Consider the following 288,358-nt stretch of genomic DNA (forward strand, 5'->3'; position numbering starts at 1 on the left):
ACCAACCATTAAGAGTTCAGCCTCCTCCAGACCAATTACACGCTCCAAATCAACTTGGTGCCTGCATTAAAGACAGCTGTCTTACATGGTCACCTGTATAAAAGACTCCTGTCCACAGACTCAATTAATCAGTCTGACTCTAACCGCTACAACATGGGCAAGACCAAAGAGCTTTCTAAGGATGTCAGGGACAAGATCATAGACCTGCACAAGGCTGGAATGGGCTACAAAACCATAAGTAAGACGCTGGGTGAGATGGAGACAACTGTTGGTGATTGCACGAGGTAAGATTTTGCATGAAGCCCCAGATCGATGTCGATTGACAGTCAATTTGTAAGTCTTCCATTTTCTTACTATTGAGTAAGAAAATGGAAGACATACAAATTGACTGTCAATCGACATCGATCTGTGGCTCCATGCAAAATCTTACCTCGTGGGGTATCCTTGATCCTGAGGAAGGTGAGAGCTCAGCCGAAAACTACACGGGGGGAACTTGTTAATGATCTCAAGGCAGCTGGGACCACAGTCACCAAGAAAACCATTGGTAACACATTACGCCGTAATAGATTAAAATCCTGCAGTGCCCGCAAGGTCCCCCTTCTCAAGAAGGCACATGTACAGGCCCGTCTGAAGTTTGCAAATGAACATCTGGATAATTTGGAGAGTGATTGGGAGAAGGTGCTGTGGTCAGATGAGACTAAAATTGAGCTCTTTGGCATTAACTCAACTCACCATTTTTGGAGGAAGAGAAATGCTGCCTATGACCCAAAGAACACCGTCCCCACTGTCAAGCATGGAGGTGGAAACATTATGTTTTGGGGGTGTTTCTCTGCTAAGGGCACAGGACTACTTCACCGCATCAATGGTAGAATGGATGGAGCCATGTACCGTCAAATCCTGAGTGACAACCTCCTTCCCTCCACCAGGACATTAAAAATGGCTCGTGGCTGGGTCTTCCAGCACGACAATGACCCAAAACTTACAGCCAAGGCAACAAAGGAGTGGCTCAAAAAGAAGCACATTAAGGTCATGGAGTGGCCTAGCCAGTCTCCAGACCTTAATCCCATCGCAAACTTATGGAGGAAGCTGAAGATCCGAGTTGCCAAGCGACAGCCTCGAAATCTTAATGATTTACAGATGATCTGCAAAGAGGAGTGGGCCAAAATTCCATCTAACATGTGTGCAAACCTCATCATCAACTACTAAAAATTTCTGACTGCTGTGCTTGACAACAAGGGTTTTGCCACCAAGTATTAAGTCTTGTTTGCCAAAGGGATCAAATACTTATTTCTCTGTGCACAATGCAAATAAATATATATAATTTTGACTATGTGATTTTTTTTTTTGTTTTTTTTATATAATCTATCTCTCACTGGTAAAATTAACCTAACCTAAAAATTCTAGACTGTTCATGTCTTTGACAGTGGGCAAACTTACAAAATCAGCAAGGGATCAAATACTTATTTCCTTCACTGTATGTACTGAGCTTGTTTCTGGTACTGTACATATGTATTGAGCTTGGTTCTGGAGCCGTATATTTCAGAGTTCTGGTGCTGTAATTATATAGGATATATTTATATGAACAAAATAGCAGGGCAGATGGAATTGTTGCAGTTCATTGTATAATTAATGGGAACCTGTCAGGTAGTTTTAACCCCTTGAACTGTCACCATGCAGTAATACATGACCTGATAATATTTCCAAACATTCCCCTGTATGTTTTTTTCAGATGCAGCAAAATCTATAAAATCTATTTTAAAACGGCGCACACTATATGCTAATTACTCATTAAAGGGTCATGGGGTGGTGCCGCTATCCTAAAGAGTCACATAGTTCTGCCTCCAAACCTACCTTTCCATGCTTCATTGACATCTTTCTGGTTGTTATACAGCACTACCAGTATCCTCCAACTTTCTCAGATGCGCCATTTCCTTGTACTCCATGGGCACGCACTGTGTAACGAGGTGTACTCTGCCCGGTTTCACCGCTGCACTGAGCATGCCAGGGGAGTACAAGGTAGCGACACATCCGAAAGAGTTGGAGGAGGCTGGTAGCGGTCAGTGGCATAGCCTTAGGGGGCGCAATTGCGACCGAGCCCCGAAGCCAGGGGGCCCGCTGCTCCCCGCACCACATCAATAAAAAGTTTCTATAGTAACTGGGGCCGCAGGCCCCTGTTACTACAGTAACTACAGTACTTACCTTCCGGCTTCCGGAGTGCAGCGGAGGTCCTGATGTTACAGCGCTGTGTGCAGCGCATGAGGTCACAACGCTATGCGCTGCGCAGAGCATCCTGATCCCGGATAGTGTCAGAACATCCGCTGCGGCTGAAGAGGAGAGTAAGATTAATATCCCTGTCTGCTGAAGTTGATTGGCGGGGTCCGTCTCCCGGGACCCGCCAATTAGCTGTTTTGAAGGGGCCGCAGCTCTCGTACGACAGCTGCTTCCCCTTCATTGGCGGGTCCCGGGAGACGGACCCCGACCCATCAGCTTTTGATGGCCTATCCTGAGACGAACCCCGACCCATGAGCTATTGATGGCTTCTCCAGAGGCTAACACCAACCCCCATTATTACCCCTGACCCATCGCCACCAGGGGTGCTGGGAAGTGCCGTGTACGATCCAGTACCTGACCATCTGTAGCGATGGTCGGCCACTGGGGCGGCCGCATGCTGGTATTATCAGGCCGGGACAGCCCAGAAACAGCGGCCCTTTCCACCCTGGTAATGCTAGGCTGCTGCTGCTTTATTGTATCTGGCTGGTTATGAAAAATGGGGGGGACCAAAAATATTTTATTGAAATAAAAAAACACACACAACCCTCATTAACCATTTTATTGAGAATAAAAAAATGCTGTCATTGAAGTAGTCCTCGAATCCGACGTAGTCCAACAATCGAACCTGTAAGAAAACACACAAGAAAAACGATTAGTAACACATGTGTTAGACTTAGATACAGGGCCCATGTGTTATACGGTCTGTGGGACCCTGTATCTAAGCCTACCACAACGTAGGCTTAGATACAGGGTCCAGCAGACAGTAATCTTATACAGTATAAGATTACTGTGTGCTGGGGCCCTGTATCTAAACCTACAGTGTGGTAGGCTTATATACAGGGCCCATCAGACAGGATCACACATGGGCCATGTATCTAAGCCTACCATGTGATTGGCTTAGATACAGGGCCCAGCAGACAGGATCACGCATGGGCCATGTATCTAAGCCTACCATGTGATTGGCTTAGATACAGGGCCCAGCAGACAGGATCACAAAAATAATTAGTAACACATATAAAAGCAAAACAATTATTTATCTTATCTTTCCTGTATCTAATCCTATCATGTGTGATACTATCTGCAGAGCTGTGTATCTAATTCAATCATGTAGCAAAACAGAAAGTCCAGAAGCACCGGAATAAGTGTGGGTGCAAGCCCTATGTAGCAGACAAAGCTCCCAGCTATACAGAAATCCAAAAAACAGGCAGCACACCGTAGTTTGAAGTGTAAAAAAGAGGGTACTTTATTGCCCCATGTGCGACGTTTCAGCTCTATCCACTAGAGCCTTTCTCAAGCAAAATACATGTGAACACACAGCAGTATAAAACAAGGTGCCAATCAGCAAATACAAAATCAATAATGAAGTACATACAGTGTCAAAGTACAAAGACAATATAGAAAAATGAATGCAATAGATCAATGTAAAAAACAGCACAGATACAGTAGTGACATGGGGCAATAAAGTACCCTCTTTTTTCACTTCCTGTTTTTTTGATTTCTCTAATCCAATCATGTGTGATACTGTCTGCTGAGCCACTGTATCTAATCCTATCCATAGTTTATAGGGTTGTAGTGCTATAGATATGCTGTCTCCTATACACACACACACACACACACACACACACATTTTTTTGGGGGTATATTCCCCTGACATTTTAAGTCCTTAGTGACGCCCCTGGCTGCTAGAGCTGCATTGTTGGGTCACATAAGAGACCCAGCGAAGGAGCTGAAAGCTGCGGGCCGTCGGCCATGAGAAGTTTGCAGGGGGGCCCAATAAGAACTTTTCCATCGGGGCCCATGAGCCTTTAGCTACGCCCCTGGTAGCAGTGTACGTAGAACAACCACGGGGATGTCAATCAAAATCTGGGGGGCGCCATTCCAATTTTCGCCTCAGGCAGCAGAAAAGCTAGAATCGGCCCCGTACAAAACGTAGATGTGAGCATCTCCTTTACTTGCACTTGTAGCACAGTCCTGTGACATTTATATCCTTTTCTTTATGATTACAATCAATAGAAATACATATACAGTCATATGAATGACATATAATTCTTTGTTTTATTGACACAGCCTGTGCTTTTCAAGAGTGTGTGCGTGTGCGTGTGTGTGTGTGTGTGTGTGTGTGTGTGTGTGTGTGTGTTTTGACTGTATCCTACATGAGGCCACTCCCACAGTGGGATGTTTCTTTCTGACTAATATATGCTTCTCTTTATATCTCAGATTTTATTCAGCTGCTGAGACAATCTGCAGCCAGGATTTCTTTGCTATGAACATGACTTATCCTGCCTCAATACTTTTAAGGATCTTTCTTAGTAGACTTCATGGTCCTATGTGCCCTATGAGTTATGCATCAACACAGGTGTTATCCAAGTGCTACACGAGGAGTTTTACTACTTCTGCCAAGTGCTATGATGCCAAGTCCAACACTAGGTAAGAAAAAAAAAAAATATTATGTAATGATTGGAAAAACTGTTGCCGAAGCATTTGTAAAACTACCTAGGTTTTATAATGCTCATTATGTATAATTATGGCTTTTGTATTCATATACTAAATCTGCGGAACAAGTTAGCGCTATGTAAAGATTATTATTATCTTCAGTGCAATTAAACACTTGAATTACCTTCCAACAAGCACAAAACAGGACACTATTCACATGATTTAATAGTGGAAGTAAAACTAGGGTACCTAGAAAACAAAACACACAAACACAGAAGAATAAAAACAAATATTGTAGATCGTGCCCTGTTGAAATCAAACTCAAGACATGTATTTAGCAGACAGGAGTGCTAACTTTTATCTATACCTTGTGTTCTGTCATAAAGGAAATGAGAAATGGTACTTCCCCCTGTAAATATTGCAGTCCATGTTTCAAGCACTGAAGTGCTATATCTTTCTATGAGGGATAGATGTAGAAATTCCAGAAATAATTAGTTAGTGCAGCATTTAGTTATATTTTTTCTCTTAAAGCTTGGTAAGAACATATCGGTGCTGCTGTACATTGTAGAGTACATTGGCCCACATTTATTCAGTCTACAACTAAAGTTGCATCTAAAATTGTGACAACTTTTCTTTTTCCTCCAAAAAAAAACAATGGTGGGGAAAGTGGGTGTGATCAGGCTGTAAATGTTCCTTGACTCATTAATCAAAGGCAAACTGTTGAACCGTCAATGGGGCGTGTAAAAAGCATGGGGGCGTGTTACTTATTGCTGTGACACTGCCCAATCTGCTACGGACAGTGTCACAGCAGCCTCCTTCACTGTCCGACAAGAGCTGGAGAGAGGAGAGCGTGCGCGCACTCCACCGCTGCCGCAGAACAGAAGATCACACATTCTTGTCGTGCTTGTCTGCCTAGAGCTGAAGAGAGAGCGTGCGCATGTGCCCGCACACGCGCACAACTCCGACGCCACTGCCAACGACACTCCTGCCGCCACGGAACAGAAGAATTCACCTTCTATAAGTAACACACCCCATGCCATCTACATGCCACATTCACCGTTCAGGGGGTTATTGACATATCAGGCGCCAAATATAACAGCACCAATATCTAAATAACGGAGGGGATCGATTTTTTTTTTAAAGTGACACAAGGTTTGTGCAGCACTGCCTATTACATGGTACACTCAGCTGTGCATGTATAGGCTGGTGAAAGGTTCTCTTTAAGACTCCATACCAGCTGGATCTCTGCAAGAAAAATCAGTACCTTCCAAAATGTAACCCCTTAAAGACATGCCAAGGCAGCCGTTACTAGGAAATACGGAGTGAGCTCACGGGCTGAGCTCGCTCCATAATTAGCGGTTGACAGCTGTGTAATATAGCCGACACCTCACTGCATCAGGGGGAATCAAAGATCGTTAAACCCCTTAGATGCCGCGGTCAATCTGACCACCGCATAGAGTGAGGGGGACATGCCCTCAGGTCTGCCATCATTGCACTTCTATGAAGCCCTGCCTGAAGTATGGCTTCATAGGAGACTGTAAGAGACACTATATACTGTAATACATTACTATTGCATTATATCATGTAAGCGAATCAACCATTGCTGGTTCAAGTCCCCTATTTAAAATAAAAACAGTTAAATAATAAGTAAAAAAATATTAAAAGTTTGAAATAACCCTCTTTACACATTTTTCGCTAAAGTAATGTTAAAAAAATGTAAGTTAACACAACTGGTATCGCCATGTCCGTAAAAGTCGGTACTATTCCAATATAATGTTGATGAACTCGGTGAAGAAAAAATAATATGTAGAACACCCAAATTGCTGTTTTTCGGTCACTTCCACAAAAAAATTGAATAAAAAGTGATCCAAAAACATACAATATCAATTTGGTAAAGCCGTAATCATATCAAGCCCTAGAATAAAGGGTACATGTAGTTTTTACTGCCTGATGGACACTGTAAAAACGAAACCCCCAAAAATGGCGTAATCGCAGTTTTTTCCCATTTCACCCCACAAATATTTTTTTTTCAGTTTCCCAGTACATTATGTGGTACATTAAATGATGCCATGAAAAACTACAACTTGCTCTGCAAAAAAGTCCTCATATGGCTATGTCGACAAAAAAAATTCAAAGCTATGGCTTTTGGATTGTGGGGAGGAAAAAACGAAAATGATAAAAACTAAAATTGGCTGTGTCATTAGGGGTTAATCATTTCTGCGTAATCCTCAACAATCATCCACTCTAATTGTTGAAAAATACACCATTATTTCAGTTATTATGTGGCAAATAAGTTTGTAGGTGAGTTCTTCTCTAACTTCTATGATAAAGGGAAATCCTTACAAGGACGTGGTGTCCGAGGCACAGTTGCGAGGACCCCACGTGGTTTTCAAGGCACAGTTGAGAGGACACCACGTGGTGTCCGGACATCACGTCCTTGCTCAATATATATATAAGAAAGACCTGCGGAGGCACTCACCGATGTTTCCCTCTATGGAGAGCTTCTTGCTGGGGTTATGAAAGCTCAGGCTGGGGCTGTAGAAAGTCCTCTTTGGCGGAGTGGCCATGACTGGTGGCTGTATGTACAAGCAGCAGGACCGGGACTAAGACCCGTGACCAATCAGAGCGAACCTAATTAAAAAACGCGGCAGTTTTGTACATAAGACCCATGGCCAATGAGAGAAAACCTAATTAAAAAACGCGGGAGTTTTGAAACTATTCACAATGACCGGAATTCCGTAGACGCAATGCAGTAAAATATATGTAGATATATATCTATATATCTCTCTATCAGAGCACTGCAGTATCTTATATATAATCGGGAAGGACATGGTGTCCGAAGCACAGTTGAGAGGACACCACGTGGTTTCTGAGGCAGTTGCATAGTTAGCTCCGCCCACAGCCCGACCTGCAAGAAGCCTGTGACGAAGGAGATGTGATCCGAGTGACGTCTGTGCATTGTGCCGCTCTATACTCCTCCTCACAGTGCGAAATGCATGTGAGGAGGAGGGTATTTTGTTGCTCCATATAGAAGCTGAATCCCTAATTCCCAGCCACAGCTTCGCTCCAAGCTGTGGCTGGGGACTCCGCTCCAGGAGAAGTCCCTGACTTCACTGTCCATAAATTGACAGTGACATCAGGGTCTTCTGAAGTGGAATCTTCGGCGTTGTGGCCGGTGATTCTGCTCCAGGAGAAGTCCCTGACTTCACTGTCCATATATGGACAGTGACATCAGGGACTTCTGAAGGGGATTGTCATCTATGGGGGTAGCTAGGGGGGGGTAGCTAGGCGTCTGTGTGGCACTACCTACATGGGGGCTGTGTGGAATTACCTAGAGGGGGCTGTGTGAAATTACCTAGAGGGGGGCTGTGTGGCATTACCTACAAGGGGGCTGTGTGGCATTACCTACAGGGGGTGGTGTGGCATTACCTACAGGGGGCGGTGTGGCATTACCTGCAGGGGGCTGTGTGTGGCATTACCTACACGGGGGCTATGTGGTATTACCTACAAGGGGGTCTGTGTGGCACTACCTACAAGAGGCTCTGTGTGGCACTATCTACGAGGGGGTCTGTGTGGCATTACCTACAGGGGGTTGTGGCAGTATCTACAGAGGGCAGTGTGTGGCATTATCTACAGAGGGCAGTGTGTGGCATGATCTACAGAGGGCAGTGCATGGCATTATCTACAGAGTGCAGTGTGTGGCATTATCTACAGAGGGAAGTGTGTCGCAGAAAATGTACAAATGAAATTTATCCAATTTTAAATTGGACAGGGAAAAAAATGGGTCAAAATCAGCCGTTTTTATCGCCCGACACTCGGCCCTGTACATAGGACTGCAGGTAACCTCTACATTATCTGTACTCAGAGAGTTATCACTGTTATCTGTGGTGTTACATAGGACTGTAGGTAACATCTACTACATTATACTTTTACCCTGGGTGAATAATCTATTATTCAGCAAACGCTTCCGCATTTTTCTTAGGATGCAAATCGGACATGCTCATGTTAATAACGCCTCATGCACACCACCGTTGTGCCACTTGGGCCATTTTTGACGGCATCCGAGTGGCACCCGATAGTCTTCATGGACCCATTCACTTTAGCGGGTGAATCGGGTCTGTGAAAAATTATCCGAATCTCCGATCCAAGGAAAGGTAGGATATGTTCTATCTTCCCTCAGATAACTGACTCGGTCGGTGCACACGATCGTCTGTATGAGGCGTAAGGCCTAAGGGTATGTTCACACGGTCTATTTTCTGCCGTTTTGCCGGCCATAAACGGCCGAAAAACGGCCAAACAAGCAGAATGCCTCCAAACATCTGGCCATTGATTTCATTCTGTTCCGACGGAGCGTTTTTCGCTGTGTTTTTTACGTGTAAAAAAATGGCCGCGAAAAAGAAGTGCAGGTCACTTCTTGGGACATTTTCTAGCGAAAAAATCTCAAAAAAACGGCCATTAAAAACACCATGAAAAACGCAGCTAAAATCGAGAGTGGCTTAAAAAACGGCTGAAAATCAGGAGCTGTTTTCCATTGAAAACATACCTTAGGGTATGTGCACACGACCTCTTTTCAGACATAATTCAGGCGTTTTACGCCTCGAATAACGCCTGAAAAGACGGCTCCAATATGTCGGCAAACATCCGCCCATTGCTTGCAATGGGTCTTACGATGTTCTGTGCAGACGAGCTGTCATTTTACGCGCCGCTGTCAAACGACAGCGCGTAAAATTACGGATGCTTCAAAGAAGTGCAGGACACTTCTTGGGACGTAATTGGAGCCGTTTTTCATTGACTCCAATGAAGAACAGCTCCAATTACGTCCGTAAAAGAGGCCGCGAAAAATGCGTGCACTTGTAAAAACGTCTGAAATTCAGGAGCTGTTTTCTCCTGAAAACAGCTCAGTAATTTCAGACATATTTGGCGTTGTCGTGTGCACATACCCTAACAATGCACTGCTAATCCTAACATTTGGCGGTTCATAGAGGGTCCATGCATGGGCAGAAGCTTTACCTTTCGCCCTCTGTGTTTGGTTTAAAATTGCTAGGTAAAAGACCGGAATTAGTCCAGTGCACCTGTTAAAGTAGAACTATGAATACTGCATGCATTGTCTAGTTTACTGTATTTATCTAACGCAAAAATGAATGTTCATTCTTATATTAATGTAATGTATGTTTATCTTGTTTTCAACCAATAGAATTCAGGGTTGCAATAATATTCCAAGGTCTTGTCAGACTGCAGTAAAACTTCTCAGATGTCAGGAATTTCAAGGTCCTCCAGAGATGATAACAGCGATCATTAACCTTCAACAATTCAAAGTTTAAAAGATGAATGTAGAATATAGATAAATGCAAATATTGCCTTAGTTTTTTTTCATTATGGGTGTAAGCTATTCTACATTCTGATCCAGCTGCATAATTTATTTTAGGATCACATAGTTAGCTTTGATGCAGTTTTTGACTTGTTTTTTAACCACTTCCTGACCAGGAGCTTTCCCCCCATTTTCTGACCAGGCCCATTTTCAAGTTTTAGCCATGCACCAATTTAAAAGCAAAATAAAGAAATAATGTGATTAAGGGAACTTAGGGGATGTTTTTTTTTTTACGTCTGCTGCATTCCACTGGGAAAACACACTTGAACACATATGTGGCAACCAGTGCCGCACCTAACATGAGGCGACGTGAGCCGACAGCCTCAGGTGGCGCAGCCTAGCCGAAAGTGGGGAGCGGCATTTTGAGCCAGGGATGGACTGGACCGGGGGAGGGGGCTTATTTTACTTAGCAGAAGTGCCGCATGATGGGCACGTCTTTAAGAACACTCCTCCTCCTCCTCTCTGACGCTGTACGCAGCACGCGCCGCCAGAGAGGAGCAGGCCTGCAGGAGTAGCGGTCCTCTCCTCAAGCAAGATGACAAGTGACGAGACGCATGAGGTGAGCGGTGGACTGCTGTGAATACAAACTATGTCCTCTCTCTCCCTTTCGTCTGAAGCAGTCAGGACAGAGAAGAGGGGGAGGGGAGAGTTCACAGCCTCGGCGTCTGCAGAGAGGAAGCTCCGTTTCTAGTCCTCCCCTGTGTCTCCTGTATCCCCCTCCTCTCCTGTGTGCCCTTGCTTCCCTCTCCTGTGCCCCCCTCCTCTCGTGTGCTGGGTCCCCCTATTCTTCTAACAGACCAGCTACTTCTGCAGCTGGTTATATCTGCTGTCCTGGGATGGGGCATGTTGTAAAGCCCTTGCTGCTTCAAGAGACTTCATGAGAGATCCTACATAGAAGGTAAGTGTGTGTATGAGTGTGTCAATATTTGTTTGTGTGTGTGTGTGTGTGTGTGTGTGTATCTGTGCGGATATATATGATTCTCGTCTATATATGAGACTGCCTGCATTAGAGATCCTACATAGAAGGTAAGTGTATGTATGAGTGTGTATATATGTGTATGAGTGTGTAAATGTGTGTGTTTATATATATATATATATATATATATATATGTATATATACACTACCGTTCAAATGTTTAGGGTCACTTAGAAATGTCCTTATTTTTGCAAGAAAAGCACTGTTTTTTTCAATGAAGATAACATTAAATTAATCAGAAATACACTCTATACATTGTTAATGTGCTAAATGACTATTCTAGCTGCAAACGTCTGGTTTTTAATGCAATATCTATATAGGTGTATAGAGGCCCATTTCCAGCAACCATCACTCCAGTGTTCTAATGGTACATAGTGTTTGCTAACTGTGTTAGAAGGCTAATGGATGATTAGAAAACACTTGAAAACCCTTGTGCAATTATGTTAGCACCGCTGTAAACAGTTTTGCTGTTTAGAGGAGCTATAAAACTGACCTTCCTTTGAGCTAGTTGAGAATCTGGAGCATTATTTTGTGGGTTCGATTAAACTCTCAAAATGGCTAGAAAAAGAGAGCTTTCATGTGCAACTCTACAGTCTATTCTTGTTCTTAGAAATTAAGGCTATTCCATGTGAGAAATTGCCAAGAAACTGAAGATTTCCTACAATGGTGTGTACTACTCCCTTCAGAGGACAACACAAACAGGCCCTAACCAGAGTAGAAAGAGAAATGGGAGGCCCCGCTGCACAACTGAGCAACAAGACAAGTACATTAGAGTCTCTAGTTTGAGAAATAGACGCCTCACAGGTCCTCAACTGGCAGCTTCATTAAATAGTACACGCAAAACACCAGTGTCAAAGTCTACAGTGAAGAGGCGACTCCGGGATGCTGACCTTCAGGGCAGAGTGGCAAAGAAAAAGCCATATCTGAGACTGGCTATTAAAAGGAAAAGATTAATATGGGCAAAAGCATACAGACATTGGACAGGGGAAGATTGTAAAAAAGTGTTATGGACAGACGAATCGAAGTTTGAGGTGTTTGGATCACACAGAAGAACATTTGTGAGACGCAGAACAACTGAAAAGATGCTGGAAGAGTGCCTGACGCCATCTGTCAAGCATGGTGGAGGTAATGTGATGGTCTGGGGTTGCTTTGGTGCTGGTAAAGTGGGAGATTTGTACAAGGTAAAAGTGATTTTGAATAAGGAAGGCTATCACTCCATTTTGCAATGCCAAGCCATACCCTGTGGACAGCACTTGATTGGAGCCAATTTCATCCTACAACAGCACAATGACCCAAAGCACACTTCCAAGTTATACAAGAACTATTTAGGGAAGAAGCAGGCAGCAGGTATTCTATCTGTAATGGAGTGGCCAGCGCAGTCACCAGATCTCAACCCCATAGAGCTGTTGTGGGAGCAGCTTGACCGTATGGTACGCAAGAAGTGCCCATCAAGCCAATCCAACTTGTGGGAGGGCCTTCTGGAAGCATGGAGTGAAATTTCTCCCGATTACCTCAGCAAATTAACAGCTAGAATGCCAAAGGTCTGCAATGCTGTAATTGCTGCAAATGGAGCATTCTTTGACGAAAGCAAAGTTTGAAGGAGAAAATTATTATTTCAAATAAAAATCATTTCAAATAAAAATCATTATTTCTAACCTTGTCAATGTCTTGACTATATTTCTAGTCATTTTGCAACTCATTTGATAAATAGAAGTGTGAGCTTTCATGGAAAACACAAAATTGTCTGGGTGACCCCAAACTTTTGAACGGTAGTGTATATATATATATATATATCTGTGTGTGTGTGTGTGTGTGTGTGTGTGTGTGTGGATATATATGATTCTCGTGTACATATGATACTATAAGGACATTCACACATTGTAGTTTTGCAGCAATAATTTAGAAACTGTTTTTGCTGTGCTTTTGTGTAAATAGTGGGAAAACTGATGTGTAGAGTATATAGTGTATATACTGGTATTGTGTGTGTAGACTGTGTAGCAGTATTGTGCGTAGTGTATGTTGCAATATTATAGGCAGTGGCGTAGCTATAGGTGTCGCAGCGGTCGCAATTGCGACCGGGCCCCGAAGCCAGGGGGCCCGTAGCCCCCCGCACCACATCAATAAAAAGTTACTATAGTAACTCGGGCCGCGGGCCCCTGTGACTATAGTAACTGACAGTACTTACCTTCCTGGTTCCGGAATCGCAGCAGAGGTCCGGAAGTCACAGCGCTGTGCGCAGCGCATGACGTCACAACGCTATGCGCCGTGCACAACATCGTGATCCTGGATAGAGTCAGGACAGAGCTTCCGCCGCGGCTGAAGAGGAGGGTAAGATAAATATCCCTGTCTGCTGAAGCTGATTGGCGGGGTCCGACTCCCGGGAGCCGGACAATCAGCTGTTTTGAAGGGGCCGCAACACTCGTATGACAGCTGCTTCCCCTTCATTCCGGTAACTTCATTCCGGTCACACTGTGAATCCATGTCGGCAATTCACAGTGTGAGCAAGTAAGGGAACTGAAGGGGAAGCAGCTCTCTTACGAGTGCTGCGGCCCCTTCAAAACAGCTGATTGGCGGGTCGCGGGAGATGGACCCCGACACATCAGTTATGATGGCCTATCCTGAGGATAGGCCATCAATGTTTAGGGACTGGACAAGTCCTTTAAGCCTACAATGTAGCAGGCATAGAGGGCCCATGAGACAGGATCACAGAGTGTGTGATTCTGTCTGCTGTGCCCTATATCTAAGCCAATCCCATGGTAGGCTTAGATACATAGCCCATGTGTGATCCTGTATTACTGTATAAGATTACGGTCTGCTGGACCCTGTATCTAAGCCTACCTTGTGGTAGGCTTAGATACAGGGTCCCATAGACAGTATCACACATGGGCCCTGTATCTAAGCCTAACACATGTGTTACTAATAGTTTTTTGTGTGTTTTCTTACATGTTCGGTCGTTGGACTACGTCAGATTCCAGGACTACTTCGATGACGGCTATTTTTATTACCAATAAAATGGTTAATGAGGGTCGAGTGTTTTTTTTTTTATTTCAATAAAATATTTATTCTATGTCTTTGTGTTTTTATTTAAACTTTATTACTACCGCCTTAGTAATGGCTGCCGGCTGATTGACAGCGTCCAATGCTAAGGCGGGGCTTAGTGTTAGCCGGTGCAGAGGCTAACACTAACCCCCTTTATTACCCCGCTACCCACCGCCACCAGGGGAGCTGGGAAGAGCCGGGTATGATCCAGTACTTGACCATCTGTAGTGATGGTCGCGCAATGGGGCAGCCGCAGGCTGGTATTATCAGGCTGGGAAATGCCAGATACAGTGGTCCTTCCCACCCTGGTAATGCTAGGCTTCTGCTGCTTTATTGTATCTGGCTGGTTATGAAAAATGGGGGCGACCCCACGTCATTTAAAAAAAATAAAAATAAAAATAATTGGAAAGAACGATGTGGGGTACTCCCCCAAATTTCATAACCAGCAAGATACAACACAGCAGCATCAGCAGGTAGCATTACCAGGGTGGTAGGGGCCACTGTTTTTTGGCCTTTCCCAGCCTAATACTACCAGCCTGCGGCCGCCCACGTGCCTGACCGTCACTACAGATGGTCGGGTACTGGTTCGTACACGGCTCTTCCCAGTACCCCTGATGGCGGTGGGTACCGGGGTAATAATCGGGGTTAGTGTTAGCCTCTGCACCTGCTAACATTAAGCCCACCTTAGTAATGGAGGTTGTCAATCAGCCAGCGGCCATTACTAAGGCGGTAATAATAAAGTTTAAAAAAATACAAGAACACAGAAAAAATATTTGATTGAAATAAAAAAACACAACCCCCATTAACCATTTTATTGAGAATAAAAAAACGCTGCCATTGAAGTCCTCGACTCCGAAGTAGTCCAACAACCGAACTTGTAAAATAACACAAACACACAAAAATAATTAGTAACACATAAAGAAGCAAACCAATTATTGTTCTTACCTTTCCTGGGTCAAGTGCTGGAACTGCAATGTCATCGAGCTGGGCCCTATATCTAATCCTATCATGTGTGATACTGTCTGCTGAGCCACTGTATCTAATCCTATCATGTGTGATACTGTCTGCTGAGCCACTGTATCTAATCCTATCATGTTTGAAACTGGCTTCTGAGCTACTGTATCTAATCCCATCATGTCTACTGGGCTCTATCTCTAATCCTATCATGTGTAATACTGACTGCTGAGCCACTCTATCTAATCCTATAATGTGTAATACTGTCTACTGAGCTGTGTATCTAATCCCATCATGTGTGAAACGGTCTGCTGGGCCTTATATCTAATCCTATCATGTGTGATACTGTCTGCTGAGCCACTGTATCTAATCCTATCATCTGGGATACTGTCTGCTGGGCCACTGTATCTAATCATATAATGTGTGATACGGTCTGCTGAGCCGCTGTATCTAATCCTATCATGTGTGATACTGTCTTCTAAGCTGCTGTATCTAAGCCAATCATGTGTGATACTGTCTGCTGAGCCACTGTATCTAATCCTATCATGTGTGATACTGTCTGCTGAGCCACTGTATCTAATCCTATCATGTTTGATACTGTCTGCTGGGCCCTATCTCTAATCCTATCATGTGTAATACTGACTGCTGAGCCACTGTATCTAATCCTATAATGTGTAATACTGTCTACTGAGCTGTGTATCTAATCGCATCATGTGTGAAACGGTCTGCTGGGCCTTTTATCTAATCCTATCATGTGTGATACTGTCTGCTGAGCCACTGTATCTAATCCTATCATCTGGGATACTGTCTGCTGGGCCACTGTATCTAATCATATCATGTGTGATACTGTCTGCTGAGCCACTGTATCTAATCCTATCATGTGTGATACGGTCTGCTGAGCCGATGTATCTAATCCTATCATGTGTGATACGGTCTTCTAAGATGCTGTATCTAATCCTATCATGTGTGATACTGTCTGCTGAGCTGCTGTATCTAATCCAATCATGTGTGATACTGTCTGCTGAGCCACTGTATCTAATCCTATCATGTTTGATACTGTCTGCTGGGCTACTGTATCTAATCCCATCATGTGTGATACTGTCTGCTGGGCCCTATCTCTATACTGTGTGATACTGTCTGCTGGGCTACTGTATCTATACTGTGTGATACTGTCTGCTGGGCTACTGTATCTAATCCCATCATGTGTAATACTGACTGCTGAGCCACTGTATCTAATCCTATAATGTGTAATACTGTCTACTGAGCTGTGTATCTAATCGCATCATGTGTGAAACGGTCTGCTGGGCCTTTTATCTAATCCTATCATGTGTGATACTGTCTGCTGAGCCACTGTATCTAATCCTATCATCTGGGATACTGTCTGCTGGGCCACTGTATCTAATCATATCATGTGTGATACTGTCTGCTGAGCCACTGTATCTAATCCTATCATGTGTGATACGGTCTGCTGAGCCGATGTATCTAATCCTATCATGTGTGATACGGTCTTCTAAGATGCTGTATCTAATCCTATCATGTGTGATACTGTCTGCTGAGCTGCTGTATCTAATCCAATCATGTGTGATACTGTCTGCTGAGCCACTGTATCTAATCCTATCATGTTTGATACTGTCTGCTGGGCTACTGTATCTAATCCCATCATGTGTGATACTGTCTGCTGGGCCCTATCTCTAATCCTATCATGTGTAATACTGACTGCTGAGCCACTCTATCTAATCCTATAATGTGTAATACTGTCTACTGAGCTGCGTATCTAATCGCATCATGTGTGAAACGGTCTGCTGGGCCTTTTATCTAATCCTATCATGTGTGATACTGTCTGCTGAGCCACTGTATCTAATCCTATCATCTGGGATACTGTCTGCTGGGCCACTGTATCTAATCATATCATGTGTGATACTGTCTGCTGAGCCAATGTATCTAATCCTATCAATAATTTATAGGGTCGTAGTGCTATATATATATGCTATGCTGTCTCCTATATACACACACACACACTTTTTTTTGGGGGGGACACATGTATTGGGGTTATTTCCCCATACATTTTAAGTCCTTAGTGACGCCCCTGGCTGCTAGTGCTGCATTGTTGGGTCACTTAGGAGACCAAGCTGCGGACCGTTGGCCATGAGAAGTTTGCGGGTGGGGGTGGGGGGGCCCAATAAGAACTTTTGCATCGGGGCCCATGAGCCTTTAACTTTGCCCCTGATTGTAGGTGTATGCTGTATATCCGTAAAAAGCTTGAGTGGCTGGGCAAGTCATTCTGCCAATCAGCGTCTTTCAACAATGTCATCCCACCGCTTGCATCGTCGAAAAGCGCTGATTGGCGGGGTGCTGGCCTTTTCATTCAGCGCCGCTTTACGTCATTCGAAGGCGCTGAATGGTGGGACACAGAACGTGCCCCGCCATTCATTGCTTATGCATGTTTTCATATCTTTGCCCAATAGACAGGTACAATTATAGTGCAGGAGGGGGTGGCGGCGGCTGGTTTTAGTGGCGCTGTCGCCCCCTCAGAGAGGCTGAGGCCTGAGGCCTTGGACCTGGGAAGCTTCCCATGTGAGTGGCAAACACAAGATTTTTAATAGGGGGTTTCCAAGTGAGTTTGCATCCATGACAGATAGAGGAAAATTCTCCTCAACCCCCGTTTATACATACACCGCGTTCCAAATTATTATGCAAATGTTATTTTTTGCTGATTTTCCTAAATAGTCGATGCAAATGACAGTCAATATAATCTTCAAGACATCAACCGTTGGAGTATAATGCAAATTTTATTGAACAAATCTCCTAATGATAACAGATTTTTTTTTAGAAGTAAAAAACTCAAAATGCACTGTTTCAAATTATTATGCACAACAGAGATCAAAACATTTTAAAGGTGGTAAAGAGTAATTTGTTGAATTTGCAGCATCAGGAGGTCATATTTACAGAAATCAAAAGCTCTTTCAATCAAAAAATAACTTAACAGGCTAAGTTACATGTTAACATAGGACCCCTTCTTTCATATCAGCTTCACAATTCTTGCATCCATTGCATTTGTGAGTATTTGGACAGTTTCTGCTTGAATATCTTTGCAGGATGTCAGAATAGCCTCCCAGAGCTTCTGTTTTGATGTGAACTGCCTCCCACCCTCATAGATATTTTGCTTGAGGATGCTCCAAAGGTTCTCAATAGGGTTGAGGTCAGGGGAACATGGGGGCCACACCATGAGTTTCTCTCCTTTTATGCCCATAGCAGCCAATGACACAGAGGTATTCTTTGCAGCATGAGATGGTGCATTGTCATGCATGAAGATAATTTTGCTACGGAAGGCACGGTTCTTCTTTTTGTACCACGGAAGAAAGTGGTCAGTCATAAACTCTACATACTTTGCAGAGGTCATTTTCGCACTGTCAGGGACCCTAAAGGGGCCTACCAGCTCTCTCCCCATGATTCCAGCCCAAAACATGACTCCGCCACCTCCATGCTGACGCTGCAGCCTTGTTGGGACATGGTGGACATTTACCAACCATCCACTACTTCATCCATCTGGACCATCCAGGGTTGCACGGCACTCATCAGTAAACAACACGGTTTGAAAATTAGTCTTCAAGTATTTCTGAGCCCACTGCAACCGTTTCTGCTTGTGAGCATTGTTTAGGGGTAGCCGAATAATAGCTTTATGCACACTTGCAAACCTGATCCTACACCTTGAGGTTCGCGGGACTCCAGAGGCACCAGCGGCTTCAAATACCTGTTTGCTGCTTTGCAATGGCATCTGCTCTCCTAATCCTATTAATTTGTCTGTCAGAAACGTTCCTCATTATGCCTTTATCTGAACGAACCCGTCTGTGCTCTGAATCAGCCACAAATCTTTTCACAGTACGATGATCACGCTTACGTATTCTTGAAATATCCAATGTTTTCATTCCTTGTCCAAGGTATTGCACTATTTCACGCTTTTCGGCAGCAGAGAGATCCTTTTTCTTTCCCATATTGCTTGAAACCTGTGGCCTGCTTAATAATGTGGAACGTCCTTCTTAAAGAGGCTCTGTCACCAGATTTTGCAACCCCTATCTGCTATTGCAGCAGATAGGCGCTGCAATGTAGATTACAGTAACGTTTTTATTTTTTAAAAACGAGCATTTTTGGCCAAGTTATGACCATTTTTGTATTTATGCAAATGAGGCTTGCAAAAGTCCAAGTGGGCGTGTTTAAAGTAAAGGTCCAACTGGGCGTGTATTATGTGTGTTACATCGGGGCTTTTTTACTACTTTTACTAGCTGGGCGTTCTGACAAGAAGTATCATCCACTTCTCTTCAGAACGCCCAGCTTCTGGCAGTGCAGACACACAGCGTGTTCTCGAGAGATCACGCTGTGACGTCACTCACAGGTCCTGCATCGTGTCGGACGAGCGAGGACACATCGGCACCAGAGGCTACAGTTGGTTCTGCAGCAGCATCAGCGTTTGCAGGTAAGTCGATGTAGCTACTTACCTGCAAACGCTGATGCTGCTGCAGAATCAACTGTAGCCTCTGGTGCCGATGTGGCCGACACGATGCAGGACCTGGGGCAGGAAGTGAGTGACGTCACAGATCTGCACTGCCAGAAGCTGGGCGTTCTGAAGAGAAGTGGATGATACTTCTCGTCAGAACGCCCAGCTAGTAAAAGTAGTAAAAACGCCCCGATGTACGCACATAATACACGCCCAGTTGGACTTTTACTTTAAACACGCCCACTTGGACTTTTGCAAGCCTCATTTGCATAAATACAAAAATGGTCATAACTTGGCCAAAAATGCTTGTTTTTAAAAAATAAAAACGTTACTGTAATCTACATTGCAGCGCCTATCTGCTGCAATAGCAGATAGGGGTTGCAAAATCTGGTGACAGAGCCTCTTTAAGTAGTTTTCCTTTGATTTAGCACACCTGGAAAACTAATTATCACAGGTGTCTGAGATTGATTGCAATGATGCAAAGAGCCCTAAGACACAATACCATCCATGAGTTTAATTGAAAAACTAATAATTAAATGTTTATGACACTTAAATCCAATGTGCATAATAATTTGGAACACGATGTATATGTGAGTATAGTATATAGCAGTATAATAGGTGTGCAGTGAATATAATGGTACTATATGTCTACAGTTATAGCAGTATTTTTTATACAAACAATATGTAGTGGTATTATATGTGTGTACATTATATAGCAGTGTTTTGTGTGTAGAGTATAAAGTGATTCGATTAATTATACTTGCAACATATGTTGGACTCTATATGTACAATATATGGCAGCATTATATAATATATATATATATGCTCCAAAATACGAGACAGCACTCCGGTGTTTGTGAAAAATAGGATCACTTTAATGCGACGTTTCAGCCCTACTCCATGGGGCCTTTCTCAAGCAGTACATTTCAGTGAACAGTGCACATTTAAATACATGATTTGTCAAAGAACATGATTAAACAATAAAAAATACAATAAACACAGTATTGTACAATTCTCTGTTTCCAGCACAGATTTATAATAAAAATAGTAGCAGTGCATTTCCATGTGATTTTAACAATCGTTGTGTAGCATAGTTATTATGAGGGCATAACACCCATAATGTGTAAAAAGATCTAAATACGATCTAATTGAATAAGTGGCTATTCATAAAGTGCAGGTGCATAACATACATGATTTTTACAAAACGTTTTAATCATTATTATTGGGCTCACCCTCTAACGGATCCATGCTGTTTTGTTGTCTCGGTAACTTCCGGGAACAAGTGCGCCTGCATAGGACCTGATATTCGCCACGTGACTATTCCTAACATTCCATCCTGAGTCATGACACGCACTTGTACGTGGAACGCATCTCGCGCATGCTCAGATCAACGAATTACGTTCGTAATGAAATAACCCCTTATGTCCCATTCTGGAACAACACATTGTGAGTCAAATATATTTATTGTTTAGAAAAACAGAAATTTATATAATGCTTCTACCCTCTGGGTTAGTTTCGAGGCTCAACAAGCGATGACAGTCCCCTATTGAAACTGAGACATTTCACCCTTGATGGCACATAACACAAAGCACGATCCGTTGTACACAGATCGTGCCTGTACAGTTCCAAAAAGAGCCTCGATAACTCCTCAGGAATGGGGATTGGAAGCAGGACTCCTGTCCCATATAAGACTCAAACTCTGTGTTAATTTTTAAGGTTCAATTATATTTCAAAGATGTTTTATAAAGAATAATCATCACGTTATTATTTGGAATAAGCAGTAGACTAACGGTCAATTTACACGATTCTTCAAGCCATATGCATGGTATTCTAATGAGGGGATCCGTGCTAGGTGAGTCTTCACAGTTGATCTGCAATAGACAGAGAACACAAAAAAGAGATCATTAAGTTAAACAGAATAATGAATACATTCTGTCTAATATATATTTCAGCTTGATGTAGAGAGTACAAAGCAGGGCAGATAGGCAAAATGCCTCATCCTATACCACTCAATTTAAAATCAGCATTCAATCCGTAAGGACGTAGTGTGTTTAGCCTATATATCCACTCTAACTCACGTTTTTTCAGAAAAGATACTCTATCCCCCCCTCGTCTAGGCCTGGGAATATGATCTATAATTCTGAAACGCAAATCCTTTTCAGTATATTTCGCTTACACAAAATGTTTGGATACCGGCAAATCCATCCTTTTACTACGCATGGTAAACCTATGGTTATTCATACGTGTTTTGCAATCAAGAGTGGTCTCTCCTATATACAAAAGATTACACGGACATTGTATCATGTAAATGACCCAATCAGATGTGCAGGTAAGAAAGTGTTTGATTCTGAATTCCATTTTAGTTACGGGGCGGATAAAAATTTCTCCTTTGACTAAATATTTACAATTTACGCAATTGAGGCAGGGAAAACACCCCAATTTCTGCCTTCCAAAAAACGTCTGCGTTAATTTTTTGTTTGTACCGACATCGGCCTTCACTAACCTATCCTTCAAATTCCTCGATCGTTTAAATGACAAAAGTGGAGGTGCAGAGAACTCAGGGACATATCTTAAATTACTGTTAAGTATCGGCCAATGTTTATTGATTATTTTTGCTACATCCTTACTTGCTTCGTTATATGTGGATATAAAGGGTATTCTCCTGTTACTATCCTTTTTGTTTTTTTCATTGGATCTTTGTGTGGAAAGGAGCTCATCTCTATTAGACTTTGTGACTCTGTCCCTATGATGTTGTACCAGTTTCCTAGGGTAACCCCGTTTGATGAACTTTTCACCCATTTCATCCAGTCTCTTATTACTTGTTTCATCTCCATCAACTATTCGCTTCACCCTTAGTAGTTGGCTATAAGGTAATGCCCTTACTAAGCTCCTTGGGTGGCTGCTCTCGTATCTCAAAAGATTGTTCCTATCCGTTATTTTTGTATGGATATCTGACGCTAATCTCGTATCAATTTTACTGATTGTGGTGTCTAGAAATTGTATTGAAGTATTAGATTGTACCAAAGTGAATTGTACATCCTTGTCTATTTTATTCATGTATTTATGAAACAAGTCTAGTTCCTCAACTGTCCCCAGCCATATGAAGAAGATGTCGTCTATGTATCTCCACCACCTCAGAACCTGTCTGAAGTGGTGGGACACATAGACCGACTCTCTCTCCAAAGTCGCCATAAAGATATTGGCATACGTTGGGGCCACATTGGCTCCCATCGCCGTACCCCTCAACTGAACGAAGAACTGATCCTGGAACAAAAAATAGTTATGTCTCAGAACAATATTCAACAGAGAGAGTAGAAACTCTATGCAAGCAGGTGTATATTCACTGTTTATCAGGGTTTTACGTATTGATGAAATCCCTCTGTCATGATCGATCGATGTGTAGAGACTCACTACATCGAACGAACACAACAGAGCTGTAGCAGGTATATTTATATCTCTTAATTTCAGTAAAAAGTCAGAGGTATCGCGGATATAAGAGGGGACCTCAATGGCATACTTGCGTAATGCCTTATCTAGAAAAATTGAGATTTTTCCCAGGATAGATCCAATGCTAGAAACTATGGGTCTACCTGGGGGTTTCACAAGGGATTTATGTATCTTTGGAAGTACATATATTATGGGCGTAACTGGATGTAACACGGTCAAAAATTGTTTAAGATCTTTATCAATAATATTGTTTTGTATAGCTTCCTCTAGCGTTCTCTCTATGACTCTTCCTATGATAAACTTAGGATCAGATATCAACTCTCTATAAACCTGTCTATCTTGCAGCTGTCTCCTAATCTCTTCAATGTATCCCTCAGTATCCATGATCATTACTGCTCCCCCTTTATCTGCTTGTTTGATTGTTATCTTATTATTATCCTTTAGTTCTGCTAGCGCCTCTATTTCCTCTTTAGTCATATTGGGGTGTTTAAATCTCTGGGTATTAGATTTTATCTTCAAACGATCAATATCCAATTTCACAGCTGTAATAAATGTTTCAATCGCTGGTAAATTACAAAAGGGCACAAAATCACTCTTAAGTGAAAGATCGAAATCACATAACTTCAATTCCCCCACCCTATCATTGTCACGAGCATATTCTCGCTCTGCAAACCATGCCTTCAATTTAATTGAGCGATAAAATCTATATAGGTCTAGATCTAGTTCAAACCAGTCGGTTTTTGACGTAGGGCAAAATTACAATCCCTTATTGAGTACGGTATATTGTGCTTTAGTTAATGTGACAGAAGAAATATTTACCACTAGTGTTTCTTTGGATAGTCCATCTTGCGAAGAGATGTGTCCGGGTCATCACTGATTTGGGCAGCCTGGGTTGTTTGGGGTTTATGTTTTCTGAAGTGCTTCCTTCCCCCCCGTCGAATTCTTCGTTGGTGCCTTTCATCCGTCCTCTGTCCATCGCTTGTCCTAAAAAATCTTGTTCCTCTCTCTCCACAGTAGGATTGACGCTTCGTTTATCGTCACTTCGTATGCGTCTATTTTGTAAATAATCATTCCCCACATATCGGCGGGAATTCTTCTGTTCTATTTGCCAATTATAGATATTCACATTAGCATAATCCTCTACATCTCTCTGCCACTTCTGTCGTTTTGTTTCTTCTAGACCAGATCGAAACCTCTCTAGATAGATGTTAAGTTTAGTCATATATTCATCATATTCTTGTGTCGACAGTAAAGATTTTAATGACATGTCTGCTGCACACACTTTTTCCTCAGCAGTCGATAGATCTTTCTGTAGGTATTCAATATTGAGCAATAATATATCCAATGCTTATTTATTGGAGATTTGGGTATAGTGGATACAAAAATCATTATTGTGGAGAAAAAGGTTTGGTTTCATCTGGGATCTCATACCTCTGGGGATCCTATGCGCTCTATAATATTCTGTCAGAGTAGATAAATGTAATCCCATGGTGATGGTTTTTTTCTTTTCATTCTCGTATTTCCTTTTTAATTCCTTTATTGAGGGTATGGATAAAAAAGCAACATCTCCCACTGCACCCTGCAGTATCCTCTCCACATCAGCCTGAGTATATGAGAAGACATCTGGTTGTTCAGTTCCTCGATGGTGATCCTTGTTAGTAGACATTTAAATTGAACGTGCAAAGCTTTGTAAGTCAGCAAATGGGAAAAAAGAGAAAAAGCAGCACCGTTCCTTCCGTGGGGGGTGCAAAAATTCCCGTTCGGACACTCGACCAGTGTCCCAATAACCAATATGCTCCAAAATACGAGACAGCACTCCGGTGTTTGTGAAAAATAGGATCACTTTAATGCGACGTTTCAGCCCTACTCCATGGGGCCTTTCTCAAGCAGTACATTTCAGTGAACAGTGCACATTTAAATACATGATTTGTCAAAGAACATGATTAAACAATAAAAAATACAATAAACACAGTATTGTACAATTCTCTGTTTCCAGCACAGATTTATAATAAAAATAGTAGAAGTGCATTTCCATGTGATTTTAACAATCGTTGTGTATCATAGTTATTATGAGGGCATAACACCCATAATGTGTAAAAAGATCTAAATACGATCTAAAGATCTTAAACTATTTTTGACCGTGTTACATCCAGTTACGCCCATAATATATGTACTTCCAAAGATACATAAATCCCTTGTGAAACCCCCAGGTAGACCCCCAGGTTTCTAGCATTGGATCTATCCTGTGAAAAATCGAAATTTTTCTAGATAAGGCATTACGCAAGTATGCCATTGAGATCCCCTCTTATATCCGCGATACCTCTGACTTTTTACTGAAATTAAGATATATAAATATACCTGCTACAGCTCTGCTGTGTTCGTTCGATGTAGTGAGTCTCTACACATCGATCGATCATGACAGAGGGATTTCATCAATACGTAAAACCCTGATAAACAGTGAATATACACCTGCTTGCATAGAGTTTCTACTCTCTCTGTTGAATATTGTTCTGAGACATAACTATTTTTTGTTCCAGGATCAGTTCTTCGTTCAGTTGAGGGGTACGGCGATGGGAGCCAATGTGGCCCCAACGTATGCCAATATCTTTATGGCGACTTTGGAGAGAGAGTCGGTCTATGTGTCCCACCACTTCAGACAGGTTCTGAGGTGGTGGAGATACATAGACGACATCTTCTTCATATGGCTGGGGACAATTGAGGAACTAGACTTGTTTCATAAATACATGAATAAAATAGACAAGGATGTACAATTCACTTTGGTACAATCTAATACTTCAATACAATTTCTAGACACCACAATCCGTAAAATTGATACGAGATTAGCGTCAGGTATCCATACAAAAATAACGGATAGGAACAATCTTTTGAGATACGAGAGCAGCCACCCAAGGAGCTTAGTAAGGGCATTCCCTTATAGCCAACTACTAAGGGTGAGGCGAATAGTTGATGGAGATGAAACAAGTAATAAGAGACTGGATGAAATGGGTGAAAAGTTCATCAAACGGGGTTACCCTAGGAAACTGGTACAACATCATAGGGACAGAGTCACAAAGTCTAATAGAGATGAGCTCCTTTCCACACAAAGATCCAATGAAAAAAACAAAAAGGATAGTAACAGGAGAATACCCTTTATATCCACATATAACGAAGCAAGTAAGGATGTAGCAAAAATAATCAATAAACATTGGCCGATACTTAACAGTAATTTAAGATATGTCCCTGAGTTCTCTGCACCTCCACTTTTGTCATTTAAACGATCGAGGAATTTGAAGGATAGGTTAGTGAAGGCCGATGTCGGTACAAACAAAAAATTAACACAGACGTTTTTTGGAAGGCAGAAATTGGGGTGTTTTCCCTGCCTCAATTGCGTAAATTGTAAATATTTGGTCAAAGGAGAAATTTTTATCCACCCCGTAACTAAAATGGAATTCAGAATCAAACACTTTCTTACCTGCACATCTGATTGGGTCATTTACATGATACAATGTCCGTGTAATCTTTTATATATAGGAGAGACCACTCTTGATTGCAAAACACGTATGAATAACCATAGGTTTACCATACGTAATAAAAGGATGGATTTGCCGGTATCCAAACATTTTGTGGAAGCGAAACATACTGAAAAGGATTTGCGTTTCAGAATTATAGATCATATTCCCAGGCCTAGACGAGGGGGGGATAGAGTATCTTTTCTGAAAAAACGTGAGTTAGAGTGGATATATAGGCTAAACACACTACGTCCTTACGGATTGAATGCTGATTTTAAATTGAGTGGTATAGGATGAGAGGCATTTTGCCTATCTGCCCTGCTTTGTACTCTCTACATCAAGCTGAAATATATATTAGACAGAATGTATTCATTATTCTGTTTAACTTAATGATCTCTCTTTTGTGTTCTCTGTCTATTGCAGATCAACTGTGAAGACTCACCTAGCACGGATCCCCTCATTAGAATACCATGCATATGGCTTGAAGAATCGTGTAAATTGACCGTTAGTCAACTGCTTATTCCAAATAATAACGTGATGATTATTCTTTATAAAACATCTTTGAAATATAATTGAACCTTAAAAATTAACACAGAGTTTGAGTCTTATATGGGACAGGAGTCCTGCTTCCAATCCCCATTCCTGAGGAGTTATCGAGGCTCTTTTTGGAACTGTACAGGCACGATCTGTGTACAACGGATCGTGCTTTGTGTTATGTGCCATCAAGGGTGAAATGTCTCAGTTTCAATAGGGGACTGTCATCGCTTGTTGAGCCTCGAAACTAACCCAGAGGGTAGAAGCATTATATAAATTTCTGTTTTTCTAAACAATAAATATATTTGACTCACAATGTGTTGTTCCAGAATGGGACATAATGGGTTATTTCATTACGAACGTAATTCGTTGATCTGAGCATGCGCGAGATGCGTTCCACGTACGAGTGCGTGTCATGAAAAATTTATCCTGTGCTGCTGATCTATACATATCTATGACTCAGGATGGAATGTTAGGAATAGTCACGTGGGGAATATCAGGTCCTATGCAGGCGCACTTGTTCCCGGAAGTTACCGAGACAACAAAACAGCATGGATGAAGTGAGGGGATCCGTTAGAGGGTGAGCCCAATAATAATGATTAAAACGTTTTGTAAAAATCATGTATGTTATGCACCTGCATTTTATGAATAGCCACTTATTCAATTAGATCGTATTTAGATCTTTTTACACATTATGGGTGTTATGCCCTCATAATAAGTATGATACACAACGATTGTTAAAATCACATGGAAATGCACTTCTACTATTTTTATTATAAATCTGTGCTGGAAACAGAGAATTGTACAATACTGTGTTTATTGTATTTTTTATTGTTTAATCATGTTCTTTGACAAATCATGTATTTAAATGTGCACTGTTCACTGAAATGTACTGCTTGAGAAAGGCCCCATGGAGTAGGGCTGAAACGTCGCATTAAAGTGATCCTATTTTTCACAAACACCGGAGTGCTGTCTCGTATTTTGGAGCATATTGGTTATTGGGACACTGGTCGAGTGTCCGAACGGGAATTTTTGCACCCCCCACGGAAGGAACGGTGCTGCTTTTTCTCTTTTTTCCTATATATATATATATATATATATATATATATATACAGTATACAGTATATATACAGTACATGGGGGTATTATTTATATGTACAGTATTAATTTGTACTGTATATGGCGGTATTATATATGTATACATTTTAGAGAGGTATTATTTATGTATAAAGTAAATGGCAGCATTATTTATTCATGCAGGATATACCGGTGTTATTTATGTGAACAGTATATGGTGGCATTATTTATTTGGAAAGTATGTAATATGAAAGGGGGCGCCAAAAAAATTCTGCTGCACAGGCCCTCTAGCCTAGGTCCAGGCGGTCTGTGTGTCTGACTTACTGCAGAGAGGGCTCTATAGGGGGGATTCTGCCCCGCCTTTAGAGCAGTCAGTCAGGTGCTCAGACCCCTCTAACCTTGCAGTATAGTAACTAGTGAGGGCTCTATGGGGGGGGGATAGTTTCCCCCTATAGAGCTCTCTACTGTCAGTAAAACGCCCCTTACTCTGTAGGGGAACAAAAGTAGCACTTACTATGTGGGCCCTTTAGGGGGAACAAAAGGGGGTATGCACTATTACTGTGTGGGGCACCTAGAGGAGGCATTATTACTCTCTGGGGTATTATTCAGTAACAGTATGATGGTATTATTCAGTCACTATGTGGTTATGGTGTAGCAGTATTATTCAGTAACAGTATGGGGTTTTATTCAGTCACTGTGGTTATGGTGTGGTGGTGTTATTCAGTAAAAGTATGGACGTATTATTCAGTCACTTCATTCACTATGTGGTTGTGGTGTGGCAGTATTATTCAATAACAGTATGCTGGTATTATTCAGTCATTATGTGGTTATGGTGTGGTGGTATTATTCAGTAACAGTATGGGGGTATTATTTAGTCACTGTGGGTACGGTATGGCTGTATTATTCAGTAACAGTACGGGGTATTATTGGTAATGTTGGTGTTACAATCTATGTAAATTACTGTGGTGGGGGCTGTGGGGAAGTGTGAGTGTGGCAGCAGACGATCAGACTCAGAGACAGTCTGCAGAGTGGCATGTGATGTACTTTGACATGTAGGTGAGACTTATTTGTCGGGTGTGGGCCCATAACTTGTGTACAGCCCAGGGCCTAAGATCATATTAATCCACCACTTGCATCAAGCCAGCACAGGCAGACCACTACAATACAGCAGGTAGAGCAAAGAAACCAGCCCAGTACGTGCCGCTTCAAAACAGCGCTAAGTGTAATCCGTTCTGGACTGAAAAATATGGGGCAGTGCAGTGCAGACTGTACTATTTGCACTTCACTGATTGGCAGTAAGAATAATTCTTTAAATATTTTCCATACTTCAAACAGCACTTTAAGGCTATGTTCACACTGATTTTTTTTGCAGGAGGAAAATTCTGCCTCAAAATTCCGTTTGGGAATGGAAGGTCAGAGGCGTAAACGCGCGAAGATAGGGCATGTCCCTTCTTTCTAGGGAGGCATTTTCGGACGGTTTTTGACGAGTTTTGCGGCGGGGTTTCCGTGCCAAAAAACTCGTCAAAATACTCTGTGTGAATAGGGCCTAACAAATAAACATCAAATATTTTCCTGATTAAAAAATTTATATATTGCGTGTTTGATGTGTAAAGCTAGTAATGAGAAAACATCCGATAGATTTTGGGGGTGGGGGGGCACCTTTCTATAGTTCGCCTCAGGCAGCAGAGGGGCTAGGTTCACCCCTGCTGGCAACTTCTGCCAACTTCAGCCATACCAAATATTTGTGCATTTCTTACACACTGGACACAAGGCGGAGCTTACAATGTGGGGTGCGCAAACAGGCTTTTGGAGAGCAAATTTTCCAAAGCTGGTTTGCTGACAACATACGACCACTACAGAAGTTGTGAAGTGCCAAAACACAGTGAACACCCCCAAAATGATTATTTTTAGGAAATTAGACCTCTCAAGGTAATCATTTAACGACGGCTAAAAGATTTGAAAATCTGCTGTATAAAATGTCTGCAGCATGTGGATGTGATTTGTAAAATCTCATCTACTTGCCTTGTACTGTAATACGCTGCAGACTTTACCTATGCAAACACGTAGGTACAATCTGCATCAAACACGCCACACGTAAAATCAACCTAAGGGCTAGTCCACAAGTGGCGTAAATACTGCAGATTTTCCGCAACGTATTTCGTTGAGGAAAATCGGTAGCATAATACAGTAGCAGAGGAGTTAATGAGATTAATAAAATCTTATCCCCACGCTGTGTACGTAATATCTGTAGATTCAGCACACAAATTGACCTGCGGTGCGGTTTATTTAAGCCGCAGCATGTCAATTGTGGTTGCGGAATCATCAGTAGTTTGTTGCGGGTTTTAGACCCATATTGAATTCAATGGGGAAAACCTGCAACAGTATGCTGGCGATTCCATAATCACAATTGAAACAATCAAGTGTTGCGACTTTTGCGGCGGAATCGCAGCGATTACTCCGCAAAAATTGCAACTTTAGCTGACCTCTGCAGGCCGGCCTCCTGGGATCACGTTTTATCCCATGTGACCGAAGCCAATCACAGGCTGTAGCGACGTTCACATGGGATGAAACATCCCAGGAGGCCGGCCTGGGTGAAGTTTATCCCATGTGATCACCGCTGCAGCCAATCAATAATGCTGCAGTTTTCCGCAGCGGACACTCCGGGCGATAAACTGCACCACAATTTGGTGCAGTTTTTCGCTCGGAATTCCCTGAGGCCACCGGGCGGATACGCTGTGTACATTTACACTGCGTATCCGTCACACTGTGCATATATACGCACAGTGTGAACTTACCCTAAGGCTGGTGCACAATGGTCACTTTGGTGGTGACATAAGTTGCACAGCCAAAGATCGCGATGTCCCGTAGCCTACAGTTTGAACTTCTTGCAACTTTAATGTTGATGCAAATTGTGCGTCCCAACATGACCACAATGACATCAAACTCTTTTCCAAATTCGGCGTTTATCCCCATCTATCTACAGTGAAGGAAATAAGTATTTGATCCCTTGCTGATTTTGTAAGTTTGCCCACTGTCAAAGACATGAACAGTCTAGAATTTTTAGGCTAGGTTAGATGAGATGAGACTAAAATTGAGCTCTTTGGCATTAACTCAACTCGCCGTGTTTGGAGGAAGAGAAATGCTGCCTATGACCCAAAGAACACCGTCCCCACTGTCAAGCATGGAGGTGGAAACATTATGTTTTGGGCTTGTTTCTCTGCTAAGGGCACAGGACTACTTCACCGCATCAATGGGAGAATGGATGGAGCCATGTACCGTCAAATCCTGAGTGACAACCTCCTTCCCTCCACCAGGACACTAAAAATGGCTCGTGGCTGGGTCTTCCAGCACGACAATGACCCGAAACATACAGCCAAGGCAACAAAGGAGTGGCTCAAAAAGAAGCACATTAAAGGAACAGTGTCATCACAATTTTTTTTTTAATATGTTAAAGATGTTAGTGCTTTATTAAAAACGTTTATATTTATTTGTGTGTTTGTGTTTTACTTTTTCTTATTTTTACACTTTTTCTTCCCTATGGGGGCTGCCATTTTTTGTTCCATTTCTGTATGTGTCGATTAACGACACATACAGACATGGAATATGGCAGCCACAGTCCCATAGGGACTGCGAATGGGGCCCGTTCCATCCACTAACATGTACGCCGTCTGTGTGGGAACTGCGCATGCGCCGCTCCCACACAGTCCAATTTGAAATTGGCGCCGTCCGGCGCCATTTTCCTGTGGACCGGAAGTCGCGGCCGGACAGTAATATTACTACTTCCGGTCGCGGCTTCCGGACTTGTGCACTTGGACCAGCGGCAGCAGACGGAGCGGACGGGCCGGAGGGAGCCACGGCGGCAGGAGCAGGTAAGAGATTTCAATGTATGTTCATGTTTGTGTACGTTTACTACTGTATGTAAACCTACTACACTGTGTGTTAGCTCAAAAAATGGCGACACACAGTGTAGGAGGTTAGACCGTTCAAACCCCTCGTTTATCCCGGCACTAGCCAGGATAAAGGAGGGGGGGGGATGCTGAGAGCTCACTAGAGCGAGGGCTTTTTACCCAATTTTGCAATGCTGCAATTTTGGGAATAGCTCCATCTAGTGACCAGCAATGGGAAATATTATAAATTAGAATTAATTTATAATATTTCCTGACTCGCGAAAAAAATAAAAAAAAATTAGAACAATGTTTAATCACCTACACACTAAATGTTTAATTAAAAAAAAACAAACATGTTTTTCTGGCAACACATTCCCTTTAAGGTCATGGAGTGGCCTAGCCAGTCTCCAGACCTTAATCCCATCGAAAACTTATGGAGGGAGCTGAAGATCCGAGTTGCCAAGCGACAGCCTCGAAATCTTAATGATTTACAGATGATCTGCAAAGATGAGTGGGCCAAAAATCCATCTAATATGTGTGCAAACCTCATCATCAACTACAAAAAACGTCTGACTGCTGTGTTTGCCAACAAGGGTTTTGCCACCAAGTATTAAGTCTTGTTTGCCAAAGGGATCAAATACTTATTTCTCTGTGCACAATGCAAATAAATATATATAATTTTGACAGTGTGATTTTCTTTTTTTTTTTTTAATATAATCTATGTCTCACTGGTAAAATTAACCTAGCCTAAAATTCTAGACTGTTCATGTCTTTGACAGTGGGCAAACTTACAAAATCAGCAAGGGATCAAATACTTATTTCCTTCACTCTATCTATCTATCTATCTATCTATCTATCTATCTATCTATCTATCTATCTATCTATCTATCTATCTATCTATCTATCTATCTATCTATCTATCTATCTATCTATATATCTATCTATCTATCTATCATCTATCTTAGGTGTATCTATCTCATATATCAATATATAGAATAGTTTTAGGCTGGGGCTACATGGTGATTTCGGCCAGGACACAGGTCGCATTACCAAAAATCGCTTTTTTCCATTAGCCTACGAGATATAGCGATCTGCGGCCAAGTTGCCATGTAGCCTCAGCCTAAAGCTATTTTATATATCAATATATATGAGATAGATAGACATAAAATGAGATAGGTAGATAGAGATATTAATCTTTATTTGTATGACCAAAAAATCTGCATTTAGATAATTATAATATCTTTATTATAGATAATAGATAAAAATATACTGATTGAAAAATAGCTCCGAATACGGCTCAAGACGTGACATGCTCCTTCCTTTACGGGCGTCTTTTTACACGCCGTTTTCTAAAACAGCGGCGTAAAAAAAAGTCCTGTCTGAACTAAACGCCGTTTTTCCCATGGAATTCAATGGACAGATGAACATACACTTAGGGTACGTTACCTAGAACGTTACTTAGAACATACCGTTAGGGTACACATGGCGGATACACTCCATTATAGCAAACATTGTATCTGCCCTGGTTGCCGCAGGGACCAAAAAAATGTACCAAATAGTGGTGCAGTTTTTCTGCCGGAATGTCTGCTGCAGAAAATTGCACATAAAAAAAAAGTGAATCGCAGCTTTCCGCTTCAAAAATCGCAATATCTGCTATTTGTTGTGGGTTTTACCTCCCCATTGAATTCAATGGGGAAAACCCACAACAAAAAAGCAGCGATTACGGTAAATTTCTGAGCGTTTTTTCCGCTTATCAATTACGCAGCATGTAGATGAGTTTTGTTCAAATCTCTTCCACTCTTCTGCGACTGTATCATGCTGCGGATTTTCCGCAACTAAATTAATTTAGGAAAATCTGCAATATTTACGCTAAGCGTGAACCGGGCCTATTACTTTTCCTTCCTGTTAGACCCACTCCTGGCTTCGGCTCAAAAAACTGTATCGCGTCGAGACTTAATGGACATCTCTCACTGAGCTCCGTTACATCCAGTAACCCACATATAGCTTACAATAGCCTCATCGACCTGAAAATGGTTACGATTGGAGGCAGTAAACAGAAGCACAGGATACTGTTACCCCGACTCCCTCTCAGAAGGACAGGGAGAAATTCTTCAAAAAGAAGCAGACGTCTCTCCCAGCATGGAGTTCCAAGATGGCGCCATCTTCTGGGCGCTGACTGGAGGAAGAAGCATCGGAGCCATCTGAGGCAGAGAGCGACACTGTGGGAGCAACTGCATCTGATGATCTACCACTGACCAGAGCTTTCTTTATGCAGGTACTGAGGAAAATCCTAGAACCGGCTATTAAGAACCTGGCGGACATTAAGCAAGATAGGTCACACAGTGGAGGCTTTAGAGAACGCCCAGTCGGCCATTGGGAACCTCAATGTAGCAACTACACAGAGCTTCTCCACATGTCAGTCTAACTTTAATGCTATATATAGAGCTCTAGAAGATCAAGAGAACAGAAGCCGCAGGAACAACCTGCGTTTCCGTGGTATCCCTGAATCGGTGCCGTCTGAGAAAATCTCAGATTCCATCATGTCAATTTCTCGTTCTACCTTGGGATTAGACTTTGTAGGTGATATTATTATTGAACGAGCCCACAGATCGCTACGTCCACGGCCCAAAGCCGATGAGGGCTAGGGACGTAATCTGTCGCTACCTGAATTTCAAAGTAAAAGACATGGTCTTGATTAAATACATGGATGTTGCACCTATTTTGTTTGAGGATTCAGATGTTTCAATTTTCCAGGACTTGGCTCCAGTCACCCTTCAGAAACGCAGAAAGCTCAAGCCTCTAACGGACTTTTTAAGGAATCAGGGAATACTTTACAGATGGACTTCGGTTTTCCCATTAGGTCTTTAGTTTTGAATCGAGGGTCATCGTTTCTCCATCTACTCGTTAAATGATCTTGAGGAGGTCTATACTTATCTGCACATTGCTCCACTACCTATTGAGGACTTGGTTACATAGTTACATAGTTAGCACGGCTGAAAAAAGACACATGTCCATCAAGTTCAACCAAGGGACGGGAAAAGGGAAGGAAAAATTTCTACACATAGGAGCTAATATTTTTTTGTTCTAGGAAATTATCTAACCCTTTTTTAAAGCCATCTACTGTCCCTGCTGTGACCAGCTCCTGCGGTAGGCTATTCCATAGATTCACAGTTGTCACGGTAAAGAAGCCTTGTCGCCTCTGCAGGTTGAACCTTTTTTTCTCCAGACGGAGGGAGTGCCCCTTTGTTTTTTGAGGGGGTTTTACAAGGAACAGGATTTCACCATATTTTTTCTATGTGCCATTAATATATTTATATAAGTTAATCATGTCCCCCCTTAGTCATCTTTTTTCAAGGCTAAATAGGTTTAATTCTTTCAATCTTTCCTCATAATTTAAATTCTCCAAGCACCTAATTAGTTTAGTTGCTCTTCTTTGTATTTTTTCCAACTCCAGGGCATCCTTTCTATGAACTGGAGCCCAGAACTGAACTGCATATTCTAGATGAAGCCACACTAATGCTTTGTAAAGTGGCAATATTACATCCCTGTCCCGTGAGTCCATGCCTCTTTTAATACACGACAATATCCTGCTGGCCTTTGAAGCAGCTGATTGACACTGCATGCTGTTATTGAGTTTATGATTTACAAGAACACACAGATCCTTCTCAACAAGTGAATCCGCCAGTGTAGCTCCCCCTAGGACATATGATGCATGCAGGTTGTTGGTACCCAGATGCATAACTTTACATTTATCTACATTAAACTTCATCTGCCAAGTGGACGCCCAAACACTTAGTTTGTTTAAATCTGCCTGCAATTCATGAACATCTTCCATAGACTGAACTATATTACATAGCTTGGTGTCATCTGCAAAAATAGAAATAGTGCTATTAATCCCATCTTCTATATCATTAATAAATAAGTTGAATAATAGTGGTCCCAGCACTGAACCCTGGGGTACACCACTTATTACCGGGGACCATTCAGAGTAGGAATCATTGACCACAACTCTCTGGATATGGTCCTTGAGCCAATTCTCAATCCAATTACAAACTATATTTTCTAAACCTATAGTCCTTAATTTACCCATTAGGCGTCTATGGGGGACAGTGTCAAATGCCTTTGCAAAGTCCAAAAACACTAAATCCACAGCGGCCCCTCTGTCTAGGCTTCTGCTCACCTCTTCATAAAAACAGATTAGGTTAGTTTGACAACTTCTGTCCTTAGTAAAACCGTGCTGGCTGTCACTTATAATGCTATTTATTGTCACATAATCCTGTATATAGTCCCTCAATAGCCCCTCAAACATTTTCCCCACGATGGATGTTAAGCTTACTGGTCTATAATTACCCGGGGAAGACCTAGAGCCCTTTTTGAAAATAGGCACCACATTTGCCCTGCGCCAGTCCCTTGGCACTATTCCAGTCACTAGAGAATCTCTGAATATTATGAAAAGGGGGACAGAAATAACTGAACTAAGCTCTTTAAGAATTCTAGGGTGTATCCCATCTGGTCCCGGGGCCTTGTGCACATTTATTTTATTTAATTTAGCTTGGACCATATCTACATTCATCCAATTCAGTATATCAACTGATATATTAACAGCACTGGCAGCGACTACATCAGCTGCTCTTTCTTCTGTTGTATATACAGAGCTAAAGAACCCATTTAGTAACTCTGCCTTCTCTTGATCCCCTGTGATCAACTCCCCATTACCACTATCTAGGGGTCCTACATGTTCAAACCTTGGCTTTTTAGCATTTATATATTTGAAGAATTTTTTGGGATTTGTTTTACTATCCTTGGCCACCCGCCTTTCATTTTGTATTTTTGCTAATTTTATTAAATTTTTACAGATTTTATTAAGCTCTTTATATTTTACAAAGGCTACAGCTGTACCCTCAGATTTGTATTTTTTAAATGCCCTTTTTTTGTCGTGTATTGCCCCTTTCACAGAAGGTGTAAGCCATGTGGGGTTTACTTTGAGTCGTTTATACTTGTTACCTATAGGAATACATTTTGCACTATGATAACTCAAAGTAGATTTGAAAATCTCCCATTTATCATTTGTTCCATTATTTGACATTAGTTCTTCCCAGTCCATATCCTGAATTGCAGCCCTCATCCTGGGGAAATTGGCTTTCTTAAAATTAAATGTTTTTGCCCTCCCAGCCTGCGTTTGTTTTTTACAGTATAGGTAAAATGTAACTATATTATGATCACTGTTACCGAGGTTTTCACGAACATTGACATTCCCAACAAGATCTGCATTATTAGAAATGACCAGATCCAACAGAGCTTCACCTCTAGTCGGGTCTGGCACAAACTGGCCCATAAAATTTTCCTGCAACAGGTTGAGGAAATGTCTCCCCTTTGCAGTTGAAGCTGAACCATGACACCAATTAATATCCCGGAAATTAAAATCTCCCATTATCCCTACAGTACCAGCCTGTGCAGCCCGCTCCATCTGTTTATATAGCTGAACTTCCATCTCCTCAGTTATATTGGGGTGTCTATAGATTACACCAAAAGTAATTTTTTCAGTGTTTACCTCCCTTTCTAGTTCCACCCACAAGGTTTCAACCTCCTCACAGTATTCACCCACTATTGTCTCTTTCAGACTCACCTTCATATCATTTCTCACATACAGACATACACCACCACCTTTCCTATTTGTCCTGTCTTTCCGAAAAAGTGTAAAACCCTGTAGATTTATAGCCCAGTCATGTGAAGAGTCCAGCCATGTTTCAGCAACACCAACTATATCTATATTTTCTTCCAGTATCAAGGCCTCCAGCTCCCCCATTTTGCTTGCTAGACTTCTGGCATTTGTGAACATACACTTTAACTTGCCTGTCAGTTTTTCACTTTTATTATCAGAAATGTGATTTGACATTAATTGGGCCTTTTTATTTACACTGATGTTTTGTAACGAAAGGATCTCCTTATCTTGTTGTCTAGTCCTCTCCCCACATTCTGTTTCTCCCCCCACCAATATAGTCTGACCCCTCTCTAACCTGGCTACCCCTTTTTTTTCTACATTGACCTCCCTCCTCAGCCCTAGTTTAAATACTCCACCACCCCAGCTAGAATTCTCTCCCCCAGCACAGCGGACCCCCTTCCATTTAGGTGCAAATCATCTGCAGAATACAGTTTGTACCCCAATGAAAAGTCAGCCCAGTGCTCTAGGAACCCAAATCCTTCTCCTTTACACCAAGACTTCAGCCATGCATTTAACTCCCTGAGCTCCCGCTGTCTTTCCTGTGATGCGCATGGCACAGGCAGTATTCCTGAGAATACTACTTTGGAGGTCCTTCCCTTCAGCTTGTAGCCTAGTTCTTTAAAATTATTCTTAAGGCTCCTCCACCTACCATTTATTCTGTCGTTGGTACCGACATGGACCACGACAGCTGGATCATCACCAGCCCCTCCCAGCAATTTGTCCACCCGTTCCACCACATGCCGAACCCTGGCACCAGGGAGACAGCAAACCATTCGGTTGAGGTGGTCTTGGCGACAAATTATTCTATCCGTCTTCCTGATTATAGAATCCCCTACGACTATCAATTGTCTTGGCTTACCTGCATTACCATCCCGCCGACTACTAGCTGGGCTGTTCTCCCGGCTGTTAGGGAGATCAGTATCCACTAGGGCTGCCATTTCTGAGACTGACACCCTCGCATCATCACCCAACTTGGCAATTTTGCCTGGAATGTCAGAAACCGGAACGGCCTTCCTTTTCTTTGACCCCTTTCTACTGCCCCTAACTACATTAACCCAGCTACTTACCTGATCCTGCTCACCCATGTCTTCACCCTCCAGTTCTAACCCACTAACTGCAGGCTCCATGAGCAGCAAGCTCAGCTCAAGATTGTCTATTGCCCTCAGTGTTGCATTCTGCTCCTCCAGATCTCTAATACGAGCTTCCAGGTGACCAACATGCTCACATCTGCCACAGAGATATTCACCCTGGAACTCCGGCTCCAGTCGTGCATACATATGGCAAACTGTGCACTGAAGAAAACCTCGAATCTTGCTATCCATTATCCAAGTTACAAAAAAAACAGCGAACAGTTGTTAATCAAAAAGATAAAGAAATAGAAGAGCACTTACTGGGGCTTTAACTCCTCTTTTCAACTCCGGTTTTTGGAACTCCACTTGATCTACAACCCACTTGTTTTTTGAAGCCACAGAGCAGGCTCTACAGAGTACTGAGGCCTGATTTATAGCACCTGGGACCAGCTAACCCCTCTCCCTTAGTCAGCTATTCAGCAGGAAGGAAGCTGCAAAGGAAAAATGGTTTCAAATTATGTCACTTTTGCAAACTTTGTAGCAAGCAAGCAATCAATACATATATCACATACAATGGCCCCCCACTTTGTCACACACAACACAGTAAATCAATCCGGTTTTTGGAACTCCACTTGATCTACAACCCACTTGTTTTTTCAAGCCACAGAGCAGGCTCTACAGAGTACTGAGGCCTGATTTATAGCACCTGGGACCAGCTAACCCCTCTCCCTTAGTCAGCTATTCAGCAGGAAGGAAGCTGCAAAGGAAAAATGGTTTCAAATTATGTCACTTTTGCAAACTTTGTAGCAAGCAAGCAATCAATACATATATCACATACAATGGCCCCCCACTTTGTCACACACAACACAGTAAATCAATCCGGTTTTTGGAACTCCACTTGATCTACAACCCACTTGTTTTTTCAAGCCACAGAGCAGGCTCTACAGAGTACTGAGGCCTGATTTATAGCACCTGGGACCAGCTAACCCCTCTCCCTTAGTCAGCTATTCAGCAGGAAGGAAGCTGCAAAGGAAAAATGGTTTCAAATTATGTCACTTTTGCAAACTTTGTAGCAAGCAAGCAATCAATACATATATCACATACAATGGCCCCCCACTTTGTCACACACAACACAGTAAATCAATCCGGTTTTTGGAACTCCCCTTGATCTACAACCCACTTGTTTTTTCAAGCCACAGAGCAGGCTCTACAGAGTACTGAGGCCTGATTTATAGCACCTGGGACCAGCTAACCCCTCTCCCTTAGTCAGCTATTCAGCAGGAAGGAAGCTGCAAAGGAAAAATGGTTTCAAATTATGTCACTTTTGCAAACTTTGTAGCAAGCAAGCAATCAATACATATATCACATACAATGGCCCCCCACTTTGTCACACACAACACAGTAAATCAATCCGGTTTTTGGAACTCCACTTGATCTACAACCCACTTGTTTTTTCAAGCCACAGAGCAGGTTTTACAGAGTACTGAGGCCTGATTTATAGCACCTGGGACCAGCTAACCCCTCCCCCTTAGTCAGCTATTCAGCAGGAAGGAAGCTGCAAAGGAAAAATGGTTTCAAATTATGTCACTTTTGCAAACTTTGTAGCAAGCAAGCAATCAATACATATATCACATACAATGGCCCCCCACTTTGTCACACACAACACAGTAAATCAATCCGGTTTTTGGAACTCCACTTGATCTACAACCCACTTGTTTTTTCAAGCCACAGAGCAGGCTCTACAGAGTACTGAGGCCTGATTTATAGCACCTGGGACCAGCTAACCCCTCCCCCTTAGTCAGCTATTCAGCAGGAAGGAAGCTGCAAAGGAAAAATGGTTTCAAATTATGTCACTTTTGCTAACTTTGTAGCAAGCAAGCAATCAATACATATATCACATACAATGGCCCCCCACTTTGTCACACACAACACAGTAAATCAATCATGTTTTTGGAACTCCACTTGATCTACAACCCACTTGTTTTTTCAAGCCACAGAGCAGGCTCTACAGAGTACTGAGGCCTGATTTATAGCACCTGGGACCAGCTAACCCCTCCCCCTTAGTCAGCTATTCAGCAGGAAGGAAGCTGCAAAGGAAAAATGGTTTCAAATTATGTCACTTTTGCAAACTTTGTAGCAAGCAAGCAATAAATACATATATCACATACAATGGCCCCCCACTTTGTCACACACAACACAGTAAATCAATCCGGTTTTTGGAACGCCACTTGATCTACAACCCACTTGTTTTTTCAAGCCACAGAGCAGGCTCTACAGAGTACTGAGGCCTGATTTATAGCACCTGGGACCAGCTAACCCCTCCCCCTTAGTCAGCTATTCAGCAGGAAGGAAGCTGCAAAGGAAAAATGGTTTCAAATTATGTCACTTTTGCAAACTTTGTAGCAAGCAAGCAATCAATACATATATCACATACAATGGCCCCCCACTTTGTCACACACAACACAGTAAATCAATCCGGTTTTTGGAACTCCACTTGATCTACAACCCACTTGTTTTTTCAAGCCACAGAGCAGGCTCTACAGAGTACTGAGGACTGATTTATAGCACCTGGGACCAGCTAACCCCTCCCCCTTAGTCAGCTATTCAGCAGGAAGGAAGCTGCAAAGGAAAAATGGTTTCAAATTATGTCACTTTTGCAAACTTTGCAGCAAGCAAGCAAGCAATAAATACATATATCACATACAATGGCCCCCCACTTTGTCACACACAACACAGTAAATCAATCCGGTTTTTGGAACTCCACTTGATCTACAACCCACTTGTTTTTTCAAGCCACAGAGCAGGCTCTACAGAGTACTGAGGCCTCATTTATAGAACCTGGGACTAGCTAACCCCTCCCCCTTAGTCAGCTATTCAGCAGGAAGGAAGCTGCAAAGGAAAAATGGTTTCAAATTATGTCACTTTTGCAAACTTTGTAGCAAGCAAGCAATCAATACATATATCACATACAATGGCCCCCCACTTTGTCACACACAACACAGTAAATCAATCCGGTTTTATTGAACGCCACTTTATCTACAACCCACTTGTTTTTTCAAGCCACAGAGAAGGCTCTACAGAGTACTGAGGCCTGATTTATAGCACCTGGGACCAGCTAACCCCTCCCCCTTAGTCAGCTATTCAGCAGGAAGGAAGCTGCAAAGGAAAAATGGTTTCAAATTATGTCACTTTTGCAAACTTTGTAGCAAGCAAGCAATCAATACATATATCACATACAATGGCCCCCCACTTTGTCACACACAACACAGTAAATCAATCCGGTTTTTGGAACTCCACTTGATCTACAACCCACTTGTTTTTTCAAGCCACAGAGCAGGCTCTACAGAGTACTGAGGCCTCATTTATAGCACCTGGGACCAGCTAACCCCTCCCCCTTAGTCAGCTATTCAGCAGGAAGGAAGCTGCAAAGGAAAAATGGTTTCAAATTATGTCACTTTTGCAAACTTTGTAGCAAGCAAGCAATCAATACATATATCACATACAATGGCCCCCCACTTTGTCACACACAACACAGTAAATCAATCCGGTTTTTGGAACTCCACTTGATCTACAACCCACTTGTTTTTTCAAGCCACAGAGCAGGCTCTACAGAGTACTGAGGCCTGATTTATAGCACCTGGGACCAGCTAACCCCTCCCCCTTAGTCAGCTATTCAGCAGGAAGGAAGCTGCAAAGGAAAAATGGTTTCAAATTATGTCACTTTTGCAAACTTTGTAGCAAGCAAGCAATCAATACATATATCACATACAATGGCCCCCCACTTTGTCACACACAACACAGTAAATCAATCCGGTTTTTGGAACTCCACTTGATCTACAACCCACTTGTTTTTTCAAGCCACAGAGCAGGCTCTACAGCAGGGGTCGGGAACCTATGGCTCGCGAGCCAGATATGGCTCTTTTGATGGCCGTATCTGGCTCGCAGACAGGGCTCCTACCTGTCTATGGGAGGGATGCACGTTGCAGCCGCACAGCTCAGTATAGTACACATGACTATGAGAGCGGGGCTGCGGCTGTGTAATTCAGCCACAGCCCCGCTCCTGAGTCCTGACATATGCGCGCGGGGTCAGCATCATGTGATGCGGCCGGCGCTGCACTAATGATCTGCGGCATTGAAGACAGAACATGGCGGGCGCGCTACAAAGCACCCCCATGTTGTCTTCAGTGCCTGAACTGCCGCTCATTAGTGCAGCGCCGGCCGCATCTCCTCATGCTGACCGCGCGCGCACTTACTGTCAGGAGCGGGGCAATGGCTGTATTACACAGCCGCAGCCCCGCTCTATAACGCCGGAGATCAGAGAACCTCTCATCTCCGCCGTTATTCCCGTGAATGCTGCGATCACAGCTGACTGCAGCATTCAGGGGAAAGTGAGAAGGGGGGATGCCCCTGGATCGCATCACAGGGAATTCCTGTGACGCGATCGAGGGCCATACCATATATGGGCAGACAGCCCAGGGTCTATTGACGGACCCCAGGGCTGTCTGACCATATCTCTTGTTGTTAGGATATACCCAAGTATGTCCTAACAACAGCCTGTGTGCTATCTGTCCACAGGCTAATGTACTGGCACATATCTGATATATGTCAGTACATTAAAGTTTAAAAATAAAGTAAAAACAAAGTATGGTTACATTTTTAAAAAAATATACACCTTCACCTTTTTTACAATAAACATTAAAATAAGTCTCAATACATAAAATACACACATTCAGTAATGGCGCGGACAACAATTTTTCTGCATCATTTATGATGTGTGCGCTGTAAAAAAATGAAATAAACACGGCTTTCATTCACTTATTAATGTGAGGCGCGAGGTGCGATGAATTTACCCTCCATGTTCCTCACATTAATAGTAATTAACCCCATCATGTACCTCGCCTATCTGCGCATGCGCGAGTTCAAAGAGACAGAGAGTCCTGGGTCCTGCCGCCGATGGCCATAGTGAAGCGCTCCTGCACGAAATGGTGAGTATATCTTAAATTCTATATTTTAAGGGTAAAAGTTGGGGGTCGTCTTATACGCCCAGTCGTCTTATACGCCGACATATACGGTAGTTCTTTGATGGCCTGATAAGCATTGGCGGCAGTGGTGAGCGGCAGGGAGCATGGACTACATTTCCCATAACTCCCTGCATAGCCGCGCCGTCTGCAAGCACGCACCTGCGTCCCCTAGTGAAGCGGCATCTGCCTCCTCCCTTGTGTCTCCCTTGGACGTTCCAGAAACCCCTGGCTGTGCTGCTGCTTTGAAGGTGAACATTATAACATGGAAATTGTTACACAGCCTCATGGTCAGCAGCAGTGAGCTGCATCAATAAAGGGGCTGTGTAATACAGTGTGTCCCACCAACCCCCCCTTCCCACTTCACCCCTGAAAATAATCCCACATAATCCATAATATAGCCCCCCCCCCAAAAAAAAATAAAAATATGGCCTTAAAAAACATCTGCCACCCATATTACACTCTTGGGGGCTTTAAATTAATCTCTTGTGGGCATAAGAAACTGATTTAAAGGACCACTATCAGGGCAAAAATCTGTTCTGAGCGCTTTATTACAGCTCTGGAGGTCTCCCAGATGGGTCTGAGCCTCTCTTTTTTGTTCATTTTCTGTAAAACCAACACTTTTAAAAGGGCCACTGACAGATACAATTGCTCCAGCGGTCACTTAGTACACAAAGGAGTGTTCCTCTCTGCTGCACTAAGCCACCGCTGGACCTAAACAATAATTCGCTGTAAAATAATAAAATAGATAATTGACATAACTGACAATGCGTTGTGTGACATGTCCAACATTCCAGCTTCTTTCTTCTGCGAATGCCTCAAAGCTGGCATTCTCTCAACATCAGGTGGGAAGAATGCCAGCTTCCAGTCATGCGCAGGAAAAAGAAGAAGCCAGACTGCTGGACTGATGTCATGCATCGCAAGCTCACAATGTAAGTTATTTATTTAATTTTTTTACTGCTAATTACCATTGTTTCAGTCCAGTTGTGGCTTTATACAGCAGGGAGGAGCATTCCTTGCTGTACTAAGTGAACATTGGAGCGATTGATCTGTCAATGGCCCTTTAAACATATTGTACGGCTCTCGCGGAATTATATTTCAAAATATGTGGCGTTTACGGCTCTCTTAGCCAAAAAGGTTCCTGACCCCTGCTCTACAGAGTACTGAGGCCTGATTTATAGCACCTGGGACCAGCTAACCCCTCCCCCTTAGTCAGCTATTCAGCAGGAAGGAAGCTGCAAAGGAAAAATGGTTTCAAATTATGTCACTTTTGCAAACTTTGTAGCAAGCAAGCAATCAATACATATATCACATACAATGGCCCCCCACTTTGTCACACACAACACAGTAAATCAATCCGGTTTTTGGAACTCCACTTGATCTACAACCCACTTGTTTTTTCAAGCCACAGAGCAGGCTCTACAGAGTACTGAGGCCTCATTTATAGCACCTGGGACCAGCTAAACCCTCCCCCTTAGTCAGCTATTCAGCAGGAAGGAAGCTGCAAAGGAAAAATGGTTTCAAATTATGTCACTTTTGCAAACTTTGTAGCAAGCAAGCAATCAATACATATATCACATACAATGGCCCCCCACTTTGTCACACACAACACAGTAAATCAATCCGGTTTTTGGAACTCCACTTGATCTACAACCCACTTGTTTTTTCAAGCCACAGAGCAAGCTCTACAGAGTACTGAGGCCTCATTTATAGCACCTGGGACCAGCTAACCCCTCCCCCTTAGTCAGCTATTCAGCAGGAAGGAAGCTGCAAAGGAAAAATGGTTTCATATTATGTCACTTTTGCAAACTTTGTAGCAAGCAAGCAATCAATACATATATCACATACAATGGCCCCCCACTTTGTCACACACAACACAGTAAATCAATCCGGTTTTTGGAACTCCACTTGATCTACAACCCACTTGTTTTTTCAAGCCACAGAGCAGGCTCTACAGAGTACTGAGGCCTCATTTATAGCACCTGGGACCAGCTAACCCCTCCCCCTTAGTCAGCTATTCAGCAGGAAGGAAGCTGCAAAGGCAAAATGGTTTCAAATTATGTCACTTTTGCAAACTTTGTAGCAAGCAAGCAATCAATACATATATCACATACAATGGCCCCCCACTTTGTCACACACAACACAGTAAATCAATCCGGTTTTTGGAACTCCACTTGATCTACAACCCACTTGTTTTTTCAAGCCACAGAGCAGGCTCTACAGAGTACGGAGGCCTCATTTATAGCACCTGGGACCAGCTAACCCCTCCCCCTTAGTCAGCTATTCAGCAGGAAGGAAGCTGCAAAGGAAAAATGGTTTCAAATTATGTCACTTTTGCAAACTTTGTAGCAAGCAAGCAATCAATACATATATCACATACAATGGCCCCCCACTTTGTCACACACAACACAGTAAATCAATCCGGTTTTTGGAACGCCACTTGATCTACAACCCACTTGTTTTTTCAAGCCACAGAGCAGGCTCTACAGAGTACTGAGGCCTGATTTATAGCACCTGGGACCAGCTAACCCCTCCCCCTTAGTCAGCTATTCAGCAGGAAGGAAGCTGCAAAGGAAAAATGGTTTCAAATTATGTCACTTTTGCAAACTTTGTAGCAAGCAAGCAATCAATACATATATCACATACAATGGCCCCCCACTTTGTCACACACAACACAGTAAATCAATCCGGTTTTTGGAACTCCACTTGATCTACAACCCACTTGTTTTTTCAAGCCACAGAGCAGGCTCTACAGAGTACTGAGGCCTGATTTATAGCACCTGGGACCAGCTAACCCCTCCCCCTTAGTCAGCTATTCAGCAGGAAGGAAGCTGCAAAGGAAAAATGGTTTCAAATTATGTCACTTTTGCAAACTTTGTAGCAAGCAAGCAATCAATACATATATCACATACAATGGCCCCCCACTTTGTCACACACAACACAGTAAATCAATCCGGTTTTTGGAACTCCACTTGATCTACAACCCACTTGTTTTTTCAAGCCACAGAGCAGGCTCTACAGAGTACTGAGGCCTGATTTATAGCACCTGGGGCCAGCTAACCCCTCCCCCTTAGTCAGCTATTCAGCAGGAAGGAAGCTGCAAAGGAAAAATGGTTTCAAATTATGTCACTTTTGCAAACTTTGTAGCAAGCAAGCAATCAATACATATATCACATACAATGGCCCCCCACTTTGTCACACACAACACAGTAAATCAATCCGGTTTTTGGAACTCCACTTGATCTACAACCCACTTGTTTTTTCAAGCCACAGAGCAGGCTCTACAGAGTACTGAGGCCTGATTTATAGCACCTGGGACCAGCTAACCCCTCCCCCTTAGTCAGCTATTCAGCAGGAAGGAAGCTGCAAAGGAAAAATGGTTTCAAATTATGTCACTTTTGCAAACTTTGTAGCAAGCAAGCAATCAATACATATATCACATACAATGGCCCCCCACTTTGTCACACACAACACAGTAAATCAATCCGGTTTTTGGAACTCCACTTGATCTACAACCCACTTGTTTTTTCAAGCCACAGAGCAAGCTCTACAGAGTACTGAGGCCTCATTTATAGCACCTGGGACCAGCTAACCCCTCCCCCTTAGTCAGCTATTCAGCAGGAAGGAAGCTGCAAAGGAAAAATGGTTTCATATTATGTCACTTTTGCAAACTTTGTAGCAAGCAAGCAATCAATACATATATCACATACAATGGCCCCCCACTTTGTCACACACAACACAGTAAATCAATCCGGTTTTTGGAACTCCACTTGATCTACAACCCACTTGTTTTTTCAAGCCACAGAGCAGGCTCTACAGAGTACTGAGGCCTGATTTATAGCACCTGGGACCAGCTAACCCCTCCCCCTTAGTCAGCTATTCAGCAGGAAGGAAGCTGCAAAGGAAAAATGGTTTCAAATTATGTCACTTTTGCAAACTTTGTAGCAAGCAAGCAATCAATACATATATCACATACAATGGCCCCCCACTTTGTCACACACAACACAGTAAATCAATCCGGTTTTTGGAACTCCACTTGATCTACAACCCACTTGTTTTTTCAAGCCACAGAGCAGGCTCTACAGAGTACTGAGGCCTGATTTATAGCACCTGGGACCAGCTAACCCCTCCCCCTTAGTCAGCTATTCAGCAGGAAGGAAGCTGCAAAGGAAAAATGGTTTCAAATTATGTCACTTTTGCAAACTTTGTAGCAAGCAAGCAATCAATACATATATCACATACAATGGCCCCCCACTTTGTCACACACAACACAGTAAATCAATCCGGTTTTTGGAACTCCACTTGATCTACAACCCACTTGTTTTTTCAAGCCACAGAGCAGGCTCTACAGAGTACTGAGGCCTGATTTATAGCACCTGGGGCCAGCTAACCCCTCCCCCTTAGTTAGCTATTCAGCAGGAAGGAAGCTGCAAAGGAAAAATGGTTTCAAATTATGTCACTTTTGCAAACTTTGTAGCAAGCAAGCAATCAATACATATATCACATACAATGGCCCCCCACTTTGTCACACACAACACAGTAAATCAATCCGGTTTTTGGAACTCCACTTGATCTACAACCCACTTGTTTTTTCAAGCCACAGAGCAGGCTCTACAGAGTACGGAGGCCTCATTTATAGCACCTGGGACCAGCTAACCCCTCCCCCTTAGTCAGCTATTCAGCAGGAAGGAAGCTGCAAAGGAAAAATGGTTTCAAATTATGTCACTTTTGCAAACTTTGTAGCAAGCAAGCAATTAATACATATATCACATACAATGGCCCCCCACTTTGTCACACACAACACAGTAAATCAATCCGGTTTTTGGAACGCCACTTGATCTACAACCCACTTGTTTTTTCAAGCCACAGAGCAGGCTCTACAGAGTACTGAGGCCTGATTTATAGCACCTGGGACCAGCTAACCCCTCCCCCTTAGTCAGCTATTCAGCAGGAAGGAAGCTGCAAAGGAAAAATGGTTTCAAATTATGTCACTTTTGCAAACTTTGTAGCAAGCAAGCAATCAATACATATATCACATACAATGGCCCCCCACTTTGTCACACACAACACAGTAAATCAATCCGGTTTTTGGAACTCCACTTGATCTACAACCCACTTGTTTTTTCAAGCCACAGAGCAGGCTCTACAGAGTACTGAGGCCTGATTTATAGCACCTGGGACCAGCTAACCCCTCCCCCTTAGTCAGCTATTCAGCAGGAAGGAAGCTGCAAAGGAAAAATGGTTTCAAATTATGTCACTTTTGCAAACTTTGTAGCAAGCAAGCAATCAATACATATATCACATACAATGGCCCCCCACTTTGTCACACACAACACAGTAAATCAATCCGGTTTTTGGAACTCCACTTGATCTACAACCCACTTGTTTTTTCAAGCCACAGAGCAGGCTCTACAGAGTACTGAGGCCTGATTTATAGCACCTGGGGCCAGCTAACCCCTCCCCCTTAGTCAGCTATTCAGCAGGAAGGAAGCTGCAAAGGAAAAATGGTTTCAAATTATGTCACTTTTGCAAACTTTGTAGCAAGCAAGCAATCAATACATATATCACATACAATGGCCCCCCACTTTGTCACACACAACACAGTAAATCAATCCGGTTTTTGGAACTCCACTTGATCTACAACCCACTTGTTTTTTCAAGCCACAGAGCAGGCTCTACAGAGTACTGAGGCCTCATTTATAGCACCTGGGACCAGCTAACCCCTCCCCCTTAGTCAGCTATTCAGCAGGAAGGAAGCTGCAAAGGAAAAATGGTTTCAAATTATGTCACTTTTGCAAACTTTGTAGCAAGCAAGCAATCAATACATATATCACATACAATGGCCCCCCACTTTGTCACACACAACACAGTAAATCAATCCGGTTTTTGGAACTCCACTTGATCTACAACCCACTTGTTTTTTCAAGCCACAGAGCAAGCTCTACAGAGTACTGAGGCCTCATTTATAGCACCTGGGACCAGCTAACCCCTCCCCCTTAGTCAGCTATTCAGCAGGAAGGAAGCTGCAAAGGAAAAATGGTTTCAAATGATGTCACTTTTGCAAACTTTGTAGCAAGCAAGCAATCAATACATATATCACATACAATGGCCCCCCACTTTGTCACACACAACACAGTAAATCAATCCGGTTTTTGGAACGCCACTTGATCTACAACCCACTTGTTTTTTCAAGCCACAGAGCAGGCTCTACAGAGTACTGAGGCCTGATTTATAGCACCTGGGACCAGCTAACCCCTCCCCCTTAGTCAGCTATTCAGCAGGAAGGAAGCTGCAAAGGAAAAATGGTTTCAAATTATGTCACTTTTGCAAACTTTGTAGCAAGCAAGCAATCAATACATATATCACATACAATGGCCCCCCACTTTGTCACACACAACACAGTAAATCAATCCGGTTTTTGGAGCTCCACTTGATCTACAACCCACTTGTTTTTTCAAGCCACAGAGCAGGCTCTACAGAGTACTGAGGCCTGATTTATAGCACCTGGGACCAGCTAACCCCTCCCCCTTAGTCAGCTATTCAGCAGGAAGGAAGCTGCAAAGGAAAAATGGTTTCAAATGATGTCACTTTTGCAAACTTTGTAGCAAGCAAGCAATCAATACATATATCACATACAATGGCCCCCCACTTTGTCACACACAACACAGTAAATCAATCCGGTTTTTGGAACGCCACTTTATCTACAACCCACTTGTTTTTTCAAGCCACAGAGCAGGCTCTACAGAGTACTGAGGCCTGATTTATAGCACCTGGGACCAGCTAACCCCTACCCCTTAGTCAGCTATTCAGCAGGAAGGAAGCTGCAAAGGAAAAATGGTTTCATATTATGTCACTTTTGCAAACTTTGTAGCAAGCAAGCAATCAATACATATATCACATACAATGGCCCCCCACTTTGTCACACACAACACAGTAAATCAATCCGGTTTTTGGAACTCCACTTGATCTACAACCCACTTGTTTTTTCAAGCCACAGAGCAGGCTCTACAGAGTACTGAGGCCTCATTTATAGCACCTGGGACCAGCTAACCCCTCCCCCTTAGTCAGCTATTCAGCAGGAAGGAAGCTGCAAAGGAAAAATGGTTTCAAATTATGTCACTTTTGCAAACTTTGTAGCAAGCAAGCAATCAATACATATATCACATACAATGGCCCCCCACTTTGTCACACACAACACAGTAAATCAATCCGGTTTTTGGAACTCCACTTGATCTACAACCCACTTGTTTTTTCAAGCCACAGAGCAGGCTCTACAGAGTACTGAGGCCTGATTTATAGCACCTGGGACCAGCTAACCCCTCCCCCTTAGTCAGCTATTCAGCAGGAAGGAAGCTGCAAAGGAAAAATGGTTTCAAATTATGTCACTTTTGCAAACTTTGTAGCAAGCAAGCAATCAATACATATATCACATACAATGGCCCCCCACTTTGTCACACACAACACAGTAAATCAATCCGGTTTTTGGAACTCCACTTGATCTACAACCCACTTGTTTTTTCAAGCCACAGAGCAGGCTCTACAGAGTACTGAGGCCTGATTTATAGCACCTGGGACCAGCTAACCCCTCCCCCTTAGTCAGCTATTCAGCAGGAAGGAAGCTGCAAAGGAAAAATGGTTTCAAATTATGTCACTTTTGCAAACTTTGTAGCAAGCAAGCAATCAATACATATATCACATACAATGGCCCCCCACTTTGTCACACACAACACAGTAAATCAATCCGGTTTTTGGAACTCCACTTGATCTACAACCCACTTGTTTTTTCAAGCCACAGAGCAGGCTCTACAGAGTACTGAGGCCTGATTTATAGCACCTGGGGCCAGCTAACCCCTCCCCCTTAGTCAGCTATTCAGCAGGAAGGAAGCTGCAAAGGAAAAATGGTTTCAAATTATGTCACTTTTGCAAACTTTGTAGCAAGCAAGCAATCAATACATATATCACATACAATGGCCCCCCACTTTGTCACACACAACACAGTAAATCAATCCGGTTTTTGGAACTCCACTTGATCTACAACCCACTTGTTTTTTCAAGCCACAGAGCAGGCTCTACAGAGTACGGAGGCCTCATTTATAGCACCTGGGACCAGCTAACCCCTCCCCCTTAGTCAGCTATTCAGCAGGAAGGAAGCTGCAAAGGAAAAATGGTTTCAAATTATGTCACTTTTGCAAACTTTGTAGCAAGCAAGCAATCAATACATATATCACATACAATGGCCCCCCACTTTGTCACACACAACACAGTAAATCAATCCGGTTTTTTGGAACGCCACTTGATCTACAACCCACTTGTTTTTTCAAGCCACAGAGCAGGCTCTACAGAGTACTGAGGCCTGATTTATAGCACCTGGGACCAGCTAACCCCTCCCCCTTAGTCAGCTATTCAGCAGGAAGGAAGCTGCAAAGGAAAAATGGTTTCAAATTATGTCACTTTTGCAAACTTTGTAGCAAGCAAGCAATCAATACATATATCACATACAATGGCCCCCCACTTTGTCACACACAACACAGTAAATCAATCCGGTTTTTGGAACTCCACTTGATCTACAACCCACTTGTTTTTTCAAGCCACAGAGCAGGCTCTACAGAGTACTGAGGCCTGATTTATAGCACCTGGGACCAGCTAACCCCTCCCCCTTAGTCAGCTATTCAGCAGGAAGGAAGCTGCAAAGGAAAAATGGTTTCAAATTATGTCACTTTTGCAAACTTTGTAGCAAGCAAGCAATCAATACATATATCACATACAATGGCCCCCCACTTTGTCACACACAACACAGTAAATCAATCCGGTTTTTGGAACTCCACTTGATCTACAACCCACTTGTTTTTTCAAGCCACAGAGCAGGCTCTACAGAGTACTGAGGCCTGATTTATAGCACCTGGGGCCAGCTAACCCCTCCCCCTTAGTCAGCTATTCAGCAGGAAGGAAGCTGCAAAGGAAAAATGGTTTCAAATTATGTCACTTTTGCAAACTTTGTAGCAAGCAAGCAATCAATACATATATCACATACAATGGCCCCCCACTTTGTCACACACAACACAGTAAATCAATCCGGTTTTTGGAACTCCACTTGATCTACAACCCACTTGTTTTTTCAAGCCACAGAGCAGGCTCTACAGAGTACTGAGGCCTGATTTATAGCACCTGGGACCAGCTAACCCCTCCCCCTTAGTCAGCTATTCAGCAGGAAGGAAGCTGCAAAGGAAAAATGGTTTCAAATTATGTCACTTTTGCAAACTTTGTAGCAAGCAAGCAATCAATACATATATCACATACAATGGCCCCCCACTTTGTCACACACAACACAGTAAATCAATCCGGTTTTTGGAACTCCACTTGATCTACAACCCACTTGTTTTTTCAAGCCACAGAGCAGGCTCTACAGAGTACTGAGGCCTGATTTATAGCACCTGGGACCAGCTAACCCCTCCCCCTTAGTCAGCTATTCAGCAGGAAGGAAGCTGCAAAGGAAAAATGGTTTCAAATTATGTCACTTTTGCAAACTTTGTAGCAAGCAAGCAATCAATACATATATCACATACAATGGCCCCCCACTTTGTCACACACAACACAGTAAATCAATCCGGTTTTTGGAACTCCACTTGATCTACAACCCACTTGTTTTTTCAAGCCACAGAGCAGGCTCTACAGAGTACTGAGGCCTCATTTATAGCACCTGGGACCAGCTAACCCCTCCCCCTTAGTCAGCTATTCAGCAGGAAGGAAGCTGCAAAGGAAAAATGGTTTCAAATTATGTCACTTTTGCAAACTTTGTAGCAAGCAAGCAATCAATACATATATCACATACAATGGCCCCCCACTTTGTCACACACAACACAGTAAATCAATCCGGTTTTTGGAACTCCACTTGATCTACAACCCACTTGTTTTTTCAAGCCACAGAGCAAGCTCTACAGAGTACTGAGGCCTCATTTATAGCACCTGGGACCAGCTAACCCCTCCCCCTTAGTCAGCTATTCAGCAGGAAGGAAGCTGCAAAGGAAAAATGGTTTCAAATGATGTCACTTTTGCAAACTTTGTAGCAAGCAAGCAATCAATACATATATCACATACAATGGCCCCCCACTTTGTCACACACAACACAGTAAATCAATCCGGTTTTTGGAACGCCACTTGATCTACAACCCACTTGTTTTTTCAAGCCACAGAGCAGGCTCTACAGAGTACTGAGGCCTGATTTATAGCACCTGGGACCAGCTAACCCCTCCCCCTTAGTCAGCTATTCAGCAGGAAGGAAGCTGCAAAGGAAAAATGGTTTCAAATTATGTCACTTTTGCAAACTTTGTAGCAAGCAAGCAATCAATACATATATCACATACAATGGCCCCCCACTTTGTCACACACAACACAGTAAATCAATCCGGTTTTTGGAGCTCCACTTGATCTACAACCCACTTGTTTTTTCAAGCCACAGAGCAGGCTCTACAGAGTACTGAGGCCTGATTTATAGCACCTGGGACCAGCTAACCCCTCCCCCTTAGTCAGCTATTCAGCAGGAAGGAAGCTGCAAAGGAAAAATGGTTTCAAATTATGTCACTTTTGCAAACTTTGTAGCAAGCAAGCAATCAATACATATATCACATACAATGGCCCCCCACTTTGTCACACACAACACAGTAAATCAATCCGGTTTTTGGAACTCCACTTGATCTACAACCCACTTGTTTTTTCAAGCCACAGAGCAAGCTCTACAGAGTACTGAGGCCTCATTTATAGCACCTGGGACCAGCTAACCCCTCCCCCTTAGTCAGCTATTCAGCAGGAAGGAAGCTGCAAAGGAAAAATGGTTTCATATTATGTCACTTTTGCAAACTTTGTAGCAAGCAAGCAATCAATACATATATCACATACAATGGCCCCCCACTTTGTCACACACAACACAGTAAATCAATCCGGTTTTTGGAACTCCACTTGATCTACAACCCACTTGTTTTTTCAAGCCACAGAGCAGGCTCTACAGAGTACTGAGGCCTGATTTATAGCACCTGGGACCAGCTAACCCCTCCCCCTTAGTCAGCTATTCAGCAGGAAGGAAGCTGCAAAGGAAAAATGGTTTCAAATTATGTCACTTTTGCAAACTTTGTAGCAAGCAAGCAATCAATACATATATCACATACAATGGCCCCCCACTTTGTCACACACAACACAGTAAATCAATCCGGTTTTTGGAACTCCACTTGATCTACAACCCACTTGTTTTTTCAAGCCACAGAGCAGGCTCTACAGAGTACTGAGGCCTGATTTATAGCACCTGGGACCAGCTAACCCCTCCCCCTTAGTCAGCTATTCAGCAGGAAGGAAGCTGCAAAGGAAAAATGGTTTCAAATTATGTCACTTTTGCAAACTTTGTAGCAAGCAAGCAATCAATACATATATCACATACAATGGCCCCCCACTTTGTCACACACAACACAGTAAATCAATCCGGTTTTTGGAACTCCACTTGATCTACAACCCACTTGTTTTTTCAAGCCACAGAGCAGGCTCTACAGAGTACTGAGGCCTGATTTATAGCACCTGGGGCCAGCTAACCCCTCCCCCTTAGTCAGCTATTCAGCAGGAAGGAAGCTGCAAAGGAAAAATGGTTTCAAATTATGTCACTTTTGCAAACTTTGTAGCAAGCAAGCAATCAATACATATATCACATACAATGGCCCCCCACTTTGTCACACACAACACAGTAAATCAATCCGGTTTTTGGAACGCCACTTGATCTACAACCCACTTGTTTTTTCAAGCCACAGAGCAGGCTCTACAGAGTACTGAGGCCTGATTTATAGCACCTGGGACCAGCTAACCCCTCCCCCTTAGTCAGCTATTCAGCAGGAAGGAAGCTGCAAAGGAAAAATGGTTTCAAATTATGTCACTTTTGCAAACTTTGTAGCAAGCAAGCAATCAATACATATATCACATACAATGGCCCCCCACTTTGTCACACACAACACAGTAAATCAATCCGGTTTTTGGAACTCCACTTGATCTACAACCCACTTGTTTTTTCAAGCCACAGAGCAGGCTCTACAGAGTACTGAGGCCTGATTTATAGCACCTGGGACCAGCTAACCCCTCCCCCTTAGTCAGCTATTCAGCAGGAAGGAAGCTGCAAAGGAAAAATGGTTTCAAATTATGTCACTTTTGCAAACTTTGTAGCAAGCAAGCAATCAATACATATATCACATACAATGGCCCCCCACTTTGTCACACACAACACAGTAAATCAATCCGGTTTTTGGAACTCCACTTGATCTACAACCCACTTGTTTTTTCAAGCCACAGAGCAGGCTCTACAGAGTACTGAGGCCTGATTTATAGCACCTGGGGCCAGCTAACCCCTCCCCCTTAGTCAGCTATTCAGCAGGAAGGAAGCTGCAAAGGAAAAATGGTTTCAAATTATGTCACTTTTGCAAACTTTGTAGCAAGCAAGCAATCAATACATATATCACATACAATGGCCCCCCACTTTGTCACACACAACACAGTAAATCAATCCGGTTTTTGGAACTCCACTTGATCTACAACCCACTTGTTTTTTCAAGCCACAGAGCAGGCTCTACAGAGTACTGAGGCCTGATTTATAGCACCTGGGACCAGCTAACCCCTCCCCCTTAGTCAGCTATTCAGCAGGAAGGAAGCTGCAAAGGAAAAATGGTTTCAAATTATGTCACTTTTGCAAACTTTGTAGCAAGCAAGCAATCAATACATATATCACATACAATGGCCCCCCACTTTGTCACACACAACACAGTAAATCAATCCGGTTTTTGGAACTCCACTTGATCTACAACCCACTTGTTTTTTCAAGCCACAGAGCAGGCTCTACAGAGTACTGAGGCCTGATTTATAGCACCTGGGACCAGCTAACCCCTCCCCCTTAGTCAGCTATTCAGCAGGAAGGAAGCTGCAAAGGAAAAATGGTTTCAAATTATGTCACTTTTGCAAACTTTGTAGCAAGCAAGCAATCAATACATATATCACATACAATGGCCCCCCACTTTGTCACACACAACACAGTAAATCAATCCGGTTTTTGGAACTCCACTTGATCTACAACCCACTTGTTTTTTCAAGCCACAGAGCAGGCTCTACAGAGTACTGAGGCCTCATTTATAGCACCTGGGACCAGCTAACCCCTCCCCCTTAGTCAGCTATTCAGCAGGAAGGAAGCTGCAAAGGAAAAATGGTTTCAAATTATGTCACTTTTGCAAACTTTGTAGCAAGCAAGCAATCAATACATATATCACATACAATGGCCCCCCACTTTGTCACACACAACACAGTAAATCAATCCGGTTTTTGGAACTCCACTTGATCTACAACCCACTTGTTTTTTCAAGCCACAGAGCAAGCTCTACAGAGTACTGAGGCCTCATTTATAGCACCTGGGACCAGCTAACCCCTCCCCCTTAGTCAGCTATTCAGCAGGAAGGAAGCTGCAAAGGAAAAATGGTTTCAAATGATGTCACTTTTGCAAACTTTGTAGCAAGCAAGCAATCAATACATATATCACATACAATGGCCCCCCACTTTGTCACACACAACACAGTAAATCAATCCGGTTTTTGGAACGCCACTTGATCTACAACCCACTTGTTTTTTCAAGCCACAGAGCAGGCTCTACAGAGTACTGAGGCCTGATTTATAGCACCTGGGACCAGCTAACCCCTCCCCCTTAGTCAGCTATTCAGCAGGAAGGAAGCTGCAAAGGAAAAATGGTTTCAAATTATGTCACTTTTGCAAACTTTGTAGCAAGCAAGCAATCAATACATATATCACATACAATGGCCCCCCACTTTGTCACACACAACACAGTAAATCAATCCGGTTTTTGGAGCTCCACTTGATCTACAACCCACTTGTTTTTTCAAGCCACAGAGCAGGCTCTACAGAGTACTGAGGCCTGATTTATAGCACCTGGGACCAGCTAACCCCTCCCCCTTAGTCAGCTATTCAGCAGGAAGGAAGCTGCAAAGGAAAAATGGTTTCAAATTATGTCACTTTTGCAAACTTTGTAGCAAGCAAGCAATCAATACATATATCACATACAATGGCCCCCCACTTTGTCACACACAACACAGTAAATCAATCCGGTTTTTGGAACGCCACTTTATCTACAACCCACTTGTTTTTTCAAGCCACAGAGCAGGCTCTACAGAGTACTGAGGCCTGATTTATAGCACCTGGGACCAGCTAACCCCTACCCCTTAGTCAGCTATTCAGCAGGAAGGAAGCTGCAAAGGAAAAATGGTTTCATATTATGTCACTTTTGCAAACTTTGTAGCAAGCAAGCAATCAATACATATATCACATACAATGGCCCCCCACTTTGTCACACACAACACAGTAAATCAATCCGGTTTTTGGAACTCCACTTGATCTACAACCCACTTGTTTTTTCAAGCCACAGAGCAGGCTCTACAGAGTACTGAGGCCTGATTTATAGCACCTGGGACCAGCTAACCCCTCCCCCTTAGTCAGCTATTCAGCAGGAAGGAAGCTGCAAAGGAAAAATGGTTTCAAATTATGTCACTTTTGCAAACTTTGTAGCAAGCAAGCAATCAATACATATATCACATACAATGGCCCCCCACTTTGTCACACACAACACAGTAAATCAATCCGGTTTTTGGAACTCCACTTGATCTACAACCCACTTGTTTTTTCAAGCCACAGAGCAGGCTCTACAGAGTACTGAGGCCTGATTTATAGCACCTGGGACCAGCTAACCCCTCCCCCTTAGTCAGCTATTCAGCAGGAAGGAAGCTGCAAAGGAAAAATGGTTTCAAATTATGTCACTTTTGCAAACTTTGTAGCAAGCAAGCAATCAATACATATATCACATACAATGGCCCCCCACTTTGTCACACACAACACAGTAAATCAATCCGGTTTTTGGAACTCCACTTGATCTACAACCCACTTGTTTTTTCAAGCCACAGAGCAGGCTCTACAGAGTACTGAGGCCTGATTTATAGCACCTGGGACCAGCTAACCCCTCCCCCTTAGTCAGCTATTCAGCAGGAAGGAAGCTGCAAAGGAAAAATGGTTTCAAATTATGTCACTTTTGCAAACTTTGTAGCAAGCAAGCAATCAATACATATATCACATACAATGGCCCCCCACTTTGTCACACACAACACAGTAAATCAATCCGGTTTTTGGAACTCCACTTGATCTACAACCCACTTGTTTTTTCAAGCCACAGAGCAGGCTCTACAGAGTACTGAGGCCTCATTTATAGCACCTGGGACCAGCTAACCCCTCCCCCTTAGTCAGCTATTCAGCAGGAAGGAAGCTGCCAAAGGAAAAATGGTTTCAAATTATGTCACTTTTGCAAACTTTGTAGCAAGCAAGCAATCAATACATATATCACATACAATGGCCCCCCACTTTGTCACACACAACACAGTAAATCAATCCGGTTTTTGGAACTCCACTTGATCTACAACCCACTTGTTTTTTCAAGCCACAGAGCAAGCTCTACAGAGTACTGAGGCCTCATTTATAGCACCTGGGACCAGCTAACCCCTCCCCCTTAGTCAGCTATTCAGCAGGAAGGAAGCTGCAAAGGAAAAATGGTTTCAAATGATGTCACTTTTGCAAACTTTGTAGCAAGCAAGCAATCAATACATATATCACATACAATGGCCCCCCACTTTGTCACACACAACACAGTAAATCAATCCGGTTTTTGGAACGCCACTTGATCTACAACCCACTTGTTTTTTCAAGCCACAGAGCAGGCTCTACAGAGTACTGAGGCCTGATTTATAGCACCTGGGACCAGCTAACCCCTCCCCCTTAGTCAGCTATTCAGCAGGAAGGAAGCTGCAAAGGAAAAATGGTTTCAAATTATGTCACTTTTGCAAACTTTGTAGCAAGCAAGCAATCAATACATATATCACATACAATGGCCCCCCACTTTGTCACACACAACACAGTAAATCAATCCGGTTTTTGGAGCTCCACTTGATCTACAACCCACTTGTTTTTTCAAGCCACAGAGCAGGCTCTACAGAGTACTGAGGCCTGATTTATAGCACCTGGGACCAGCTAACCCCTCCCCCTTAGTCAGCTATTCAGCAGGAAGGAAGCTGCAAAGGAAAAATGGTTTCAAATTATGTCACTTTTGCAAACTTTGTAGCAAGCAAGCAATCAATACATATATCACATACAATGGCCCCCCACTTTGTCACACACAACACAGTAAATCAATCCGGTTTTTGGAACGCCACTTTATCTACAACCCACTTGTTTTTTCAAGCCACAGAGCAGGCTCTACAGAGTACTGAGGCCTGATTTATAGCACCTGGGACCAGCTAACCCCTACCCCTTAGTCAGCTATTCAGCAGGAAGGAAGCTGCAAAGGAAAAATGGTTTCATATTATGTCACTTTTGCAAACTTTGTAGCAAGCAAGCAATCAATACATATATCACATACAATGGCCCCCCACTTTGTCACACACAACACAGTAAATCAATCCGGTTTTTGGAACTCCACTTGATCTACAACCCACTTGTTTTTTCAAGCCACAGAGCAGGCTCTACAGAGTACTGAGGCCTCATTTATAGCACCTGGGACCAGCTAACCCCTCCCCCTTAGTCAGCTATTCAGCAGGAAGGAAGCTGCAAAGGAAAAATGGTTTCAAATTATGTCACTTTTGCAAACTTTGTAGCAAGCAAGCAATCAATACATATATCACATACAATGGCCCCCCACTTTGTCACACACAACACAGTAAATCAATCCGGTTTTTGGAACTCCACTTGATCTACAACCCACTTGTTTTTTCAAGCCACAGAGCAAGCTCTACAGAGTACTGAGGCCTCATTTATAGCACCTGGGACCAGCTAACCCCTCCCCCTTAGTCAGCTATTCAGCAGGAAGGAAGCTGCAAAGAAAAAATGGTTTCATATTATGTCACTTTTGCAAACTTTGTAGCAAGCAAGCAATCAATACATATATCACATACAATGGCCCCCCACTTTGTCACACACAACACAGTAAATCAATCCGGTTTTTGGAACTCCACTTGATCTACAACCCACTTGTTTTTTCAAGCCACAGAGCAGGCTCTACAGAGTACTGAGGCCTGATTTATAGCACCTGGGACCAGCTAACCCCTCCCCCTTAGTCAGCTATTCAGCAGGAAGGAAGCTGCAAAGGAAAAATGGTTTCAAATTATGTCACTTTTGCAAACTTTGTAGCAAGCAAGCAATCAATACATATATCACATACAATGGCCCCCCACTTTGTCACACACAACACAGTAAATCAATCCGGTTTTTGGAACTCCACTTGATCTACAACCCACTTGTTTTTTCAAGCCACAGAGCAGGCTCTACAGAGTACTGAGGCCTGATTTATAGCACCTGGGACCAGCTAACCCCTCCCCCTTAGTCAGCTATTCAGCAGGAAGGAAGCTGCAAAGGAAAAATGGTTTCAAATTATGTCACTTTTGCAAACTTTGTAGCAAGCAAGCAATCAATACATATATCACATACAATGGCCCCCCACTTTGTCACACACAACACAGTAAATCAATCCGGTTTTTGGAACTCCACTTGATCTACAACCCACTTGTTTTTTCAAGCCACAGAGCAGGCTCTACAGAGTACTGAGGCCTGATTTATAGCACCTGGGGCCAGCTAACCCCTCCCCCTTAGTCAGCTATTCAGCAGGAAGGAAGCTGCAAAGGAAAAATGGTTTCAAATTATGTCACTTTTGCAAACTTTGTAGCAAGCAAGCAATCAATACATATATCACATACAATGGCCCCCCACTTTGTCACACACAACACAGTAAATCAATCCGGTTTTTGGAACTCCACTTGATCTACAACCCACTTGTTTTTTCAAGCCACAGAGCAGGCTCTACAGAGTACGGAGGCCTCATTTATAGCACCTGGGACCAGCTAACCCCTCCCCCTTAGTCAGCTATTCAGCAGGAAGGAAGCTGCAAAGGAAAAATGGTTTCAAATTATGTCACTTTTGCAAACTTTGTAGCAAGCAAGCAATCAATACATATATCACATACAATGGCCCCCCACTTTGTCACACACAACACAGTAAATCAATCCGGTTTTTGGAACGCCACTTGATCTACAACCCACTTGTTTTTTCAAGCCACAGAGCAGGCTCTACAGAGTACTGAGGCCTGATTTATAGCACCTGGGACCAGCTAACCCCTCCCCCTTAGTCAGCTATTCAGCAGGAAGGAAGCTGCAAAGGAAAAATGGTTTCAAATTATGTCACTTTTGCAAACTTTGTAGCAAGCAAGCAATCAATACATATATCACATACAATGGCCCCCCACTTTGTCACACACAACACAGTAAATCAATCCGGTTTTTGGAACTCCACTTGATCTACAACCCACTTGTTTTTTCAAGCCACAGAGCAGGCTCTACAGAGTACTGAGGCCTGATTTATAGCACCTGGGACCAGCTAACCCCTCCCCCTTAGTCAGCTATTCAGCAGGAAGGAAGCTGCAAAGGAAAAATGGTTTCAAATTATGTCACTTTTGCAAACTTTGTAGCAAGCAAGCAATCAATACATATATCACATACAATGGCCCCCCACTTTGTCACACACAACACAGTAAATAAATCCGGTTTTTGGAACTCCACTTGATCTACAACCCACTTGTTTTTTCAAGCCACAGAGCAGGCTCTACAGAGTACTGAGGCCTGATTTATAGCACCTGGGGCCAGCTAACCCCTCCCCCTTAGTCAGCTATTCAGCAGGAAGGAAGCTGCAAAGGAAAAATGGTTTCAAATTATGTCACTTTTGCAAACTTTGTAGCAAGCAAGCAATCAATACATATATCACATACAATGGCCCCCCACTTTGTCACACACAACACAGTAAATCAATCCGGTTTTTGGAACTCCACTTGATCTACAACCCACTTGTTTTTTCAAGCCACAGAGCAGGCTCTACAGAGTACTGAGGCCTGATTTATAGCACCTGGGACCAGCTAACCCCTCCCCCTTAGTCAGCTATTCAGCAGGAAGGAAGCTGCAAAGGAAAAATGGTTTCAAATTATGTCACTTTTGCAAACTTTGTAGCAAGCAAGCAATCAATACATATATCACATACAATGGCCCCCCACTTTGTCACACACAACACAGTAAATCAATCCGGTTTTTGGAACTCCACTTGATCTACAACCCACTTGTTTTTTCAAGCCACAGAGCAGGCTCTACAGAGTACTGAGGCCTGATTTATAGCACCTGGGACCAGCTAACCCCTCCCCCTTAGTCAGCTATTCAGCAGGAAGGAAGCTGCAAAGGAAAAATGGTTTCAAATTATGTCACTTTTGCAAACTTTGTAGCAAGCAAGCAATCAATACATATATCACATACAATGGCCCCCCACTTTGTCACACACAACACAGTAAATCAATCCGGTTTTTGGAACTCCACTTGATCTACAACCCACTTGTTTTTTCAAGCCACAGAGCAGGCTCTACAGAGTACTGAGGCCTCATTTATAGCACCTGGGACCAGCTAACCCCTCCCCCTTAGTCAGCTATTCAGCAGGAAGGAAGCTGCAAAGGAAAAATGGTTTCAAATTATGTCACTTTTTCAAACTTTGTAGCAAGCAAGCAATCAATACATATATCACATACAATGGCCCCCCACTTTGTCACACACAACACAGTAAATCAATCCGGTTTTTGGAACTCCACTTGATCTACAACCCACTTGTTTTTTCAAGCCACAGAGCAAGCTCTACAGAGTACTGAGGCCTCATTTATAGCACCTGGGACCAGCTAACCCCTCCCCCTTAGTCAGCTATTCAGCAGGAAGGAAGCTGCAAAGGAAAAATGGTTTCAAATGATGTCACTTTTGCAAACTTTGTAGCAAGCAAGCAATCAATACATATATCACATACAATGGCCCCCCACTTTGTCACACACAACACAGTAAATCAATCCGGTTTTTGGAACGCCACTTGATCTACAACCCACTTGTTTTTTCAAGCCACAGAGCAGGCTCTACAGAGTACTGAGGCCTGATTTATAGCACCTGGGACCAGCTAACCCCTCCCCCTTAGTCAGCTATTCAGCAGGAAGGAAGCTGCAAAGGAAAAATGGTTTCAAATTATGTCACTTTTGCAAACTTTGTAGCAAGCAAGCAATCAATACATATATCACATACAATGGCCCCCCACTTTGTCACACACAACACAGTAAATCAATCCGGTTTTTGGAGCTCCACTTGATCTACAACCCACTTGTTTTTTCAAGCCACAGAGCAGGCTCTACAGAGTACTGAGGCCTGATTTATAGCACCTGGGACCAGCTAACCCCTCCCCCTTAGTCAGCTATTCAGCAGGAAGGAAGCTGCAAAGGAAAAATGGTTTCAAATTATGTCACTTTTGCAAACTTTGTAGCAAGCAAGCAATCAATACATATATCACATACAATGGCCCCCCACTTTGTCACACACAACACAGTAAATCAATCCGGTTTTTGGAACGCCACTTTATCTACAACCCACTTGTTTTTTCAAGCCACAGAGCAGGCTCTACAGAGTACTGAGGCCTGATTTATAGCACCTGGGACCAGCTAACCCCTACCCCTTAGTCAGCTATTCAGCAGGAAGGAAGCTGCAAAGGAAAAATGGTTTCAAATGATGTCACTTTTGCAAACTTTGTAGCAAGCAAGCAATCAATACATATATCACATACAATGGCCCCCCAGTTTGTCACACACAACACAGTAAATCAATCCGGTTTTTGGAACTCCACTTGATCTACAACCCACTTGTTTTTTCAAGCCACAGAGCAGGCTCTACAGAGTACTGAGGCCTGATTTATAGCACCTGGGACCAGCTAACCCCTCCCCCTTAGTCAGCTATTCAGCAGGAAGGAAGCTGCAAAGGAAAAATGGTTTCAAATTATGTCACTTTTGCAAACTTTGTAGCAAGCAAGCAATCAATACATATATCACATACAATGGCCCCCCACTTTGTCACACACAACACAGTAAATCAATCCGGTTTTTGGAACTCCACTTGATCTACAACCCACTTGTTTTTTCAAGCCACAGATCAGGCTCTACAGAGTACTGAGGCCTGATTTATAGCACCTGGGACCAGCTAACCCCTCCCCCTTAGTCAGCTATTCAGCAGGAAGGAAGCTGCAAAGGAAAAATGGTTTCAAATTATGTGACTTTTGCAAACTTTGTAGCAAGCAAGCAATCAATACATATATCACATACAATGGCCCCCCACTTTGTCACACACAACACAGTAAATCAATCCGGTTTTTGGAACTCCACTTGATCTACAACCCACTTGTTTTTTCAAGCCACAGATCAGGCTCTACAGAGTACTGAGGCCTGATTTATAGCACCTGGGACCAGCTAACCCCTCCCCCTTAGTCAGCTATTTAGCAGGAAGGAAGCTGCAAAGGAAAAATGGTTTCAAATTAAGTCACTTTTGCAAACTTTGTAGCAAGCAAGCAATCAATACATATATCACATACAATGGCCCCCCACTTTGTCACACACAACACAGTAAATCAATCCGGTTTTTGGAACTCCACTTGATCTACAACCCACTTGTTTTTTCAAGCCACAGAGCAGGCTCTACAGAGTACTGAGGCCTGATTTATAGCACCTGGGACCAGCTAACCCCTCCCCCTTAGTCAGCTATTCAGCAGGAAGGAAGCTGCAAAGGAAAAATGGTTTCAAATTATGTCACTTTTGCAAACTTTGTAGCAAGCAAGCAATCAATACATATATCACATACAATGGCCCCCCACTTTGTCACACACAACACAGTAAATCAATCCGGTTTTTGGAACTCCACTTGATCTACAACCCACTTGTTTTTTCAAGCCACAGAGCAGGCTCTACAGAGTACTGAGGCCTCATTTATAGCACCTGGGACCAGCTAACCCCTCCCCCTTAGTCAGCTATTCAGCAGGAAGGAAGCTGCAAAGGAAAAATGGTTTCATATTATGTCACTTTTGCAAACTTTGTAGCAAGCAAGCAATCAATACATATATCACATACAATGGCCCCCCACTTTGTCACACACAACACAGTAAATCAATCCGGTTTTTGGAACTCCACTTGATCTACAACCCACTTGTTTTTTCAAGCCACAGAGCAGGCTCTACAGAGTACTGAGGCCTCATTTATAGCACCTGGGACCAGCTAACCCCTCCCCCTTAGTCAGCTATTCAGCAGGAAGGAAGCTGCAAAGGAAAAATGGTTTCAAATTATGTCACTTTTGCAAACTTTGTAGCAAGCAAGCAATCAATACATATATCACATACAATGGCCCCCCACTTTGTCACACACAACACAGTAAATCAATCCGGTTTTTGGAACTCCACTTGATCTACAACCCACTTGTTTTTTCAAGCCACAGAGCAGGCTCTACAGAGTACTGAGGCCTGATTTATAGCACCTGGGACCAGCTAACCCCTCCCCCTTAGTCAGCTATTCAGCAGGAAGGAAGCTGCAAAGGAAAAATGGTTTCAAATTATGTCACTTTTGCAAACTTTGTAGCAAGCAAGCAATCAATACATATATCACATACAATGGCCCCCCACTTTGTCACACACAACACAGTAAATCAATCCGGTTTTTGGAACTCCACTTGATCTACAACCCACTTGTTTTTTCAAGCCACAGAGCAGGCTCTACAGAGTACTGAGGCCTGATTTATAGCACCTGGGACCAGCTAACCCCTCCCCCTTAGTCAGCTATTCAGCAGGAAGGAAGCTGCAAAGGAAAAATGGTTTCAAATTATGTCACTTTTGCAAACTTTGTAGCAAGCAAGCAATCAATACATATATCACATACAATGGCCCCCCACTTTGTCACACACAACACAGTAAATCAATCCGGTTTTTGGAACTCCACTTGATCTACAACCCACTTGTTTTTTCAAGCCACAGAGCAAGCTCTACAGAGTACTGAGGCCTCATTTATAGCACCTGGGACCAGCTAACCCCTCCCCCTTAGTCAGCTACTCAGCAGGAAGGAAGCTGCAAAGGAAAAATGGTTTCATATTATGTCACTTTTGCAAACTTTGTAGCAAGCAAGCAATCAATACATATATCACATACAATGGCCCCCCACTTTGTCACACACAACACAGTAAATCAATCCGGTTTTTGGAACTCCACTTGATCTACAACCCACTTGTTTTTTCAAGCCACAGAGCAGGCTCTACAGAGTACTGAGGCCTCATTTATAGCACCTGGGACCAGCTAACCCCTCCACCTTAGTCAGCTATTCAGCAGGAAGGAAGCTGCAAAGGAAAAATGGTTTCAAATTATGTCACTTTTGCAAACTTTGTAGCAAGCAAGCAATCAATACATATATCACATACAATGGCCCCCCACTTTGTCACACACAACACAGTAAATCAATCCGGTTTTTGGAACTCCACTTGATCTACAACCCACTTGTTTTTTCAAGCCACAGAGCAGGCTCTACAGAGTACGGAGGCCTCATTTATAGCACCTGGGACCAGCTAACCCCTCCCCCTTAGTCAGCTATTCAGCAGGAAGGAAGCTGCAAAGGAAAAATGGTTTCAAATTATGTCACTTTTGCAAACTTTGTAGCAAGCAAGCAATCAATACATATATCACATACAATGGCCCCCCACTTTGTCACACACAACACAGTAAATCAATCCGGTTTTTGGAACGCCACTTGATCTACAACCCACTTGTTTTTTCAAGCCACAGAGCAGGCTCTACAGAGTACTGAGGCCTGATTTATAGCACCTGGGACCAGCTAACCCCTCCCCCTTAGTCAGCTATTCAGCAGGAAGGAAGCTGCAAAGGAAAAATGGTTTCAAATTATGTCACTTTTGCAAACTTTGTAGCAAGCAAGCAATCAATACATATATCACATACAATGGCCCCCCACTTTGTCACACACAACACAGTAAATCAATCCGGTTTTTGGAACTCCACTTGATCTACAACCCACTTGTTTTTTCAAGCCACAGAGCAGGCTCTACAGAGTACGGAGGCCTCATTTATAGCACCTGGGACCAGCTAACCCCTCCCCCTTAGTCAGCTATTCAGCAGGAAGGAAGCTGCAAAGGAAAAATGGTTTCAAATTATGTCACTTTTGCAAACTTTGTAGCAAGCAAGCAATCAATACATATATCACATACAATGGCCCCCCACTTTGTCACACACAACACAGTAAATCAATCCGGTTTTTGGAACGCCACTTGATCTACAACCCACTTGTTTTTTCAAGCCACAGAGCAGGCTCTACAGAGTACTGAGGCCTGATTTATAGCACCTGGGACCAGCTAACCCCTCCCCCTTAGTCAGCTATTCAGCAGGAAGGAAGCTGCAAAGGAAAAATGGTTTCAAATTATGTCACTTTTGCAAACTTTGTAGCAAGCAAGCAATCAATACGTATATCACATACAATGGCCCCCCACTTTGTCACACACAACACAGTAAATCAATCCGGTTTTTGGAACTCCACTTGATCTACAACCCACTTGTTTTTTCAAGCCACAGAGCAGGCTCTACAGAGTACTGAGGCCTGATTTATAGCACCTGGGACCAGCTAACCCCTCCCCCTTAGTCAGCTATTCAGCAGGAAGGAAGCTGCAAAGGAAAAATGGTTTCAAATTATGTCACTTTTGCAAACTTTGCAGCAAGCAAGCAATAAATACATATATCACATACAATGGCCCCCCACTTTGTCACACACAACACAGTAAATCAATCCGGTTTTTGGAACTCCACTTGATCTACAACCCACTTGTTTTTTCAAGCCACAGAGCAGGCTCTACAGAGTACTGAGGCCTCATTTATAGAACCTGGGACTAGCTAACCCCTCCCCCTTAGTCAGCTATTCAGCAGGAAGGAAGCTGCAAAGGAAAAATGGTTTCAAATTATGTCACTTTTGCAAACTTTGTAGCAAGCAAGCAATCAATACATATATCACATACAATGGCCCCCCACTTTGTCACACACAACACAGTAAATCAATCCGGTTTTTGGAACGCCACTTTATCTACAACCCACTTGTTTTTTCAAGCCACAGAGCAGGCTCTACAGAGTACTGAGGCCTGATTTATAGCACCTGGGACCAGCTAACCCCTACCCCTTAGTCAGCTATTCAGCAGGAAGGAAGCTGCAAAGGAAAAATGGTTTCAAATTATGTCACTTTTGCAAACTTTGTAGCAAGCAAGCAATCAATACATATATCACATACAATGGCCCCCCAGTTTGTCACACACAACACAGTAAATCAATCCGGTTTTTGGAACTCCACTTGATCTACAACCCACTTGTTTTTTCAAGCCACAGAGCAGGCTCTACAGAGTACTGAGGCCTGATTTATAGCACCTGGGACCAGCTAACCCCTCCCCCTTAGTCAGCTATTCAGCAGGAAGGAAGCTGCAAAGGAAAAATGGTTTCAAATTATGTCACTTTTGCAAACTTTGTAGCAAGCAAGCAATCAATACATATATCACATACAATGGCCCCCCACTTTGTCACACACAACACAGTAAATCAATCCGGTTTTTGGAACTCCACTTGATCTACAACCCACTTGTTTTTTCAAGCCACAGATCAGGCTCTACAGAGTACTGAGGCCTGATTTATAGCACCTGGGACCAGCTAACCCCTCCCCCTTAGTCAGCTATTCAGCAGGAAGGAAGCTGCAAAGGAAAAATGGTTTCAAATTATGTCACTTCTGCAAACTTTGTAGCAAGCAAGCAATCAATACATATATCACATACAATGGCCCCCCACTTTGTCACACACAACACAGTAAATCAATCCGGTTTTTGGAACTCCACTTGATCTACAACCCACTTGTTTTTTCAAGCCACAGAGCAGGCTCTACAGAGTACTGAGGCCTGATTTATAGCACCTGGGACCAGCTAACCCCTCCCCCTTAGTCAGCTATTCAGCAGGAAGGAAGCTGCAAAGGAAAAATGGTTTCAAATTATGTCACTTTTGCAAACTTTGTAGCAAGCAAGCAATCAATACATATATCACATACAATGGCCCCCCACTTTGTCACACACAACACAGTAAATCAATCCGGTTTTTGGAACTCCACTTGATCTACAACCCACTTGTTTTTTCAAGCCACAGAGCAGGCTCTACAGAGTACTGAGGCCTCATTTCTAGCACCTGGGACCAGCTAACCCCTCCCCCTTAGTCAGCTATTCAGCAGGAAGGAAGCTGCAAAGGAAAAATGGTTTCAAATTATGTCACTTTTGCAAACTTTGTAGCAAGCAAGCAATCAATACATATATCACATACAATGGCCCCCCACTTTGTCACACACAACACAGTAAATCAATCCGGTTTTTGGAACTCCACTTGATCTACAACCCACTTGTTTTTTCAAGCCACAGAGCAAGCTCTACAGAGTACTGAGGCCTCATTTATAGCACCTGGGACCAGCTAACCCCTCCCCCTTAGTCAGCTATTCAGCAGGAAGGAAGCTGCAAAGGAAAAATGGTTTCATATTATGTCACTTTTGCAAACTTTGTAGCAAGCAAGCAATCAATACATATATCACATACAATGGCCCCCCACTTTGTCACACACAACACAGTAAATCAATCCGGTTTTTGGAACTCCACTTGATCTACAACCCACTTGTTTTTTCAAGCCACAGAGCAGGCTCTACAGAGTACTGAGGCCTCATTTATAGCACCTGGGACCAGCTAACCCCTCCCCCTTAGTCAGCTATTCAGCAGGAAGGAAGCTGCAAAGGAAAAATGGTTTCAAATTATGTCACTTTTGCAAACTTTGTAGCAAGCAAGCAATCAATACATATATCACATACAATGGCCCCCCACTTTGTCACACACAACACAGTAAATCAATCCGGTTTTTGGAACTCCACTTGATCTACAACCCACTTGTTTTTTCAAGCCACAGAGCAGGCTCTACAGAGTACTGAGGCCTGATTTATAGCACCTGGGACCAGCTAACCCCTCCCCCTTAGTCAGCTATTCAGCAGGAAGGAAGCTGCAAAGGAAAAATGGTTTCAAATTATGTCACTTTTGCAAACTTTGTAGCAAGCAAGCAATCAATACATATATCACATACAATGGCCCCCCACTTTGTCACACACAACACAGTAAATCAATCCGGTTTTTGGAACTCCACTTGATCTACAACCCACTTGTTTTTTCAAGCCACAGAGCAGGCTCTACAGAGTACTGAGGCCTCATTTATAGCACCTGGGACCAGCTAACCCCTCCCCCTTAGTCAGCTATTCAGCAGGAAGGAAGCTGCAAAGGAAAAATGGTTTCAAATTATGTCACTTTTGCAAACTTTGTAGCAAGCAAGCAATCAATACATATATCACATACAATGGCCCCCCACTTTGTCACACACAACACAGTAAATCAATCCGGTTTTTGGAACTCCACTTGATCTACAACCCACTTGTTTTTTCAAGCCACAAAGCAAGCTCTACAGAGTACTGAGGCCTCATTTATAGCACCTGGGACAAGCTAACCCCTCCCCCTTAGTCAGCTATTCAGCAGGAAGGAAGCTGCAAAGGAAAAATGGTTTCATATTATGTCACTTTTGCAAACTTTGTAGCAAGCAAGCAATCAATACATATATCACATACAATGGCCCCCCACTTTGTCACACACAACACAGTAAATCAATCCGGTTTTTGGAACTCCACTTGATCTACAACCCACTTGTTTTTTCAAGCCACGGAGCAGGCTCTACAGAGTACTGAGGCCTCATTTATAGCACCTGGGACAAGCTAACCCCTCCCCCTTAGTCAGCTATTCAGCAGGAAGGAAGCTGCAAAGGAAAAATGGTTTCAAATTATGTCACTTTTGCAAACTTTGTAGCAAGCAAGCAATCAATACATATATCACATAAAATGGCCCCCCACTTTGTCACACACAACACAGTAAATCAATCCGGTTTTTGGAACGCCACTTGATCTACAACCCACTTGTTTTTTCAAGCCACAGAGCAGGCTCTACAGAGTACTGAGGCCTGATTTATAGCACCTGGGACCAGCTAACCCCTCCCCCTTAGTCAGCTATTCAGCAGGAAGGAAGCTGCAAAGGAAAAATGGTTTCAAATTATGTCACTTTTGCAAACTTTGTAGCAAGCAAGCAATCAATACATATATCACATACAATGGCCCCCCACTTTGTCACACACAACACAGTAAATCAATCCGGTTTTTGGAACTCCACTTGATCTACAACCCACTTGTTTTTTCAAGCCACAGAGCAGGCTCTACAGAGTACGGAGGCCTCATTTATAGCACCTGGGACCAGCTAACCCCTCCCCCTTAGTCAGCTATTCAGCAGGAAGGAAGCTGCAAAGGAAAAATGGTTTCAAATTATGTCACTTTTGCAAACTTTGTAGCAAGCAAGCAATCAATACATATATCACATACAATGGCCCCCCACTTTGTCACACACAACACAGTAAATCAATCCGGTTTTTGGAACTCCACTTGATCTACAACCCACTTGTTTTTTCAAGCCACAGAGCAGGCTCTACAGAGTACTGAGGCCTGATTTATAGCACCTGGGGCCAGCTAACCCCTCCCCCTTAGTCAGCTATTCAGCAGGAAGGAAGCTGCAAAGGAAAAATGGTTTCAAATTATGTCACTTTTGCAAACTTTGTAGCAAGCAAGCAATCAATACATATATCACATACAATGGCCCCCCACTTTGTCACACACAACACAGTAAATCAATCCGGTTTTTGGAACTCCACTTGATCTACAACCCACTTGTTTTTTCAAGCCACAGAGCAGGCTCTACAGAGTACTGAGGCCTGATTTATAGCACCTGGGACCAGCTAACCCCTCCCCCTTAGTCAGCTATTCAGCAGGAAGGAAGCTGCAAAGGAAAAATGGTTTCAAATTATGTCACTTTTGCAAACTTTGTAGCAAGCAAGCAATCAATACATATATCACATACAATGGCCCCCCACTTTGTCACACACAACACAGTAAATCAATCCGGTTTTTGGAACTCCACTTGATCTACAACCCACTTGTTTTTTCAAGCCACAGAGCAGGCTCTACAGAGTACTGAGGCCTGATTTATAGCACCTGGGACCAGCTAACCCCTCCCCCTTAGTCAGCTATTCAGCAGGAAGGAAGCTGCAAAGGAAAAATGGTTTCAAATTATGTCACTTTTGCAAACTTTGTAGCAAGCAAGCAATCAATACATATATCACATACAATGGCCCCCCACTTTGTCACACACAACACAGTAAATCAATCCGGTTTTTGGAACTCCACTTGATCTACAACCCACTTGTTTTTTCAAGCCACAGAGCAGGCTCTACAGAGTACGGAGGCCTCATTTATAGCACCTGGGACCAGCTAACCCCTCCCCCTTAGTCAGCTATTCAGCAGGAAGGAAGCTGCAAAGGAAAAATGGTTTAAAATTATGTCACTTTTGCAAACTTTGTAGCAAGCAAGCAATCAATACATATATCACATACAATGGCCCCCCACTTTGTCACACACAATACAGTAAATCAATCCGGTTTTTGGAACGCCACTTGATCTACAACCCACTTGTTTTTTCAAGCCACAGAGCAGGCTCTACAGAGTACTGAGGCCTGATTTATAGCACCTGGGACCAGCTAACCCCTCCCCCTTAGTCAGCTATTCAGCAGGAAGGAAGCTGCAAAGGAAAAATGGTTTCAAATTATGTCACTTTTGCAAACTTTGTAGCAAGCAAGCAATCAATACATATATCACATACAATGGCCCCCCACTTTGTCACACACAACACAGTAAATCAATCCGGTTTTTGGAACTCCACTTGATCTACAACCCACTTGTTTTTTCAAGCCACAGAGCAGGCTCTACAGAGTACTGAGGCCTGATTTATAGCACCTGGGGCCAGCTAACCCCTCCCCCTTAGTCAGCTATTCAGCAGGAAGGAAGCTGCAAAGGAAAAATGGTTTCAAATTATGTCACTTTTGCAAACTTTGTAGCAAGCAAGCAATCAATACATATATCACATACAATGGCCCCCCACTTTGTCACACACAACACAGTAAATCAATCCGGTTTTTGGAACTCCACTTGATCTACAACCCACTTGTTTTTTCAAGCCACGGAGCAGGCTCTACAGAGTACTGAGGCCTGATTTATAGCACCTGGGGCCAGCTAACCCCTCCCCCTTAGTCAGCTATTCAGCAGGAAGGAAGCTGCAAAGGAAAAATGGTTTCAAATTATGTCACTTTTGCAAACTTTGTAGCAAGCAAGCAATCAATACATATATCACATACAATGGCCCCCCACTTTGTCACACACAATACAGTAAATCAATCCGGTTTTTGGAACGCCACTTGATCTACAACCCACTTGTTTTTTCAAGCCACAGAGCAGGCTCTACAGAGTACTGAGGCCTGATTTATAGCACCTGGGACCAGCTAACCCCTCCCCCTTAGTCAGCTATTCAGCAGGAAGGAAGCTGCAAAGGAAAAATGGTTTCAAATTATGTCACTTTTGCAAACTTTGTAGCAAGCAAGCAATCAATACATATATCACATACAATGGCCCCCCACTTTGTCACACACAACACAGTAAATCAATCCGGTTTTTGGAACTCCACTTGATCTACAACCCACTTGTTTTTTCAAGCCACAGAGCAGGCTCTACAGAGTACGGAGGCCTCATTTATAGCACCTGGGACCAGCTAACCCCTCCCCCTTAGTCAGCTATTCAGCAGGAAGGAAGCTGCAAAGGAAAAATGGTTTCAAATTATGTCACTTTTGCAAACTTTGTAGCAAGCAAGCAATCAATACATATATCACATACAATGGCCCCCCACTTTGTCACACACAACACAGTAAATCAATCCGGTTTTTGGAACTCCACTTGATCTACAACCCACTTGTTTTTTCAAGCCACAGAGCAGGCTCTACAGAGTACTGAGGCCTGATTTATAGCACCTGGGGCCAGCTAACCCCTCCCCCTTAGTCAGCTATTCAGCAGGAAGGAAGCTGCAAAGGAAAAATGGTTTCAAATTATGTCACTTTTGCAAACTTTGTAGCAAGCAAGCAATCAATACATATATCACATACAATGGCCCCCCACTTTGTCACACACAACACAGTAAATCAATCCGGTTTTTGGAACTCCACTTGATCTACAACCCACTTGTTTTTTCAAGCCACAGAGCAGGCTCTACAGAGTACTGAGGCCTGATTTATAGCACCTGGGACCAGCTAACCCCTCCCCCTTAGTCAGCTATTCAGCAGGAAGGAAGCTGCAAAGGAAAAATGGTTTCAAATTATGTCACTTTTGCAAACTTTGTAGCAAGCAAGCAATCAATACATATATCACATACAATGGCCCCCCACTTTGTCACACACAACACAGTAAATCAATCCGGTTTTTGGAACTCCACTTGATCTACAACCCACTTGTTTTTTCAAGCCACAGAGCAGGCTCTACAGAGTACTGAGGCCTGATTTATAGCACCTGGGACCAGCTAACCCCTCCCCCTTAGTCAGCTATTCAGCAGGAAGGAAGCTGCAAAGGAAAAATGGTTTCAAATTATGTCACTTTTGCAAACTTTGTAGCAAGCAAGCAATCAATACATATATCACATACAATGGCCCCCCACTTTGTCACACACAACACAGTAAATCAATCCGGTTTTTGGAACTCCACTTGATCTACAACCCACTTGTTTTTTCAAGCCACAGAGCAGGCTCTACAGAGTACGGAGGCCTCATTTATAGCACCTGGGACCAGCTAACCCCTCCCCCTTAGTCAGCTATTCAGCAGGAAGGAAGCTGCAAAGGAAAAATGGTTTAAAATTATGTCACTTTTGCAAACTTTGTAGCAAGCAAGCAATCAATACATATATCACATACAATGGCCCCCCACTTTGTCACACACAATACAGTAAATCAATCCGGTTTTTGGAACGCCACTTGATCTACAACCCACTTGTTTTTTCAAGCCACAGAGCAGGCTCTACAGAGTACTGAGGCCTGATTTATAGCACCTGGGACCAGCTAACCCCTCCCCCTTAGTCAGCTATTCAGCAGGAAGGAAGCTGCAAAGGAAAAATGGTTTCAAATTATGTCACTTTTGCAAACTTTGTAGCAAGCAAGCAATCAATACATATATCACATACAATGGCCCCCCACTTTGTCACACACAACACAGTAAATCAATCCGGTTTTTGGAACTCCACTTGATCTACAACCCACTTGTTTTTTCAAGCCACAGAGCAGGCTCTACAGAGTACTGAGGCCTGATTTATAGCACCTGGGGCCAGCTAACCCCTCCCCCTTAGTCAGCTATTCAGCAGGAAGGAAGCTGCAAAGGAAAAATGGTTTCAAATTATGTCACTTTTGCAAACTTTGTAGCAAGCAAGCAATCAATACATATATCACATACAATGGCCCCCCACTTTGTCACACACAACACAGTAAATCAATCCGGTTTTTGGAACTCCACTTGATCTACAACCCACTTGTTTTTTCAAGCCACAGAGCAGGCTCTACAGAGTACTGAGGCCTGATTTATAGCACCTGGGACCAGCTAACCCCTCCCCCTTAGTCAGCTATTCAGCAGGAAGGAAGCTGCAAAGGAAAAATGGTTTCAAATTATGTCACTTTTGCAAACTTTGTAGCAAGCAAGCAATCAATACATATATCACATACAATGGCCCCCCACTTTGTCACACACAACACAGTAAATCAATCCGGTTTTTGGAACTCCACTTGATCTACAACCCACTTGTTTTTTCAAGCCACAGAGCAGGCTCTACAGAGTACGGAGGCCTCATTTATAGCACCTGGGACCAGCTAACCCCTCCCCCTTAGTCAGCTATTCAGCAGGAAGGAAGCTGCAAAGGAAAAATGGTTTAAAATTATGTCACTTTTGCAAACTTTGTAGCAAGCAAGCAATCAATACATATATCACATACAATGGCCCCCCACTTTGTCACACACAACACAGTAAATCAATCCGGTTTTTGGAACGCCACTTGATCTACAACCCACTTGTTTTTTCAAGCCACAGAGCAGGCTCTACAGAGTACTGAGGCCTGATTTATAGCACCTGGGACCAGCTAACCCCTCCCCCTTAGTCAGCTATTCAGCAGGAAGGAAGCTGCAAAGGAAAAATGGTTTCAAATTATGTCACTTTTGCAAACTTTGTAGCAAGCAAGCAATCAATACATATATCACATACAATGGCCCCCCACTTTGTCACACACAACACAGTAAATCAATCCGGTTTTTGGAACTCCACTTGATCTACAACCCACTTGTTTTTTCAAGCCACAGAGCAGGCTCTACAGAGTACTGAGGCCTGATTTATAGCACCTGGGGCCAGCTAACCCCTCCCCCTTAGTCAGCTATTCAGCAGGTAGGAAGCTGCAAAGGAAAAATGGTTTCAAATTATGTCACTTTTGCAAATTTTGTAGCAAGCAAGCAATCAATACATATATCACATACAATGGTCCCCCACTTTGTCACACACAACACAGTAAATCAATCCGGTTTTTGGAACTCCACTTGATCTACAACCCACTTGTTTTTTCAAGCCACAGAGCAGGCTCTACAGAGTACTGAGGCCTGATTTATAGCACCTGGGACCAGCTAACCCCTCCCCCTTAGTCAGCTATTCAGCAGGAAGGAAGCTGCAAAGGAAAAATGGTTTCAAATTATGTCACTTTTGCAAACTTTGTAGCAAGCAAGCAATCAATACATATATCACATACAATGGCCCCCCACTTTGTCACACACAACACAGTAAATCAATCCGGTTTTTGGAACTCCACTTGATCTACAACCCACTTGTTTTTTCAAGCCACAGAGCAGGCTCTACAGAGTACTGAGGCCTCATTTATAGCACCTGGGACCAGCTAACCCCTCCCCCTTAGTCAGCTATTCAGCAGGAAGGAAGCTGCAAAGGAAAAATGGTTTCAAATTATGTCACTTTTGCAAACTTTGTAGCAAGCAAGCAATCAATACATATATCACATACAATGGCCCCCCACTTTGTCACACACAACACAGTAAATCAATCCGGTTTTTGGAACTCCACTTGATCTACAACCCACTTGTTTTTTCAAGCCACAGAGCAGGCTCTACAGAGTACTGAGGCCTGATTTATAGCACCTGGGGCCAGCTAACCCCTCCCCCTTAGTCAGCTATTCAGCAGGTAGGAAGCTGCAAAGGAAAAATGGTTTCAAATTATGTCACTTTTGCAAATTTTGTAGCAAGCAAGCAAGCAATCAATACATATATCACATACAATGGTCCCCCACTTTGTCACACACAACACAGTAAATCAATCCGGTTTTTGGAACTCCACTTGATCTACAACCCACTTGTTTTTTCAAGCCACAGAGCAGGCTCTACAGAGTACTGAGGCCTGATTTATAGCACCTGGGACCAGCTAACCCCTCCCCCTTAGTCAGCTATTCAGCAGGAAGGAAGCTGCAAAGGAAAAATGGTTTCAAATTATGTCACTTTTGCAAACTTTGTAGCAAGCAAGCAATCAATACATATATCACATACAATGGCCCCCCACTTTGTCACACACAACACAGTAAATCAATCCGGTTTTTGGAACTCCACTTGATCTACAACCCACTTGTTTTTTCAAGCCACAGAGCAGGCTCTACAGAGTACTGAGGCCTCATTTATAGCACCTGGGACCAGCTAACCCCTCCCCCTTAGTCAGCTATTCAGCAGGAAGGAAGCTGCAAAGGAAAAATGGTTTCAAATTATGTCACTTTTGCAAACTTTGTAGCAAGCAAGCAATCAATACATATATCACATACAATGGCCCCCCACTTTGTCACACACAACACAGTAAATCAATCCGGTTTTTGGAACTCCACTTGATCTACAACCCACTCGTTTTTTCAAACCACAGAGCAGGCTCTACAGAGTACTGAGGCCTGATTTATAGCACCTGGGACCAGCTAACCCCTCTCCCTTAGTCAGCTATTCAGCAGGAAGGAAGCTGCAAAGGAAAAATGGTTTCAAATTATGTCACTTTTGCAAACTTTGTAGCAAGCAAGCAATCAATACATAGATCACATACAATGGCCCCCCACTTTGTCACACAAAACACAGTAAATCAATCCGGTTTTCGGAACTCCACTTGATCTACAACCCACTTGTTTTTTCAAGCCACAGAGCAGGCTCTACAGAGTACTGAGGCCTGATTTATAGCACCTGGGACAAGCTAACCCCTCCCCCTTAGCTATTCAGCAGGAAGGAAGCTGCAAAGAAAAATGGTTTCAAATTATGTCACTTTTGCAAACTTTGTAGCAAGCAAGCAATCAATACATATATCACATACAATGGCCCCCCACTTTGTCACACACAACACAGTAAATCAATCCGGTTTTTGGAACTCCACTTGATCTACAACCCACTTGTTTTTTCAAGCCACAGAGCAGGCTCTACAGAGTACTGAGGCCTGATTTATAGCACCTGGGACCAGCTAACCCCTCCCCCTTAGTCAGCTATTCAGCAGGAAGGAAGCTGCAAAGGAAAAATGGTTTCAAATTATGTCACTTTTGCAAACTTTGTAGCAAGCAAGCAATCAATACATATATCACATACAATGGCCCCCCACTTTGTCACACACAACACAGTAAATCAATCCGGTTTTTGGAACTCCACTTGATCTACAACCCACTTGTTTTTTCAAGCCACAGAGCAGGCTCTACAGAGTACTGAGGCCTGATTTATAGCACCTGGGACCAGCTAACCCCTCCCCCTTAGTCAGCTATTCAGCAGGAAGGAAGCTGTAAAGGAAAAATGGTTTCAAATTATGTCACATTTGCAAACTTTGTAGCAAGCAAGCAATCAATACATATATCACATACAATGGCCCCCCACTTTGTCACACACAACACAGTAAATCAATCCGGTTTTTGGAACTCCACTTGATCTACAACCCACTTGTTTTTTCAAGCTACAGAGCAGGCTCTACAGAGTACTGAGGCCTGATTTATAGCACCTGGGACCAGCTAACCCCTCCCCCTTAGTCAGCTATTCAGCAGGAAGGAAGCTGCAAAGGAAAAATGGTTTCAAATTATGTCACTTTTGCAAACTTTGTAGCAAGCAAGCAATCAATACATATATCACATACCATGGCCCCCCACTTTGTCACACACAACACAGTAAATCAATCCGGTTTTTGGAACTCCACTTGATCTACAACCCACTTGTTTATTCAAGCCACAGAGCAGGCTCTACAGAGTACTGAGGCATGATTTATAGCACCTGGGACCAGCTAACCCCTCCCCCTTAGTCAGCTATTCAGCAGGAAGGAAGCTGCAAAGGAAAAATGGTTTCAAATTATGTCACTTTTGCAAACTTTGTAGCAAGCAAGCAATCAATACATATATCACATACAATGGCCCCCCACTTTGTCACACACAACACAGTAAATCAATCCGGTTTTTGGAACTCCACTTGATCTACAACCCACTTGTTTTTTCAAGCCACAGAGCAGGCTCTACAGAGTACTGAGGCCTGATTTATAGCACCTGGGACCAGCTAACCACTCCCCCTTAGTCAGCTATTCAGCAGGAAGGAAGCTGCAAAGGAAAAATGGTTTCAAATTATGTCACTTTTGCAAACTTTGTAGCAAGCAAGCAATCAATACATATATCCCATACAATGGCCCCCCACTTTGCCACACACAACACAGTAAATCAATCCGGTTTTTGGAACTCCACTTGATCTACAACCCACTTGTTTTTTCAAGCCACAGAGCAGGCTCTACAGAGTACTGATGTATTGTGAAGGAGCTATCCTCTCTCCCCCTGGTTACACTTGCTACTCCTTGGAAAAGGATCCTTGCTCCAAAGTCTCGGATGAATCGGAAGAGATCTGGTTGTTTGACTCCTAGGAGATTGCTGGAGGATACAACATGAAGGACTTTTTTGTAAGATGTTCTTTGCTCCTCCTCCTACCTGAGATATGAATACCTTATGATTGATGCCTTTTTTTTTACTCTTGTCTAGAGTTTATTTGCTCTTATTGCATTCTTATTTTTATTCCTTTCTTTTTGAGTGATATATATTTATACACTTCACTTACTAAGCTGCCTCCATGCTGTCCATGGACAGTCTCTAGCATTAGGGTTTGGAACAAAATTATATGGAATTATATTCCCCCCTTACTATTGATATTGTTCTTGATGTTGTTATTGATACTCGGTTCAATAGTCTATATGATGTAATATGGTCTACTTTTCTGATAACTGGATCACAACAGGTTTTGTGCTCTAGGTATGTTTCTATTTATCTATTATTTATTTTTGAAATTTTTTACACTGTATACTTGTTTTCCCTATATGTTTCCTTTTCATTTCATATACCTTTGCTATATAATTGGTAAAAAGACGCTCAGTGTCTTTAATTTACTGTATTTAAAAAGACCGTTTTACCTATGCTCGACCCCATACACGGAGATGTCCCTCCCTCAGAGTTCATTTAATTTACAGTTATGAATTCTTTAAAGATCGCATCATATAATGTCAAAGGATTGAATTCCCCTACCAAGAGATGTCATATCCTCTCGTTCCTCAGAAATGCTTCCTGTGATGGCCTGTTACTACAGTTAACACATTATAGATTGAATCATTTTCCCAACTTGACATTTTCCAACTTCCCTGTTTGGCACCATTGTGGTTCTGGGAACTCTGCTTCTAGGGGAGTGAGCATAGGTGTTTATCGGAATGTCCCATTATATATTCCTCCCATCTCTCAGACTCGGAAGGCAGATACTTATTCTTAAGAGGTAAAGTGGGCTCTCAATCTTTCGCTTTTGCCAATCTGTATGCACCTAATAGTGGACAAATATATTGGTTGATAAACACCTTAACATTGCTGGATTCCTTTTAAGAGGGCTTAGTGTAGCGTCCTTGGCCGCGGACTGTCGGCATTACACACCACCCAGCGGCCGCAGCCATGGATCTGTAAGCGCTGGTCCGAATCTCCTCCCCAGGAGACGCCAGCGCTCACTTCCGCTCCGGTTTGCTGTGTCCCGTAGGGTGCATGTGCACGCTCATGCCTGACCTTAAAGGGCTAGTGCGCGCACATGGGAATTATCAGTAATTAGCCCATGATCACCCTGGACTATAAGAAGGGCCCTGCTCCTTTGCTCATTGCCTGAGTGTTGTTGTGTTTTCCTATATTAGTCTTTAAAATGGTCCCTTAATGTTATCCGGTTCCCATTGTTTTACGTGCCCTGCTACCTGTACCCTGTATCCCGTGCTATTTTTTCCTGTGCCTTAAACCTGTTGGAGTCGTGTTGTGCCACCGGATCCGGATGCTGTGATACACCACGTCTGGTGTGTGCTGTCAAGGTCCAATCTGTGCCTAGCCGTTGCTACTGTCTGAACCACTACAGGTACCCTTGTGCTTGGACTATTTATATATTGACTTGGTACTCTGTTGGCCAGCTGCTATCTCGCTACGGCGGTACGACCAGTGGGTCCACATACCCACAGATCTTGACACTCAGTACTTATTGTTGGGGATATCAACCTAGTCATAGACCCGCTTGTTGACTCTTCTTCAAAGAAGTCTGCTTTGTCCTATAGAGCATTGGGTAGATTTAAATCCTTACTTTCGAGTTATGGCTTGTTTGACGTTTGGAGGTGCCTAAATCTGACTCAATTAGATCATACTTTCTTTTCCCCAATCCAATACTCCTATCATAGGCTAGATTATTTTTTCCTGCCCAGACCTTATCTAGAATTTTGCTCATCGGTGACAATTTGACAGCAAATTCATTCTGATCATGCTCCCATTTTTCTTACCCTTCACCTCCCTGACATGAATAAGCTGTATGTCAAATGGTGTTTAAACGATTCTATACTGAGGTTACGGAAAATTTCCAATCTATATTGGAAGACTACTTCCAATTAAATGAAACCCCTGAGGTTTCACCTTATATCGTTTGGGACGCTCATAAGGCGTTTATTAGAGGTCACTTCATTAGCTATTGTTCTCACCTGCAGAAAGAGAGAAATAAATGTGTTGAGGACATTTTGACTAAATTACAAGCTTTGGCGAAGATACACAAAGCCTCATTGGCATTACGGCACACCCAAGAGTTAAAGAGGCTCTGTCACCACATTATAAATGCCCTATCTTGTACATAATGTGATCGGCGCTGTAATGTAGATTACAGCAGTGTTTTTTATTTAGAAAACCATTTTTGATGGAGTTATGACCTATTTTAGATTTATGCTAATTACTTTTTTAATGGACAACTGGGCGTGTTTTACTTTTTGACCAAGTGGGCATTGTGGAGAGAAGTGTATGACGCTGACCAATCAGCGCCATACACTTCTCTCCATTCATTTACACAGCACATAGTGATCTAGCTAGATCACTATGTGCAGTCACTTACTCACATATTAACGTTACTGAAGTGTCCTGACTAAATAGACATCACTACCAGCCAGGACGTGATGTCTATTCAGAATCCTGACACTTCGGTAACGTTTGTGTTAGATTTACAGCACATCAAGCGTAATCTCGTTTTAAATGACAGTTTACAGCGTAATCTCGCGAGATTATGCTTGCCTTGCTGTAAATATCACACAAATGTTACCGAAATGTCAGGATTCTGAATAGACATCACGTCCTCACTGGTAGTGATGTCTATTCACTGTCAGGACACTTGAGTAACGTTAATGTGTGTGTATGTGGCTGCACATAGTGATCTAGCTAGATCACTATGTGCTGTGTAAATGAATGGGGAGAAGTGTATGATGCTGATTGGTCAGCGTCATACACTTCTCTCCACAACGCCCACTTGGTCAAAAAGTAAAACACGCCCAGTTGTCCATTAAGAAAGTCATTAGCATAAAGCTAAAATAGATCGTAACTCCGTGAAAAATGATTGTTTTTCTAAATAAAAAAACACTGCTGTAATCTACATTACAGCACCGATCATATTATGTAGAAGATAGGGCACATATAATGTGGTGACAGAGCCTCTTTAGTTACCTTGAGAACTCAATTGAAAAAAATTCTTAATGAGTCCTCAGCGAAATTCTATATGCACTGTCAACATAAATTTTATGCTCATGGCAATAATGCTTCAAAATTCATAGCCAAAAGGCCAAAGCACAGACAATCTCTCAATTACGTCCATATGTTGAAAGACTCTAAAGGAAAATTAATTTACTACTCCGATCTCATTGCGGAGCAATTTCGATCCTTCTATCACGCCTTGTATAATCTAGGGGACTCAGTTACCTCTCCCTCTGCGGATGATCAATCTGATCCTATTTCCAAATTCTTGAATTCCCTATCCCTTCCCACAACTTTTATGTCTCAAAGTGAAGACCTAGCTCGACAATTTACCTTGTCTGAACTGGAAATGGCCTTGAATCAATCTCCTTCAATACGGTCTGGGTGGTGGTTGACCGGTTCTCGAAGATGGCTAATTTTTTTCCACTGACCGGCCTACCTTCTGCCTCTCCACTGGCTAACCTCTTCATCCAACACATCTTTTGCTTGCATGGCTTGCCTCTTCATATCATGTCTGATGTTCTGGAGAACCCTCTGAATTCCTAGACGTGAAGTTGGACTTTTCTTCAGCCTACCATCCCCAGTCCAATGGCCAAGTTGAGAGGATTAACCAAATCATGGAGAATGATCTTCGCCATTTCATCTCCACGCGGCATGATGACTGGGTACATCTTCTTCGATGTCCCGAGTTTTCATGCAACAACCACACAAGTGAGTCCACTGGTTCTACACCATTCTACATTATAAACAGCCAACATCCACGAATCCCTCTTCCTGTTCCGGCTACAACCCAGGTACCCACAGCTGACTCTGCTTTTGGAGACTTTCTAAAGGTCTGGCAGCAAATCCGGTCCTTTATTCAGCATGCACTCGATAGTACGAAGGGAAAGGCGGATACCAGGAGAAGATAGCCGCCTCAGTATCTGCCGGGTACCAAAGTCTGGCTGTCCTCTAGGAATATCTGTCTTAAGGTGCCTTCCTACAAGGTTCTCGGACCCTTTGAGATACTACAACAAATAAACCCTGTGTAAAGGATCTGCCAGACACAGCTTCTGTGTCATCGCCCATAGGTAATCAGTCTGCACCTGCTTCTATGTCTGTGAGACTGACTCCATCTTCCACCACTCAGGATGGCAGGCTTAGGAGTGGGAGAGCCTATCACAGCCTGGCCAGACGGAGCTAGCTCCCGCCCTCTGTCTATTTATACCTGCCTTTCCTGTTCCTCTTTTGCTTGTGATTCTTCTCTGCTGGTTTCCTGGCCCTGCTGCAGCTTCTTGAACTACTGACCCTCTGCTTGTTATTTACCTTGGCTTTACTGACCACTCTTCTGCTCTGTGTTTTTGTACCTCGCTCATCTCCTGGTTTGACTCGGCTCGTTCACCTCGCTTGTTGCTCACGGTGTTCCCGGAAGGGGTTTGGTCCAGCAGAGAGGACCTGGGAACCAGAAGAGAACCTCAATGTTCCTACCCTCATTAAGAAGTTCCTCTCTCGCTCTGGTCCCAAGAAGAGGGGGTGTAAGAGGGGGATACTGTAACGTCCACAGCCGCGGGCTGTCGTGCTTACCTGACCCCCAATGGCCGCTGCCATGGACAAGTGTGTGCCAGGCGGCATCTCCCTCCTGAGAAACGCCGGCACTCACTTCCGTATCGCTTCAATCGTACCTGTAGGGTGCGCGCACTCATGCCTGGCCTTAAAGGGCCAGTAGTCTACACACATGAGGAAAATCTGTAATTACGCCATGATCATCCTGGACTATAAAAACAGCTCTGCCGTTTCATTCATTGCCTGAGCATTGTTGTGTTTACCGGTGTTAGTCTTGCAAATTGCCCTTAGTGTTTTCCTGTTCCCAGTGTTTCCTGTACCCTGCTACCTGTATCCTTTATCCCGTGCTACCTTTGTTCCTGTGCCTGACAAAGTTGGAGTCATGTTGTGCCACCGGTCACACACGCCTGGTGTTTGCTGCCAAGTTCCCATCTGAACCTAGCCGTTGTACTGTCTGAACTACTACAGGTACCCTTGTGCTTGGACTATATATACATTGACTTGGTGCTCTGTTTGACCAGCTGCTATACCGCTACGGCGGTACGGCCCAGTGGGTCCACATACCCAGAAATCGTGACAGCCTATATCCCTCTTAAATACTGTTCTAAAACTGATAGCAAAGTTGTTGGCCAATAGACACAAAAATATACTTCCTGATATCATATCTTCAGACCAGGTTGGCTTTGTTAAAAACAGAGATTGTAAGGACAATTCAGTTAGAATCCTTCATATTTTGCATCGTTCCCACAAACATAAACTTCCATTGTTCCTTCTCAGCATAGAAGCTGAGAAGACTTTTGATAGAATAAATTGGAGTTACATGCAACGAGTATTTCTAGTCTTTCATTTCCCTGTCCCCTTTATTGACACAATATTTTCCATGTATATCTCCCCTCCTGCCTCTGTAACGGTAAATGGCATTTTGTCTAGTCCCTTTGCAATATGTAATGGTACATGCCAAGGCTGCCCTCTATCTCCATTGCTGTTCCTGACAGCAACGGAAACTCTTATGCAGTCGATAAGATTGGAACCCAATATTAAAGGTTTACAGTTAGGGACTAAGGAACATAAAGTTGTTGTCTATGTGGATGACTTACTGAGGATAGTAACGAATCCTTAGATTGCTTTTCCCAAAATTCAGCAGCTTTTTAGACTCCTTTAGTTTATTTTCCAATTTTAAAATAAATGCTGGGAAATCCCAAGTTTTAGGATTTTCTTTATCCCACGCTCGTAAGAGTCTATTGGCTACGAATTCTGCCTATAACTGATCCACTCCACACATAATCTTTCTGGGTTTTAAAATTAGCAGTAACTTGAACCAATTCTTCTAATAAACTTCACCCCTTCCCTGCCTCTCTTCCAGATCTACTGAAGCGTTATGACCTGCCATATCGTTCTTGGTTTGGGAGGAAAAATATAGTGATGTCATTTCTTTTGCCCAAACTAACTTACATTATGTAAGCCTTGCCTATAAAGCTGTCTAGAGCCTTTTTCACGACCGTAAATAGACTATTTTCTAAATTTATTTGGAAAGGTAAAAAAGCTCGTATATCCAAACATATCTAACCCGTCATAAGTTCAGTGGTGGAATTGGATTACCTGATCCAGAAAAATATATTATCACGCAATTCACTTAGCTAGGATTATTGACTGGGTTCATGCTCCCCCTCATAAACAATGGTTAACTATAGAGAATGCTCTTCCTTTAAGCCCCCTTAGAACTCTGGTGCTATATAACAAAGAAGTAAATGTGCATTTCAGGTCTCATAACTAGAGATGAGCGAACCGGGACAACCGAACCCGGTTTCGGTCCGAACTTCAGGAAAAGTTCGGTTCGCAGCGAATCCGAACTTTACCGGGTTCGGCCGAACCCGTTTTGACCGAACCCGGCTACATTTTGGCGCCTGCCACATGTTACATCTAAAATGGAGGATTACAGAAGATCACCTGACATCAGGCTACCCCATAATGCCTTGCAAACGGCTCTCCCAGCCAATCGGGAGGCAGCATAGGGGCGGGCTCAAGCCTGCAATAAAAGTCTATGCACGGAGCTCAGCGGCCATTTTACAGACAGGAGCTGTAGGGATAGCATCTCTGTGCAGTAAGGGAAAGCTTTAGGAATCTAAAAGGCAGGAATTCAGAAATCGAAGGGGCTCATCCACTACTCACTACTCAGCCAGTGTGTGAATACGCTTTTATAAGGGGCTCATCCCCATTGCATCCAACTTGCAATACAGGCAGCCTTTGTAGTAGTGGTAGTAGTAGTACTACAAGGCCCAGCATTCCCTGAGTGCACTGCAGCGAGGCTGATTGAAATTCTCATTCATTGCCATTTGCCAAGCCAGTGTCCGTGTGTGAATACGCTTTTAAAAGGGGCTCATCCCTGGAATAACAATCCAACTTGCCATACAGGCAGCCTAGAAGTACTACAACGCCCAGCATTCCCTGAGTGCACTGCAGCGAGGCTGATTGAAATTCTCATTCATTGCCATTTGCCAAGCCAGTGTCCGTGTGTGAATACGCTTTTAAAAGGGGCTCATCCCTGGCTGTTATTAACAGGAATAACAATCCAACTTGCCATACAGGCAGCCTAGTAGTACTACAAGGCCCAGCATTCCCTGAGTGCACTGCAGCGAGGCTGATTGAAATTCTCATTCATTGCCATTTGCCAAGCCAGTGTCCGTGTGTGAATACGCTTTTAAAAGGGGCTCATCCCTGGCCGTTATTAACAGGAATAACAATCCAACTTGCCATACAGGCAGCCTAGAAGTACTACAAGGCCCAGCATTCCCTGAGTGCACTGCAGCGAGGCTGATTGAAATTCTCATTCATTGCCATTTGCCAAGCCAGTGTCCGTGTGTGAATACGCTTTTAAAAGGGGCTCATCCCTGGCCGTTATTAACAGGAATAACAATCCAACTTGCCATACAGGCAGCCTAGAAGTACTACAAGGCCCAGCATTCCCTGAGTGCACTGCAGCGAGGCTGATTGAAATTCTCATTCATTGCCATTTGCCAAGCCAGTGTCCGTGTGTGAATACGCTTTTAAAAGGGGCTCATCCCTGGCCGTTATTAACAGGAATAACAATCCAACTTGCCATACAGGCAGCCTAGTAGTACTACAAGGCCCAGCATTCCCTGAGTGCACTGCAGCGAGGCTGATTGAAATTCTCATTCATTGCCATTTGCCAAGCCAGTGTCCGTGTGTGAATACGCTTTTAAAAGGGGCTCATCCCTGGCCGTTATTAACAGGAATAACAATCCAACTTGCCATACAGGCAGCCTAGTAGTACTAGAAGGCCCAGCATTCCCTGAGTGCACTGCAGCGAGGCTGATTGAAATTCTCATTCATTGCCATTTGCCAAGCCAGTGTCCGTGTGTGAATACGCTTTTAAAATGGGCTCATCCCTGGCCGTTATTAACAGGAATAACAATCCAACTTGCCATACAGGCAGCCTAGAAGTACTACAAGGCCCAGCATTCCCTGAGTGCACTGCAGCGAGGCTGATTGAAATTCTCATTCATTGCCATTTGCCAAGCCAGTGTCCGTGTGTGAATACGCTTTTAAAAGGGGCTCATCCCTGGCCGTTATTAACAGGAATAACAATCCAACTTGCCATACAGGCAGCCTAGTAGTACTACAAGGCCCAGCATTCCCTGAGTGCACTGCAGCGAGGCTGATTGAAATTCTCATTCATTGCCATTTGCCAAGCCAGTGTCCGTGTGTGAATACGCTTTTAAAAGGGGCTCATCCCTGGCCGTTATTAACAGGAATAACAATCCAACTTGCCATACAGGCAGCCTAGTAGTACTACAAGGCCCAGCATTCCCTGAGTGCACTGCAGCGAGGCTGATTGAAATTCTCATTCATTGCCATTTGCCAAGCCAGTGTCCGTGTGTGAATACGCTTTTAAAAGGGGCACATCCCTGGCCGTTATTAACAGGATTAACAATCCAACTTGCCATACAGGCAGCCTAGTAGTACTACAAGGCCCAGCATTCCCTGAGTGCACTGCAGCGAGGCTGATTGAAATTCTCATTCATTGCCATTTGCCAAGCCAGTGTCCGTGTGTGAATACGCTTTTAAAAGGGGCTCATCCCTGGCCGTTATTAACAGGAATAACAATCCAACTTGCCATACAGGCAGCCTAGTAGTACTACAAGGCCCAGCATTCCCTGAGTGCACTGCAGCGAGGCTGATTGAAATTCTCATTCATTGCCATTTGCCAAGCCAGTGTCCGTGTGTGAATACGCTTTTAAAAGGGGCTCATCCCTGGCCGTTATTAACAGGAATAACAATCCAACTTGCCATACAGGCAGCCTAGTAGTACTACAAGGCCCAGCATTCCCTGAGTGCACTGCAGCGAGGCTGATTGAAATTCTCATTCATTGCCATTTGCCAAGCCAGTGTCCGTGTGTGAATACGCTTTTAAAAGGGGCTCATCCCTGGCCGTTATTAACAGGAATAACAATCCAACTTGCCATACAGGCAGCCAAGTAGTACTACAAGGCCCAGCATTCCCTGAGTGCACTGCAGCGAGGCTGATTGAAATTCTCATTCATTGCCATTTGCCAAGCCAGTGTCCGTGTGTGAATACGCTTTTAAAAGGGGCTCATCCCTGGAATAACAATCCAACTTGCCATACAGGCAGCCTAGAAGTACTACAACGCCCAGCATTCCCTGAGTGCACTGCAGCGAGGCTGATTGAAATTCTCATTCATTGCCATTTGCCAAGCCAGTGTCAGTGTGTGAATACGCTTTTAGAAGGGGCTCTGAAATGTCTGGGAAAAAAAAGGTTGTGAAAGGACGGGGTAGAGGAAGAAACACCCATGCCGTCTCCTCTTCCAGTCCAAATGTTGGATCTGTTGGTGCCAGACCCAGTAGCAGCATTTGTGGCACAAGACATGTGCCCAGTTCCACTAGTATCAGCTGCCATGTGCCTGCTCGTAGTAGTATCAGCAAGCCAGACTTGTCCATCTCCTCCGGTGGGCGGGTTACTTTAGACAATACGGCCATTGTGGACTGGTTGGCTGGCTCGCGGTCATCTCAGCAGGAAGACTTTGACGATCTGGCTTCAAGCCAGGTTTCGTTGGATTCCAGATCCTCTACAGTTCCTTGGCACGGTAACAGTAGTAATATAGGTATTTCTAGCGTTTCCATTCCATCATCTATGTCTTCGCTCCCCCTTCCTAGCGGGAAGCCATCTTTCCTGAGAGTCCTAAGAGACATCTCCTCGGGTGCGAAGGAAGATACTGAACAACATAGTGATGATGATGATTTGTTTTCCGCGAGTCAGCCAACGGAGTGTGTTGCGGCGGTGGTGGAGGTGGAAGCGGTGACCGAGACGCATAGCTGCGGTAGTGGGGGTGTTGGTGGTGGTAGCCGTGGTGGCAGACGCAGTAATGAGGGGGGGCATGGAGCCCGCCATGATGTCACATCACATTCACAACACAGTGACAGAAGTGGCGGGGATGATGAGGAAGGCTATGATGATGATGTTGTTTTAGACACGACGTGGGAACCAGGTGACGAGGTGATGACGGCGTCAGAGGAGGAGGGTAGTAGTGGCGGCACTGGATGTGATAAACAGCCAAGCCGAGGTACGGGCAGAAGTCAATCTGCAAAACGTTGCAGCGGTAGGGTCAGCTCAGGAGCCGGTGACGGCGACACAGATGCTGGTGTAGGCTCCCGAAAAAAGCCTGCCAGACAAGGGGCAAGCTTGGGTGGTTGTGGTGGTGGTGGTGGTGGACGTGGTACTACCTCTTTACGGTACTCTGCCGTGTGGCAATTTTTCTGTACCTTCCCGGAGGAGGAAAACATGGCACAGTGCCGTATCTGCAAGCAGAAAGTAAGGCGTGGGCAGGGCAGCAATGTAGGAACTACTGCTCTACGTAAACACATGGAACGGCATCACAAGGCCATGTGGGACAATCAACATGCCCCACCATCATGTACATCTAATGAAGACCCCTCTTCCGCTGCTGCTGCTGCTGCTCCGAGTCCCTGTCATCTAAGTAGTAGCCAGGCCTTATCCACCATGTCGTTGTCATCATCATCATCACTGTCATCTAGTGCTCCTCCTATGTCCCGTCAGTTATCCATTACGGAATCGTTGTCCAATAAGCAACAATATATACCCAGTCATCCACTTGTCGTGCGGCTTAATTCACACCTGGCTAAGTTGTTGGTGGTGCAGTCGCTGCCGTACCACCTGGTCGACTCCGCCGGCTTCAAGCAATTGATGGCGTGCGCTCAGCCTAGGTGGCGAATACCTAGCCGACATTACTTCTCCAAAACAGCTGTCCCTGCCTTGCACAAGCATGTGGAGGAAAAGGTGTCCAAGTCCTTGCAATTATCCGTGTGCAGCAGGGTACATGCCACCGTCGACACGTGGAGCAGCAACTATGGGCAGGGACAGTACATGTCTTTCACGGCCCACTGGGTCAATATTTTGCAGTCCGATGCACCACCGCAGCAATGCCAGGCATTACCACCTCCACGCTTGTATGTTTCTAGTTCAACTCCGGACACCAGGCGCCTACCATCCTTCTCCTCCTACTCCTCCTCCTCCTCCTTGCCTTCCTCCTTGGAGGTCTTCCCGTCCCCGACAGGACACAGCGTATCTTCCACTCCTCCTCCCTCCTCTTTTCATAGGTGCAAGGTGAAGCGCCACAACGCTGTCTTACACCTGCTGAGCCTGGGCGAGAAAAGCCACACAGGGCAGGAGCTGCTGCTGTGCATCAAGGAGGAAATCGCACGCTGGCTGTCTCCTCTGAAACTCACACTGGGCAATGTTGTCTCTGATAACGGCAAGAACGTTGTGGCTACACTGCGTCTAGGTCACCTGACACACGCTCCTTGCATGGCACATGTGATCAATCTGGTCATAACACGCTTCTTAAAGTCATATGTTGGTTTGAAGGGTGTGCTGGCCATGTCCAGGAGGGTTTGCGTTCGCTTTAGACGTTCGTATGCATTTAAGCACGCCCTCCTGGACTTGCAGCGTCAAAACAATCTCCCAGAACACAGCCTGATTTGCGACGTTCCAACACGATGGAATTCCACCCTGCACATGTTGGACCATCTGTACGAACAGCGGAAAGCCGTGAATGATTTCCTGATGCAGCAGACGGGCAGCGTTTGGAGCCAGTGTAATTTCGAGCTCAGGCACTGGCAGCTGGTTAGAGACGCATGTCGCGTTTTGAGGCCCTTTGAAGAGGCCACACGATTTGTGAGCCGTGACGCTAGCGGAATGAACGATGTTATGCCGCTGATATTCATTATGGAGCAAACGCTCACAGCGATGATTCAGCAAAGGATGGAGGAAGGATCACATCTGGCTATGGATGTTGAGGAGGAGGAGGAGGAGGAGGATGAGGAAACAGGACCTGAAGAGGAGCTGGATTTGGAGATGGAATCACAGGAAGGGATAGGGGACGAGGCAGCCGCACAACATGACAGTGATGGTGGTGATGACGAGTCTGACGACGACCTTGATGATGGACAACCATGGCAGTATGGGGCGGAGGTGGAACCAACCGGGCCCTCTGAAACGCTGGCCAGGATGGCGAGCTGTATGCTTCGTTACTTGCGCGCTGACTGTCGTATTGTTAGCATGAAGCAAAGAGATGACTACTGGATAGCCACACTTTTAGACCCTCGGTATAAAGCCAGAATGGGGGAGTTTTTTGCGCCTTCCGAGAGGGAGGCAAAATTGGCTTATTATAGAGAGAAGCTATGCAGCCAGCTTGTCACGGCTTTCAAACGGCAAACACCCGCTGCAAGCATGTCTGACAGGGGGCCACTCTCCGCTCCCCACTGTCTCATCGTTCCACCGCCTCTGGCAGAGCTACCTCTGCAATAGGCGGCAGCCGTGGCAGCAGCAGCAGCAGCAGCAGCCAATTCAGTTTGGAAAATATGATGACAACATTTTTACATCCAATACCCCGAACTGACACACATCGTAGTACTAGTCACCAAAGGGATGTTCACCATCTCCAGGTGCAGCACCTAAACAACCAGGTTCACTTGTACCTGGACTGTGCCCTTTCTCTGTCAGAAATGCTGATCCCAGACCCCATGGACTTCTGGGTCAGCAGATTGGATCATTGGCAAGAACTGGCCCAGTTTGCCATGGGTGTACTGTCTTGTCCACCCTCCAGTGTAGCGTCAGAGAGGGTATTCAGCGCAGCAGGGGGCTTCGTCACCCCTAAGCGAACAAGATTGTCCGCCAACAGCTTGGAAAATCTCACGTTTCTGAAAATGAATCAAGCGTGGATCGGTGAGGATTTTAAAACCCCTGTGCCTGATGCCACTGATTAGATCTGACATTGCTGCTGCTGCTGCCGCTGGCGCCTGCTACTGACGCCTGCTACTACGGGATTCTGTCCTGTCCACTCTTTTTTTAATGTGCCGCTGTTGGTGCTGCAGCTGCTACTACTTCTACCACCAATCCACCCCAGTGTCGTCTGCTACAAGCAGGCCTGCCCCACCAGAGGGCTTTGTCCTGTGACTCTCCAGTCTCTTTTTTTAATGTGCTGCTACTACTGCTACTACTGCTTGCACCCTTGCTGTCTGTGTTGGCTAGTATCTCTACTACCACCAATACACCTACACTGCCATCTGCTACAAGCAGGCCTGAGGCCTGCCCCACTTCAGGGCTTTGTCCTCCTGTGACTGTCCAGTCTCTTTTTTTTAATGTGCTGCTACTACTGCTTGTACCCTTGCTGTCTGTGTTGGCTACCTCGACTACTACCACCAATACACCTCCACTGCCGCCCGTCTGCTACAAGCAGGCCTGCCCCACCACAGGGCTTTGTCCTGTGACTGTCGTCCAGTATCTTTTAATGTGCTGCTACTACTGCTACTACTGCTTGCACCCTTGCTGTCTGTGTTGGCTACCTCTACTACCACCAATACACCTACACTGCCGTCTGCTACAAGCAGGCCTGAGGCCTGCCCCACCACAGGGCTTTGTCCTCCTGTGACTGTCCAGTCTCTTTTTTTAATGTGCTGCTACTACTGCTACTACTGCTTGCACCCTTGCTGTCTGTGTTGGCTACCTCGACTACTACCACCAATACACCTCCACTGCCACCCGTCTGCTACAAGCAGGCCTGAGGCCTGCCCCACCACAGGGCTTTGTCCTCCTCTGACTGTCCAGTCTCTTTTTTTAATGTGCTGCTACTACTGCTACTACTGCTTGCACCCTTGCTGTCTGTGTTGGCTACCTCGACTACTACCACCAATACACCTCCACTGCCGCCCGTCTGCTACAAGCAGGCCTGAGGCCTGCCCCACCACAGGGCTTTGTCCTCCTCTGACTGTCCAGTCTCTTTTTTTAATGTGCTGCTACTACTGCTACTACTGCTTGCACCCTTGCTGTCTGTGTTGGCTACCTCGACTACTACCACCAATACACCTCCACTGCCGCCCGTCTGCTACAAGCAAGCCTGAGGCCTGCCCCACCACAGGGCTTTGTCCTCCTGTGACTGTTCAGTCTCTTTTTTTTAATGTGCTACTACTACTACTACTACTACCACCCTTGCTGTCTGTGTTGGCTACCTCTACTACCACCAATACACCTCCACTGCCGCCCGTCTGCTACAAGCAGGCCTACCCCACCACAGGGCTTTGTCCTGTGACTGTCGTCCAGTCTCTTTTTTTAATGTGCTGCTGCTACTACCAGTCTACCACCCTTGCTGTCTGTGTTGGCTAGTCTACCTCTACTACCACCAATATACGTCCACTGCCGTCTGCTACAAGCAGGCCTGAGGCCTGCCCCACCACAGGGCTATGTCCTCCTGTGACTGTCCAGTCTCTTTTTTTAATGTGCTGCTACTACTGCTACTACTGCTTGCACCCTTGCTGTCTGTGTTGGCTACCTCGACTACTACCACCAATACACCTCCACTGCCGCCCGTCTGCTACAAGCAGGCCTGCCCCACCACAGGGCTTTGTCCTGTGACTGTCGTCCAGTGTCTTTTAATGTGCTGCTACTACTCACCCTTGCCAATAAAAAGGGTCAATTTTTGGAGGGCTTGTGAAAAGCCATTGCTTGTTGCTTTTACATCCATGTATGGAAGAACCCCGGCAGGCATCTGCCAATAAAAAGGGTCAATTTTTGGAGGGCTTGTGAAAAGCCATTGCTTGTTGCTTTTACATCCATGTATGGAAGAACCCCGGCAGGCATCTGCCAATAAAAAGGGTACATTTTTGGAGGGCTTGTGAAAAGCCATTGCTTGTTGCTTTAATGCTTTTACATCCATGTATGGAAGAACCCCGGCAGGCATCTGCCAATAAAAAGGGTCAGTTTTTTGAGGGCTTTTGAAAAGCCATGCTTGTTGCTTTCACATCCATGTATGGAAGAACCCCGGCAGGCATCTGCCAATAAAAAGGGTCAATTTTTGGAGGGCTTGTCAAAAGCCATTGCTTCTTCTTTTACCACCTTATATGTATGAACCCTGGCAGGCATCAGCCGCCTAAAATGGTTAATTTTTGTACCTTTTTTAACAATGCATTAAGCATACAACATGCACAAGTGCAGTGGTTTCTGTTAGTTATCTCCGTGTCCCATCCGTTTTCCTATAGCCATACATGTTGGCGTAACTTTGACACCAACTTTGCATTAAAGACAGCTCAAAAGTACTTGGATACACTCATGGGTGACCTAAGAGTGTTATACAGGGCTTCTAGGGCTTTAAAACAGTGTTATACACGATTTTTAGGGGTTTTCTTGTATTACAGGTTCGGTCAGAACTAGTTCGGTCCGAATCAAACTTTTGCACGAAATTCGGCGAACTTGCCGAACCGAACTTTTCATAAGTTCGCTCATCTCTACTCATAACCTCAGCAACACTAAAAGTCTGGTATAAATTTTCTTCAAAGGCTAATTTTAGTCTTTTACCGTCCTCTCTGCTACAAGTTAAAGATTTGTTAGGTCTTGCACCTTCAGCCTTAAGAGACGGCATCCCTATGTCTGTACTCTCGTCGTGTTACACTCTCCCTCAATTACTAGATGAATCCGGACATGTTTTGCTTTCTTAGCCTCTAAACTAGAGTTCCCTATTACTCATACCCCTTTGGTTTAATTTATTAAATCTAAATTACTGTCCATTGAGGGAACCAGGGATAGTCATAGTCCTTTTGGTTGGTTCGACAGTTTGTTGTCACAATCGCTTCCGATTATCAAACCCATTTCAATATTATATAAAAAATTGATTTGTCACAGTCCCTCTTCCCCTCCCTATTTTATTAGGTTGTGGGAAAAAGATTTGGGAAGATCCCTGTCAGAACCAGATATCTCTTGTATTTTAGCTGCTCCCCACAAGATTTCTAGATGTATTCGGATCCAAGAAAACATCTACAAAATTGTATCCTGCTGGTATAAGACCCCAGAGGTAACTGCCATTTATTCACAATCCCATTCCGACATTTGTTGGAAATGTTCGAAAGATAAGGGCTCCTTCTATCACACCTGGTGGTCCTGTAACTCCATCTGCCAAACTACTATCTCCCCCTCTCCTGAACAAGCTCTCTTATCGATCCCCCTTCCTGGTGACCTAGCTCTCTTACCTATCCCTCTTCCTGGTGACACCACTACCCCCTCTAAATTATATAAACAGCTACCGTGTTTCCCCGATAGTAAGACACCCCCGATTGTAAGACGTATCGGGGGTTTCAGGGGGGTCGGCTAATATAAGCCGTACCCCGAAAGTAAGACATATGTCTTACTTTCGGGGAAACACGGGGGTATTGCCGCCTCCTGCCCACTTCCGCGCCGCCCCCCTCTCCATACGTCACCGCGCCGTCCCCTGCACTTGTCAATGCCGCCACCTGCTTAAAATACGGTAATGCACACAGTATTAACTGGTTCCCGACCGCTGGCTGTATATTTACGGCCTGCGGTCAGGGTCCTTAAAACCCATATGTATGGGTGGTAGTTGTTGATTCCCCCTGGGGCACACCCTGTGGTGCTGTCTCCTGGTGGATGGGATATGGGGTGCCCTTGTTGTTAGTGGGTGCAGTGCAGATTAACACGCAGGAGACGGTGATGTAACTTGGTATAATAATAACTCACAGTTTCTTTACTGGAAGATTGCAGGCTGCAGCTTGGTTCCACATAGAAGTTATTATCCAGCTAGGGCAGGCCGGATGAGTCAGGCTGAGACAGTTTCCTATCTGCAAGCAGCAAAATGAACTTTCTTCTCTCTTGCTTTCCTTCTCTTTAAGCAGGTTTGTTTCCCTGTATTAATTTCTAGTTCAGGCCAGAAGCTTTCTGAACTAAATATGCTGTGAGGCCCAGTATTATTTCAGCTCTCCTCACAGGCTGTCTTCCCTCGTTCCTCTCCTGGAACCGACTCCTCTACCACTTTCTGCTGCAAAGCCTCATCGGAACTGCCTCAGACCCTCCTCTCCAGCCACACCCTTTACAGGCTGGAAAAATAGATTGTAATGACAATTCTGCATCACTAGGTGGCAGCATAACACAACATATAACATTATGTTCAATGCATTACAATGTAAACAATACTCCTCTATGGTAGTCAGGACACTACATACACCCCTGCTTTAACAAAAGCCGTCCTCGGCGTCTGCAACGATGGAGGAACTGCAACCCTAGGAATGGAAAAGTCAGGCACATATCAAGCATATATTAAAACAGTGCAATATATTACTTTCACGAAGAGTCCTATCAGTCCTTTAAGGCACTAGAATAAGGAATATGGGCGACGACTCTTGTTCAATGTAAAGTTCCTGTATCAACTGTTGGGGAACAGGGATGTGGATTCCTCATATAAACTTGTGGGGTACAAGAGTTCTTAACCCAACCGGGACAGTGTCCAAAATTTCGGCACGGAATAGCTTGGGTAAATATAGCAAAGTCATTCAATGTTCAAGTAAAAAGTATGAGGTAGAAAAAATGTTCAATTCTATGATGAAACAGTTAGTCGAGATACCTGGCGGGTAATTTACCCCTGGTGCTCCTCTCTGGTCTTCTAATAGGTTCTTCCTCGAAGAAAGCTGGTTCTGGGTTCATCTGTTGCTCTGGGCTGGCTGAAGACCCTGGCTGTGATGTTATCGGAGTCTCAACTTGATCCGGAACACTTTTGTCAGGGACAATGAAGGAAATTAAAGGCCCAAAGAACCAATCCAAAGGAGAAAAATCAGGCATCTGTGTCTCTGGTGACGGTAAAAGTTTCTCAACAACAGGAGGTTTCTTAACGATTTCAGCCTCTGCAGGAACAAACTCTTTTTGACACAATTTAAGTCTGTTACGATGGACTACTTGAGGTGCTCGGCCTTCTTTCACTATTTCGTACACGGCTGTGTCAGGATATGGGATGGCTTTGATGGTGTACGGTTCTGTTTCCCACTTGGTGTCCAGTTTGCTCGTTCTGTGATTATTCTTGAGCCAAACATGATCGCCAATCTTAAAAGGCTCGGCTCTAGCATGCAAGTCAAAGTCCATTTGTTGCTTCTTGCGGGCTTCCTCCATTCGACTTTCAACAATTTTGTTGGCATCAGCCAGACGTCTCTGGTGGTCACTCACCCAATCGGTTCGTGGCAATGGGTTGATGGCATCAGGCACTGACACATCCAGGTCTAAGTCAGCTGGTAATTTGCCCTGACGACCAAACATGAGGTAGTAGGGAGTGTACCCAGTGGAACAGTGTACAGTGTTGTTGTACATGTAAACTAACTCTGGTAGCAGGGTTGGCCAATTAGTCCTCCTGTGAGATGGCACAGTCCTCAGCATCTCTATAAGTGTCTGGTTCATCTTTTCACAGAGGCCATTGCCTTGTGGGTGGTAAGCTGTTGTACGGAGCTTCTGACAACTGTAGAGAGAACACAGTTCTTGGAATAGCTGAGATTCAAATGCTGACCCTCTGTCAGTCAGGATCTTCTCAGGACATCCATAGGGTAGCATGAAGTTTTTACAGAAAACAGCGGCAGTGGTTTTGGCTGTCAAGTCTCGGACAGGTACTGCAACCGCAAACTTGGTGTAGTGGTCGATGATGGTCATTGCATATGTGTATCCAGATCTGCTAGGCTCAAATTTGACATGATCTATGGCCACGATCTCCAAAGGTCGGTGACTTACGATGGGATGTAATGATGCCTTCTGATCATGTTTTTGACTTCTGCTTAGAGCACAAGCTTGACACTCTCTGCACCAATTCTCAATATCTTCACGCATTCCTATCCAATAGAAGCATCTGCGGATTGTGGCTTCTGTTTTTTGTACACCGAAGTGTCCCGATCTGTCATGGTAGGCTTCTAGTACTGTTCTTGCATCTCGACGGGGTACTACTACTTGATGTAGACGGTCACCAGTGATGGGATCCAGAGCGCTGCGTAGCATCAGACCTTTTTTTATGAAGAGTCGTCTCCTCTGTCTCCAGAGATGGATTAATTCAGGGTCTACATTGCCACGACGAAGTCTCTCAGGTACTCTTCTACTAACGAGAAAATCTTGCAGCTCTCCCATCACCCGACTCTCTGCTTGAAGTTTAATCCATTGCTCCTTCTCTTGGAGTGATTCTGAACTCTGTTGCTGCGAGCAAAGTCCTTTCTCCATGATGGGGATTGTGTTCTGCTGGGTGAAGCGGGTGTAGAAGGATGGCATTTCTACTTCTTCCCAGTCTTCTTCATTCTGAGCAGGTACTTCATCGGTTGGCAGGCGGGATAATGCGTCCGCATTCTCATTGGACTTGCCGGTTCTGTACCTGACCACGAAGTCGTAGTTTGCAAGACGAGATGCCCACCTTTGCTCTAGGGCTCCCTGCCTGGCTGTGTTCAGATGTGCAAGGGGGTTGTTGTCTGTGTAGACTACGAATGGTGTTGCCGCGAGGTAGTCTTTGTACTTCTCGGTTACAGCCCACACTAACGCGAGGAACTCCAATTTGAACGAGCTGTAATTTTGGTCATTTCGTTCAGTCCCTTTAAGCCCTCGGCTGCCAAATGCTATTACCCGTTCTCTTCCCTCTTTCATTTGGGTCAGGATGGCTCCAAGACCTTTCTTGCTGGCATCCGTGTAGAGGCAGAAAGGTTGACTGTAGTCTGGATAACCAAGGATGGGTGGCTCAATCAGCTTCTGTTTCAGCAGCTGGAAGGCAATCTCTTGATCCTCAGTCCATTCAATAGGAATTGGTCTTTTCAGATGTTCCTTTGAGTGTCCTCTAAGAAGCTCTTGTAGAGGCTCTGCAATCTGGGCGAAATAGGGTATAAAGCGCCTGTAATAACCTGCGAATCCCAGGAAACTTCTCACCTCTTTTACTGTGGTGGGAGTAGGCCAATCCTTCACAACAGCAATCTTTTCTGGGTCAGGCATCACACCCTCAGAGCTAACAACGTGTCCCAAGTAGTTGACTTGTGGCTTCAGCAGATGGCACTTGGAGGGTTTCACCTTGAGACCATGCTTAATGAGAACCTTGAAGACCTCAGCCAGATGTTGTAGGTGGTCTTCATAGGACTTAGAGTAGATGATCACGTCATCCAAATACAGCAGAACAGTCTCAAAGTTCTTGTGGCCCAGACAGCGCTCCATCAACCTCTGAAAAGTTCCAGGTGCGTTACAGAGTCCAAAGGGCATGCAATTGAATTCAAATAGGCCCATGGGAGTGGTAAATGCTGTCTTCTCTATGTCTTCTGGGGCCATAGGTACCTGCCAGTACCCACTTGTCAAATCCAGGGTGGAGAAATAAGCAGCTTTTCCCAAAGCAGTCAAGGACTCTTCTATGCGTGGTAGAGGATAGGCATCTTTGTGGGTTATATTGTTAATTTTCCGGTAGTCTACGCAGAATCGCATCTTGCCATCTTTCTTTTTGACTAAGACAATAGGTGCAGCCCAAGGGCTGTGACTGTCCCGAATCACCTTGGCATCCTTCATTTCTTTTATCATCTTCTTGACAGGTTGGTACATAGTGGGTGGTATGGGCCGGTATCTCTCTTTAATTGGAGGATGAGAGCCAGTTGGGATATTGTGCTTCATTATGCTGGTCTTCCCGAAGTCCAGGGGATGTTTACTGAAGGCCTGATGGTATTCTCTTGAGACTTCCAATACTCCTTCAATTTGTTCAGCAGGCGTGGCAATATCCCCAACACAAATTTCTGACCACCATGGTGTAGAGGAATTCTCTTCTTGTGTACTCTGTATTTGAGTGGACTGTTGGGCAGCAACTGTTGAAACTTCCACAATGTCTTGGAATGTGACCTGTAATAACTGGGCAACAGAGTAGTATTTCTTTAATTCCACAGGGATGTCACTCAGATTCAAGAGGCGGATGGGTACCTTTCCGTGGGAAACGGTCACTAGACTTCTTGCAGCAAGCACCATAGGATGTTCTTCAAGATGGAGGGGTTCTACTAAGGCTTGGTAGTCTTGGCCTCGTATCCCTGGGCGAGCATGGCACCACAGCAGGGTTTCGGTACCGGGTTTCAGGATCACTGGACGGACATCTCTAATGCGGGCACGGCAGATCTCTCCTCTGACGTTGGCAAACTTCTGCTGAGCGCACAGCACACGAATAGTCTGTTGGATTACTTTCTGCGCAGAGTGTGAAGCTGTTGGCAGGGATCGGTGTAGGGCATCTAGCATTTCCCCATAACAATTCCTTAGGATGTTCATTCCGAGCACCACTGGAGGCATGTCTTCATCATGGACCTTTACTACGATCACACCTTGCTGTGTTAGGTTAGTCTCTCCCACTTGAACGGTGGGTTCCCAGTAACCTTGCAGGGGTACTGTCTGACCATTGCTTGCAATAACATTCAGCCAAACTTCTGGTGGCTGCATCAATAGGTCGCTGCTCCAGTATTTCTCAAACATGACTTTCTGTATGGTGGTGACTTGCGAACCAGTGTCCAGCAGAGCTGTAAAGGGTACCCCATTAATGTGGATGGTGACTAATGGATGGGGCCCGACATACCTGGTCAGCCAATTTGGATCTTCTGGACCTAGTGTTCTTCCACCCGAGGGATATTCTTTTGACCGCCAGCACTCTCTCTCCACATGACCACTTTTGTGGCAGTGTCTGCAGATGGGCCTTCCATGCGTATCAAACCTGTCTGTAGGCAATCTTCCAGATCTCCTGTAGTATCCCTTGCTCGCACTGTCAGTAGGACGACTCCTATGCTGTGGGGACTCACACTCTGGCTGAGGACGCATCTCTAACTGTTCAAGCTTATGACACACCTTCTCCAAGCTCTTAGTCAGGATTGCGACTTGGTCCTTTAAATCAGCCACTGCATCTGGAATCTGTACGTGTGCACCCTGGGCAGCAAGGAGAGTATTTCCTGGAGACACAGGACACATGAGCTTAGCATCTCCATAACTGTCAGCAGGACACACAGCAAATTTGGTTGATTATTGGTTGAGTTCTACCCCCAGGATTCTGATGGACAATTCTTTAAAATCCAGGAACGTACTTTCAGGATGTTGAGCAGACAGCATCTTTAGTTGACATTTCAGAGACTTTGTTTCAGCTCCTTCAATAAACTGCTCCCGCAGTGTGTTATCTGCATTCTGTGCTTCACGTGGGTCCACTTCTATAACGGCCCTCAGTGCCTCCTGTAGGGATAAAGCATAGTCTCTAAGGGACTCACCGGGCTGTTGTTTCTTGCTAAAGAAGCACATTTTTAATTCTGATACCGTCCTGGTTTCAAAGGTGACCAGTAGTCTTTCAAGAATCTGTTCTACTGTCTTTCGTTCTGCATGAGGCCATGACTTTACTTCTCTCAATGCAGAGCCCCCTAGCTGGCCAATGAGAATTTCCACCTTCTGTTCTGTTGACACTGGATATAACCGGAACATAGCAAGCATTTTCCCTTTAAATTCTCTCAGGGTATGTGATTCACCTTTGTAGCGGGGGAGCCAGGGTGCTCCAAAATAATACGGCATGGTCAGCGGCATCATATGCCTGGTTGTGGGTGATCCACCTCGGCTGGGGGAGCCGTTATCGCTGTCGTCAGACATTTCTAATATAAATTCCTATCGTTGCCCCTAGCAACGAGATGCTCAGTAGCAGAATGTGTAGTAAGTCTCTTATTTGTGCTCACTGATGCGATAAGTTCATCTTTACTTGGGCTGAATTGTAAAAACTTTCAGCGGTACTCACTGTTTTGGAGCTGGAACCTCTTTCTCTGTCTTTTTGGAATATAAGCGGCCGCTGTGACTCAGATTCTGTACTTTTCAAGATGGCGGCGCCCATCTACTTCCGGTGGTTCCGGCTGGTTTCTCCTTCCCCACTGCAACAGTAGGTAGGAACTTTGGTTCCACTGTAGTGGTCTGTAACATGAGGTTCCTTGCTGTTGTTGGGCAGATTCTCTGCTTTCCCGCCTTCAAGTGAGCGGGGGTGGAGCTAAGAGCAGTTGTGATGCAGCAAACAATTCAATGCAAACAGTCTCTAATGTCACTTTTGTTCTGCTAAAACAATGATCAATTCAATGTAAAAGTCTCTAATCACATTCACTGTCAGTACAGCAATTTCTATCACAAGTTCCATAAGTAACACACAGTCTTTCCAAGATGGCTGCTTAACCCCACATGTGCTGGTGATAATTTCTTGCAACAATAAAGTCTCTTTAGCAGGCACAGAGGTGTATTAATCCTGTTCGTGACGCCAATTTATGTGCAACAGCCCGATGGGGATGAGGGAAAGTGCAGAGACCAATGTTGGGAGTTGTAGTACTCACGGTGGCTGTAGTCCTCTCACACTCCTGCGGAGCTGGCACAGTGAAGGATGGGGATCTGCATATGTATGGGTGGTAGTTGTTGATTCCCCCTGGGGCACACCCTGTGGTGCTGTCTCCTGGTGGATGGGATATGGGGTGCCCTTGTTGTTAGTGGGTGCAGTGCAGATTAACACGCAGGAGACGGTGATGTAACTTATTATAATAATAACTCACAGTTTCTTTACTGGAAGATTGCAGGCTGCAGCTTGGTTCCACATAGAAGTTATTATCCAGCTAGGGCAGGCCGGATGAGTCAGGCTGAGACAGTTTCCTATCTGCAAGCAGCAAAATGAACTTTCTTCTCTCTTGCTTTCCTTCTCTCTAAGCAGGTTTGTTTCCCTGTACTAATTTCTAGTTCAGGCCAGAAGCTTTCTGAACTAAATATGCTGTGAGGCCCAGTATTATTTCAGCTCTCCTCACAGGCTGTCTTCCCTCGTTCCTCTCCTGGAACCGACTCCTCTACCACTTTCTGCTGCAAAGCCTCATCGGAACTGCCTCAGACCCTCCTCTCCAGCCACACCCTTTACAGGCTGGAAAAATAGATTGTAATGACAATTCTGCATCACTAGGTGGCAGCATAACACAACATATAACATTATGTTCAATGCATTACAATGTAAACAATACTCCTCTATGGTAGTCAGGACACTACACCATGCAGTTCCCCGTAGGTAGTCCCACATACCCACCTTGTCTCAGGAGAGAGTATTATACATGATGGCCCCAGCAGACCGTATCACACATGATAGACCTAGATACAGGGCCCCAGCAGTAAGTATCCTTGTATTAACATATGTTCACCCCCCCCCCCCAAAAAAAAATGTGTGTGTGTATGTATATATATGTATATATATATATATGTGTATATATATATATATATATATGTATATATATATATATATATATATATATATATAATATGAGACAGCATATCTATAGCACTATTACCATATAGCTATGGATAGGGTTGAGAAAGGTCCGGACTAGGACGGAAACGTAGCAATCTTACAAGAAAAAAACAGAGAGGATCCAGCGATAGTGATGTCAAAAATAGGAAAAACTGAGTTTCCACTTTATTAAATGCAAGCTGTCAGAGTTTGAAATAGAACATCAGGAGGAAAAAGCAAAGTGGTGATGCGGCAATTGAATAGCCTACGCGTTTCAAGCACTAGGCTGTGCTCTTAGTCATGGCTGTGTCGAGCAATCTTACATATGGGTGAATAAAAAAGTTTTCACTTTTTTGAATACTACGATGTGGAGTGCTGCTAATTTTTTTTAATTCCTAAATTTTGGACTATTGGTCGTGGTCTGGAGGCTTGCACACACGAAACCTTTGGTAGAGGCGATTCTCAAATATCTGTTGTAGTGGCAGGAAGGAGGTGAAGGGAACAAGTGAGCCCTAATCTACCCACCGCCCAGTCCCTGCCTACTTGCAACGACCCGCCCTAGGCAACGGGGTACAACTTGGCGGCGGTCCCTACGCTGACTAAGTGCAAGGGAGTACAAACAGGGAACACGCAAGGGAATACAGTAGCCCACGGAACGCCGCGAGGAAACGGAGCGGTGAATGAGCCAGTCAGGATCAGGAAGTAGTGGAGTATACAAACGGGAGCACGGAGCAGAAGCAAGCCAGGGGCAGAGCAACGCAGGATAAACGGAACTGAAGCAAGGCAGAAGCACGGCAGAAGCAGGCTGGAGCAAGGCAGCAGTGGGGCCAGGAATCCAAGAAGAATAACAAGCAAGGAGGAAGAGAAAACGGCAGGTATAAATGGACAGGGGGCGGAGCTAACTCTGACTGACCAGGCCGCGATAGGCTCTCCCACTCCTGAGCCTGCCACCCTGATTGGTGGGAGCAGGTGTCAGTCTCAGAGGTCTGGCCTCAGGTGTCGACTGATTAATCCTGGGAGTATACCCAGACGTAGTGCCTGGCAGATCCTTTACAGTACTCCCCCTTTTATGAGGGGCCACCGGACCCTTACTAAGAGGACCCGGTTTAGTGGGGAAGAGAAGGTGCAACAATACCCCAGCGTGAACATCTCGAGCAGGTACCCAAGTCCTCTCCTCCGGCCCGTATCCTCTCCAATGGACCAGGTACTGGAGGGAGCCCTGGATCATCCTACTGTCCACAATCTTGGCCACCTCGAATTCCACCCCCTCAGGGGTGAGAACGGGAACAGGAGGTTTCCTCGAGGGGGACCAGGACGGGGAGCAGCGTTTCAGGAGGGAGGCATGGAAGACGTTGTGTATGCGAAAGGATGGGGGCAGCTCCAGACGGAAGGATACAGGGTTGAGGACTTCAATGACCTTATAAGGTCCAATAAATCGGGGAGCAAACTTCCTGGACGGGACCTTAAGGCGCAAGTTCCTCGACGACAACCACACCAGATCCCCGACGACAAACCGGGGGTTAGCAGAACGTCTACAATCAGCCTGAATCTTTTGTACGCTCTGGGACGCCTCTAGGTTCTTCTGAACCTGGGCCCAGACTGTGCACAGTTCCCGATGAACGTCCTCTACCTCGGGATTATTGGAACAACCAGGGGAAATGGAGGAGAACCTAGGATTAAACCCGAAATTACAGAAAAATGGGGAGACCGCTGACGAGTTACTGACCCGGTTATTCAGGGAAAATTCGGCGAGGGGAAGGAATGAGACCCAATCAAATTGACAGTCAGAAATGAAACACCTTAAATATTGTTCCAGGGATTGGTTAGTCCTTTCCGTTTGGCCATTAGTTTCGGGATGGAAGGCGGAGGAGAAGGATAGATCAATCTCCAACTTTTTACAAAAAGCTCTCCAAAATAAGGAAACAAATTGTACCCCTCTGTCCGAAACGATATTGACTGGGGCCCCATGGAGACGCAGGATGTGTTTCACAAACAAAGAAGCTAACGTCTTGGCGTTAGGCAGTTTCTTAAGGGGCACAAAGTGGCACATCTTGCTGATGCGGTCTACTACCACCCACACCACCGACTTGCCCTGAGATGGAGGCAAATCGGTGATAAAATCCATGGAGATATGGGTCCAAGGTCTCTGGGGAATGGGCAAGGAACGTAGTAAGCCCGCAGGTCGGGACCTAGGGGTCTTGGACCTAGCACAGACCTCACAAGCGGCGACGTAAGCCCTAACGTCTTTAGGCAACCCAGGCCACCAATAGTTTCTGGTAATGAGGAGTTTGGTACCCAAGATGCCAGGATGACCAGATAGAGCGGAGTCGTGGTTTTCCCTGAGTACCCTTAGCCGGTATTGCAGGGGGACAAACAGTTTGTCCCCAGGGAGGTTCCCGGGAGCTGAACCTTGATCAGCCGCGATGTCAGAGGCTAAGTCAGAATCAGTGGCAGAAACAATTATACCAGGGGGTAAAATACAAGCAGGATCCTTCTCAGAAGGAGGATTAGCCATGAAACTACGTGACAGTGCATCAGCCTTAATATTTTTGGACCCAGCCCTATAGGTAACCAAGAAATTAAATCTGGTAAAGAATAGTGCCCAACGAGCTTGTCTAGGATTAAGCCTCCGGGCAGATTCTAGGAAAACCAGATTCTTGTGGTCAGTAAGGACCGTTACCTGGTGTCTGGCCCCCTCCAGGAAGTGACGCCACTCTTCAAAAGCCCATTTAATGGCTAAAAGTTCGCGGTTGCCAATATCATAGTTACACTCCGTGGGCGAAAACTTCCTAGAGAAGTAAGCACAGGGGCGGAGATGGGTGAGGGAGCTGGTACCCTGGGACAAGACGGCCCCCACTCCCACCTCGGACGCGTCAACCTCCACAATAAATGGCTCCCTTTGGTTGGGCTGAACCAGCACGTGGGCCGAGATAAAGCACTTCTTGAGGGTCTCAAGAGCCTGGACGGCCTCAGGAGGCCAATGGAGGACATCAGCACCCTTGCGAGTGAGGTCCGTAAGAGGCTTAGCGACGACCGAGAAGTGGGCAATAAATCTCCTGTAATAGTTAGCGAACCCCAAAAAACACTGTAGCGCCTTCAGGGAGGCAGGTTGGACCCATTCCGCCACAGCCTGAACCTTGGCAGGGTCCATGCGGAATTCATGAGGAGTGAGGATTTTACCTAAAAATGGTATCTCCTGTACCCCAAACACACATTTTTCGGTCTTCGCAAACAGATTATTTTCCCGAAGGACCTGGAGGACCTTCCTGACATGCTCCACGTGCGAGGACCAGTCCTTGGAAAACACCAGTATGTCATCAAGGTACACAACAAGAAATATCCCCAGGTAATCTCTCAGGATTTCATTAATAAAATTCTGGAAGACAGCAGGGGCATTACACAACCCAAAGGGCATGACTAGGTATTCGAAATGACCTTCGGGCGTGTTGAACGCAGTTTTCCACTCATCCCCCTCTTTGATGCGGATAAGGTTATATGCCCCCCGTAGATCGAACTTAGAGAACCATTGGGCCCCCTGAACCTGATTAAAAAGATCCGGAATCAAAGGAAGGGGATACTGGTTCCTTACTGTGACCTTATTCAAGTTCCGATAATCAATGCACGGCCTAAGACCACCATCCTTCTTCCCCACGAAGAAGAAGCCAGCACCTACAGGAGAAGTCGAGGGGCGAATGAAACCCTTGGCCAGGCATTCTTGGATATACTCCCTCATAGCTTTACGTTCAGGACATGAAAGATTAAATATCCTCCCCTTAGGAAGCTTGGCACCAGGCACCAAATCGATGGCGCAATCGTAATCTCTATGAGGGGGCAACACCTCGGAGGCCTCCTTAGAAAACACATCAGCGAAGTCCTGAACATACTCCGGAAGCGTGTTTACCTCCTCCCGGGGAGAAATAGAGTTAACCGAAAGACATGACATCAGGCATTCACTACCCCATTTGGTGAGATCCCCAGTATTCCAATCAAACGTGGGATTATGCAGCTGCAACCAGGGAAGACCTAATACCAGATCGGACGATAATCCCTGCATCACCAGTACAGAGCACTGCTCCAAATGCATGGAGCCAACACGGAGTTCAAAAACAGGAGTATGCTGAGCAAAATAACCATTAGCAAGAGGAGTGGAGTCGATACCCACTACCGGGATAGGATAAGGTAAATCAATAAAAGGCATCTTTAGAGACATAGCAAATTCCACAGACATGATATTAGCAGATGAGCCGGAATCCACGAAGGCACTGCCAGTGGCAGACCGGCCAGCAAACGAGACCTGAAAGGGAAGCAAAATCTTATTGTGTTTAGTATTAACGGGAAATACCTGTGCGCCCAAGTGACCTCCCCGATGATCACTTAGGCGCGGATGTTTTCCGGCTGCTTATTCTTGCGCCTGGGACAGGTGTTCAGTAGATGCTTGTCGTCCCCACAATAGAAGCAGAGACCATTCTTCCTGCGAAACTCTCTACGTTGTCGAGGGGACATGGAGGCCCCGAGTGGCATAGGTACCTCCGAGTCCTCCGTGGAAGAGCGAGGAGACGGGACCTCGGGGGGAATCGCAGGGCAGTCAGAGGGGAAAACATTGAAACGTTCAAGCTGACGTTCCCTGAGACATCGGTCAAGTCGTACTGCTAGGGCCATAACCTGGTCTAGGGAGTCAGAAGAGGGGTAGCTAACCAGCAGATCCTTCAGGGCGTCAGATAATCCTAACCTAAACTGGCACTTTAGGGCCGGGTCATTCCACCGAGAAGCTACGCACCACTTTCTAAAATCAGCACAGTATTCCTCAACAGGTCTCCTACCCTGACGTAAGGTCACCAGCTGACTCTCGGCTTAGGCAGTCCTGTCAGTCTCGTCGTAAATGAGACCGAGGGCAGAGAAAAACCGATCAACGGAGGAAAGTTCAGGGGCGTCAGGAGCCAAGGAGAAGGCCCACTCTTGGGGCCCTTCCTGGAGACGGGATATATCTCGGAACCTGAGGAGTGAGGTCTTAGGCGGAAATAAAGTCTGCAACTCTCCCGGAAGGAGAGAAAAGTCTTACGGTCCCCTGAGAACCGGTCAGGTAACTTGAGGTTGGGTTCTAAAGGTGAGGTGAGGTGTACTACAAAGGCAGCGTCAGACTGATTGACCCTCTGAGCCAGGGCCTGGACCTGTAGGGAGAGGCCCTGCATCTGCTGGGTCAGGGTCTCAAGGGGGTCCATGATAGCGTCAGCGTAGAAGAAATGGTAGACTAGGTAAGGGCTTGTTATTATGTAGTGGCAGGAAGGAGGTGAAGGGAGCAAGTGAGCCCTAATCTACCCACCGCCCAGTCCCTGCCTACTTGCAACGACCCGCCCTAGGCGACGGGGTACAACTTGGCGGCGGTCCCTACGCTGACTAAGTGCAAGGGAGTACAAACAGGGAACACGCAAGGGAATACAGTAGCCCACGGAACGCCGCGAGGAAACGGAGCGGTGAATGAGCCAGTCAGGATCAGGAAGTAGTGGAGTATACAAACGGGAGCACGGAGCAGAAGCAAGCCAGGGGCAGAGCAACGCAGGATAAACGGAACTGAAGCAAGGCAGAAGCACGGCAGAAGCAGGCTGGAGCAAGGCAGCAGTGGGGCCAGGAATCCAAGAAGAATAACAAGCAAGGAGGAAGAGAAAACGGCAGGTATAAATGGACAGGGGGCGGAGCTAACTCCGACTGACCAGGCCGCGATAGGCTCTCCCACTCCTGAGCCTGCCACCCTGATTGGTGGGAGCCGGTGTCAGTCTAAGAGGTCTGGCCTCAGGTGTCGACTGATTAATCCTGGGAGTATACCCAGACGTAGTGCCTGGCAGATCCTTTACATCTGTGGTGCGGTTCTTCTTTGTATTTTATGGATAGGATTAGATACATTGGCTCAGCAGACAGTATCACACATGATAGGATTAGATATAGGGCCCAGCTCGCTGACATTGCGGCACCAGCGCTGCACCCAGGAAAGGTAAGTATAAGAATTGTTTTCTTTTGTATGTGTTACTATTTTTTTGGGTGTATTTATTTTTATTTTTTTTACAGGTTCGGTTGTTGGACTACGTTAGATTCGAGGACTACTTAGATTACGGCTTTTTTATTCTCAATAAAATAATTAATGGGGAATGTGTGGGTTTTTTATTTCAATAAAATATTTTTTCTTTGTCCTTGTATTTATTAAAACTTTATTACTACCACCTTAGCAATGGCCACTGGATGAATGACAACGTCCATTACTAAGGCGAGGCTTAGTGTTAGCCGGTGAAAAGGCTAACACTAACCCCCATTATTACCCTGGTGCCCAACACCAGGTACTGGGAAGAGCCGGGTCCGATCCAGTACCCGATCATTTGTAGTGCAGGACTGGCACTGGGGCAGCCGTAGGCTGGTATTAACAGCCTGAGAAAGGCCAAAAACACTGGCTTTTTTCATCCTGGTAATGCTAGCCTGCTGGTGCTATGTTGTATCTGGCTAGTTATGAAAAATGGAGAGGGACCGCACATTTATTCCATTTAAAAAAAATAATAAATGACGTGGGTTCCTCCCCGATATTTGATAACCAGCCAGATACAACATAGCAGCAGCTGTCTAGCATTACAAGAGTGGAAAGGGCCACTGTTTTTGGGCTTTCCCAGCCTAATAATACCATCCTATGGCCGCCCCAGTACCTGGCCATAACTACAGATGGTGAGGTGCTGTATCGTACTCAACTCTTCCCGGTACCCCTGGTGGTGATTGGTACCGGGGCAATAATGGGAGTTAGTGTTAGCCTCTGCACTGGCTAACACTAAGCCCCACCATAGTAATGGATGCTGTCAATCAGCCAGCGGCCATTACTAAGGCGGTAGTAATGAAGTTTAAAAGAAAATACAAAGACATAGAAAAAATATATTTTATTGAAATAAAAAATCCCCACACAACCCTCATTAACCATTTTATTGAAAATAAAAAAAGCCGTCATCGAAGTAGTCCTCGAATCTGACGTAGTCCAACAACCGAACCTGTAAAAACACACAGGTAACTGGTGCACTGATACTGGCAAAACTATTAAAATCAGCCTTTGGATAACTACTACCGGTGTGCGTAGTACATTTTTTCATATTGTACGGGTTGGGCCCCTACGTATGCAACCATACGAAAACCTAGTGCAGTCTGAACACTCTCAAATCTATAAAAAAAAAAAACACAAACACACAAAAGATCTATTAGTAACACAGGTGGTAGGCTTAGATACAGGGCCCATGTGTGATATTGTCTGTTAGACCATGTATCTAAGCCTACGACAAGGCAGGCTTAGATACAGGAACCCAGCAGACAGCAATCTTATACTGTATAAGATTACTGTCTGCTGGGGCCCTGTATCTAAGCCTACTATGTGGTAGGCTTACATACAGGGCCCACGTGTGATGCTGTCTGTTGGACCCTGTATTTAAGCCTACCACAAGGCAGGCTTAGATACAAGACCCCAGCAGGCAGTAATGATATTACACTTACCCAGCTCTTCGGTGCAGCGGATGTCCCGACACCATCCAGCGTCGTGACATCATGCGCGGTTCACAGCGTCGTGATGTCATGATGCGAAAAGACGTCAGGACTTACGCTGCGCTCAGGAAGGAGGGTAAGTAAAGTGGTATAACTATAGTAACAGGGGTCCGTATTTTATGACATAAGATCCAGTTACTATAGGAAATTTCTGCAGACGCGGTGCGGGGGCTGTGGCCCGGTCGAAATCGCGACAGCTGCCCTGTTGCAATTGTGACAGCTTCGACCCTTGCAGTGGCAGTTGCCCGGGGGTCCGGGGCACAGGGCTGAAGTGTGCTAGCGATCAGGGGCGTAACTAGGAAAGACTGGGCCCCATAGCAAACTTTTAACTGGGGCCCCCCCTCCCCTGGGTGTCACACAACCCCCCCCCTTGTAGATAGTGCCTTTTTTACAAACCCCCCCCTTTTGATAACGCCATACAGCCCCCCTGTAGACAACGCCATACAGCCCCCCGTAGAGAACGCCATACAGCCCCCTGTAGATAACGCTATACAGCCCCCCTGTAGATGACGCCATACAGCCCCCCTGTAGACAACGCCATACAGCCCCCCGTAGAGAACGCCATACAGCCCCCCCGTAGATAACGCCATACAGCCCCCCTGTAGATAACGCCATACAGCCCCCCTGTAGATAACGCCATACAGCCCCCCTGTAGATAACGCCATACAGCCCCCCTGTAGATAACGCCATACAGCCCCCCCCTGTAGATAACGCCATACAGCCCTTTGTAGATATCTACAGAGGGGGCTGTATGGCGCTATCTACAGAGGGGGCTGTATGGCGTTATCTACGGGGGGACTGTATGGCGTTATCTACGGGGGGACTGTATGGCGTTATCTACGGGGGGACTGTATGGCGTTATCTATGGGGGGACTGTATGGCGTTATCTACGGGGGGACTGTATGGCGTTATCTACGGGGGAACTGTATGGCGTTATCTACGGGGGGACTGTATGGCGTTATCTACGGGGGGACTGTATGGCGTTATCTACGGGGGGACTGTATGGCGTTATCTACGGGGGTACTGTATGGCGTTCCCTACAGGGGGGGCTGTATGGAGTTCCCTACAGGGGGGGGCTGTATGGCGTTCCCTACAGGGGGGGCTGTATGGCGTTCCCTACAGGGGGGGGCTGTATGGCGTTCCCTACAGGGAGGGGCTGTATGGCGCTATCTACAGGGGGGGGGCTGTATGGCGCTATCTACAGGGGGGCTGTATGGCGCTATCTACAGGGGGCTGTATGGCGCTATCTACAGGGGGACTGAAAGGCGCTATCTACAGGGGGAACTGTATGGCGCTATCTACAGAGGGGGCTGTATGGCGTTATCTAGAGGGGGGACTGTATGGCGTCATCTACGGGGGGGGGGGCCGTATGTCGTTCCCTACAGAGGGGGCTGTCTGGCGTTATCTACAGTGGGGACTGTATGGCGTTACCTACAGGGAGTCTGTATGGCATTCCCTACAGGGGGGGTCTGTAGGGAACGCCATACAGCCCCCCCTGTAGGGAACGCCATACAGCCCCCCTGTAGGGAACGCCATACAGCCCCCCCCCTGTAGGGAACGCCATACAGCGTCGTCGTCCCTGTAGGGAACGCCATACAGCGTCCCCCCCTGTAGGGAACGCCATACAGCGTCCCCCCCTGTAGGGAACGCCATACAGCGTCCCCCCCTATAGGGAACGCCATACAGCATCCCCCCTCCAAAAAAAATGCGACCTACAGTGTGTCCTAATAAAAGACATGTATCCCCTATCCACAGGATAGGGGATACATGTGTGATCGCTGGCAGCGATAGGGAGAACGGGGGACCGAAAGTCCCCCTGAAGTTCTCCATGACTAACCTCTGACTTCCGGCGTCTGCGCAGCTCTATAGAAATGAATGGAGCGCTGGTCACGCATGCGCACAAGCGGGACCGGCGCTCCATTCATTTCTACGGAGCTGCCGACACAGACCCCGGATGTCCGAGGTTTGTGATGGAGAACTTCAGGGGACTTTCAGTCCCCCGTTCTCCCTATCGCTGCCAGTGATCATACATGTATCCCCTATCCTGTGGATAGGTGATACATGTCTTTTGCTTAATGGCAGAGCAGGGAGATACCTCCCTGCTCTGCCGTACTGTTCGGTGGCGTCCCGCTGTAGCAGCCATAGCGGCTGCTAGCGGAGCCTCCGGCCATGGTGGGGGCCCGTGCCGGCGGGCGACACGGGCCCCCTCATGCCGCGGGCCCCGTAGCAGCCGCTACTGCTGCTACGGCGGTAGTTACGCCACTGCTAGCGATGTCCCTACCCTCTGTAGATAGTGCCACACACAGACCCATGTAGATAGTGCTACACACAGACCGCTGTAGATAGTGCCACCTCTCCTTGTAGATAGTGCCACATACCCCCCCTTGTAGATAGTGCCACATACCCCCCTTGTAGATAGTGCCACACAGCCCCCCTGTAGATAGTGCAACATCCCCCTGTAGATACTGCCATAAAGTCCACTTTCTAGTGCCCTCTGTAGATAGTGCCACAGTGCACTCTGTAGAAAGTGCCACACACACACACACACACACACACACACACCCCTGTAGATAGTGCCACACACACCCCCCTGTAGATAGTGCCACACCCCCCTTTATTGATATTTCCGCACTCCTACCTTTATAGATAGTGCCACACACTCCCCTCTTTGTAGATAGTGCCACACTTTCCCTTTATCGATGGTGCCACACACCTCCATTTGTAGATTGTGCCCGTGTGGCCAACAAACAAATAGTAAAACATTATACTCACCTAGCCCCATTCCCGCAAAGAATGGAGCTCCACAGTCTACACAGTCCTGCAGCTTATGAGGCAAGGAGACAGGATCCTTGCGTAGGCCGGCGTGGTCCAGTGACGTCATTGTGCCAGCATGTGCATGGATACTTGTCCCATGGCTGCAGGCCTAATGTGGCCTGTAGCTTAGTGAATGGCAGAGCAGGCTCCCTTCTCTGGCATAGTATTCAATTGTATCTGCGTCCTTAGGATGCAGATACAGTTGAATACGGCAGCCGCCAGTTCAAGTTGCCGGAACACAGCCCGGGACATACATTTTTCGGGATTGTCTCTGTTAATTCGGGACAGTCCCCGCAAATTTGGGACTGTTGGCAACTATGTAATAGTGTCCTATCATGCTACAAAGGGCCTTTTTGTTCATATCCGTAACCAGGTTCTGATTGCGACAGCATTCTCTGCAATCCCTTTAGTTATATACCTGCTGAGAGAACTGAATATGGCCCCATGCACATGACCGTAGTGTTTTTTTACTGATCGCAAATACAGATCCGTAGTCTTCAGCAAGTCATCCACATATCTGGCACGCTTGTCTGAAAATATGGTTTAGAGCGGGGACAGTTTTGCCTGTCTGCACCTAAACATACCTCACAGAGGGCGGACTAATATCTGCCAGATACCTCTAGGTATAACACTAGTTGAAAAGCCTCATGATTTTTTGCACTTCCCCTTTCTCGCAAAGGTCAGGGAATTATTCATAGGGAAAATGTCAACAGCAAAGGGAAGATTAGTCATTAGTTCCCTACATTACCGAAGAATAGTGAGGAAAGAGGATGACAGAGACAAAAATATGAGGCGCTCAAGTTGTCTTTTATCATCCAGCCAAGAAGCCAGACATTGCATTCCAGATAAAGAAAGTAAATTGCACAAACATTTTTCAATCACATATTATGACAGTTAGAAAGGCCCAATTAAGAGCTAACCCCCAGAGTAAAGTAGAGCAGCAAAATGCACAGATGACAAATATACATAAGGAGGAAGGATCCAGGAACCGAAACTCCCACAACAGAACAACCTATAAATACTGGAATCCTATACTTGAAGAAATTTTGGAAGCCATCACTAGGAGCAACCTGGCCTTGGAAACAGTTAAATTACAAATAGGAGAAAGATCTGGCGTAAAGTTAACACGGCATTAAATCAGCAAGATAAAAGAAAGACTAGAAGAATCTGAATCATGTATGTCAGGAAGATAATCTTGCAAAACTCACGAAGGAGATGAAGCAGATTCTATCAGAAAATACCTACTTAAACAGGAAACGAACAGATATGGAGGACAGAAGCAGGTGCTCAAACATTCAAACGGTCGGCATCCCAGAGGGCAGATTTAACCTCTTTTGTGCAATAAAGCATTTTAACAAAAGTGGGTAGTGAATGTGTTTAAGGGCTTATTCAGATGAACGGAAAATACGTCCGTGCAACGAGCGTGATTTTCACGCTCCTCGCACGGACCTATGTTAGTCTATGGGGCCGTGCAGACAGTCAGTAATTTTTGCGCAGCGTGAGTCCGCTGCGTAAAACTCACTACATGTTCTATATTTGTGCATTTTTCGCGCATCATTCACCCATTGAGGTCAATGAAAACAGAGAAGCACCATGTGCGTTTCTGTTTACAAACATACAAACAGAGTGTCATAATGATGGCGGCTGCGCGAAAAGCACGCAGCCGCGCACCATATGATCATGACACACGGAGCTGTTAAGTGCCTTTTGCGCATGCAAAACGCAGCTTTTTTTGCATTTTCAAAATGCACACGCTCGTGTGAAACTGGCCTAAAAGTTACCTTCCATGAAAAGGGTTCACAGAATTCCAACAAGGCAACCTACACCAGGGAATTTCCCACACACAATAATTGCCAAGACCGAGACTCAAATATTCGCAAAATGAGATCACTTTCAACAGTCAAAATCAAAGGCTCAAAGATTATGATATTCCAGACTATTCTATTACCACATAAAGAAGTAGAGAGAAATATTTTGAGGTAAAGAAAAGATTGTGAAAAGCAGAAATCTAGTACTCACTGATCTATCCGGTAAAGATGAGGATCAGCCATCAAGAAAAGACCCAATTCTTCATGGCACTTCAGGAAATCAATAAATGGCTGGACTCTGTGGGCCTTTAGGATCATAACAGACTGCATCGGAGAAATGTTGTATACAAATTTTCTCTCATACCATATGTAAATCAAGAATGGATAGGCAGAGGGCTTAGCCCAAAGATGCCGTGGGCAATAGCCGGCTGCAAAAAAATGAAAATAAAGGATTTTAATTAATGGGATCTATGGCGGAGGAAAAACCCCTAATGCACACACTTTTTCCTGTTATAAAAAACACACCAAGTTTTCTCGAGAATAGACCTAATTTTAGGTAATCAAGCTATTTGACATAGGATTACTGAAATCTCTTATGAGACTAGAAGCGTCTCAGACCGTGTTCCAGTTCTGACAAAAAAGGCCTGAGGAAGATGCTAATCCAGCATTGAAATGCGTTGCCACTGTACTTATTTCAATTAAATCTTTGAATATACCTTGCTTACGTGATTTATCCTTTCTCACGTCCTTGCATTTATCCTGAGTTTAGCAGCGCCCTCCAAAGACTCGTTCTTTTTCCTACCAGTATCATTATTCATTGCGGTTACCTGAAGGTATACCGGCTTTGAGTCTTGGCAGCAGCACACATCATTTTAATTGTTGAGCTTTTATTCATCCCAAACCAGGTGAGTAGAATATTGTCTCTTATTCTACTGTAATCCACCTGGTTGATTTGCACTATGTGGCGCCGTGCATTTTGTTTTTGTTTCTAAATCTAGGAAACAGAATTAGAAGGTCGTTGGTTACCTACAATATGGGCCAAAAATGTACTTGATTTGCTAGCTTCAAATAGTATTGTTTGCAACTCAAAACGATTTTGGATTGTGCTGCTTCCTGTATCAAGTTTTCTTATTTCATTTGGGAGACTTTCCATTGAGATTCGGTAGCTTCTGAATGTTAGTGGGGAGACTTTTGGAAGTTTTTCGTACGCCAAGAATAAACTATCATTATAAATGGAGGAAGTTATGACTTTAAAATATTAGCAAAGATTCTTATTCTTTAAATGAAGTAATATAGGCTCTGATTCATAGAAAGAAAAAATAGATCAACAATTCATAATATTCACAGCAAGTGTTTGCAAGCATGTAGTAGATGAGGAAGGGGCAACTCCGCTCCATTCTGTCATTGGATGCGGTTTAAGCCTTCGACTGGAGTGGTACCTCTGGGAAATTCTGAATGAATATAGGTTTGGACAAGGGTTTGTTAAATGGATTAAGATTCTATATAGAAGCCCTAAAGTTAGAACAGATATAAATGGAGTCTCGTCTAATTATTTTAAGCTTGGGAGAGGCACAAGACAGGGGTTCCCCTCTCCCCCTTACTCTTTGCATTGCTAATAGAGACATTGGCTATTAAAATTAGAGCAGATTTGAGGGTGGGTGGCTTTGGGGTCCCCCACCCCAAAGAGGGTGAGAAGAGGGGACAAGATCTCACAGTACGTGAATGACCTGCTTATTTTACTTTGACAGTACGAAGGAAGGATTGAAGTATTTATGCAAACCATCAAGGAATTTGGTGGTTTTTCATTATTTATAAACTCAAATAAATCTGTTTTGCTACCGTTGGATCCGGTTATGGTGCTGGAGGGGAATAAATTTAAAATTCTTGATTATCAAGCGGACTTCGAATATCTGGGTTTTTACATCTTTTAGGACCCCCGCTTATATAGCTCCCTCAATTTTGCCCCCTGATAAATAGGGTCAGATCGAGGGTAGGTACACGGAATAAACTATCATTATCTATTGCCGAGTGGATCAGCTTGATAAAAATAATAACTCTCCGACAGGTGTTGTATGCGCTGATAAACGCGTACGTTTGTATAGAAAACTACAAACGACACTAACAAACTTTGCTAGATCACCTAAATATGGAGTATTGGCAATGCAAACGTAAAATATTGCTTCTTAGCAACATAATTAGCTTATATAATGAACTGGGAACAACATGATCTTTAAAAGATGTTGGTAGAAAAAGCCAGGGACCTATGCTGAATATTTTTGCGTTATTGGAGTCAGGTCACCTTAGGGAGAAGTGATGAGAGGGTTGGCGCTGGTTAAAATAACTAAAACCTGGGGTACGATGCATGAACACTTGGGAACTGAGGACTCATTGTACATTACCCCCTTTTGGTTTAAGACAGCTGGGGAAGCAACCAATTTTTGCGAGCTTTTTTATTGACCAGGAAGGGATTCTGGTATATATTTCGTCTTTAAAAATCGCAAACTGAGATCTTATAACGCCATTCAGGAGGGCTTGGATAATCCAAGGGACTTTTATATTAGATATTCACAAATTAAGGATATTAGTAGACACATTAAGAATGCTCATAAATGCCATATAGGAAAACATGAACTGGTTAATTTGATTACTAGATGGAAAGGGAGGGACTAATTTCAGTACTATATGATAGATTAGATGGGATAATCTGTAAATAAATAAGGTGTAAGAGGAATGTATGTGATACCCAGGAAAATTGCTGTTTATTTACTGTCATTGTACTGTTGCTTTAGTATGCAGGTTTTAATGTGCTTTATTCTGTAATCATGGTTGGTACTGAATTCACTTCCTGTAAAGGATCTGCCAGGCACTGCGGGGTTAACTCCCAGAACTAATCAGTCAGCACCTGAGAATACATCCCTGAGACTGACTCCTGCTTCCACCATTCAGGCTGGCAGGCTTAGGAGTGGGAGAGCCTATCGTAACCTGGCCAGACTCAGCTAGCTCCCGCCCTCGGTCTATTTAAGCCTGCACTTCCTGTCCCTCGGTGCTTGTTATTGCTTTTGTTTCCTTCCTTGTGGTTCCTGGCCCAGCTACAGCTCCTGCTATTTTTGATCCTGCTCCATACCGACCCTGGCTTACCGACTACTCTTCTGCTTTTCGTTTTGTACCTCGCACACTCCTGGCTTGACTCGGCTCGTTCACCACTCTGGTTGCTCACGGTGTTGCCGTGGGCAACGGCCCCTTTTCCTTGCTTGTGTTCCTTGTATGTTTGTCGTGTTTGTCGTGCACTTACTGAGCGCAGGGACCGCCGCCCAGTTGTACCCCGTCGCCTAGGGCGGGTCGTTGCAAGTAGGCAGGGACAGAGTGGCGGGTAGATTAGGGCTCACTTGTCCGTCTCCCTACCCCCTGCCGTTACATAATAACAAGCCCATACCTAGTCTACCCCTGGTCCCTGACACCACTATGGATCCCCGTGAGACCCTGGCTCAGCAAATGCAGGGTCTCTCCCTACAGGTCCAGGCCCTGGCTCAGAGGGTCAACCAGCCTGATGCTACCCTGGTAGTTCCCCGCACCGCACCTCTTGAACCCCACCTCAAGTTGCCCGACCGGTTCTCAGGGGACCGGAGGACTTTTCTCTCCTTTCGGGAGAGTTGTAGGCTTTACTTTCGTTTAAAGCCTCATTCCTCAGGTTCTGAGAGCCAGCGGGTGGGTATAATTATGTCCCGGCTCCAGGAAGGGCCCCAAGAGTGGGCCTTCTCCTTGGCTCCTGACGCCCCTGAACTTTCCTCCGTTGATTGTTTCTTTTCTGCTCTCGGACTTATTTATGACGAGACTGACAGGACTGCCTTTGCCGAGAGTCAGCTGGTGACCTTAAGTCAGGGTAAGAGACCTGTTGAGGAGTATTGCTCTGACTTTTGGAAGTGGTGCGTAGCTTCTCGGTGGAATGACCCTGCCTTAAGGTGCCAGTTTAGGTTGGGTCTGTCGAATGCCCTGAAAGACCTGCTAGTTAGCTATCCCTCTTCTGACTCCCTAGACCAGGTTATGGCTTTAGCGATACGACTTGACCGACGTCTCAGGGAACGACAACGTGAACGTTTATGTGTTTTCTCCTCCGACTCCCCCATGATGCCTCCCGAAGCTCCGTTGCTTCGTTCCTCCCCGAAAGATTCAGAGATACCTATGCAACTCGGGGCCTCCGTTTCCCCCCAACAACGTAGAGAATTCCGCAGGAAGAATGGTCTCTGCTTCTACTGTGGGGACGACAAGCATCAAGTGAACAACTGTCCTAAGCGTAAGGTTGCAGCCAGAGAACTTCCGCGTCTAAGTGATCATCGGGGAGGTCACTTGGGCGCACAGGTATTTCCCGTAAATATGAAACGTACTAAGATCTTGCTTCCCTTTCAGGTCTCTTTTGGTGGTAGGTCTGCTACCGGCAGTGCTTTCGTGGATTCAGGGTCCTCTACTAATATCATGTCTGTGGAATTTGCTATGTCCCTTGCTATGCCTCTTATTGATTTGCCTAAACCTGTCCCGGTAGTGGGTATCGACGCCACTCCTCTTGCTAATGGTTATTTTACACAGCATACCCCTGTTTTTGAACTCCTTGTTGGCTCCATGCATTTGGAGCAATGCTCTGTACTGTTGATGCAGGGATTATCGTACGATTTGGTGCTAGGTCTTCCCTGGTTGCAGTTGCATAATCCTACGTTTGACTGGAATACTGGGGAGCTAACCAAATGGGGTAATGAATGTTGTACGTCATGTTTTTCTGTTAATTCTATTTCTCCCCCTAAGGAGGCGAATACGCTACCCGAGTTTGTTCAGGACTTCGCTGATGTTTTCTCTAGGGAGGCCTCCGAAGTGTTACCTCCTCATAGAGAATACGATTGCGCTATCGAATTGGTACCAGGAGCTAAGCTTCCTAAGGGTAGGATATTTAATCTTTCTTGTCCCGAACGTGAAGCTATGAGAGTGTATATCCAGGAATCCCTGGCCAAGGGTTACATTCGTCCCTCTTCTTCTCCGGTAGGTGCTGGCTTCTTCTTCGTGGGGAAGAAGGATGGTGGTCTTAGGCCATGCATTGACTACCGTAGCCTGAATAAGGTCACGGTAAGGAACCGGTATCCCCTTCCTTTGATTCCTGATCTCTTTAATCAGGTTCAGGGGGCCCAATGGTTTTCTAAATTGGATCTACGGGGGGCGTATAACCTTATTCACATCAAAGAGGGGGATGAGTGGAAGACTGCGTTTAACACGCCCGAAGGCCATTTCGAATACCTCGTCATGCCCTTTGGGTTGTGTAATGCCCCTGCGGTCTTCCAGAATTTCATAAATGAGATTTTGAGAAATTACCTGGGGATTTTTCTGGTAGTGTACCTTGATGACATACTGGTGTTTTCCAAGGACTGGTCCTCCCACGTGGAGCATGTCAGGAAGGTGCTCCAGGTCCTTCGGGAAAATAAACTGTTTGCCAAAACCGAAAAATGTGTGTTTGGGGTACAGGAGATTCCATTTTTGGGTCAAATCCTCACTCCTCATGAATTCCGCATGGACCCCGCCAAGGTTCAGGCTGTGGCGGAATGGGTCCAACCTGCCTCCCTGAAGGCGTTACAGTGTTTTTTGGGGTTTGCTAATTATTACAGGAGATTTATTGCTAACTTCTCGGTCATCGCTAAGCCCCTTACGGACCTTACTCGCAAAGGTGCTGATCTCCTCCACTGGCCTCCTGAGGCTGTCCAGGCTTTTGAGGTCCTTAAGAAGTGCTTTGTCTCGGCCCCGGTGCTGGTTCAGCCCAACCAAATGGAGCCATTTATCGTGGAAGTTGACGCATCTGAGGTGGGAGTGGGGGCTGTCTTGTCCCAGGGTACCAGGTCCCTCACCCATCTCCGCCCCTGTGCCTACTTCTCCAGGAAGTTTTCGCCAACTGAAAGTAACTATGATATTGGCAACCGCGAACTCTTAGCCATTAAATGGGCATTTGAAGAGTGGCGCCACTTCCTGGAGGGGGCTAGGCACCAGGTAACGGTCCTTACCGACCACAAGAATCTGGTGTTCCTAGAATCTGCCCGGAGGCTAAACCCGAGACAAGCTCGATGGGCGTTATTTTTTACCAGATTCAATTTTTTGGTTACCTATAGGGCTGGGTCTAAAAATATTAAGGCTGATGCACTGTCGCGTAGCTTCATGGCCAGCCCTCCTTCAGAGGAAGATCCTGCTTGTATTTTGCCTCCAGGTATAATCATTTCCTCGATCGATTCTGATTTAGTCTCTGAAATTGCGGCTGATCAAGGTGCAGCTCCCAGGAACCTTCCTGAGAACAAGCTGTTTGTTCCCCTGCAATTCCGGCTAAGGGTACTTAGGGAAAATCATGACTCCGCACTATCTGGCCATCCAGGCATCCTGGGTACCAAACACCTCATTACCAGAAATTATTGGTGGCCTGGGTTGCCTAAAGACGTTAAGGCCTACGTCGCCGCTTGTGAGGTTTGTGCTAGGTCCAAGACTCCCAGGTCCCGACCAGCGGGCTTACTGCGTTCGTTGCCCATTCCCCAGAGACCTTGGACACATATCTCCATGGATTTTATCACCGATTTGCCTCCATCCCAAGGCAAGTCGGTGGTGTGGGTGGTGGTGGACCGCTTCAGTAAGATGTGCCACTTTGTGCCCCTCAAGAAACTACCCAACGCCAAAACGTTGGCTACCTTGTTTGTCAAACACATCCTGCGTCTCCATGGGGTCCCTGTCAATATTGTTTCGGACAGAGGGGTACAATTTGTTTCATTGTTTTGGAGAGCCTTCTGTATGAAGTTGGGGATTGATCTGTCCTTCTCCTCTGCCTTCCATCCTGAAACCAATGGCCAAACGGAGAGGACTAATCAGTCTCTAGAACAATACTTAAGGTGTTTTGTCTCTGACTGTCAATTTGATTGGGTCTCTTTCATTCCCCTCGCCGAATTTTCCCTTAATAACCGGGTCAGTAACTCGTCTGGGGTCTCTCCTTTTTTTTGTAATTTTGGGTTTAATCCACGGTTCTCCTCCGTTTCACCTGGTAGTTCCAACAATCCTGAGGTAGAGGTCGTTCATCGGGAACTGTGCACAGTCTGGGCCCAGGTTCAGAAAAACCTAGAGGTGTCCCAGAGCGTACAAAAAACTCAGGCTGATAAAAAACGTTCTGCTAACCCCCTGTTTATGGTCGGGGATCTGGTGTGGTTGTCGTCTAGGAACTTGCGTCTCAAGGTTCCGTCCAAGAAGTTTGCTCCCCGGTTTATTGGGCCGTATAAGGTCATTGAGGTCCTCAATCCTGTCTCCTTCCGGCTGGAGTTACCCCCGTCTTTTCGGATACACGACGTGTTTCATGCCTCCCTCCTCAAACGCTGCTCCCCGTCCTTGGCTCCCTCGAGGAGACCTCCTGTTCCCATCCTCACCCCGGAGGGGGTGGAATTCGAGGTGGCCAGGATTGTGGACAGCAAGATGGTCCAAGGCTCCCTCCAGTACCTGGTCCATTGGAGAGGATACGGGCCCGAGGAGAGGACTTGGGTACCCGCCCGGGATGTTCACGCTGGGGTATTGGTCAGGAGGTTCCACCTGCGTTTCCCCAGTAAGCCAGGTCCACTTAGAAAGGGTCCGGTGGCCCCTCATAAAAGGGGGGTACTGTAAAGGATCTGCCAGGCACTGCGGGGTTAACTCCCAGAACTAATCAGTCAGCACCTGAGAATACATCCCTGAGACTGACTCCTGCTTCCACCATTCAGGCTGGCAGGCTTAGGAGTGGGAGAGCCTATCGTAACCTGGCCAGACTCAGCTAGCTCCCGCCCTCGGTCTATTTAAACCTGCACTTCCTGTCCCTCGGTGCTTGTTATTGCTTTTGTTTCCTTCCTTGTGGTTCCTGGCCCAGCTACAGCTCCTGCTATTTTTGATCCTGCTCCATACCGACCCTGGCTTACCGACTACTCTTCTGCTTTTCGTTTTGTACCTCGCACACTCCTGGCTTGACTCGGCTCGTTCACCACTCTGGTTGCTCACGGTGTTGCCGTGGGCAACGGCCCCTTTTCCTTGCTTGTGTTCCTTGTATGTTTGTCGTGTTTGGCGTGCACTTACTGAGCGCAGGGACCGCCGCCCAGTTGTACCCCGTCGCCTAGGGCGGGTCGTTGCAAGTAGGCAGGGACAGAGTGGCGGGTAGATTAGGGCTCACTTGTCCGTCTCCCTACCCCCTGCCGTTACACTTCCCTATATGACTCAGCAGAAACATAAATGGGCTGCTTCACCTTTAAGATGTATTCTCCAGAGAGAGGGGAGGGGTGTAGCTAGCTTGGGACTCAGGAACAAACCTCACCCAGTGCAGTGTGTGGAGCAGCGCAGTGCAGAAGTGAGGAGAAGTGTTCAGCAGCGTGCAGGCAGAGGAGAGTGTCTGTAGTTGGATTCAGTGAGATGCTGCAGCAGACATGTGGATCTGAGAGGAATTCTGTGAGAGGATCAGCTACCGCCATGTGGGAGTGTAGGTCAGTGTGTGTTGCAAGTGGCACAGAAGCCAGACAAGGAGCTTGGACACTACTGAGAGTGCCTAGAGCAAAGCAAGGAGCTTGCACACAGACTAGAATCCCCAATGGACACCATTCCTCTGTGATAGTGCAACTGGATTGGGACAGTCCGCAGCGCACCTTCCAGCACAGTATAGAGAAGAAAGAGGAGCTGAGCTCACAGCACACTTGGAGGATTTACAGACAGAGTCAGGGAGGTGAAGCAGGTACCACCATTTGCAATACCCTGTGATATGTTTATACTACTTAAAGACATTGCCTCTGTCACAAAAGTAACCACCAAGCATATTGTGCCCAGTAAAACTACTGTGAAAGTTGATTGAACCCTGTCTCCTGGAACATCCTTATTCGGGGTACACCACATAACATCCCAGGGGACAGAGAACAGTGTATCCTACAAGCACCACTTATTTCACTGGTTCTGCGGCCCGAGGAGCGGGAGAGAGAAAGTGCGCCACCGTGACCAAAGGGCGCGAATACCAACTTCAGCTCAGAGAGCCCCGCTACTCGGCGTTACCACAAATTGGCGTCACGAACAGGATGTACCACGAGGTGTTACGTTAAACAGGTGGTCCTGCGGCAGCCATCTTGTGAAGGAGGCCGCGATTCTCTTGGAGAGTGCAGGACTGTGAGATCGCTCTGTGTGTGTGACAGTAAGTGGATAACTGCACTGTTTTCTTGCTGCGTATTGTCTGCAGGGACAGACTGTTGTTAAGTAAAGACAGCACAACCGGAAGGTTTCTGATAAGATGTCGATGGAGGGAGATCATGAACTGCCTGACAGCAGTGGGACCCCCAGCAAAGCGCACGCAATGCCAATAATGATGCCGTATTATTTTGGGGTGCCCTGGCTCCCCAACTATAATGGAGATGCAAACAGCCTGAGAGACTTCTAGGAGAAGATGCAAGCAATATTCTGGCTGTACCCGGTTACCGTAGAGCAAAAAGTGGAAATGCTGATCGGTCAGTTAGGAGGAGCAGCCTTAAGGGAGGTGAAGTCCTGGCCTCACACTGAAAAACGGACAGTGGAACGGATTTTTGAGCGGCTGAGCACTACCTTTGATACCCGGACTATCTCTGAACTAAAGAAGCGGTTCTTTGGCACGAAGCAACAGCCTGGTGAGTCGTTACGTAATTTTGCCCTCAGTTTGCAGGAAGCATTGCATGCTATTAAACAAGTGGATCCACATGTAGTTTTGAATACAGACAGAACGCTGAGGGATCAATTAGTTGAAGGAGCCAGGAAAGAGGCTACAAAGACGCAATTGAGAATCTTAGCACTGCAGAACCCTGACAGCTCGTTCCTAGACTTTAAAGAGATGGCCATCAGAGTCCTTGGGACCGAATCAGAGTCCAACCCAGTCCAAACCCGCCCCGAACAGAACCCCAGCGGTGCAGCGCCAATGTCTGTCATCAACGAAATTGTCACGCAGTGCGCTCAGACACAGGTGCAGGATGTGGCAAAGGAGTTGCAAGTGCAGGTTGCAGAACTGGCTAAAGATCTGACAGAAATGTGTCGGGAGCTGAGAGAACTTAAACAGCAACGCCGACAAGATGAAGATCGCTGGTCTCCGAGAGGTAACATTACAGCCCCGGTGGGGAAAGTTATAGAAATTTTGGGAGAAGGCCCACTGACCAGTTTGATTCCCAAGGAAGACCCATTTGCAGGCGGTGTAGGAAAAGTGGTCATATTAAGCGAGAATGCCAGCATTTAAATGTGAATCTCCCCCAGGCCAAGGACCAACCCTCGGGAGGAGAGCGCATAGGTCCAGATCAGTCAGAGTGGATTCCACGATACATTGGGCGCTGTCCTGTGGTCACTATCCAGATAGATGGAGTCTCGTTTGCAGCATTGCTAGATACCGGTTCGCAGGTGACAACAATACAAGTGTCACATTATGAACGACATTGGAAGCTAGATCAGCTATTGAAACCTCCACAAACATGGATTAATGTTATAGCCAGTAATGGATAGATCATTCCCCATCAAGGATATTGGGAGCCAACAGTCAGAGTTGCACAGACCGAACTCCCACAACAAGGCCTGATAGTGGTTGACGTTCATGATGACGAATTTCCCCCAGTGGTCCTAGGCATGAATGTGCTGCAGAACTGTTTTGAAGAACTTATGGTGGCCCTGAAGAAGGATCTTGGCTTAGCCCCATCGTCAGAAAGAAGAGTAATCCAGCAAACTCTCCGCTTATCGCATGGACACCAGAAATTTGCCAATCCAGATGGAGAAATTTGCAAGGTCCGAGTGACTGACAGACGACCAATATTGCTGCAACCAGGTACAGAGACTATGACTTATTGCAGGAGACGACTGGGTCTGCGTGGTCATGCACAATTTGCCAACCATAATGCCATAACAACAAGAAGAGGAACCCCGCCCCCATCTAAACAAGTGCCTCTTAATCTACAAACAGAGAAAGTACATTGGGCTCAGGTCCAGAAAGAAAGCAGAGTCTTGGAAAGTTTAAAAACCCTTCTTGAATCTGGAAGTAAACTCAGCAGGAGTCAGCGTATCAGTGCCGATCCAGAGTTGGTCAAACTGTTAAGGCAGAGAAGACGGCTATTCATAGGGAAGGGTCAGCTATACAGACGCACTCTAGATCCAATCACTTATGAACGTGTGAATCAGATTGTGGTGCCCCGGCAGGACGCCAGCATAGTCCTCGAAGCTTATCACGACCAGTCTGGTCATTTTGGGTGTCAAAAGACTGAAGCCACTATAAGAAGACGGTTCTTCTGGATTGGAATGAGAGAGGACATTGAAAAATGGTGTCGAGAATGTACTTCTTGTGCAGTGAGCCGAAGAGAGCAACCTGGCCAGAAAGCGCCACTACATCCTATTGTGAGTCATAAGCCGCTGGAATTAGTTGCACTTGACCATGTGAAGCTGGAGCCAAGCAGAACTGGGTTTACCCATGCTCTGACCATCATTGACCATTACACAAAGTTTGTTGTAGCAATGCCCAGGGTTCAGTGCTGGGACCACTATTATTCAACTTATTTATTAATGATATAGAGGAAGGGATTAATAGCACTATTTCTATTTTTGCAGATGACACCAAGCTATGTAATATAGTTCAGACTATGGAAGATGTTCATGAATTACAGGCAGATTTAAACAAACTAAGTGTTTGGGCGTCCACTTGGCAAATGAAGTTTAATGTAGATAAATGTAAAGTTATGCATCTTGGTACCAACAACCTGCATGCATCATATGTCCTAGGGGGCGCTACACTGGCGGATTCACTTGTTGAGAAGGATCTGGGTGTACTTGTAAATCATAAACTCAATAACAGCATGCAGTGTCAATCAGCTGCTTCAAAGGCCAGCAGGATATTGTCGTGTATTAAAAGAGGCATGGACTCGCGGGACAGGGATGTAATAATGCCACTTTACAAAGCATTAGTGAGGCCTCATCTAGAATATGCAGTTCAGTTCTGGGCTCCAGTTCATAGAAAGGATGCCCTGGAGTTGGAAAAAATACAAAGAAGAGCAACGAAGCTAATAAGGGGCATGGAGAATTTAAGTTATGAGGAAAGATTGAAAGAATTAAACCTATTTAGCCTTGAAAAAAGAAGACTAAGGGGGGACATGATTAACTTATATAAATATATTAATGGCACATACAAAAAATATGGTGAAATCCTGTTCCTTGTAAAACCCCCTCAAAAAACAAGGGGGCACTCCCTCCGTCTGGAGAAAAAAAGGTTCAAGCTGCAGAGGCGACAAGGCTTCTTTACAGTGAGAACTGTGAATTTATGGAATAGCCTACCGCAGGAGCTGGTCACAGCAGGGACAGTAGATGGCTTTAAAAAAGGGTTAGATAATTTCCTAGAACAAAAAAATATTAGCTCCTATGTGTAGAAATTTTTCCTTCCCTTTTCCCTTCCCTTGGTTGAACTTGATGGACATGTGTCTTTTTTCAGCCGTACTAACTATGTAACTATGTAACTATGTAAGGATTTGACAGCCAAGACCACAGCTGAAGTCTTCTGGAAAACCTTTGTTCTACCGTATGGATATCCCAAACAGATTTTGATGGACCAAGGGTCTGCGTTTGAGTCACAATTGTTTCAAGTGTTCTGCACCCTCTATGGCTGTAAGAAGTTACGAACAACTGCGTACCATCCACAAAGCAATGGACTCTGCGAAAGAATGAACAAGACACTGATAGAAATGCTGAAAACTGTGCCTACTCATCGAAGAGCAGATTGGCCCATTCTTCTTCCAGAGCTAACTTATTTGAACAACAACACAGTTCATTGTTCCACCGGATACACTCCATACTTCCTGATGTTTGGTTGTCAAGGCAAACTACCGTCTGATATAGCTATGGAAGTTCAAGTCAGCGATACCATTAATCCACTACCACGAACAGACTGGGTAGCAGACCATTAGCGTCGCCTGAATGAAGCCAATGAAATGGTTGAGAACCGGATGAAAGTCGTACGTCAGAGACAAGAAGAGGACTATAATTCCAATGCCAACGCTGAACTTTTGAAAGTTGGAGATCAAGTCTGGTTAAAGAAGAACCACAGAACCAGCAAGCTAGATGACTATTGGGAACCTAGGCCGTTCACTGTGAAAGCCATTCCTCATCCAGAAATAGAAATCTACGAGATTGGAAAAGAAAACGTAGAGAGTACCAAGGTGGTACACCGTAATCAGCTGAAACTTTGCCTGTTGAAGGACTCTAGAGAGGAAACCATTCCAGATGAGACACCCTCTGAGGGAAGACTGGAGTCACCCATGGAAACTGCAGGTAATATGTTCCCGTTTGACTGGCCTTTCGGTCCTTGGATGCAACTAGGTGTCCCACAAGTTGTCCCTAGCCAAAGTGTGCCGATTGAGTCCCACCCAGAAGTTGTTCCGAGCTATTGTGAACTTATTGACTCTCAGCCCCCTACTACTTGTGATCCTCCTAGAAGGTCGGAGAGAGCCACCAAAGGTAAAATGCCTGAATGATACTGTGACTGAATAGACATGTCTATGCTGCAGACTATTTCTATGGAGCCCTATAGTTACATTTGACCCCCCAGTTGGCTCATGCAGCCTTGATTTGATTTTTGAGACCCAGAGACTGTCCTGAACTTTATTTTGAAACCCATGTTGCGCACGTTGCGCCACATCTCTATTGAGTCTATTGAAGTGCATCGCAAGGATTGTCGGCTGTACCATGCGCCTTGCAAATGGCGCCAGAAGATGTCTTGCCATATGGACGTTGTTGCTGGATATATTGAGAGACACTAGTTTTACAGTATTGCCTTAATATTTTTGCCTTTCAGGAATGCACTATGGACATTTGCTGTTATGATGCAAAGTTTACCTTTTAATATGTGAATATGTTATATTGCATATTTTTGTCCCGTTTTTGTTGCAGGAGAGACAGTGTCGGGGACGAACCTGATTTTACCGGGGACGAATGTGATACCCAGGAAAATTGCTGTTTATTTACTGTCATTGTACTGTTGCTTTAGTATGCAGGTTTTAATGTGCTTTATTCTGTAATCATGGTTGGTACTGAATTCACTTCCCTATATGACTGAGCAGAAACATAAATGGGCTGCTTCACCTTTAAGATGTATTCTCCAGAGAGAGGGGAGGGGTGTAGCTAGCTGGGGACTAAGGAACAAACCTCACCCAGTGCAGTGTGTGGAGCAGCGCAGTGCAGAAGTGAGGAGAAGTGTTCAGCAGCGTGCAGGCAGAGGAGAGCGTCTGTAGTTGGATTCAGTAAGATGCTACAGCAGACATGTGGATCTGAGAGGAATTCTGTGAGAGGATCAGCTACCGCCATGTGGAAGTGAAAGGAGTGCAGGTCAGTGTGTGTTGCATGTGGCACAGAAGCCAGACAAGGAGCTTGGACACTACTGAGAGTGCCTAGAGCAAAGCAAGGAGCTTGCACACAGCCTAGAATCCCCAATGGACACCATTCCTCTGTGATAGTGCAACTGGATTGGGACAGTCAGCAGCGCACCTTCCAGCACAGTATAGAGAAGAAAGAGGAGCAGAGCTCACAGCACACTTGGAGGATTTACAGACAGAGTCAGGGAGGTGAAGCAGGTACCACCATTTGCAATACCCTGTGATATGTTTATACTACTTAAAGACATTGCCTCTGTAACAAAAGTAACCACCAAGCATATTGTGCCCAGTAAAACTACTGTGAAAGTAGATTGAACCCTGTCTCCTGGAACATCCTTATTCGGGGTACACCACATAACATCCCAGGGGACATAGAACAGTGTATCCTACAAGCACCACTTATTTCACTGGTTCTGCGGCCCGAGGAGCGGGAGAGAGAAAGTGCGCCACCGTGACCAAAGGGCGCAAATACCAACTTCAGCTCAGAGAGCCCCGCCCACCGCGACTCGGCGCCCGCGTTACCACATGTACACAGGGTGACACAAATTTTTTATTACACACAAGTTATACTACACTCCACGAGGAATGTATTACCTTAAAATCAGACAATCAATGGCCTGTCCGAGATGCACAATGTTGGCTGCAGATATATCACATATGTGGTAGAGATGATCTAACATACAACCTTTCTGGTGTAATTTGAATGAAATTATAAGGGATGTTTACAAATGTGGATTACCGAGTATAATCAGCATGTGTATACAGGGAAGCATATCAAATATAGAGGGAGGGGACAATAATACCCGAATGTTTTGTAGGAGGCTTTTTATGGCGAGATTAACAATTGTCAAAAATTTTATCAATCTTGTAGCTTCCAAAACCCAAAACTGGCTACGTAGTGTTAATAAATTTAGGAATCTTGAAAAATGGTGATATGTTAAACATGGTAAAATGGATCTGTACTGTTCTAGGTGGGGTTTCTTGGAAGTTTTTAATGGGTTATAGATATGGAGTTGTACTAAATTGAACACTTAACATTTATTTATTTACTTTCTTCCTCCAGTTTGCGCTGGGGCTGGGGTGTTCAAGTGATAGTGGGGGAGATAATAGGATAAAATACTTTGATGCATGTGATCTATTTTTAACTGCCTCGGGAAGATGGCTGTGTGCTGTGTTTTTTTAACTGAATAAAAATGTTTTGAAAAAATAAAATAAAATGCACTTTTGTGGCTTGTCAGTAAAGGTTACCTGGTTAGAAAGCAATGGTGTGGTTATCATTATACAACATTATATATTGCAAGAGCAGTCACTCTTCATGTTTCTGGAGTTAAAATGAGGCTACATTGGTAGGCATCTGTGTCTTCTTTGTTTCAGGCTAACGTGGACTTCAGTTTGGAGCACATATACTTTTTTCTCTTTGATGAGGAAAGATTTGACTTCACAGTTTGCATGTTCGGACCTATTTTAGATGCCTTTTAGTTATTACATTATCGATGTGGAATAAAGCAATAATTGCTTTTATGCTATTTATTAAAATTGCAGTTAAGTGTGGTTTGTGGTATACATAGAAGAAATACAGTATTCTAAAGACAAAATTCACATCTGTTTGGCAGAAGCTCAGAAGAAAACTTGACAGTTAATTTCATCAATCGTGATGGAGAAACTCTGACCGCCACAGCTAAAGTAGGGGAGAGTCTACTGGATGTGGTCATCCGGCACCACCTGAATGTTGAGGGGTTTGGTAAGAACAATCACTATAAGCAGAATTCTAAACCTATGTTATTGTTGACTGTATAGATAAACTGTTTCCGTTCTTTATTTATTCAGGTGCCTGTGAGGGGACTCTAGCCTGTTCTACTTGTCACCTCATATTTGACCAGAAGGTCTTTGATCAGCTCAGCTCCATTACAGATGAGGAGATGGACATGTTGGATTTGGCTTTTGGACTGTCTAACACGTACGTTCGTGCATATTTAGAGTGAATATAATGTCTACATTATACCTTGTTAGTCAGTGCTCCAATACATCTAAAAATTCATAACATCCTATACAGACCTATTAGTATCCATTGTAACAAACTACAAACAAACGCTGTATAGTCTGATTCTGCAGTCATATTTCTTCCATTTGTCCAATTCTTAATGCTTACTTACATTCGGTATGTTAAGTAAGAAGTTAGAAACATTTGTAAGAGAATAAGACAGGAAGATCAGACTATGCTGGGTTTGTTTGTAGTATGTTAAAATGGAGACACATAGGTCTGCATAGGAGTTGACCATTTGTGAGTTGCTGGTGAATTTAGCAGCCAGATTCACAGCAACCAGCTCATCACATGGGCAGCTACATTCGGAAAGGGGGTTGAAAATGCCAATAATTTAGCATTAGTGGAACTGCTGAAGTCTCAGATAAACTGACATTCTGAACATTTGGAAGCCTCTACACATACATATAGACGTACTATGAAAACGCGCACATACACACATACATACACACACACACACACACACACACACACACACACACACACACACACACACACATACACACACACACACACACACACACAATGAGACACACATGTGCCAGCTGTCAAGTTTTAGCACAACTGGGGACTTCATCCTCAGGGGTGGTATTTCTAAAAACAGGTTCCCTGTTTTTCGGACGAAGACATGCGGGGTGGATGGGTTCACTGTGTTTTGCGGTGTATCGCGCCATTGAAAATGATTCTAATAATGAAATAAAACAATTATGATATTCCAAATACCCCCTACATTAAAGTGGAATCTAAATAAAGAAATTCCCTGTCCAGAATGCTTTAGTGTGGATTGCCACACTTTTTATATAATTACATAAGTGTACAGACCTACCCACACATTATATTAACCCCTTCTCGTCGTAAACAACTTTCAGATTTTCATTTTAGTTTTTTCCTCCCAACATTCCAGAAGCCATAGTGTCTTTATTTTTCCGTCGATATAGTACTATGAGGGCTTGATTTTTGCAGGACGAGTTGTAGTTTTTCGTAGCACCATTTATTTTGCCACATAATGTACTAGGAAATGGGAAAAAAATTATTTGTTGGGTAGAAAATGAAAAAAAATGGATTCCTCCATGGTTTTTTGCGCGCCGTTTTTACGGAATTCACTGTGCAATTAAAACAACATGTTAACTTTATTCTGTGGGTCAATACGATTACGGTGATACCAAATATGTATAGTTTTTTCTATATTTTACTACTTTTACAAGTAAAAACCTAAGTGCAAGGGTATGTTCACACGGCGGGGGTCCGTAACGGCTGAAATTACGGGGATGTTTCAGCCTGAAAACATCCCCGTAAATTCAGCCGTACCGGCATGTGCAGGCGCTTGAACGCCGCGTCAATTACGGCCGTAATTAGCGCTGCTATTCATTGGAGTCAATGAATAGCGGCTCCAATTACGGCCAAAGAAGTGACAGGTCACTTCTTCTACGCGGGCGTCTATTTACGCGCCGTCATTTGACAGCGGCGCGTAAATATACGCCTCGTGTGAACAGACAAACGTCTGCCCATTGCTTTCAATGGGCAGATGTTTGTCAGCGCTATTGAGGCGCTATTTTCAGACGTAATTCGGGGCAAAAACGCCCGAATTACGTCCGTAAATAGGCCATGTGAACATACCCTAAAAAAGAAAATTTATTTTGTGTCGCCAAATTCCGAGAGCCATAACTTTTTTATTTTTCAGTCGATTAAGTGGTATGAGAGCTTATTTTTTGCGGGATAAGCTGTAGTTTTCAATAATACCATTTTGGTGTACATGCGACGGTTTGATCACTTTTTATTTCATTTTTTGTGGGAGATTAGGTGACCAAAAAATAGAGATACTGGCGATTACAATTTTTTTTTACGGCGTTCACCGTGCTGGTTAAATAATGATTTATTGTAATAGCTCAGACTTTTATGGACGCGGTGATACCAATTATGTTTATTTATTTTTTTATTGTTTACTATGCTCTAGGGGGAAAATGTTTTTTTTTTAAAGTTTTAATATTTTATTTTAACTCATTTTTACTTTTTTTATTAGTCCCCCTAGGGGACTTCAACCAGCGATCGTTAGATTGCTTGCACGATATACTGCAATACTAATGTATTGCAGTATATCGTGATTCTGACAGGCATCTATTAAGCCCTGCCAGAGCAGCCATAGCAACCATCACCCCCCCTCCCCCCGCGATTGCGTTGCGTGGGGGGGTGCGATGAGCTGTTAGAGGGGGTCGCCCCCTCTTTCTCACGATTTAGATGCTGCGGTCGGTATTGAGCGCGGCATTTAAGTAGTTAAACTAGCGGGATCGCGCTTAAGCGCGATGCCGCTAGTTACTCTGAAGTGTCGGCTGTAACATACAGCCGACACCGGCATCGTATGGAGCGGGCTCACTACGTGAGCCCGCTCCATACTTCCTCTTCCCGGCTATGACGTAACTGCATGTCATATGTCGGGAAGGGGTTAAACTCACCCATTATGTATGTTTCACTTAACAGGAATGGATTATATTAGATGAGACAACCTGTTAAAATGGCTCTAATAGCTTGTTTACCCCCCACTATTATCCATTCCTGCTCTTCATTAACTCATTTCCTATTAGAAGTCTAAATAGAAATTATTTAAAAATGAAATACAAGTTTTTCAAGATATAAAGTTGTAGATTACAATAAACATATCAATGTTACCACAGGACTTTCATGCGCAACCCCTACATGACACAACGACCCCAAAACCTGTACATGTCTCCAGACACACACTTAGAAAGCATTAGGCCTCATTTACACGAGCGTGTGCGTTTTGCGCGCGAAAACCACGCAGCGTATTGCGCACGTTGGCATTGCGTTTGCACTGCGTATACGCAGCGTTGCTGTATTTTAAACGCGCGCATGTCCAGCGTTTGCAACGCGCGTAAAAAACGCAGAGGTGATTAATGCGAGGCCAGCCTACAAAGAGGCCTGCTGGCCCAACCCCTGCTTGCTGGGAAAACAGGTTTTGCACCTTATTTTCCACCTCTGCAGAAACCCCAGTGTGTCTTTCTCCATTGAAGTTGTTATTGGCTTTGCACGGCATACTTATGCCTTCTCAGTCGCTGGCACGTGTGCTTCTTGCCTGGAAGATCTCGCGTTGTTTTGGGGAGCGTCGACCCATGCTGCAGCACCAGACGCGTGGAAGATGTCGCATTTGGGTTCATCCACTTGTGGCCCAACGTACGACGAAAGGCCATTTCCATACCCTGTATGAGGACTTACAACGGCACCCTGAAAAATTTAGAGCGTTCTGCCGCATGTCTGTGGGCACATTTGACCTTCTGCTTGAGCAGATTCTCCCTGGTATCACCTACAAGAATACCAACATGAGACGCTGCATTTCGCCTGAGGAACGTCTGCTTGTGACCTTGAGGTATGTGTGCAGTTGCAATTACTTAGTCAATGACGCTGTCAGTTTTACCAGCCCCCCCTAACATGTGTTGTGGCTTTCTTTTTCTTTCTCTTTGCTTTCTAGATTTCTGGCCACAGGCAATAGTTATCATTCGTTACATTTTGAATTTCTTTTGGGAGTGACCACCATTTAGTTCATTGTCACATCCACCTGTGTCGTGTTGTGGCAGAGGTTAAAGACCACGGTCATGCCTCAGCCCACGACAGAACAGTGGCTATGAATTTCAGAGGGATTTCTTAGAGCAAGTAAATTTCCAAATTGCATTGGTGCCCTAGACGGCAAACACATTCGTGTGAAAAATCCCCCACGCAGAGGCTCACAATACTATAAACTACAAACAGTTTTTTTTCTATGGTATTGTTGGCCTTGGCGGACACAAATTATTGTTTCACTATTGTTGACATCGGCTCGTATGGAAGCTCGGCAGATGCCCGCATATTCCGTTCATCAAGAATGGGGAAGCGACTCGTGAATAATCGACTGGCGGTGCCGAAACCTTCCATCCTCCCTGGCTCCAGCGGACCCCCAATCCCGTATGTCATCGTGGCGGATGAGGGGTTTGCCCTGACAAGGCAAGTCATGCGGCCTTTTGCAAGAAGGGGCTTGGATGACCGTCGGCGCATGTTCAATCTCCGCCTAGGCCGAGCTTGTAGATGTGTGGAATGTGCCTTTGGCATTATGTCGAACAGCTGGCGTGTCTTTCTGACGACAATGCAATTGTCCATGCAGAATGTGACACGTGTTATACAAGCGTGTGTCGTTCTGCATAACTACTACCTTTGATGCAGAATATATCCTAACACATGCAGCCACCAGCGACAATGCCCCGGGTATTCCTCTCGGCCGATCTCTCACATCCGGCCTTCGAGTGCGGGATACTTTGGCGTCATATTTCGAGTGCCCATCAGGAGCCGCACCGTGGGGGCGTGATCACCTTTGAAGGGTTGTCTGTTTTTTGGAGGCTTCACTACACAGGTCACAAGTGGCCAGTGTTTTTTTCAGTTTTTTTGAGTTCGTGTTGGGTTAGGGACTCGCAAAACATGAGGACCCTTGTCGCGGGTTGCGAGCTTACATCTGTCGGGGTTTGATCAGGACATTTGACATTTGGAAACATGCTTTCTGGAGATAGAATGATGGTCGGCCAAAAGTTAGGCGAGTCCAATTGCGAGTGTACTTAGTGTGCTTCGAGTCCCATGACAGCACCCAAATGTTCTCATCTGTTGCAAACAATGTCAAACCCCGATAGATGAACTAAAACCTCATAACACGTGTGCATGCATTGGGGGCAAAGGCCAGAAGTGTGTGAGGGTATAGACAAAAGAAATGTGGGGCAAAGATTGTGTTGAGGGGTGTGAAATAAAAACAACACGCAATAGAAACAATGAACATCCATGTTTTTTATGTGTTCGTATTTCACACTACCGAAACGTGTGGACAGTAAGAACAAAAGATATTTTAATAAAAATAACACCAACATGGTGTAACAAACATTATAGGACGAGTTGCCATCCCGTACAACAAATTGGCCGGCCAACTTGGAGGACACCAACACACTCACAGATGTTGGTAGTGGTGGCCCGGGGAGGAATACGCGGGCATTTCAGCACCACTATGCTGGACCTGGAGCTGCAGAGGATGTTCCTCGCCAGCATAGTGGTGCTGATGTTGTCCGTGGTACGTTGGGGCAGGGAAGGGGGGAGCCATAGGGCAAATATAGGGGTGCGGCCGTTCCATCGGGGTGGCATGATGGTAGGGTGCCGGCAATTGGGGCGTGGTGGCCGGCATGGCAAATCCGCGCCACTGCTCTATGGCCGTGAAGCAGTGGTTTGGATTGTGGGGGGGTGTGGAGGCGTCGATCAAGGTTATGATCGACGCATGGAGCCGGGCCATGCGATCCATAGGGACCAGGCGGAGTAGGGGAACTATGCCGCAGGCAAAGAAGTCCTGGCCGTCCTCATCCGCGGCTCGGCTCAGGAATTCCAACACCCGGCTATCCACTTGGACACCGGCGGAGGGCTGTGGAGCATGGCGCCGGCGAGTTGTGGTACGCAGGGGGCGCTCCTCAGCCGGAGAGGCGACGGTCCATGCAGACTCGACAGGGGCGGGGTCCAGGGGTGTCGGCTCCAGGCTAAGGGGCAGGTCATGGGCAGCAGGAGGTTGCGGCTGAGACTCGAAGATGTCCGTGTCGTCAGCTGTGTCCTCAAAATTGTCGGTGGTTCTGGAATGGGAAAACAGCGTTAGAACACAATATAGATCAATGCCCACAACAACACGATGGCAAACAGGACATGGGCGAACACACATTAGACACATGCAAAAGCACAATCTCTTACGTCCGCATCTCCATAATGTCCTTCAAGAACATCAATTGTTTCATATAGATGTAGGGGCGCTTACGCGAGCCCCCATCTTTACTGCGTCCCTTTTCCCCCATTTCTCGCCTAAATTGGTCACGGCAGCACCGCCACCGTGTTTTTATATCTTGGACCGTTGGAGGAAAAACAAATATAACGCCATAACAACTCTGCCCTCTCACAAAATGAGGGAACCTACCCTGCTAATGACATGGTACACGGTGATGCGCCTGCTACACAAAAGGTCATTGGCCAGTTGCGCGGAAGACACATACAGGGCCACAGTTCTTCAATAGGGATGACATTGCATTGTTGGTAAAAACATGGTACTCACCCAACCGACTGCGGTCCCGGGTTCGGCCACTCTCCCATTCCTCTCAAAAAAGCTCCTTTGCAATCTCCTCCCAGGCGTCCTCCTTGACCGTGCGGTCGTGGTACGCCTCCGCGCGAGTATCCCAAATAGCCCCATGGCCCTGGACCAGGCTGATGAGGCGCTCAACGTCAAGCCCACACGGGATGGCAGCAGATGTCTGTGGACTGTAGTCTCTCTGACACAGGCTTGCCCACTCGCAGAGAAAACGCAAGCACTTCCTGGTTTATGTTTGCTTTGTCCAGCTTTATAAACTCTTTTGCATGGACATAACAAGTGATGCGTGAAATTCGCGCACGCAACGCAGGAGCATCCGTGTGGCATGAGTGGTTTTCACGCACCTATTGACTTCAATGGGTGCGTGATGCGCGAGAAATGCACGATTTTAGAACATGTCGTGAGTTTTACGCAACGTACTCGCGCTGCGCAAAAAACACGGACTGTCTGCACTGTCCCATAGAGTAATATAGGTGTGTACGTCACTTGTGAAAAGCACGCGCGGCGCACGCGCGTATATTACGCTCGTGTAAATGAGGCCTTAAAGAATTTTTTATTTAAAGATGACCTGTCACTAAAATTAAACCCCACATGGTTTACACCTTCTGTAAAAAGGGCAATACATGACAAAAAAATGGCATTTGAAAAATACAAATCTGAGGGTACAGCTGTAGCTTTTGTAAAATATAAAAAGCTTAATAAAATCTGTAAAAAGGTAATAAAATCAGCAAAAATACGAAATGAAGGGCAGGTGGCAAAGGATAGTAAAACAAATCCCCAAAAATTCTTCAAATATATAAATGCAAAAAAGCCAATGTCTGAACATGTAGGACCCCTAAATAGTGGTAATGGCGAGCTGGTCACAGTGGATCAGGAGAAGGCAGAGTTACTAAATGGGTTCTTCAGCTCTGTATATACAACAAAAGAAAGATGTAGCTTGTGCCTGTGCTGTTAATATATAAGTTGATATACTGAATTGGATGAATGTAGATATGGTGCAAGCTAAATAAAATAAAATAAACGTACACAAGGCCCCAGGACCAGATGGGTTACACCCTAGATTTCTTAAGGAGCTTAGTTCAGTTATTTCTGTCCCCCTCTTCATAATATTTAGAGATTCTCTAGTGACTGGTATAGTGCCAAGGGACTGGCGCAGGGCAAATGTGGTGCCTATTTTCAAAAAGGACCCTAGGTCTTCCCCGGGTAATTATAGACCGGTAAGCTTAACACCCATCGTGGGGAAAATGTTTGAGGGGCTATTGAGGAACTCTATATACAGGATTATGTGAAAAAAATAGTATTATAAGTGACATCCAGCACTGTTTTACTAAGGACAGAAGCTGTCAAACCAACCTAATTTGTTTTTATGAAGAGGTGAGCAGAAGCCTAGACAGAGGGTCCTCTGTGGATGTAGTGTTTTTGGACTTTGCAAAGGCATTTGACATTGTCCCTCATAGACGTCTAATGGGTAAATTAAGGACTTTAGGTTTAGAAAGAATAGTTTGTAATTGGATTGAGAATTGGCTCAAGGACCGAATCCAGAGAGTTGTAGTAAATGATTCCTACTCTGAATGGTCCCCGGTTATAAGTGGTGTACCACAGGGTTCAGTGCTGGGTCTACTATTATTAAATTTATTTATTAATGATATAGGGGATGGGATTAATAGCACTATTTCTATTTTTGCAGATGACACCAAGCTATGTAATATAGTTCAGACTATGGAAGATGTGTGTGAATTGCAAGCTGCTTTGAACACACTAAGAATTTGGGCGTCCACTTGGCAAATTAAGTTTAAAGGGAATGTGTCGCTAGAAATTTTTTTTTTTTTTTTTAGTTTAACAGTTAGTGTATAAATGATTAGACATTGTTATAATTTTTTCACAAGTCAGGAAATATTATAAATTAGATTCTAATTTATAACATTTCCCTGTGCTTATCACTAGAGGGAGCAATTCCCAAAATTGCAGAATTGGCATGTAGTAAAGCAACCACATTTCTTTATGCTGCAAATTTGGTGTAAAGACACACGCTCTAGTGAGCTCACAGAATACCCCCTCCCTTATCCTGGCTAGTGCCAGGAGAAAGGAGGGGATTGAATGTTCAAGCCTCCTACACTGTGTGCTGCCATTTTTTGAGCGAATACACAGTGTAGTAGGCTTACATACAGTGGTAATCACACACTAGAACACGAACATACACAGACATAACTTACCTGCTCCTGCCGCCGCCGCTCCCTCCGGTCTGTACGCTCCGTCTGCTCCCTCCACTCCTAGTGCTTGCTTCAGAAGACATGTCCGGAAGCCGCGACTGGAAGTAGTCATCTTACTGTCTGGCCGCTGTTTCCAGTCCACAAGAAAATGGCACCGAATGTCGCTCGGCCGAAGACCTTCCATTTGGACTGTGTGGGAGAGGCGCATGCGCCGTTCCCACACAGACGGCGTACACCATAGTGAATGCGAACTCTCTATGGGGATGTATGTGCCGTATTCCATCTCTGTATGTGTCATTAATCGACACATACAGAGATGAAAAAAAAAATGGCAGCCCCCATAGTGAAGAAAAAGTTTGAAAAAAAAATAAAGTAAAACACAAACACACAAATAAATAAAAAAAATAAAAATAACACACTAAAAGCAAATTGATCTAAAAAAAATTTTTTCCGCGACACCCTTCCTTTAATGTAGATAAATGTAAAGTTATGCACCTGCGTACGAACGACCTGCATGCATCATATGTCCTAGGGGGAGCTTCACTGGGGGAATCACTTATTGAAAAGGATCTGGTTGTACTTGTAAATCATAAACTAAATAACAGCATGCAATGTCAATCAGCTGCTTAAAGGGCCAGCAAGATATTGTCGTGTATTAAAAGAGGCATGGACTCGCGGGACAGGGATGTAATATTGCCACTTTACAAAGCATTAGTGAGGCCTCATCTAGAATATGCAGTTCAGTTATGGGCTCCAGTTCATAGAAAGGATGCCCTGGAGTTGGAAAAAAATACAAAGAAGAACAACGAAGCTAATAAGGGGCATGGAGAATCTAAGTTATGAGGAAAGATTAAAAGAACTAAACCTTATTTAGCCTTGAAAAAAGACGACTAAGGGGGGACATGATTAACTTATAAATATATGAATGGCACATACAAAGAATATGGTGAAATCCTGTTCCATGTAAAACCTCCCTTAAAAAACAGGGGGGCCCTCCCTCCGTCTGGTGGTAATGTGTTACCAATGGTTTTCTTGGTGACTGTGGTCCCAGCTGCCTTGAGATCATTAACAAGTTCCCCCCGTGTAGTTTTCGGCTGAGCTCTCACCTTCCCCAGGATCAAGGATATCCCACGAGGTGAGATTTTGCATGGAGCCCCAGATCGATATTGATTGACAGTCATTTTGTATATCTTCCATTTTCTTACTATTGCACCAACAGTTGTCTCCTTGGGGGGTGTAATTTCCTAAAAATAGTCATTTTGGGGGTGTTGACTGTGTTTTGGCACTTCACAACTTCCGTAATGCTCGTATGCTGTCAGCAAACCAGCTTTGGAAAATTTTCTTTCCAAAAGCCAGTTTGCGCACCCTACATTGTAAGCTTCACCTTGTTTCCAGCATCTAAGAAATGCGCACACATTTAGTATCGCTCTAGTCATCAGAAGTTGCCAAATATGTATTCAGGCGTGTTTACCCAGCGTCATTCTCCAGATGTAAAAAAACAACATCTTAATTCACATATTCACTTTTTTTTTTTTAATTTCCCTTTTTTCCTTTTACATTTTTTAAAAAGTAAAATATATCTATTATTTTTTTTACAAATTTTAGAAGCCCAATATGTTCTGAAAAAAACAGGACCAAATACATGTAGGTTGGAAGAGTAATAGAAGAACAATTCACTTTTAAATTGGCACATGGCTAAAACTTGAAAATGGGCCTCATCAGGGAGGGGGTGGGGTAAAGCCTCTGGTCAGGAAGTGGTTAATCATACATTTCTGAAAGGAATAACAGAGTAGCGGCACAACACAGAGTTCTAAGAAAATATGCTCCAGAATTTTTATTTTATGGGGAATACAAGTATTTACTAAAACAGACATGTGGGGATAGATGACTGGTCCCCTTTAAATGTAGAGCACAATCAGTTGTTTTACTATGTTACTCAGACTCCATACCTGATTCCTTGTGAAAAATTATATTATTTCTAAGCTTGATATTAAAGCTCGTACATTGCTCTTTCTAATCTTACAGGTCCCGTCTTGGATGCCAGATTTGCATGACAAAAGCCATTAATGGAATGACAGCGCGTGTGCCAAGAGATGTGTCTGATGCCAGACGAGACCAAGTTGAAAAACAAAGCAAAGAATGACTGGCATATCTGACCTTATATACATGAAAGATATGTCAGTCATTGAGAGGCGGGTTGGTATAACGTTGCGATAGTATTTTTTTTTTCCTTTAAACTAAGTGCCTGTTACATTCTCCATCAATCTACTGAACTTGCTCTGGATTTGCAGAAACTCTAGAATTGCGGAATAACTACTTTTTAAAATTAAAAACAAAGCAATGAAACATCTGTTTCTTCTCATGTGAATGCCTGAATACATTATGTTAGACCCAGCATTTTAAGGGAAGATTCAATTATAATGATAGTGTGGTGTTATAGGTAAGAGAATCAAAAGTAGGCTATTAGGAGGTCATTTCATAACTCCTTCTGACACAGAAGATACATTTGATTTACATAGGAAATGCAGATCTTTGGCCATCAAAGGATGTCCACTGTCTGACAAATGTTTAATTGGCTCTTTCCTCACCAAGGTGCGAGATGTGTTGATTAAGGATTTGTCACTAGGGCTGACCAAACATCCTGACCAAACATCTAAAGCTATGCAAATGGGTGCCTGTGGTGTGTCTGTCTGTGGACCAGGAGAAACATGTGACAATGGCTTATGTTCAAAGAAAGTATAATACATCAAGGCAAACCCCGTCATAATTTATATTTGTAATGACCCACATAGCTAGTTATGATCAGGGAAAATAGCCCTCATATATGTGTCAAATTCAGATCCCTACACTCAGAGGAACTACCTGGGATTGGCTATTGGCTAAAAACATGGGCCTATTATAGTGGTGTTTGATATGCCCTGGTTGGTAAATGTCTGCACAGGTGAATGCAGGTAATATTATATTTCTAGGGGATTCCTGCAAGGACACATGATCACTTTTATGTTTCTCTATAGAAATACAACTGTGTAATGGGAGGAGTACCCTTCATTATCATATGAACAGCCTCCTCTCAGTGACATCACCAGCCAGTGAACTGGAGGGAAAAAACTGGGTTTAAAATGCCATGAGAAGTGAGGGTCAGTGTCAGTCGTTGGGGATCCATATCTCGGTTGGAGTGACTGCCCATATTTTCAGCTGTCCCCACAGCCAGGATATCGCCGCTGTACATCAGTAAGGTTTTGTTCTGTTTCTTTTATCCCTTTTATTTTCATAAACTGTTTGATTGCATTGTAACTGTATGTATATTGTTTATCTTTTAATCTGACATCTATTTTATGTATTGCACTGCACTATTGTGTATTAAATTTGAAATATTTATAAGTCTCTTCCTTGTAGTCTTACAGAACTTAATCTTCCGAAGGTGAGGAACGTTACCTGTATTTTATGTTCAATTTAGATAACCTGTGTTATAGGAACTGGTGTTAAGGGAACATAGAGACTTAGGCCCCTATTGCCTAGATAAGTATAGGTGGTGGTAGCATACTGTGGTAAAATTATTGGGGTGTTGGAAACTACGGGAGTAATTTAGCATAATCCTGTCATCTAGAGTAGGTGGGCGTGGATTTATGAGGTAAATTAATAAGCTCAGTAGTGTAGTTCACCCCTGTGACGTGACCTGAGATCGGCGATCGTCACAGATAGTACTCCAATTTCAGTTTTTTCATTTAAGTTTTTTCCTCCCTGCCTTCCAAAAGCCATAACGTTTTTGTTTTTTGTCGACATAGCCGTATGGCTTGATCAGAGGCGTAGCTAGGTTCTCCAGCACCCGGGGCAAAGATTCAGTTTGGCGCCCCCCCCAACCTCTTTCCCGACATCTCCTTCCCCCTCGCCGTGTTTGTTTTCTCTACCAATCGACGTGTCATTTCTTTTTATGTAACGCGAGCATAAAAACATTTGTACATTTCACAAGCAACATGGTTCTATACACAACACAAGACCGAAGCTCTGTACATATATACAACACCAGCACAAATACAGCTCAATTTAGTGCAACTCCTCCGACAGCTCCCAGCATGGCCCAAACAATGATAAGGATATGCTGGGAGATGTATTTTCACAAAAAATAAATCATATTATAATCACACCACCCATCATCTCACTGCAGATCATACAGTGACTACATTACTGATTAGAGGCAGAATAAACATTTACATTAAAGAGGCTCTGTCACCAGATTTTGCAACCCCTATCTGCTATTGCAGCAGATAGGCGCTGCAATGTAGATTACAGTAACGTTTTTATTTTAAAAAAACGAGCATTTTTGGCCAAGTTATGTAAAGGATCTGCCAGGCACTACGTCTGTGGAGATTCCCAGGGTTAATCAGTCGACACCTGAGGCCAGACCTCTTAGACTGACACCGGCTCCCACCAATCAGGGTGGCAGGCTCAGGAGTGGGAGAGCCTATCGCGGCCTGGTCAGTCAGAGTTAGCTCCGCCCCCTGTCCATTTATACCTGCAGTTTTCTCTTCCTCATTGCTTGTTATTCTTTTGGATTCCTGGCCCCACTGCTGCTTGCTCCAGCCTGCTTCTGCCGTGCTTCTGCCTTGCTGCAGTTCTCCTTGACTTGACTTGCTTTGCTTTGCTTTGCCCCTGGCTTGCTTCTGTCTCCGTGCCCGCTCGGGTTACTCACTTCGTCCTGGTCCTGACTGTTCGTTCGCCGCTCCGTTTCCTCGTGGCGTTCCGTGGCTACTGCCCCTTCCCTTGCGTGTTCCCTGTTTGTTTTCCTGTGCACTTAGACAGCGTAGGGACCGCCGCCCAGTTGTACCTCGTCGCCTAGGGCGGGTCGTTGCAAGTAGGCAGGGACAGGGCGGTGGGTAGATTAGGGCTCACTTTCCCTTCACCTCCTTCCTGCCATCACAGAATAACAAGCCCTTACCTAGTCTACCATTTCTCCTACGCTGTCGCTATCATGGACCCCCTTGAGACCCTGACCCAGCAGATGCAGGGCCTCTCCCTACAGGTCCAGGCCCTGGCCCAAAGGGTTGGGCGCACCACCTCACCTCTAGAACCCGACCTCAAGTTACCTGACCGGTTTTCAGGGGACCGTAAGACGTTTCTCTCCTTCCGGGAGAGTTGCAGACTATATTTCCGCCTTAAGCCCCACTCCTCAGGTTCCGAGAACCAGCGGGTGGGTATCATCATATCCCGACTCCAGGAAGGGCCCCAAGAGTGGGCCTTCTCCTTGGCTCCTGACGCCCCTGAACTTTCCTCTGTTGATCGTTTTTTCTCTGCCCTCGGACTCATTTACGACGAGACTGACAGGACTGCTTTAGCCGAGAGTCAGTTGGTGACCTTACGTCAGGGTAGGAGACCGGTTGAGGAATACTGTTCTGATTTTAGGAAGTGGTGCGTAGCTTCTCAGTGGAACGATCCGGCCCTAAGGTGCCAGTTTAGGTTAGGATTATCTGACGCCCTGAAGGATCTGCTGGTTAGCTACCCCTCGTCTGACTCTCTTGACCAGGTTATGGCCCTAGCAGTACGACTTGACCGACGTCTCAGGGAACGTCAGCTAGAACGCTTCAGTGTGCTCCCCTCTGACTTTTCTGCGATCCCCCCCGAGGTCCCGCCTCCTCGCCCCTCCACGGAGGACTCGGAGGTACCTATGCAACTCGGGGCCTCCATGTCCCCTCGACAACGTAGGGAGTTTCGCAGAATGAACGGTCTCTGCTTCTACTGTGGGGACGACAAGCATCTACTGAACACCTGTCCCAGGCGCAAGAATAAGAAGCCGGAAAACTTCCGCGCCTAAGTGATCATCGGGGAGGTCACTTGGGCGCACAGGTATTTCCCGTTAATGTGAAACGCAATAAAATTTTGCTTCCCTTTCAGGTCTCGTTTGCTGGCCGGTCTGCCACGGGCAGTGCTTTCGTGGATTCTGGCTCATCTGCTAATATCATGTCTGTGGAATTTGCTATGTCTCTAAAGATGCCTTGTATTGATTTACCTTATCCTATCCCTGTAGTAGGAATCGACTCTACTCCCCTTGCTAATGGTTATTTTACTCAGCTCCCTCACCCATCTCCGCCCCTGTGCTTACTTCTCTAGGAAGTTTTCGCCCACGGAGAGTAACTATGATATTGGCAACCGCGAACTTCTAGCCATTAAATGGGCTTTTGAGGAGTGGCGGCACTTCCTGGAGGGGGCCAGACACCAGGTAACGGTCCTTACGGATCACAAGAATCTGGTTTTCCTAGAATCGGCCCGGAGGCTTAATCCTAGACAAGCTCGGTGGGCACTATTCTTTACCAGATTTAATTTCTTGGTTACCTATAGGGCTGGGTCCAAGAATATTAAGGCTGATGCTCTGTCACGTAGTTTCATGGCCAATCCTCCTTCCGAGAAGGATCCCGCTTGTATTTTACCCCCTGGTATAATCGTCTCTGCCACGGATTCTGATTTAGCTTCTGATATCGCGGCTGATCAGGGTGCAGCTCCCGGGAACGTCCCTGGGGACAAACTGTTTGTTCCCCTGCAATACCGGCTGAGGGTACTCAGGGAAAACCATGACTCCGCTCTATCTGGTCATCCTGGCATCTTGGGCACCAAACACCTCATTACCAGAAACTATTGGTGGCCTGGGTTGCCTAAAGATGTTAGGGCTTACGTCGCCGCTTGTGAGGTTTGCGCTAGGTCCAAAACCCCTAGGTCCCGACCTGCGGGCCTACTACGTCCCTTGCCCATTCCCCAGAGACCTTGGACCCATATCTCCATGGATTTTATCACCGATTTGCCTCCATCTCAGGGCAAGTCGGTGGTGTGGGTGGTAGTCGACCGCTTCAGCAAGATGTGCCACTTTGTGCCCCTTAAGAAGCTACCTAACGCCAAGACGTTAGCTTCTTTGTTTGTGAAACACATCCTGCGTCTCCATGGGGCCCCAGTCAATATCGTTTCGGACAGAGGGGTACAATTTGTTTCCTTATTTTGGAGAGCCTTTTGTAAAAAGTTGGAGATTGATCTGTCCTTCTCCTCCGCCTTCCATCCCGAAACTAACGGCCAAACGGAAAGGACCAACCAATCCCTGGAACAATATTTAAGGTGTTTCATCTCTGACTGTCAATTCGATTGGGTCTCATTCCTTCCCCTTGCTGAATTTTCCCTGAATAACCGGGTCAGTAACTCGTCAGGGGTCTCCCCGTTTTTCTGTAATTTCGGGTTTAACCCAAGGTTCTCCTCCGTCTCCCCTGGTTGTTCCAATAATCCTGAGGTAGAGGATGTTCATCGGGAACTGTGCACTGTCTGGGCCCAGGTTCAGAAGAACCTAGAGGCGTCCCAGAGCGCACAAAAGATTCAGGCGGATAGTAGACGTTCTGCTAACCCCCGGTTTGTCGTCGGGGATTTGGTCTGGTTGTCGTCCAGGAACTTGCGCCTTAAGGTCCCGTCCAGGAAGTTTGCTCCCCGATTTATTGGGCCTTATAAGGTCATTGAAGTCCTCAACCCTGTATCCTTCCGTCTGGAGCTGCCCCCATCCTTCCGCATACACGACGTCTTTCATGCTTCCCTCCTTAAACGCTGCTCCCCGTCCTGGTCCCCCTCTAGGAAACCTCCTGTTCCCGTTCTCACCCCTGAGGGGGTGGAATTCGAGGTGGCCAAGATTGTGGACAGTAGGATGATCCAGGGCTCCCTCCAGTACCTGGTCCATTGGAGAGGATACGGGCCGGAGGAGAGGACTTGGGTACCTGCTCGAGATGTTCACGCTGGGGTATTGGTCAGGAGGTTCCACCTTCTCTTCCCCACTAAACCGGGTCCTCTTAGTAAGGGTCCGGTGGCCCCTCATAAAAGGGGGAGTACTGTAAAGGATCTGCCAGGCACTACGTCTGTGGAGATTCCCAGGGTTAATCAGTCGACACCTGAGGCCAGACCTCTTAGACTGACACCGGCTCCCACCAATCAGGGTGGCAGGCTCAGGAGTGGGAGAGCCTATCGCGGCCTGGTCAGTCAGAGTTAGCTCCGCCCCCTGTCCATTTATACCTGCAGTTTTCTCTTCCTCATTGCTTGTTATTCTTTTGGATTCCTGGCCCCACTGCTGCTTGCTCCAGCCTGCTTCTGCCGTGCTTCTGCCTTGCTGCAGTTCTCCTTGACTTGACTTGCTTTGCTTTGCTTTGCCCCTGGCTTGCTTCTGTCTCCGTGCCCGCTCGGGTTACTCACTTCGTCCTGGTCCTGACTGTTCGTTCGCCGCTCCGTTTCCTCGTGGCGTTCCGTGGCTACTGCCCCTTCCCTTGCGTGTTCCCTGTTTGTTTTCCTGTGCACTTAGACAGCGTAGGGACCGCCGCCCAGTTGTACCTCGTCGCCTAGGGCGGGTCGTTGCAAGTAGGCAGGGACAGGGCGGTGGGTAGATTAGGGCTCACTTTCCCTTCACCTCCTTCCTGCCATCACAAGTTATGACCATTTTTGTAGTTATGCAAATGAGGCTTGCAAAAGTCCAAGTGGGTGTGTTTAAAAGTACAAGTCCAAGTGGGTGTGTATTATGTGCGTACATCGGGGCGTTTTTAATACTTTTACTAGCTGGGCGCTTTGAAGAGAAGTAACATCCTCTTCTCTTCAGAACGCCCAGCTTGTGACAGTGCAGATCTGTGACGTCACTCACAGGTCCTGCATCGTGACGGCCACATCGGCACCAGAGGCTACAGTTGATTCTGCAGCAGCATCTGCGTTTGCAGGTAAGTCGATCTTACCTGCAAACGCTCATTTTGCATAATTACAAAAATGGTCATAACTTGGCCAAAAATGCTCGTTTTTTTAAAATAAAAACGTTACTGTAATCTACATTGCAGCGCCTATCTGCTGCAATAGCAGATAGGGGTTGCAAAATCTGGTGACAGAGCCTCTTTAAGTGACTCACCGGTGACGTCTCAGATTCTAGTTCTTTTTCTCCATCCGGTCCAGACCTCTATGGTGGCTTCTCCCGGTCACAGACCATTTCTGCAGTTTGCTGCTCACATGTCTTCAGCTTCTCACTTTTCCAATATTTCTGCACCTATAAATAAATATAAAGTTATCATTATACCACACACTACGCCCCTAAATATAATAGTGCCATACACTGCACCTCTAATTATAATAGCACCATACACCATGTCCCACACACACACACACACACACACACTGTGCCCCCTCTAGATAGTGCCTGCCATAGAGCCCCCTGTAGATAGTGCCCCCATATAGCCCACCCCTGTATATAGTGTCCCACAAATAACTCCCCCTATAGTGCTCTACAGATACCACACCCCTGTATATAGTGCTCTCCAGATAGCCCACCCCTGTATATAGCCCCCTGTAGATATAGCCCACCCCTGTATATAGCCCCCTGTAGATATAGCCTACCCCTGTATATAGTGCTCCACATATAGTCCACCCCTGTATATAGTGCTCCACATATAGTCCACCCCTGTATATAGTGTTTCACAGATAGCCCACCCCTGTATATAGGCACCCTTGTACATATAGTCCACCCCTGTATATAGTGCTGCACAGATAGCCCACCCCTGTATATACTATATACAAGGGTGGGCTATCTGTGGAGCACTATATACAGGTGTGGACTATATGTACAAGGGGGCTATATACAGGGGTGGGCTTTCTGTGGAACACTATAGGGGGAGCTATTTGTGGGATACTATATACAGGGGTGGGCTATATCTACGGGGGGACTATATACAGGGGTGGGCTATATCTACAGGGGGACCATATCTACAGGGCTGGGCTATATACAGGGCAGGGCTATATACAGGGCTGGGCTATATACAGGGCTGGGCTATATACAGGGCTGGGCTATATACAGGGCTTGGCTATATCTACAAGGGGTGGGCTATCTACAGGGGGTGGGCTATATACAGGGCTGGGCTATATACAGGGCTTGGCTATATCTACAGGGGGTGGGCTATCTACAGGGGGTGGGCTATCTACAGGGGGTGGGCTATCTACAGGGGATGGGCTATCTACAGGGGGTGGGCTATCTACAGGGCTGGGCTATATACAATATACAGGGGGACTATATACAGGGGGGCTATATCTACAGGGGGTGGGCTATCTACAGGGGGACCATATCTACAGGGGTGGGCTATATACATGGCTGGGCTGGGCTATATACAGGGCTGGGCTATATACAGGGGTGGGCTATATACAGGGCTGGGCTATATACAGGGCTGGGCTATATACAGGGCTAGGCTATATACAGGGCTGGGCTATATCTACAGGGCTGAGCTATATACATGAGGACTATATCTACAGGGGGGCTATATACAGGGGGACTATATCTACAGGGGGGCTATATCTACAGGGGGGCTATATACAGGGGGACTATATACAGGGGGGCTATATACAGGGCCCCCCCTCTGAACTGCGCCCGGGGCACGTGCCCCGCTTGCCCCCCCTAGCTACGCCCCTGGCTTGATTTTTGCAGAACAAGTTGTAGTTTGTCATAGCACCATTTATTGTACCGCATAATGTACTGGGAAGCTGAAATAAATATATTTGTGGGGTGAAATGGGAAAAAACACAGATTATACCATATTTTGGGGGTTTTTGTTTTTACGGCATCCATCAGGTGGTAAAAACTACATGTGTACCTTATTCTACAGGTTGATACGATTACGGCGATACCAAATTTATAGGTTTTGTTTTATGTTTTACCACTTTTAAAAATAAAAAACTATTTGCTAAAAAAAAAACTGTTTTGTGTCGCCATGATCTAAGAGCCATAACTTTTTAATTTAGCAATGTGAGGCTTAATTTTGTGTGAGCTGTAGTTTTCACCGATACCTTTTTGGGGTATATGCAACATTTTGATCACTTTTTATTTAATTTTTTTGGAGAGCTAAGGTGACCAAAAGACAGCAATTTGCGGGTTTTATAATTATTTTTTTTACAGCGTTCGCCGAGCGGGTTAAACAACACTATATTGTGATAGTTCGGACTTTTACAGACGCGGCAATACTAGTTATATTTACTTTTATTTTTTTAACATTACTTTAGGGGAAAAATGAGAAAAGGTTTTTTTTTTAACTTTTAATACTTTTTTTTTAAACAAAAAAAAAACGTTATTTTACAGTTTTTCACTTTTTTTATTAGTCTTCCTAGAGGACTTGTAGCAGCGATCCAACGCTTTCATGGTAGCGTTTATTAGTCCCCCAGGCTGCCATTACAACCATTGAGAACGGCCGATCATGCCGTGGGGGGGGGTGGGGGCGGCGATGGCTTGTTTGAGGGGCACCCCCCTGATTCTAACAATTTAAATGCCGTGGTCACAATTGAACTTAAAGAGGCTCTGTCACCAGATTTTGCAACCCCTATCTGCTATTGCAGCAGATCGGCGCTGCAAGGTAGATTACAGTAACATTTTTATTTTTAAAAAACGAGCATTTTTGGCCAAGTTATGACCATTGTTGTAGTTATGCAAATGAGGCTTTCAAAAGTCCAAGTGGGTGTGTTTAAAAGTAAAAGTCCAAGTGGGCGTGTTTTAGGTGCGTACATCGGGGCGTTTTTAATACTTTTACTAGCTGGCCGTTCTGATGAGAAGTATCATCCACTTCTCTTCAGAACGCCCAGCTTCTGGCAGTGCAGACACAGCGTGTTCTCGAGAGATCACGCTGTGACGTCACTCACAGGTCCTGCATCGTGTCAGACGAGCGAGGACACCGGCACCAGAGGCTTCAGTTGATTCTGCAGCAGCTTCGGCGTTAGCAGGTAAGTCGATGTAGCTACTTACCTGCAAACGATGATGCTGCTGCAGAATCAACTGTAGCCTCTGGTGCCGGTGTCCTCGCTCGTCTGACACGATGCAGGACCTGCGAGTGACGTCACAGCGTGATCTCTCGAGAACACGCTGTGTCTGCACTGCCAGAAGCTGGGCGTTCTGAAGAGAAGTGGATGATACTTCTCATCAGAACGGCCAGCTAGTAAAAGTATTAAAAACGCCCCGATGTACGCACCTAAAACACGCCCACTTGGACTTTTACTTTTAAACACACCCACTTGGACTTTTGAAAGCCTCATTTGCATAACTACAAAAATGGTCATAACTTGGCCAAAAATGCTCGTTTTTTAAAAATAAAAACGTTACTGTAATCTACATTGCAGCGCCTATCTGCTGCAATAGCAGATAGGGGTTGCAAAATCTGGTGACAGAGCCTCTTTAAGTTAAGTGAACTTTGACTGCAACCGTCTGTGAACTCGCTTGGCGACAGCAATGTAACAGTACGTGGAATGTCGCCAAGAAGTTAAATAAAATGAAACAGAATCGAGCAATGAGCAATGATGAAAAAGAACATGAGTTGCGTCTACTCTGCTGCATTTTGGGGGTATTTTTGGTCTCCATTTGGTTTTCTATAGGTTTGTGTCTCTGTCAGACAAGTTTAAGGGCATGTTCACACGCTTACTAAAAAACGTTTTAGTAACTCGCGATTTTCGCTGCAGTTTTTTACAGACGTTTTTGGAGCTGTTTTTCTATAGAGTCAATGAAAAACGGCTCAAGGAGTGACATGCACTTTTAGTTTTTAAAGACGGCCGCATAAAAAAACGGCTCGTCGGAACAGAAAACCGTTTTTCCCATTGAAATAAATGGGCAGATGTTTGGAAAAACGTCTGAAAACGCTGCATTTTTTCCGCATTGCAGTTCCGTGTGGCATCAATGTTTGGTGCGTGGCTGCATGTTTTTTTGTGCGTATGGCCTCGTTATGACACGTGGTTTTGATGTTTAGAAACAGAAATGAAGGAGGTAGTTGTTTTATTCTGTTCATTTCGTCAACAAATGTAGAGTGAATCACGCGCGGCACACGGAAGTGCGTCGGTGTGCCGTGCGTGATTTTCATGCACCCATTGAAGTAATTGATGCGCGAAACACGCTAAAGTATAGGACATACTGTGTTTCACGCAGCGGACACACGCTGCGTGAAAAACACGCAATGTCTGAACGGCCCCATTGACTAGCATTGGTCCGTGCGACGTGCGTGATTCTCACGCGCGTATCACGGACGTGAACTACGCTCGTGTAAATAAGGCCTAAAAGTGTCTATCAGTGTGTTTTGTGCAACTTTCTATATAGTTTTTATTAAAAATTATTTTTACTTTTTGAGATACAGCTGCTTTGTATATTGTATACAGAGCAGCCATATGTTGCACTGAGACGTGAATCCGTCAAGTCAGCGGCACAGACAGGTTCGAGCTGTTACCGATCACATCTAAGTTCATAAGTGCGTTGAAAAGTTAGTGACCATTTAAAACATCCACTTTTCTTTAGATAAAATAGCTATTCCAAAATTATTAATGATCTTTCCTTCTTCTTGCTTCACAGTAGATTATGACAATTTTTATGACTTCTTTTGGAAAATTCTCTTACCTTTAAAGTTTTATTTAAGCCCGCAAAAGTCTTGTCTTTTTGACATATCTTTTTAATTTAGCTCTTTATTCTCAATATATAGGATGTTTGTTAAAAAATGCCATGCCCCTGGGGCCTACTGAACTGAGCAGCCGAGGGTGTCCCGTTGATGTTCAAGAATAAGAGGACTAAATAAAAAAAGATACGCTAAAAATGGGCCATGTGAATAGCCCCACAGAGGTGCATGATTTTAATGCAGCCGCGTGACGGCTGTTAAAATAACGTCCGTCACACAGCCAATTATCCGTGCCGCGTGAATAAGCCCTAAAGGTGAATTCTTATTTTTATTTTGTACTTTTACCAAATATTTTTTTTGGAGCAGAAATGGGGCTTTAGTCCCTTCAACCAACAGGACAGTGCCTGTGTGTCTTGGTGTGAGGGTTGATATATGGAGCAGTCTCACACGTTTAGTCCGCTCCATACGCTGCGGGTGTCAGCTGTGTATTACGTTGTATCGACCAGGAACAGCACAATCACGATCAATGGCCCCCCCCCCCGCGACACGATTGCGGGGTGCCGATGGTTGTCATGGCAGCCCGGGGCCTAATGAAGGACCCAAGGTCTGCCATCATTCTGCCTCTGTAAAGCCCTGCAGGGTAGAGGGCCTGCCTCTGTAAAGCCCAGAGGGTAGAGCTTACCAGAAGCCTGTAAAAATCACAATATACTGCAATACATTGGTATTGCAGTAAATTGAACCAGCGATCTGACGATCGCAGATTCAATTCCCCTAAGGCGACTAATGAAACAAGTAAAAAATAATGAAATAAAGTTTTCAGTAGTGTACCAAAAAAAATAAAAATATTAAAAGTTCCAAAAAAAAACTTTTTTCCATTTTTCTAACTGGTATTGCAGCATCCATAAAAGTCTGAACTATTACAATAGAGAGTTATTTAACCTTCTAGATGAATGCCGTAAAAAACAAACAAAAAAAACGAATTACTGTTTTTTGGTCACCTTAACTCGCCAAAAAAATTTAATAAAAAGTGATCGAAAAGTCGCATGACCCCAAAATGGTACCAATAAAGACTACAGCTCGACCTGCAAAACATAAGCCCATACACTGCTCAATCGACGGAAAAATAAAAAAAGTTATGGCACTCAGTATATGGCAACTGAATACTATATTTTTTTTAACAAATATTTGTTTATTTATAGAAGTGGTAAAACATGCAGTTTTTATCGCACAATGAAAGCCGTATAACTGAAACCCACCCAAAAATGGCGCAATCACTGTTTTTTGCCCATTTCACACCACAAATATTTTTTTTTCAGTTTCCCACTACATTTTATAATACATTAACCCCTTCCCGCAAAATCACGTACAGTTACGTCATGGGAGATGGACTGTTCCCGCATCTTGACGTAACTGTACGTCATGGAGATGAAGCTGGCTCAGGAGCTGAGCCAGCGACATCACCGCCGGGTGACAGCTGTATGTTACAGCTGGCACCCTGAGGTATCGGCCAGGACCGGAGCTAGCCTCCGATCCGACCGATTAACCCCTCACATGCTGCGTTGAATAGCGATCGCAGCATGTGAGGAGTTTATAGCCACCGGCGCCCCAGCAACGTGATCGCTGGGTTGCTGGTGGCTGCAAAGGCGATCGGAGGGCTAATGCTTACCTCCCGGTCCGCCAGCAACGGAATCCTCCTATGCCCCGTCGTCGGCGGGGCCCAGGAGGCTTCCGGTACCATCGGCAAGATGGCGCCGGCTCAGAAGCTGAGCCGGCGTCATCAGCAGTGGGTGTCCGCTGTATGTTACAGCGGACACCCCGATCTATCGCCAGGAACCGGAGCTAGCTCCGATTCCTGGCATTAACCCCTTCGATGCAGCGATCCATTGTGATCGCTGCATCCTAGAGGTTTGTAGCAAATCGGCAGCCTTGCCACGCGATGGCAAGGCTGGCGACTGCTACCATGGCAACAGGAGCCCTAACAATGGACTCCTGTCTGCCATTACGTAAGCTGATTAGGCCCCGCCCAGAAGCGGAGCCTGATCGGCTTGCTGTCAGTGAACAACTGACAGTTCTAATACATTGCACTACATAGGTAGTGCAATGTATTAGAACATCAAACAAACTGTTGGACCTTCAAGTCCCCTAGTGGGACTAAAGAAAAGTGTCAAAAAAAGTGTCAAAAAAGTAAAAATAAAAGTTGTAAAAAATACAATAAAAGTTTCAAATAATAACACAAAACACAATCGCCCTTTTTCCCTTATCAAGTCATTTATTATTGAAAAAAATTATAAAGCCATACATATTTGGTATCGCTGCGACCGTAACGACCTGAACTATAAAAATATTATGTTATTTATTCCGCACAGTGAACGCCGTAAAAAAAAATAACTAAAAAATACTGACATAATTACTATTTTTTGGTCACTTTGTCTTCCAAAAATTGAAATAAAAAGTGATCAAAAAGTCGCATGTACCTAAAAATGGTATCTATAAAAACTATAACTCGTCTCGCTAAAAACAAGCCCTCATACAGCTCCGCCGACGAAAAATTTAAAACCGTTATGGCTCTCACAACTTGGCGACAGAAAAAATCCATTCTCTTTACAAAAGTTATTTTATTGTGCAAAAAGTTGTAAAACATAAAAAAGTGCTATAAATTAGGTATCACCGGAATCGGACTGACCCGCAGAATAAAGGTAACATGTAATTTATAACACGTGGCGAACGCTGTATAAAAAGAACTAAAAAAATATGCCAGAATTGCTGTTTTTTGGTCACCTTGCCTCCCAAAAAAAAATGGATAACAAGTGATCAAAAAGTCGCGTGTACCCCAAAATGGTACCAATAAAAACTACAGCTCATCCCGCAAAAAAAAACAGCCCTCATACCACTACGTCTATGAAAAAATAAAATTAGTCAAGGCACCAATAAGCCAGGAAATAAAAATATGCAGTTGTGCAGCCCGAGGGGAACATTTCTTCTGTTTCAAGTGGCGAATTATCAAGGCCCCTAAAATTAGGGATCCAGGAAGGGGAGGGCCCAAACATATCTGCTGGAAGGGTGCCCGTATTATACCAGGACAACACTTTCCAGCAAAATTCCCCAAACTTCAAAGGTGCCGAGTGCGGACCAAAAGGGGGATAAGTAAAGACCATTTATTAGTGCGACACCGGCCTGTGCAGAAAGGATTGTGTCACAACATAACACACATCTATGGATTATTTTATTGTTTTTTTTTTACCCCACTATACCACCTGACTATGCCCCTTATATACTCCGCCCGCCTTACATGTGCCCCCACATTATAAATGGAAACACCAGTAAGACTCCAAACAAAACTACTACAAGCAAAATCCACGCTCCAAAAGCCAAATGGCTCTACCTCCCTTCTGAACCCTACAGTGTGCCCAAACAGCAGTTTACTTCCACATATATGGCATCGCCATACCCGGGAGAACCCTTTTAATAATTTTTGGGGTGTGTGTCTCCAGTGGCACAAGCTGGATAATGGCATATCTATTGAAAAACCATTTTCACTCTGCAACATCACGTGCACACCAATTTCTGCCAATCACCTGTGGGGTTAATATGCTCACTACACCCCTAGGTGAATACCTTGAGGGGTGTAGTTTCCAAAATGGGGTCACTTCTGGGGGGGATCCACTGTTTTGGTCCCACAGGGACTTTGCAAATGTGACATAGCGCCCAGAAACCAATCCAGCAAAATCTGTACTCCAAAAGCCAAATGGCGCTCCTTCCCTTCTGTGCCCTACTGTGTACCCAAACAGCAGTTTATGACCACATATGTGGTATTGCCGTACACAGGAGAAGTTGCTTTACAAGTGTTGGGGTGCTCTTTTACATTTATTTGTTGAGAATATGAAACATTTTCAGCTAAAACTACGTCTTATTGAAGAAAAAGGATTTTTTTTATTTTCACTGCCCAATTCTAATAAAATCTATGAAACACCTGTGGGGTCAAAATGCTCACTACACCCCTAGATGAACTCCTCAAGGGGTGTAGTTTTGTGAATGGAATCACTTTTGGGGAGTTTCCACTGTACTGACACCTTAGGAGCTTTGCAAAAGTGACATGGTGTCAAGAAACCAATCCAGCAAAATCTGTGCTCCAAAAGCCAAATGGCACTCCTTCTCTTCTGATCCTTGCCGTGTGCCCAAACAGCAGTTTATGACCACAAATGGGGTATTGCCGTACTCCAGAGAAGTTGCTTTACAAATGTTGGGGTTCTTTTATTCCTTTATTTGTTGAGAAAATTAAAAATGTTGAGCTAAAGCTACGTCTTATTGGAAAAAAAGGATTTTTTTTATCTTCACTGCCCAATTCTAATAAAATCTATGAAACCCCTGTGGGTTCAAAATGCTCACTACACCCCTAGATGAATTCTTCAAGGGGTGTAGTTTCCTAAATGGAGTCACTTTTTTGATGTTTTCACTGTTTTGGTCCCTTAGGGGCTTTGCAAATGCGACGTGGTCTCCGCAAACCATTCCTGCTAAATTTGAGCTTCAAAAGCCAAATGGCGCTCTTTCCATTCTAACTCCTGCTCTGTGTCCAAAAAGCCGTTTATAACCACATGCGGGGTATTGTTTTACTCGGGAGAAATTGCTTTACAAAAGTAGTGGTGCATTTTCTCCTTTTAGTCCTTGTGGAAATTATAAAAAATTTGCTAAACCTACATTTTCTTTGAAAGAATGTAGATTTTCATTTTCACGGCCTACTTCCAATAATTTCTGCAAAAAACCTGCGGGGTCAAAATGCTCACTATACCCCTAGATAATTTCCTCAAGGGGTATAGTTTCCAAAATGGTGTCACTTTTGGGGGATTTCCACTGTTTTGGTGCCGCAAGAGCCTTTCAGATCCGACATGGAGCCTAAAATATTTTCTAATAAAATGGAGGCCCCAAAATCCTCTAGGTGTTCCTTTGCTTCTGAGGCCGGAGCTTCAGTCCATTACCGCACTAGGGCCACATGTGGGATATTTCTAAAAACTGCAGAATCTGGGCAATAGATATTGAGTTGCATTTCTCTGGTAAAACTTTCTGTGTTACAAAAAAAATAGATGAAAAATGAATTTCTGCAAAAAAAAAAAGAAATTTGAACATTTCACATCTAGTTTGCCTTAATTCCTGTGAAACATCTAAAGGGTTAAGAAACTTTCTAAATGCTGTTTTGAATACTTTGAGGGGTGAAGTTTTTAAAATGGGGTGACTTATCGAGGGTTTCTAATATATAAGGCCCTAAAATCCACTTCACATCTGAACTGGCCCCTGTAAAAATAGCCTTTTGAAATTTTCTTGAAAATGTGAGAAATTGCTGCTAAACTTCTAAGCCTTGTGACGTCATAGAAAAATAAAAGGATGTTCAAAAAACGATGCCAATCTAAAGTAGACATATGGGTGATGTTAATTAGCAACAATTTTGTGTGGTATTACCATCTGTCTTACAAGCTGATACATATAAATTTAGAAAAATGCAAATTTTTGAAATTTTTCGCTACATTTTGGTGTTTTTCACAATTAAATACTTAATGTATCGAGCAAATTTTGCCAATAACATAAAGTCCAATGTGTCACGAGAAAACAATCTCAGAATCGCTTGGATAGGTAAAAGCATTCCGGAGTTATTACCACATAAAGTGAAACATGTCAGATTTGAAAAAATCGGCTGTGTCCTGAAGGCCAAAACAGGCTGTGTCCTTAAGGGGTTAAATGGTGCCATAATAATTACAACTTGTCCAGCAAAAATAAGCCTTCATACAGCTATGTCGACGAAAAATAAAAATGTTAGGGCTTTAAGAAGGAGGGAAGAAAAAAGCGAAAATGAAAAAACTAAAATTCTCCTTTTTCCTTAAGGGGTTAATGTGGTACCAAGTCAAAACCAGTATCTTTTCATTTTGTACATTTTATATATGGGAAAGTGGAAAAAAAATGCTAATTTCCTTTGTAATTTCACATAGTTTAACCAGACAAATATATGTGACAAAATAATCCCCGTACTCTCCCATGTATAACGATACTAAATATGTGCTTTTTGCCCCACCTGCATCATCGCTATAATACCCAAGAACAAAGTCACCATTATTTTATAGCATGTGGGATCTGTAAATGGGCACAAAGCACCCATATACAGACATTTCATTTTAGGCATAAGAGCAGATGGGGTGGAACTAGGGAGACAAAAACTAGTGACAGATAATCAGTGGCGGATTAAGTAGACCATAGGCCCAGGGCTGTTACCAAACTTGGGCCTCCCTTCTCCACCGCCGCCTTGCCACGCCGTAACTGCCATGCGCATCACAGGAAAGACAGCGGGAGCTCAGGGAGTTAAATGCATGGCTTAAGTCTTGGTGTAGAGGAGAAGGATTTGGGTTCCTAGAGCACTGGGCTGACTTTTCATTAGGGTACAAACTGTATTCTGCAGATGATTTGCACCTAAATGGAAGGGGGTCCGCAGTGCTGGGGGAGAGAATTCTAGCTGGGGTGGCGGAGTGTTTAAACTAGGGCTGAGGAGGGAGGCCAATGTAGGAAATAAAGGGGTAGTTAGGTTAGAGATGGGTCAGACTATATTGGTGGGGGGAGAAACAGACGGTGGGGAGAGGACTAGGCAACAAGATAAGGAGATCCTTTCGTTACAAAACAGCAGTGAAAATAAAAAGGCCCAAATGTCAAATAATCACATTTCTGATAGTGAAAGTGAAACATTTAAAGGCAAGTTAAAGTGTATGTTCACAAATGCCAGAAGTCTAGCAAGCAAAATGGGGGAGCTGGAGGCCTTAATACTGGAAGAAGATATAGATATAGTTGGTGTTGCTGAAACATGGCTGGACTCTTCACATGACTGGGCTGTAAATCTACAGGGTTTTACACTGTTTCGGAAAGACAGGGCAAATAGGAAAGGTGGTGGTGTATGTCTGTATGTGAGAAGCGATATGAAGGTGAGTGTAAATGAGACATTAGAGGGTGAAGACTGTGAGGAGGTTGAAACCTTGTGGGTGGAATTACAAAGGGAAGTAAACACTGAAAAACTTACTTTTGGTGTAATCTATAGACCCCCCAATATAACTGAAGAGATAGAAGGTCAAATATATAAACAGATGGAGCGGGCTGCACAGGCGGGTACTGTTGTGATAATGGGAGATTTTAATTATCGGGATATTAATTGGTGTCATGGTTCGGCTTCAACTGCAAAGGGGAGACATTTCCTCAACCTGTTGCAGGAAAATTTTATGTGCCAGTTTGTGGAAGACCCGACTAGAGGTGAAGCTCTGTTGGATCTGGTAATTTCTAATAATGCAGATCTTGTTGGGAATGTCAATGTTCGTGAAAACCTCGGTAACAGTGATCATAATATAGTTATATTTTACCTATACTGTAAACAAACGCAGGCTGGGAGGGCAAAAACATTTAATTTTAAGAAAGCCAATTTCCCCAGGATGAGGGCGGCAATTCAGGATATAGACTGGGAAGAACTAATGTCAAATAATGGGACAAATGATAAATGGGAGATTTTCAAATCTACTTTCGGTAATTATAGTGCAAAATGTATTCCTACAGGTAACAAGTATAAACGACTAAAATTAAACCCCACATGGCTTACACTTTCTGTGAAAGGGGCAATACATGACAAAAAAAGGGCATTTAAAAAATACAAATCTGAGGGTACATCTGCAGCCTTTGTAAAATATAAAGAGCTTAATAAAATCTGTAAAAATGTAATAAAATCAGCAAAAATACAAAATGAAAGGCAGGTGGCCAAGGATAGTAAAACAAATCCTAAAAAATTATTCAAGCATATAAATGCAAAAAAGCCCAGGTCTGAACATGTAGGACCCCTAGATAGTGGTAATGGGGAGTTGGTCACAGGGGATCAAGAGAAGGCAGAGTTACTAAATGGGTTCTTCCGCTCTGTATATACAACAGAAGAAGGAGCAGCTGATGTAGCCGCTGCCGGTGCTGTTAATATATCAGTTGATATACTGAATTGGATGAATGTAGATATGGTCCAAGCTAAATTAAATAAAATAAATGTACACAAGGCCCCGGGACCAGATGGGTTACACCCTAGAGTTCTTAAAGAGCTTAGTTCAGTTATTTCTGTCCCCCTCTTCATAATATTTAGAGAGTCTCTCATGAGTGGTATAGTGCCAAGGGACTGGCGCAGGGCAAATGTGGTGCCTATTTTCAAAAAGGGCTCTAGGTCTTCGCCGGGTAATTATAGACCAGTATGCTTAACATCAATTGTGGGGAAAATGTTTGAGGGGCTATTGAGGGACTATATACAGAATTATGTGACAACAAATAGTATTATAAGTGACAGCCAGCATGGTTTTACAAAGGACAGAAGCTGTCAAACCAACCTGATTTGTTTTTATGAAGAGGTAAGCAGAAGCCTAGACAGAGGGGCCGCTGTGGATATAGTGTTTTTGGACTTTGCAAAGGCATTTGACACTGTCCCTCATAGACATCTAATGGGTAAATTAAGGACTATAGGTTTAGAAAGTATAGTTTGTAATTGGATTGAGAATTGGCTCAAGGACCGTATCCAGAGAGTTGTGGTCAATGATTCCTACTCTGAATGGTCCCCAGTTATAAGTGGTGTACCCCAGGGTTCAGTGCTGGGACCACTATTATTCAACTTATTTATTAATGATATAGAGGATGGGATTAATAGCACTATTTCTATTTTTGCAGATGACACCAAGCTATGCAATATAGTTCAGACTATGGAAGATGTTTGTGAATTGCAAGCGGATTTAAACAAACTAAGTGTTTGGGCGTCCACTTGGCAAATTAAGTTTAATGTAGATAAATGTAAAGTTATGCATCTGGGTACGAAAAACCTGCATGCATCATATGTCCTAGGGGGAGCTACACGGGGGGAGTCAATTGTTGAGAAGGATCTGGGTGTACTTGTAAATCATAAACTAAATTTCAGCATGCAGTGTCAATCAGCTGCTTCAAAGGCCAGCAAAATATTGTCGTGTATCAAAAGAGGCATGGACTCGCGGGACAGGGATGTAATATTACCACTTTACAAAGCATTAGTGAGGCCTCATCTAGAATATGCAGTCCAGTTCTGGGCTCCAGTTCATAGAAAGGATGCCCTGGAGTTGGAAAAAATACAAAAAAGAGCAACAAAGCTAATAAGGGGCATGGAGAATCTAAGTTATGAGGAAAGATTAAAAGAACTAAACCTATTTAGCCTTGAGAAAAGACGACTAAGGGGGGGACATGATTAACTTATATAAATATATGAATGGCGCATACAAAAAATATGGTGAAATCCTGTTCCATGTAAAACCCCCTCAAAAAACAAGGGGGCACTCCCTCCGTCTGGAGAAAAAAAGGTTCAACCTGCAGAGGCGACAAGCCTTCTTTACTGTGAGAACTGTGAATCTATGGAATAGCCTACCACAGGAGCTGGTCACAGCAGGGACAGTAGATGGCTTTAAAAAAGGCTTAGATAATTTCCTAGAACAAAAAAATATTAACTGCTATGTGTAGAAATTTTTTACTTCCCCTTTCCCATCCCACTTCCCCTTTCCCATCCCTTGGTTGAACTTGATGGACATGTGTCTTTTTTCAACCGTACAAACGATGTAACTATGTAACTATGTAACTGTTGTTAACACTACCTTTTTGTGCGAGCATTAACAATTCTCCATGTCAAAAGGCTGTGTCCCTACATACTGACAGTCTCCAACCATCGCTGACAGTATCACACTGTGTAGGGAAACATCTTCCTGACAAGGGGAATGGTAACACCCATTTGTCTATCAGTCCTGGATTGCACAAAGACTTTTTGTGAAATACAAGGATTTCCTATAATAAACATGTAGGAAAGGTGACAGATTCTCTATAAATCCAGTGACTCACAGGTGACGACTTCTCAGATTCTAGTAGTTTTTTTCCTCTTTTCTTCTCCATCCAGTCCAGACTTCATGACGACCTCTCCCGGACATGACCCATTTCTGCCCAATTTTCCAACATTTCCGCAGCTATAAACGAAGATAAAATTATCATGGTGCCACACACTGTACCTCCAAATATAATAGCACCATATTCTGCACCCCTGAATATAATTGCACCAAACACTGTAAAGTAAAGCACCACATACAAATAGCCCCTGTAGATAGCGCCACACACAGACCCCTGTAGATAGTGCCATACACAGCCCCTGTAGATGGCGTCACACACAGCACCTCTAGATAGCGCCACAGACAAAGCCCCTGTAGATAGCGCCAAACCCCCTATAGATAGCGCTGCACACAGCCCCCTGTAGACAGCATCACACACAGCCCTACCTATAGATAGCGCCACACAGCCCCTCCTGTAGAAAGCACCACCCCCCCTGTGGATAGCATCACACGTCCCCCTGTAGATAGTGCCACACACAAACCCTGTAGATAGCACCACACACATCCCCCTGTAGATGGCACCAAACACAGTCCCATGTAGATAGCGCCACACACAGGCCCCTGTAGGTAGCATCACACACAGCCACCTGTAAACAGCACAACACACAGCCTACTTATAGATAGCACCACACACAACCCCCTGTAGATAGTGCCACACACAGCCCCCTGTAGATAGCGCCACACAAAGCCCCTGTAGATAGCGTCACACAAAGCCCCTGTAGGTAACGCCACAGACACAGCCCCTGTAGATAGTGCCATACACAGCCCCTGTAGATGGCGTCACACACAGCACCTCTAGATAACGCCACAGACAAAGCCCCTGTAGATAGCGTCACACACAGCCCTGTAGATAGTGCCACCCTCCCACCTTATAGATAGCGACACACACAGCCCCCTGTAGACAGCATCACACACAGCACTATCTAGAGATAGTGCCACCCTGCCCCCCTGTAGAGAGCGCCTCACCCCCCCTGTGGATAGCGCCACACACAGCTCCTATAGATACTGCCACATCCCCCCTGCAGATAGCGCCACACACAGCCCCCTGTAGATAAGGTCACACACAGCCCCCTGTAGATAGCACCACACACAGCCCCCTGTAGATAGCTCCACACACAGCCCCTGTAGATAGTGCCACACAGCCCCACTTGTATATAGTCTCACACAGCCCCCCTTCTAAATAGTGCTACACAGCAATCTCCCCTTAGATATAGTGATACACAGTGCTCTCCCTTCTATATAGTGCTATGCAGAAATCCCCCCTTGTATATAGTGCAACACAGCGCCTCCCCCTTGTATAGGGTGCTACACAGCGCCTCTCCCTTGTAAATAGTGCTACACAGCGCCTCCCCCCTTGGACCTGCTGCTCTTGTATCTACTCAGTATAATGCCCCCCATAGCTGCCCGCACAGTATATTGCCACCAATAGCTGCCCCATAAAGTATAATGCCCCCAATACATTATAATGCCCCCCATACAGTATATTGCCCCCATACAGAATAATGCCCCCATAGCTGCCACATACAGTGTAATGCCCCCATAGCTGCCCCATACACTATAATACCCCCATAGCTTCCTCATACACTATAATGCCCCATACATTGTAATGCATGCCCCCCCACAGTATAATGCCCCCATAGCTGCCACATACAGTATAATGCCCCAATACAGTCTAAATCCCCATAGATGACCCATACAGTATAATGTCCTCCATAGCTGCCACATACAGTATAATGCCCCCAATACAGTCTAAATCCCCCATAGCTGTCCCATACAGTGTAATACCCCATAAAGTATAATGCCCCCATGCCTGTCTCATACAGTACAATGCCCGCCATAGCTGCCACATAAAGTATAATGCCCCGCATAGCTACCACATACAGTATAATGCCCCCCATAGCTGCCACATACAATATAATGCCCCCATAGCTGCAGTATACAGTATAATGCCCCCATAGCTGCCACATACAGTATAATGCTCCCCATACAGTATAATGCTCTCCATAGCTGCCACATACAGTATAATGCTTTCCATCGCTGCCACATACAGTATAATGCTCTCTATAGCTGCCCCATACAGTATAATGCCCCCTATAGCTGCCCCATACAGTATAATGCCCCCATAGCTGCCCCACACGTATAATGCCCCCACAGCTGCCCCATACAGTATAATGCCCCTCATAGCTGCCACATACAGTATAATGCCCCCATACAGTATAATACCCCCATAGCTGCCACATACACTATAATGCCCCATACAGTATAATGCCCTCCACAGCTGACATATACAGTATAATGCCCCCAATACAGTCTAAATCCTCCCATAGCTGTCCCATACAGTATATTGCCCCCTTATATTATAATGCCAACATAGCTGTCTCATACAGTACAATGCCCCTCATAGCTGCCCCATACAGTATAATGCCCCCATAGCTGCCACATACAGTATAATGCCCTGCATAGCTGCCACATACAGTATAATGCCCCCCATAGCTGCCACATACAATATAATGCCCCCCATAGCTGCAATATGCAGTATAATATTAGAACCGCCCATATGATGATCTGCTATTGCAGATAATATTCTTTGTGGGTTTGATCTAACATTATTATAAGCGTTATATTATTATTATTATTATTATTATTATTATTATTATTATTATTATTATGTCACAGAAAATAGCTCCTGATGGTACATGTGGGTTGATGTTAGAGATTTGTTTTATTGTGTACGCTTTTTTATTTACTTTTTAATTTTACATTTCTTTTTACTTTTTATTTATTTATTTTCTTCTTTTTTCTGTGTCTGGAGGAAGTTGGGAAAACATAATGTGTGTTATCTCAGAATTCCTCTGTATGTAATACAAATAATACAACAAATAACACAAATAATAGTGATCTAATGCCCAGTGCCGCACCTGCCATGAGGCCAGGTGAGCCGACAGCCTCAGGCGGCACCACCAACCCAAACGGGGGGGGGGGCGGCATTTTCAGCCCGGGACGGACTGGACCGGAGGGAGGGGCCATGCAGACGCACATAGATAGCAGACGTGCTGAACGTCTGAAACACTCCTCCTCCTCTCTGACGCTGTATGCAGCCAGAGAGGAACAAGTCTGCAGGAGGAGCGACGAGCAGCACGAGGTAAGTTCCTGCCTTGCTGGGACCGGGACCCGTGACGTGAGTATACTGCAAGGGGGAGTCTGGGCATTTTACCGACAGCAGAGGGCTCTATGGGGCTGGAATAATCCACCCCATAGAGCCCTCACATCACTATAATGGAAGGATTAGTGTGGGTGTGGGTGGGGGAGGGTCTGAGCGCCTGACTTACTGCAGAGAGCTCTATAGGGGGGGATTCTGCCCCCCCTTTAGAGCAGTCAGTCAGATGCTCAGACCCCCCTAACCTTTCAGCATAGTAACTTGTCAGGGCTTTATGGTGGGGGGATAATTCCCCCCTATAGAGCCCTCTGCTGTCAGTAAAACGCCCAGCACCCCCCCCCCCCTTGCAGTATACTCCTGGCTTTGTAGCTTTCCTGTGCTTAATTAGCGTGGGAAAGCTACAAGCAGAGCTGTGACTGGTGAGTCTCACAGTCACTCCCAGTGCACACTGCATGCAGCAGCTGCGGCATTCAGTCTGACTGTGAGTCTCTGACCAGTCACCACCCACACGCAGCAGACAGGCAAGACTAATAGTGCCTGTCGTTGAATAAACCCTCAACTACTACAGTTTCACAGGCATTGACTGTGAAGCTTTCTATAGTGTAGTGGTTAGCTTGTCTGCATATATGGAGGTTGCTGGTTCAAATCCCAGCTGGGTTTTTTTTATTTTTTTATTATATTAATATCTTACTTGTATTGGGCTTTGTTCACACTAGCATTAATATACGTTTACCTCTCTTCCGTCAGAGGAAGAGAGGATCAATACGTTAAATGGAAAGCAACGGCTCCATTAGGGTATGTGCACACACACTAATTACGTCCGTAATTGACGGACGTATTTCGGCCGCAAGTACCTGACCGAACACACTGCAGGGAGCCGGGCTCCTAGCATCATACTTATGTACGATGCTAGGAGTCCCTGCCTCGCTGCAGGACAACTGTCCCGTACTGTAATCATGTTTTCAGTACGGGACAGTTGTCCTGCAGCGAGGCAGGGACTCCTAGCATCGTACATAAGTATGATGCTAGGAGCCCGGCTCCCTGCAGTGTGTTCGGTCCGGAACTTGCGGCCGAAATACGTCCGTCAATTACGGACGTAATTAGTGTGTGTGCACATACCCTTAGAATTACCATTGCTTTCAATGGTAATTCTTTTGTATCAGTTGCTTTCCATTTGTCTCCGTTCGCTAGGTTTCCATTCTTTTGAACGGAAATAAAAGTTCTGCAGACTTCACTTTTGTTTCTTTTAAAAAAAACGGAAACTTAGCGAACGGAGACAAACGGAAAGTAACTGATACAAAAGAATTACCATTGAAAGCAATGGTAATTCTAATGGAGCCGTTGCTTTCCGTTTAACCTCTTCCCGCGCTGCGTTGCGGAGCAGTTCCCGGCGCACACTGTCCTAACGGACAGTGTCCGGGAACCGGGAGGTCAGCTGTCCCTGACAGCTGACACTCCAGCCTTGCCGGTCAGCGGACCATCGCCGCTGATTTCGGCAATTAACCCCATAAATTGCCGTCGCCGCATTTAAGGGGTTTGAAGCACATCGGTAGCCCCCACGAAGTGATCGTGGGGGCTACCGATGCTTGTCACGGCAATCAGAGGTCAGACAATGACCTCCGGGTTGCCATGTACGGAAGCCTCGGAGGAGCAGCCTCCACCGGTCCTCCGAGGCTTCCTGTCTGTGTGACTGTCACGTCACAATGACAGTTAGAATACATTACACTACGTGTGTAGTGTAATGTACAATAGCAGCGATCAAAGCTGCAAGTCTAAGTGTCCCCTAGTGGGACAAGTGAAAAAAGTAAAAAAAAGAAAAAAAATGTTTTAAAAAAGTTACAAAATAAAAGTTATAAGTTATATAAACAAGCACTGCATTTTTTTCCTATAATAAGTCTTTCATTATAGGAAAAAAATGAACACGTTAAAAAAAGTACACATATTTCGTATCCCCGCGTTCGTAACGACCCCAACTATAAAACTATAATGTTATTTTTCTCGCACGATGAACACCCCAAAAAAAATCAATAAAAAACGACACCAGAATCGCTATTTTTTGGTCACCACCCCTCCCAAAATAGAGAATAAAAAGTGATCAAAAAGTCGCATGTACCCGAAAAATAATACTGATAAAAACTACAACACGTCCCGCAAAAAACAAGCTCTTACACAGCTTTTTTGACTGAAAAATAAAAAAGTTACGGCTCTCAGAATATGGTGACACAGAAAATAAATTATTTTATAAAAAAGTGATTTTATTGTGCAAACGCTGCAAAACTTAAAAAAAACCTATATACATATGGTATCGCCGTAATCGTACCGACCCGCAGAATAAAATATAATGGTCATTTATAGTGCACGGTGAACGCCACAAAAAAATAAACTAAAAAACATTGTCAGAATTGCTTGTTTTTGGTCACCCGGCTTGCAAAAAAATGTAATAAAAAGTGATCAAAAAAATCGCATATATCCCAAAATGGTACCAATGAAAAGTACAGATTGTCTCGCAACAAATAAGCCCTCACGCAGCTCCGGTGGTGAAAAAATAAAGAAGTTCTGGCTCCCAGGAATATAGCGATGCAAAATGTGCAGTGTTTTTTAAAAGCGGGTAACATCCGACACCATTTATCAGTGGGACACCGGCCACACATCTATGAATTATTATTTCTTTACCGCATTTTTATACCCTCTTATTATGCCCTGATGTTCTCCGCACAGATTACATATGTCCCCACATTATAAACTGAAATACCAGCAAAATCCCAAACAGAAAAACTGCCAAGCAAAATCTGCGCTCCAAAAGCAAAATGGCGTCCCTCCCTTCTGAGCCCTGCAGCGTGCCCAAACAGCTGTTTGCGTCCACATATATGGCATCGCGATACCCAGGAGAACATGGTTTAACATTTTATGAGGTATTTATCTTCAGTGGCACAAACTGGGCACAACATATTATGCACTAAAATGGCATATCGGTGGAAAATTGCAATATTCACACCATCCGCTGTGCATTAACCCCTTTGAGCACTATGACTTAATAGCACGTCATGGTGCGGGGGTTGATGTATGGAGCAGGCTCACGTGCTGAGCCCGCTCCATACACTGCGGGTGTCAGCTGTGTATTACAGCTGACACCCGGGACTAACGGACAGGAACAGCGATCGCGCTGTTACAGGAGTCTATAAAAATAACAATATACTGCAATACATTAGTATTGCAACATATTGTACCCGCGGATCCAATGATCGCTGGTACAAGTCCCCTAAGGGGACTAATAAAATATGTAGAAGAATTAAAGTTCTTAGTAGTGAGAAAGAAAAAAGTTTAGTTAAAAAAAAAAACCTTTTCCCATTTTTCTTCAAAAGTAATGTAAAAAAATAAACAGAATTGTTATCGCTACGTCCGTAAAAGGCCGAACTATTACAATATACCATTATTTAACTCGCACGGTGAACACCGTAAAAAACGTAAATAATTTAAACCACAAAAATTGCTGTCGTTTTCGTTTTTACCGCACGGCGAAAGCCTTAAAAACGAAAACCCCAAAAAATGGAATCAGATTTTCTTCCTATATTCCTATATTTTCCTATTTTTTTTCAGTTTCCCAGTACTTTTTATGGCACTTTAAATGGTACCAATAGAAAATACAATTCCTCCCGCAAGAAATAAGCCCTCACATCACTCTACTGACGGAAAAAGAAAAAAGTTATGCTCTTGGAAGGCGGGTAGTGAAAAACGAAAATAAGAAAGCAAAAAATGGATGACCACATGTGGGGTATTTCCGTACCCGGGAGAAATAGCTTTACAAAAATTGGATGTTTATTTCTCCTTTATCCTTTGTGAAAATGAGAAAATGCAACATTTTAGTGGAAAAAAATTGTGATATTAATTCTGGTGTCGTTTGCAAAATGGGGGTCACTTTTGGGGAGTTTCCCGTGTTTTGGTCTCTCCAGGGCGTTGCAAACGCGACATGGCACCGAAAATCAATCCAGCAAAATCCGTGCTCCAAAATCCAAATGGCACTCCTTCCCTTCTGAGCCCTGCTGTGGGTCCAATCAGCAGTTTATTACCAGATATGGGATATTGCTGTAATCAGGAGACATTTACAAATGTTGGGGTGATTTTCTTCATTATTCCTCGTAAATATTACAAATTGTTTTTTCAGAAAAAAGTAGATTTTCATTTTTACAGACTAAGGCCTCATTTACACGAGCGTGTGTGTTTTGTGCACGCAAAAAAAACGCAGCGTTTTACGTGCGCAAAAGCCACTTGACAGCTCCGTGTGTCAGTGTATGATGTGCGGCTGCGTGATTTTCGCGCAGCCGCCATCATAGAGATGAGGCTAGTCGATGTCAGTCACTGTCCAGGGTGCTGAAAGAGATAACTGATCGGCAGTAACTCTTTCAGCACCCTCGACAGTGAATTCCGATCACCATATCGAGTAACCTGTTAAAAAAAAGGAGGTTCGTACTTACCAAGAACTTCCTGCTTCCTCCAGTCCGGTCTCCCGGCCGTTGCCTTGGTGACGCGTCCCTCTCTTGACATCCGGCCCCACCTCCCTGCATGACGCGGCAGTCCATGTGACCGCTGCAGCCTGTGATTGGCTGCAGCCTGTGCTTGGCCTGTGATTGGCTGCAGCTGTCACTTGGACTGAATTGTCATCCTGGGAGGTCAGACTGGAGGAAGACGCCGGGAGTTATCGGTAAGTCAGAACTTCTTTTTTTTTTTACCTGTTCATGTATATTGTGATCGGAATTCACTGTCCAGGGTGCTGAACCAGTTTAACTCTTTCAGCACCCTGGACAGTGACTGTCTCCTGACGTCGCGTACCGCAAAATTTTTTGCCGGGTTCGGTCAAAACTAGTTCGGCCGAACCCGGTGAAGTTCGGTTCGGTTCGCTCATCTCTAAGACACTCCGTTTGGTGCTTTTCTGTTTACATTCATTGTTTGACAGCTCTTGCGCGAATCACGCAGTTCACATGGAAGTGCTTCCGTGCGACCTTCGTGGTTTTCACGCACTCATTGACTTCAATGTGTGCGTGATGCGCGAAAAACGCAGAAATTTAGAACATGTCGTGAGTTTTTTTCAGCACACTCACGCTGAGCAAAACTCACGGACTGTCTGCATGCCCCCATAGACTTGTATAGGTCAGTGCGACCTGCGTGAAAAGCACGCGAGTCGCACGGACGTATATCACGTTTGTGTAAATGAGGCCTAATTCTGATAAATTTAGCAAAAAACCTGTGCGGTCAAAATGCTAACTATACACCTAGATAAATTCCTTGAGGGGTGTAGTTTCCAAAATGGGGTAACTTTTGGGGTGTTTCCACTGTTTTGGCACCACAGGACCTCTTAAAACCCGACAAGGTGCCTAAAATATATTCTAAAAAAAAGGAGGCCCAAAATCCACTAGGTGCTCCTTTGCTTCTGAGGCTGGTGCTTCAGTCCAATATCACACTAAGGCCACATGTGGGATATTTCTAAAAACTGCAGAATCTGGGCAATAAAATATTGAGTTGCATTTCTCTGGTTAAACCTTCTGTGTTACAATTTTTTTTTTATTAGAAATGAATTTCGGCAAAAAAAATCTAATTTGTAAATTTCACCTCTACTTTACTTTAATTCCTGTGAAACGCATAAAAAGGGTTAAAACACTTTGTGAATGCTGATTCGAATACCTTGAGGGGTGCAGTTTTCAAAATGGGGTGACTTCTGGCGATTTTCTAATATATAGGGCCCTCAAAGCCACCTCAGAACTGAACTGGTCCCTGAAAAAATAGCCTTTTGAAATTTTCTTGAAAATATGAGAAATTGCTGCTAAAGTTCTAAGCCTTGTAACGTCCTAGAAAAATAAAAGGATGTTCAAAAAACGATGCAAACATAAAGTAGACATATGGGAAATGTTAACTAGTAACTATTTTGTGTGGTATTACTATCTGTTTTACAAGCAGATACGTTTAAATTTAGAAAAATGCAAATTTTTGCAATTTTTTTTCTAAATTGTGGTGTTTTTCAGAAATAAATACCAAAATTATCGACAATTTTTTTTCACTAACATAAAGTACAACATGTCACGAGAAAACAATCTCAGAATCGCTTGGATAGGTAAAAGCATTCCAATGTTATTACCACATAAAGTAACACATGTCAGATTTGAAAAAATGAAGGGGTTAACGTATTGATCGTCTCTTCCTCTGACGGAAGAGAGGTAAACGTATATTAATGCTAGTGTGAAAGAAGCCTTAGGGCCTGTCCACATCAGCGTTGGCTTTCCGTTCTGGGGTTCCGTCGGAGGTAACCCCGCAACGGAAAGTTAAACTCAAACCACAGCTTCCGTTTCCGTCACCATTAGCGCAGTCGACTGCGCTATTGATTCCGTCACAAAAATTGAAACCTGCCGGAATGGTGACGAATGGAAACCATTAGCAATGTTTCCGTCACCATTGATTTAAATGGTGACTGAAACGGAAGCTGTGCTTTCAGTTTGACTTTCCGTTGCGGGGTTCACCCGACAGAAACCTCCCACGGAACCCCGGAACGGAAAGCCAACGTAGATGTGAACAGGCCCTAATCCTTCCACATAAACCTGCCCCCGCTAATTAAAATAAATATATTATATAATGTATATAGCGCTGTATCCGTCAGGTCAGCAGGTCCTGCAGGATCGAGCTGTTACTAATCACATCTAAGTTCATAACTTAGATGAGATCGGTAATAGGCGACCTAATGGATTCAGGTCTCAGCGCTATATACAGCTGCTCTGTATACAGGATACAAAGCAGCTGTATCTCAAAAAGTACAAATCATTTTCAATAAAAAGTATATAAAACTTGCACCATTCTCATTAATAGATATCTTTATATATCATAGTATGGGGGACCGAGCACTGAGGCCCCCACCGATCGCTAAAACGAAGCAGCAGAAGTGCTCGGGTGAGCGCTGTGCCGCTTCATTTATGATCGACTTTCAGCCGAGTGAGCAGTGTACGGACTCCTAGACTTTCTATTGAGCCCTTACACTGCTCCAAGGAAAGCCAAACAGAATTGAAGTGGCACACCGCTCACCCGAGCACTTCTGCTGCTTCGTTTTAGCGACTAGTATGGGGTCTCAGTGTTCGGACCCCACTGATCAAAACTTCTGACATGTCAAAAGTTTTTAAAAAAGTTGTTACACTTTAAGGCCTCATTTTCACGCGTGTCGTACGCACCTATATTACTCTATGGGGCAGTGCAGACAATGCGTGAATTTTGCGCAGCGCGAGTGTGTTGCGTAAAACTCACGACATGTTCTATAATCGTGCGTTTTTCGCGCATCACTTGACTTCAATGGGTGCGTGAAAACCACGCAGGTCGCACGGAAGGACTTCCGTGCGAACTGCGTCATTCGCGCAAGAGCTGTCAAACTCTGAATGTAAACAGAAAAGCACCACGTGCTTTTCTTTTTACTAACATCCAAACGGAGTGTCTTAGAGATGAGCGAACCGTCCGAACCGAACTTCACCGGGTTCGGCCGAACTCGTTTTGACCGAACCCGGCAAAAAATGCTACGGTACGCGACGTCAGGAGACAGTCACTGTCCAGGGTGCTGAAAGAGTTAAACTGGTTCAGCAACCTGGACAGTGACTTCCGATCCCAATATACGTGAACGTGTAAAAAAAAAAAAAGTTCTGACTTACCGATTACTCCCGGCTTCTTCCTCCAGTCTGACCTTCCGGGATGACAATTCAGTCCAAGTGACAGCTGCAGCCAATCACAAGCCAAGCACAGGCTGCAGCGGTCACATGGACTGCCGCCTCATCCAGGGAGGTGGGGCCAGATGTCAAGAGAGGCGCGTCACCAAGGACGCGTCACCAAGGACGGGTCACCAAGGCAACGGCCGGGAAGTTCTCGGTAAGTACGAACCTCTTTTTTTTTTAACAGGTTACTCGATATGGTGATCAGAATTCACTGTCGAGGGTGCTGAAAGAGTTACTGCCGATCAGTTAACTCTTTCAGCACCCTGGACAGTGACTGACGTCGACTAGCCTCATCTCTATGATGGCGGCTGCGCGAAAATCACGCAGCCGCGCATCATACACGGATGACACACGGAGCTGTCAAGTGCCTTTTGCGCACGCAAAACGCTGAGTTTTTTTGCGTGCGCAAAACGCACACGCTCATGTAAATGAGGCCTAAAGAGAATCTTTCACCTGCCCACAGATTTGCATTTGAGTGAAGCATGTAATGGTCATGGCTGCACAAACTCTGGGGCACTTTAAAAATAAATTTCCTACCCTCTTACCTTACTTAGATATCGGTGCCGTAATGTTGGGCGCCGATATTTAAATAACCCCATGGACTGCCCCATGTAACATCGCTGTGGCACTGTCCAATCAGCTACGGACAATGTCAACAGCAGGAGCTGGAGAGAGGAGAGCATGTGCGCGTGCACACGCTCTCACTCTTCAGCTCTCGGCAGGCAAGTACAAGACTGATCTCAGGTGAGAGATCAGTCTTGTCGTCCTTGTCTGCCGAGAGCTAAAGAGTGAGAGCGTGCATGCGCACACAGCTCCGATGCCATGAAACAGAAGAAGAAGAATTCACAATCTTCTTCTGTTCCTTAGTGGTGGCAGAGCTGCGCGCTCGCGTGCATGCGCTCTCTGTCCAGCTCTTGCTCTGAAACTGTCTGTAGTGATTGCACAGTGTCACAGCGATGTTACACGCCCCATTGCCAATTACCTCCCTATTGACAGTTCAGGGGGTTATTTAAATATCGGGCGCCAAATATTACAGCACCGATATCTAAATAACGAAGGAGGCTAGGAAAAAAATGTAAAGTGCCCCAGAGTTTGTGCGGCCCCCCCATTACATGCTGCACTCAGCTGTACATGTATGGGGAGGTGAAAGGTTCTCTTTAAAAGAAAGGTGTTATAATTTTTTTTTTTTATTTGATATGTTTTATTTTATGGGCCTAATTTTTCTAATTATTTTAATATGTTCCCAAAGGTAGCTATTTATTCATACGTCTGTGGGGGCAGCCAGCTTTATTTTTATTTTTCATACTGCTAATTTTTGTTTTGCAGGTTCCGCTGGACCATTTGGACTACGTCGTAGATTCGTTGGACTACTTCGCTGATGTAAGCTTTTTTTCTTTTTTTTTTAAATAAAATGGTTAAAGTGGATTGTGTGGAAGAGTTGTCATTTCAATAAAATAAATTTCTTTATGTCTCTGTTTTTTAATACTTCATTACCGCCTTAGTAATTGCTGCTGTCTGATTGAGAGCGTCCATTACTAAGAAGGGGCTTAGTGTTAGCCAGTAATAAGGCCATCACTAGCCACCTATTATTACCCCGGTACCCACCGCCACCAGGAGTACCGGGAAGAGCTGGGTACGATCCAGCACCCGACCATCTTAAGTGAAGGGTACTTGGGTGGCCGCAGGCTGGTACTATCAGGCTAGGAATGGACAAAAACCATGGCCCTTCCCACCCTGGTGATTCTAGGCTGCTGCTGCTACTTTATTGTATCTGGCTGGTTATGAAAAATCGAGGGGATCTCACGTAATTTTTTTTTCAATTTATTTTTAAAAAATGACGAGGGGATTGCCCAATTTTTCATAACCAGCCAGATACAATAAAGCAGCTGCAGCCTAGCATCTCCAGGGTGGGAAGGGCCACTTTTTTGGCCCTTCCCAGCCTGATAATACCAGCCTGCGGCCTAACCGTCGTTTCAGATGGCCAGGTACTGAATCGTACTCGACTCTTCCCGGAATCCCTGGCGGCAGTGGGAACCGGGGTAATAATAGGGGTTAGTGCTAGCCTTTTTACTGGCTAATGCTAAGCCCCAGCCTTAGTAATTGAACGCTGTCAATCAGACAGCTGCCATTACTAAGGCCATAAAAAAGAATTTAAAAAAAACAGACATAAGAATTATTTTTTATTGAAATCAAAACTCCCCCATGCAACCCTCTTTCACAATTTTTTTTTTTTAAAGTAGATCATTGAAGTAGTTCAATGAATCTACGACGTAGTCCAAACGGTCCAGCGGAACCGACCAAAGAAAAGTTAGCAGCATAAAATGTAAAAAAAAAAATTGTTTGCCACAATAGAAACCCCTGCTCCGCCGTTTGCTCTTGTAGGCCACAGCCTGGTTTAGGCCTGAGGCCTACAAGAGATCGGGAGCACGCTTATGACGTCAACTGCCCGGCACGATGACGTCACGGCATCATGCCGACAACGCCGGGCCACTGAACTCGGTTAAAAATCATAAGTCAATTAGGTAATAAAAAGGGGGCATAGAAGATGTTAAACCATTCTCAGTGTTAATGCTTCGTTGCTGATCTATGATACTAAAGTAATATAGTAAAAATAGTTCTTTAAATCTTTTCTATACATTAAACAGCACTTTACAAATAAACAACAAATATTTTCCTATTTAAAAAATATATATATATTGCGTGTTTGATGTGTAAAGCCAGTAGTGAGAAAACTCTGATAGATTAGGGGGGGGGCGCCTTTTTGTAGTTCACCTCAGGCAGCAGAGGGGTTAGGTTCACCCCTGCTAATGCCCTCTGGCTATTACCAGTGATCTGCATAGAGAGGATTGCTGGGACGACACAGATCATGTCCTTCCAGCATGCTTCTCTCCCCCATCCAACTGTAAGTAACCTGTGATGTCATCGAGCCTAAATGCAGGAAAGAAAGGAAGCTTCCTTCATTAGGGTTCCATTGCAGGACACAGGGCTCAAAGTGTTCAGCGCATTTTGTTACAGGGAGCTGATCATTTCAGCTTCCTGTCACCTCAGGAGGATTGGGCTGACACAGTATCAGCTCAATCTTTTTATTCGTAGATCGCTACATAGTGCAATCTGCTGTTAAGGAGGACCATGTATATTTTTGTTGCCACGGCTTGTGGTATATGCCTCAGCAACATAAATAGCCAGACGGCTACGTTAAAGGAGTATTACAGTTGTTTAAAGTTGAAAGCCTATTTTTAGAATAGGCCATAAACACTTGATCTGACTCCCATTTCCCCATCGTTGCTCACTTCGTTGTTTACCCAGGGGTGGATTAAGAATACCAGAGCCCTTCATTTCCCGGATCTGTAGCTGATGGACATACCGGCTTTTTGACGCCTACCAGTACCAACGCAGTGAATCCCCGGCCTCGTGTACAACCCGCGGCCCGGCCGGGTTGCGCAGTAAGTGGACGCTCTATTGTCATTCTGGAGTGGAGCCTCTTTACACCTTGCCTAGCACTGGAGGGACTCCCCAACCTGAGGAGGGGCAGTGTGGAGCGGGAAGTGGTGAAACTTGCATGCAGTGGGCTGAGAGAAAAAGAGGAGAAGGGAGAATCTGGCGGCTGCTATTTTGGAATTGTATAACACTGGTGCAGCAACAGCAAAACAGAGGATCTTATACAAAAATGGAGGTTAGAGGGGGCGTGGCCAGCAGTCGATGGTGCCGGACGCATAATCTAAGAGCTCCGTGCCCTGCCACACAGAACCAGCAGCCTACAGCAGAGAAAGGTGCCGCATATGGGGAAAAAAAGACCCCAAGGGTCTGGACTCACCCCTGCAGCACTGCAACAGGTCGCCACCGCTCCACCAACGATAGACGGCTACTTTCTTCGGCGACAAGCAACGCCGCTCCCTCAGCCCCAGCGGCGGCCATCTTGGACAGCCTCGTGTCGGCAGGACGGGGAAATGCCCGGACAGGGAGAGGAGGCAGCTCCACACACACAGGGTAAGCTGAATAGCCGGATGGCTAAAATCCACCCTCCCAGCCCCCCTATGCTGCCCTCCACCTCGTCCTGTGAACAGCAGGGAGGGAGATCCCCTATCCCAGGGGCAATGGAGGCCATGCCACGTGGAGCATCAGCTCAGTCAGAGGCCCCAGTACAGCCGCTTGAACCACCAATGACACAGCCCTCAGCACAAATGGCCCTGCAGGTCTGGCCTGCACCTAAACCCCAACGGCCCACGATCCAGCAGCTGGGGAGGGGAGACGATCTGGGGGATACACCATCTTTGACCCCTTATGCCCAGGCCCCTGTCTATGCCTCAGATTCTGACCTGGAGGATTCTGCCTCGCTGCCCTCAGATGTGCCTCCTATGTGGAGGGAATGTTTCTCACAGTTGCCCACTAAAGAGGACTTTAAGAGTATGATACAAGAAGTGAAGGCAGCTTTTTGCTCAGAATTGTCTCAGCATATACAGCAGATTGCTACTAGGGTGGAGGCCCTGGAAGATGACCACGATGCCACTAGGCGCCATGTTTCTGTGATACAGTCTTCGGTGTCCTCCCAGCTGGCGTCCATTAGAGATATGCAACTGCACCTTGAGGATTTGGATAACCGGGGTCACCGTCATAATATACGGATAAGGGGTATACCGGAGCCCTCGGGGTCTGAAGACCTCCCCATCGTGTTAGAGACTATCTTTAACAACCTTTTGGGAGCACACTCCTCTAACCGGATACCGCTTGACAGAGCACATAGAGCACTGAAACCAAAGTCTATTACATCTCAGCCCAGAGATATCATCTGCTGTGTCCAGGACTTCCGCACTTAGGAGGACATTATGCTTAAAGCCCGTCAGCGTAAAGATCTGGAGTATGCCGGAGCTCCGATTCAGCTATTCCCGGATCTCTCCTGGATTACGTTACAGAAAAGACGTCTGCTTCGTCCGCTACTTGCTACCCTGCGGGATCACAATATTATTTATCGATGGGGGTTCCCGTTCTCCCTCACAGCCCGAAGAGATGGTGTTTCTGCAACCCTGAGGTACCCAGGGGATTTGCCTCATTTCTGTGACTCCCTTGGTATACCAACGCCCAAGATGCAGAATTGGGAGACTCCTTTGCCGCCTTCGTCTCCGCCTCCAGTCTGGCAGTCAGTCCGAAACAAGCGGAGGACCTCCCCAAGACGACAGTCTAGCCGAAGCTCACCAAAACCAGATTTGATTTGACGGACGCTGCGCTGATACACGGCACCTCCGTAATATATGTGAAGGAGCCTGGTCACCCATACCAGCTGCTCCCTTCACCCGTTGCACTATCCAAGGCTAAAAAATGCACTTAGGAATATATTTTTTGTTTTCTATTGCTTCTCTTTAATTCGTTAACGTAAATTGTGGCAGGGTGCGTTTGGCCTGGATACACTTGGCTCATTCACCCCCTTTTTGCTTTCTCGGCCTGAACGTATTTATATGTACTTTTGTACTAGGTTCCTCGACTGTTGAGACCCGACCTCCTCTTTTGATAGGGGTAATTTATTTTTCAGTTCTCCCTCTGTTTTTAGAGAGAGTTGCAAAGGGTAATATTGTATTACCAGTTTTCTTTTGCTTTAATATCACCCGCCCAGGGGAATAGTATTCTCCCTGGTAGTACTTTTTGAGTTTGTTTGAAATACATTGATCTCATGCATTTCTCTTTGTTCTCACTGCAGATATGTGTATTGTCTCCCTGGTACATCTTTACCCCAGTGTCTTTCCCTTCCCTCCTACTTTCATCCGAAATAACACCTGAGACGACAGTGAATCCTCCAAGAACCTCCAAGGTAGAAGGACCCCGTAGAACACTGCTTGCTTTGAAACCGACATGGGACTGGCCCCGACATAACTGTGAGCTGTACACATCCGCACCTTCCACATCCTTCTTTGCTCTTTCATACATCTTTGACCATGGTTAAATTTGTTACACTTAATGTCAATGGTCTCAACTCCAATGTGAAGAGACGCTTACTTCTCAGGGAGCTGAAATCGCTTGGAGCAGAGGTTGCTTTTCTGCAGGAAACACACTTAGATTCCTCCGGAACTTTCCATTTTGCCCAAGGGGCGTATCCTGCTGTGTACTCTGCCTCGTCAGGTCGTAAAAGGGAGGGGGTGGCCATTTTGATAGCAGCAACCTGCCCCATACAAGTTCACACCTCACATTTAGATCCGAAAGGCAGATATGTTATAGTAGAGGGGACTTTGTCTGGTCAGCCCATTGTTTTATGTAACGTTTACTCCCCTAATACCGCGCAGATCCCATTCCTACGTAGACTCCTCTCCAAGCTCCAGAAGCTTCCTAGGGGTGCGTGGCTGATGGGAGGAGATTTTAATGTCCCGTTCTCCACGTCCATGGACAGGGTCTCTCTTACACACGCTACTCCGACACCCACCCTTACAGGACTTTCTACAAGTTTTAGGCAGCTAATTAGGGAGCACCAGCTCTATGATTTGTGGCGAGTGGATCATCCAGGTGATAGGTCCTATACCTTCTTTTCCCATACGCACAACACTCATACGCGCTTAGATTATTTCTTTGGTAATGTCCCTGCCCTCCGTTCGCTCCAGGGGGCGGATATAGACCCCATTTCCTGGTCAGATCATGCTCCAGTCTCTGTGACCCTGCAAATAGGGAAACCAAACACGAGAGTATGCCATTGGCGCTTAAACGAAACTTTGATTAAGTCCCCTGCTCTTAGGGACAGCCTGGCCGGACATATGCGTGAATTTTATGCACTTAATGAGGGATCGGTTCCTTCTGTATCCACTCTTCGGGAGGCGCATAAGGCGGTAATGAGGGGGCAATGCATAGTAATGGGATCTAGATTGAAAAGAGACTCTAGGGCCAAACGGGTGGCTCTCCATCGGGCAATTGCTAAGCTGGAGAGAGAAATGGGGATTAAACCGGCGGTCCCGACACTACGGAAATTGATAGAGGCTAGAGCACAACTCAAGGACTTAGCTATGAAGGGGGTAGAAAAGTCACTACTATATACGAAAAGGAAATATTATGACAAAGGTAATAAGGCGCAATCGCTTCTGGCCAGACTATTGCGGGATCAGGCGACTGCTCGTACTCCACAGGCGGTGCGGGATAAAGCGGGCATCCTCCAGCATCACCCAGACACGATAGCCACACTTTTCCATGAATATTATAAATCCTTATACCACTTGTCGACTACCTTACCACCTGACCCAGCCCGTCGGAGGGAAACGCTACAAGCCTATCTCTCTTCCTGTACTCTCCTTAGACTGAAAGACGAGGAGCTCTCATCCCTGAATGCCCCGATCTCTGCAGAGGAATTGTTTGATATAGTGAAGGACCTCCCTAGTGGTAAGGCCCCTGGGCCAGATGGCTTTACATATGGGTATTATAAGACCTTTGCGGAGATCTTGGATCCACGGATGGCTTCGTTATTTAATGAATTCCTGCAGGGTTCTTCCATCCCTCAAACATTTCTGCATTCTCACATTATGCTGATCCCTAAACCGGGTAAAGACCACGCAGAGTGCTTCAATTACAGACCCATAGCTCTTCTGAATTCTGATCTAAAAATTTTCACCCGTCTTTTAGCTAATAGACTCAATGTTTGGCTTCCTTCTTTGATTCACAAAGACCAAGTGGGCTTTGTGCCTCTTAGGCAAGGAGGAGACAACACACGTAGGGCCCTTGATCTCATTGATGCCCTCCAAAAGCAAAAGGAGTTGGCGATTCTTCTTAGCCTAGATGCAGAGAAGGCGTTTGATCGCTTGGGATGGCCATTTATGTTTGAAACTCTAAGTTCATTTGGGATCTCGGGCCCTTTCTTGACAGCGCTGCGTGGTCTCTACTCCAAACCGACAGCGGCAATTAAACTCCCACACTCCACATCCCCTCCATTTCAAATCTGGAATGGTACGCGTCAGGGGTGTCCCCTGTCCCCACTTTTATTTGTGCTATGCATTGAACCCTTAGCAGCTCAGATACGGAAATCCATCGATATAGCGAGGGTCCAGATACAAGATAAAGAGTTCAAGGTTTCCCTGTTTGCAGATGATGTCCTCCTGACTATCACTAAACCTCATACCTCCCTTCCTAACCTTACTATTGTTCTCCGTAGGTATGGGAGGCTGTCAGGGTATAAAACTAATACATCTAAAACAGAAGCGCTCCCCCTTAATGTCCCACACCAGGAGCTCCTGCTCCTCAATCACAACTACACCTACAACTGGAAGGAAACCTCCTTGACCTACTTAGGAGTTCAACTCACTCCCTCCTATACGTCGGCTTACAAGGCTAATTTCCCCTCTTTGTTTGTGGAACTACGTCAGCTAATGGCCAGGTGGGATCCTCTTCCCATGTCATTTTTTGGGCGCATAACAGCGGTCAAAATGACCTTGCTCCCTAAATTACTGTACTACTTTGAGACTCTGCCGGTAGCAGTACCTATGAGGGAATTGCGGGCCATGCAGTCTTCTATCTTCAGGTTCATATGGCACTCCGGCAGACATCGAATTCCGAAATCAGTTTTATTATCGGGTGGATCTGCGGGTGGGCTATCGGTCCCTGATGTGGTGAAGTACTACTGGGCGGCACATCTTCGTCGCATACCCAGTTGGGTGTCTTTAAGGGCGTACAATAAATGGACCGAAATAGAGAAGCTATGGATGGCCCCGGTTCACCCAAACTCCTTGTTATGGGGCGATCCACTGGTAATGCCGACTGCATCTTTATTGGGTCCCATGAGATTTCAAAGAGAGGTGTGGGAAACCTGTAAAAATCGCTTTCATTTGGCGTCGGGTTGCCCACCCTTGACTTCGGTACTCTACACTCCCACTATTCCGGGGGGCACTACCCCCCGAATAGTCAGATTGTGGGCGGGAATTGAGGTATTTCACTTGGCTGTGTGAAAGAAATTATTTAATTCCTCCATTTTGTCTTCTATTCTATATTTCCATTTTAACTTCAATATAAGAGTGATATTTTGAGAGAATGCATTTCTGTTTTTGCTGTGTTAAGGAATTGAATCAGCAAGAATAAAGGCTGAGGGAAAACTGATGACTCAAGACCCCACCCTCTACGCCCTCCTTACAGAATACAGAAGACGATAAGTACTTACCATTTTCTGACTTGATAGGAAAATATTGCAATGCTAAGAAAATATTGTGAATGTAATTTGTTTTGTGCAAACTCAAGAGAATATATTACAGCTGATGTAGTGAAAGTTCAGTCTAAAAAACTGTATATAAGCCCACTCATAATGTATGTAAAATGCCGTCTGCCATCACTTGCTGAGTGACATCATTATGACACTGCTGTGAAACCTTCTCATGAGGAAATAAATATGAATGAATCTGGAGCAACTGTTTGACTTTGAATTATCCACAACAATTTTGGTGCCGAAAAGTCCCGGGAACCGAAAGCGGCTGCAACGGAACCAGGATGGGAACCAAGGACAGGAGACCGAAATGGCGCCATCAAACAGGTGAGAAACTTTTTTCTCATTCGCTCTCTCTTCCTTTGGTCCCCAGTCCCTCTGTCCTCTGTCGTGAGTACGGTTGCCAAGAACCTCAAACAGTTGTTAAATGTACTAACCTCTTTTTGATATGTATGTGAATGAATGAGATTGTTGGTGCACGCCACATCAGCGTGAAAGAGGCCTTTACGGCGGAGTGCTTGAAACTGCCTCAAGACGCACCTCTATGGAGAAGGCATGGTGGGGGCAGTGCAGTGATAAGTAAGAGGACCCTATCGTCCTCCTACACGAGTGTTTTTCTATTTTTCTGTGTTTGTCAAGTAAATTGATATTAACCACTGCCTGAGCAGCAGAAGGACAAAAAGTGCGCGTGTCCTGAAGCTACTCCTGGCTTGTCTCCCTCATGAAAAATCATAGTGCTTAGAAGATACCTGTCTTAGATTGTTTGATATAGATGATATAATGAGCAGATCCTTTGTGGGATTATTGTTTAGTTGGTTGTAATTTGGCTCAGTTGGAATATTTGTGTAGTGTATACAGAGTGTATACGGGTACGTAGGAGATACGTAGTGTGGGACTTTCCCTAACAGCCAATAGCCATAGTGTTTGTTAGTGAAAATAAAAACTGAGAGAGAAGGGTAGGAGTCCCCTCCATCATAGCAGGGCTATGGGCAACAGTCACGGCAAACGAGGGTCTGGCCGATCACCAGATTACAGAGTAGGGCGTCCGCAGGCTTCTCTGACCCCACAGGAGAAGATGAATTTTGAGGTATGGCATATGGGTGAGCAAGCACCTGTTAAAATGGTGTAAGCTTACTAGGGGATTGTAAATGCAGAATCACAGAGTCAAATGACAAAGCAGATTGGAGTAGATGGATTGTAGCATCTTTTAGAAAGCAACAAAGAGCCCAATGTATATTTATAGTAGTCAGTATAGAATATATACTTTAATAATTTCAGTTATTTTGTATATTCATTATCTTCATAGATCTTTTTAGCATCTTTTAATGACAAATGTATGTAACGTTAATACACTGAAGTAAAGTGCAGGAGGTTGTCAGAGGAAATTCATATTTTATAAAGTAAAGTTTAAAGCAAAGGAAGTTATAGAAGTAGTAGTTGTTTTAATGTTGCAAAGGACCTTATAGTAAATTCCCATATGGTATAATTTAGAATCAACTTGTGTGATAAGAGAAGGGGGAGGTGGAGAACAGCTGCTAGTGAAATAGATGAAGAAATGTAATCTTGTTCTTGAAATGAATGGACACAACATTAAATGCTGATATAGATATTTTGTATAACTTTGTGTCATTTGTAGATTGAATCAGGAAAAGTGATAAATGTAATAATGTATAAGCAGTCCTTCACAGCCAAAACACCAGACACCTCTGTCTTATATTATGAGACCCTTGATCCTGTCATACATTCTGCCCAGAGTGCAGAGTTGCTTGCCCTGATCAAGGCATGTAAACTGGCAGAGGGAAAGACTGTAAATATATATACGGACTCCCGTTATGCTTATGGAGTTGTACATGATGTTGGTTTTCTGTGGGAGCACAGAGGTTTCTTAACTTCTTGTGGGAAGGTTGTGAAGCATGCAGACCTCATACAGCAGCTGCTGGAAAATGTAAAGCTACCTCGAGCTATAGCTGTTATCAAATGCCAGGCACATCAGCGAGCAAAAGATCCTATCACTATGGGTAATAACAGGGCAGATGAAGCGGCTAAAATGGCTTCTCTTCTGATCCTCCAAGAGTCCCCAAAAGATGACCAAAATCTGACAATGGACACTCTCATAACCTTGCAAAAACAGGCAGGTCCGCAGACACACAGTAAATGGAGGAACACAGGTTGTAAGCCAGATAATGGTGTTTGGAAACATGAGGATGGTCGATTATTTCCCCCTCCAGCTATATATCAGTTTTTAACAAACTTATATCATGTTTCCAAAGGAGGAATGGTTTCTATTGTAAGTAAATTTTGGTTTGCACCCGGCTTCTCACAATTTGCAACACAATGGTGCAAGAAATGCATGATTTGTGCCAAGCACAATCCAGGTAAAATGACTAGGGTACAGATGAAACACCTTGTAAAACCTGATTACCCATTCCAGAGACTGCAGATAGACTACATTCAGCTACCCAGATGTGGTGTCTTTGAGTATGTCTTAGTATGTGTAGACATCTTCTCCTCTTGGGTAGAAGCATGGCCTGTTGCTAAGGCAACAGCTGTAGTGACAGCTAAGAAAATAATATCTGAGATTGTGTGCAGATACGGCCTACCTGAGACGGTAGAGTCTGACCGTGGGACACATTTCACGGGGCAGGTATTTGCAGAAATGTTGAAAGGGTTGCAAATTAATCAACAGCTACACACTCCATATCACCCACAGTCATCAGGGAAGGTTGAGAGAGCAAATGGCATCTTAAAAAAATAAGATAGCTAAAATCTGTGAGCAAACAAAACTTACTTGGGTACAAGCCCTACCGTTAGCTCTATTTGCAATGAGGCATACACCAAGGGGAATGCATGGACTTTCACCGTTCGAAGTGCTGTTTGGCAGGCCACCGCTGACAGGACTTTTCTTTCCACAGGAATTACATGGACAGTATGCTTCTCTAACTGACTATGTTGTCCAGCTCCATAAGCAGCTGACTAATTTGCATGGCTTAGTCTTTTCTTCTTTACCAGACCCAGAAGGCAAAACTGGAACTCACCACCTCCAACCTGGAGATTGGGTCGTGATAAGAAGATACGTGAGGAAACATCTAGAACCCAGATTTGATGGCCCATACCAAGTACTACTGATCACTTCTACCTCAGTGAAAGTAGAGGGGAAACCCAACTGGATTCACGCTTCTCACTGTAAAAAGGTGAACTTTCAGGTCAGGTGACGCAGATCTGTGTAAAAAGGGTGAGGCCACTAGGAGACAGGAGGACTGACTATAGTAAAATGTCAAAAATGCATTTGCTGTTTTGCCTGTTCCTTTGTATCTTATGCTATTGTACACAGGTGAATGGAGAACGGCGGAAGAACTCTATTTGGCTTCTACATCAACAAACAGCCAAGCAGCTGAACATAACTGACTGTTGGATCTGTTCTCATGTTCCTGCAAATCATAAAGGAATCCCTTTAATTGGTGTGCCAATATCTATGAATGATCTCAATCTCACAGACTATAGCTATGATGTTGAAATAGATGTAAATCACACTGCTCACAATGCTCTCTCAGACCAAGGAACATATTTAGAAATTGCTGGCCTACTAAATACACCCACTATGTGCATAGGGCCTATGTATGCTGATCACATAGCCAGTATTAATGGGTGCAAAGTCAATTTACCTAAGGTAAACAGATTGTAAAAATGCCACATTACTATTCAATATGAAGTATGAAGTAAACTGTGATGAGGTACATGGTAATTGTAATAACCAATGTTGGTGTGCAACTATGACAGCGTCTTGTGCCCCCAGGTGTTCCTGTCCTGACAAAGGAGATGATGATGAATGGGACTGTAAGACTAAAGTGCATGACAATATGAGATGGTTTCAAAGTTGGTTGGGGAATCATGGTAAAATAGTTCCTAGGGTAATAACACGAGGGCTATATTATATTTGTGGTAACAGAGCCTATTCTTGGCTTCCTATGGGAGCATGGGGTAATTGCACTATAGGAAGAGTTGTTCCAGCCATCAGACAACGTCCAAATATCTCAATTGCTGACATTTATGAAATGTATTCTAAGGAGACTAGATATAAACGAGAGTTGTTTACAGAAGCAGATAAAGCTTGGATGTGGTTCCTCTCTTGGACAGGCTGGGGAATCGAACTAGCGAATAAGTTAAACAAATATGCTAGTATTATGGATGGGATAATTAATGAGACCTCCAGTTCTATCCATGCTATCAATGAAGAGTTGGCCCAAGTTAGGAAAGTCGCCCTCCAGAATAGAATGGCTCTTGATTATCTGTTAGCGATAGAAGGTGGAACTTGTGCTGTTATAGGTGAAGAATATTGCACCTGGATTGAAGACTCACATGACCCCATAGAGGCACACATGAATAAGGTAAAGGAATTGCAGAAAAAAGCTAGAGATATATCTAAGGAGGGATGGAATCCCTTTTCTTGGATGGGATCTATTGGTGTTTGGGTTAATAATATGCTTTCTGGATTGCTTAAACCCATAGTGGTGGTGATAGGACTGATTTTAATGCTATTAATTGCCTGGAAATTATTAATGTGTTGTATTTCTCATTGCAGTAAAGATGTGGATACAACTATTCTCTAAGCATGATGACAAAACAGCTACAGAGTTGATCGTCTGACAGCCCAGCTCGACTACCCGCCTCTCCTGAAGACCCCTCAGCTGTTTGAGAGTAGGGTGGAGGACATCATCTCTGAGAAGAGGGTCCCACAGATGCACCCCAGCAGTTTGAGCACCACCCTTAAAGAAGAGTTAATGCTCTGAGAATGATTTCACCGGGGATTTCTCCGGGGTGGTCCTTGTGATGTGATGCATCTCTGGCCGGCTGTTGTCATCTACAATAGTTAGAAAAGAGTTTGTGTGTGTGTTTTGCTATCAATACAACATATGGACGATTTAGTGGAAATTGCTACCAAGAAACAGTCAAGAATAGATGTTTGACATCTCATGGTCTATGCAGCTTATCTGTATACTCTGTGAAGTACGGACTGTCTCGGGGGTGGTTTCCAGGATAGGAAGGATGATAGTTAGTGAGAATAATATTAATATATATATATATGTGTGATAATGATATTATCAAAAGGGTGAAATGTGAAAGAAATTATTTAATTCCTCCATTTTGTCTTCTATTCTATATTTCCATTTTAACTTCAATATAAGAGTGATATTTTGAGAGAATGCATTTCTGTTTTTGCTGTGTTAAGGAATTGAATCAGCAAGAATAAAGGCTGAGGGAAAACTGATGACTCAAGACCCCACCCTCTACGCCCTCCTTACAGAATACAGAAGACGATAAGGACTTACCATTTTCTGACTTGATAGGAAAATATTGCAATGCTAAGAAAATATTGTGAATGTAATTTGTTTTGTGCAAACTCAAGAGAATATATTACAGCTGATGTAGTGAAAGTTCAGTCTAAAAAACTGTATATAAGCCCACTCATAATGTATGTAAAATGCCGTCTGCCATCACTTGCTGAGTGACATCATTATGACACTGCTGTGAAACCTTCTCATGAGGAAATAAATATGAATGAATCTGGAGCAACTGTTTGACTTTGAATTATCCACAACAGCTGATATGGTCGGTCCCCACACGCAAGAGCTTCACCCGTTCTCATACTTTCAAAGACATCATAATGTTCCCTCCTCTGCATTCTTTCACTATCTTCAGATCAGACATTACATGCAGCAAACTTTCAGATCCACGATGGTCACTTCACCTACAAGCTTCAAAAGGTTATGTCGGTATGCTACCACCACTAGGGGGCTTATTTCAGCCATTTATGCAATACTGCTATCCCCGGAGGGTTCCACTCCGCCTGGGCATAGATACATGTTGAAGTGGGAGGCCTTACTGAATAAATCCATGCCTCTCTCATAGTGGCAGATTATCTGGTCGCAAGCAGCTAAAACCTCCATCTGCACTGCATATAAGGAAAACCAATATAAAATCCTCATGTTTTGGTATCATACCCCTGCCTTTCTGCATAGCTTCAATCCGGGTATTCCGTCGGATTGCTGGCGATGTAGAAATCAGAGAGGGGATCTGTTCCATATTTTCTGGAGCTGCTCACTGGTACAACAGTATTGGTTGGAAGTTAAGAACTTGGCATTGGCGGTGTTGCAGCAGGATATTCCTCTAGACCCTCTTCATTACCTCCTGAACATTCCCCCTAGGTCTTTGGAGAAATCACTAGCTCGACTCTTTCGACACTTTCTCACTGCCGCTAAGACGTTGATAGCCTGGAAATGGAGACAGACAACCCCTCCCTCTCACATCGACTTAGTAACTAGAATTAGGGAAATACGTACAATGGAACATATGACGGCCTCTATTGACAATGAACTGGACAAGTTCAAAGTGGTGTGGGACCCGTGGGACAAGTATTGGATACAGGAATCTCTAGATTAGGTTGTTGGTCGAGCTCCGACTATCCCTCCCCCCGTTTTAATCCCCAGTGTCTTCTCCCTGATGTCTTGTTTGTCTATTGAAATTTACTGTTTTGCCATGTGAATTGCATGACCCTCCATGCAGCGCTAAGCCATATGTATATTTTGCAAATTTTCAATAAAAAAACACAGTTGAAACCAAAAATGGAGGTTAGTAAGGAGGGAATAACTCTCACACTATACACCCCTGAACAACTCTCTGTCCTCCCTATAAAATCGATCTGTTCCCCAGCGATCACTCCCAGCAAAACTTGCATATTAATTTCTCCTGGACTCAGTACATGTATGAGATAACGATCCATGAAACTCAGTTTTATAGCATATGGGCCTGAGATTTATTGGAACATATTAATCCACAAATTGAGTAAACGAATACATTGACCTCTGTTCCGCTATTCAATGTACCTGTATTAATACTTTCCACATCGACTTCTGGAGGCGGACCATCTGGCATGACTGCATTTTAACAAGACTCATGATAGACGGGTCAAACACTCAAGCTCCTGAGTCCGGAATCGGAATATAGATTCCACGATCCCCTACATTAACCTCCCTACCGCTCCTTCCAAAGCATCCTAACTATTATACCTAATATAATGACAGAAGTGGAAAACTTGAAAGAATATCTCCGAAACAACTACCTGATCTTTAGATACACCCACAGTCGCTAAACTCTACTCATTGACTCCTGCTATACCACGACTTGAAACCCTGAGGTGACCAGAGTTGTATTGAAGATACTGTCATTGTAGACAGTGCCGGCATCTACCGCCACATATCTACTACACTTTAGATTAACCCTGCATGCCTGGGACTTTAAGAACATAGTTCTATACAAATCATCCACGTCTCATACGGAACCCGGACTTGACGAAAACTGAAAATAGTGCCTTACCACAGCATTCGTGCCTCTACACTGACCCGGTGAGCTACACGTTACGGCACTGACTTAAAACTATCTCCACGCAAATTGCAACCGACCTTAAAGGATCACTAACATTCACCACCCTAAGTCCTTGTATACAGTTCTTTGTTGAAATTTGAGCTACTGATAATATGGACTATGACTCTCACTGCTGTGCAATATGAATCCTAACAACGACCTGAGGGGTCCTTATGCATATTGCTTCTCATTGTCATGTGGTTTCAGCGGTTGGGAATCTCTCCTTCTACACAATACTCTGTGAAAGCATATAGTGGCACAAGAGGTATCCAATATGCAGGGATGAACCTAGCCCTCTGCTGCCTGAGGCGAACTATAAAAAGACGCCCCCCCCAAAAAAAAAAATCTATCAGAGTTTTCTCATTACGAGCTTTACACATCAAACACGCAATATATACATTTTTAAAATAGGAAAACACTTGATGTTTATTTGATAAAGTGATGTTTGAAGTATAGAAAAGATTTAAATAATTATTCTTACTACCAATAAGTGCAGTGCAAATAGTGCAGTCTACAATGCACAGCCCCATATCTTTCTTCGGCAGCCAGTTTCATTTGCCGCGTCACTCTCTGCAATTACATTCAGGCCAGTCCAGGACGGATCACGCTTAGCGCTGTTTTGAAGCGGCCAGCCTGGGCTGGTGTCTTTGCTCTACCTGCTGTATTGTTGTGGTCTGCTTGTGCTGACTTGATGCCAGTGGTGGATTAATATGATCTTAGGCCCTGGGCTGTACACAAGTTATGGGCCCACATCCTACATGTCAAAGTACATCACATTCCACTCTGCAGACTGTCTCTTAGCCTGATCATCTGCTGCCACACTCACACTTCCCCACAGCCGCCACCACAGTAATTTACATAGATTGTAAGACCAACATTACCAGTAATACCCCATATTGTTACTGAATAATACAGCAATACCGTACCCACAGTGACTGAATAATACCACCATACTGTTACTGAATAATACCGCCATACCATAACCACAGTGAAAGAATAATACCACCATACTGTTACTAAATAATACCACCACACCATTACCACATAGTGGCTTAATAATACTTCCACACCATGACTGCATATTACCACCACACCATAACCACATAGTGTCTGAATAATACCACCATAGTATTAAGCAATAATACCTCCACTCCATGAGAACATATTACTACCACATAGTGACTGAATAATACCAGCATACTGTTACTGAATAATACCACCACACCATAACCACATAGTGACTGAATAATACCCCCATACTGTTACTGAATAATACCGCCACACCATAACCATATAGTGACTGAATAATACCCTTATATTGATACGGAAAAAAAACAAGATCACAACACAGTGTCAGAAAAAACCCACAATACTGTTAGTGAATAAAACACTATATATAGACCAATATTACCACCATACAGTGACCATATAGAGGTAGATGCCAGTTATACACAGGAAATCCGCAGACCATATAAGTGATTGCAGTATAGTTATATTGAGGGGCTCAAAGGTGATGTCTTCTCAGATTGAAGTCGCTCACCTTCACCTTTTCTTCTTCATCCAGCCAAGACTGCAATGACAACTTCTCCCAGACACGATTTCCTAAGCTCTACATAATATGACACAGATATCTTTGACTCCTTGCTTTTCTAGCGCACTCCCTAACTATTCCCTACCTCTACACAAAGTACCTATACATACTATACTAGGTGCCCCACACAGTAATAGTACACACACCCTTTTGTTCTCCCAAAGGCGCCACACAGTAAAGGCTACTTTTGTTCCCCTACACAGTGTTAGTGTCCCCTTTATACCTTACTCAGTGATAGAGCCACTTTTAGGGCCCTCACACTTAGTAATAGAATTCCCACTCAGTACTAATACCCCTTTATGTCCCCACAGAAATAATGTCTCCACTCGGTAGTAATGCCACTTTTTCTGCCACACTCAAATGCCTGCTTTATGCCCCCACAATAAGGATGCCCCCTTTTGTATGAGACTTTTTTATGCCCCCATTTTATTACCTAATAGACTTATGAATTTTAACTGAGTTCAGTGGCCCGGCATGGACGGTATGATGCAGTGACGTCATTGTTCCGGGCAGTTGACATCATCAGCGTGCTCCTGATCTCTTGTAGGCCTCAGGTCTAAACCAGGCTGTGGCCTACAAGAGCAAACGGTGGAGCAGGGAGCCAATGGCCAGGGGTTGGCTGGCAAATTTTAGTCTGCGGGGCAAGCACACAGCACTGGCCCAAGAGTAGCAGCCCATTCTGGGGGCACTGGGAAATTGGCGAGTTTGCCCCCCTAACAAGGCTGTGGAAGAACTCTGCTACCTGTCAACGGAAAAAATCATCCGCCAGTAGGAAAAATGTTTCTTGATGGCGGAGTACAAGAAAGCCTTTTTTGTACTCCGCCATGGGGAAACATTTTTCCCTCTGGCGGATGAATTTTCAGTTGACAGGAAGCAGAGTTACATGAAGGGGAATTATTTTTCCTTGACCTCTAGTTTCTATTATGGCAAATTTAAGTTTTTTACATTTTTATACTGCTTTTTTTTGTTAGGTTCCGCTGGAGCGTTTGGACTACGTCGTAGATTCATTGGACTACTCTGATGATCTACTTTTTAAAAAAAAATAAAATGGTGAAAGAGGGTTGCATGGGGGAGTTTAGATTTCAATAAAAAAGTTTTTCTTATGTCTGTTTTTTTAATACTTTATTATGGCCTTAGTAATGGCTGCTGTCTGATTGAAAGCATCCATTACTAAGAAGGGGCTTAGTGTTAGCCAGTAAAAAGTCTATCACTAACCCCTATTATTACCCCGGTTCTCACTGCCGCGAGGGGAGTACGATCCAGTACCCGACCATCTGAAGCAACGGTAAGGCAGCAGGGCGGCCACAGGCTGGTTTTACCAGGCTGGGAAGGGATAAAAACCGTGGCCTTTCCCACCATGGTGATTCTAGGCTGCAGCTGCTTTATTGTATCTGGCTGGTTATGAAAAATAGCGGGAACCCCACGTCATTTAAAAAAATATATATAATAGAAAAAAAATTATGTGAGAACCCCTCCATTTTTCATAACCAGCCAGATACAATAAAGCAGCATCAGCCTAGCATTACCAGGGTGGGAAGGGCCATGGTTTTTGGCCATTCCAAGCCTGATAGTACCAGCCTGCAGCCACGCCAGTACCCGCCCTTCTCTTCAGACGGTCGGGTGCTGGATCGTACCCAGCTCTTCCCGGTACTCCTGGTGGCGGTGGGTACCGGGGTAATAATAGGGGGTTAGTGATCGCCTTATTACTGGATAATAATGGACACTCTCAGTCAGACAGCAGCCATTACTAAGGCGGTAATGAAGTATTAAAAAACAGAGACATAAAGAAATTTATTTGATGGAAATTACAACTCTTCCACACAATCCACTTTAACCATTTTATTAAAAAAAAAAGAAAAAAGCTTAAATCAGTGAAGTAGTCCAACGAATCTACAACGTAGTCCAAATGGTCCAGCAGAAACCTGCAAAACAAAAATTAGCAGTATGAAAAGTAAAAATAAAGATGGCTGCCCCCACAGACGTACAAACATATGAATAAATCGCTACCTTCGGGAACATATTAAAATAATTCGAAAGATTAGGCCCATAAAATAGAACATATCAAATAAAACATTTTTTTTATAACACCTTTCTTTTAAAGACAACCTTTTGTCAGGTCCGTATTTCACACCGAATAACCACCTCTGTAAATTGAAAGCTGAAGGCATGCCTGGAGAGAAGTACACCACACAAATGTCTGAGGTACAGCTTCAATGTCAGCCAGGAGGAACTGAACTTTATTCAGAACAAAGAAACACACACAGAGAAGACACATGCCCCTCCCTATAGATGTGGGACTTGCTTGAATTCCATTGGCTCTTCTGCTGTAAGTCTTCCTATACATTCTTCTGCACACTCCTCTTTGCATTCCAGGGGGCGGTGTCTTCCATAGGTGTGTCCGACATGAACAAAGAACTTGTTATATTTATCAGTATATTACACAAAGAACTGAAATGTATATACATATGTGTGAGGATAATATTTTTCAAACAATATACATAGTATTGATCCCTCACAGTCCCCCCTAAAAATATTATTCTATCCCTGAGTCTTGCCTAGCAACCTACCACTGACTACTCGAACCAGGCGGGTAGGGGTTTTGGATTTCTTCACCAGCTTGAGACGAGCTACTCCTGATGAATAACCCCCCTTTGTACCTGGACTTCCAAGGTGTCGGAGTGGTCCTAACTTTCCCTATTCTCCTCTGGATACAGGATGGTTGTCTTGATATAATCTACAAACCGCTGCTGGTTGTAATATATATATATAATTAATCCGGTCTACATTTTTATTAACAGTAATTGTCGCACTGTCACTTACTGTCCTAATGGGACTTTACCCCTGCAGATATGACAGGTCATGGGCAGCACAGTGACCTTCACCTCACACCTCCACATAAAACTCCTCAGATTGTAATTTGCAGCACCGTGGCATATTTACACACATACATTATAATTATAAACCTCAGACATTATAAACAATAGGGCCTCAACTAATAATCATAATGCTATCACCCTCAGGTTTCGGGTCCCATCAGTTAATTGCCAGTCCTGTACACCATCGTCTTCTTCTTCTCCTGTCTTCTGCTCTTCACTGACTGTCACCCTCAGGGTAACCCACACAATTGTGGAGTCAGACTACGTTGGTGTCCAGTGGGGGAGTTATTATTACCCCCTCCTAGCCACTTACTTATCAAAACACTTGATCCTGCTGACGGATTCACTCAGGTCTTTGGTCTTTACTTTGATCTTTGCTGACGTCATCAGGACTTGGTTTGGTCCTTCTCATCTGTCCGACACCGTCTCCTTTGGTTTACGTCATCAGGCTGTACATAGCACCTCATGTTGTGAGCCTGGGGTGAGATCCCACGTAGGCGGATTAGTGGAGTTGTACTGTGACTATCAAACCCTCCGCATCTGTACTCTTCCTCTGGCAAGTTACTTGTCTGGGCGGCCGCTTAGAATTGTGACACTGCCGTCAGTTCATGATAAACGCGTTGTACTGGCTCAGGTTGTGCCTGCCGCATCTCAGTGATGGAGTTCATCGTGTTAAAAGTCTTCTAGTTCATATTTACTGGCACTTGCTGGGGACCCCCCAACTCTTGTCAATTGTTAAAATAAATACTAATCTGGTGATAACATCATCCGCATACACTATAAACGTTGTTCTAAGTACATACAATAATGTCAGGCCCCTAAATGACATCAAACACCTTTATATAAGGAAAAACTTCTCTGTTACAATGGACAGGGCACCTAGAAGATGTGTAACTTATTGGGTACATTTCATTTGCACTTGGTGATACCCTTTCAGCAGGATTTGTACCTTGATCTCAGCTGATTGCCTGGAACATCTCCACCTCACAGAAAGATACACAGATTCCACATGTTTATCTGACAAGCGTCTTAAACCTATTTTTCTTACTCTAATCTGGTTCGTTCTACCTGGGAAGGCCTCTCAAGGTCGGTTCTCTTCGTGGGAGGCGGGTATGATAAGGTTGGCACCGGTCTGCCAGGACTGTTCTGTAGGCAAATCAAACAGCTCTAACAGAATTTAGCAGCGACAGCTGTAAAACCTGGGACATACCAATTAGATCTTACCAAATCGATCCTTGCAGTCTTGGGGCATATGTGAGGTCATACACCATCAATGCAAGTGCCATCAAGAGTGCCTTGGGTGTTACCGGTTCATCTTCCCTTATCCGTCCACATTCTGTTAGAATCTGGTTCTCACGCCTTCCGCTCCCAGTTGGACTCTTCCTGTGAAGAACAAGCTTTTCATAGCCTAATCAGCAATTGATCTTAATCAGATAATTAACTTGAAGGAGAACATTAACAATGACAGATTTATTTTAAACGTTCACACTGGTCAGTAACTAAAACTTACAAATTGATTCTTCTTCTTTATATACATATCTATACATACACATATACACTGCACAGAATTCTCTGCTCTAAAATTTCCCTTTCACAACAAAAATAAAAAATAAACAAATAAAAATGTTTTCTAATGGGAATATTCCACTTCTGTACCTTTTATCTGACGCATGACTCTAATAGTCCAATGCTAAGGCTGGTCCAGAATTTTACATAAAACTTAACCTCAGTATTTAATATTCCCACAACCCTTCTTAAATACAGTTATTAAACAAACTAACCTTGGGACAATGTCTAGAGAACTGCTGACATCTTATCATTGTACAAAGACCAGTTCAATACTTGGGATAACATTGTTCCCCCCGTCACTTACACACAAGGTCTGCAGTGGGAAAAATACAGGCCGGGCTTCAGGCCCCCCCCGAGAACAGGTCTACACACATGAGCACTTTGTCATACACTTCTACCTCGGGTAGTTGTATGTTCTGCAGTGGCTGGGATGGGTAATCTGGCCGGGCTTCACTTTTCACAGGTACCTTTGCTGTTTTACCTATGTCATGCCGTGCACACATCATGCCGGCTGCTACAAACCTAGCGGTGGCATTATTGTATTCAGGGACAAGCCAATTTACTGACACCTGGCCGCACATACTCTTGTTGTCAGGTCTGTCTACTCTCGCTCTCTCAATTGGCTTACCCGATAAAGTTCCTACTACCAATGGGCCCATAATTGTGGGCGATGCCAAAAGCGTACCTAGAGTCAGTGTAAATGTCGGCCATCTTACCTTCTGCCAGGTTACAAGCCTCAGCGAGCACCTCCAGCTCCGCTCCTTGAGATGAACAAGAAGGTGAGAGTGGTTTCTGGGTAATTTACCTGGTGCCTCGTATCCTGTCTTGTACATATTGTATAATAAAATATCTCTTTATTACAAATTTACATTAAAAACCCATGTCACATATAGATAGAACATCTCAAAGGGGTGGCGTCTTCATTCTCTAAAATAAAACCAAATGTTATACACTTCTCCACACTCATCTGATAATCACGAGCACTTTGAGCATCTCACTTTTATCAGGTTCTGCAAAAAAAAGAAAACATTCCTAAAAACTTTACATCAAATTAACAATGTCCAGACAATTTTTGTTTTGCCTTCTCCCTCATATAAATCCATAAAGACTCGTTTGAGTGACGTCACCTCTGCCTCCTGTGTAAATTTGCTGGAGGGGGATGGTCTCTTACACAACCATCTATACAAACCTCAAAATGTAGGTTACTCTCATACACATTTAATCTGGATTACTCATTGGGGTCTCTTACACATTTTTAGATCTTCTGAAACCAAATTAATTAACTCAAAACAAACCAAAATTGTACCTGATCAAACCAAAATTGTACCTGATCAGTTCCTTCACCCTTCCCCCCTTTGTGGACTCTGCGAAAGTAATGTAGCAGAGTTCAAAACTACATCTCAACATAACACTAATTTAACCCCCTGTAATGTACAACAGCCTGAAACAAAAATGACTTTTTCCTGACGAAAATACATTTGATCTTTACAATGACATAACTCATGTGTGAAATCAAAAACAAAACAATTGTAGTTAGTTATTCAATAAAACAAAAAAAATATTATCTCTGATAACATTAATTACTGCAAACCAATAAACTGTATATATAAATAGGGAACGGTGGGGGCACATACATTTTCAAAACCCCGTGTCTCACAGTATCTAAAGTTTAATACATCTGAATTAACATCAAAACACATGAAATCTGATCACATCAGAACACATAAATATCGTAACTTTTATAAACAACAGCGCATGCGCAAAAGAGAAGAAATTTATTTAGGTTTGTACACATTACTGATATATATATATATCTAAAAGCAGTGCATATTGAAATCCTTTGTCTCATCAGCCCTGCAGACTGCACCCAGTCAGCCCCCTCCTCCTCCCAAACACAGCACACTACAGGGGAGAGGGAGGGGGGTCACACACTCATTTCTCACAACTTCTAGTCTCACAATCTTAACACTTTCAATGCCGGCAAAACAACATACGTATCTGCAATCATTCATCACACCATTGTATAGGAATTATCTACGTTCAAAACATCAACCACATAATCTTTAAAAATACAATCTGTCGGCCACCATCTCTATATTATGATGGCGTGTTGTTTCATCAGTGAACTAGACTGGAACTTCTATAAATAGAAAAAACACTACAAATCACAAAATTAACAAGGTGATTATTTCATACTGATTTGGTTGGGCCGGGCGTGGCCACATCAGGGGCAGGGGGGGGCAGCCTCTCCCATTGGAAACACAGTGCGCAGCTGTGAAGGGGGGGGGGGTGGTTTCCCACCAACAATGAAGACACACTCAACATGAGGTACGGAAGCCATTACCGGGCGTCGGCTGGTCCTGTTTTCTAATGCATACAATACCTTTCTTATTCCTAACTTCCTCTTCTCTTCGCTTCATTAAATCATATGCCTAACAGTCTATATTATACACGTAATTTATATAACAATTTTCGGTCAACGACTCCCAGGCCTCGCAGGAAATATTAAAATTCCTCAGTCTACAGCCCCCGGTCTGCCGAAATATATTTTTATTTTAGACTCTCCGGCTACGCTGGAAATATTAAAATTTCACAGACGATAACTCTCCGGTCGCTTATATAATCTTTATTTCGATTCTCCGGCTACGCTGGAAATATAAAAATTTCACAGTCAATAACTCTCCGATCGCTTATATAATCTTTATTTCGATTCTCCGGCTACGCTGGAAATATTAAAATTTCACAGTCGATAACTCTCCGATCGCTTATATAATCTTTATTTAGTCCCTATTTACCCAGAGGATGGTTAGTCGGGCGCGACTAAGGTCTCACAGGTTTTTTTACCTCACAGCGGAAAATATCACCTCTGTCGCCTGAGATAATCCAGGAAATCAACAAAAGGGTTCTACAGATCGCCACAAGACTGCCCACTAACACAGATAAGACGAAGATTTATAAAATCAATTCACTTACCGTGTTATTGCGGAGGTGATCAAATTGCTTCAGTGGGCAACTTTGAGTCCTCTGTTTCACCCTGTGATTGTCGACTGTCCGGATTTTGATTTTTCCTCGAGTGAGATCCCTGTTCAGGCGCCAAATGTCAGGTCTGTATTTCACACCGAATAACCACCTCTGTAAATTGAAAGCTGAAGGCATGCCTGGAGAGAAGTACACCACACAAATGTCTCAGGTACAGCTTAAATGTCAGCCAGGAGGAACTGAACTTTATTCAGAACAAAGAAACACACACAGAGAAGACACATGCCCCTCCCTATAGATGTGGGACTTGCTTGAATTCCATTGGCTCTTCTGCTGTACGTCTTCCTATACATTCTTCTGCACACTCCTCTTTGCATTCCAGGGGGCGGTGTCTTCCATAGGTGTGTCCGACATGAACAAAGAACTTGTTATATTTATCAGTATATTACACAAAGAACTGAAATGTATATACATATGTGTGAGGATAATATTTTTCAAACAATATACATAGTATTGATCCCTCACACTTTCACCTCCCCATACATTTGCAGCTGAGTGCAGCATGTAATGGCCTCCCAATCAGTTACGGACAGCGTTACAGCAAGAGCTGAAATGAGATAGCGTTCTCCGCCACCACTAAGGAACAGAAGAGGAGAAGAAGAGTGTGAATTCTTCTTCTTCTGTTTTATGGCATCGGAGCTGTGCGCGCACGCACGCTCTCACTCTTTAGCTCTTGGCAGACAAGTGCGACAAGACTGAAATCTCGCGAGAGATCACATAGTCTTGTACTTGCTTGCCGAGAGCTGAAGAGTGAGAGCGTGTGCACACGCACATGATCTCCTCTCTCCAGCTCTTTCTGTTAACATCTTCCGTAGCGGATTGGGCAGTGTCACAGCGAGGTAACACGTCCCCTTGCCAATTACCGCCCCATTGGCAGTTCATGCGGTTATTTAAATATTACGGCACCGATATCTAAGTAAGGAAAGAGGGTAGGAAAAAAAATGTCAAGTACCCCAGAGTTTGTGCAGCCCTGACCATTACATGCTGCACTCAAATGCGCATCTATGGGCAGGTGAAAGGTTCTCTTTAAAGTATAACAACTTTTAAAAAAACTTTTGACATGTCAGAAGTTTTGATCAGTGGGGTCTGAACACTGAGACCCCCTACTAGTCGCTAAAACGAAGCAGCAGAAGTGCTCGGGTGAGCGGTGTGCCGCTTCAATTCTGTTTGGCTTTCCTTGGAGCAGTATACAGGCTCAATAGAAAGTCTAGGATCATAAATGAAGCGGCACATCGATCACCCGAGCACTTCTGCTACTTCGTTTTAGCGATCAGTGGGGGCCTCAGTGCTCGGTCCCCCACCGATGAAAACTTTGGACATGTCACTATGATATATAAAGATATCTATTAATGCGATTGGTGCAAGTTTTAATTACTTGTCTATTCAAAATTATTGTTACTTTTTGAGATACAGCTGCTTTGTATCCTGTATACAGAGCAGCTGTATATAGCGCTGAGACCTGAATCCATTAGGTCGCCTATTATCGATCACATCTAAGTTATGAACTTAGATGTGATCGGTAACAGCTCGATCCTGCAGGACCCGCTGACACTGAATCCGTCAGTCCCCCTGACCTGACGGATACAGGATTCAGCGCTATATACAATATATACTGTATATATATATATATATATATATATATTGAATTAGTGGGGGCAGGTTTATGGGGAAGGATTAGGGCCTGTTCACATCAGCATTGGCTTTCTATTCCGGGTTTCCGTGGGAGATTTCCGTCGGATGAACCCCGCAACGGAAAGTCAAACTGAAATCACAGCTTCCCTTTCAGACATCATTGATATCATTGGTGACGGAAACATTGCTAATGGTTTCCGTTCGTCACCATTCCGGCAGTCGACTGCGCTTATGGTGACGGAAATGGAAGCTGTGTTTTCAGTTTGACTTTCCGTTATCTATCTATCTATCTATCTATCTATCTATCTATCTATCTATCTATCTATCTATCTATCTATCTATCTATCTATCTATCTATCTATCTATCTATCTATCTATCTATATCTACTGACCTTCCTTTGAACTAGTTGAGAATCTGGAGCATTACATTTGTGGGTTCGATTAAACTCTCCAAATGGTTAGAAAAAGAGAGCTTTCATGTGAAACTCGACAGTCTATTCTAGTACTTAGAAATGAAGGCTATATACAATATATACTGTATATATATATGTATATATATATATGTATATATATATCCTCCAAAATACGAGACAGCACTCCGGTGTTTGTGAAAAATAGGATCACTTTAATGCGACGTTTCAGCCCTGCTCCATGGGGCCTTTCTCAAGCAGTACATTTCAGTGAACAGTGCACATTTAAATACATGATTTGTCAAAGAACATGATTAAACAATAAAAAATACAATAAACACAGTATTGTACAATTCTCTGTTTCCAGCACAGATTTATAATAAAAATAGTAACAGTGCATTTCCATGTGATTTTAACAATCGTTGTGTATCATAGTTATTATGAGGGCATAACACCCATAATGTGTAAAAAGATCTAAATACGATCTAATTGAATAAGTGGCTATTCATAAAGTGCAGGTGCATAACATACATGATTTTTACAAAACGCTTTAATCATTATTATTGGGCTCACCCTCTAACGGATCCCCTCACTTCATCCATGCTGTTTTGTTGTCTCGGTAACTTCCGGGAACAAGTGCGCCTGCATAGAACCTGATATTCCCCACGTGACTATTCCTAACATTCCATCCTGAGTCATGACACACACTCGTACGTGGAATGCATCTCGCGCATGCTCAGATCAACGAATTACGTTCGTAATGAAATAACCCCTTATGTCCCATTCTGGAACAACACATTGTGAGTCAAATATATTTATTGTTTCGAAAAACAGAAATTTATATAATGCTTCTACCCTCTGGGTTAGTTTAGAGGCTCAACAAGCGGTGACAGTCCCCTATTGAAACGGAGACATTTCACCCTTGATGGTACATAACACAAAGCACGATCCGTTGTACACAGATCGTGCCTGTATAGTTCCAAAAAGAGCCTCGATAACTCCTCAGGAATGGAGATTGGAAGCAGGACTCCTGTCCCATACCTATACCACTCAATTTAAAATCAGCATTCAATCCGTAAGGACGTAGTGTGTTTAGCCTATATATCCACTCTAACTCACGTTTTTTCAGAAAAGATACTCTATCCCCCCCTCGTCTAGGCCTGGGAATATGATCTATAATTCTGAAACGCAAATCCTTTTCAGTATGTTTCACTTCCACAAAATGTTTGGATACCGGCAAATCCATCCTTTTATTACGTATGGTAAACCTATGGTTATTCATACGTGTTTTGCAATCAAGAGTGGTCTCTCCTATATATAAAAGATTACACGGACATTGTATCATGTAAATGACCCAATCAGATGTGCAGGTAAGAAAGTGTTTGATTCTGAATTCCATTTTAGTTACGGGGTGGATAAAAATTTCTCCTTTGACCAAATATTTACAATTTACGCAATTGAGGCAGGGAAAACACCCCAATTTCTGCCTTCCAAAAAACTTCTGCGTTAATTTTTTGTTTGTACCGACATCGGCCTTCACTAACCTATCCTTCAAATTCCTCGATCGTTTAAATGACAAAAGTGGAGGTGCAGAGAATGGGACATAAGGGGTTATTTCATTACGAACGTAATTAGTTGATCTGAGCATGCGCGAGATGCTTTCCACGTACGAGTGCGTGTCATGACTCAGGATGTAATGTTAGGAATAGTCACGTGGGGAATATCAGGTTCTATGCAGGCGCACTTGTTCCCGGAAGTTACCGAGACAACAAAACAGCATGGATGAAGTGAGGGGATCCGTTAGAGGGTGAGCCCAATAATAATGATTAAAGCGTTTTGTAAAAATCATGTATGTTATGCACCTGCACTTTATGAATAGCCACTTATTCAATTAGATCGTATTTAGATCTTTTTACACATTATGGGTGTTATGCCCTCATAATAACTATGATACACAACGATTGTTAAAATCACATGGAAATGCACTGTTACTATTTTTATTATAAATCTGTGCTGGAAACAGAGAATTGTACAATACTGTGTTTATTGTATTTTTTATTGTTTAATCATGTTCTTTGACAAATAATGTATTTAAATGTGCACTGTTCACTGAAATGTACTGCTTGAGAAAGGCCCCATGGAGCAGGGCTGAAACGTCGCATTAAAGTGATCCTATTTTTCACAAACACCGGAGTGCTGTCTCGTATTTTGGAGGATATTGGTTATTGGGACACTGGTCGAGTGTCCGAACGGGAATTTTTGCACCCCCCACGGAAGGAACGGTGCTGCTTTTTTCTCTTTTTTCTATGTATATATATATATATATTTGAATTAGATTTCCTACAACGGTCTGTACTACTCCCTTCAGAGGACAGCACAAACAGGCTCTAACCAGAGCAAAAAGAGAAGTGGGAGGCCCTGCTGCACAACTGAGCAACAAGACAAGTACATTAGAGTCTCTAGTTTGAGAAATAGACGCCTCACAGGTCCTCAACTGGCAGCTTCATTAAATAGTACCCACAAAACGCCAGTGTCAATGTCTACAGTGAAGAGGCGACTCCGGGATGCTGGCCTTCAGGGCAGAGTGGCAAAGAAAAAGCCATATCTGAGACTGGCTAATAAAAGGAAAAGATTAATATGGGCAAAAGCACACAGACATTGAACAGAGGAAGATTGGAAAAAAGTGTTATGGACAGACGAATCGAAGTTTGAGGTGTTTGGATCACACAGAAGAACATTTGTGAGACGCAGAACAACTGAAAAGATGCTGGAAGAGTGCCTGACGCCATCTGTCAAGCATGGTGGAGGTAATGTGATGGTCTGGGGTTGCTTTGGTGCTGGTAAAGTGGGAGATTTGTACAAGGTAAAAGGGATTTTGAATAAGGAAGGCTATCACTCAACTGGAGCATTCTTTGACGAAAGCAAAGTTTGAAGGAGAAAATTATTATTTCAAATAAAAATCATTATTTCTAACCTTGTCAATGTCTTGACCATATTTTCTAGTAATTTTGCAACTCATTTGATAAATATAAGTGTGAGTTTTCATGAAAAACACAAAATTGTCTGGGTGACCCCAAACTTTTGAATGGTAGTATATCTATCTATCTATCTATCTATCTATCTATCTATCTATCTATCTATCTATCTATCTATCTATCTATCTATCTATCTATCTATCTAATCTATCTGTATCTCTCATATATATTGATATATAGTTAGTACTAGGCTGGGGCTACACGACGACTTTCGCCACGACAAAGGTCGCACAGCCAAAGATCACTATGTTCCATAGCCTACATGGCAACTAATGACAGTGAATGTGGTAGCAGTCATTAACTTGCGATGTAGGCTACTGGACAAAGCTATTTTTGGCCATGGGACCTGTGTCGTGCCCAAAGTCGTCGTGTAGCCCCAGCCTAGTACTAACTATATATATTAATATATATGAGACAGACAGACATGAGATAGATAGCTATATAGATAGATAGATATGAGATAGATAGATAGATAGATAGATAGATAGATAGATAGATAGATAGATAGATAGATAGATAGATAGATAGATAGATAGATAGATAGATAGATAGATAGATAGATAGATAGATAATAGAAAAATAGATAGATAGATAATTGACAGATAGATAGATAATTGACAGATAGATAGATAGATAGATAGATAGATAGATAATTTGGGGAATATAAATGTTTTATTACTGTTTTCCCTCTCCTGACAGCCTGCCAGGAGAGGGAGAGGTTACAGCAGGTCTGCAGGGGGCCCGCGAGGGGGGGGGCCCGCCAGAAGGGGGCGCGAGGGGGGCGCACACACACAGTGTCGGCCCATTACTTTTAAATTATATGGGGCAGGAGGCTGAGCGCAGTAAGCGGCACTCTGCCTCTCTTGTCTTTAACCGCTTCCCGACCGCCCACTGTATATTCACGTCGGCGCCGACGTGAATTCACGGTGGGTGTTAAAAGCGCGATTCGGGTGTCTCAGAGTAGCGCTGACACCCGGATCGCGCTGTTAACCCCTGCCTCTGGTCCCGGAGACATGACCGGGACCTAATTGGTTCAGGTCGCGGTCATGTGATCGCAGGGAAAGTTTGTTGTATCAACGAACTAGAAAGTTTGTTACGACAACAAACTGGAAAGTTTGTTGCTGCAACAAACTTTCCCGGGGACCGATTGCAGGTGCTGCATTCGGTTATAGGGCAGAACCGGAGGCCATGCACAGCAGCCTATGAGAATCAGCCGGAGGCCGGTTCCCATAAGCTTCCTGTCAGTGTGACTCTCAGTGTCACACTGACAGTTTATAATACGTTACACTACCTAGGTAGTGTAATGTATTATAGTAGCGATCAGTGCTGCCAGTCTTCAAGTAAAACAAGTAAAAAGTAAAAAATAAAGTAATAAAAATGTTTTATAAAAGTGTAAAAACAAGTTATAAGTTACAAAAACAAAAAATGCTTTTTTGTCCTATAATAAGGCTTTTATTATAGGAAAAAAATTAAAATGTACACATATTTGGTATGACCGCGTTCACAACGACCCAAACTATAAAACTGTAATATTATTTTTCCCGCACGCTGAACAGCGCAAAAAAAAGAATTCATAAACTATGTCACAATCACTATTTTTTTGGTCATCAACCCTCCAAAAATATAGAATAAAAAGTGATCAAAAGTCGCATGTACCCTAAAATAGTACCAATAAAAACTACAACCCATCCAGCAAAAAACAAGCCCTCACACGGCTTTTTTGACTGAAAAATAAAAACATTATGGCTCTCAGAATATGGTGACACAAAAAATAAATAATTTTATCGAAAAGTAATTTTATTGCGCAAATGCCACAAAACATAAAAAAACTATATACATCTGGTTTCGCCGTAATCATATCGACCCGCAGAATAAAGTAAAATGTTATTTATAGCGCACGGTGAAAATTGTAAAAAAAAAGACAAAAAATTAGTTTTTTTGTCACTTTGCTTGCCAAAAAAAAAATCTAATAAAATGTGATAAAAAATTCACATGTACCCTAAAATGGTACCAATGAAAACTACAGATTGTCCCGCAACAAATAAGCCCTTGAACGGCTCCGTTGAAGAAAAAAGAAAAAAAAGTTCTGGCTCTCAGAATATAGCGACAGAAATTGTGCAGTGTCCAAAAGCGGATAAGATCGGGCGCCATTTATCAGTGCGACATTGGCCAGATATCTGCGGATTATTATTTATTTACCGGATTATTATGTCCTGATGTACTCTGCCCAATTTACACATACCCCCACATTATAAACTGAAATACTAGCAAAACCCCAAACAGAACAGTTACTAAGCAAACTCTGCGCTCCAAAAGCCAAATGGTGATCTATATGATCTTTTATATCCGGGAGAACCCGCTCAACATTGTATGAGGTATTTGTCTTCAGTGGCACAAACTGGGCACAACATATTGTGCATTAAAATGGCATATCAGTGGAAAATGTTAATTTTCACTTTGCACCATCCGCTGCGCATTAACGCCTTCACGCACCACGACTTAATAGCATGTCATGGTGCGGGGGGTTATATATGGAGCGGGCTCATGCGCTGCACCCGCTCCATATTCTGCAGGTGTCCGCTGTGTATTACAGCTGACAACCGGGACTAATGGACAGGAACAGCGATCGAGAGCCTTTAAAAATGATATTATACTGCAATACATTAGTACTGCAGTGTATTGTACCAGTGACCTTGTTCCAGTCCCCTAAAAGGAGTTTTGGGAGGTTTCCACTGTTTTGGTACCTCAGGGGCTTTGCAAATGCGACATGACACCCGAAAACCATTCCAGCTGTAAAGGATCTGCCAGGCACAGCTTCGTGGTTAACTCCCTTAATTAATCAGTCAGCACCTGAATCTACATCCCTGAGACTGACTCCAGCTTCCATCACTCAGGCTGGCAGGCTTAGGAGTGGGAGAGCCTATCGCAGCCTGGCCAGACTCAGCTAGCTCCCGCCCTCTGTCTATTTATACCTGCATTTCCTGTTCCTCCTTGCTTGTTATTCTTTTTCGTGTGGTTTCCTGGCCCAGCTACAGCTCCTTCTATTTTGTTCCTGCTCCATACAGACCCTGGCTTACTGACTACTCTTCTGCTCTTCGTTTGGTACCTCGCACACTCCTGGCTTGACTCGGCTCGTTCACCACTCTGGTTGCTCACGGTGTTGCCGTGGGCAACTGCCCCTTTCCCTTGCTTGTATTCCCTTGTATGTTTGTCGTGCACTTACTGAGTGCAGGGACCGCCGCCCCGTTGTACCCCGTCGCCTAGGGCGGGTCGTTGCAAGTAGGCAGGGACAGAGTGGCGGGTAGATTAGGGCTCACTTGTCCGTTTCCCTACCCCCCGGTCATTACATAATAACAAGCCCATACCTAGTCTACCCTGGTCCCTGACACCACTATGGACCCCCGTGAGACCCTGGCTCAGCAAATGCAGGGTCTCTCCCTACAGGTCCAGGCCCTGGCTCAGAGGGTCAACCAGCCTGATGCTACCTTGGTAGTTCCCCTCACCGCACCTCTTGAACCCCACCTCAAGTTGCCCGACCGGTTCTCAGGGGACCGGAGGGCTTTTCTCTCCTTTCAGGAGAGTTGTAGGCTTTACTTTTGTTTAAAGCCTCATTCCTCAGGTTCTGAGAGCCAGCGGGTGGGTATAATTATGTCCCGGCTCCAGGAAGGGCCCCAAGAGTGGGCCTTCTCCTTGGCTCCTGACGCCCCTGAACTTTCCTCCGTTGATTGTTTCTTTTCTGCTCTCGGACTTATTTATGACGAGACTGACAGGACTGCCTTTGCCGAGAGTCAGCTGGTGACCTTACGTCAGGGTAAGAGGCCTGTTGAGGAGTATTGCTCTGACTTTAGGAAGTGGTGCGTAGCTTCTCGGTGGAATGACCCTGCCTTAAGGTGCCAGTTTAGGTTGGGTCTGTCGAATGCCCTGAAAGACCTGCTAGTTAGCTATCCCTCTTCTGACTCCCTAGACCAGGCTATGGCTTTAGCGGTACGACTTGACCGACGTCTCAGGGAACGACAACATGAACGTTTATGTGTTTTCTCCTCCGACTCCCCCATGATGCCTCCCGAAGTTCCGTTGCTTCGTTCCTCCAGGAAAGACTCAGAGATACCCATGCAACTCGGGGCCTCCGTGTCCCCCCAACAACGTAGAGAATTCCGCAGGAAGAATGGTCTCTGCTTCTACTGTGGGGATGACAAGCATCAAGTGAACAACTGTCCTAAGCGTAAGAATGCAGCCAGAGAACTTCCGCGCCTAAGTGATCATCGGGGAGGTCACTTGGGCGCACAGGTATTTCCAGTAAATAGGAAACGTACTAAGATCTTGCTTCCCTTTCAGGTCTCTTTTGGTGGTAGGTCTGCTACCGGCAGTGCCTTCGTGGATTCAGGGTCCTCTACTAATATTATGTCTGTGGAATTTGCTATGTCTCTTGCTATGCCTCTGATTGATTTGCCTAAACCTGTCCCGGTAGTGGGTATCAACTCCACTCCTCTTGCTAATGGTTATTTTACACAGCATACCCCTGTTTTTGAACTCCTTGTTGGCTCCATGCATTTGGAGCAATGCTCTGTACTGTTGATGCAGGGATTATCGTACGATTTGGTTCTAGGCCTTCCCTGGTTGCAGTTGCATAATCCCACGTTTGACTGGAATACTGGGGAGCTAACCAAATGGGGTAATGAATGTTGTACGTCATGTTTTTCTGTTAATTCTATTTCTCCCCCTGAGGAGGCGAATACGCTACCCGAGTTTGTTCAGGACTTCGCTGATGTTTTCTCTAGGGAGGCCTCCGAAGTGTTACCTCCTCATAGAGAATACGATTGCGCTATCGAATTGGTACCAGAAGCAAAGCTTCCTAAGGGTAGGATATTTAATCTTTCTTGTCCCGAACGTGAAGCCATGAGAGAGTATATCCAGGAATCCCTGGCCAAGGGTTAGATTCGTCCCTCTTCTTCTCCGGTAGGTGCTGGCTTCTTCTTCGTGGGGAAGAAGGATGGTGGTCTTAGGCCATGCATTCACTACCGTAGCCTGAATAAGGTCACGGTAAGGAACCAGTATCCCCTTCCTTTAATTCCTGATCTCTTTAATCAGGTTCAGGGGGCCCAATGGTTCTCTAAATTGGATCTACGGGGGGCGAATAACCTTATTCGCATCAAAGAGGGGGATGAGTGGAAGACTGCGTTTAACACGCCCGAAGGCCATTTCGAATACCTCGTCATGCCCTTTGGGTTGTGTAATGCCCCTGCGGTCTTCCAGAATTTCATAAATGAGATTTTGAGAAATTACCTGGGGATATTTCTTGTAGTGTACCTTGATGACATACTGGAGTTTTCCAAGGACTGGTGCTCCCACATTGAGCATGTCAGGAAGGTGCTCCAGGTCCTTCGGGAAAACAAACTGTTTGCCAAAACCGAAAAATGTGTGTTTGGGGTACAGGAGATACCGTTTTTGGGTCAAATCCTCACTCCTCATGAATTCCGCATGGACCCCGCCAAGGTTCAGGCTGTGGCGGAATGGGTCCAACCTGCCTCCCTGAAGGCGTTACAGTGTTTTTTGGGGTTCGCTAATTATTACAGGAGATTTATTGCTAACTTCTCGGTCATCGCTAAGCCTCTTACGGACCTCACTCGCAAAGGTGCTGATCTCCTCCACTGGCCTCCTGAGGCTGTCCAGGCTTTTGAGGTCCTTAAGAAGTGCTTTATCTCGGCCCCGGTGCTGGTTCAGCCCAACCAAATGGAGCCATTTATCGTTGAAGTTGACGCATCTGAGGTGGGAGTGGGGGCTGTCTTGTCCCAGGGTACCAGGTCCCTCACCCATCTCCGCCCCTGTGCCTACTTCTCCAGGAAGATTTCGCCAACTGAGAGTAACTATGATATTGGCAACCGCGAACTCTTAGCCATTAAATGGGCATTTGAAGAGTGGCGCCACTTCCTGGAGGGGGCTAGACACCAGGTAACGGTCCTTACCGACCACAAGAATCTGGTTTTCCTAGAATCTGCCCAGAGGCTAAACCCGAGACAAGCTCGATGGGCGTTATTTTTTACCAGATTCAATTTTTTGGTTACCTATAGGGCTGGGTCTAAAAATATTAAGGCTGATGCACTGTCGCGTAGCTTCATGGCCAGCCCTCCTTCGGAGGAAGATCCTACCCAGGTATAATCATTTACTCGATCGATTCTGATTTAGTCTCTGAAATTGCTGCTGATCAAGGTTCAGCTCCCGGGAACCTTCCTGAGAACAAGCTGTTTGTTCCCCTGCAATTCCGGCTAAGGGTACTTAGGGAAAATCATGACTCCGCACTATCTGGTCATCCAGGCATCCTGGGTACCAAACACCTCATTACCAGAAATTATTGGTGGCCTGGGTTGCCTAAAGACGTTAAGGCCTACGTCGCCGCTTGTGAGGTTTGTGCTAGGTCCAAGACTCCCAGGTCCCGACCAGCGGGCTTACTGCGTTAGTTGCCCATTCCCCAGAGACCTTGGACACATATCTCCATGGATTTTATCACCGATTTGCCTCCATCCCAAGGCAAGTCGGTGGTGTGGGTGGTGGTAGACCGCTTCAGTAAGATGTGCCACTTTGTGCCCCTCAAGAAACTACCCAACGCCAAGACGTTGGCTACCTTGTTTGTCAAACACATCCTGCGTCTCCATGGGGTCCCTGTCAATATTGTTTCGGACAGAGGGGTACAATTTGTTTCATTGTTTTGGAGAGCCTTCTGTATGAAGTTGGGGATTGATCTGTCCTTCTCCTCTGCCTTCCATCCTGAAACCAATGGTCAAACGGAGAGGACTAATCAATCTCTAGAACAATACTTAAGGTGTTTTGTCTCTGACTGTCAATATGATTGGGTCTCATTCATTCCCCTCGCCGAATTTTGCCTTAATAACCGGGTCAGTAACTCGTCAGGGGTCTCTCCCTTTTTCTGTAATTTTGGGTTTAATCCACGGTTCTCCTCCGTTTCACCTGGTAGTTCCAACAATCCCGAGGTAGAGGTCGTTCATCGGGAACTGTGCACAGTCTGGGCCCAGGTTCAGAAGAACCTAGAGGCGTCCCAGAGCGTACAAAAAACTCAGGCTGATAGAAAACGTTCTGCCAACCCCCTGTTTATGGTCGGGGATCTGGTGTGGTTGTCGTCTAGGAACTTGCGTCTCAAGGTTCCGTCCAAGAAGTTTGCTCCCCGGTTTATTGGGCCGTATAAGGTCATTGAGGTCCTCAATCCTGTCTCCTTCCGGCTGGAGTTACCCCCGTCTTTTCGTATACACGACGTGTTTCATGCCTCCCTCCTTAAACGCTGCTCCCCGTCCTTGGCTCCCTCGAGGAGACCTCCTGTTCCCGTCCTCACCCCTGAGGGGGTGGAATTCGAGGTGGCCAGGATTGTGGACAGCAAGATGGTCCAAGGCTCCCTCCAGTACCTGGTCCATTGGAGAGGTTACGGGCCCGAGGAGAGGACTTGGGTACCCGCCCGGGATGTTCACGCTGGGGTATTGGTCAGGAGGTTCCACCTGCGTTTCCCCAGTAAGCCAGGTCCACTTAGAAAGGGTCCGGTCGCCCCTCATAAAAGGGGGGTACTGTAAAGGATCTGCCAGGCACAGCTTCGGGGTTAACTCCCTTAATTAATCAGTCAGCACCTGAATCTACATCCCTGAGACTGACTCCAGCTTCCACCACTCAGGCTGGCAGGCTTAGGAGTGGGAGAGCCTATCGCAGCCTGGCCAGACTCAGCTAGCTCCCGCCCTCTGTCTATTTATACCTGCATTTCCTGTTCCTCCTTGCTTGTTATTCTTTTTCGTGTGGTTTCCTGGCCCAGCTACAGCTCCTTCTATTTTGTTCCTGCTCCATACAGACCCTGGCTTACTGACTACTCTTCTGCTCTTCGTTTGGTACCTCGCACACTCCTGGCTTGACTCGGCTCGTTCACCACTCTGGTTGCTCACGGTGTTGCCGTGGGCAACTGCCCCTTTCCCTTGCTTGTATTCCCTTGTATGTTTGTCGTATTTGTCGTGCACTTACTGAGTGCAGGGACCGCCGCCCAGTTGTACCCCGTCGCCTAGGGCGGGTCGTTGCAAGTAGGCAGGGACAGAGTGGCGGGTAGATTAGGGCTCACTTGTCCGTTTCCCTACCCCCCGGTCATTACACCAGCTAAATTTGAGCTGCAAAAGTCAAATATTGTTCCTTCCCTTCTGAGCTCTGCCGTGGGTCCAAACAGCAGTTTAGTACCACATATGGGGTATTGCTGTAATCGGAAGAAGTAGCTTTACAAGTTTTTGGGTGCTTTTTATTCTTTATTCCTTGCAAATATTATTTTTTTTTATATTTTTTCAAAAAAAAAAGTAGATTTTCACTTTCACAGGCAAACTCTAATAAATATAGCAGAAGACCTGTGGGTTCAAGATGCTAACTATACCCCTAGATAAATTCCTTGAGGGGTGCAGTTTCCAAAACCCTGTCACTTTTGGGGGATTTCCACTGTTTTGGCACTACAAGACCTCTTCAAACCCGACATGGTGCCTAAAATATATTCTAAAAAAAGGAGGCCACAAAATCCACTAGCTGCACCTTCGATTCTGAGGCCGGTATTTCAGTCCATTATCACACTAGAGCCACATGTGGCATATTTCTAAAAACTATAGAATCTGAGCAATAAATATTTCTCTGGTAAAACCTTCCGTGTTACAGAAAAAAATGTATTACAAATGAATTGCAGCAAAAAAAAAAAAAATTTGTCAATTTCCCCTCTACATTGCTTTAATTCCTATAAAACGCCTAAAGGGTTAAGAAACTTTCTGAATGCTGTTTTGAATACTTTGAGGGGTGCAGTTTTTAATATGGGGTGATTTATGGGGTTTATCTAGTACATAAGGCCCTCAAAGCCGCTTTAGAACTGAACTGGTCCCTGTAAAAATCGCCTTTTGAAATTTTCTTGAAAATGTGAGAAATTGCTGGTACTAAGTACTAAGCCTTGTAACGTCCTAGAAAAATGAAATTATGTTCAAAAAACGATGCAAATATTAAGTAGACATATGGAATATGTGAAATAGTAACTATTTTGTGTGGTATTGCGATCTGTTTTACAAGCAGATACATTTAAAATTAGAAAAATCATAATTTTTGCAAATTTTCTCAAAATTTTGGTGTTTTTCACAAATAAGCAATGAATTTATTGACCACATTTTTCCACTAATATAAAGTACAATATGTCACGAGAAAACAATCTCAGAATCGCTTGGATAGGCAAAAGCATTCCAGAGTTATTACCACATAAAATGACACATGTCAGATGTGAAAAAATGGGTCTGGTCCTGAAGGCCAAAATGAGCTCGGTCTTGCAAGGGTTAACAGTGACTCAGCCTCCTGTCATCACCTCATTACTTACCAGCCGCTCTCTTCTCTACTTCAGAGGAGAGCGTTCGGCCGCTGCTCCTGCAGACCTCCAGCTTCTCTATGCTCCTCTCTGGCAACGCGTGCAGCGTCAGAGAGGGGGAGTGTACTAGCAGACGTGCGCCTGTAGTGCCGCACGTCTGCTAGGTAATGTACTTTCTCCTGCCATCCTCACGAGTCCCCCTTGGCCCTGCCCGTATCCACAAGATGCCGCCCCCGGTTTTTATCGCAGTGGTGCTGCCTGAAGCGGCAGCCCCACCTCGCCTCATGACAGGTGCGGCCCTGCCAATATGCTGTTGCCGTTGCCAGATAAAAGATTGGATCTATTACATTCTTTAATTAATTCAGTTCTAGCACAGATCACAAATAACACCCAAAGAATTAGGGAAATGGAGACTAGGATCAATGACTGTGAATCATCTGCCACTAATCTCAACCAATTTACCTCACAGCACTCTGACCACATCCGTCAATTGCAAGAAAAGATTGATGACTTGGAAAACCGTGGTAGACGCAACAACTTAAGATTTATAGGCATTCCGGAATCATACAGAGGTGAAGCTCTACATTTCTCACCCTCTCCTTGCCAACAGCATTGCAAATCCAAATAGATAACCCTACCATGGCCATTGAAAGGGCACGTAGGCTAGGTCCATATAAACAAGACCAATCACCAAGACCAAGACCAGTCATACTTTGGGCCTATCGGAGACATAAAGATCTTAAAATCCACGACTACAAAATTTTGATATTCCAAGGCTTTCCCATTTTGCAGAAAAGGAGGGCATTCTTGATTGTGTGTCGTCACCTACATGACAACAACTACTGCTTTCAACTACTCTACTCGCCTAAACTTAGGGTCACAGTTGACAACCATACCTTTCTATTCACTGATCCGCTTCGAGCACAGGAACATTTTCATATCGCCAATATCCATGACTTTCCTGCCTTTGATGGCCAACATGATGATGACCATTAGTCCTCACGCCTTTGATGAAGATTCGACTTTGCTGATGAAACGCAGGGACCCTGATGGATGCTAAATGCTATAATTGCTTCTCCGAACTGGAGCATGGCAAACCTAAGCATTTTCTTTGTTCATTGTATACATAGTTCTAATACCCTTTTATACTTATGCTTTCTATGTATTTACAGTCAGAGGTTATATTGTCCATACTTTTGATAACGTTATTTTATTTTTCAGTATGTCAGCGGTGTGAAAAAGACCAGTTGGCCAGTGCGTCTCGATACTTCCCCTTGTATTTTCTGCCTGATGTGGTATTCCTCGCTCGCTGGCATGAGGTTAATCCACACATTATACCATGTAACATTGTAAATTTTTTCTGCTCCTTTGAGCTAGGATGACGAGCTTTCTTCCTACACCCACAGACACATACACTACATCCAGCACAGCTCAAACTGATATCCTGGAAAGTGGCGGGTCTGAATACTCCCTTTAAAAGGAAAAAAATACCGACATACCTGAAACATTTCACCCCAGATGTGCTCTTCCTGCAGGAAACGTACTGGAGAGATACGGGGAATTGTATTCTTAAAGCTCCATGGCTGGATACCTGTATATACATCCAAAACTAGAGGAGTTGCCATATTATTCTAAAAAAATCTTACACTTACCATTAATGACAAGTATGCGGATCCCGAGTGTAGATTTCTGTTGATGGATGTAACTATAGCTAATTCTACCTACACACTCCTAAATGTTTATGCCCCTAATGCCCCAAATGCAGAACTTTCTTACTGACCAGAGATTTAAATACCATAATAGTAGCTAAAGACTTCAACACAGTACAGGATCCCACTTTAGACAGATCTGGTATATCATCACAGATAAAACAGTTCATCACGACCTTTAACTCCCTGATATGTAGTCTGTCTTTATGTGACCCCTGGAGACTGTTAAAACTCACTACAAAAGAATACTCATTTTACTCGGCTGTGCATGATTTCTATTCTCGGATAGACTCCATCTTACCAGCTCCCCCACTTTTCTCTACAGTTAGAAAAGTTGACATATTGCCTATAGCCATCTTAGATCATGGCCTCACCGCTGTCACAATCAAGCTTCTTCCTTCGCAATCCCTCAGTAGAATATGGAAATTCTCAACATATTTATGGTCTTCAACAGACTTCAAATCTAGTCTCCAAGCTAACTGGACTAATTTTGACAATGACAATATTGAACACGTAGATGACACGTTTTTTTTCTGGTCGACATCAAAAGCTGTCAGGAGGGGACACATAATGGGATATGTAGTATTCCAGCATAAAAAAACATAGAGAATCCTTCGAAAAACTTCACATGGTCCTAGTACATTCTCAACTATCTCACATTGACAACCCTATCTCTCAGAGACAAAAAAATATCCTTAGCGCCTAACTTCAATCACAAACTCGATGGCAATTGTTGTCAGGTCAGAACAAATATTATCGGTGGGGGAACAGGGTGGTTGGCCAAACTGATACAACCATATAGAAAAAGACATACCATACTCAAATTTCATGATTCCTCACTACGGACTCGTTTGTCTCCTTCACTACTGATATTTCAAAGATGTTTCATAATTATTTTGAAAACTTATACATGGCCTCCCCTTCTAACTTGAATGAGGTGAAAACCATTTTGGAATTGTTGTTGCTCCCCTCTCTCATGGATGACCACCATAACATCCTTTAGGCTAAGGTGACCGATACCGAGATCAGGATGACATTGTCTCAGTCACACAATAACAAAACTCCGGATCCTGATGAACTACCCAAAGAATATTACTCAATGCTTGCCCCAGAATTGCTCCCACATCTTACTAGACTATATAATGATGTGTACAGATCGGGACTGTGTCCGGATCTTTTTACTGAAGCGCGTACAATTTTATTCCCCAAACCCAACAAAGACTGTACTATCCCATATTACTTAACCAAGATTATAAACTCTTAACTAAGATCCTAGTATCTAGATTGCAGGGCTTATTGCTGATCATAATCTCGGAAACGCAGAAGAGATTCCTACAGGGACGACATTAATTTAGGAATGTCACAATGGCAATTGCGGCCACGGTACAAGCCCTAGATAAATCTTACCCACCCTCTATGTTATTGAGCATGGACACTGAAAAGGCCTTCGACAAAATGTCCTGGGCCTTCCTTTACGAGAATTTAATATCACGCGGATTTGGTACGACTTTCTTAAACTTCATCAAACTCACCCACACCCACGCAACCACATCTTACAATAAATGGTAAAAACACACCACTCATCGATATCTTCAGAGGAGGAAGACAGGGTTGCATGCTCTCGTCACTTCTGTTTAACAAATCTATAGACCCACTTCTCCATCACCTATCACAAACCTCAGTCTACACTGGTATACAAATAGGCACTGACACCTTGAAGGTCATCGCTTTTGCCGACTATATCCTCTTAGTGATCTCATACTCTAGAATTCCTTTAAAACAACTACTTTCTGACATTTCTGGACTAGGTGACCTCTCCGGATTCACAATTAATGTTGACAAATCTCAGGCTCTTATTAAAGGGACCCCATAAACCCACTTGGTCACAAGACATTCTGATAAAATGGCAATCATCTGCCTTGAAATATATGGGAGTCCTCATAACAAGACTACCTTCCCAACTATACTCCACGAACATGGTCTCTTAGATGACCCTTGGAAAATTCACTGCTTATCTGGAATAAACTTCCTCTTTCTTTTGTGGGGTAGGCACACCTCCTCAAAATGATTGAGACCCCTAAACTGCTCTACCTTTTTCAAACTCTTCCGCTATATCTAAAACTACGGGACGAGTGTAAATTGACTTTTATATTTAGTTTATATGGGGGGGGTCAAAGATTGAATTTCACATACTGCAGCAATCACGTTTCCACAGGGGTTTGAACCTCCCAAATATTCGAGCTGTAAACCTTGCAGCATTGACATGTATAGTATCAGACTAGATGAAAGCTTCCTCAATATATACTAACTACCAAATTGAACAGAATTGTATCTCTACGCTTAGTCTAGCTGCGAAGTTGCACCACCCCTATGACCGCCTACCCCCCAATGTCAGTATAAACGCTCTTTTGTACTCCACCGGAAGGCATGGCAAGGTTTTCGAAAATCCAAAAGCCTAGACTCACATGTCTCGCTAGATGTCCCCTTCATAAAACCCGGCATACCACGAAGGTCAAGCCAACAATGTTTTCCACCTCTGGCATAAAGGGGGTATACACTCAGCTGCAGCTGGTTCATCTACCTACAAAAAAAAACACTTACTTTTGAGGAACTTAGACTCCGATATCCCTCCTTGCACATACCATTGTTTGTATATTACAGGCCAGAAGTTATGTTACCTCTGCATATCATAGCTTTCCTCGGATGACTGGAATCCAATATTGCACAAAGTACTCCTTAACTTTACTTCCTCTAGGCGATATATTTGATAATTGTACAAACTGTTTTTACCTGAATTAGACTATCGACTCCAAACTACTGGAATGTCTAGATAGACATCACATCCCTAGATATAGGTACCATATTACAGAATTTAGATTACTCTCATAGAACATTACCACCTGCTAGATATACAGAGATGGTGCTACGTATTATACACAGATCAAATATTTTCCCTCACAGAGATTTCTTGATGGGAATAAATTCGGAGTGTCCTAAATGTGGTCAGGCTGAAGTAGATATATTTCATTGTCTATGGTTATGTTTGCAGTTCAGATATTTTCCGCACGTTTCCGCAAACACATTTGGTGCCCTCTGATCCCACTTGGGGTATTTTTGTGTGGTCCTTGTAAACATTATTGTTCATATTGGAGCATAAACTGTATTGCGAAGCGGCTGCGACGTAGAAGTCAATCCTTCAATTTTGGATACAACCTAATGCCCCACCTATGAAATTATTTCTGGAAAAATTTTCCTTTTTAATTCAAATGGACTGGGTGGAGGCAACGATGCATAAAGAAAGGAGAGTGAAACTCTTTTTCACCATATGGGCACCATTTATCAAAATCTTACCGATCTCAATACGATCAAAAATTAAGCCACTTCTGCCTGACCACATAGTACATGGAAAAGGAAATAGCAGGTAGTCCTCCCCTTGTGGCCTGTTGAGATGCTGATCCTATCCCCTGTCCTTTCTCGAGACCGACTGGCACTGGATGTATTAGATACATTATATTGACCCTTACGTCTTTGTAGTATTGTCTGACGTTTACCTATAAACTGATCTGACTGATGTATCTAGTGTAATTGAGATTACCTCTGACTATTCCTTAAATTTTATTTTTGTTGTTTGTTTGTTGTCAGCTCTACTGTGAACCGCTTTATTGTCTGTATCCTATATCAACTTCAAAATGTACTTCTGCTTCATTACCTCCTTTATAAGATATACGGATATTTCACATGATGAGACATGACAACTGTTCGGTTGATTATGTTTAGTATTGGAAAGCTTAATAAAAGCATAAAAAAATAAAAAATACTACCAGGCTGTTTAGAAACTGTGTGTCGTATAATTTTTTAGGAGGTTTCCAAATGAAAATGTATATTTCCTTACTGCCTTTTGAACCAAAAAGAAATTGCAAATAAAACTTTTACAGACATTATTACAACATACTGTGTGTATATGTATATATGAAGAAGATCTTGCAGCACTCCAAGTTCAAAGTATAAAACTGTGGTTTATTCAGACAACATCAAGGAAGGGCATCGGTTCAATCCCACATTGGGTTCTTTCTCAAGCATGGTGATACAAGACAAGCCATGGTTTATAAAGCATGTATGTGATTAGCGTAATCAACTTCATTAAAATATATCAGAGTGTTTTTACATATTGCACAAACAGTGCATAAAGTATCAAATAGCATAAAATTGATACAGATAATATATGTGACAAAATATAATTAGCGACTATCAAAATAAACAAACATAAAATAGCAAGAAGTACATAATTACTGCATTACCTAAAATTCAGCATTTGTATTATGGGCTGGGACTGCAGGACCACTCACCAATACAAAGAGAGAAGTTCTTTATGCATTCAAATCCAGGTAAATTAAAACAATTATGCAGTCACAAGCTGTGTGCAGCATCACATAGTATCTGCTGCCCATGCATGAAACAGACAGGGAGAGCATGACTGACAAAGATCTATTAACCCCTGGTAGTAAGGCCGCACCTGCCATGAGGTGAGGTGAGCTTCTGTTCTCAGGCGGCAGGGTACAGCATTTCTAAGGGGACGGTACTGCCGCTAAGAACTGTTGTCCGACTCCCATGTAATAAAGATGTAGCCGTCTTTACCTTTACTTTTAACGCATTATATAAACAATGGCCAGATCTCTTATCTTGACTTTTTCAATGGCTTTTGTTGTGTTACATCACGCTGCAGCAAGTTGTCAGAATCAAGTTAAAGATGGCTACATTCGTAGCAGCTGTTGTCTGTTCTGCTATCTAAGGCCTCATGCACACGACTGTAGTGATGTGCACGGGCCATGACTTGTGGCTCGGGCGGCCACGGAGTGTCACTCGTGGCCGCCCGTATATCGCGGGCCATGCACATGGCCACATGCATTAATTTCTAAGAGCGTGGACCGCAAAACACGACCGTAATAAGACATGTCCGTTCTTTTTGTGGTCTAGGCCCCTGGGCAATGCAGAGACCGTGGAAACCACGGTCGTGTGCATGGGCCCATTGAAATTAATGGGGCTGGGTGAATTGCGTTCGTGTGCATGGGACCTTACTAAAACTACCTGTGCCTTTAAAATCCCCCCTCCAGCCGCACTTCCCTACTCGTCACACAACCTCTCCTCCTGCTGCTGTTACCAGTCGGGACGTGTGTCGGGGCTGAGAGCAGGAGAAATGCTGGAGTGAAGGCTCTCACCCCATCAAGCCGATGAACTCCTTTCCAAAATATCCTATGTAAAAAGAAAGTGCATGTGTGTATACAATGTGTACTTTATATGTGAATAATGTGCTTGTGTATGTATATGATGTGTGCATGTAATGTGCACATTCTCGTGTCTTTTATGTGTACATGTATTTATATACACACACATTATATATACATACACACACACTATATATATATATATATATATATATATATATATATATATATATATACACACATGTGCTCGATTGCTATCACCACATTTAGGGGGTTTGTAGCACATCAGCGGCCCCCATGCAATTGTGGGGGCTGCTGATGCTTGTGATGGCATCCGGAGGCCAGACAACGGCCTCCGGGTCTGCCATGTATAAAAGCCTATGAGGACCAGCCTGTGGCTAGTCCTCGTAGACTTATTGTCAGAGTGACTGTGATGTCACACTGACAGTTGGAATACATTACACTACCTAGGTAGTGTAATGTATTCTAGCAGTGATCAGAGCTGCAGGTAAAAAAAAAAAAAGTGTAAAAAGTAAGAAAAAGTTAATAAAAATGTATTATAAAAGTGTAAAAATAAAAGTTTTTGTTTTCCTATAATAAGTACACATATTTGGTATCACCGTGTTCGTCACGACCCAAACTATGAAACTATGATGTTATTTTTTTCCGCACGGTGAACGCCGCAAACAAAATAAATGGAAAACGATGTCAGCATCGCTATTTTTTGGTCACCACCCCTCGCAAGATATAGAATAAAAAGTGATCAAAAAGTCGCATTTACCCCAAAATAGTACCAATAAAAACTCCGTCCCGCAAAAAACAAGACCTCCCACAACTTTTTTGATGAAAAAATAAAAAAGTTACAGCTCAGAATAGGGTGTCTCAGAAAATAAATTATCTTATAGAAACGTAATTTCATTGTGCAAACACTGCAAAACTTTAAAAAAACTATACAAATATGGTATCGCCGTAATCGTACCGACCAGCAGAATAAAGTAAAACTGAATTTATTGCGCACGGTGAACACTGTAAGAAAAAAAAAGAATTGAAAGCGCCTAAATCGCTGTTTTTTGGTCACCTTAGCTCTAAAAAAAGATCCTGTGGGGTCAAAATGCTCACTATACCCCTAGAAAAATTCCTTGAGGGGTGCAGTTTCCAAAATAGGGTCACTTTTGGGGGGTTTCCACTGTTTTTGTCCCTCCGGGACATTGCAAACCCGACATGGCACTGAAAACCAATCCAGCAAAATCTGCACTCCAAAATCCAAAAGGCGCTCCTTCCCTCCTGAGCCCTGCTGTGGGTCCAAACATCAGTTTATGACCACATATGGGGTATTGCCGTAATCGGGAGAAATTGCTTTACAAATGTTGGGGTGCTTTTTCTCCTTTATTTCTTGTAAAAATGAAAAAATGATATGTTTTCACAGAAAAAAAGGTGTTTTTTATCTTCACAGACTAATTCCACTAAATTCTGCAAAAAAAACCTGTGGGGTCAAAATGCTAACTATACCTCTAGAAAAATGCCTTGAGGGGGGTAGTTTCCAAAATGGGGTCACTTTTGGGTGGGTTTCAACTGTTTAGGTACCACAAGACCGCTTCAAACCTGACATGGTGCCTAAAATATATTCCTAAAAAAAGGAGGCCCCAAAATCCACTAGGTGCTCCTTTGCTTCTGAGGCCTGTGTTTCAGTCCATTAGGATACTAGGTCCACATGTTAGATATTTCTAAAAACTGCAGAATCTGAGCAATAAATATTGAGTTGCATTTCTTTGGTAAAACCTTCTGTGTTACAGATTTTTTTTTTTATTACAAATGAATTTCAGCAAAAAAAATGAAATTTGTAAATTTCACCTCTACTTTGCCTTAATTCCTGTGAAACGCCTAAAGGGTTAAAATACTTTCTGAATGTGGTTTTGAATACCTTGAGGGGTCCAGTTTTCAAAATGGGGTGATTTATGGGGTTTTCTAATATAGAAGGCCCTCAAAGCCACTTCAGAACTGAACTGGTCCCTGAAAAAATGGCCTATTGAAATTTTCTTGAAAATATGAGAAATTGCTGCTAAAGTTCTAAGCCTTGTAACGTCCTAGAAAAATAAAAGGACGTGGAAAAAAAACGATGCAAACATAAAGTAGACATATGGGGGATGTTAACTAGTAACTATTTTGTGTGGTATTACTATCTGTTTTCCAAGCAAATACATTTAAATTTAGAAAAATGCACATTTTTGCTAAAATTTGAAGTTTTTCACAAATAGATATTGAATTTATTGACCCAATTTTTTCACTAACATAAAGTACAATATGTCACGAGAAAACAATCTCAGAATCGCTTGCATAGGCAAAAGCATTCCGGAGTTATAACCACATAAAGTGACATATGTCAGATTTAAAAAAATCATCTGTGTCCACAAAGCAAAAACAGGCTGTGTCCTAAAGGGGTTAATAAAGTAATAAACACATAAATAAACAGTACAATAAACATATAATCATTTGATTAATACATAATCAGAAATGCAGCAATCTGTGTTAGGGATGGGACTTCAGGGCCATTCACCAATCAAAGACGGGCTGTATAGATTCTCAATAATGAGCCCGCTACGTCAGACCATGTGTTGGCTAACTACTCAGCGTCCAAAAGGACCTACTGCGCATGTATGGAATTTTAAACGGAAGTTTATCATTGCTACGCAACAAAACACTAGTCGCTGCATATTCGCTAAGATGCAAGTTACATCGCTGGAATTAAGACCGTATCTGTACCGATATGAAGAATTACAGGTAAGAAATACTAGCTGTAGTTGTAAGAGTTGTAAGCTGTAAGACTATATTGGAAAAATAGACTAAATAAAAAAAGGAACAACAGTCCTATTATGAATATTCTATCAGTCTGATTGTCCATGGAGACAGAGGACATATATATGACAAGCGCTTAAACCCCCAGCAGCCTGTGAATATACAGAGTACCTTTATTGTTATTGTTTAGTCCCACACATAGACCCCGGGCTCCTGACCCAATTTACGTGGATCATAGTGCCCCGGATCAGGATCTGGAGGTTGACCTATTCCATTTTCATGTGCAGGCCTCACACCACAGAAAACCCTGATATCGGGTATCGGAACCTTAAAACAAGGAGCCAGCCTATCAAGCAGCTCAACTGTCTGAGCTTGGTGGTTTAAGTGGCTTGTGATATACACTACCGTTCAAAAGTTTAGGGTCACTTAGAAATTTCCTTATTTTTTAAAGAAAAGCACAGTTTTTTTCAATGAAGAAAACATTAAATGAATCAGAAATACACTCTATACATTGTTAATGTGCTAAATGACTATTCTATCTGCAAACGTCTGGTTTTTAATGCAATATCTACATAGGTGTATAGAGGCCCATTTCCAGCAACCATCACTCCAGTGTTCTAATGGTACATTGTGTTTGCTAACTGTATTAGAAGGCTAATGGATGATTAGAAAACACTTAAAAACTCTTGTGCAATTATGTTAGCACCGCTGTAAACAGTTTTGCTGTTTAGAGGAGCTATAAAACTGACCTTCCTTTGAGCTAGTTGAGAATCTGGAGCATTACATTTGTGGGTTCGATTAAACTCTCAAAATGGCTAGAAAAAGAGAGCTTTCATGTGAAACTTGACAGTCTATACTTGTTCTTAGAAATTAAGGCTATTCCATGCGAGAAATTGCCAAGAAACTGAAGATTTCCTACAACGGTGTGTACTACTCCCTTCAGAGGACAGCACAAACAGGCTCTAACCAGAGTAGAAAGAGAAGTGGGAGGCCCCGCTGCACAACTGAACAACAACACAAGCACATTAGAGTCTCTAGTTTGAGAAATAGATGCCTCACAGGTCCTCAACTGGCAGCTTCATTAAATAGTACCCGCAAAACGCCAGTGTCAACGTCTACAGTGAAGAGGCGACTCCGGGATGCTGGCCTTCAGGGCAGAGTGGCAAAGAAAAAGCCATATCATAATAAAAGGAAAAGCTTAATATGGGCAAAAGCACACAGACATTGGACAGAGGGAGATTGGAAAAAAGTGTTATGGACAGACGAATCGAAGTTTGAGGTGTTTGGATCACACAGAAGAACATTTGTGAGACGCAGAACAACTGAAAAGATGCTGGACGAGTGCTTGACGCCATCTGTCAAGCATGGTGGAGGTAATGTGATGGTCGGGGTTGCTTTGGTGCTGGTAAAGTGGGAGATTTGTACAAGGTAAAAGGGATTTTGAATAAGGAAGGCTATCACTCCATTTTGCAACGCCATGCCATACCCTGTGGATAGCGCTTGATTGGAGCCAATTTCATCCTACAACAGGACAATGACCCAAAGCACACCTCCAAATTATGCAAGAACTATTTAGGGAAGAAGCAGGCAGCTGGTATTCTATCTGTAATGGAGTGGCCAGCGCAGTCACCAGATCTCAACCCCATAGAGCTGTTGCGGGAGCAGCTTGACCGTATGGTACGCAAGAAGTGCCCATCAAGCCAATCCAACTTGTGGGAGGGGCTTCTGGAAGCATGGGGTGAAATTTCTCCCGATTACCTCAGCAAATTAACAGCTAGAATGCCAAAGGTCTGCAATGCTGTAATTACTGCAAATCGAGCATTCTTTGACGAAAGTAAAGTTTGAAGGAGAAAATTATTATTTCAAATAAAAATCATTATTTCTAACCTTGTCAATGTCTTGACTATATTTTCTAGTCATTTTACAACTCATTTTATAAATATAAGTGTGAGTTTTCATGGAAAACACAAAATTGTCTGGGTGACCCCAAATTTTTGAACGGTAATGTAAGTGGAGTTATAAAACCGGAAATTTAAAGAGGAGTTAAGGCCCCAATAAGTACTCTTCTTTTCTTTTACTTTGACAATTGTTCATTGTTTTTTTGTAACTGGGATAATGGATAGCAAGATTGGAGGTTTTCTTCAGTGCACAGTTTGCCATATGTATACACGACTGGAGCCGGAGTTCCAGGGTGAATACCTCTGTGGCAGATGTGAGCATGTTGTTCACCTGGAAGCTCACATTAGAGATCTGGAGGAGCAGAATGCAACACTGAGGAGGATAGACAATCTTGAGCTGAGCTTGCTGCTCACAGAGCAGGTAGAACTGGAGGGTGAAGACATGGGTGAGCAGGATCAGGTAAGTAGCAGGGTTAATGTAGTTAGGGGCAGTAGAAAGGGGTCAAAGAAAAGTAAGGCCTATCCTGTTTCTGACATTCCAAGCAAAATTGCCAAGTTGGGTGATGATGCGAGGGCGTCGGTCTCAGAAATGGCAGCCCTAGTGGATACTGATACTGATAATAATAATAATAATAATAATAATAATAATAATAATCTTTATTTATATAGCACCAACATATTACGCAGCACTTTACAATTTAGAGGGGACATGAAACAAACAATATCAGACATTACATAGTGACAAAGATCATTTACAGTTCAAACATGGAGAGTGAGGACCCTGCTCGCAAGAGCTTACAATCTATGAGGAAATAAAGGAGACACAAAGTGTAACAGTGTTTGTTCTGTACAATGGTCCGGCCATTTTTATACACATGCGGTGGTAACATAAAGCTGCATGAGCCGGTCACCAGCCAGTATCCGTGTATGGCGGACATGAAGAGAAGGAGTGTGAGGGAATCTTATTCTGATGACTAATCTAAAAGGAGGGCCATGGAAAGTTGTCAGATTAGGGAATGTTATAGGCCTGTCTAAATAGATGTGTTTTCAGGGCACGTTTAAAACTGTGGATATTGGGAATTAATCGGATTGTCTGGGTAGCGCATTCCAGAGGACGGGTGCAGCATGAGAGAAATCTTGGAGACGGGAGTGGGAGGTTCGGATTATGGAGGATTTTAATCTAAGGTCGTTGGCAGAACGTAGAGCCCGAGTAGGGTGGTAGACAGAGATGAGGGAGGAGATGTAAGGAGGTGCGGCACTGTGGAAAGCTTTGTGGGTGAGAGTAATAAGTTTGAATTTTATTCGGAAGGGGATGGGCAACCAGTGCAGTGACTCGCACAGATTAGAGCCGTTGGTGTAGCGGTTGGTCATAAAGATGAGCCTGGCTGCTGCATTGAGTATAGATTGGAGAGGGGAGAGTTTAGTGAGGGGAAGACCGACTAGTAATGAGTTACAGTAGTCAAGACGAGAGTGAATCAGAGCAACAATGAGAGTTTTGGCGCTTTCCTCCGTAAGAAAAGAGCAGATTCTGGAGATGTTTTTGAGGTGAAAATGACAGGAGCGTTAAATTGATTGTATGTGAGGAGTAAAGGAAAGATCTGAGTCAAAAATAACCCCGAGACAGCGGGCGTGCTGCTTAGGAGTGATGGTAGTGCCACACACAGAGATGGAGACATCAGGTTTAGGGAGGTTAGTAGATGGTGGGAACACAAGGAGCTCAGTTTTAGAAAGATTCAGTTTCAGATAGAGAGAGGACATGATGTTAGAGACAGCGGACAGACAATCACTGGTGTTCTGTATTAGAGCAGGGGTGATGTCACGGGAAGAGGTATATAATTGCGTGTCATCAGCGTAGAGATGGTACTGGAAGCCAAATCTGCTGATGGTTTGTCCATTAGGAGCTGTGTAGAGAGAAAAGAGCAGCGGACCTAGGACTGATCCCTGAGGAACCCCGATAGCAAGGGGAAGAGGAGAAGAAGTGGAACCAGCAAATGACACACTGAATGAGCGGTCAGAGAGATAGGAGGAAAACCAAGAGAGAGCAGCCGCGTCCTTGAGGCCAATAGAGTGGAGCATGTTAAGTAGGAGTTTGTGGTCTACAGTGTCAAAGGCTGCAGAGAGATCCAAAAGAATAAGGAGAGAGGATTTACCGTCCGATTTAGCCACCAAGAGATCATTTGAGACTTTAGTAAGGGCAGTTTCTGTGGAGTGTAGAGTGCGGAAACCAGATTGTAAGGGGTCAAGAATGGAGTTAGCAGAGAGATAGCCGATAAGGCGAGAGTAGACCAAGCGTTCCAGAAGTTTGGAGATGAAGGGCAGATTAGAGACTGGTCGGTAGTTAGCAGCGCTGGATGGGTCAAGAGTTGGTTTTTTCAGTAATGGGTTTATAATGGCATGTTTAAAAGCGGAGGGAAAGATACCAGAGGAAAGAGAGAGGTTAAATATTTTAGTCAGGTGACTAGTGACAGCTGGGGAGAGGGACTGGAGGAGGTGTGAGGGGACAGGATCACTAGGGCAGGTAGTAGGACGAGAAGAAGAGAGGAGCCTCGAGACAGCCGGGAGAACAGCCCAGCTAGTAGTCGGCGGGATGGTAATGCAGGTAACGCAAGACAATTGATAGTTGTAGGGGATTCTATAATCAGGAAGACAGATAGAATAATTTGCCACCAAGACCGCCTCAACCGAATGGTTTGATGTCTCCCTGGTGCCAAGGGTTCGGCATGTGGTGGAACGGGTGGACAAATTGCTGGGAGGGGCTGGTGATGATCCATCTGTCGTGGTCCATGTGGGTACCAACGACAGAATAAATGGTAGGTGGAGGAGCTTTAAGAATAATTTTAAAGAACTAGGCTACAAGCTGAAGGGATGGACCTCCAAGATAGTATTCTCAGGAATACTGCCTGTGCCATGTGCTTCACAGGAAAGACAGCAGGATCTTAGGGAGTTAAATGCATGGCTTAAGTCTTGGTGTAGAGGAGAAGGCTTTGGGTTCCTAGAGCATTTGGCTGACTTTTCATTGGGGTACAAACTATATTCTGCAGATGATTTGCACCTAAATGGAAGGGGGTCCGTTGTGCTGGGGGAGAGAATTCTTGCTGGGGTGGCGGAGTATTTAAACTAGGGCTGAAGAGGGAGACCAATGTAGAAAATAAAGGGGTAGTAAGGTTAGAGAGGGGTTAGACTATATTGGTGGGGGGAGAAACAGACTGTAAGAGGAGAGGACTAGGCAACAAGATAAGGAGATCCTTTCGTTACAAAACAGCAGTGAAAATAAAAATGCCCAAATAATGTAAAATAATCACATTTCTGATAATGAAAGTGAAACATTTAAAGGCAAGTTAAAGTGTATGTTCAAAAATGCCAGAAGTCTAGCAAGCAAAATGGGGGAGCTGGAGGCCTTGGTACTGGAAGAAAATATAGATATAGTTGGTGTTGCTGAAACATGGCTGGACTCTTCACATGATTGGGCTGTAAATCTACAGGGTTTTACACTGTTTCGGAAAGACAGGGCGAATAGGAAAGGTGGTGGTGTATGTCTGTATGTGACAAGCGATATGAAGGTGAGTGTGACTGAGACATTAGAGGGTGAAGATTGTGAGGAGGTTGAAACCTTGTGGGTGGAATTTCAAAGGGAGGTAAACACTGAAAAAATTACTTTTGGTGTAATCTATAGACCCCCAAATATAACTGAGGAGATGGAAGTTCAGCTATATAAACAGATGGAGTGGGCTGCACAGGCTGGTACAGTAGTGATAATGGGAGATTTTAATTACCGGGATATTAATTGGTGTCATGGTTCGGCTTCAACTGCAAAGGGGAGACATTTCCTTAACATGTTGCAGGAAAATTTTATGGGCCAGTTTGTGGAAGACCCGACTAGAGGTGAAGCTTTGTTGGATCTGGTAATTTCTAATAATGCAGGGCTTGTTGGAAACGTCAATGTTCGTGAAAACCTGGTTAACAGTGATCATAATATAGTTATATTTTACCTATACTGTAAAAAACAAACACAGACTGGGAGGGCAAAAACACTTAATTTTAAAAAGGCCAATTTCCCCAGGATGAGGGCTGCAATTCAGGATATAGACTGGGAAGAACTAATGTCAAATAATGGGACAAATGATAAATGGGAGATTTTCAAATCTACTTTGGGTAATTATAGTGCAAAATGTATTCCTATAGGTAACAAGTATAAACGACTAAAATTAAACCCCACATGACTTACACCTTCTGTAAAAAGGGCAATACATGACAAAAAAAGTGCATTTGAAAAATACAAATCTGAGGGTACAGCTGTAGCCTTTGTAAAATAAAGAGCTTAACCCCTTAAGGACGCAGCCTAGTTTGGGCCTTAAGGCTCAGAGCCCATTTTTCAAATCTGACATATTTCAATTTATGTGGAAATAACGTCGGAATGCTTAAACCTATCCAAGCAATTCCGAGATTATTTTCTCGTGAGACATTGGGCTTTAGGGTAGTGGTAAAATTTGGTCGATATATTCAGTGTTTATTTGTGAAAAATTGCAAAATTTAGAGAAAATGTTGAAAAAAATTTTCTGAATTTTAATGCATCTGCTTGTAAAACAGACGGTTATACCACCAAAAATGGTTACTAGTTCACATTTCCCATATGTCTACTTTAGATTGGCATAGTTTTTTGAACATTCTTTTATTTTTCCTGTAACACAGAAGGTTTTACCAGATAAATACTACTAAATATGTATTGTCCAAATTTGTCTGCAGTTTTTAGAAATGTCCAACATGTGGCTCTATTGTGCTCGTGCACTAAAACACAAGCCCCAGAAGCAAAGAAGCACCTAGTGCATTTTGAGACCTCTTTTTTATTAGAATATATTTTAGGCAGCATGCCAGGTTTGAAGAGGTATTGAGGTGCCAAACCAGTAGGAATCCCCATTTTGGAAACTGCACCCCTCAAGGAATTTATTTATGGTTGTTGTTACCATTTTGACCGCACAGTTTTTTCACAGCATTTAATTGGGCTGTGAAATTAAAAAAATGACTTTTTCCAATAAGATGTCATTTTTGATCAAAATTTCTTATTTTCACAGGGAACAAATTGCCCCATTTTATTGCCCAATTTGTCCTGAGTGCAGCAATACCCCATTTGTGGCGATAAACTGCCATTTGGGCCCATGAGAGGGCTCAGAATTAAAGGACTGATAGGTGTTCTTTTGAATTTGCTGGATTGGTTTTTGGGTGTCCTGTCGCATTTGCAGAGCCCCAGAGGTATCAAAGCAATGGAAACCCACCAGAAGTGACCCCATTTTGGAAACTAAACCCCTAAAGGAATTCATTTATGAGTACTGTGACCATTTAGACCCCACAGCTTTTTCACAGAATTTATTTGAATTGGGCTGAATTTAAAAAAATATTTTTTTTTACAAATAATATGTAGTTTTGGCTCAAAATGTCTTATTTTCACAAGGAATAAAGTACCAATTTTGTTGCCCAATTTATCCTGAGTGCGGCAATACTCCATTTGTGGTGATAAACTGCCGTTTGGGCCCGTGGGAGGGCTCAGAAGGAAAGGAGCGCTATGTGTTCTTTGGAATCAAGATTTTGCTGGATTGGTTTTTGTGTGTCATGTCGCATTTGCAGAGCCCCAGAGGTATCCAAGCAATGAAAACCCACCAGAAATGACCCCATTTTAGAAACTGCACCCCTTAAGGCATTCATCTAGAGGCGTAGTGAGCATTTTGATCCCACAGGTATTGTCTAAAAGGTATTGCGCAGCAGATGGTGCAGCGTGAGATTTGCAATTTTCTATATATATACAGTGAAGGAAATAAGTATTTGATCCCTTGCTGATTTTGTAAGTTTGCCCACTGTCAAAGTCATGAACAGTCTAGAATTTTTAGGCTAGGTTAATTTTACCAGTGAGAGATAGATTATATTTAAAAAAAAAACAGAAAATCACATAGTCAAAATTATATATATTTATTTGCATTGTGCACAGAGAAATAAGTATTTGATCCCCTACCAACCATTAAGAGTTCAGCCTCCTCCAGACCAGTTACACGCTGCAAATCAACTTGGTGCCTGCATTAAAGACAGCTGTCTTAAATGGTCGCCTATATAAAAGACTCCTGTCCACAGACTCAATTAATCATTCTGACTCTAACCTCTACAACATGGGCAAGACCAAAGAGCTTTCTAAGGATGTCAGGGACAAGATCATAGACCTGCACAAGGCTGGAATGGGCTACAAAACCATAAGTAAGATGCTGGGTGAGAAGTAGACAACTGTTTGTGCAATAGTAAGAAAATGGAAGACATACAAAATGACTGTCAATCGACATCGATCTGGGGCTACATGCAAACTCTCACCTCGTGGGGTATCCTTGATCCTGAGGAAGGTGAGAGCTCAGCCGAAAACTACACGGGGGGAACTTGTTATTGATCTCAAAGCAGCTGGGACCACAGTCACCAAGAAAACCATTGGTAACACATTACGCCGTAATGGATTAAAATCCTGCAGTGCCCGCAAGGTCCCCCTGCTCAAGAACGCACATGAACAGGCCCGTCTGAAGTTTGCAAATGAACATCTGGATGATTCTGAGAGTGATTGGGAGAAGGTGCTGTGGTCAGATGAGACCAAAATGTAGCTCTTTGTCATTAACTCAACTCGCCGTGTTTGGAGGAAGAGAAATGCTTCCTATGACCCAAAGCACGCCGTCCCCACTGTCAAGCATGGAGGTGGAAAGATTATGTTTTGGGGGTGTTTCTCTGCTAAGGGCACAGGACTACTTCACCGCATCAATGGGAGAATGGACCGTCAAATCCTGAGTGACAACCTCCTTCCCTCCACCAGGACATTAAAAATGGCTCGTGGCTGGGTCTTCCAGCACGACAATGACCCGAAACATACAGTCAAGGCAACAAAGGAGTGGCTCAAAAAGAAGCACATTAAGGTCATGGAGTGGCCTAGCCAGTCTCCAGAGCTTAATCCCATCGAAAACTTATGGAGGGAGCTGAAGATCTGAGTTGCCAAGCGACAGCCTTGAAATCTTAATGATTTACAGATGATCTGCAAAGAGGAGTGGGCCAAACTTCCATCTAACATGTGTGCAAACCTCATCATCAACTACAAAAAAATGTCTGACTGCTGTGCTTGCCAAGAAGGGTTTTACCACCAAGTATTAAGTCTTGTTTGCCAAAGGGATCAAATACTTATTTCTCTGTGCACAATGCAAATAAATAATTCTGACTATGTGATTTTCAGGTTTTTTTTAAATATAATCTAACTCTCACTGGTAAAATTAACCTAGCCTAAAAATTCTAGACTGTTCATGTCTTTGACAGTGTGCAAACTTACAAAATCAGCAAGGGATCAAATACTTATTTCCTTCACTGTATATGCCATTTCAGTGTCCAATATATTGTGCCCAGCATGCGCCACCGCAGATATACACCCTTTAAATTGTAATGTGGGTTCTCCTGGGTACGGCAATACCCTACATGTGGCTGTTATCAGCTGCCTGGGCACACGGCAGGGCTCAGAAGGGAAAGATGACGGGGATAAGCTGTGCAGAGTGCATCAGGGTAAATTAAAAATTAAGGGATGTATGATAAATTCTAAAACAATCTTTCATACAGAGCCCTGGTTTTTCAGGACACGTGTCACATTGATATATTGTGTCCTCCCTTTGCACCTCTTTTGACTTTTTCCCTTCTTGCCAATTTGGGGAACTTCTCCTGGAAAGTGTTGCCCTGGTACGATGCGTGTGGCCCCGCTTTCAGAAGTACTGGGTGCCCCCCTCTTCTTGGTCCCTAAAGATTAGGTTTTTGATAACCACCTCTTGAAATTCCAGGAACGTTCCCCTCTGGCCTGCACATCGACGTAGCACCTATGCATTGTACAATGCCATCTGTATGATGTGCACGGCCAGCTTCTTATACCACACCGCATGGCACTGTAGGGCTTCAGGACTTGATCTGACAAGTCCACCCCTGACATGTACCTATTGTAGTCCAGGATGCAGTCTGGTTTGGGGGTCTCTGTACTGGTACCTCGTACAGGTACATGGGTACTGGTGTGACATCTCTCTTGTCCTTGTACGTGACACACAATATGTTGCTGCTAGATTGTGCCCTGCTCTCACCCCTTCTGGGTGTTTGCCTTGCAGAGTCTTAGGGAGGCCTCTCAGATTTCTTCTAGCAGTGCCGCATGCCGCAGGACTTCTGGAAGCGTGGCAGTTGAAGAGTGGGACGCTGGCATAAAAATTATCCAGGTAGAGTTGGTAACCCTGGTCCAGCAGTGGGTGCACCAAATCCCACACAATTTTTGCATTAACTCCCAGTAAGGGGGGGCATTCTGGGGGCTGAATACTGGTGTCCTTCCCTTCATATATCCTAAATTTGTAGGTATACCCTGATGCACTCTCGCACAGCTTATACATCTTCACGCCATACCTTGCCCTCTTACCCGGCAGGTACTGGCGTTATTGAAGCCTCCCTTTAAAATGTACCAAGGACTCATCAATAGATATACACTTTTCGGGTGTGTATGCTTGGGAAAACCGAGCACTGAAACGGTCTAATAGGGGTCTCCGTTTATACAAACTGTCAAAACTGGGGTCATCATGGAGTAGGCAATGCTCATTAGGAGAAGCAAAGTATTGCCTCATTTTTATTTTTTTTAGGTTCCAGTTCAGTTCTGAAGTTGCTTTGAGGGGCCTATATATTAGACACCCCCATCAAACACCCCATTTTAGAAACTAGACCCCTCAAAGTATTCACAACAGCATTTAGAAAATTTATGAACTCTTTAGGTGTTTCACAGGAATTTAGAGCAAAGTAGAGGTGAAATTTACATATTTATTTTTGTCAGAAAATCCTTTTTATACCATTTTTTTTCTATAACACAAAAGATTTAACCGGAGAAATGCAACTTAATACTTATTGCCCAAATTCTGCAGTATTGAGAAATATCCCACATGTGGCCCTAGAGTGCTAATGGACTGAAGCACCGGCCTCCGAAGCAAAGGAGCACCTAGAGGATTTTGTGGCCTCTTTTTTATTAGGCACCATGTTCGGTTTGAAGAGGTCTTGTGGTGCCAAAACAGTGGAAACCCCCAAAGTGACCCCATTTTGGAAACTAGACCCCTTGAGGAATTCATTGTAGTTTTCTTGGGGTGCATGCGGCTTTTTGATCAGTTTTTATTCTATTTTTAGGTGGCGTGGTGACTAATAAACAACAATTCTACTATTGTTTTTTTATTCTATTTTTTTTTACAGCGTTCACCGTGCGCTATAAATGACATATTCACTTTATTCTGCGTGGCGATACGATTACGGTGATACCATATGTTTATAGTTTTTTTTAAGTCTTATGGCGTTTGCACAATAAAATACGTTTTGTAAAAAAATCATTCACTTTTTGTATTACCATGTTCTAAGAGCCAGAACTTTTTTATTTTTCCATCAATAAAGCCGTGCGAAAACTTATTTTTTGCGTAACGAACTGTAGTTTCCATCAGTACCATTTTTAGGTACATGTGACTTTTTGATCTCTTTTTATTCCATTTTTTGGGAGGTGAAGTGACCAAACAATTGTGATTCTGGTACGGTTTATTATTATTTTCTGTTACGGCGTTCACCATGCGGGATAAATAATGAAATAATTTTGTAGTTCAGGACGTTACGGACGCGGCCATACCAATTATGTATAGTTTATTTGTTTATTTATCTATTTCTATTAATAATAAAGGACTGATAAGGGAAAAAGGGGTATTTTTACTTTTATTAATTTTAAAACTTTTATTTTCTTATTTTTACACATCTTTTTTTAACTTTATTACTTTGTCCCTCTAGCGGACTTGAGGGCAGGAGGCCCTGATTGCTATTCTAATACACTGCACTACATGCGTAGTGCAGTGTATTAGAGCTGTCAGCTACTCACTGACAGCAAGCATATTGGGTCCTGACTTCGTCAGGACCCACTAGGCTTCCGTCTGGTTGCCATAGTCACCATTGCCGGCCACTATCGTGTAGCAGGCCGGCGATGGTAGCTTAACCCCTAAAAAGCCGCAATCTCTATTGAACGCGGCTTTTAAGGGGTTAATCAGCGGGGACACAGCAATCGATCCCCACCGTAGGAGCTGTGACAGCTGCTGTACGAGACAGCAGCTGTCACAGCTCCTGTATGTGTCGGGAGGACGGCCGAAATGGCCGTTACTCCCGAGACGTACTATTAGGTCATGGAGCGCGAACGCTATGTTTACCATGACCTAATAGTACGTCCAGGGGCGGGAAGGGGTAATAAAATCTGTAAAAAGGTAATAAAATCAGCAAAAATACAAAATGAAAGGCAGGTGGCCAAGGATAGTAAAACAAATCCGAAAAAATTCTTCAAACATATAAATGTAAAAAAGCCAAGGTCTGAACATGTAGCACCCATAGATAGTGGTAACGGGGAGTTGGTCACAGGGGATCATGAAAAGGCAGAGTTACTAAATGGGTTCTTCCGCTCTTTATATACAACAGAAGAAAGAGCAGCTGATGAAGCCGCTGCCAGTGCTTGTAATATATCAGTTGATATACTGAATTGGATGAATGTAGATATGGTGCAAGCTAAATAAAATAAAATAAACGTACACAAGGCCCCGGGACAAAATGGTTTACATCCTAGAGTTCTTAAGGAGCTTAGTTCAGTTATTTCTGTCCCCCTTTTCATAATATTTAGAGATTCTATCGTGACTGGTATAGTGCCAAATGACTGGCGCAGGGCAAATTTGGTGCCTATTTTCAAAATGGGCTCTAGGTCTTCGCCGGGTAAAGACCAGTAAGCTTAACATCAATTGTGGGGAAAAGTGTTTGAGGGGCTATTGAGGTACTATATACAGAATTCTGTGACAATAAATAGTATTACAAGTGACAGCCAGCACGGTTTTACTAAGGACAGAAGCTGTCAAACCAACCTAATTTGTTTTTATGAAGCGGTGAGCAGAAGCCTAGACAGAGGGACCGCTGTGGATATAGTGTTTTTGGATTTTGCAAAGGCATTTGACACTGTCCCCCATAGACGTCTAATGGGTAAATTAAGGACTATAGGTTTAGAAAGTATAGTTTGTAATTGGATTGAGAATTGGCTCAAGGACCCTATCCAGAGAGTTGTGGTCAATGATTCCTATTCTGAATGGTCACCGGTTATAAGTGGTGTACCCCAGGGTTTAGAGCTGGGACCACTATTATTCAACTTATTTATTAATGATATAGAGGATGGGATTAATAGCACTATTTCTACAAATGACACCAAGCTATGTAATATAGTTCAGACTATGAAAGATGTTTGTGAATTGCAAGTGGATTTAAACAAACTGAGTGTTTGGGCGTCCACTTGGCAAATGAAGTTTCATGTAGATAAATGTAAAGTTATGCACCTGGGTAAAAAAACTCTGCATGCATCTTATATCCTAGGGGGAGCTACACTGGGGGAGTCACTTGTTCAGAAGGATCTGGGTGTACTTGTAAATCATAAACTAAATAACAGCATGCAATGTCAATCAGCTGCTTCAAAGGCCAGCAAGATATTGTCGTGTATTAAAAGAGGCATGGACTCACGGGACAGAGATGTAATATTACCGCTTTACAAAGCATTAGTGAGGCCTCATCTAGAATATGCAGTTCAGTTCTGGGCTACGGTTCATAGAAAGGATGCCCTGGAGTTGGAAAAAATACAAAGAAGAGCAACGAAGCTAATAAGGGAAATGGAGAATCTAAGTTATGAGGAAAGATTAAAGAGACTCTGTCACCACATTATAAGTGCCCTATCTCCTACATAAGGAGATGGGCGCTGTAATGTAGGTGACAGTAATGCTTTTTATTTAAAAAAACGATCTTTTTTCACAAAGTTAGGAGCGATTTAAGTTTATGCTAATGAGCTTTCTTAATGCCCAAGTGGGCGTACTTTTACTTTCGACCAAGTGGGCGTTGTACAGGGGAGTGCATGACCCTGACCAATCGGCATCATGCACTCCTCTCCATTCATTTACACTGCACTAGTGATATAGATATATCGCTATGTGCAGCCTCATACACAAACCCTAACATTACTACAGTGTCCTGATAATGAATACACATGAAATCCAGCCTGGACGTCATGTGTACTCAGAATCCTGACACTTCTGACTCTTTTTTTGTGAGATTCCGGCAAGTGAAACCAAATCTCGTTTAGCTCCGAGATCTCGCGAGATTTCGTATCCGTTGCTGGAATCTCACAAAAAAGAGTCAGAAGTGTCAGGATTCTGAGTACACATGACGTCCAGGCTGGATGGTCATGTGTATTCATTATCAGGACACTGTAGTAATGTTAGGGTTTGTGTATGAGGCTGCACATAGCGATATATCTATATCGCTAGTGCAGTGTAAATGAATGGAGAGGAGTGCATGATGCCGATTGGTCAGCGTCATGAACTCCTCTGTACAACGCCCACTTGGTCGAAAGTAAAAGTACGCCCACTTGGGCATTAAGAAAGCTCATTAGCATAAACTTAAATTGCTCCTAACTTTGTGAAAAAAGATCGTTTTTTAAATAAAAAGCATTACTGTCACCTACATTACAGCGCCCATCTCCTTATGTAGGAGATAGGGCACTTATAATGTGGTGACAGAGTCTCTTTAAAAGAACTAAACCTATTTAGCCTTGAAAAAAGACGACTAAGGGGGGACATAATTAACATATAAATATATGAATGCCACATACAAAAAATATGGTGAAATCCTGTTCCATGTAAAACCCCCTAAAAAAACAAGGGGGCACTCCCTCCGTCTTGAAAAAGAAAGGTTCAACCTGCAGAGGTGACAAGCCTTCTTTACTGTGAGAACTGTGAATCTATGGAATAGTCTACCGCAGGATCTGGTCACAGCAGGGACAGTAGATGGCTTTAAAAAAGGCTTAGATAATTTCCTAGAACAAAAAAATATTAGCTCCTATGTGTAGAGATATTTTACTTTCCCTTTCCCATCCCTTGGTTGAACTTGATGGACATGTGGCTTTTTTCAACCGTACAAACTATGTAACTATGTAACTTAGAAATATTAAAAAAAAGGGGTAAATAGTAAGCTGTTCTACAGATGTCCTCCGTTATCCACAAATGTAAAGAATAAAAGACATAAATCTATTACATTTTTATTTATTTTTTTCATATTCAAAATTTGTATTCATTTTAACACAAACAATTACACACACAATCAAAAAAAGTGTCACTCTAGTGGAAAGAACATGACAATAAGGGCACAGCCCAAACAGGAGAGTGAACATCACAAGCCGTAACAAGCGCAAAATACAATCACAGCAGTCTGAGGAAGCTGAAAGGAAATGAGCATTGTAACAAAAAGGAACGAAAATACACCAATCCAACCCCCCACACATCCTAAAATGCAAAGGTAAGAACATGTATGCGCAATCACAGGAAGTAATGAACACTCACAATAGACACACTGAGGAAAGGAAAAGATAGAATGGGAAACAAACACGGGCAAGGAAAAAAAAAAAAGGAGGTAGTGGCGAACCTGGACTCCAGCACCTGAACATCCTAGATAAAATGAGAAGCAGCCATGCGCCTGTCAGAGATGTGATTAGAGCAAACAAACACCACAACACCAGCCCGCAGTCCAAACATTAACAGAGTCTCATAGGAAAGGATGATTTTCTCAGTTCACTGCAGTGCGATAGGTGGAAGAAGAGAGAAACGTATGCCAGTGAGACCAGGTATCCCTGTACCGCAGGGAAGTGGCCAGGGAATGAGCCATAAGGTGTTCCATTCGCTGTATCAAAGCAACCTCCTGGAACCACTCATCCGGCAGCGGAGGGACTGCCGTTTTCCACTTACGAGTGATAACTGATTTGGGAGCCTGGAGGAGATGTCTAATTAAAGAACATTTGTAAATGGGGAACATGAATAAAAAACCCCAGTAACTTCCACTATAATTTTAAGAACCGCCTCCCAGAAACTCTGCAAACTAGGGCAACTCCACCAAATGTGAGACATAGAAGCCCCCGACGCCCCACACCTCCAGACGGGTACCACATGTGCAGGGCAGCAGGAACTCGATGCCACCTAGAAATAATCTTGTAGCTAGTTTCCTGGGCTCGGATGGCTATTGAGGCCTTTTGGGAAAGGTAGAAACACTGTCTTCATTGAGCGTCAGAGAATGTCGCATCCAATTCTGTCTCCCAAGCCCTGCAGAAGGGTGCGAGATGAGGGGATCTCTGGGATAGGAGTAGTTTATAGAGTGTGGAGATGGCGTGCACAGGGGACCGGGTGGAAACACATAACCGCTCAAAGTCAGTAAGCGGCCGGTGAAGATGAGCCCTACGCTTAGTGACACTGTAAAAATGTTTTTACTGGGAGTATGCAAATATGTGATGTGGCGATGGAGTGTCAGCGGGGCAGATCATGGCCAGTGGGAGCAGAGAAACATCAGAGAGAACCTGAGCGAAATACATGGGGTTGGTGGAAGACCTACCCAGGAAGGAGAGATGCGCCTCCCCAGATGGAAAGGCGGGGTTGTCAGTGACGGGGGTCAAATGACCCAATGGGTGTAAAGGATTTGCCAGACACAGCTTCTGTGTCGACGCCCGTGGGCAATCAGTCTGCACCTGCCCCTATGTTTGTGAGACTGACTCCATCTTCCACCACTCAGGATGGCAGGCTTAGGAGTGGGAGAGCCTATCACAGCCTGGCCAGACGGAGCTAGCTCCCACCCACTGTCTATTTATACCTGCCTTTCCTGTTCCTCCTTTGCCTGTGATTCTTCTATGCTTGTTTCCTGGCTTGCTGCTGCTGCTGCTTGTACTACTCATCATCTGCTTGTTATTGACCTTTGCTTTCTGACCACTCTCCTGCTCAGCGTTTGGTACCTCGTTCTCTCCTGGTTTGACTCGGCTCGTTCACTACTCTTGTTGCTCGCGGTGTATCCGTGGGCAGCTGCCCCGTTTCCATAGCTTCTGTGTACCCTTGTCTGTTCGTCTGTCTTGCACTTACTGAGCGTAGGAACCGTCACCCAGTTGTACCCCGTCGCTTAGGACGGGTCGTTGCAAGTAGGCAGGGACTGAGTGGTGGGTAGATTAGGGCTCACCTGTCTGTCTCCCTACCCTGTCATTACAATGGATCAATAAGTGAGCTCATCCTCCCAGAGGACCGCAGTGCCAAGAGGGTATGGAAAACGACAAAGGAGGCGGAAGTCGGTCTATTCCCAGGCAGGGACCAAGGCAATGCAGAAAGGGTAACGACGGGGGTAGGGAAACGAACAAGTGAGCCCTAATTTACCCGCCACTCTGTCCCTGCCTACTTGCAACGACCCGCCCTAGGCGACGGGGTACAACTGGGCGGCGGTCCCTACGCTCAGTAAGTGCACGAGACAAACATACAAGGGAATACAAAGCAAAGGGAAAGGGGAAGTTGCCCACGGCAACACCGTGAGCAACAGAGTGGTGAACGAGCCAAGTCAAACCAGGAGAGCACGAGGTACCAAACGCAGAGCAGAAGAGTAGTCAGTAAGCCAGGGTCAGTATGGAGCAGGATCAAATAGTTAGGAGCTGTAGCTGGGCCAGGAAACAACACGGAAAGAATTACAAGCAAGGAGGAACAGGAAAGGCAGGTATAAATAGACAGAGGGCGGGAGCTAGCTCCGTCTGGCCAGGCTGCGATAGGCTCTCCCACTCCTAAGCCTGCCATCCTGAGTGGTGGAAGATGGAGTCAGTCTCAGAGACGTAGATTCAGGTGTAGACTGATTACCTATGGGAGTAAACCCCGAAGCTGTGCCTGGCAGATCCTTTACAGTACCCCCCCTTTTATGAGGGGCCACCGGACCCTTTCTAAGTGGACCTGGTTTACTTGGGGAACGAATGTGGAACTTCCTGACCAATACCCCAGCGTGAACATCCCGGGCGGGCACCCAAGTCCTCTCCTCAGACCCGTATCCTCACCAATGGACCAGGTACTGGAGGGAGCCTTGGACCATCTTGCTGTCCACAATCTTGGCCACCTCGAATTCCACCCCCTCAGGGGTGAGAATGGGAACAGGAGGTTTCCACGAGGGAGCCAAGGACGGGGAGCAGCGTTTAAGGAGGGAGGCATGAAACACATCGTGTATATGAAAAGATGGGGGTAACTCCAGCCGGAAGGAGACAGGATTGAGGACTTCAATGACCTTATACGGCCCAATAAACCGGGGAGCAAACTTCTTGGACGGTACCTTAAGACGCAAGTTCCTAGACGATAACCACACCAGATCCCCGACCATAAACAAGGGGTTAGCAGAACGTTTTCTATCAGCCTGAGTTTTTTGTACGCTCTGGGACGCCTCTAGGTTCTTCTGAACCTGGGCCCAGACTGTGCACAGTTCCCGATGAACGACCTCTACCTCGGGATTGTTGGAACTACCAGGTGAAACGGAGAACCGTGGATTAAACCCAAAATTACAGAAAAAGGGGGAGACCCCTGACGAGTTACTGACCCAGTTATTAAGGGAAAATTCAGCGAGGGGAATGAATGAGACCCAATCATATTGACAGTCAGAGATAAAACACCTTAAATATTGTTCTAGAGATTGATTAGTCCTCTCAGTTTGGCCATTGGTTTCAGTATGGAAGGCAGAGGAGAAGGACAGATCAATCTCCAACTTCATACAGAAGGCTCTCCAAAACAAAGAAAAAAATTGTACCCCTCTGTCCGAAACGATATTGACAGGGACCCCATGGAGACGCAGGATGTGTTTGACAAACAAGGTAGCTAACGTCTTGGCGTTGGGTAGTTTCTTGAGGGGCACAAAGTGGCACATCTTACTGAAGCGGTCTACTACCACCCACACCACCGACTTGCCTTGGGATGGAGGCAAATCGGTGATAAAATCCATGGAGATATGTGTCCAAGGTCTCTTGGGAATTGGCAACGAACGTAGTAAGCCCGCTAGTCGGGACCTGGGAGTCTTGGACCTAGCACAAACCTCACAAGCGGCGACGTAGGCCTTAACGTCTTTAGGCAACCCAGGCCACCAATAGTTTCTGGCAATGAGGTGTTTGGTACCCAGGATGCCTGGATGACCAGATAGTGCGGAGTCATGATTTTCCCTAAGTACCCTTAGCCGGTATTGCAGGGGAACAAACAGCTTGTCCTCAGGAAGGTTCCCGGGAGCTGAACCTTGATCAGCCGCAATTTCAGAGACTAAATCAGAATCAATAGTTACAAAGTTACATAGTTACATAGTAAGTACGGCTGAAAAAAGACACATGTCCATCAAGTTCAACCAAGGGAAGGGAAAAGGGAAGGAAAAATTTCTACACATAGGAGCTAATATTTTTTTGTTCTAGGAAATTATCTAACCCTTTTTTAAAGCCATCTACTGTCCCTGCTGTGACCAGCTCCTGCGGTAGGCTATTCCATAAATTCACCGTTCTTACTGTAAAGAAGCCTTGTCGCCTCTGCAGCTTGAACCTTTTTTTCTCCAGACGGAGGGAGTGCCCCCTTGTTTTTTGAGCGGGTTTTACAAGGAACAGGATATCACCATATTTTTTGTATGTGCCATTAATATATTTATATAAGTTAATCATGTCCCCCCTTAGTCGTCTTTTTTCAAGGCTAAATAGGTTTAATTCTTTCAATCTTTCCTCATAACTTAAATTCTCCATGCCCCTTATTAGCTTCGTTGCTCTTCTTTGTATTTTTTCCAACTCCAGGGCATCCTTTCTATGAACTGGAGCCCAGAACTGAACTGCATATTCTAGATGAGGCCTCACTAATGCTTTGTAAAGTGGCATTATTACATCCTTGTCCCGCGAGTCCATGCCTCTTTTAATACACGACAATATCCTGCTGGCCTTTGAAGCAGCTGATTGACACTGCATGCTGTTATTGAGTTTATGATTTACAAGTACACCCAGATCCTTCTCAACAAGTGAATCCGCCAGTGTAGCGCCCCCTAGGACATATGATGCATGCAGGTTGTTGGTATCCAGATGCATAACTTTACATTTATCTACATTAAACTTCATTTGCCAAGTGGACGCCCAAACACTTAGTTTGTTTAAATCTGCCTGTAATTCATGAACATCTTCCATAGTCTGAACTATATTACATAGCTTGGTGTCATCTGCAAAAATAGAAATAGTGCTATTAATCCCTTCCTCTATATCATTAATAAATAAGTTGAATAATAGTGGTCCCAGCACTGAACCCTGGGGTACACCACTTATAACCGGTGACCATTCAGAGAAGGAATCATTGACCACAACTCTCTGGATACGGTCCTTGAGCCAATTCTCAATCCAATTACAAACTATATTTTCTAAACCTATAGTCCTTAATTTACCCATTAGGCGTCTATGGGGGACAGTGTCAAATGCCTTTGCAAAGTCCAAAAACACTAAATCCACAGCGGCCCCTCTGTCTAGACTTCTGCTCACCTCTTCATAAAAACAGATTAGGTTAGTTTGACAACTTCTGTCCTTAGTAACTTCTGTACCCTCAGATTTGTATTTTTTAAATGCCCTTTTTTTGTCATGTATTGCCCCTTTCACAGAAGGTGTAAGCCATGTGGGGTTTAATTTGAGTCGTTTATACTTATTACCTGTAGGAATAAATTTTGCACTATAATAACTCAAAGTAGATTTGAAAATCTCCCATTTATCATTTGTTCCATTATTTGACATTAGTTCTTCCCAGTCTATATCCTGAATTGCAGCCCTCATCCTGGGGAAATTGGCTTTCTTAAAATTAAATGTTTTTGCCCTCCCAGCCTGCGTTTGTTTTTTACAGTATAGGTAAAATGTAACTATATTGTGATCACTGTTACCGAGGTTTTCACGAACATTGACATTCCCAACAAGATCTGCATTATTAGAAATGACCAGATCCAACAGAGCTTCACCTCTAGTCGGGTCTTCCACAAACTGGCCCATAAAATTTTCCTGCAACAGGTTGAGGAAATGTCTCCCCTTTGCAGTTGAAGCCGAACCATGACACCAATTAATATCCCGGAAATTAAAATCTCCCATTATCACTACAGTACCCGCCTGTGCAGCCCGCTCCATCTGTTTATATAGCTGAACTTCCATCTCCTCAGTTATATTGGGGGGTCTATAGATTACACCAAAAGTAATTTTTTCAGTGTTTACCTCCCTTTCTAGTTCCACCCACAAGGTTTCAACCTCCTCACAGTCTTCACCCACTATTGTCTCTTTCACACTCGCCTTCATATCACTTCTCACATACAGACATACACCACCACCTTTCCTATTTGTCCTGTCTTTACGAAAAAGTGTAAAACCCTGTAGATTTACAGCCCAGTCATGTGAAGAGTCCAGCCATGTTTCAGCAACACCAACTATATCTATATTTTCTTCCAGTATCAAGGCCTCCAGCTCCCCCATTTTGCTTGCTAGACTTCTGGCATTTGTGAACATACACTTTAACTTGCCTGTCAGTTTTTCACTTTTCTTATCAGAAATGTGATTTGACATTAATCGGTCCTTTTTATTTACACTGATGTTTTGTAACGAAAGGATCTCCTTATCTTGTTGTCTAGTCCTCTCCCCACATTCTGTTTCTCCCCCCACCAATATAGTCTGACCCCTCTCTAACCTGGCTACCCCTTTTTTTTCTACATTGACCTCCCTCCTCAGCCCTAGTTTAAATACTCCGCCACCCCAGCTAGAATTCTCTCCCCCAGCACAGCGGACCCCCTTCCATTTAGGTGCAAATCATCTGCAGAATACAGTTTGTACCCCAATGAAAAGTCAGCCCAGTGCTCTAGGAACCCAAATCCTTCTCCTCTACACCAAGACTTCAGCCATGCATTTAACTCCCTAAGCTCCCGCTGTCTTTCCTGTGATGCGCATGGCACAGGCAGTATTCCTGAGAATACAACCTTGGAGGTCCTTCCCTTCAGCTTGTAGCCTAGTTCTTTAAAATTATTCTTAAGGCTCCTCCACCTACCATTTATTCTGTCGTTGGTACCGACATGGACCACGACAGCTGGATCATCACCAGCCCCTCCCAGCAATTTGTCCACCCGTTCCACCACATGCCGAACCCTGGCACCAGGGAGACAGCAAACCATTCGGTTGAGGTGGTCTTGGCAACAAATAATTCTTTCCGTCTTCCTGATTATAGAATCCCCTACGACTATCAATTGTCTTGGCTTACCTGCATTACCATCCCGCCGACTACTAGCTGGGCTGTTCTCCCGGCTGTTAGGGAGATCAGTATCCACTAGGGCTGCCATTTCTGAGACTGACACCCTCGCATCATCACCCAACTTGGCAATTTTGCCTGGAATGTCAGAAACCGGATCGGCCTTCCTTGTCTTTGACCCCTTTCTACTGCCCCTAACTACATTAACCCAGCTACTTACCTGATCCTGCTCACCCATGTCTTCACCCTCCAGTTGTAACCCACTAACTGCATGCTCTGTGAGCAGCAAGCTCCGTTCAAAATTGTCTATCCTCCTCAGTGTTGCATTCTGCTCCTCCAGATCTCTAATGCGAGCTTCCAGGTGAACAATATGCTCACATCTGCCACAGAGATATTCACCCTGGAACTCCGGCTCCAGTCGTGCATACATATAGCAAACTGTGCACTGAAGAAAACCTCCAATCTTGCTGTCCATTATCCCAGTTACAAAAAAACAGCGAACAGGTGTTAAGCAAAAAGATAAAGAAGTAGAAGAGCACTTACTTGGGCTTTAACTCCTCTTTTGAACTCCGGTTTTTGGAACTCCACTTAATATACAAACCACTTGCTATTCAAGCCACAGAGAAATGATTATACCTGGAGGCAAAATACAAGCAGGATCTTCCTCCGAAGGAGGGCTGGCCATGAAGCTACGCGACCCAGCCCCATAGGTAACCAAAAAGTTGAATCTGGTAAAAAATAGCGCCCATCGAGCTTGTCTCGGGTTTAGCCTCCGAGCAGATTCTAGGAAAACCAGATTCTTGTGGTCGGTAAGGACCGTTACCTGGTGCCTAGCCCCCTCCAGGAAGTGGCACCACTCTTCAAATGTCCATTTAATGGCTAAGAGTTTGCGGTTGCCAATATCATAGTTACCCTCAGTGGGCGAAAACTTCCTGGAGAAGTAGGCACAGGGGCGGAGATGGGTGAGGGACCTGGTACCCTGGGACAAGACAGCCCCCACTCCCACCTCGGATGCGTCAACTTCCACGATAAATGGCTCCATTTGGTTGGGCTGAACCAGCACCGGGGCCGAGATAAAGCAATTCTTAAGGACCTCAAAAGCCTGGACAGCCTCAGGAGGCCAGTGGAGGAGATCAGCACCTTTGCGAGTTAGGTCCGTAAGAGGCTTAGCGATGACCGAGAAGTTAGCAATAAATCTCCTGTAATAATTAGCGAACCCCAAAAAACACTGTAAAGCCTTCAGGGAGGCAGGTTGGACCCATTCCGCCACAGCCTGAACCTTGGCGGGGTCCATGCGGAATTCATGAGGAGTGAGGATTTGACCCAAAAATGGTATCTCCTGTACCTCAAACACACATTTTTCGGTTTTTGCAAACAGTTTGTTTTCCCGAAGGACCTGGAGCACCTTCCTGACATGCTCAATGTGGGAGGACCAGTCCTTGGAAAACACCAGTATGTCATCAAGGTACACTACAAGAAATATCCCCAGGTAATCTCTCAAAATCTCATTTATGAAATTCTAGAAGACCGCCGGAGCATTACACAACCCAAAGGGCATGACGAGGTATTCGAAATGACCTTCGGGCGTGTTAAACTCAGTCTTCCACTCATCCCCCTTTTTGATGCGGATAAGGTTATACGCCCCCCGTAGATCAAACTTAGAGAACCATTGGGCCCCCTGAACCTGATTAAAGAGATCAGGAATCAAAGGAAGGGGATACTGGTTCCTTACAGTGACCTTATTCAGGTTACGGTAGTCAATGCATGGCCTAAGACCACCATCCTTCTTCCCTACGAAGAAGAAGCCAGCACCTACCGGAGAAGTAGAGGGGCGAATGTAACCCTTGGCCAGGCATTCCTGGATATACTCTCTCATGGCTTCACGTTCGGGACAAGAAAGATTAAATATCCTACCCTTAGGAAGCTTAGCTCCTGGTACCAATTCGATAGCGCAATCGTATTCTCTATGAGGAGGTAACACTTCGGAGGCCTCCTTAGAGAAAACATCAGCGAAGTCCTGCACAAACTCAGGTAGCGTGTTCACCTCCTCAGGGGGAGAAATAGAATTAACAGAAAAACATGACGTGAAACATTCATTACCCCATTTGGTAAACTCCCCAGTATTCCAGTGAAACGTGGGATTATGCAACTGCAACCAGGGAAGGCCTAAAACCAAATCGGACGATAATCCCTGCATCAACAGTACAGAGCACTGCTCCAAATGCATGGAGCCAACAAGGAGTTCAAAAACAGGGGTATGCTGTGTAAAATAACCATTAGCAAGAGGAGTGGAGTTGATACCCACTACCGGGACAGGTTTAGGCAAATCAATCAAAGGCATAGCAAGAGACATAGCAAATTCCACAGACATGATATTAGCAGAGGACCCTGAATCCACGAAGGCACTGCCGGTAGCAGACCTACCACCAAAAGAGACCTGAAAGGGAAGCAAGATCTTATTACGTTTCATATTTACGGGAAATACCTGTGCGCCCAAGTGACCTCCCCGATGATCACTTAGGCGCGGAAGTTCTCCGGCTGCATTCTTACGCTTAGGACAGTTAGAACCGATAAAAACACAGGGACATATACAAAAACACCGAAAAAGGCCATACTTACAAATGGACACAGCCAGGCCAGAAATGCTGATGAAAGGGCGAGCAGGTGCTTTAAATAATAATAGCCACTCCCACTGGTCTTGAGGGGAGTGGTGTGTGGTGCATGGGATGTGTAGTAAGAAATAATAAATGAATAGTGTGTGTGCAAGTGTAATACTATAAGTGAAATATAGGGGGCAGTAATAAATGAAGTGCCTCAATAGAAATAAATGGATAATGGGGTGCAAGTGAGTGAAACATGGAGGGATAGTGTGTACGTCATGAGGCACAACGTGTATAGCCAGGTAGAAGCCTATTTGTGACGCCTTGATAATTCATAGAGCGGGCTACCCTGCTTGCTATGCCAAACAACAACACACCATGCTCTCCCAGCATCAAAGACCCGGCTGTGTCCAAGAGAAGCGAATATACATAATAATGAAAAATACCTGGGGTATTGGTAATCATTTTGGCCAAAAGGACGCAAGCTCGCAATCCACGACAAGGATCCCCAGACTTGCGAGTCCCTAAATCCTAAACTGGAACAGAACGTTCCTGATGCACAAACAGAACCGATAAAAACACAGGGACATATACAAAAACACCGAAAAAGGCCATACTTACAAATGGACACAGCCAGGCCAGAAATGCTGATGAAAGGGCGAGCAGGTGCTTTAAATAATAATAGCCACTCCCACTGGTCTTGAGGGGAGTGGTGTGTGGTGCATGGGATGTGTAGTAAGAAATAATAAATGAATAGTGTGTGTGCAAGTGTAATACTATAAGTGAAATATAGGGGGCAGTAATAAATGAAGTGCCTCAATAGAAATAAATGGATAATGGGGTGCAAGTGAGTGAAACATGGAGGGATAGTGTGTACGTCATGAGGCACAACGTGTATAGCCAGGTAGAAGCCTATTTGTGACGCCTTGATAATTCATAGAGCGGGCTACCCTGCTTGCTATGCCAAACAACAACACACCATGCTCTCCCAGCATCAAAGACCCGGCTGTGTCCAAGAGAAGCGAATATACATAATAATGAAAAATACCTGGGGTATTGGTAATCATTTTGGCCAAAAGGACGCAAGCTCGCAATCCACGACAAGGATCCCCAGACTTGCGAGTCCCTAAATCCTAAACTGGAACAGAACGTTCCTGATGCACAAACAGAACCGATAAAAACACAGGGACATATACAAAAACACCGAAAAAGGCCATACTTACAAATGGACACAGCCAGGCCAGAAATGCTGATGAAAGGGCGAGCAGGTGCTTTAAATAATAATAGCCACTCCCACTGGTCTTGAGGGGAGTGGTGTGTGGTGCATGGGATGTGTAGTAAGAAATAATAAATGAATAGTGTGTGTGCAAGTGTAATACTATAAGTGAAATATAGGGGGCAGTAATAAATGAAGTGCCTCAATAGAAATAAATGGATAATGGGGTGCAAGTGAGTGAAACATGGAGGGATAGTGTGTACGTCATGAGGCACAACGTGTATAGCCAGGTAGAAGCCTATTTGTGACGCCTTGATAATTCATAGAGCGGGCTACCCTGCTTGCTATGCCAAACAACAACACACCATGCTCTCCCAGCATCAAAGACCCGGCTGTGTCCAAGAGAAGCGAATATACATAATAATGAAAAATACCTGGGGTATTGGTAATCATTTTGGCCAAAAGGACGCAAGCTCGCAATCCACGACAAGGATCCCCAGACTTGCGAGTCCCTAAATCCTAAACTGGAACAGAACGTTCCTGATGCACAAACAGAACCGATAAAAACACAGGGACATATACAAAAACACCGAAAAAGGCCATACTTACAAATGGACACAGCCAGGCCAGAAATGCTGATGAAAGGGCGAGCAGGTGCTTTAAATAATAATAGCCACTCCCACTGGTCTTGAGGGGAGTGGTGTGTGGTGCATGGGATGTGTAGTAAGAAATAATAAATGAATAGTGTGTGTGCAAGTGTAATACTATAAGTGAAATATAGGGGGCAGTAATAAATGAAGTGCCTCAATAGAAATAAATGGATAATGGGGTGCAAGTGAGTGAAACATGGAGGGATAGTGTGTACGTCATGAGGCACAACGTGTATAGCCAGGTAGAAGCCTATTTGTGACGCCTTGATAATTCATAGAGCGGGCTACCCTGCTTGCTATGCCAAACAACAACACACCATGCTCTCCCAGCATCAAAGACCCGGCTGTGTCCAAGAGAAGCGAATATACATAATAATGAAAAATACCTGGGGTATTGGTAATCATTTTGGCCAAAAGGACGCAAGCTCGCAATCCACGACAAGGATCCCCAGACTTGCGAGTCCCTAAATCCTAAACTGGAACAGAACGTTCCTGATGCACAAACAGAACCGATAAAAACACAGGGACATATACAAAAACACCGAAAAAGGCCATACTTACAAATGGACACAGCCAGGCCAGAAATGCTGATGAAAGGGCGAGCAGGTGCTTTAAATAATAATAGCCACTCCCACTGGTCTTGAGGGGAGTGGTGTGTGGTGCATGGGATGTGTAGTAAGAAATAATAAATGAATAGTGTGTGTGCAAGTGTAATACTATAAGTGAAATATAGGGGGCAGTAATAAATGAAGTGCCTCAATAGAAATAAATGGATAATGGGGTGCAAGTGAGTGAAACATGGAGGGATAGTGTGTACGTCATGAGGCACAACGTGTATAGCCAGGTAGAAGCCTATTTGTGACGCCTTGATAATTCATAGAGCGGGCTACCCTGCTTGCTATGCCAAACAACAACACACCATGCTCTCCCAGCATCAAAGACCCGGCTGTGTCCAAGAGAAGCGAATATACATAATAATGAAAAATACCTGGGGTATTGGTAATCATTTTGGCCAAAAGGACGCAAGCTCGCAATCCACGACAAGGATCCCCAGACTTGCGAGTCCCTAAATCCTAAACTGGAACAGAACGTTCCTGATGCACAAACAGAACCGATAAAAACACAGGGACATATACAAAAACACCGAAAAAGGCCATACTTACAAATGGACACAGCCAGGCCAGAAATGCTGATGAAAGGGCGAGCAGGTGCTTTAAATAATAATAGCCACTCCCACTGGTCTTGAGGGGAGTGGTGTGTGGTGCATGGGATGTGTAGTAAGAAATAATAAATGAATAGTGTGTGTGCAAGTGTAATACTATAAGTGAAATATAGGGGGCAGTAATAAATGAAGTGCCTCAATAGAAATAAATGGATAATGGGGTGCAAGTGAGTGAAACATGGAGGGATAGTGTGTACGTCATGAGGCACAACGTGTATAGCCAGGTAGAAGCCTATTTGTGACGCCTTGATAATTCATAGAGCGGGCTACCCTGCTTGCTATGCCAAACAACAACACACCATGCTCTCCCAGCATCAAAGACCCGGCTGTGTCCAAGAGAAGCGAATATACATAATAATGAAAAATACCTGGGGTATTGGTAATCATTTTGGCCAAAAGGACGCAAGCTCGCAATCCACGACAAGGATCCCCAGACTTGCGAGTCCCTAAATCCTAAACTGGAACAGAACGTTCCTGATGCACAAACAGAACCGATAAAAACACAGGGACATATACAAAAACACCGAAAAAGGCCATACTTACAAATGGACACAGCCAGGCCAGAAATGCTGATGAAAGGGCGAGCAGGTGCTTTAAATAATAATAGCCACTCCCACTGGTCTTGAGGGGAGTGGTGTGTGGTGCATGGGATGTGTAGTAAGAAATAATAAATGAATAGTGTGTGTGCAAGTGTAATACTATAAGTGAAATATAGGGGGCAGTAATAAATGAAGTGCCTCAATAGAAATAAATGGATAATGGGGTGCAAGTGAGTGAAACATGGAGGGATAGTGTGTACGTCATGAGGCACAACGTGTATAGCCAGGTAGAAGCCTATTTGTGACGCCTTGATAATTCATAGAGCGGGCTACCCTGCTTGCTATGCCAAACAACAACACACCATGCTCTCCCAGCATCAAAGACCCGGCTGTGTCCAAGAGAAGCGAATATACATAATAATGAAAAATACCTGGGGTATTGGTAATCATTTTGGCCAAAAGGACGCAAGCTCGCAATCCACGACAAGGATCCCCAGACTTGCGAGTCCCTAAATCCTAAACTGGAACAGAACGTTCCTGATGCACAAACAGAACCGATAAAAACACAGGGACATATACAAAAACACCGAAAAAGGCCATACTTACAAATGGACACAGCCAGGCCAGAAATGCTGATGAAAGGGCGAGCAGGTGCTTTAAATAATAATAGCCACTCCCACTGGTCTTGAGGGGAGTGGTGTGTGGTGCATGGGATGTGTAGTAAGAAATAATAAATGAATAGTGTGTGTGCAAGTGTAATACTATAAGTGAAATATAGGGGGCAGTAATAAATGAAGTGCCTCAATAGAAATAAATGGATAATGGGGTGCAAGTGAGTGAAACATGGAGGGATAGTGTGTACGTCATGAGGCACAACGTGTATAGCCAGGTAGAAGCCTATTTGTGACGCCTTGATAATTCATAGAGCGGGCTACCCTGCTTGCTATGCCAAACAACAACACACCATGCTCTCCCAGCATCAAAGACCCGGCTGTGTCCAAGAGAAGCGAATATACATAATAATGAAAAATACCTGGGGTATTGGTAATCATTTTGGCCAAAAGGACGCAAGCTCGCAATCCACGACAAGGATCCCCAGACTTGCGAGTCCCTAAATCCTAAACTGGAACAGAACGTTCCTGATGCACAAACAGAACCGATAAAAACACAGGGACATATACAAAAACACCGAAAAAGGCCATACTTACAAATGGACACAGCCAGGCCAGAAATGCTGATGAAAGGGCGAGCAGGTGCTTTAAATAATAATAGCCACTCCCACTGGTCTTGAGGGGAGTGGTGTGTGGTGCATGGGATGTGTAGTAAGAAATAATAAATGAATAGTGTGTGTGCAAGTGTAATACTATAAGTGAAATATAGGGGGCAGTAATAAATGAAGTGCCTCAATAGAAATAAATGGATAATGGGGTGCAAGTGAGTGAAACATGGAGGGATAGTGTGTACGTCATGAGGCACAACGTGTATAGCCAGGTAGAAGCCTATTTGTGACGCCTTGATAATTCATAGAGCGGGCTACCCTGCTTGCTATGCCAAACAACAACACACCATGCTCTCCCAGCATCAAAGACCCGGCTGTGTCCAGGAGAAGCGAATATACATAATAATGAAAAATACCTGGGGTATTGGTAATCATTTTGGCCAAAAGGACGCAAGCTCGCAATCCACGACAAGGATCCCCAGACTTGCGAGTCCCTAAATCCTAAACTGGAACAGAACGTTCCTGATGCACAAACAGAACCGATAAAAACACAGGGACATATACAAAAACACCGAAAAAGGCCATACTTACAAATGGACACAGCCAGGCCAGAAATGCTGATGAAAGGGCGAGCAGGTGCTTTAAATAATAATAGCCACTCCCACTGGTCTTGAGGGGAGTGGTGTGTGGTGCATGGGATGTGTAGTAAGAAATAATAAATGAATAGTGTGTGTGCAAGTGTAATACTATAAGTGAAATATAGGGGGCAGTAATAAATGAAGTGCCTCAATAGAAATAAATGGATAATGGGGTGCAAGTGAGTGAAACATGGAGGGATAGTGTGTACGTCATGAGGCACAACGTGTATAGCCAGGTAGAAGCCTATTTGTGACGCCTTGATAATTCATAGAGCGGGCTACCCTGCTTGCTATGCCAAACAACAACACACCATGCTCTCCCAGCATCAAAGACCCGGCTGTGTCCAAGAGAAGCGAATATACATAATAATGAAAAATACCTGGGGTATTGGTAATCATTTTGGCCAAAAGGACGCAAGCTCGCAATCCACGACAAGGATCCCCAGACTTGCGAGTCCCTAAATCCTAAACTGGAACAGAACGTTCCTGATGCACAAACAGAACCGATAAAAACACAGGGACATATACAAAAACACCGAAAAAGGCCATACTTACAAATGGACACAGCCAGGCCAGAAATGCTGATGAAAGGGCGAGCAGGTGCTTTAAATAATAATAGCCACTCCCACTGGTCTTGAGGGGAGTGGTGTGTGGTGCATGGGATGTGTAGTAAGAAATAATAAATGAATAGTGTGTGTGCAAGTGTAATACTATAAGTGAAATATAGGGGGCAGTAATAAATGAAGTGCCTCAATAGAAATAAATGGATAATGGGGTGCAAGTGAGTGAAACATGGAGGGATAGTGTGTACGTCATGAGGCACAACGTGTATAGCCAGGTAGAAGCCTATTTGTGACGCCTTGATAATTCATAGAGCGGGCTACCCTGCTTGCTATGCCAAACAACAACACACCATGCTCTCCCAGCATCAAAGACCCGGCTGTGTCCAAGAGAAGCGAATATACATAATAATGAAAAATACCTGGGGTATGGGTAATCATTTTGGCCAAAAGGACGCAAGCTCGCAATCCACGACAAGGATCCCCAGACTTGCGAGTCCCTAAATCCTAAACTGGAACAGAACGTTCCTGATGCACAAACAGAACCGATAAAAACACAGGGACATATACAAAAACACCGAAAAAGGCCATACTTACAAATGGACACAGCCAGGCCAGAAATGCTGATGAAAGGGCGAGCAGGTGCTTTAAATAATAATAGCCACTCCCACTGGTCTTGAGGGGAGTGGTGTGTGGTGCATGGGATGTGTAGTAAGAAATAATAAATGAATAGTGTGTGTGCAAGTGTAATACTATAAGTGAAATATAGGGGGCAGTAATAAATGAAGTGCCTCAATAGAAATAAATGGATAATGGGGTGCAAGTGAGTGAAACATGGAGGGATAGTGTGTACGTCATGAGGCACAACGTGTATAGCCAGGTAGAAGCCTATTTGTGACGCCTTGATAATTCATAGAGCGGGCTACCCTGCTTGCTATGCCAAACAACAACACACCATGCTCTCCCAGCATCAAAGACCCGGCTGTGTCCAAGAGAAGCGAATATACATAATAATGAAAAATACCTGGGGTATTGGTAATCATTTTGGCCAAAAGGACGCAAGCTCGCAATCCACGACAAGGATCCCCAGACTTGCGAGTCCCTAAATCCTAAACTGGAACAGAACGTTCCTGATGCACAAACAGAACCGATAAAAACACAGGGACATATACAAAAACACCGAAAAAGGCCATACTTACAAATGGACACAGCCAGGCCAGAAATGCTGATGAAAGGGCGAGCAGGTGCTTTAAATAATAATAGCCACTCCCACTGGTCTTGAGGGGAGTGGTGTGTGGTGCATGGGATGTGTAGTAAGAAATAATAAATGAATAGTGTGTGTGCAAGTGTAATACTATAAGTGAAATATAGGGGGCAGTAATAAATGAAGTGCCTCAATAGAAATAAATGGATAATGGGGTGCAAGTGAGTGAAACATGGAGGGATAGTGTGTACGTCATGAGGCACAACGTGTATAGCCAGGTAGAAGCCTATTTGTGACGCCTTGATAATTCATAGAGCGGGCTACCCTGCTTGCTATGCCAAACAACAACACACCATGCTCTCCCAGCATCAAAGACCCGGCTGTGTCCAAGAGAAGCGAATATACATAATAATGAAAAATACCTGGGGTATTGGTAATCATTTTGGCCAAAAGGACGCAAGCTCGCAATCCACGACAAGGATCCCCAGACTTGCGAGTCCCTAAATCCTAAACTGGAACAGAACGTTCCTGATGCACAAACAGAACCGATAAAAACACAGGGACATATACAAAAACACCGAAAAAGGCCATACTTACAAATGGACACAGCCAGGCCAGAAATGCTGATGAAAGGGCGAGCAGGTGCTTTAAATAATAATAGCCACTCCCACTGGTCTTGAGGGGAGTGGTGTGTGGTGCATGGGATGTGTAGTAAGAAATAATAAATGAATAGTGTGTGTGCAAGTGTAATACTATAAGTGAAATATAGGGGGCAGTAATAAATGAAGTGCCTCAATAGAAATAAATGGATAATGGGGTGCAAGTGAGTGAAACATGGAGGGATAGTGTGTACGTCATGAGGCACAACGTGTATAGCCAGGTAGAAGCCTATTTGTGACGCCTTGATAATTCATAGAGCGGGCTACCCTGCTTGCTATGCCAAACAACAACACACCATGCTCTCCCAGCATCAAAGACCCGGCTGTGTCCAAGAGAAGCGAATATACATAATAATGAAAAATACCTGGGGTATTGGTAATCATTTTGGCCAAAAGGACGCAAGCTCGCAATCCACGACAAGGATCCCCAGACTTGCGAGTCCCTAAATCCTAAACTGGAACAGAACGTTCCTGATGCACAAACAGAACCGATAAAAACACAGGGACATATACAAAAACACCGAAAAAGGCCATACTTACAAATGGACACAGCCAGGCCAGAAATGCTGATGAAAGGGCGAGCAGGTGCTTTAAATAATAATAGCCACTCCCACTGGTCTTGAGGGGAGTGGTGTGTGGTGCATGGGATGTGTAGTAAGAAATAATAAATGAATAGTGTGTGTGCAAGTGTAATACTATAAGTGAAATATAGGGGGCAGTAATAAATGAAGTGCCTCAATAGAAATAAATGGATAATGGGGTGCAAGTGAGTGAAACATGGAGGGATAGTGTGTACGTCATGAGGCACAACGTGTATAGCCAGGTAGAAGCCTATTTGTGACGCCTTGATAATTCATAGAGCGGGCTACCCTGCTTGCTATGCCAAACAACAACACACCATGCTCTCCCAGCATCAAAGACCCGGCTGTGTCCAAGAGAAGCGAATATACATAATAATGAAAAATACCTGGGGTATGGGTAATCATTTTGGCCAAAAGGACGCAAGCTCGCAATCCACGACAAGGATCCCCAGACTTGCGAGTCCCTAAATCCTAAACTGGAACAGAACGTTCCTGATGCACAAACAGAACCGATAAAAACACAGGGACATATACAAAAACACCGAAAAAGGCCATACTTACAAATGGACACAGCCAGGCCAGAAATGCTGATGAAAGGGCGAGCAGGTGCTTTAAATAATAATAGCCACTCCCACTGGTCTTGAGGGGAGTGGTGTGTGGTGCATGGGATGTGTAGTAAGAAATAATAAATGAATAGTGTGTGTGCAAGTGTAATACTATAAGTGAAATATAGGGGGCAGTAATAAATGAAGTGCCTCAATAGAAATAAATGGATAATGGGGTGCAAGTGAGTGAAACATGGAGGGATAGTGTGTACGTCATGAGGCACAACGTGTATAGCCAGGTAGAAGCCTATTTGTGACGCCTTGATAATTCATAGAGCGGGCTACCCTGCTTGCTATGCCAAACAACAACACACCATGCTCTCCCAGCATCAAAGACCCGGCTGTGTCCAAGAGAAGCGAATATACATAATAATGAAAAATACCTGGGGTATTGGTAATCATTTTGGCCAAAAGGACGCAAGCTCGCAATCCACGACAAGGATCCCCAGACTTGCGAGTCCCTAAATCCTAAACTGGAACAGAACGTTCCTGATGCACAAACAGAACCGATAAAAACACAGGGACATATACAAAAACACCGAAAAAGGCCATACTTACAAATGGACACAGCCAGGCCAGAAATGCTGATGAAAGGGCGAGCAGGTGCTTTAAATAATAATAGCCACTCCCACTGGTCTTGAGGGGAGTGGTGTGTGGTGCATGGGATGTGTAGTAAGAAATAATAAATGAATAGTGTGTGTGCAAGTGTAATACTATAAGTGAAATATAGGGGGCAGTAATAAATGAAGTGCCTCAATAGAAATAAATGGATAATGGGGTGCAAGTGAGTGAAACATGGAGGGATAGTGTGTACGTCATGAGGCACAACGTGTATAGCCAGGTAGAAGCCTATTTGTGACGCCTTGATAATTCATAGAGCGGGCTACCCTGCTTGCTATGCCAAACAACAACACACCATGCTCTCCCAGCATCAAAGACCCGGCTGTGTCCAAGAGAAGCGAATATACATAATAATGAAAAATACCTGGGGTATTGGTAATCATTTTGGCCAAAAGGACGCAAGCTCGCAATCCACGACAAGGATCCCCAGACTTGCGAGTCCCTAAATCCTAAACTGGAACAGAACGTTCCTGATGCACAAACAGAACCGATAAAAACACAGGGACATATACAAAAACACCGAAAAAGGCCATACTTACAAATGGACACAGCCAGGCCAGAAATGCTGATGAAAGGGCGAGCAGGTGCTTTAAATAATAATAGCCACTCCCACTGGTCTTGAGGGGAGTGGTGTGTGGTGCATGGGATGTGTAGTAAGAAATAATAAATGAATAGTGTGTGTGCAAGTGTAATACTATAAGTGAAATATAGGGGGCAGTAATAAATGAAGTGCCTCAATAGAAATGAATGGATAATGGGGTGCAAGTGAGTGAAACATGGAGGGATAGTGTGTACGTCATGAGGCACAACGTGTATAGCCAGGTAGAAGCCTATTTGTGACGCCTTGATAATTCATAGAGCGGGCTACCCTGCTTGCTATGCCAAACAACAACACACCATGCTCTCCCAGCATCAAAGACCCGGCTGTGTCCAAGAGAAGCGAATATACATAATAATGAAAAATACCTGGGGTATTGGTAATCATTTTGGCCAAAAGGACGCAAGCTCGCAATCCACGACAAGGATCCCCAGACTTGCGAGTCCCTAAATCCTAAACTGGAACAGAACGTTCCTGATGCACAAACAGAACCGATAAAAACACAGGGACATATACAAAAACACCGAAAAAGGCCATACTTACAAATGGACACAGCCAGGCCAGAAATGCTGATGAAAGGGCGAGCAGGTGCTTTAAATAATAATAGCCACTCCCACTGGTCTTGAGGGGAGTGGTGTGTGGTGCATGGGATGTGTAGTAAGAAATAATAAATGAATAGTGTGTGTGCAAGTGTAATACTATAAGTGAAATATAGGGGGCAGTAATAAATGAAGTGCCTCAATAGAAATAAATGGATAATGGGGTGCAAGTGAGTGAAACATGGAGGGATAGTGTGTACGTCATGAGGCACAACGTGTATAGCCAGGTAGAAGCCTATTTGTGACGCCTTGATAATTCATAGAGCGGGCTACCCTGCTTGCTATGCCAAACAACAACACACCATGCTCTCCCAGCATCAAAGACCCGGCTGTGTCCAAGAGAAGCGAATATACATAATAATGAAAAATACCTGGGGTATTGGTAATCATTTTGGCCAAAAGGACGCAAGCTCGCAATCCACGACAAGGATCCCCAGACTTGCGAGTCCCTAAATCCTAAACTGGAACAGAACGTTCCTGATGCACAAACAGAACCGATAAAAACACAGGGACATATACAAAAACACCGAAAAAGGCCATACTTACAAATGGACACAGCCAGGCCAGAAATGCTGATGAAAGGGCGAGCAGGTGCTTTAAATAATAATAGCCACTCCCACTGGTCTTGAGGGGAGTGGTGTGTGGTGCATGGGATGTGTAGTAAGAAATAATAAATGAATAGTGTGTGTGCAAGTGTAATACTATAAGTGAAATATAGGGGGCAGTAATAAATGAAGTGCCTCAATAGAAATAAATGGATAATGGGGTGCAAGTGAGTGAAACATGGAGGGATAGTGTGTACGTCATGAGGCACAACGTGTATAGCCAGGTAGAAGCCTATTTGTGACGCCTTGATAATTCATAGAGCGGGCTACCCTGCTTGCTATGCCAAACAACAACACACCATGCTCTCCCAGCATCAAAGACCCGGCTGTGTCCAAGAGAAGCGAATATACATAATAATGAAAAATACCTGGGGTGGGAGTGGCTATTACTATTTAAAGCACCTGCTCGCCCTTTCATCAGCATTTCTGGCCTGGCTGTGTCCATTTGTAAGTATGGCCTTTTTCGGTGTTTTTGCTTAGGACAGTTGTTCACTTGATGCTTGTCATCCCCACAGTAGAAGCAGAGACCATTCTTCCTGCGGAAATCTCTACGTTGTTGGGGGGACACGAAGGCCCCGAGTTGCATAGGTACCTCTGAGTCTTCCGGGGAGGAACGAAGCAACGGAACCTCGGGAGGCATCATGGCGGAGTCGGAGGAGAAAACACATAAACGTTCACGTTGTCGTTCCCTGAGACGTCGGTCAAGTCGTACCGCTAAAGCCATAACCTGGTCTAGGGAGTCAGAAGAGGGATAGCTAACTAGCAGGTCTTTCAGGGCATTCAACAGACCCAACCTAAACTGGCACCTTAAGGCAGGGTCATTCCACCGAGAAGCTACGCACCACTTCCTAAAGTCAGAACAATACTCCTCAACAGGTCTCTTACCCTGACGTAAGGTCACCAGCTGACTCTCGGCAAAGGCAGTCCTGTCAGTTTAGTCATAAATGAGTCCAAGAGCAGAAAAGAAACGATCAACGGAGGAAAGTTCAGGGGCGTCAGGAGCCAAGGAGAAGGCCCACTCTTGGGGCCCTTCCTGGAGCCAGGACATAATTATACCCACACGCTGGTTCTCAGAACCTGAGGACTGAGGCTTTAAGCGAAAGTAAAGCCTACAACTCTCCCGAAAGGAGAGAAAAGCCCTCCGGTCCCCTGAGAACCGGTCGGGCAACTTGAGGTGGGGTTCAGGAGGTGAGGTGAGGGGAACTACCAAGGTAGCATCAGGATGGTTGACCCTCTGAGCCAGGGCCTGGACCTGTAGGGAGAGACCCTGCATTTGCTGAGCCAGGGTCTCAAGGGGGTCCATAGTGGTGTCAGGGACCAGGGTAGACTAGGTATGGGCTTGTGATTATGTAACGACGGGGGTAGGGAAACGAACAAGTGAGCCCTAATCTACCCGCCACTCTGTCCCTGTCTACTTGCAACGACCCGCCCTAGGCGACGGGGTACAACTGGGCGGCGGTCCCTACGCTCAGTAAGTGCACGACACAAACATACAAGGGAATACAAAGCAAAGGGAAAGGGGCAGTTGCCCACCGCAACACCGTGAGCAACAGAGTGGTGAACGAGCCAAGTCAAACCAGGAGAGTACCAAACGCAGAGCAGAAGAGTAGTCAGTAAGCCAGGGTCAGTATGGAGCAGGATCAAATAGTTAGGAGCTGTAGCTGGGCCAGAAAACCACACGGAAAGAATCACAAGCAAGGAGGAACAGGAAAGGCAGGTATAAATAGACAGAGGGCGGGAGCTAGCTACGTCTGGCCAGGCTGCGATAGGCTCTCCCACTCCTGAGCCTGCCATCCTGAGTGGTGGAAGATGGAGTCAGTCTCAGAGACGTAGATTCAGGTGTAGACTGATTACCTATGGGAGTTAACCCCGAAGCTGTGCCTGGCAGATCCTTTACATACGGCCAAACCAAGAGATTTCCTTTTTATTCCAAGAGGCGCGATCTGTGTGAAAGTCAGGTAAGTCACTCGGAGCTCTCAACGTGTAGATATGATCTTCTTGTCTAACCATGAGGGCAAAGGGTAGCCCCATCTATAGATGATGCCTCGGTTTCGAAGTACCTCCAGAAGAGGTTTGAGAGCCGATCGTTGCGCCAAGGTGTGTCTAGACAGATCCGGTAAGATAAGTATCTGCGTACCTTGATGGAAGATGACAGATTGTTGTCTGTTTTTTTGCAGAATCGATTCTTTAACCCCTTCCCGACATTTGCCGTAAATATACATCATGGAAAGCCTGTGCTTCCCGCAAAATGTTGTATATTTACGCCAAATGTTTGGCACCGACTCAGAAGCTGAGTCGGTGCCATAATCGCCGGATCTCAGCTGTATCTGACAGCTGACATCCGGCTGTAATGGCGGGGACCGAAATTATCTTCGATCCCCCCCATTAACCCCTTAAGTGCAGCGCTCAAACGCGATCGCTGCACTTAACGTGTTTGCAGCTCATCGGAACCCCAGCAATGAAATTGCCGGGGTTCCGGTGGCTGCAATGGCAACCGGAGGCCTAATACTGGCCTCCCGGTCTGCCTAGCACTGAAGCCGGTTAAGATCCGCCCGGTGGCAGAGCCTGATCGGCTTCCGTAGCTGCCGGCAAGATGGCGCCGGGTCAGGAGCTGATCCGACGTCATCAGCGGTGGAAGTCAGCTGTACTGTACAGCTGACATCCACCTGTAACGGCAGGAACCGGAGCTAGCTCCGATCCCTGCCATTAACCCCTTCGATGCAGAAATCGAAAGCGATTGCTGCATCGTAGCGGTTACTAGCAGATTGCTATGGCAACAGGAGACACAATGGTCTCCTGCTCTGCCATTACGGAAGCCGATTTAGGCCCCGCCTGGAGGCGAAGCCTAATCGGCTTGCTGTCAGTGAATGACTGACAGATCTAATACATTGCACTACATAGGTAGTGCAATATATTAGAAAAAAAAAATCTGACCGTTGGACCTTCAAGTCCCCTAGTGGGACTTGAGAAAAAGTGTCAAAAAAGTATAAAAAAGTGTAAAAAAAAGAGCAAAAAATCAAAGTTTGAAAACAATAAAAGTTTCAAGTAATCAAATAAAACACAATCCCCCTTTTACTCTTATCAAATCCTTTATAAACCATATGTATTTGATATCGCCACGACCGTACCAAAAATGGTACCTATAAAAACTATAGCTCGTCCCGCAAAAAACAAGCCCTCATACACCTCCGTCGACAAAAAAATTTAAAAGTTATGGTTCTCACAACTTGGCGACAGAAAAAATACATTCTTTTTACAAAAGTAATTTTATTGTGCAAAAAGTTGTAAAACATAAAAATGTGCTATAAATTAGGTATCGCCGGAATCGTACTGACCCGCAGAGTAAAGTTAACATGTAATTTATAACGCATGGTGAACGCTGTATAAAAAAAACGAAAAAAGCTATGCCAGAATTGCGTTTTTTTATTTACCCGGCATCCCAAAAAATAGGATAAAAGGTGATCATAAAGTCGCATGTACCCCAAAATGGTACCAATAATAACTACAGCTCGTCCCGCAACAAACCAGCTCTCATACCGCTACGTCTATGAAAAATTAGTTATGGCTCCAATAAGTCAGGAAATAAAAAAATATGCAGTTGTGCCCGAGGGGAACATTTCTTCTGTTTCAAGAGGCGATTTATCAAGGACCTAAAATTAGGGAACCAGGAAGGGGAGAGCCCAAACATATCCGCTGGAAGCGACGGTGCCCGTATTATACCAGGACAACACTTTCCCAGCAAAATTCCCCAAACTACAAAGGCACGGAGTGTGGACTAAGAGGGGGATAAGAAATGACACCATTTATCAGTGCGACACTGGCCTGTGCAGAAAGGATTGCTTCACAGCGTAACACACATCTATGGATTATTTTATTATTTTTTTTACCCCATTATTTTACCACCTGTCTATGCCCCTCATATACTCCGCCCCGCTTACATGTACCCCCACACCAAACACCAAACACCAGCAATACTCAAACAAATATAGTACCAAGCAAAATCCGCTCTCCAAAAGCCAAATGGTGCTCCCTCGGCTCTGAACCCTACAGCGTGCCCAAACAGCAGTTTCCTTCAACATATATGGCAGCGTCATACCCGGGAGAACCCTTTTAACAATTTTTTGGGTGTGTGTCTCCAGAGTCATAAGCTTGGCATGACATATTTGCCACTGAATGGCATATCTAGGGAAAAATATAAATTTTTAATTTGCACCATCCGCAGTGCATTCATTTATGGAAAAGACCTGTGGGGTGAAAACGCTCACTACACCCCTTAATAAATGCCTTGAGGGGTGCAGTTTCCATAATGGGGTCACTTCTCAGGGGTTTCTTTTTATTATTTCACATCTGAGCCTCTGCAGTTGTGAACCAATACTTTGTAAATCGCCAAATTAGGCCTCCACTCCGCATGGTACTCTTCAGTCCTGAGCCCTGTCATATGTCCAGGCAAAAGATTAGGGTCACATGTAGGGTGTTTCTAAAACCGGGAAACACCGCATGATAATTAGAGAGCTGTCTTGTTATGGTGGCACAAGCTGGGCACCACATATTGGCATATCTATGGAAAAAAAATCCCATTTTCACTCTGCAACATCGAGTGCACACTAATTTCTACAAAACACCTGCAGGGTTAAAATGCTTACTACATCCCTTGGTAAATGCATTGAGGGGTGTAGTTTCCAAAATGGGGTCACTTCTGGGGGGTTCCCACAGGCGCCCAGAAACCAATCCAGCAACATCTGCACTCCAAATGGCGGTCCTTCCCTTCTGAGCCCTGCCGTTTGCCCAAACAGCAGTTTATGACCACATATGGGGTATTGCCGTACTTGGGAGAAATTGCTTTACAAATGTTGGTTTCTTTTTTTCCTTTATTTGTTGAGAAAATGAAAAAATTTGGAGCTAAAGCTACTTCTTATTGAATAAAAAGGATTGTTTTTATTTTCACTGCCCAATTCTAATAAGTTCTATGAAACATCTGTGGGGTCAAAACACTCACTATACCCCTAGATAATTTCCTCAATGGGTGTAGTTTCCAAAATGGGGTCACTTGTGGGGGGTTTCCACTGTTTTGTCCCCTCAGGGGCTTTGTAAATGTGACATGGCCTCCGCAAACCATTCCTGCTAAATGTGAACTCCAAAAGCCAAATAGCGCTCTTTCCCTTCTCAGCCACGCCGTGTCTCCAAACAACCATTTATTACCACATGTGGGGTATTGTATTACTCGGGAAAAATTGCTTCACAAATTTTGCGGTGCTTTTTCTCCTTCAGTCCTTGGGGAAATGATAAAAAATTAGTCAAACCCACATTTTCTTTGAAAAAATTTAGATTTTAATTTTCACGGCCTAATTCCAATAATTTCTGTAAAAAATCTGTGCATTCAAAATGCTCACTACACCCCTAGATAATTTCCTTGAGGTGTGTAGTTTCCCAGATGGGGGTCACTTTTGTGGGATTTTCAATGTTTTGGCACCGCAAGAGCCCTTCAAACCTGACATGGTGCCTAAAATATATTCTAACAATAATAAGGCCCCAAAATCCACTAGGTGCTCCTTTGCTTCTGAGGCCGGTGCTTCAGTCCAGTAGCACGCTACGGCCACATGTGGGATATTTCCTAAAACTGCAGAAACTGGGCAACAAATATTGAGTTGCATTTCGCTGGTAAAACTTTCTGTGTTATAAAAAAAATTGTATAAAAAATGTATTTCTGCAAAAAAATATGAAATTTGTAAATTTCACCTCTACATTGCTTTAATTCCTGTGAAATGTGTAAAGGGTTAAGACATTTTTTAAATGCTGTTTTGAATACTTTGAAGGGTGAAGTTTTTAAAATGGGGTGACTTTTTGGGTGTTTCTAATATATAAGGCCCTCAAAGCAACTTCACAACTGAACTGGCCTCTGTAAAAATAGCCTTTTGAAATTTTCTTGAAAATGTGAGAAATTGCTGCTAAATTTCTAAGCCTTGTGATGTCATAGAAAAATAAAAGGATGTTCAAAAAACGATGCCAATCTAAAGTATACATATGGGGGATGTTAATTAGCAAGAATTTTGTGTATTATAACTGCCTGTCTTACAAGCAGATACATTTAAATTGAGAAAAATTTTGGTGTTTTTCACAATTAAATACTGAACATATTGAGCAAATTTTGCCAGTAACTTAAAGTGCAATGTGTCATGAGAAAACAATCTCAGAATCGCTTGGATAGGTGAAAGCATTCCGGAGTTATTACCACATAAAGTGACACGTCAGATTTGAAAAATGAGGCTCTGTCAGGAAGGTCAAAAGTGGCTAAAGAGGGAAGGGGTTAATGGCGTAGAAATGAATCCGACAAATGACATCTCTGGGCCGCTGGTCATCCAGATTCAGTGGGCACAGAGCTCTATAAGCAAGATCAATCACAATGTGCGTATTTGGCGGACGACCCAATAAGTTATTAAAGATGGTAAAAGTCCGATGCAGGGATAGATTCAGGCAGGCCCCGAACCTGAAGATTGTTCCTCTGATTACGATTCTCAATATCATGCAGATGTTGCTGCAGGGTAAATAGTTGAGCCGAATGCTGTTGCAGGGTGGATTGGATAGACGTCAACATGGCAGAGTCAGCAACACGATCCTGAGCACGAGTATCTACACTCGTAGAGAGTGAAGAAAGTTCAGCACGGAACTGGGTGAACTCCGCTTTAAATTCATCCACAATCTGCCTGGCAAAGGAAGACATATCAGCCCTGGTGGGTAACGTTTGAACCTTCTGATAGATATCCGAGAGAGTGGCCGGGTGATTTTCACAGACAGGTACCAATGCCGTCCGGATTGTGAGCAGAGTCCCGAATCGGCAGACTGGCGGAAAAAAGGGGGAACTCTGGGGCAGCAAGGGCGGGGTAGTCGGCTGGCTATGCAGGGGGCCACGCCAAGGAGAACCTGGGGGCCATGCCAAGGAGAACCTGAGGGCCACGAGGGGACAACTCCTAGAGGCATGGGGCTCTGGGGAGTCTGCAACAGTGGGTCCAGTGCTGTGAGGTCTATGACCCCCGTACTCACAGTTCATGTGGAGCTGGAACAAGGCCTCCTGTGATAGTGCAGCTGCATGACCAGGTAGGTCCTGATGGACTGGATCAGTGGATCCCCGAACCCCCAGCATAGATGAGTCCAGGCCAGGTCCAGGCAGGTTGATGCTGCTGAGGAGGAAACCGCAAGAAGCAGAAGCCAGGCCAGGCCTGCAGCAATGCATCCTGCAGAGAGGGCCCAACACACAGTTCCGGGCGCTGCGGCCCTGATGAGGAGTGCCGGCGGCCATCTTGGAATGCCTCACACGAGGCTGGATGAGGAGCGGCGGTTCGCAAGTCAGGCCCGGCTAGGCAGTGGGGTCCCCGCACTTCGTTCTACCCCAGGTGTGAAAGACAGCCGGAGTACTGCAGCAGGCCCATGGGAGGCCGCGGCGAGATCCGGGTGGCCATCTTTGGAGTCAGCTGGCCGGGACATCCGGAGCCCAGCTTCAGCTGCGGGCCTAGCTTCAGCTGCAGCCTCAGAACGGAACGCGCAGCTCATTGTCCCCTGTACCTGCTCCCGACAGGGCAGGGAGATGTCAGCCGCGACCGGAGGCTCGCCCCCATAGCCCTGGGGCAGGCTATTTGGGGATGGCGGTCGGCCATCTTGCCCACGTGCGTCCGACCAGAGCACAGCCCGGGGTTGTATCGGGGTCTGCCTCCTGAAAAACGTCCCGATGTCACCCTGTGGGGATGCTGGACGAGAAGAGGGGGCCGCCTTGGTCTTTTTGGATGCCTTCCCCATTGCAGAGTCCTGATGGTAGCCGATTCAGGTGAGCTGGTGGAGGAGCGCAGAGAAACACGTCCTCACTCACCCATAGCTGGCCATGCCCCCCTAAATCTATTAAATTTAATACATTTTCAACAAGTCAAACTCTAAACAGCATGAATACATATGGAGTTCAACAAGTACAGTTTGTAAGAAAGCGTCAATGGATAGTAAGTGGTCCTGACGTTTAATTGTAATCTACAACAAGAAAGACAAACAAGTTTTAAAATGTCATTAATATGAAGAATTTATCAAGATATATATCATGTATCACAAATATATTACTGATAAGGAGGAGCATAACAAATGCTAGAAAGGACACTTACAAATAGACATTATTTACTTGAAATTCTAACTATATTGAACTCGATATTTAATCCCTTTGGTTTTAGGGAATCTAGTAAAAAAAATCCACTTGAGTTCGCATTTGTGTAGAGTTGTGTGTCTATTGCCAACTCTCCTGGTTGAAGGGATGTGGTCTAACAGCATGAATCTAAGATCTCTTTCAGTGTGTCCAAAATCAGAGAAGTGTTTAGCCACGGGTTGGTCACATTTTTTCTTTAGGATAGCATATCTGTGGTTATTTAGACGTGTTTTAATATCGCAGGTCGTTTCACCCACGTATAGAAGCGAGCAAGGGCACCACAGCACATAGATGACCCAGTCCGAGTCACATGTTAAATTATGCTTCATTTTATATTCCTTAAGTGTAAGGGTATGTAAGAAAACATTGCCCTTACACATAAGGCGACAATTGACACAATGAAGGCAAGGGAAACTACCCACTCTTCTTGATTTAAATATTGCATCTTTTACTTGACTTTTAACTAATCTGCATTCAAGTTTTGTGACTATAAAACATAAGAGGCATGTTTTTCAATTCTTTAATATGTTTATAGATATTCCCTATAATGCTCCAGTCAGGGGCGTAACTAGGAAAGACTGGGCCCCATAGAAAACTTTTGACTGGGGCCCCCCCTCCCCTGGGTGTCACACAACCCCCCATTGTAGATAGTGCCTTTTTAACAACACCCCGTGTAGATAACGCCATACAGCCCCCCTGTAGATAACGCCATACAGCCCCCTGTAGATAACGCCATACAGCCCCCTGTAGATAACGCCTTACAGACCCCCTGTAGATAACGCCATACAGTCCCCCTGTAGATAGCGCCATACAGCCCCCTGTAGATAACGCCACACAGCCCCCTGTAGATAACGCCATACAGCCCCCCTGTAAGTAGCGCCATACAGCGCCCCCTGTAGATAGCACCATACAGCCCCCCCTGTGGGTAACGCCATACAGCCCCCCTGTAGGTAACGCTATACACCCCCTCCCTGTAGAAAGCGCCATACAGACCCCGCCTGTAGGTAACGCCACAGAGCCCCACCTGTAGGTAACACTATACAGCCCCCCCCCTGTGTAGGTAACGCTATACAGCATAGATGTGTGATCGCTGGCAGCGATAGGGAGAACGGGGGACCGAAAGTCCCCCCAAGTTCTCCATGACTAACCTCTGACTTCCGGTGTCTGCGCAACTCAATAAAAATTAAAGGAGCGCTGGTCACACATGCGCTCCATTCATTTCTATGGAGCGGCCGACACAGACCCCGGAAGTCCGAGGTTTGTGATGGAGAACTTCAGGGGACTTTCGGTCCCCCGTTCTCCCTATCAATGCCAGCGATCACACATGTATCCCCTATCCCCTATCCTGTTTAATGGCAGAGCGGGGAGATACCTCCCTGCTCTGCCGTAGTGTTCAGTGGCGTCGCGCTGTAGCAGCCATAGCGGCTGCTAGCGGAGCCTCCGGCCATGGTGGGGGCCCGTGCCGCTACGGCTGTTACAGCGGTAGTTACGCCACTGGCTCCAGTGTCTATTAATAATCCTAGACACATCTCCACTCAAGTCATTATAGGTTGAATTAAACAGAATACGTTTTGATAACCTAGATGTTTGCGTGGGATTCTCACTACAGGATGTTTCAATCCTATTCCGTTGTTTGTAATAATAGTCTAGGATAGCCTCTTTGTGAAAAATTAGACACCATTTTGTTCAGGGCTTGATCTAAATTCGTATCCTCATCCATTATCCGCTCGGCCCTAAGCATTTGGCTATACGGAAGAGAACGTATCATTCTCTTAGGATGACAACTATAATTTTTTAACAGTGTGTTGCGATCAGTTGGCTTGGTGTGGTGCCCTTTGGTCGCTTCTATAGGTGGGTGAAACGACCTGCGATTTAAAAACACGTCTAAATAACCACAGATATGCTATCCGAAAGAAAAACTGTGACCAACCCGTGGGTAAACACTTCTCTGATTTGGGACACACTGAAAGAGATCTTAGATTCAGGCTGTTAGACCACATCCCTTCAACTATCCGTATACAGAGAGTTATTTTCAATGATTCCTACTCTGAATGGTCCCCGGTTATAAGTGGTGTACCCCAGGGTTCCGTGCTGGGCCCACTATTATTCAACGTATTTATTAATGATATAGAGGGTGGGATTAATAGCACTATTTCTATTTTTGCAGATGACACCAAGCTATGTAGTAATGTTCAGTCTATGGAAGATTTTTCGTGAAAATAAATAAATAACAGCATGCAATGTCAATCAGCTGCTTCAAAGGCCAGCAAGATATTGTCGTGTATTAAAAGAGGCATGGACTCGCGGGACATTACAACTTTACAAAGGATTAGTGAGGCCTCATCTAGAATATGCAGTTCAGTTCTGGGCTCCAGTTCATAGAAAGGATGCTCTGGTGTTTATAAAAAATACAAAGAAGAGCAACGAAGCTAATAAGGGGTATAGAGAATCTAAGTTATGAGGAAAGATTAAAAGAATGAAACCTATTTAGCCTTGAAAAAATATGACTAAGGGGGAACATGATTAATTTAATATGATAATAGTGAATTACTGTTCCAAGTAAAACCCCCTCAAAAAACCAGGGGGCACTCCCTCTGTCTGGAGAAAAAAAGGTTCAACCTGCAGAGACGACAAGCCTTCTTTACTGTGAGAACTGTGAATCTATGGAATAGTCTACCCAGAGGCGTAGCTAGCTGCTCCAGCACCTGGGGGAAAAGGTTCAGTTTGGCACCCCCCACAACCTCCTTCCCGACATCTCCTTCACCCTCGCCATGTTTGTTTTCTCTACCAATCAATGACATGTCACTACTTTTCCACATTTCTTTTTATGTAACTCGAGCATAAAAACATTTTTACATTATACAAGCAATATAGTGCTATACACAACACCAGAATAGTGCTCAGTACATAAATACAACACCAGCACAAATACAGCTCAATTTAGTGCAACCCCTGCCGTATAGGTTTGCACTAACTTGTTTCCAGCTCCCAGCATGGCCCGAAAAATGGTAACGATATACTGGGAGATGCTGTTTCACAAAAAATAAATCATATCATAATTAGAGATGAGCGAACCGGGACAACCGAACCCGGTTTCGGTCCGAACTTCCGGAAAAGTTCGGTTCGCAGCCAGATACAACACAGCAGCAGCAGCCTAGCATTACAAGGGTGGGAAGGTCCACTGTTTTTGGCCCTTCCCAGCCTCATAATACCAGCCTGCGGCCGCCCCAGAGCCCGACCATCACAACAGATGGTCGGGTACTGGATCGTACCTGGCTCTTCCCGGCACCCCTGGTGGTGGTTGGTACCGGGGTAATAATGGTGGTTAGTGTTAGACTCTGCACCGGCTAACACTAAGCCTCGCCTTAGTAATGGATGTTGTCACTCAGACAGCGGCCATTACTAAAGTGGTAGTAATAAAATTTGAAAAGAAAAGACAAAGATATAGATAAAATATTTTATTGAAATAAAGCACCCCCAACACAAACCTCATTAACCATTTTATTGTAGATAAAAAAAATCTAAGTAGTCCTCGAAACCGACGTAGTCCAAACACCAAACCTGTAAAAAAATAAATTTAAAAAAATATGAAATAAAACATGTCGTAGGCTTAGATTCAGTTTAATGTGTGATACTGACTGTTATACCATGTATAGAAGCCTGCCGCGAAGTTGACTTAGATACAGGGCGCCAGCAGACAGTATCATACATGGCCATACAGACATATATACAAACAAACATACATGCAAACATACATACATACATATATACAAACATACATACATATATACAAGCATGCACATATATACATGCAAATATACATACAGGCAAACATACACACATATATACATACATACATGCAAACTATCATACATACATACATACATGCATACACACACATGAAAACATACATACATACATACAAACAAACATGCAAAGATACATACATACATATATACAAGCATGCACAAATATACATGCAAACATAATTACATACATGCACATATATATAAACATACATGCAAACATACATGCAAAAATAAAAACATGCAAACATACATGCACATACATACATACATACATACATGCCAACATACATACATGCCAACCTACATACATGCAAACATACATGCATGCAAACATACAAACAAGCATACATACATACATGCAAACATACATACATACATACATACATGCAAATGCATACATGCAAATATACATACAAACATGCACATATATACATGCATGCCAACATACATGCAAACATACATGCACATATATACATACATACATACATACATACATACATACATACATACATGACAACATACATACCTACATACATGCCAACATACATACATACATACATGCAAACATACATACATACATACATACATACATACAAACATACATACATGCAAACATACATACATACATGCAAATATATACATGCAAATATACATACAAACACATATATACATACATGCCAACATACATGCACATATATACATATATACATATATACATACATGCCAACATACATACATGCCAACATACATACATGCAAACATACATACATACGGTTCTATACTAATTGCCAGGCGCTGAGACGAATGCCGCCAAGATCTAGCGTCTATGACTTACGGTTCAAGAATTAGCCTCAGAAACAGTGGGAAACAGTGCTTCTATACTAATTGCCAGACGCTGAGACGAATGCCGCCAAGATCTAGCGTCTATGACTTACGGTTCAAGAATTAGCCTCAGAAACAGTGGGAAACAGTGCTTCTATACTAATTGCCAGGCGCTGAGACGAATGGCGCCAAGATCGAGCGTCTAAGACTTACGGTTCAAGAATTAGCCTCAGAAACAGTGGTTCTGAACATGCTGCCAATAGCTCGCCTGGGAAACATCCAGAGTAGTCCAAGATAGTGTTTTTTAGACGGGCTGCCACGAGCTGAAACGAATGCAGCCAAGAGCGAGCGTCTGTGACTTACGGTTCAAGAGTTATTCACAGAAACATGGTTCTGAACTTTGCTGCCAGCCGCGAAAGCGAAAATAACCAAGATCGAGCGTCTAGGATTTTCTTGTCAATAGCTCGCCTGGGAAACATCCAGAGAAGTCAAAGACAGTGCTTCTATACTAATTGCCAGGCGCTGAGACGAATGCCGCCAAGATCTAGCGTCTATGACTTACGGTTCAAGAATTAGCCTCAGAAACAGTGGGAAACAGTGCTTCTATACTAATTGCCAGGCGCTGAGACGAATGCCGCCAAGATCGAGCGTCTATGACTTACGGTTCAATAATTAGCCTCAGAAACAGTGGTTCTGAACATGCTGCCAATTGCTCGCCTGGGAAACATCCAGAGAAGTCCAAGATAGTGTTTTTTAGACGGGCTGCCACGAGCTGAAACGAATGCAGCCAAGAGCGAGCGTCTGTGACTTACGGTTCAAGAGTTATTCACAGAAACATGGTTCTGAACTTTGCTGCCAGCCGCGAAAGCGAAAATAACCAAGATCGAGCGTCTAGGATTTACTTGTCAATAGCTCGCCTGGGAAACATCCAGAGAAGTCAAAGACAGTGCTTCTATACTAATTGCCAGGCGCTGAGACGAATGCCGCCAAGATCGAGCGTCTATGACTTACGGTTCAAGAATTAGCCTCAGAAACAGTGGTTCTGAACATGCTGCCAATAGCTCGCCTGGGAAACATCCAGAGAAGTCCAAGATAGTGTTTTTTAGACTGGCTGCCACGAGCTGAAACGAATGCAGCCAAGAGCGAGCGTCTGTGACTTACGGTTCAAGAGTTATTCACAGAAACATGGTTCTGAACTTTGCTGCCAGCCGCGAAAGCGAAAATAACCAAGATCGAGCGTCTAGGATTTACTTGTCAATAGCTCGGCTGGGAAACATCCAGAGAAGTCAAAGACAGTGCTTCTATACTAATTGCCAGGCGCTGAGACGAATGCCGCCAAGATCTAGCGTCTATGACTTACGGTTCAAGAATTAGCCTCAGAAACAGTGGGAAACAGTGCTTCTATACTAATTGCCAGGCGCTGAGACGAATGCCGCCAAGATCGAGCGTCTATGACTTACGGTTCAAGAATTAGCCTCAGAAACAGTGGTTCTGAACATGCTGCCAATAGCTCGCCTGGGAAACATCCAGAGAAGTCCAAGATAGTGTTTTTTAGTCTGGCTGCCATGAGCTGAAACGAATGCAGCCAAGAGCGAGCGTCTGTGACTTACGGTTCAAGAGTTATTCACAGAAACATGGTTCTGAACTTTGCTGCCAGCCGCGAAAGCGAAAATAACCAAGATCGAGCGTCTAGGATTTACTTGTCAATAGCTCGCCTGGGAAACATCCAGAGAAGTCAAAGACAGTGCTTCTATACTAATTGCCAGGCGCTGAGACGAATGCCGCCAAGATCTAGCGTCTATGACTTACGGTTCAAGAATTAGCCTCAGAAACAGTGGGAAACAGTGCTTCTATACTAATTGCCAGGCGCTGAGACGAATGCCGCCAAGATCGAGCGTCTATGACTTACGGTTCAATAATTAGCCTCAGAAACAGTGGTTCTGAACATGCTGCCAATAGCTCGCCTGGGAAACATCCAGAGAAGTACAAGATTGTGTTTTTTAGACTGGCTGCCACGAGCTGAAACGAATGCAGCCAAGAGCGAGCGTCTGTGACTTACGGTTCAAGAGTTATTCACAGAAACATGGTTCTGAACTTTGCTGCCAGCCGCGAAAGCGAAAATAACCAAGATCGAGCGTCTAGGATTTACTTGTCAATAGCTCGCCTGGGAAACATCCAGAGAAGTCAAAGACAGTGCTTCTATACTAATTGCCAGGCGCTGAGACGAATGCCGCCAAGATCGAGCGTCTATGACTTACGGTTCAAGAATTAGCCTCAGAAACAGTGGTTCTGAACATGCTGCCAATAGCTCGCCTGGGAAACATCCAGAGAAGTCCAAGATAGTGTTTTTTAGACTGGCTGCCACGAGCTGAAACGAATGCAGCCAAGAGCGAGCGTCTGTGACTTACGGTTCAAGAGTTATTCACAGAAACATGGTTCTGAACTTTGCTGCCAGCCGGGAAAGCGAAAATAACCAAGATCGAGCGTCTAGGATTTACTTGTCAATAGCTCGCCTGGGAAACATCCAGAGAAGTCAAAGACAGTGCTTCTATACTAATTGCCAGGCGCTGAGATGAATGCCGCCAAGATCTAGCGTCTATGACTTACGGTTCAAGAATTAGCCTCAGAAACAGTGGGAAACAGTGCTTCTATACTAATTGCCAGGCGCTGAGACGAATGCCGCCAAGATCTAGCGTCTAAGACTTACGGTTCAATAATTAGCCTCAGAAACAGTGGTTCTGAACATGCTGCCAATAGCTCGCCTGGGAAACATCCAGAGAAGTACAAGATTGTGTTTTTTAGACTGGCTGCCACGAGCTGAAACGAATGCAGCCAAGAGCGAGCGTCTGTGACTTACGGTTCAAGAGTTATTCACAGAAACATGGTTCTGAACTTTGCTGCCAGCCGCGAAAGCGAAAATAACCAAGATCGAGCGTCTAGGATTTACTTGTCAATAGCTCGCCTGGGAAACATCCAGAGAAGTCAAAGACAGTGCTTCTATACTAATTGCCAGGCGCTGAGACGAATGCCGCCAAGATCGAGCGTCTATGACTTACGGTTCAAGAATTAGCCTCAGAAACAGTGGTTCTGAACATGCTGCCAATAGCTCGCCTGGGAAACATCCAGAGAAGTCCAAGATAGTGTTTTTTAGACTGGCTGCCACGAGCTGAAACGAATGCAGCCAAGAGCGAGCGTCTGTGACTTACGGTTCAAGAGTTATTCACAGAAACATGGTTCTGAACTTTGCTGCCAGCCGCGAAAGCGAAAATAACCAAGATCGAGCGTTTAGGATTTACTTGTCAATAGCTCGGCTGGGAAACATCCAGAGAAGTCAAAGACAGTGCTTCTATACTAATTGCCAGGCGCTGAGACGAATGCCGCCAAGATCTAGCGTCTATGACTTACGGTTCAAGAATTAGCCTCAGAAACAGTGGGAAACAGTGCTTCTATACTAATTGCCAGGCGCTGAGACGAATGCCGCCAAGATCGAGCGTCTATGACTTACGGTTCAAGAATTAGCCTCAGAAACAGTGGTTCTGAACATGCTGCCAATTGCTCGCCTGGGAAACATCCAGAGAAGTCCAAGATAGTGTTTTTTAGACTGGCTGCCACGAGCTGAAACGAATACAGCCAAGAGCGAGCGTCTGTGACTTACGGTTCAAGAGTTATTCACAGAAACATGGTTCTGAACTTTGCTGCCAGCCGCGAAAGCGAAAATAACCAAGATCGAGCGTCTAGGATTTACTTGTCAATAGCTCGCCTGGGAAACATCCAGAGAAGTCAAAGACAGTGCTTCTATACTAATTGCCAGGCGCTGAGACGAATGCCGCCAAGATCTAGCGTCTATGACTTACGGTTCAAGAATTAGCCTCAGAAACAGTGGGAAACAGTGCTTCTATACTAATTGCCAGGCGCTGAGACGAATGCCGCCAAGATCGAGCGTCTATGACTTACGGTTCAAGAATTAGCCTCAGAAACAGTGGTTCTGAACATGCTGCCAATAGCTCGCCTGGGAAACATCCAGAGAAGTCCAAGATAGTGTTTTTTAGACTGGCTGCCACGAGCTGAAACGAATGCAGCCAAGAGCGAGCGTCTGTGACTTACGGTTCAAGAGTTATTCACAGAAACATGGTTCTGAACTTTGCTGCCAGCCGCGAAAGCGAAAATAACCAAGATCGAGCGTCTAGGATTTACTTGTCAATAGCTCGCCTGGGAAACATCCAGAGAAGTCAAAGACAGTGCTTCTATACTAATTGCCAGGCGCTGAGACGAATGCCGCCAAGATCTAGCGTCTATGACTTACGGTTCAAGAATTAGCCTCAGAAACAGTGGGAAACAGTGCTTCTATACTAATTGCCAGGCGCTGAGACGAATGCCGCCAAGCTCGAGCGTCTAAGACTTACGGTTCAAGAATTAGCCTCAGAAACAGTGGTTCTGAACATGCTGCCAATAGCTCGCCTGGGAAACATCTAGAGAAGTCCAAGATAGTGTTTTTTAGACTGGCTGCCACGAGCTGAAACGAATGCAGCCAAGAGCGAGCGTCTGTGACTTACGGTTCAAGAGTTATTCACAGAAACATGGTTCTGAACTTTGCTGCCAGCCGCAAAAGCGAAAATAACCAAGATCGAGCGTCTAGGATTTACTTGTCAATAGCTCGCCTGGGAAACATCCAGAGAAGTCAAAGACAGTGCTTCTATACTAATTGCCAGGCGCTGAGACGAATGCCGCCAAGATCCAGCGTCTATGACTTACGGTTCAAGAATTAGCCTCAGAAACAGTGGGAAACAGTGCTTCTATACTAATTGCCAGGCGCTGAGACGAATGCCGCCAAGATCGAGCGTCTATGACTTACGGTTCAAGAATTAGCCTCAGAAACAGTGGTTCTGAACATGCTGCCAATAGCTCGCCTGGGAAACATCCAGAGAAGTCCAAGATAGTGTTTTTTAGACTGGCTGCCACGAGCTGAAACGAATGCAGCCAAGAGCGAGCGTCTGTGACTTACGGTTCAAGAGTTATTCACAGAAACATGGTTCTGAACTTTGCTGCCAGCCGCGAAAGCGAAAATAACCAAGATCGAGCGTCTAGGATTTACTTGTCAATAGCTCGCCTGGGAAACATCCAGAGAAGTCAAAGACAGTGCTTCTATACTAATTGCCAGGCGCTGAGACGAATGCCGCCAAGATCTAGCGTCTATGACTTACGGTTCAAGAATTAGCCTCAGAAACAGTGGGAAACAGTGCTTCTATACTAATTGCCAGGCGCTGAGACGAATGCCGCCAAGATCGAGCGTCTATGACTTACGGTTCAAGAATTAGCCTCAGAAACAGTGGTTCTGAACATGCTGCCAATAGCTCGCCTGGGAAACATCCAGAGAAGTCCAAGATAGTGTTTTTTAGACTGGCTGCCACGAGCTGAAACGAATGCAGCCAAGAGCGAGCGTCTGTGACTTACGGTTCAAGAGTTATTCACAGAAACATGGTTCTGAACTTTGCTGCCAGCCGCGAAAGCGAAAATAACCAAGATCGAGCGTCTAGGATTTACTTGTCAATAGCTCGCCTGGGAAACATCCAGAGAAGTCAAAGACAGTGCTTCTATACTAATTGCCAGGCGCTGAGACGAATGCCGCCAAGATCTAGCGTCTATGACTTACGGTTCAAGAATTAGCCTCAGAAACAGTGGGAAACAGTGCTTCTATACTAATTGCCAGGCGCTGAGACGAATGCCGCCAAGATCGAGCGTCTATGACTTACGGTTCAAGAATTAGCCTCAGAAACAGTGGTTCTGAACATGCTGCCAATAGCTCGCCTGGGAAACATCCAGAGAAGTACAAGATTGTGTTTTTTAGACTGGCTGCCACGAGCTGAAACGAATGCAGCCAAGAGCGAGCGTCTGTGACTTACGGTTCAAGAGTTATTCACAGAAACATGGTTCTGAACTTTGCTGCCAGCCGCGAAAGCGAAAATAACCAAGATCGAGCGTCTAGGATTTACTTGTCAATAGCTCGCCTGGGAAACATCCAGAGAAGTCAAAGACAGTGCTTCTATACTAATTGTCAGGCGCTGAGACGAATGCCGCCAAGATCGAGCGTCTATGACTTACGGTTCAAGAATTAGCCTCAGAAACAGTGGTTCTGAACATGCTGTCAATAGCTCGCCTGGGAAACATCCAGAGAAGTCCAAGATAGTGTTTTTTAGACTGGCTGCCACGAGCTGAAACGAATGCAGCCAAGAGCGAGCGTCTGTGACTTACGGTTCAAGAGTTATTCACAGAAACATGGTTCTGAACTTTGCTGCCAGCCGCGAAAGCGAAAATAACCAAGATCGAGCGTTTAGGATTTACTTGTCAATAGCTCGGCTGGGAAACATCCAGAGAAGTCAAAGACAGTGCTTCTATACTAATTGCCAGGCGCTGAGACGAATGCCGCCAAGATCTAGCGTCTATGACTTACGGTTCAAGAATTAGCCTCAGAAACAGTGGGAAACAGTGCTTCTATACTAATTGCCAGGCGCTGAGACGAATGCCGCCAAGATCGAGCGTCTATGACTTACGGTTCAAGAATTAGCCTCAGAAACAGTGGTTCTGAACATGCTGCCAATTGCTCGCCTGGGAAACATCCAGAGAAGTCCAAGATAGTGTTTTTTAGACTGGCTGCCACAAGCTGAAACGAATACAGCCAAGAGCGAGCGTCTGTGACTTACGGTTCAAGAGTTATTCACAGAAACATGGTTCTGAACTTTGCTGCCAGCCGCGAAAGCGAAAATAACCAAGATCGAGCGTCTAGGATTTACTTGTCAATAGCTCGCCTGGGAAACATCCAGAGAAGTCAAAGACAGTGCTTCTATACTAATTGCCAGGCGCTGAGACGAATGCCGCCAAGATCTAGCGTCTATGACTTACGGTTCAAGAATTAGCCTCAGAAACAGTGGGAAACAGTGCTTCTATACTAATTGCCAGGCGCTGAGACGAATGCCGCCAAGATCGAGCGTCTATGACTTACGGTTCAAGAATTAGCCTCAGAAACAGTGGTTCTGAACATGCTGCCAATAGCTCGCCTGGGAAACATCCAGAGAAGTCCAAGATAGTGTTTTTTAGACTGGCTGCCACGAGCTGAAACGAATGCAGCCAAGAGCGAGCGTCTGTGACTTACGGTTCAAGAGTTATTCACAGAAACATGGTTCTGAACTTTGCTGCCAGCCGCGAAAGCGAAAATAACCAAGATCGAGCGTCTAGGATTTACTTGTCAATAGCTCGCCTGGGAAACATCCAGAGAAGTCAAAGACAGTGCTTCTATACTAATTGCCAGGCGCTGAGACGAATGCCGCCAAGATCTAGCGTCTATGACTTACGGTTCAAGAATTAGCCTCAGAAACAGTGGGAAACAGTGCTTCTATACTAATTGCCAGGCGCTGAGACGAATGCCGCCAAGCTCGAGCGTCTAAGACTTACGGTTCAAGAATTAGCCTCAGAAAGAGTGGTTCTGAACATGCTGCCAATAGCTCGCCTGGGAAACATCTAGAGAAGTCCAAGATAGTGTTTTTTAGACTGGCTGCCACGAGCTGAAACGAATGCAGCCAAGAGCGAGCGTCTGTGACTTACGGTTCAAGAGTTATTCACAGAAACATGGTTCTGAACTTTGCTGCCAGCCGCGAAAGCGAAAATAACCAAGATCGAGCGTCTAGGATTTACTTGTCAATAGCTCGCCTGGGAAACATCCAGAGAAGTCAAAGACAGTGCTTCTATACTAATTGCCAGGCGCTGAGACGAATGCCGCCAAGATCTAGCGTCTATGACTTACGGTTCAAGAATTAGCCTCAGAAACAGTGGGAAACAGTGCTTCTATACTAATTGCCAGGCGCTGAGACGAATGCCGCCTAGATCGAGCGTCTATGACTTACGGTTCAAGAATTAGCCTCAGAAACAGTGGTTCTGAACATGCTGCCAATAGCTCGCCTGGGAAACATCCAGAGAAGTCCAAGATAGTGTTTTTTAGACTGGCTGCCACGAGCTGAAACGAATGCAGCCAAGAGCGAGCGTCTGTGACTTACGGTTCAAGAGTTATTCACAGAAACATGGTTCTGAACTTTGCTGCCAGCCGCGAAAGCGAAAATAACCAAGATCGAGCGTCTAGGATTTACTTGTCAATAGCTCGCCTGGGAAACATCCAGAGAAGTCAAAGACAGTGCTTCTATACTAATTGCCAGGCGCTGAGACGAATGCCGCCAAGATCTAGCGTCTATGACTTACGGTTCAAGAATTAGCCTCAGAAACAGTGGGAAACAGTGCTTCTATACTATTTGCCAGGCGCTGAGACGAATGCCGCCAAGATCGAGCGTCTATGACTTACGGTTCAAGAATTAGCCTCAGAAACAGTGGTTCTGAACATGCTGCCAATAGCTCGCCTGGGAAACATCCAGAGAAGTACAAGATTGTGTTTTTTAGACTGGCTGCCACGAGCTGAAACGAATGCAGCCAAGAGCGAGCGTCTGTGACTTACGGTTCAAGAGTTATTCACAGAAACATGGTTCTGAACTTTGCTGCCAGCCGCGAAAGCGAAAATAACCAAGATCGAGCGTCTAGGATTTACTTGTCAATAGCTCGCCTGGGAAACATCCAGAGAAGTCAAAGACAGTGCTTCTATACTAATTGTCAGGCGCTGAGACGAATGCCGCCAAGATCGAGCGTCTATGACTTACGGTTCAAGAATTAGCCTCAGAAACAGTGGTTCTGAACATGCTGCCAATAGCTCGCCTGGGAAACATCCAGAGAAGTCCAAGATAGTGTTTTTTAGACTGGCTGCCACGAGCTGAAACGAATGCAGCCAAGAGCGAGCGTCTGTGACTTACGGTTCAAGAGTTATTCACAGAAACATGGTTCTGAACTTTGCTGCCAGCCGCGAAAGCGAAAATAACCAAGATCGAGCGTCTAGGATTTACTTGTCAATAGCTCGCCTGGGAAACATCCAGAGAAGTCAAAGACAGTGCTTCTATACTAATTGCCAGGCGCTGAGACGAATGCCGCCAAGATCTAGCGTCTATGACTTACGGTTCAAGAATTAGCCTCAGAAACAGTGGGAAACAGTGCTTCTATACTAATTGCCAGGCGCTGAGACGAATGCCGCCAAGCTCGAGCGTCTAAGACTTACGGTTCAAGAATTAGCCTCAGAAACAGTGGTTCTGAACATGCTGCCAATAGCTCGCCTGGGAAACATCTAGAGAAGTCCAAGATAGTGTTTTTTAGACTGGCTGCCACGAGCTGAAACGAATGCAGCCAAGAGCGAGCGTCTGTGACTTACGGTTCAAGAGTTATTCACAGAAACATGGTTCTGAACTTTGCTGCCAGCCGCGAAAGCGAAAATAACCAAGATCGAGCGTCTAGGATTTACTTGTCAATAGCTCGCCTGGGAAACATCCAGAGAAGTCAAAGACAGTGCTTCTATACTAATTGCCAGGCGCTGAGACGAATGCCTCCAAGATCTAGCGTCTATGACTTACGGTTCAAGAATTAGCCACAGAAACAGTGGGAAACAGTGCTTCTATACTAATTGCCAGGCGCTGAGACGAATGCCGCCAAGATCGAGCGTCTATGACTTACGGTTCAAGAATTAGCCTCAGAAACAGTGGTTCTGAACATGCTGCCAATTGCTCGCCTGGGAAACATCCAGAGAAGTCCAAGATAGTGTTTTTTAGACTGGCTGCCACGAGCTGAAACGAATACAGCCAAGAGCGAGCGTCTATGACTTACGGTTCAAGAATTAGCCTCAGAAACAGTGGTTCTGAACATGCTGCCAATAGCTCGCCTGGGAAACATCCAGAGAAGTCCAAGATTGTGTTTTTTAGACTGGCTGCCACGAGCTGAAACGAATGCAGCCAAGAGCGAGCGTCTGTGACTTACGGTTCAAGAGTTATTCACAGAAACATGGTTCTGAACTTTGCTGCCAGCCGCGAAAGCGAAAATAACCAAGATCGAGCGTCTAGGATTTACTTGTCAATAGCTCGGCTGGGAAACATCCAGAGAAGTCAAAGACAGTGCTTCTATACTAATTGCCAGGCGCTGAGACGAATGCCGCCAAGATCTAGCGTCTATGACTTACGGTTCAAGAATTAGCCTCAGAAACAGTGGGAATCAGTGCTTCTATACTAATTGCCAGGCGCTGAGACGAATGCCGCCAAGATCGAGCGTCTATGACTTACGGTTCAAGAATTAGCCTCAGAAACAGTGGTTCTGAACATGCTGCCAATTGCTCGCCTGGGAAACATCCAGAGAAGTCCAAGATAGTGTTTTTTAGACTGGCTGCCACGAGCTGAAACGAATACAGCCAAGAGCGAGCGTCTGTGACTTACGGTTCAAGAGTTATTCACAGAAACATGGTTCTGAACTTTGCTGCCAGCCGCGAAAGCGAAAATAACCAAGATCGAGCGTCTAGGATTTACTTGTCAATAGCTCGCCTGGGAAACATCCAGAGAAGTCAAAGACAGTGCTTCTATACTAATTGCCAGGCGCTGAGACGAATGCCGCCAAGATCTAGCGTCTATGACTTACGGTTCAAGAATTAGCCTCAGAAACAGTGGGAAACAGTGCTTCTATACTAATTGCCAGGCGCTGAGACGAATGCCGCCAAGCTCGAGCGTCTAAGACTTACGGTTCAAGAATTAGCCTCAGAAACAGTGGTTCTGAACATGCTGCCAATAGCTCGCCTGGGAAACATCTAGAGAAGTCCAAGATAGTGTTTTTTAGACTGGCTGCCACGAGCTGAAACGAATGCAGCCAAGAGCGAGCGTCTGTGACTTACGGTTCAAGAGTTATTCACAGAAACATGGTTCTGAACTTTGCTGCCAGCCGCGAAAGCGAAAATAACCAAGATCGAGCGTCTAGGATTTACTTGTCAATAGCTCGCCTGGGAAACATCCAGAGAAGTCAAAGACAGTGCTTCAATACTAATTGCCAGGCGCTGAGACGAATGCCGCCAAGATCGAGCGTCTATGACTTACGGTTCAAGAATTAGCCTCAGAAACATTGGTTCTGAACATGCTGCCAATAGCTCGCCTGGGAAACATCCAGAGAAGTCCAAGATAGTGTTTTTTAGACGGGCTGCCACGAGCTGAAACGAATGCAGCCAAGAGCGAGCGTCTGTGACTTACGGTTCAAGAGTTATTCACAGAAACATGGTTCTGAACTTTGCTGCCAGCCGCGAAAGCGAAAATAACCAAGATCGAGCGTCTAGGATTTACTTGTCAATAGCTCGCCTGGGAAACATCCAGAGAAGTCAAAGACAGTGCTTCTATACTAATTGCCAGGCGCTGAGACGAATGCCGCCAAGATCTAGCGTCTATGACTTACGGTTCAAGAATTAGCCTCAGAAACAGTGGGAAACAGTGCTTCTATACTAATTGCCAGGCGCTGAGACGAATGCCGCCAAGATCGAGCGTCTATGACTTACGGTTCAAGAATTAGCCTCAGAAACAGTGGTTCTGAACATGCTGCCAATAGCTTGCCTGGGAAACATCCAGAGAAGTCCAAGATAGTGTTTTTTAGACTGGCTGCCACGAGCTGAAACGAATGCAGCCAAGAGCGAGCGTCTGTGACTTACGGTTCAAGAGTTATTCACAGAAACATGGTTCTGAACTTTGCTGCCAGCCGCGAAAGCGAAAATAACCAAGATCGAGCGTCTAGGATTTACTTGTCAATAGCTCGCCTGGGAAACATCCAGAGAAGTCAAAGACAGTGCTTCTATACTAATTGCCAGGCGCTGAGACGAATGCCGCCAAGATCTAGCGTCTATGACTTACGGTTCAAGAATTAGCCTCAGAAACAGTGGGAAACAGTGCTTCTATACTAATTGCCAGGCGCTGAGACGAATGCCGCCAAGCTCGAGCGTCTAAGACTTACGGTTCAAGAATTAGCCTCAGAAAGAGTGGTTCTGAACATGCTGCCAATAGCTCGCCTGGGAAACATCTAGAGAAGTCCAAGATAGTGTTTTTTAGACTGGCTGCCACGAGCTGAAACGAATGCAGCCAAGAGCGAGCGTCTGTGACTTACGGTTCAAGAGTTATTCACAGAAACATGGTTCTGAACTTTGCTGCCAGCCGCGAAAGCGAAAATAACCAAGATCGAGCGTCTAGGATTTACTTGTCAATAGCTCGCCTGGGAAACATCCAGAGAAGTCAAAGACAGTGCTTCTATACTAATTGCCAGGCGCTGAGACGAATGCCGCCAAGATCTAGCGTCTATGACTTACGGTTCAAGAATTAGCCTCAGAAACAGTGGGAAACAGTGCTTCTATACTAATTGCCAGGCGCTGAGACGAATGCCGCCAAGATCGAGCGTCTATGACTTACGGTTCAAGAATTAGCCTCAGAAACAGTGGTTCTGAACATGCTGCCAATAGCTCGCCTGGGAAACATCCAGAGAAGTCCAAGATAGTGTTTTTTAGACTGGCTGCCACGAGCTGAAACGAATGCAGCCAAGAGCGAGCGTCTGTGACTTACGGTTCAAGAGTTATTCACAGAAACATGGTTCTGAACTTTGCTGCCAGCCGCGAAAGCGAAAATAACCAAGATCGAGCGTCTAGGATTTACTTGTCAATAGCTCGCCTGGGAAACATCCAGAGAAGTCAAAGACAGTGCTTCTATACTAATTGCCAGGCGCTGAGACGAATGCCGCCAAGATCTAGCGTCTATGACTTACGGTTCAAGAATTAGCCTCAGAAACAGTGGGAAACAGTGCTTCTATACTATTTGCCAGGCGCTGAGACGAATGCCGCCAAGATCGAGCGTCTATGACTTACGGTTCAAGAATTAGCCTCAGAAACAGTGGTTCTGAACATGCTGCCAATAGCTCGCCTGGGAAACATCCAGAGAAGTACAAGATTGTGTTTTTTAGACTGGCTGCCACGAGCTGAAACGAATGCAGCCAAGAGCGAGCGTCTGTGACTTACGGTTCAAGAGTTATTCACAGAAACATGGTTCTGAACTTTGCTGCCAGCCGCGAAAGCGAAAATAACCAAGATCGAGCGTCTAGGATTTACTTGTCAATAGCTCGCCTGGGAAACATCCAGAGAAGTCAAAGACAGTGCTTCTATACTAATTGTCAGGCGCTGAGACGAATGCCGCCAAGATCGAGCGTCTATGACTTACGGTTCAAGAATTAGCCTCAGAAACAGTGGTTCTGAACATGCTGCCAATAGCTCGCCTGGGAAACATCCAGAGAAGTCCAAGATAGTGTTTTTTAGACTGGCTGCCACGAGCTGAAACGAATGCAGCCAAGAGCGAGCGTCTGTGACTTACGGTTCAAGAGTTATTCACAGAAACATGGTTCTGAACTTTGCTGCCAGCCGCGAAAGCGAAAATAACC

The 288,358-nt window shown here is 44.4% G+C and overlaps 1 protein-coding gene across 1 annotated transcript; it reads left to right on the forward strand.

The window, feature by feature from the left end:
- Nucleotides 1-4,477: 4,477 nt before the first annotated feature.
- LOC142658668 (adrenodoxin-like) lies at nt 4,478-145,353 on the forward strand. The gene is made up of 4 exons (XM_075834268.1): nt 4,478-4,698; nt 133,235-133,362; nt 133,449-133,578; nt 144,037-145,353. The coding sequence occupies exons 1-4, from the start codon at nt 4,535-4,537 to the stop codon at nt 144,152-144,154; spliced, it is 540 nt and encodes a 179-aa protein (XP_075690383.1). The 5' UTR covers nt 4,478-4,534; the 3' UTR covers nt 144,155-145,353.
- Nucleotides 145,354-288,358: the final 143,005 nt, after the last annotated feature.

Source organism: Rhinoderma darwinii, chromosome 8 (genome assembly GCF_050947455.1).
Source record: "Rhinoderma darwinii isolate aRhiDar2 chromosome 8, aRhiDar2.hap1, whole genome shotgun sequence".
In the NCBI taxonomy this organism is placed as follows: Eukaryota; Metazoa; Chordata; class Amphibia; order Anura; family Rhinodermatidae; genus Rhinoderma; species Rhinoderma darwinii.

What these genes read in the sequence shown, in the direction of transcription:
- LOC142658668 (XM_075834268.1), top strand. Translation starts at nt 4,535, where the DNA reads ATGAACATGACTTATCCTGCCTCAATACTTTTAAGGATCTTTCTTAGT. An exon ending in GATGCCAAGTCCAACACTAG is followed by an intron (nt 4,699 to 133,234) that starts GTAAGAAAAAAA and finishes TCTGTTTGGCAG; the next exon opens with AAGCTCAGAAGAAAACTTGA. An exon ending in GCTTTTGGACTGTCTAACAC is followed by an intron (nt 133,579 to 144,036) that starts GTACGTTCGTGC and finishes CTAATCTTACAG; the next exon opens with GTCCCGTCTTGGATGCCAGA.